Source organism: Trachurus trachurus (genome assembly GCF_905171665.1).
Source record: "Trachurus trachurus genome assembly, chromosome: 23".
In the NCBI taxonomy this organism is placed as follows: domain Eukaryota; kingdom Metazoa; phylum Chordata; class Actinopteri; order Carangiformes; family Carangidae; genus Trachurus; species Trachurus trachurus.
The window spans coordinates 21,670,746-21,959,103 of NC_139912.1; the positions used below are offsets into that span (position 1 = coordinate 21,670,746).

A 288,358-nucleotide genomic window follows, 5' to 3' on the forward strand; every position below is an offset into this window, starting at 1 on the left:
AGATGGTGAATGATGAAGGAAACACCTTGAACAAGTCAAATGATGTATGACAAACTAATGAAACTGTGTTTTACACGTATTAGCCCTGTGTGATCTTGACCGTGGGGGGGTTTGATGGGCTAATGAGGCGGCAGCCCTGTTGAAGTCCTGCAGTAAATCAGCAGGAGCCCTCCACCTTTAATGCTGACTCAGTGCCAAGCTCCCTACTGACTCCCTGCCTCCTCCTCTCTATCTTTCATATCTTTATACCCCCACTGGCAGCATTGGTCACTTTGCCCATGCAACACACTCCTCAACTACGTCTTGCAAATGTGTCATTGGATTTGTTATGGATAGTCATAATTTACTGATACCTGGCCTTCCCTTCCCTCTGACCTCATCAACAGATTCACATTTCTCTTTGATCATTATTTAATCCATGATGAGGCATTTTAAGCCAAAATCTCACTTTAATTTACTGTTATTGTTGTTTATGATTCCCAGGAAATAAATTGCGATGACTTTGACAACTCCTGACCTCTGTTCCTGCAGCATCTCCAGGTTCAAATCTGCATTTTTAAATAATCAGAAAAATGAAGATTAGCCTATGTGTAGATGAACTCTTCAACAGAGGACTGTAGCAACCCAAAACGTAATAACTGCCAATAACGTAATAATTTTGGCCATTTTAAATGTAATAAAGCCAATAATAACTTGCCAATAATGTGATAAAATGGTTGAGCCAATAATTTTTTTTTGTCAATAATGTAATAAGTTATTACATAAACGTAAAAACTTTTTTTTAATTACATTATTGACTTCAATACACTTAAAATGGCCAAAACTATTACATTATTGGCCATTATTACGTCTTTGGTTACTACAGAGGACCATTTCTTATGACACCCCACAAACTTCCCTCTCAATTGAAAGATAAATGTGCACTTTAAATAAAGGATATTTTCCTTTTTGTAGCTTAAATCCTTTTTTTGTGAGGATGGCTCATCTGGGGCCGGACTCGCCATCAGGAGCACTGGGGGAATTCCCAGAGACGTGGCCAGCTGTTTGGCCCCGGTGTCAGGCGAGTGTGAAAAATGCAAAATGAAATAGGGAAATAAAAGGAGCCGGAGTCATTTAGAGTTGAGCCCTATTCCATCGAGGCAGATAAAGGACAACCCTGGCTTACTTTGATAAGTCTCACTAATTTGAGAGTTCTGTTCTATTACTGTGGATTATAGGATTCCCTGCTCAGTAACTGGGGTGACTTATACTGCTGAGTTAGCCCGCTCCATAGCAGGCTAGCTGTCAGGCTTAATTCAGTGTTTCAAAGAATTTCTAACAGCCAGAAACAGAATCCCAGAACCTTGCATCACTTTTTTTTTTTGTCATGTCCGTAGTTAAGGAACCATGAGTCCAGGCCTTTTTCTGACAAAGTGACCAAGTATTACTCTACTTAATTATTAAATATTAACAGGTCTAGAAATAAAATCGTAGTACTTTCACCATCTTCTGTCATGTAAAATGGAATTGTTCTAAATGCCTTGCCACTTTTTCTTTCTACAAAAAGCCAATGGATTATTTGGTATAGGCCTGCACTAGGCAGAGCATCTAAGGACTAGTTGCAACCTTATGTCCACTCCTCAACACTGCTGCAGATGAATGTGTTTGGATTCTACACAGAGCATTTACAACAACAACCTTGTACAGAAACATAATCCACTGGGCTTCCATTATGTGTGTGGTAAAGGTTCACTAGGAACAGCATAGTTTGTCTGTGTATTCTCCTGAAACCACAGTGCAGCGTCAATGATGCAGAAGGTTTTTTGCAAAGGCAGTCAGAGTAAATCAGGGCAGAAGCTCTGAAGGAGCATCTGAATATTTCCTCACTTTGTCTTCTCGGAACACAAAGACTGAAGAAGGTTAGCACAGCACAGTCAAAATAAATATGAAGTAACCTGCCGTATGAGCTCTCCTTCAGGCTTCCCCCAAAGTTACAGGTACACTAGACTGAGCATATGTGTGTGTACAGCTGCCATCTGGACCTGTGGAGGCAGACTATACTATAGCTGCATCCCAATTAAGGGGCTGCATCCTTTTGAGGGACACGGTCCACAGGTGTGGTCCTTCATAGAGTGTGAAAACAGAGCCAGAATGAGATGGTCTGGTCTAAAGAGGATTTACACTGTGCATCACCAGCTGTGCCTGCCATTACCACTCTCTCTTGTAAGGCACGGCTTCTGTCACCTTGACAACAACCTTGAAGAGATGGAACTGTTTTTTTCCCCCACAAAAACTTGAAGTTTTAAGGGCAGTGATTTTAACAGTTATATAAATAGCTGTTGAATTAATCTGAAACACATTTTAAAAGTTGCTCTGTTTATGTTAATTTTTTTTTATTCAAGGACAATGTGTGCTTGCATTGATCGTTTACAAGAAACGATAAGATGAGCACACCAGGTTTAGCAGAAGCTAATTTCCATCTGTTGTCATTCACGACAATAGCATAACATACCATAATGAATAAATAAGTGGTGCTTAGTGTAATGTACACAATTTGCAGAGTTGCTTGTTGGAACATGTCAGCAAAGTCCTGGATACCAGCAAAGGAGTTATGTGCGCTAGTAATTTAAAGGGATAGTTCAACATTTTGGCAAATTGGCCCATTGCCATATCCGCCATAGTTTTAGGAGTAGGTTTGTTACCTTTAATTGTCTGTGCAAGCTATTTTTAGAACGGTGGAGCAGAGCTGCTCAGAGCTACATTATGGAGGCCAATGGGATTTCTTGGTTTCCCTAATCAACTCATCAAATACAAAATCCAACAACTCCTGCACATTCACCACGCTACGAGATAACAACGGAACTTTGCGAGACGGAGTTGTTTTCGAGGCAAATTCATGCAAAATCACTGAACTGCGTTCCCGTCGGGGGTGGTTTTTCGGCAAGCAGTCTCTGCATTTACATCGAAAACAACTCCATCTCAAAACATTCTGTTATTATCTCATAGTGTGGTGAATGTCACAACTTGTCCACCAGAGCGTTTTGGAGTTGTTGGATTGTGTATCTGATGAGTTTGATGAAGGAAACCAAGAAATCCCATTAGCCTCCAAAGCGTAGCTCTGAGCAGCTCGCGGCTCTGCTCCGCCATTCTAAAAATAGCTTGCACCAACAATTAAAAGCAACAAACCTACTCCTAAAACTATAGGGATCATGGCAATGGGCCAATTTTCCAAAATGTTGATCTATCCCTTTAGTTCATATAGATATATTACAAAGACATATCTATGCATTGATAATACAAATACAAGTTGTAATACAGTAATATTCCTTCTCCTGCCATTCTACCTGCACACGTGCAGCTGATCTTACCCATCAGCCCAGTGTATAGACCCAGCTCATCCATCCAGACCTTCCAAGATTATTCCGTCCCCTATGTAGTGCAAATGCCACAGCCAGCTTCTTTATGTGCTGCCTGCTCTGCCCTCATGTTTGCCTGAATCCTTCTTAACCCTGTGTTTCTGCCTGTGCTTCGGGTTCTGTACTCCAGCTAATCTGTGCTCTGGCCTCGTCCAGCTCAGTTCACCATTTGGATTGCTGATTCGCCGCCCGGCCCCCCCGCTCCTCCATCACATCAGCCCCCTCTCTCTCTCTGCCTGTCTTGCTCCAGCTCAACCACTTGTTCCGCTCCGCCATCCCCAGCCCCTGTGCCAGTCACTCAGGCTCCTCCAGCCCCATCACCAAACCCATCCACTATTCAAATTCACTAGAAACTGCCTTTTAACCACTCTTTGCTTCCTGGTTTCTGTTTGCCTTCAGAAACTGAGCAGTTTAAACGCTGTATAACTGTCAGGGCTAAGAGTCGTGACATAATGGAATATATTTATTTTGCTGTCAACACTGGACTGGTGCAACTGGATTTAAATCCTGGTACACATGTAGGACGGTGTTGACAGAAAGCACAAATGAATCTTCCTTCTTTTTTTTTTCAACCTGGTATTTCCTTCCAGTTCTTTGCTTATTATCATTCAAGAGCATGGTCTGTCATTTTCAGATGGGCTATTTGAGAGACTGGGGAGATTTTTGAGGGGAAATATTGCAAATATTTGAATGTAAAATGAAGAGGTAACAGAATAAAATGCCATCTTTGCTTTCCTTAGCACCAACATGCAGTAAAACAATTCATATATAACTCTGACCTGGATTTGACATTTTGAAAGACACTATCATCAACCCATCAAAGTCACGCTGTGCAATTCTAAAAATATGCTCTGCCAAGCAAAGTATGACACATCATTCAAGGTCACAGTCTACAACTCCAGATAATCTGCAGAAGAAGTTTGCTTGCTGGTATCAAAGTGTCCAAGGATTCACAAAATATTTTGAGGATCAGCACTGTCACAATGTTTGCACAAAGTAAGAGAACCTGAGGTTCACTTCATCTATGTCAACCTAAATAACGTCAAGTGTATTTATGCAACACTTTCATTAGTTCTGCTTGGGAGCACTGGTGATCACTGTAATTGCTGACACCGTATCCAGAGCCAGCAACAGAGAGGGCCTTCAACTGCGCCTTAACACAAATTAGTCTTTTGTTTTTGATTGTTGTGGTTGTTTCTCAAGTTTTGGGTCAATTCACAACTGTAATGATTTTCCATGGAAAAGGCTGGAAAATTATAGAAATCTAGACGCCCCCTAGCGGCAGCAAATATATTTGCTCCGTAGGTGGGTCTAGAAACGAGCCATAGGAACTTTTTGAGTCTTTAACACCGTTTGTGTTCACCAATCACAGTTCTCTATCTGTTTAGAGAGTCGTTGGGCAGGCTTAACGCCATGACGACATACATTTTAATTGGCTTGTCAGGCTAACGTCATCCTGCTCTTTGCTCTGATTGGTCGTAGCGCTACCCTATTGGTGCAGAGGCAGTTTGAAAGACAGCCTTCATCCCGCCCCCTGGATTGAGCCGAGGTCTACCGGTCGTTGCCAGACTAGACATTTTAATGATATAGTCTGGCTTAGCAGGCTACAAAATAATCAGACAAATGGAGGCGCCCCATGTGTTGAGGCTATAATCCTTGTGCAGGCGGCCCCGGTTCGAATCCCGCATCGGATGGCCCTTTCCTGCGTGTCATTCCCCCTCTCTCTGCCTCCCCATTTCCTGTCTCTCTCGACTGTACTGTGAAATAATGGCATGAAAAAGGCCTCTATATATATATATATATATATTCAGACAAATGGGGTGGTGTTTAGCTCACTTGGTAGAGCTGCCGCCCCATGTAGTTGGCCCCGGTTCGAATCCCACATCACGCAGCCCTTTCCTGCATGTCATTCCCCCTCTCTGCCTCCCCATTTCCTGCCTCTCTCTCAACTGCGCTATCAATTAAAGCAGAAGTAAGCGGAATATTTGTGTTAATATAAGTCTTAAATAGTTATATCTTCCGACGGCAATCACTTATAGTGTTTGGTCCGAAACACGGGTCTGTCAGTCACTCTGCTCTGCTGTAAGCCGAGGAGAAAACTTTTATTTTATTTCCTTGTATCCTACAACCTTTATCCAATGAGGAGAGAGAACGGCATGAAGGGCTGTGTGTGCAGCCAAGGGATGCGCATGAATGTGGTGACATAGGGACGAGGACCAATAGATCCATGACGAGGGCGGGGACTGCTAACTCCATCGGCTGACAAGAAGTCAGAAAAGCGACCGGATCGCTTACTTCTGCTTTAAGGGCAATAAAAAGCCCCCAAAAATACACTTTAAAAAATAAAAATAATAATAATAATAATCAGACAAATAAATCATAACAAATAATTGAGGAATACAAATCATCCCATTCAGGGGTGGTGTATTAGTATTGGGTATTTCAGCACTGTCTGACATTTATCATCTTTTTCTTCCACAGGGTGAATAGGGTGATTAGCCCCTCATCCAAAACTAACCTTTGATGCTTCTTTCCAAGCTGGTACAATCATAATTTAACCTATCCAACAAGCCCATTGCTTGGATTGAGAGTGATGCTGACCAGAGTAAAGCATGGCTAGATCTCCAGGAGGATTTTCAGGTTTTAGAGAGTCCCGAGCCCCTGCCAGCTCAGTGGTGCAGCTCAGAGACCAGCTCCCTGCTGGGGGCTTTGAAGGCAACCACCAGCAGCAGCATAGCATTAAAGTAGGCTGCCACCACTGATCCTCACTCCTATAGGTCTCCACCTCGTAGTCCAGAGCCAGCAGAAACACTGTCGCGCGCGCAGAATCCTCTAATGTTGATTTCACCTACAAAGACGCTGCTTAGACAGGGGACTTAGATTTCACTTCATAAAATTGCATAGTGGAATTACAGCAATATAGGAAGGTGATGCAAGGCAAAGAGAGCCAAGAAGCAGAGTGAGGTTCAAATGTAATTGATCAAAGCTGGAGGTGGGCTGACTGGGGACTGACTGGGGACTGAAAACCTGCGCAGTTCAAACCTGAGCTCAGGGCGATTTTGTCTCTCTCTTGATTCAAAAAAAAAAAAAAAAAATCAAATAGGTTGATTTAAAACTTGTGAACAATCCCCTCGAGGCACAGACAACATCAAAAACCAAAATAATAATTAACAGTTGACTGTCAAACTCCTTTGAGCTGCTGTACAAATTATGTAAGGGTGCCTTTTAAGCAAAGAGAGTCTGTTCTCAGGAGGCCTCAGACACTTGATATCCTCCAAAAAATCAAAAAGCTTTTTTTTTGTTAGTCTCAAAAATGTAACAGATTGTTTTGTATTTAAAGGAGCATTATCGCAAATACAGCAGTAATAGCATAAAATAAGCTGAAATATGCAAAAGATGGGTCGGGGGGAGCCATAACTAAATTTACAAAAAAAATCGCCAACAGTATAGTGTCCATGGGGCAAATGCAGCATTTGTCTTTGTTATGATCCAAGCCGGCCCGGCGCTTGCTGCATTAAAATGCACTCGGAACTCGCAAATCCGACCTCCGAACCAGACAAATATGCAACAGTAAGTAATGTAGCAGTGTTAGGGTGCTCACAGTCACTGAATCGCTGGTAGAACACTTTGTCTCCAAGTCCCTGTGTCTTTCTTCAGCTGTCCTCTCAGCGTTATTAAGGAGGAGGACGTTTCAGTTGTTGTTGTCGTTGTTGTGGTTGTGCGCGACATAGAGCTGCCGCTTCCACTTCCACTAGCGAGTTTTCTTTTTCCCGCGATTGCACGTTCATTCAGCCTGGTGAGGAGAAGGAGGGGGGACGGGGGGGGGGGGGGGGGGGGACTAAACGAGGCTGCTCTCTCTCTCTGACAGCTGCCCACTTGTTTATATCTGATAAGCTCCGCCTGGCTCCATCTAGTGGCCGAATTTTGCGATAATACTCCTTTAATAATAATGTAAATAATAATGTAAAGTTATTTTCATGTCATTGTTAATATGTGTTTTAAGGATATGTTGTGATATTTTAATGGTATTTAAATGTGTAATTTAATTATGTTGCAGCCTTATGGTAAAATCATATTCCTCTCATCAAGTTATTATATCCCGTAATAACAACTGAAAAATATAACTTTTGAAATGTATTAAATGAAAAATTGAACTTTACCTAGTACTTAGCTGAAGAACCTTTGCCAGGTCATACAGTGACAAATGCTGCACATCTGGATCTGGTCACTAGATGCGTTTTTCTCTATAAAGCTTCCCCTACAGTTCAGGAGTGCATATTTTAAAACACTGTGGTAAAAAAAACACAGCTGACCCTCCCTCCCCCCTGACCATATGCATTTGTCTTCAATGAAACCAGCTAGGTAACGTTATATGTGTATATTTGTGTAGTCTTATCTGATATAAACAAGAGATTATGGGGTGAGTTTGTGTGTAAAGTAATGTTTCTTGTGAGACGTGGTCTGGGCCACCGGGTCGGAGGCGCTGATCTTGCCAGGTTGGTTTTCGACAAAGAGACTCCAGGCGGAAGGCAGGGAGCCTCCATTCTCCCTGTAACAAGTCATTTATGGTAACCATCACAATCACTACAAAGATGGTTAATTAAGGTAAAAATCCTGCATTGTTCCTCTTTAACACAAATGTGTGATTGTCTTTTTGAAAGGTGAACCTGCAGCCAGCCAAGTCTGAGATCCTGAGCGCTCTGGATCAGGTTTTTCATTAAGGATATCTCTGTGCTTTTCCTCCATTCAATTTTCCCCATCCACCCTGACCAGTCTCCATGTCCCTGCTGCTTAGAAAAGCACCCCAACAGAACGATCCTGTGATGAGCAGTGTCTGCTTTCCTCCAGATAAGATACTCAGAACTGAGACCGACTCAATCTTGGTCTCATCAGACCAGAGACTCTCGATGATTCTCACCGCCTGAGAATCTCTTACTCTTTTTGCAAACTCAGCAGACTTTCATGCATCTTTCACTGAGGACAGGACAGGCTTCCATCTGGCCAATCTCCCATAAAGCCAAGATCAGTGGAGAGCTGCAGTGACCTTTTTGCCTTTCTGGAAGTTTCTCCCTTCTCCACACAATCATCTCTGGAGCTCAGCCAGAGTGACCATCAGGTTCTCATGCAGCCATCACTCGTACCGAGGCCCTTCTCCTATTGCTCAGTTGGGCCGACAACGCTAAACTTGTGAAGAACAGACTCTTCAAACAGAGATAAACTTTACAGACTACACAGCGTTTGAATCTGATAAACTGCAGAAAATGAATTAACACATTTAAATCAAATAAATAAGACAGGCGTTTACACAATGGAACATTTCACATAAGATTTGCTTAATCTGTTCCATAAATCTAAATCAACCAAACTAAGACAGAGGTTTACACAAGTGATATTTAACCGAGATACCATGTGGTAATGTTGAAAGAATAAAAAAAATGTATATTGACAATATAGTCTGATGACAAATGCAGCAGTGTGATTAGGCTACTGTATAATGCAACTGTCATTGGGTTGCTTCCATCTACATAACTCCTTTTTTTTCAGCTTTGTTTAATTTCTGCTGTCTAAAAAATATCTGCAGCATCATTCAGTCCCTGAACTCACTCACGCACAGTCTTATCTCTTCTGCAGAGCTGTGATGTTCAGCACACAAACGTCAAGGCCTTATGGGAAATGATGTTCATTAAATGCAGCTAATATTAAAGGCTTTACTGGAGAGAAAAAATAGAAGATTAATATTTAATAATTTGACTTCTCCTCCCCACTGAAAAATACAATTTTCTGCACCAGCATCAATTTTCCAGCAGGTGATTTTTGTTGGCAGACACATGATCTGGGACACTGGGACATTAGTGTGCATTCATTTCTGTAGGCTACATATACTGTGTATTTATACCACATCGAGGGCCAAGTGAACGCTTGTGCAAGTGTGAAATGATTGCTGTGCCGTTTCCTCTATAGCTTTCAAATTGTCTCGGCCCAGTGCTTCTTCAGACCGAGGCTCAACCAGCTGGGCAAAGTGGCCAAATGCCAGACTCTGTAGCCTAAGAGGTCCCAAAGGCCCCAGATTAATTGTGTGGCAAAGTCTGTGGTAATTTGATTTACTGATAAATAAGATCCAAAATGGAAAGGCTTTTCAGTGACTCCTCCATTTGTAGCTCATCTTGGGGGCTTCGTCTTGTACAGGGGTACCTGTGTCAACCTGTTGCATTTAAAGGGGAACTACAGTATTTTCGCTGTTTTGCTAACCCTCCTCCCGGCCATGTGCATTTGTTTTCAAATCAAGCAATCAATGGAGTGGTGGATAACGTTATTTATTACATGGCTCTATTGAATGCTGCTCTCTGATTGGTCCAGCGCTGCGTTCTGCGGTCCGTTATTTCTGAATAACACTGTCGTCAAGTATTATGACCGTTGCTAGGGACGCCGCTCTGATAAGAAAAAAGAAACTATGCAGGATATTTACAAATTAATTATTTCACTCGTAAACCGTGTATAATAAGCGGGGTAATGTAGCTATTGGTCGGTTGTTATGGAGAAATAAACCCCTTCATGTTGTATGAAACCATTCCATACAACCTGTCGGGGTTTATTTCTCCATAACAACCTCCAAACTATACATTTGCATATCATAAGTGTTATGGTGCATATTTGTGTAGTGTTAGCCTATCTGTCACGAACCAGAGGTTATGGGTTACGAGGTGCATTTGTGTGTCATGGTGCTGCCGCGTCAAGAGCTGGGACATCGGGTCGGCGACACTGAACTTGCAAGTTGGTTTTCAGCCAAGAGATGCAGATAGCCTCCATTCTCCCTGTAGCCAGTTACAAGTCATTTATTTAACCATCACAATTATTACTACAAAGCTGTTTAAGATGAAAATGCAGCATAAATCCTGCATATTCCCCTTTAACATTTTAGTTGATTATGCTCATACTGTAGAGCGCATATTATTTCATACATCTACATTTAATCAGCCTATAATCAAACTGTGCAGGGGAGGACACATGGACATAATGGGGACACTCTGCTCTCCTTTAGCCTCGGAACAAACTAGTCCCCAGTGTATCAATCTTGTGGTCCAGTCCAGACTCCAGTCCAGTCCGTTATGATCCACTCCCTTGTATCCTCCGTCCCCCCTCTCCGAATGCGGCGCTGTGATTGGTCGCTGCCTGCTTGTCAGGAAGAAAGAGCTGCTGTGTTGAGAGGCCGAAAAACTCAGACACAACCAGGAGCTGGACGGCGGCGGAATACCTCCACTGGCGGAATGGATATATCTATAGCTACACTTCACAGGACACCGGCAAGATTCTGCTTTTTAAGTCGCTGAGCGTCACCGACCGAGTTCCTCCGCTGCTTCTCCCGCCGCCGAGGCCGCCATGGTTGTGTTTCTTCTCCCCCCTCGGACTGTTAGTGTGTGTCGCTGCCTTCTTCTACTGGTCGCAGTAATCCAGACCCGCTGCCGTTAACGAGACTGAAAGCCGCCGTGTCGCGACACACTTGCCTGAGATTTGAGTCCTTGAGGGGAAACTACACACACACACAGACACACTACACACACAGCGTCTCCGGCTGTTGTCGCCGCCGGTAAACCGGAGCTGACAACCCGCCGCTGAGTCCGCCGGACCTCCGTAAACAACCAACACACGGCTCTACAACTACATGGAACAAGTCAGCGGCGCGGACCTTTTTTCCTCTCTTTTTTTTTTGCGCAAGAACTGTTCTGACTGACCCGAAGCAGCACCGTGGGGCTTTTTATCACAGTGGATTTTATAGCTATAAGACCCCGGCGACCCAAAAAAAAGCAGCAGTTTTGAAAGCCTCTCCAGTCTCCGCATCAGGTGAGTGCAGTCCGCAGTTACTCACGTCTGACTACAGCTACAGCTACAGCCTCAGCAGTCCCGCTCTAGCTGCTCTAAACCCGCGATATTTTTGGCACGACTTGTGTCCACTTATCATAACCTTAAAAAGTCCTTGCGCTGAAAAAAAAAATATCCATAAACGCCACTATTGCTCTTCTCTCTCTGTGTCTCTGTATGTAGGCTGTGTGTGTGTGTGTGTGTAAGAGCGCAGGGAAGCGACGCAGCACATTTCGGCTTTATCACCCAAACCTACAGAAACCAGTGGAGAGGAGAGGAGAGGAAGGGGGGGAAACGGTTCTTTAATCCTCCTAAACAACATGAGATAAAGGAGGAGGGAGGGGGTGTTGGTGGTGGGGGGGATTACAGCATATGGGCTCGTTCGGTCCAAACCTGTTTCCCAGCTGTCACATCCTCTGACTCCTCCTGCTTTAAAGAAATCTGGTGGATAAGCAGCAGCAGCAGCAGCGTGGCAAATCATTTTTCCCTATTGTCTTACAAGTAGCCTATGCTAATTTGTGCCCCCCCCCCCTCCACTTCTAGCGGATGGCAACAGTTGCACAGACAACTGCAGCTACACTAGTCTGTGACACCATGTACCAATAAGTGGCAGCAGGGATATAACGCAAAGGATGTGTATTTCATCTTTTACCACTACTTCCAGTAAGTAATGATATTGCACAGTATTCATAATATAGGCTACAGTTACACACACATATAGAAATAGAAACTATTTTTTGTTTTTGTTTTATAGATAACAGTCGCACAAACTGTTTTGCTGTGACTCACCAAGCTTGAGTTGTAGTTATTTGAGATCAGCTCACACAGACTTGTCTATTCTTTTTTCTTTGAGTCTGATTCTGCATTCATTTTCATGCTGTCCTGTGAAAAGCCTGTAGCTGCCTCTCGGACCGAACTGTAAAAATGTACATTGCATTTTTCTTGTCTGCTGGTTCAACTAAGTTGTAAGTTAATGGCTGCTTTCATCTAAAGCTCCAGGGGATGGTTACGGAGCGAAGAACTGAGGCAGGAAACAAACAAACTAACAAAAAGGAAAAGAAAAAAGGTCAATGTTACAATCTACACCATAGGTCAATCAGTAATGATCATTCATAACAGTTCTATGATTATTTATTCAAACTTTTAATCTTGAAATGGCACATTCAGACTCTCAGTGATGATTTCTTCCCAATTGATAATATTTTATTTTGATTAAACATTTGGTCAGTAAGATGTCAGCGAATGTTTTCTGTCGTGTGCTTGTAAAAGGGCTTCAGTGAGTGATTTTTCTGTTGTTTGACTGATCGATTAATCTGCTAATCTTTTTTAGCTCCACCCCAGAGGTCAAGCCCTTGTCTGTAAGCTGCCTCCGTTGTCGCACCAAGAGTCCAAAATAAATTGGAAGTCGGTCTAGAAACGTATTGAGAAAGGCAGAAAACTGTTATACTTGTGAAACTGAGATTTGGCGCTTTTGACTGATGTAGTGCTGTTTAATGTGTGAAAAATGAACATTTAATTTCAGCATTGCCACTGGCACCTAAACATGTACTGTATATTTAGTGTAGATAGGACACATCTATTTGCCTATTACTGTCAGATGAAATATGAATGCCACGGAACTTATGGTAACATTAGATATTTGAGATATTGGTATGAATTAGAACAGAGAGATATATTCATATATCCAGCAGCTCATTAGTAGTTAATATTAGATAATACTGCAGGATGTATCCTAATGTAGGAGCTCTTTGTCAATGTAATACTTCAATTTAACTTTAACTGCATAGTGTTCTCCAGTCATAATTTATTTCAAACAAAATGAATGAAACCAGGTATAAACTTGCTTCATTCTACCTTGACTGTCATGCCAGGATCAGTCTACACAGATTTTCACACTAGTAGTTTGTCATGGCCAATACATTTTCAGCGTTGGGCCCAATTATGAATGTGACGAATGACGAACAGACGTGTAGTGTCACATAACTGAAGAACAATGATTCTGCATCTAGGACGCTCCACAATGCCCCGATGAAAAGTAATTTTTGCCTTTCCCTGCCTAGTTTGACATCTCCTACGACATGAACCTTGACGTTGACCAATAGGATGACAGAGCGCTCTGACGCGTTTACACACAGTGAAGGTATGTTAGCTCGCTTCAATACGCAATGTAAGTTAATGGTTTTAAAAGTGAACACATTACCTCACGTTGTCTCTGAAGGAGACCAGACCCAGGAATGGGTCCGCATTGTTTCTTTCTTGGGCTGTCCCCAAATAGACCAAGCACGGGTTGACCAAAAAATCATTAGCCGACCAAAATTTCATTGGTCGATTGGTCGTAGGAAAAAAAAAACCAAACATTTGGAGCCGTGTCTTGTCAGAATTAAGTCAAAATCAATATGACTGAACTGTATATGAAAGGCTATGGGGCTTTTTATTTTCCTGTAAGGGCCAGATACAGGAAGTCGTGACACTTGACACTTTTTTGCTATTGTTTTTTTTTTTTGTCAAAAGCTTTTTCCGATGTTGTTACTCCGACGTGGAAGCACGTATCACCGCTGTTTTCAACGATTAGCGGGTGCTGCCGTGAGCCCCGTCCCACAGCGCTCACCGGCGGTCAGTCTCACAGTGTCACGGAGCAGATCCATGATAGTCCCCACTGCAGTCAGAGACCCGCACCGCTCCACGCCGTGGACCCCCCACCCCTCTTACACAGTCACTTACCCTCCTCACTGTGTTTATTGGTGATAAATGGGCATACTGCCGGTAATAACGGTAAAACCAGACCGGCTTGTTGAATCTAGCATCACACAGCGTGACGGTAGCCATCATTGACAGTTTTCTTGGTACGCCTTCCTGATGACCTATGAACTCACACATGGTCATGGTCGATGATTGGTTGGGGTCATACTTGTAGCGTTGCCAGTCTCCCGACCAAGACACGGCAAGAATTCATGCCACTGTGAGTATTTAATCTGACATGTGGACATCCTATCATGTAGTCTGATGCCATAATGTCCATAATGTGCTTACTGTACCTGAAAAGATGGCGAGGGAAGTTCCCCTCAGATGCTTTGATCTGATGAGTCGATAATCAGTTGAGAATCCGTCCATCCATCCATCCATTCCTGGATATGGCGTATCATCGTTATATCTGTTTGTCTTCATTAATGAGCATGGAGGCAGACTCTTCAGGGGATGTATGGTGGAACAGCAAACAAGCCTGTTCTGTCCACTGCTTCATTGATTTCCCCATTCAGGCCCGCCGGCATTAAACAGCCACATTTCAGGTGATGCACTCATCACCATGTAATCACTGGAGATATTGTGGAAGTTGATACCCCCTCCGCTGGAGGTAAGCCCACACTCTGAAACCACCGCTTTATGAGGGTGACGGGGGAAATCACAATTTAGAATAAACTTTATTGATCAGCGCGGGACGCCATTCCCTGCTAGACGTAGTATGGTCGCATGCAGTTGCTGTTGTTTTTGAATCGTGACTGGTTGGATTTCATCGTCTGGGGACTCGTCTCTTTGCTAAACAGGGAGAACAACACTAACAAAAGGCTTCATCCTCCCAGACAGTATATGTTGTCCATCATACTGCACGCTGATGCTCTACCACTACAATGAAGATGATAGACAAGCGGTTAGCTGGAGGAAACTGACACTTTGTGATAGTATGAAAGCATTTGGTATCTGATTATCTGAGTATTTTACTGAACTGAATGGGGCAGTAGAATGCAATAAACCTGGACTTCATTTAATTTTATGCCATTTTCTTGTAAGTCATACACAAAGTTACCCCATTATGACTATTACACTGTAGACTAAGTAGGCACACGGCTCATAATCAACCAACTTAGACAGTGATATTTGGTGTGTGGTGTTGCAGAGCGGCAAATCTGACTCCAGCAGCTGATTGTCACTTTTTGGTTCATCCATTTATAGCAGTCTGATTTTTAACTCTCTGGTCTATTTTAGTTACTGCAGTGGAACTGACAAGCCTGCATGGGACACGTCTTGCACCTTCTGCTGTTGTGTGTGCGTAAAGCAAATACATTTTGAAAGCAGTGCAACATGTTTTTTTTTTACTGAAGGTTGGATGAAACAGGAGACACACACTTGTCATGTGTGTTTAGACTATATATTTCCAGCAGAAACATTAAGATAGCACCAAACAGACATTTTAAATTGTTATTTTTAACATTATCAAGTCAAATTTTGACTATTTGCATATCAAGCAAACCCTACAACCTCCATAATCCTTGATGATGAACTCTGTTATTTGCTGGTACATAGTTACAAACCCTTCAATGGGTCTGTTTAAAGAAAGTTATCATTACATGTATTGTTATCAATGCAACAGTTTATTGTAAAATGGCATTGGGTGTTGGGGGTTCAAGAGCGTTTTAGAGAATCTGTTATAGAGATAATCCAAATTCTTTTGAACCACTTCTCCTATCTACTTCAATTTTGCAACTAAATTAAATTATAAATGACCAAAAACTCAATGATTCATTTAAGATGTGTAACCAGCCTTTGTTGTCTGTGAAGGCAGAAGCAGCTTTTGAGTGTCGGCCTAATAACGCTCGCAACCTGCAGATAAAATTAGAAGAACAAAGGAAGCCGTGAAACGTTGATTATGTGACACGGTGAATTAACACTCGCAAGCAGCCCCCGCCGACTTTGCACTTCACACTTAATTTTTTTTATGAGTTATTTAATTCCAAACACCGGAGGTCCTGAACTCTGACGGAGGAAAGATGCTGAAGTTGAAAAGTTCAGGCGGAGGATTCAAAAGGCCTGATGCTGATGTGACTCGATCAGCTTTATAGCGCTGTCGCCTCCAAACTCCTCTGGTCTCATTTGTCTCCAAAAACACAAGGTCATTAACTGTGTGCAGACAGAAGACACATTGACGGAGAACAGATTAGCCACACACAACCAGGGCCTGAAATGGATTTTGGAACTCGGTTGTACATTCAGATAGTCTTATTTATTTGCAATTTCATCCCTTTAATTAGCTATAATTGTAATTATAAGGAGGCGAGAAGTATCTCATAATCTAGTGATGTTAAATGATTATTAATTTGTCCCCATAGGCCATACTGAGAGTTTGAAATTGAGCAAACAGCGTCCCTGCTCACTGTGGAGTAGCCTAAGTACTCTTTACAAAGTCGCAAATATGACTTATTGGAAACGAAGCCACAACAAGTTAAACACAATGCGACTGCAGCAGCAGTTCAGGGAGTGCAGCGAACGCAGGCGCTATAAGGACCCGCACGCAGGGACGTGACTCACTTCTTAAAGATGTTTGCACAACTCAGAGAATATTCCCTTTTTCATTAAAGTTTCCTTTTTCACCTCTGGCTTTTGCGTTTTTTTGCGATCCCGGGACAATCTGTCTTGTGCTTTTTGACGTTTCATACCGCGAGCCACGCGGGAGAAAGTAAAATGGGAAGAAATGGGTCAGAAATGCAAATGATGTTCAGCAGTTTTCTCTTGGTCATGAAAAATTGGGACGGAATATATAAAAAGAGAAGCAAAAAAAGAAAAGAAATTAGACAGCTGTCCCATTTTCTTTTCTTTTTATGAAATCAATGTTCAAAAAGACAAACTGCTTTGAGGAGGAATTTGAATTTCTGATTGTTCTGTTGACCACGCAAACCACAATTTAGTGTTTTCCAGGCGATTGGTTGGCAACGTGCTAATTTATTTATTTATTTATTTTAAACAAGTGTGTTTATTCATTTTTTCAGAATAAATATTCACACTGCAAGTAAAATACAGGTGCAGAACAAAACTGTCACAATAAGGCTCATCTTAAATGATAGGCTACAAACATCACAGGGCAGTAGCATGTGTTATTTACACAGTCCAAAATATAAATAATCCATCATCTCTCTTAGAGAAAAGCATTTCAAGTAAAAAATAAAAGGAGTGGAAACCAAATAAACAGACGTATAATAAATACATGGTAATTTCATTTGTTGATGGCTTACATACAGGGGGAACATGCCTCCAATGCTATCCTCCCCTCCAAGAACACCATAAAAGATCTCCACATACTGTCAAAGATTAGATATTTACCCTTTAACATGAAGGTGAGTTTTTCCAGTGCCAGTGAGTCTGATAGTCCTGCAAGCCAGACACTAATATTTGGTTTAGTAGTGGATTTCCATGACTTTATAGTGTATTGGAATGTGCTAATTTATTACTTGAAGCCAGGTAATGTGTGACTCGTATAGCTTTTCCTGAACGTTACAATAGACAGTTGCCAGTGAGATGTAGTGGTGTGATTGTTGTGCGCTGGTTCCTGGATGTGTGAAGGCAGTGGGGAATGGGGATGGGCCGTCAAAGAGATGCTGCTGAAATAACCTCTGACATCCGCTCTGAATGGAATGGCCCTTTTTCTTTCATCCTCATTCTGCAGTCGGCGGCGGTCACATGGATGTAATTCAGGGGCTGGTTACCAGCCTGGTTTCATGGCTGCTTACCACCGACGTGTTTCTGTCTCACGCAAGAGCAAAACTGTCAATCAGCCGGCAGCAGCTGAGGGTTGAATGTAGAGACACTCAGCTCGGGTCCTGTGGTCTAAGTTTATGTGCATATATACACTCTTAGAAATAAAAGTGCTAAGTAGAACCATATATGGTTCTCCGGCTTGTCCTCATAGGAGAACCCTTTTTGGCTCCTGGTAGAACCTTTTATAAAGGTTCTCTGGATCAAAATGGTTCTTACTGGAACCCTTAGTGTTACCAAGAACCCTTGAAAAACCCTTTCTTCAGGAAAGGGTTTTTTCTTTCTTTCTTTCTTTTTTCTTCCCTTTCTTTATGAAAGGGTTTTTCAGAAGCAAATGGTTCCAGGTAGGCAAAGCAAGGCAAGGCAATTTTATTTGTATAGCCCAATTTTACAAACAGTTTGTCTCAAAGGGCTTCACATAGCATCATAACGACATCCTCAAGGTACCCTCAGGTAGAACCCCGGCCCTTCTAGAAGAACCCTTTTAGAACCCTTATTTCTAAGAGTGTAGAATATAGAGAGAGATGCACAAGTGAGGGTTTTCTTATTACAACGACACACACACACCTACAGGACACAGTATTTCTTTATGTGAAGTATCTAATGTTAATATTTCCCTTCAGCTTCTCTGTGCCGTATCATTTCATCTAATAAGCAGTGTAGTGTATAAGGCGTCTCTCCTCCAGCTGTCACCATCTACTGTTGCTGCTAAATTACAGGATCATTTTCCTCTGAATGCGATGCCATGAATGAGACGTCGTAACGAGTGACAATGCTGCTGTAATTTAACGTCTGGGAGTCACGTAAGTGGCCGAGCTGCTTTTAACAGAGAGGTCAGAATCAGCAGTGTGTCTAGGTCAGACCTGCTACATGTCTGATACCAATGTTGATGCAGTCGTGTAAAAGATGTGATCTCGGTGAGGTTGGAAAGCATGTTGGTGTGTTTCCGTGTGTGTAGACAAAGCTGACACTGCTGATGTGCCGTCGATGCAACGTCTTTGGCTGAGGCTTGGAATGAAGTAACTGTTTTTGTCATTGTTGTCGATTATCAATTATCATCTGTTTCGCACAAAGAAAATATTACCAGGCAAATAATGAGCTAATTTTATTGCAAAGTATCTCTCTTCTCAGATCAGTTTACAAAAACTATTTTCCCTTCAAACATTTTTTACAATCTGAGAATAATAACAGCAGCTGTTTTCCACCCTTTTCTTTATTTATTCATACCATGTCTACGGTTTGAATTATTGAATATTCAGCAAGTTAACATGTAACATGTGAGCACACGGGAACTGAAGTGCCAACACCGTTGAATAATGATAAATGTGTCTAGTTCGAATTCATAAACACCTTGTAAACACTGTATTGATTTCTTTAATTTATAATTTCAGATGAACAGATTTACCATAGAGTTATACAAGGGGTCAAATAATACCATATTAATATATTAAGAAATATGGTAATCATTTCATTTACATTCCGCCAATTATGTGATAATATCAAGAAATAGCCAAAAAAAAACAAGTAATTGCGTCGTAATGTCTAGAAATAATGGTCAATTTCATAGTAATTTTGTGAAATAGCCAAGAAATAGTGATTGATTGCATAGAAATAGCCCAGAAATAAGTGATTGTAATTGACAATTGAAAGGACTTGGCGGAGAAAAAGTCTGGCCTTTCCCAAAAAATGCCAAGCATGAAAAGCATGTGTAATCTTTTGCCCGTTATTTCTAGGCTATTTCTTGACATTACTACACAATTGATTGTTATTTCTTGACATTATCAGGTAATTATCATGTAATTAGTGGCCTGTAAATTAAAGGGTTACCAAAAATATATATGTATGTATAATATAATGTAGTTGTACACAGCAATGAACACATCTCAAGTGTTTATTAATGTACATTACCAGTCAGTAATTCTGACATTTTCATTCGTAATATTATTATAGAATGTTATTCCAGCTGTGTTTTACTGGATTATCATTCACTTATCTCTTTACATCAACCTCCACTTATGTCTGCCTCCATGGACGTTACATCTACTGATAGCTTTAACAGGTATATAATTACATTTTTTTAAGACCACATGTTACTGTGGTAGAAGCTGATTACACATGCACCGGTCACTGTGCTGCCTTAATTGTCTGCTCAGATTTGACGTGCAACCTGACCTGCAGCCAATTAGCATCCCACAAACAGAAGTTAGCGCTTTGCCTGGTCATCGTTTTCTTAATGCACAGCCCCATCATGCCTGCCATACATTCTAGCAGGGCTGATGAGCTATCTGTAGGCTATTTAATGAAGATGTAGGGGGGGGTCAGTGGTGCACCAGGCTTCGGTCCCCCTCACCTGACCCCTTCAGCTCATTTCTAAACAGATGGACATGCTGTTGCATTGATGCGTAGGTGCTGGCAGCTACATGTCTCATTGGAGGTGCATAGGAATTTATCCTCAGCATTTTGGAACCGGTTCTAATCTAAAGCTGCTTTTCGATTCCCAGCTCTAACAGTCAGGCTAATTGGTACTGATGAAGGTCAATGTCTGTCGGAACAGGAAATACAGTCGAAAGTTTGTGATACTATTAAGCTTTTATGTCGGTGGCATCAATTTAGAACTATATTTTATTGGGGTTATTTTTACCACCGCACTAAAAAATCAGATCAGTCATTTGCCATAAGCCGTTTGTTGATCCTTGGGTGAATGTTTTCTTTTTTCTTTCTGTTTTATGTGCGATCATCACTCTGAAATGCTCAGTGACCCATCATTAAGTCGGACGGCTGCAGCTACTGAATCGAAACCATCTTGTTAAATGTTGCAGTTTTCACAAAGGGGGAGAGTGTCGGAGTAAAAACAGTCTGCGGTTGGAGGAGCTGCCTCCCAGGTGGATCAGTGAAAGATGATCCAGGCATTTTAACATCAATGAGTGTACTCACAAAGCAGTGTGGTGTGACTGCTGTGTATGAAGTGAGGCCTGGACTATAGAGTTAACAAACTAAATGTTGGATAAACAAATGAACTCGTTTTTTGAATCGGGACCAGTGATAAGATCTGGAGTTTTGAGTTTGAACGTGGAGCCGGGCCAGCTGCTGGGACGATACAGTCCAATTAACATGGCGAACTCTGAATACAGGCCAAGGAGCATGTTGCGCCGTGCTGTGCCAGGCTCGCCTTCTTTTTGAATGTAGGCGAGGTATTAAAACATTATTTCTGAAAAGTTAGAAATTAGAACATCAAAGCTTAATCAGTGATTTAAAACTGTTACATTTCCAGTACATCAAAACCTGCTGGAAACCACCTTTTTGTTAATCAGTTTTTGTGCATTTAGGTTCACAGAGTTTTATCCCCCACAGCACAAACAGCTCGTTTAAGTTTAAGTTACGAGCGGCGGCTTCACACAGATGCCAGTTACATTACTTAAAGAGGAACTATGTGAGATTTTTACCTTAATTAAACAGCTTCATAGTAATTGCGATGATTAAAAGACTTACGGAAATGAAGGCTCTCTGCCTTCCAGGATCCGATTGTCCCAGATCTCGTCTTGGAGGCACCACAACACAAATACGCCCTGTCATCCGATCCGTATTCTCTTGTTTATGGCGAATAAGACTACACAAACATACACATAAAACCTATATAAGCATAATCCACCGCTCCATAGATTTGCCGTCTCGCTGGTTTCCTTGAAAATAAATGCACGCAGCCAGGGGCGGAGGGAAGAGGTTTAGAAAAGCATTGAACAAGTGACTGGACTTGCAGAGTTCCCCTTTAATGTGCTAATAACATGACCGTCATGAGCATTAAAGATGTACTTCAGCTGTATGAAACTCACCTGCTTCCCTGCCATCAGTGGAAACCATGTGTGATCTGTGTGTTCCAGTCCGGATGCATCATCGTTTCTATGGACACGGCGGCTATCCCACATGACCACCTGCAGTTTTACAGCCTCTACATGAATTTCAACTCGGTTTCCCACAGTTTTCACTCTCTGATACATGCATGTGTGACCAGTAACACTCTCAGGGGTGATGTTTGCTACAGCACCAAATGTACACAGCATAAAAAATGAATTGAGAAGCAGTTTTTTTTTTTCCATATAGATTTGGTTTTGCACTATAAGCTGTACAGACTAGATGACCCCCTGTAACCTAAACCTGTTATCAGATTTTTGAGTTGATATTTTTGGAAAACCAGCTAGACTATTCTAACTCTGGAGGGCTGTAATATTTGGATTTTTACCTCGCTTTAACACTGTTATACTGGTATTTCAAGTGTATATTTGTCAGATCACTAAGTAGCTTGGTCTGCCATTAAACTGTCACGAAACCTCAATATTTCTCCATCGCAAATATTGACTGAACAAAGAATGATTCAGCGGATTAAAAATCATCATCTGCTGATAGTAGGTTTTACATTATTTCCCATTAATTGGCGTTGACTCACTTTCATTGTGTAAACATTATATTTTGAGTGTTTTGTGTTTTTTTCTCTCAATGCCTTTGTGTAATTACGTATATTATTATGCGGCTGCTGGCTGTTCACACCAAAGTTGAGCTCCTATTTATTAAACTCTATATTAGAATTTGATTCTGTTAATGTAGATATACTGAGAATGACCTTTGTGCACCTGACAGAGTCGATATAAACACATCGGGTCCAGTATGAATAGTTCCTTTATCTTTTATTAAGGTTGCGTGGCAACAAGTGGTATGGGAAACATTGCCTTTTCATCTGAGGAGTCTTTTACAGATCTCCTGTTACTTTGGCATAAAGGCTGTCACTGCCAAGGGCTTGTGCTATTGATTTTTACAGAGGAGGAAAGCTATTGACTCACTGGGACCCAGTACACCCAGCTGACACCCAGCTGCTTCTATAGAGTTTTCTCTCTTTCTTATAGGCTTTGCTGTACTATTTACGTCCTTGTGTCTCCGAGTTACTAACACAGTGGTATGTCTTCTCCTTCTGTTTAGTTCACAGCGTTGGTTTGTCCATCTATTTTGTCCAGACTCCTTATTAGAGCTGATGAGGGCGATGACTACCGACTAATCCTGATGTCATGAGGCTAATGGGTGTGTACAATCAGCAAGACGAGGATAGCCAGGATGATGTAATGTCCAATTGCAGTGGGTGAAAACCCTAACAAGACCTATTTTGTGCTGTTGTGCAATAACACAATGGAGCCAGGTGTTACATGGCGTCAGTTTAGTGAAGCTAATGAGTTGCATCAGCCTGAAGAGCTAATAGTCAATGATGGATGGAGGAAATAAAGCAGAAATAGGACTCTGGGTGCAGGGTTGAGAACATGAGCAGACAGACTGTTATCTGTCTGGTTGACGTCTCAGTTTGAGCCGAGGGAGACTGAGGGGGCTTTCACACCTACCTCGTTTGGTCCGGACTTTCGGACTTTCCAGATAGTTCGGATCAAATTGACAGGTGTGAAAGCTCCCCCGGACCACGGTCCGGACTAAAGACCGAGTCTTTGGTCCAGCCTCAGGAGGTGGTCTCGGTCCGGACTATCCCGGACCAAGGTCCGATGCTCCGTAGTGTGAAAGCATTTTTTGGAAGGTTCGAACTATCAGACCAAATACAGGAAATAACGTCAGATGCGCTCGTGCCGAAAAAAGTAAATAGACAGAAAAAAAGGAAAGAGGAGCCACGGCAACCGGCGGCAACACTTGGGGAGAAGAGGAGATCATATTATATCCAGATTTGGTCAGAGGGATGGGTGTGTCAGTGTAGGCTACACTTGTAAACGTTTACACGGAATTAAACAGTACTAGAGTGTTTAATATAAATCCCCAAACGATACATGCATTTTTTTATAGGCCTATAGCTTATTTTTTTTATATATTGACCCAATAGGCCTACATTTTTTTTCCGCCGAAAAAAGTCTGAAAAAGACGGATCAGCGGGTGACACCAAACAACGTCTGCCCCAGCAGGTCAGAGCTTTTATTTCTCTCACACACACACACACACACACAAGTGACCTGGAGAGATGCAGCCGCATCTGACAGGAGGATCGCGCGTGTATGCGCATAGCGTGTGTGTGTTCCCCTCCACTACACAAAACAGCTGATCGCTGATCGCTGCCAATCTGATCAATGAGAGCGCGGCACAACCCTCTTTTTTTCTCTCCTTTCATCAGCTCTAAACTCACTCTTCTGCACCGCGATTACAAACCACAGCGTGCTTTCCAGCAGTAGGCTCTATTTTTCTTTTTTTTACACATATTTTTATTTTATTTTTTCTCAGAGCACTTTCTATGCGCTAACGTCAGACGCACGCTCATCCGTCATGACGTCGGTAGATCCTTTAGTCCGCTGTCATAATAGCAGTGTGAAAGCGAACTTTACTGGACTATATGGAAACAATGTAACAAAAAAAAAAATTAAGTCCGGACCTTGGTCCGGACTATTAGGTGTGAAAGCGCCCTGAGATCACATGCCAATACCGACGCTGATACCGTTTTATCGGTGAATGAGATCATCCAATCCACGGTCGATACGGATAATTTTTGACGTGCTTTGCTGATTGCGTGTGCTGTATCGGTCACACACGATTTTGTAAAAGCTCCAGAATGCCAGCATGTTGTGTTGTTGTCGGTGCAGTGGAGAAGGCAGGAGATGGGAGAGTATGAACCAGGTCACCAGAGAGGAGGGAGGAATGGGATGGAGGGGGAGGAAAAAAAGTTATGGAAAGCTCCACAGGGTATGGGACATGTTGGACTGTCTGGATCAGGCTTGTCCAAAATGTTCCACAATGGGCCAACCAATCAAGAGCACACACAGTCTGACCAATCAAGAGCTGAAGACTTGAGATGAATTGATTAAATGAGTCAAATCTGGTATGCCGCTGCTTGGCTAAAACAAAGACCTGGGGTGTTTGAAACCGCATATTACATACTTTCCATACTCCATACACCACACTCATCAATCAGACAGTATGCAGAGCGTTTACACTGCAGCATACTACATGATAACCCACAATGCATTGCGCTCCTACCCAAGCTGAAATCAGCAGGCTGAAGCTGATTTCATTTTGGCTCTATAAATATATCACTTTATAGACATTTCAAACATTTTTAGGCGAGAAAGTAGCCGTTTAGATCCCCAGTGTGCTGTTTACAATTTTGTTTGGACGAATTCTGCGCTACTCAAGATAGCCGTAGTGAGCAACGCACAAAATAAAACACCTGTTGCCCTTTATTATACAGAAAACCATAAGGTTAGAATTTCTGCTATTACTTTTAAAACAGGAAGTGAACCTACCCTCGATGTAGCTAGCTTGAAACCGCCGTTTTGACTGATCTTGTCCCGTTAACGGTATTTGACTGTTCAAGCTGTCCAGTTGCTAAAATACTTAACAATTTACTCAAATTTGTATTGTTGTGGCATATCAATTTGGCTCCACACATTAATCTTTTTTTGTTTTCTGTTGTCGTGTTCGCATCTTGGGTAATTTGAGTGTGAGTAGCTAGCTCGTAATGCATGCTCAACATTCTGGCGAATCTAGTATGCCATCCGGGAACTTCTCTCAAACTCAAAATGATGTCAGAGTTAGTATGAGTAGTAGGAAAGTATAGCGGTTTCGATCACACCCCTGCAGCCACATGGCCCTTTGTGGAATAGTTTGGACGTGCCTGGTCTAGATGCTATAGCTTTTACAAATAAACAAAGCTAAACAACACCATCAAACGGAGCATGTATGTAGATGTTTTGATCAGAGTATTATGATTTTGCTCAGCATCAGCAGGACCATAAACAGCTGTTATCAGTTTGCCTTCCATGAACTTCTCTGTCTTCTTTCTTCAGCCAGGTTTCTACAATGGGGGGAAATTAATTGGGAGCAGATTTTGTATTAAAAACCACAAAAAACAAGCAAGGTTTAATGATGTCTGTCCTGTTTCAGTACCACGGACAGCGCCGCACCAACATGCCACCTAATATAGCCACAGGTGTGCTACTCATTACAGCGGCTAACAACAAAACCTCTCATTTGCTTGTAGGGCTTCCAGTAATCATATGTAAAAATATGTAGACACCAAAAAAAGATTAAACCACATAACAGTATACATTGCATTAATTAGGCCTATTTTCTAGGTGACACAGGAGGTACGGGATCCAATTAAGAAGGTTCCAGTTTAATCCAGCATGAATCAAGCCCAGGTGTTAACCACGGGTGGCTGTTTTTAAGGTGATCGATGACAAGCAGCATTAATGCCGTTCTAAAGATGACATATTTTTAATGAAGATTGGCCAATCATGATCAGCGGGCGATCAATCAAGGCATCCCATGCAGAATGATAATGCAGGTGGTTGAAGAATAGATGCCCATGGTGCTAAATGCATACTCTGTAGTGATGGTTTAGGCTTAAAGCCTCCAGTCCAAGTCTCCATTTAAAACTCTGATGGCCTGCAGTCAGTTGGCATGGCGATTTAGCATCCAGGATGTGAAGACGAGGCCTTTGTGGAAACAAAATAAATCATTTATCTTTCAAAGGTCAAGCAAACATTCACCTGTATCGTATTGCAGGTGATGGCGCCGATCACAGAGGCAGAGCAATTAAAACCTCACTATACAAACTAAACTATCGGCCTGTTTGGAGAGCACAAACCCTGTTATAAATCTTAAAGTTAATAATGTTCTGTTTATTCCTGATACTTGATGGTTCTGATTCAGCCAAGGTATTTTAGCGGCTGCGTTGTTGTACAATAATTTGAAGGCTTCTTTTTTAATTGTTTCTAATGTCGCTACCAAACAAGGAACAAAGTCTTACACTGTTCTTTTCAGCTCTGCATTCGCTTATGTTGCTTTGTGACATATAATCTGATAATATCAGACAGAGGCGAGCAGTGCTACTTATTTTCAGACTCTCAGTGAATTCAAAACGACTTGAAAAATGACTGTTATGCTAAATCATTGTCTATTTTTATAAAAAGCAGTACAGAGGAATATTTAATCCTATTACCCTGCTGTTGAATCTTGTAACACATGCCAGGCAGAGTCTTCTCAACGGTAGTTTTACATATTTCAGAAAACACAAGGCCCTAGCGACCAACCATGGCTGTGATGAAATAATTCTCCGTGGACCAAAAATAAAATGGCCAAAACCATTTTCTTCTCAGGAGCACAGTGTGATTTTTGAAACACCACTGTTGTCCAGGCTTTGCAGTTATGGCGCCCAATTATACTAGCCATGAGAGTATTTTAATAGCCAATGCATTGGAGAACAATAGCAGTGAGCAGTTGGTAGTAAAATAACTGTAAAGTATTTGAAAGTGAAAACCAAAATTCATCTCACCGAAAAAGTATGAAGTATGATGTAATCTTTCATTTGACTGTAAACTGAAACGGGAAAGTTCAGCCACTTTAATGGATGTTTTCAGTGGATGGTTTTGAAAATAAATTGAATGTTTTCCTTTGGGCTGCACTGATTAATTTGTTGGCCCCCATCCAGAGTTAACTTCTTTAATATTGGGCATCTGCCAGAACCGAGTCTAATACTTGTATTTACATAAACGTCAGACTTGCTCAGTGCATGTTGGAGCTGTACAACCTGAGAATAAGGTGAGATACGACATCCTAGAATACACCTTTGTGCCATAAATGCTTAGAATCACAAATATACAGCACACAGCAATATAAAATGTTGATTAAAGAACGGTGACGGATTGAAATAACATCTGTAACCTTCGAAACGTGACACTATTTACATGGACTAATTAGTTCAAATAGTGGAGGTCCTTGTTCAAAATTACTAAACTAATGAGCTCAAATTATTGATGTGGTACGACTGGAAGTTTAACAGGAGTAATACATCTCCTGAACAGCGATGTGGTCCACCAGAGAGAAGATGACATTATGAGTTATGAGAATTACAATATAATGGCTTACAGAATTAACATTAATAAAGATTAACATGTAAAAGGGATTGGCATGTGATTGGCTTTATTTTATCTTCTATCGGTGCCCTGTGGACTGGGCTCTACAGCTGCGTCCTCTGGAGTCCCAGCTGTCCCCTCATCCCAGTGATTAAACCTGAGGAGGGGTGAAATGTGACTGGAAGATGAGGCTGGGGATGTAGAAATGAAATTTCACATTATAATACAGTTGGTCTGTTGGTTGGTCGAGAGTGACACTGACGGTCGACAGCCTCCATGGGGAAGACACTGATGACCCCATTTCTGTTTTTAGTCCCTTACCCTAGTTTAGTCCGTATGGCGTGTGGTTTTAAGTGGGTTGGAAGGGGGTGTGCTGTAAAACCATGTGTACATAACACAACCCTTCGTTTTCAAATGGTTTTAATCTTAGCCATTGTTATTGAAGTCTTTTATTTAAAGGGACAACGAGGAGTTTCTCCATCGGCAGAACGAAAAATTCCGCAACAATAAAAAAGTATCCTATTAATGTGGATGAATCTACGTTACCCACACTTGTTAATGGGCCCATTTTCAATAAATATATCGTGTTGTCTCTATCGTTATTTTGTTATTATTAGTGGTGGTGGAAATGCTGGGCGAGCCGACCAGCGTTTCCTTACTTTCGGTTTCGCTGCGAGTCATGTGAATAACGCCGCTGAATCGCCGTTTATGGTCGGAACTACAACGGTATGTGATCGTCTTCAAACCTCTGACTTTAATTCTTGATGAATGAAAACATGAGTCTGTCTTGCGCCGGTCAAATAATTTCACGGTGCACGAAGGCTCATAAATGTAGTGTGAAAACGCTTCACTTCCAAAACTCCTCGTTGTCCCTTTAAAAAAAAAAGTATTGACCAACAAAGTGAGACTGTGCTCTAAAAAAAACGTTGGTTTATTTCAATGATCCATCTGCTGGGTTACGGGCTGGTTAGATTTGACCTAACATTTAATTTAATATGGTGTCCCAGCATGACACATTGAAGATGAAGATGTCTGGTTGCTTTAATTTAACAACAGTCATTTCATAACACCACCCTGCTGGGTTAAAAGAACCCATGGCTGGGCCCGGTCCATTCCTGACAGCGCTGGGTCACCATGGTAAGCCAAATTGGGGCGACTTTTAACCCAGCAGTTTTAAAAGTGTAGTTCAAAGAAGCCTTCGGGTCTTTACAGGGGCGGATCCAGAATATTTTCTGAGGGGTGGCACAAGGGGTAGCAGTGAATCTGGGGGGGCCGCTCAAAAGTAACAAAGATTAAGGCTGCCACTGATCGCTGTCTTGAATGTTTAAATTGTACAGTTACACATGTCTTCATCTTGCTTTTATTGGCCACATTAAATCTTTCAACTTGTAAGGAAGATGCCTGTGACCTTCTCATTTTCCACTTGTCAATATTAAAATGATAGTCAATCAATAATCAACTCTGTCTATTAAATAGGAAGTCATAGCATGAACATTACTCAAATGGTGAAACTTGAGAGCAATAACAATCTTACACCATTTTCTATATTTACTATACTATATACCATACTATACAACACACTAAAATACACGAAAAGTGCAATTAAATCTCACTTGTCAACACAGCTCCGTCACATTCAGTTACTCTCTCCTTCCTCATTCAAACCCCGGCTTTCCCGGGGCTGCTGTGACGCTGTGCCTGGGATTACCGTAATGACCTGTATATCACTGAAAAGTGCAGAATGTCTGCTTTCTGAAACTGTTTTCCTTTTTTTTGATTGCGCGAATGGTCTAAGATTTACGGTAATTTAGAAAAAACGGTGTAGAAACCTGTCACCGGCGGCAGTGATTGACATTACAACAGGACAATGACCATTTGGGGGGCACACGGGGTGGCCAATCAGATTGCAGGGGTGGCACGTGCCCCCCGGTGCCACCATGGTAGACCCGCCTCTGGGTCTTTACTTCAGCGATAATGACCATCAATGCTGATGTGTTCAAAGTCTTGAATTACTTTTCCCTAGATAGTAAATTATTGAGTGTTTATTGTGTGAGATTATGTATTTTGGACGTAACCTAGGTTTGTTTTTTTTAAGGTGGATTTTTCCTGACCTTCAAGTATCTGAAGGGAGTCTTTCAACAAACTAACTGAGAATATGAAAGTGTGGGAGTTTTAACTTTCTCAGAAGCAGCGGAGTTACTCGGCCTTTGACAACAACAAAGAACTTGCAGCCAGAGAGAGAAAGAGAGGGAGAGAGAGAGGGAGCCATGGAAGGGGGAAAAAAATCACCTTGAAGATGAATGTTTCAGTAGGACGTGTTGTTTTTCTTTTTCCTTTTGCCTCCAGCTCAGAATCGGCTGTGATTAATTGCTTCATCTGGGCCACTAAAGGTCCGTGTCCCTCCCAACTTAACACCAGTTCATCTTCAAACTGTTGCACAAACATACAGCGCGGCTTTGAATGAAAAGAAGCCCAAATGCCAAGTGCGGCATGCAGGGAGATGTTGTCTGCCGCTCAGTGATAACCAACCACTCAGCTGAGAGAATTGCCTGTCACGAACCGAGAGTGAGGTTCACGTTCGTGCAGCGATTACAGGGAAACATTTTCTGAGATTTAAGGGAGACATGGAAGATGCACCGACTTCAAAGTGGCTGCAAACAATTTCTTTTTCAAGTGTGCGCTCTCTCTCGGAGGATAGATCGTACGTCTCCATGGCAGCGAAAGCTTTTGCATATCTCAGATCAGTGGAGTCCGAGGTAACGTTTTCAGATGTCATGTCTTGTCCAACGTCTCGCATCAGAGAAGCCGGTATACCCGCAAATTTTCTGAAAAACGTATCCCAGTGCCTATCACAAGCAATTCTGCTCCGCTGCTCTTCTTTTGAATTGAGCTGCATGTGGAGCTCATCTTTTTAATAACAGAGTAAGATAAGCAGGATGCCTTGTTTGATGAGCTGCAGGGAGGAACTTCTCCAGATCTATTTACTCATCAATTGATGGTGACAGAATGCCATGCTGGTCCAATTTAACCTCTGCCGGCAACTCTATTTGATGGAAGTTGGCCAAGGTTTGTGCAAAAAATGTCATTATTTCTTGTATTTTAGGGGAAAATAAGGAGCAAGTTAATCATCCAACTATATCACTCAGTCAGTCAGTAAGTCATTCAGATTCACACTAACAGGGCCTCACTGTGGCAGTCCAGCCAGAAAATTATTTCAAATATTTGGTAGATACAGGAACATAAAATAAAACTATGTTCTTGCTGAGACATGTCAGAACAGCAGTAAAAACTCATGTTAAAGGGATAGTTCAACATTTTGGCATAACATTATGGCCCATTGCCATAATCCCTATAGTTTTAGGAGTAGGTTTGTTACCTTTAATTGCAGAGACTACTTGCCGAAAAACTGCCCCAGACAGGAACGCGCATCAGCGGTTTTGCATGAATCTACCTCTAAAACAACTCTGTCTCGTAACGTTCTGTTACTATGTTCCTCGCCCATCTATGTTTAAATTAATGTTGTTATTACAGTCTGATAAAACAAAAGTTATTTATTAGCTAGGTGCTTTTCTGAAACGTGTCCTTCCTCTGTTTAAGTGATAGTTTTTGCTCTGTCCTGGTCAGAGATGTATGTACAAAGTATGTACAGCCTCCACTGCCTCTTGCTATGTCTGATTATTTGTACTGTTTTATTGTTTGTGCTCCATACCACTTGCGTGGTCGTGAGAAATAAAGTAAAGTAAAGTAAAGTGTTATTATCTCATAGCGTGGTGAATGTGCAGGTCACAACTTGTCCACCAGAGCGTTTTGGAGTTGTTGGATTGTGTATTTGATGAGATTGATGAGGGAAACCAAGAAATTCCATTAGCCTCCGTAGCGTAGCTCTGTGCAGCTCGCGGCTCTGCTCCACCGCTAAAAATAGCTTGCACCAACAACTAAAGGTAACGTACCTATACTGCTATGACTATAGAGATTATGGCAATGGGCCAATTTGCCAAAATGTTGAACTAAATTGAAATATGTCCACTCAAATGCTGGAGGGCCTCTGTCACAGGAGGTTCTTAGTTTGTTTTAACCTTAACATAACAGACGAGAGCAACTGACAGTGAAGCTTTGCACCAAAATACTGCTATGACCAAATATACAGATCAAACAGGGGCAATTAGAAATAAAGATCTGCCTAAAACAAAACTGTTACCTGCTCCATGGAGTAGATGACAATTCTGGTAATGCAACTGTTGTGGATCAGAGACAGAGCAAAATAAAGATAACCTATTTCTAATTGTTTGTTTATGTGTAAATTCAGCTGAAATTAGAGCTGAAAAAAAAAAAAAAGTATTTTATTCTTACTATTTGAAGGTAATTTTAACACACTTGGCAACAAAGACATCACATTATGTATTTCTACAAATGCTGTTACATGGATGGATTGTTGCAGAAAACTAAATTAGGTTTTGTTGTTTCACCAGTGCAATGAACTTATTCCATTGTACCTGTGCTGTATAAATAACTGAACACAGCGAGTATATGCTGACACTAGGTAGAATGTGAATATGACATGATGCCATCAGTTGTTTACAGATATTCCACAACCTCTCCTAACTATCCCCTCAGTTTTGCACATCGCAGCAGTCCTGCCCTGCGCCGGGGATTTGTACCCAATACCTTGTTAAAGTGAGTTTATGGAATTGTGAAATCTTCATACCGCATCAGCAACAACTCGGAGGTTAGACCTCGGTAAGCTGATTTGCATGAAAAGCGTCCCCGTTGCTCATTGTGCACGACACCTTCGCCGCCGAAGATTTGTGTGAATTTTCACCTTTAAATGCCTTTGTGTGCTTATAAAGCTCCACTGACACACATACTGTAGGGCTTCCTCTGCGCACGTCCCTCCTCGCCATCACGGAATACTAATCAGTGTACTGCCAAGGTAACATAATGAGATGGAGGGCAACTCCCTCTGCGCGATCAATATATTTTTCTCTCCTCTCCGTGGATAAGGCAGAAGCCATTTAGTCCACAGCACACTCTGTACACCTGTCAGGATAATGTGGATTGTTCTGACCCGTGGCCACTCTTGATTATCACGTCTAGAGAGAAAGGGGGAGACTCTGCTGGTGTCCGCAGCACAGAGGCAGCTCTTCATCTTTGCACTTCTATCCAGCTGTGTTCTGACTCACTCATACTCAGTGACTGCGTTTACATGCACTTCAGTACCCCGGTTTTAATCGGGCTTTTTAAGGGTTCCAGGGTGCCATTCCGAAGGGCCGCCATTCCGAACGTTTACTTTAATGTGTCGGAATGCCGGCCCTTAATTATTTATGGAAAAGGGGTGCCTTTCCGAACCTGAAAAAAGTCCGCTATTAAAAGGTTTAATGCACTGGGTACACATATTGCAGTCAACGCTTTGGTAGTACAGTGGTTAGAGCATCCGCCTCCGGCACAGGAGATCAGGGTTCGACTCCCAGAGAAACTGCATATTAGCAGAGACTTTCTTGGCCTCTACCTGATCTTTTTACTAAACTTAACCAACTCCTTTCTACATTGCCTAAACCCAACCAAAGCACAGAGTAAGGACATTTATTCTTCAGCAGGAGCGCCGCGGCTGCATCAGACTTGCACCTGGGTGAAACTTTGGAGGGGGAGGGGGGCTGTCCCCGTGGCGCGATCGAGTCAAGCTGGGCAGGAAGTCAAACCACGAGAGAATCCGGTCAATTTTCAAAATAAAACACATTCGCAACAGCGGCCCCTCGGAAAGGAATTTTCAGACTGGCAGACCGTCAGAATGACGGTCCTTCGGAATCGGGGTCGCCCCCCCTTTTTAAGTACCCTGAATTTGATCAAAATACGGGGTATGGTGTTTACATGAACCTACAGAAACCCGGTTATTCAGTATCCCTGTATACGTGATAAATACAGTATCCCGGTTTCTGATTACTGCATCTTACGTGCGTATGTGTGTTTCATGTTTATTGTTTACAACAGGAAGCGCAACTACTAGGAAATGTAGGTCAGAAAATTTACAAATTAAAAATGCTGCCATGTTCTATAACTTAATAAAAGAACGGGAAATTCAATGCAGACTAATCGGTTCATTGTAAAACATGCATTTATTGATGTAAAAGTGGTGATTTCTATACACACGTTAGGCTACAGAGCCTCCAGGCAGCGCTGCTCCTCTGTCTAATACACACATGAAGCTTCACTTTTAATTCAAGTAAACTAATGTGACTGCCACAATTGTTAGATTTCATCAATGAGACTAGCATTTATCTCCTAAAAAAGAATTTAACCAGCCGGCGGTTAACCTCTAAAAACCTACGGGTAAGTTAATTAACGATCGTTTTCTCCCCCGAGGTGATGACGTAGGTTGGCCGGCCGAGCACGTCAGGAGACGGGGTTGCTGTCTCTGTGATGTCCCGGCGGTCACAGCTCACACACGGGGAGCTTCACTCCTCCAGAAAACGTCGTAGCAAACTTGTACACAGCCGTCATTTGGATAAACCGACCGCACATTGGGGATCTAAACAGTTACTTTCTCGCATGAAAAAATATTAAAACTTAATAGTCTCCTCGTTGCTCCAGAAATGTGCTCTTGTTGTCGCCACCATTTTGTTGATATGAGCTTATCCCGATTTCTGGAATCAGGAAATGGTGTTTACATGCGAAACACATAAACGGGGTACTTAAAAAACCCAATCAAAATCGGGGTACTGAAATGCATGTAAACGCAGTCAGTGTTTTTCTTTTAGTTTTGTTTTTATCACTTCCTGTTCTGAAAGCTGATGGAAAGTTGGGCCCCCTCTCTCCCTCTCAGTCATCGGAACGTCTGGTGGAGTCGATGGTGGAGGGCACGGTCTGTCTCCGGTGTCGCCACATCACAGGAGAGTTATGAGGTGCTCCCGTGGCTCGGTGTTAAGGGCAATCTGGGATCAAACCAGAAGTGACAGGTTTAATAAAGCATTCTCAGGAAGTGTCACAGTTCTCTGCAGCAGAAAGAAGATTTCTGACTCCAAGGAATTCCTCCTTCTCTTCCTACCGCATGATAAGAACTCATTATATGCTTTTTTTCCACACTTTGAAAGTGTCAGGGGCTCTGAACTGATATACAGGACTCAGTGATGAATAAAATGAATGTCATAAACCCTTCGCTGGTTCGACTAAAATTCATATTCATCCATGTTCAGAGCAACCTCCTACTCTTTCCACTGTACTAGTTGATTACAGGGAGTGGTTTTTGTCATTTTAGCTGAGTTAATAGAACATAGTCTTATCAAAAGTTTTTTTTTTCTTTTTTGTCCCAAATGACCCCCTTTATTTTAACATTTCTATGTCTTACCAGTGCAGACCCTGTTATTTGATTGGTTGTTTGCCCATTCTGATTCTGAAGCAACAGTTGATTTCAATACGTCTTATAAAACCAGTCCTCCAACAATATCCATTTAACAGATTTGTATGAAAGCATTTGTTGGTGTTAAGAAAGAATATTGGACAATATATGAGGATTTTTAAGTCTTGAATAGTAACATTGATGATATTGGACTTAAGCCATAATACTGTATTAATATGGTTCTAGCTTTGGATTGTCACAAAAGCCTTTATTCTTTAATAAAGGTTTTAATAAATGTAATTTTAATTTAGTCTGTAATTTGAAGGGAAAGCAGAAGCAATCAACATCTTAATGACTCTCCAAAGTATATTGTTGGTTGGTTTAATTCAATAGAAAGCCAGTTTTACAGCCTTGCTGTCAATGACATTACTTTCTGTTTAATAATGTGGCATATCAAAATTATGATTTAATCAGGAAATATCTTACAGACAGCATATGACCAAATATCCAGTGCCAACTCCTAAAAACTGGCAGTTTTAAAGCATTTAAAGCATAATATCCAAGGTACAGTACAATACTGATGTTTCTCCCTGTTAGTCTAGACATTGTGTTTCCAGGGAAGTGGTACAGTAGCAATAGTGGGGTTTTTTTTGGCTTTACTGTTGATTGTTCAAAGAATTTATAATCCTCCCATATCATCCTCTTATAAACCAACATTGCCCACATATTCTTTAACTACATGGCTATTTAGAGCAGTAGAGTGTAGCCTAGTTTAATATCTAGAAAGTGTTAAATGATTCAAAGTTGTGCCGTCCTATAGTAAGTGAAGGGTATTGATGATGATGGCTACATTTGAAATACAGACTCCAAAGTTCATCCTTAGTGCAACTAAGGTGAGTTTATAAGGTTGTGAATTACCCAGTGAACACCTCAGCCTCTTCGGTCTAGGGCCTGCGTTCTGTCTAATGCAAGACGGCTCCCCGTGGGAAGAACCCGCCTCAACAAACAGAAACCAGACTCCCATAAAAATGAGAGAGGATATCAGAGCATCAGATAGCTACTGGGTGTAACCTGAAGCAGAACAGAACAGAGCAGCAGCAGCATCAGTGGTTTGGAGTTGCAGCTACAGTTCCTTATTTTAGCAACCTTGCATTGAAAACGCTGGAAAACATAAACCTGCAGACTAATTTTGCTTAAGTTGGATATAGTATATAAATATATATATATATAAAAATATGCTTGTAGGCAGTTCAACCCTGTCATTAAAAATAAAGCCAGACACACAAGATATTAAAGAAATAAAGGAGTGGAATTTCTCTAATAAAGGTTGCGCTGACTTGCGTTACAGCAGGTTTTTATAGATCTTTTATTGCGACTCAATTAGGCAAACATTTGTTTCTTAAATTAATTGGTTTCATTCCTCTCGGGCTTTGCCTTAAAACGAATAAAACTGCATTAAATGGACAGGATTTGTAATTACTCAACATCCCCAGTCGATAGAGATATTGACTGGGGATGTACCTAATTTAGTTGTGTACCGTAAGTCTGGCTCATAAATAAGCTATAATTGTGTCTAAGTGAGGAGCTTTTGGCTATTACAAATAGCACAAATGTTTAATATTTTGCAGCAGCTCATCACAAATGAATCGCATTCTCTCTCTCTCTGAGAAGGTTTCTGTTTTTCATGCGTTCACAGTGAAACAGTGGATCACAACGGTGTTTCCTTGAGGAGTTGTTCCAGCAGCCTCAGCGTTTTTTATAGGGTCCCTGAAACCTCGAGGCACAGCAGCTTAAGAGAATGCATGCAAATAGGCAAAGACGGTGCAAAATCAGAAAGCATCCTTATCAATTTGACAACGCGCACTCTGTAAATTCACTTCTACCACACAACGGAAGTGTTTCCAGGGGACACTAAACAGTGATGAATCCGGCTGTGGCTCGTTCAATGTCCAGTTGTGACATTTGAAGATCTAAGTATTGAAAAGCAGCCGTGTCCCAGCAGGGGCATCACTGTTTTTTATTTTATGTTGATAGATTCAAAAGGGGAAGGGTATATTTGCATTTGTTTGGTTAAGCGTCAGTGCATTGATCTCTCAGGGCCACCGTTGTTTTTCCTCAGGTAGGAGATATGTGGAGATAGAAACAGGTAAAATATAATACGTTTGCTATATAGATAATTTCATTCTGTTTTTATTTGATAATTCTGTAATTAGGAGAGATGATAATGAACAAATACTGATGGTCATGGTTCCATACCCATAAGGAGACCTCTAACCAGCTTTAGCCACTGTCTTTTGTCCTGTGGTCGTGACTCACTGAGTTGATACCAATCATGTCAATCAAACACAAACGTTATTTTACTTTCAGGCACAGCACCCACAAACTCAAACTTTCACCTTTTGTCATAAAAAAAATAACAAAAAAGAGGAGCGGACAAAAAACATTACAGCCTCCACCACCTGTTAATTTCCTCATCTTTATGACCTAATTTCCTGAGGAACCCTCATAACCATGTAAAATATATGTAAATAACAGTAAAACCAATACATTCAATAATATTAATATAAAAGGCGACATATTATGGAAATATTGCCTTTTGAAGGCTCTTTAACATATATTTAGGTGTTTGTCTTGCCTTCTGGCCCCCAAAATGTGAGAATTGACAAAAACATCTGTAATGTGCAGGCTCCCTAGGTTGAAATCCACGTGGTTTTATGAGCTGTTCCCTCAGTTGTTTTTAGTGATGTACCGTAACTAGGATTCGAATTTGCATAATACCACAACCTACCTGGGACTGGTAGAAGTGGTTAATTTGCATTTAAAGGGACAGGCACTGAAACCAGCCGTTCTGAAGAGGGCTGTTTTGAGAGGATGAAAAGAGCTGTGATGTTTGATCCTTGGGGTATTTTGACCAAAGCATGTCACAGACATGTCTTTAAGACACCTGGGAACTATTTTCATTTGTGGAAAGGGGGCATAATATGTCTCCTTTAATCTCAGACCCTGGGAAGTGAACCAAAGGAACACTGATCTATCGCTGGTGTTGCAGTGGAGCCTCTTCCTTCAAAAACCATCTTTGACAAGTGCTAACGGTTTCTTGTGGAGCGGACGCAGAGCGACAGCAGCCAAGTGCAGTTTAGACGTGACATGGAGTTACTGACTCAATAAACATTAATTAGTGACAACCAATTCGACAAACGACCAGCGACGTTTATCATTTTAACAGCCCCAAGCTTCAACTCCATGTTTTTTTTTTCTTCTTTTTTTTTACACAGCTTTTTCTACAATAATTAGCTCAGCGAGCCTGCGTGTCTCTCTAACCACGGTGTCTGAACTCAGTCAGTCACAGCTGCACACGATGAATATTTCACTGTCGCTCGCCGGTTCTCACAGCCTTCATGTGCCGGGACGGTGGCTATACGGAAAGCCGATTGAACCAAAAAACAGCATGTCTGGCACGCTTTGAGCTCAGCCAGAGGTCCACAGCGGGGACGATGCCTCTGCAAAGTCGTGTAATTTGCGACTTCATGATATTTACCACGGTTCTGATTCAGCGGCGGGAGTCATTATAAAGATGTACTGTATGTATTGTAGCGGAGACGCACCCGGTGCCTCGGATAAAGACGTGTCTTCAAACACAGCACTCGCAACATTATCTGTGCAGACAATGGTCTTTCACAAAGCAGGGAAATGATGGACAAAATTAGAAGATGAGGAAACGGCAGATGACAGGCAGGAGTCATAGCTCACATAGACTGTACAATAAGCCTATTCACTCTTTCACTCCAGTCGTTGAAAGCTAATGGCCAGGGCTATAGTTATTCTGATTGTGTAGGCCTATAAACACTTGACAGAACCTGCCACCACATTTTCAAAACTTCAGTTTTACCACATTGTTAAGGACGCCTAAATATTAGGAAGAAATTAAATTGACCTTTAAGTAATCAGGTCAAGTGGTTCATTTGATTTTCTGTGAAATACAAGCTGCGATATTTAAAAAGAAGTAAACACAGTGTTCTGAAGCGCAGCGTGTCAGCCGTCTGGCGTTTCCTCTGGTTGATTCTGACATCTGTCACATCTCTGTGTCTTTTAAGTGACAAAAAGAGTAAACAAACACCAGCAGAGAGCAAAGAGAATGGAAGAAAGTTCAGGATGAACTGAACTTGACTGTGGATCTGATGCCTTGCAGAGGCATTGCTTCATTTTCTGATATGTACGCCAATGCAGCCTGCTTGGAACAGCATTGTCTTGAACAAATCACTGTTATGAACCATCACTAGGAGTTATCTGTATTAACAGCAGTTAGCATTTGACAGTATTTTTATTGGACGGTAATTTTCCATACATCACACCCATAACCAACAGTTGCTTTTCATCATTAAACCATGTTCATGTATAATTCAGCTGACTCTGAGTGGGCTCCGGGCTGCTATAGCATAACAAATCACACCTGGCTTCCACCTGTGAATACAAATCTCTGGTTTAGATGATGGTTTATGTAATTAAGCAATTGATTGGCAGGCCAAAGAGACTTGATTGAAAAACTAGAGATGGCCTGAGGGGCCACCAGTTGGATAAGCCTGCACTAGTTGAGGCTTGTTGGTTAAACAGGTCACAGGTCAGGCTTTTGAATAAATGACAGATTTGAATGGGAAACAGTGGCCAGGTTTACATGCACACTGATTCAGATCATTCTGAAAGAAACTTTCATGTCAACTGTTTATATGTGGCGTGATCTATTCTGATCTGATTTTTACATGTGCCACTGCATTTATTCAGAACAGTCCGGCCCGATCAACCTGCAGGATGCACTGGTTTGGATGGGTTTGGGCTGAAATTAATTACAAATGACAAAGGTCTTAGGTTTTCTTTTTTTCTTTTTTTTTCCAATTTCGGGCTGAGTTCGTAAAGTCCAGGCTTCAGCAGCTGCGTGTCGGGCCAGGTCAGGTTTTAGTTTTCGGAGCCCAAGCGCAGATTGATGGAAACATAAGGTGACTGATCAAAGATGGAGATCTATCTATGGTCTGAGTAGCGCAGTTGTCATTGTTTTGACACTTTCAAGCATTGTGAAGAAACGTTGCTATGCATTTACGTCAAGACGGAGCATGCACAGAAAGAATGCAACTATCCGTTTCACCGTTTACATGATATAAGTTTACTTTTGATAAGTTTGAGAAAATGAATATTCTACCCAACTTTCCATTTGGTTTGGGCTTGTTTATTCTGAGTGAGGTGTTTATGTAATAGTAATAATGATTTTATTTGTAGAGCACCTTTCAAAACCAAGGTTACAAGACACATAATTAGTACAAATGTATTACATAACAATAAAATACAGGAATACTGAAAAAAAGAAAAGCATAAAAGCATTTTCTTTCAGTTTGGGCATCTAAACCGATTCTAATCAGAATATTTGGCTCCATGCAGGGCCGTTGCTATGAATTCTGGGGCCCTGAAAGAATACTAAAGTGGGCCCCTGACTTTTCCACTTTTTTTCTTAGACTACGTATGTATTATTATTTTTTTATTTAGCCTACTTTGTTTTGATGCTAATGCAGCATTACTATGAGTAGCAGGGTCTTATGCGGAATAATTCAGTCATACAAAGATTAGACTACTGGGGTTTTTTGTGGGCCCCACTGGGCGCTGGGCCCCTAGAATTATCATCACCTTTCTCCCCTATACAACGGCCCTGGCTCCATGTAAACTCAGCTAGTCTCTCTGTAAAAACTGTCCCAGATAATCCACAGTACACAGTGTGGTAAAAGTGAGTCAGTTACACAGCATGGAGAGAGGAAACACACACATAACCAAAACTAACTATTGTAGTTAAGGCAAACTGATAGGCCTTCAGTCCTCACCTGTAAATAAAGTGTCAGTCGTGACATATGGATTATTGAAATGCACTGATAGTTTATAGTTTTGAATTTGAATGAACCCAGGGAGGGAATGAATTGATTTGTGTTCATGTTCTGTACCTTTGTCCATTACAGTTCTACTTTCCTTTCATTTGAAGACTATCTTTCATAATAACTCTGTCAGAATGGCTTCATGATTGTGCCCTCTGTTAATGCACCACCTCCGAGCAGGGCCTTCACTCACTGTGACAATTCAATCCCATTCTCAGAGTGTTTCTCCCTGGCCCTTTTCAACCAATAAAGCATTCCTCTGTAATCATTGCTCACCACTTTTAGTGTCAACACACAGCAATTTAATATTGAGCTGTTGATATAAAATTCCATTTTCTATCAACTTACAGAAGGCTCGCTCCATCAGTAGCAATCAGCATAAAGTTGAGGCCAGGCCATGGACGTCACGATCTGCAGAGAGGAAGATTAGAAATGATCAGATGTTATTCTCCAGCTCATATTCTGCATGTTTTTCAGGTGTATGAAGGTCTGAGGCTTTTATGGTGCAAGGTGACTTTGACTAAGGACTGAAGGACTGGGGGTTTTTCAAGGGTTACCAGCTGTGTTTCCTTTCATATTCACTTGATAAAGGGTTGGACTTTTCTTTGAAAAACATGGCCAGCGGCAGCCGCAGTGACTCAGGGAGAGGTTTGATCATTCAGAGGACGGACATGAGGAAGAATTACATGGACTATGTCTGGTTGAGGGCGGAGTAGCCTAAGCCTCACGAAATGAGATGCCACCGTTACTGTGGATAAAGAGTTAATCTGATTATCAGTCTAATTCAAATGAACTCTAGATTTATAGAACAGACAGTGGACTGTTAGACAGTCTCGGGTTCAGGAATCTCCAATATTTGTTGATTTGAAAGTCTAATACTGTAGATAGATACACAATCGTAACACATTTCAGATTTGAGTTTGTTTTTAAATCATTTTAAGAAATCTTAAATACAAATTTGTACATACATGCTGTTTTGCGTGTGACCGAAGTGTCTATTTGCGTTTAGTTCCAAAAAAAATAGGAAGCCCATTGGATTTATGCTGATACCTGATGTGCTGATATTCCCAAACTTATTTTGGGTGATTGCTGATGCATGCACATCTTTACAGTATGTTTTTCTTTTTAATTAAATAGAAGGACACCAAGTCTCTCTGGCTCCAGAATGAATGTGTTACCCTCACTGTGATGCCATACTTCAGTCACTAAAGATACAGACACTGCATCACTGTCCATTCAGCTGACATGTTCAAACCTTTTGCTACCTTATCATCGTGCACATACAGTTAACACGTCACCGTATCGACACATCGGCATACATTTCCCATCTTCAAAACACTTAATAAATAACATTTTACATCCAACAGCATTGCGGAGCTTATAGAATTATAAGGTTCTATCTCCGTTTAGGGTAGTTCCGAGATATTGAGCATCAAAATTCCAACTCGGCTTGTGTTTTGGTTGATAGAAACTTTGTATTTTATGAATAACTAATCAAAAATGTTGAAAATTTAAAAATAACACCACACAGGCATTAACAGACCACAAATGGATGATATTATGCAAAAAACCCAATTTTGAAAAAAATAGAGATAGTACCTTATAATTCTAAGCTCACGATTGTGCATCCACCAAAAAGATTTCATGTTCTCTACTTCTATCATTGTCTTTATCTAAATAACTGTTTTAGGGTGTAAAGCAGTTAAACTATATAATATGTCAGAAATGACTAACATTACTGTTCTTTTTAAAGTAGCTTTACTGCTAACACACTGATCAGGATTAACACTAATATAATTATTGTACAGGTTAACTAATGCAATACAGTTTTTTTTCTTTTTTTGTGAATCACTTTTTATTGATTTTCAGAAGAAAAACAAAGGCATACATATGTACATGCCAGGATTATATACACACCCACACATACACATACACATTATACATACAAATACTTGCATAAAGATGTAGCCTAATGGATAGAATGAAATGAAAGGGTGCAACCCACCAGTTTGCACAGCTGTATATATAAGTGGCCATGCAGGGCTTTTAGTTGTAATACAGTATGTTGAGATTAAGAATCTACATAGTTGACAGTTGTGACACATGTTGAGTGGGTTAGACATGTGAGTTAACCTTTGGAAACCTCACTGTCCGTCTCCTAAACATAATTGAAAAGCCGTGACAGTTGATGACATCGTGTCACACCTCAGCAGTGAAGCCGATGACTGATAACAAGGGCCAAAAAAATAGAAAAGAGAAAAAAAAGCCCCTTCAGTCCGAGCCCCCCCCTCTTTTTTTTTTTTGCAACATAATGTCTTTTCTCCCCCGTGTCCCTGCATGACTGGAGCTGCTTACTGTGTGGTCTGACACCTCACTTGGATGTGGTAATAAATGCCTTTCAGTGTTGCATTTGCAATTTAAATCACAGCATCCAGTGAAGAGCTAATATCGCACGGGGGTCAAAGGCTAAGGAGCCACTGAAATGATTCACAGCATATCAAAGCGCCGGTTGTCATACTTGAGAGACTTGTTTAATCTCCTCCAGCCTCGTTTAACCCCACGGTCTCACTCTGAGCTCTTCGCACTGAACCAGACCACTATGGAAAAAAAAAAAAAATCTTGGAGATTCAGTGTAGGCGCTGAGGGAGCGTTGGAAATACTATTCCCGTTTGTGAAATGGGCTCCCTGTGCAGCGTCCTACAGGGTGACAGTATGATAATTGGTGTCCTGGGTTGTGTGTATGAGTGTGTGTGAGTGTGTGTGCACTGTGCAGGCCTCCACTGTGCAGCCGGAGGTATCATGTTTCATCCCCGGGCTGTTTTGGTCAAGATAAATTGGGGGAATGTTGTTGGAAGGGAAAGATGATTTTGATTAATATCACACAGTGAGACTTGTTTACTCTGCCCCGGATCACACCGGAAATCCACTAATCTGATGACGTCGTCCAGTCGGATCGATATGCGACCGTCTGATACGGGCGGCGCGCGATACGTCGGGTGTCTCCTCAGGCTCGTTTGGCAGCTTTTCTGAACGTCTGATCTATATTGTTGTATTCTTTTATGCTTTATGTGATGAGCTTAATAAGATGCTGCCATGGAGACTCTCTGTGTCTGACCCAAGATTATGTTTTTGTTGTGTAATCAGGGGCTCAAACACCGGGGATTTCAGGACACCATTGTAGTTTATAATTCCCAGAAATCTCTCTGCATCCCAAAGCCATGTGGAATTTGCAGGAAGAGGCCAATCACAAAACATGATCCAACATAAAGATTAACGTCTTAGCACCCACTAAACATGTTAAGGGTTAAAGGGATAGTTCAACATTTTGGCAAATTGGCCCATTGCCATAATCCCTATAGTCATAGCAGTAGGTTCGTTACCTTTAATTGTCGGTGTAAGCTATTTTTAGAATGGCGGAGTGGAGCAGCAGGCTGCTCAGGGCTATGCTATGGAGGCTAAGGGAATTTCTTGGTTTCCCTCATCAAACTCATCAAATACACAATCCAACAACTCCAAAACATGGACAAGTTGTGAGCTGCACAATCACCACGCTATGAGATAATAACGAAACGTTACGAGACAGAGTTGTTTTAGAGGTAAATTCATGCAAAACCGCAGTGCGTTGCGTTCAGGGACAGTTTTTCAGCAAGCAGTCTCTGCATTTACCCTGTATTTACCTCGAAAACGGCTCCGTTTCGTAATGTTCTGTTATTATCTCATAGCGTGGTGAATGTGCAGGTCACAACTTGTCCACAAAAGCGTTTTGGAATTTGGGGATTTTGTATTTGATTAGTTTGATGAGAGAAACCAAGAAATTCCCCTAGCCTCCATGATAGCCCTGAGCAGCCTGCCGCTCTGCTCCGCCGTTCTAAAAATAGCTTGCACCGACAATTAAAGGTAACAAACCTACTGCTATGGCTATAGCGATTATGGCAATGGGCCAATTTGCCAAAATGTTGAACTATCCCTTTAACATGTTTTGGTTCTTGCTAGGTCCAGTGTTTTCATATTGTCGTGATGCACCTCCTGGTTAATCCCATGATAAAACAAATTTTCCTAACTACATTTGTCCAACGACATGTAGTGATAATATTTCCTAATATTTTCAGGATAGTTTAAGCATCACCAAATCTGGAATTCCTGTTCAGTTTATCCCCCAAACACTCCCATTTTTCAGTTTTTGATTAAATATTTCACATCCTGGCAGTAAGTAAGCAAGTCATTTATATATACAGCACATTTCATACAACAGGCGTAGACTCAGTGTGCTTCAAAATAATAATACAGAGATAATGACAAAAGAGCATGATAAAAGACATGAAGGATACTGACAAAGGACATAAAAGACACATAGGATAATGACATGATAAAAGACATAATAACATACAGCTCCTCATATTGCCAAACACTGATACACACAAGAACAACCAACTAAAAGCTTGCAAGAAAAGAAATGGCTTGTGGCATATTTTTAAAAGAAGACACACCATAGTATTCCCAGTGTATCATCACAAAGCTCAGTGAGATAACATAAGAGTACATATCATGTTATCTATGTAATACTGTATATTTGGTGATGATGCACTGATCCTCCAAATTGTGTAATTGCAATGTTATATCTGCATTACATTTGGTATAAAAAAATCTACAACTGATATGGGATGTACTGTATGTAGCACATTGGGAGTAAAATAAATGTAAGCTAAAATATTACATCAAAATATGTAAAAATGTATATCTGGAAGACAACCTGGAATGGAAATCTAAGATCTGGTGATGTTTTAATAATCCTGAAATATTCCTTAAATATAACCTATAACATTATTCAGCATTTCCCCGGTCTCATGCTGCCATCTGTTCTTTCAGTGAACACTATCTGCACAAGCACTCGATGCAGTGCAGAGCGCTTTGGCAACAGCAGCAGCTGCCTGCTAAGCTGTAATTGTGTCTATACAGGATGTAAAATGTTTACTCCTTCTCTAACCTAGTTTTTCCTTCTCTCTCTCTCTCTCCTCTCTTTCTCTCCTCTCTCTCTCCTCTCTTCCAGTGCAATGAATCGGTCTGGACAACAGCTGCTGCCCACATAGAGGTCACTTCACCTCTCTTTGCGTTTGCCTTGGTCCAGAGGATGCTGGTAATGTGTCGCGGGCGCAGGAAGTTCCTGGCGGCCTCCCTCGCCCTGGTCTTCATCCCGGCACTCACCTGGCTTTACCTGTCGGTCGGGAGCTTTCAAGGTACGCACACAACAAGAGTTTGATAAGTACAGCTGATGAAGTGACATGTTGGCAGATGCTAATCTTTGGCCATGTAGATTACTCCTCAAAAACAATGAATCCTTATGGATCTCTGATATTCAATGGGTACTTATATGCAAGTGCATATTTAGACTTTTTTGCCATGTGTCCATAATGACAATGATTAGACAAAATATGAATGGCATCATATAAGATGAAAAGGTTGTTGGGATGTCTTGTATAGCTCAGTGGGAGAAATTTTTTGGGTATCCTCTCGGAGCTCTGATTTTTTGACTTGACTTCAGCGGCATCAATGCTACATGGCGGTCCTCATCGTTCAATAGAATGGAACCGTAATAAAAGATATTTGTCGATGTTTTCACACATCTTCATCTGCTTCCAAAATAAACATAAATCTTTCATGTTCAGAAATCAGCCACAATCTCAAACTTCTTTCAGGCATCCACTGTTTTTTTTTCTCCTACAAACACTATGATATTTATAATAGGAAATTTCCAAGTTGGAGTTCTGACTTCTTGGTTACTTCCAAATTGTCTTGAACGCAGCATAGGTTGGGGATACATCATCAGTTGTGTACTTCAGCATCATTGGGTGTTTCAGACCTGTGTGTGTGTGTGTGTGTGTGTGTGTGTGTGTGTGTGTGTGTGTGTGTGTGTGTGTGTGTGTGTGTGTGTGTGTGTGTGTGTGTGTGTGTGTGTGTGTGTGTGTGTGTGTGTGTGTGTGTGTGTGTGTGTGTGTGTGTGTGTGTGTCTAACTTGTTTGGGGCCCAGCTCGGGGTCGTTTTTTTGACTGCAGCGCTCAATCATTGGTCAAAAAGCAGTGATCATGCTTTTACATAATAAATGCCTGACACCAAAATCCGACTGCTGATATACCCAGCTGACTCTCACTTCTGAAAAAGATCATAACTGACATCGTTTGACTTATTAGTCTAACTGGAATAATGTTTTTTTAATAGTTCTCCTTCACCACTGATAAGAAAATACATCTTGATTGAACTTATAAACATCCAGAGTTATCCCAGAGAGTCTAAAGACACAAATGTCCTGTAGACAAAGTCACCCCTCCCCCTCCCCCTCCACCTAGCCGCTCCCCCTCTTTGTTGCGGAGGTGGTATATTAATGAATTACTGAGGCCTGTCCAAAGTTGATTACTTCCTCCAGACAGTATAGTCCTGGAGTTCTCGGAGCCATTTTTAATGACTTTGACTCGCAGGATTGAAATGCTGCGACGCTGCCATTATTAATTATGATTAAATTGACAATTTTGACTGGGGGTTGCTGTCCCGGAGACTATACGTACATGCGAACGCTCTCTCATAATGCAATTGTCGCCAAGGTCTTGCAAAGTAATTATTAGATTTGGCAAAGTAAATTCCTTGGCAGTGGGGAGAGGTTGCTGGAAATGTGATAAGTTGTGAAAGGAACCGGGCTGCAGGAGGCATCAGCTGGAGGTGAGACCTGAATGTGTGAGACAGGAACAATGTGCTTCAGCTGGCTCACACACACAGACACACACACTCCCTCTCTCTCTATCTCTGACCTGTTTTTGTAGCCGGGTCTCCATCTTGACTGTTGTTTTTCCCTTTCTCACCTCTCTCTCCTCCGTCTCCGCTCTGTTTATCTGTCCGACAGCGAGAGAACTGGTGAGTTTCTGGGGTCTTTAGTGCTTTGTCTGGACGAGCTGCACACAGAGCAGAGAGAATAAAACCGTATTGATAGAAAAAAATATAAAAAAAGGCCATAAGGCTAACGGCATGTAGCCACCCTGTCCACATACTTTTTTTTTTTTTTTTTACACTCTGGTCTGAGGCTTTGGAGTTCGGAGCCTGAAAACTTCCTTCACCAACAGAAATGTTTCTTCAGCCGGGGCAGTACAGGGCTTCTGTAGCGTTTAGCAGAAAATCCGCATATCAAATCTGAATCCTTCCCTAATCTCTGCTGGTCTTGTTGAACTAGTCGCATTGCCGGAAAATGATATGTCACACAAAGGATTTTGTGCTATTTGCAGGCGCCACCTTGCAGGGAGTGCATTAACCAGACAACAGCAAAGAAAAAAAATCATTTAAACCATTGTAGAGTTATTATTAGTTGGCAATAATAACTGACATAACCATAATCACCATTTGTTATTTCAACCAGAAGAAACCACCGCTGTTTGCTAATATAAAAACCAAGAAGCATGATGAAAGTGGAACGTGTCATTCTGTTACGCGCCAAATGTCCATTGAGACATGAACAACCTAATGATGTGAATCACAGTGTTTGTGATGTGCCTGTGTCAAGCAGTCTCATAAAAATGAGTCAATAAGAGCACAGTTGAAGAACTGAATAATATAAACACATAGCTGTGAATGTATGATTGGAAAATGCAGAAACACTGATTTAAAAATGTATGAAAAGCTTTACACTAGACTAAATTATTAAATGTTGCTAGAGGATACTCCTCTAACTTAAAGCCACAGCTAATTTAAACGAACAGCTTAATTACCTCAGCTTTGTGTTGCTACGATGATCAGTTGGGAACGTTGTGTTAAACACTGTGTGTGTGTGTGTTTCTGAATGCAGCTGTTGAGGCTTTGGTGTTACAGTATATGGAAGACAGCAGCGTGTTGCAGTGGAGGCTGGTAAAGTGAGAGTTCAGCCTGCTTGATGCTGGGCTGTATAAGCACTTATACGTATCCACAGCCTGTGTAACCTGCAGTAGGTCTGGGTCAGTGCACTCGCGGTTTGGAGAAGCAGCACAGAAGCTCAGAAATAAGAAATGAATGAGAACAAATGTATTTCAGTATTTCAGCCACCTTAAAAAAACAACAAGAACAATTTAGTTTCACAAAAAAATAAACCATGATGTTTATTCACCACAAAGTGATTCCCTCAAACTTCTACTGTGAAAACACTGGGGGGTAAAACATGTGGCTCAGGAAACCTTTGCAGGTTTTTTTTAGTTAATTAGCTGATTAGAGTGTGACATCATTTAGGTCACCTATTTCTTTTGATTTACTGAATTTTGTGTTTTCATTAAAGCAGAAGTAAGCGGAATATTTGTGTTAATATAAGTCTTAAATAGTTCTATCTTCCGACAGCAATCACTTCTATAGAGTGTTTGGTCTGAAACACGGGTCGATCAGTCACTCTGCTCTGCTGTAAGCCGAGGAGAAAACTTTCCTTGTATCCTACAACCTTTATCCATTGAGGAGAGAGAACGGCATAAAGGGGCGGTCCTCTCTGTGTGTGCAGCCAAGGGATGCGCGTGAATGTGGTGACGTAGGGACGAGGGCGGGGACTGCTAACTCCATCTGCTGACAGGAAGTTAGCCAAAACCACCGGATCGCTTACTTCTGCTTTAAATGTAAACCATAATCATTACAATCAAAAGAAATAAAGACATGAAATATTTCAGTCCACTATTTGAATTGAACTAGTGAAATAAATTCATTCTAAGTCACTGAGATGCACCTGTATAACAAAAGCAGTTCTCACCGTGTGGTTGGTTTTTAAGTAGGCTACATCTTCAGCTTCCACACCTAAACACACCATCTTTTTTTCCCCCCCATCTGACATTTCAAAATAAAATGGACACGCACCATATTGCAGTATAGTGTTTATCAATCCGGCCCTTCGCTTTAGGCTGTTGGAGCTCCAAAAACACAAAGCTCCATAATGCTTTACACAGAGACAAATACCAAAAGAAAAAAAAAAGTTTTTTCATTTTCTCCCTCAATTTTCATAAACATATGAGCCATCTTTTTTCTTTTTTGAAAAGCCAATTTCACAACATCAGCTCAAGGCTGAAAACTAAAGTAGTGCAGCCTTACTTTTATTCTGATGAAGAAAAGGTTATCCTTGCCTCTATCTCACCATGTCTCCATTATTGTTTGGCCTCACTGTGTTTAGTTCTAGTTTTCCTCGAACTCTGCCAAACATCGATGATGCCAAATATCAAATAGCTTCCCTTAGGTGACAAAGAACAAATGCTTTGACACTGTGGGAATTTTGGCTTTCTGCTTGAATTTTAATGCTATTTAGTTTTTAGACACTGCCGTACTTTGTAAATGACCACTCCAGGGCAGACAAGTCTAACAAGGAATTAGTGAATGCATAAAAAATGAATGAATAAATGAGTATTAACTTGAATTACTCTTGTGCATCTTAGAAAAGCAAATCACACTTGGCCTCAGAAAAGCAGATTAGTGAATCTCATATACAATTCAGATTGGCAGTAATGGGATATGGGTATGTTTTAAATTCATGTTAGTTCCATTCGTGGTGTGGTGTAGACCTTGTGGGTCTCGTTTTGTAAACGGCCAGTCTTAGTCTAAGTCATATTCATAAGAGATTCGCACTCCAGGGGGAATTAATTTATTCCCTCTGTTACTCCCGAGTCCCTGTGTACTGACTATGACTTAGGCCTTTATATGACCCCACGCAGCTGCCTGGATGACTGAGAACTACAACCTGAAACAGTCAAATAATTGATGGTTAAGAGGTTTGTTGTTGATCCTGGAGCCTCCTCCACGGCTCATTTACTCAGCAATCCTCTACCACAGGCTTTAAATCCACATCCAAAGAGAATCTCCGATGCAGTAACTTTCATATCCCACGTCAACAAGTCACAAATCCACTCGTAGCTAATCTGATGTAGGGTCTTACACATTTTGATGTCGCCTCTGCAGGAGTTGTGTGTGTTTGGATGATCTGACGTCGAGGGGTGGGAATCACCAGAGGCCCCGTGATACAATATTATTACGATACTTGTGTCTCGATACGTTATTATTGTAATATTAGAAATATTGCAATATGCAGTGATATATTGTGCTTTATTAGCTTTTTCCACAGTGTGTCCAAGTGAAAACTTTGTTAAAGGTGTAAGCTACAAGTTGAATTCCTCCCGGCCAGTAGGTGTCACACTCACACTCGCCCGCTCTCGCTCCAACCTTCAATTGTACTGGTTGCCAGGTACGCCTATAGGGAGCGGCTAGTAGCTAAAGCTAAGCTAACGCTAACCGTATTTAACGAGCAGCAGCTCTGGTGTTGACAGTGAACTGGAAACACATCTGAATCATTTCACACTAACTCACCTGGAGACAAACCCGACAAACCAGCAGCATCACGCCTGCACCGGAAACGTTACAGTAAAAATTCTTTGACCGGCGCAAGACGGACTCATGTTTTCATTCATCAAGAATTAAAGTCAGAGGTTTGAAGACGGATACCAGATAAGATCAGATACCGTCATAGTTCCGACCATAAACGGCGATTCGGCGGCGTTATTCTCATGACTTGCCACGAAGGAAACGCTGGTCGGCTCGACCAGCATTTCCGCCGCCACTAATAATAACAAAATAATGATAGAGACAAAGCGATATATTTATGGAAATGGGCTCATTAACAAGTGTGGGTAGCGGAGATTCATCCACATTAACGTGAGACTTTTTTATAACCGAATAGAAACTCCTCGTTGTCCCTTTAACGTCTAAACGCTACACTAACAGAAGACAACACAATCTCTATTTCAAAATAAAAACATTTGTTACTAAGTGTCAAAGAAGTATAAAAATTGCCATTCAAAATATTGGCGTACTATGTTGTATTGATTTTCCCCCCACCCCTACTGATGTCTGAATGACCTTCTTGGTGATTGTGAGAATTACATGTACAGTAAAGGGCATCTGATATAGATAACGAGGAGCTCATTGGTTGCACAGTGTGTTTTTCATTCATAGTGTCACCTGCTATGGGGCTTTATCATGTTCTGTAAAATGGAAACGTTCACGAAGCTTTCACCCAAACTTCCAGTGATCTCATTTCTATTTCAGTCACTTTCTAATTCCTCCAGACCTCATCCCCCGTCCCTGTTCTCCCATAATTTAATCACCATCTTTGAAGGTGTAGTGCAACTCCACAACACTGTAATTTGAGTCATACAGAACATGACAGTTTCAGGTCTCGGTAAGTTGATTTAGCTCAAGAGGAGACGCACGGCTCTCCGGTTCACCGCCAGGCTTCGCCCTGCGATAGAATCATTGGTTGCTTTATTGTATTTTTACAGTGGTGGGGAGGTGGGGGGGTGTCAGGGGGAAAAAGATAGCAGTTCTTTTGGGATGGCAGTGGGTATCCACTACACATCATCTCTGCCATGGTCGTTAATTAAAGAAACAAAGGAATGATTCTGTGTTCAACAACACCTGAACCTCTTACTAACTTTTTCCCTAAAAAATCAAGTAAAAAAAAAAGAAGACAGAAAACAACATTCATTTTTAAAAACTCATATCCATTACAAAATAATCACCTGTTCATTAATTGTTGGCTCAAGGTGGAAATAGATGATACATTAGACAAATTAGACAAAACAAATCAATGCATTTGTCTATGACTTTTCTATAGCACAGTTTAATGTTAAAGGGATAGTAGCATTTTTTTAAAGTGGGGTTGTATGATCTACAAATAGCCCCTAAGTACTTTAATTGCAGTAGAAGACTCTCTGCACTCCTCCCGTTAGCAACGCCAGCCCATAGCCCTGCCCAGAGATTTACAACATACAGTGTTGTGAACAGACCCAAAGAAACAACCTATTTTCACGGCCTAAAAGAGGTTTTACCTGAAAAAAAAAATACACAGTTCCATTGTTCACTATAATATTTTTTTTCCAGCCCTTCAAAGTGCAGGAAAAACGCAGTTTTTATTTGGACCTAACCAACTCGCGTATCCCTCCGCCCAGGGTTAGCGCCCGCCGATCAGCAGTTAGCATAAGTGCTAATGCTACAGCTGCTCCACCCATTCTGTTACAGCATAGATCATCCTGCTGCTGCTGGTATCAGATGACCTGCTTCATGCACATATGGAAGACATGCACATTAAGTTAATTGGCAACTCTGAAGTGCCCATAGGTATGTGAGGTTATTCGTCTCTCTCTCTGTGTTGGTGCTGTGATGGACCGGTGACCTGCCTGGGGTGCACCCTGCCCTTGCCCAATGTCAGCAGGGATTGGCTCCAGCTCCCTCTACGTAGCCCTGCACGCATAAATGGTGTATAGCTGATGAATGGATGGATGGATGAATGGGCAAATCATATGGAAGCCTCAGGACAGTCAAATCCTGTCATTATCACTTTAACCAGGACCAACTTTTCCATTCTTGGAGCATCCCCACTATGGCTGACTCAGTGTCTTTTCATAAAGCCGGTACAAAGTTTGGTCCTATCTGATCACTCTCTGCCTCGGCCTTCACAGCTAATAGTTATTTGATATGGTGCAGTACCACCAAGTTTTGAAAAATGTCTCTCTTTGTGTACCTCTTATCAGTACTTAAGAAGGTAATTGTATAGCATCAAGAGAGATGCCCCTGAAACCTATATTAAAGGGCGGGACCACTATCATTACTGAGGAAACTAGAACATGAGATGAGCACGAGGGGGGAAAAAAAAGGAATGTAATTTAAATAAATGAATAATAATCTTTCAACTAAATTTAAATAGAGCTCGTCTCTAAAAATGTAATACAAGAGGCATTATTTGTCCTCACCCCAGGCTTCCAGAGTGATTGATTGACATTAACTTGCGTACTCTTATCTAGCACAGTGCGACGGCCCAGAACAGGCTGATTAATGTCGAGGAAACGCAGCAAAGTTAAGTTGACTTTAACAATTTTTCATGTGTTCCCTCCAGCAGTTCTAGAAACACAACAGGTCTTAGGAGTTCACCTAATGCTCACTATTCATCATCACTTCAGTCTGAAGGACGGCACGTATAATTTGCAGGTGTAGCTTTTGAATTAAATATGTTTTGTATTTGCTAAACCTTATTATAAATGACTCTGTATTACTTTGAATTGAATGTGATTCTGTATCCACATGTTGATTGTTCATTTATTTCTCTTCAAACTAAATTCATGTAAAACAAACAAAAAAAATGTAAAGTGGATTCAGTCGTTTGATGACTCATCCTGCACTTGTGGGCGGGCCTAATTTTGCATTAAAGCAGAAGTGAGTGGTCCGGTCGTTTTCGCTAATGCTGCGTTCCAGGCAGGCTTTTGAAATCGTAAATTACAGCTTCAAGTCACAACTTACGACTTTTTAGCGTTTCAGGCAACCCACTCGTGTTTTTCCGACCTGTTTTACCGGTGAAAGTCACTATAACGGCCACTCGTAACTTCCGACCGGTGAACTCGTACCAGATCGAACTGGTACCACTTCACGGTCGGAAAAATACGAGTTTCCTTGAACGCACCATAACAGTCCTCGTCGCTACGTCACCACATTCACAGCGTTCCTTGGCTGCACACACAGCCCTGCATGCCGTTCTCTCTCCTCATTGGATAAAAACTGTAGGATACGATAAATGTTTTCTCTTCGGCTCAGAGCAGAGCAGAGGGACTGAGAGACCCGTGTTTCAGTCCAAACACTCTATGTAAGTGATTGCTGTCGGAAGATATAACTATTTAAGACTTATATTAACACAAATATATCACTCACTTCTGCTTTAATTAAACCCAATTCCTCAAATTTTTACATTTTTCCCCAAACTAAACTATATTTTCTGCCAGTGTAACCAGTGTTGGGCATGTTATTTTTAAAAAGTGATTAGTTATAGTTTCTCATTACTTTCCCCAAAAAGTAACTGAGTTAGTAACTGAGTTACTACATCATAAAAGTAACTAATTAAAAAAGTAAAGTAGGGGTGGTGCGTGGCACTGTGGGTAAAGCGGCCCCCCCATGTAGAGGCTACAGTCCTCACCGCAGGTCGGGCAGCCCTTTCCTACATGTCATTCCCCCTCTCTCTGCCTCCCCCTTTCCTGTCTATCTCTACTGTGTATATCGAATAAAGGCAAAAAGCCTTGGCAGCGGTTCATAAAGGGACCTGACGGTGTATTGTCTTGAAATTTCTGTAGCTTTAACCCTGACCCCCGTTTATCTACTTGCCAACTGACTAAGTATTCCTCCGCACAGGCAGCCTCCGCAAGGCTCTGTATCACTCCACCTATCAGCTGTTTGGATCAGCAGTGTTTGGAAGAGGCGGAGTGATACAGCAGCCAGCCTGTGTGGAGGAATAGTGAGTGAGTTGGTTAGTTCCAGATAAACAGCTACAGTCCTCCCCATTGAGCTGGCCAGCTCTCCCTGCCCCCCCCCCCCCCCCCCCTCACCAGAGACTGCCTTCATCAACTCTTGCTAACATTTCCATATTTCGCACATTCTGTGACATAAACTGTTTTCTTGTCTGTAACAACATCTATTGCACGTCTGTCCGTCCTGGGTGAGGGATCCCTCCTCTGTTGCTCACCCTGAGGTTTCTCCGATTTTGATTTTTCCCTGTTAAAAGGGTTTTCCATGGAGTTTTTCCTCAGTGGATGTGAGGGTCTAAGGACAGAGGATGTTGTTATGATGCCATGTAAAGCCCTTTGAGACAAACTGTTTGTAAAAACGGGCTATATAAATAAAATTGCCTTGCCTTGCCTTTTCCGACCAGTTGATGGACTGAAAACGTGCACTTAAACAGGTGTATTATTTTGTGACGGGACTTCTTGAGTCAAGTAACGGCACATTGTATTGTCAGTAACGGTAAAACGGCGTTATAATGGGAGAAACATAACTTTTTTGATTACTCGTTAGCCGTTTGTAACACAGTTTACAACAGACTGTTGACTGTAGGTGGTGCTTGACATTCTGTACATTCCATTGTATTGGCTACTGTAGATATCAATCAGCGACAAGTCCCTCCCTCCCAGCGTGTTTTAACTGGCCACATGTTATCATGTGGAACTGAATGACATTCAGAGAGCAGTTTGTGTCTTTAAAGTCTGAGGCCTCATTCTGAAGAAGATGAACTGGGGTTGAGGTCCTTTTTGTTAATGATTCAGCTCTATAATCATGAGAATCAGAAAATCAAGTTGCAATAAAAAGCTAATTTAATTGCAAATCCTTCATAGCTGAATGAAGTCAACAGATTGCGGACTTCAGATGGATGCTCATGATGACGATGGTCTGCGCCGCAGCCGTCAAGTGCTTCACATGAGTAGTTGGACTGATGGAAGATGTTTGACTGCACTCGGTCAAACACTGCTGCTGCTTTGCCTGAAAAATGGAATGGGTTGATTGAGCATCATTGTCCTGCTGCGGTGTTCAATCACGCTGAAGCTTAAAAGTCCTAAATCCTAATGCGATGGAGCGCAGATAATGAAACACTTCCCGTCACCGCCTTCATGCTTCCATCAGCCTCTGCTGCGTGACCTCTCAAGAACCAAAACAAATGAGCTGTTGGGAGAAAATGAGATGAAGATGAGATGAAATTGAAGTTTCTACTAAAAGCACTTAAACTTTCAAGAGAGAAGAGAAAAAATCAGTCTTGAATAAAGATGCTTACTGCGGAGGTGAGCAGCCACATTGACTGAAAGCTCCGACTCATTATTTATTTACGTTCTCCTCATGAATATGTAAAGGGTTGATGCTTCAAGCAAAACAAATCATTCCCTCTTTTCCTGATAATTGGGACATTTGTGTGTCTGAAGTTGGGAAAGCTCTGAGTAAATTGTAATGCAAATTTATACTCCGTGTTACCGCAGCTCGCAGCAGGACACTGTTCCGGACTCATCAGAAAGCATCAGTGGAACTGGGTATTAGCCTATATTTTGGTACAGTCTTCCTAGATAATTAATCAGATTAACATCACATTTGGTCAGTATAGTTAAAGACCTTCACAATGGTGATTCGTTATGAAGCAGGAAGTTGTATGCATTAAATTAAAACACCAAACTTAACTTTGTTTGATGAGAGCTGTGTCCTGAAGGCAGCTGTATGCAGTCACAGTGATAGTGCTGCCCACAGGCGACCGGGAAATGAGTTTCTCTGACTTGAGGCGCTGCTCTGGGCAGGTTGACTGGGTTCACCTCAATTTTGGTAAAAAAAAAAAAAAGACTTTGAAAAAGCCGTAAGGCCTGAAGACAACTTTGTGGTGGTGACCAACGTAATTTGCACGTTAGATGTCCTGGAAGATAATTACAGGTCAAATTGAAGTCACAGTTATTGCACCACCTACAGGTTCACAATTACTTTCAAACATAATGAGGCCAACCAACTGCTGTAAGCAAAGTCTTAACAACTTTTTTTTAATTTTGTATTATTACATCGAAGAACACAGAACAAAAAGGTGATGACAAGAACCAAAAAAAAACCAAAACAAACAAAGTCTTAAAAACTTCATGATGATAGATAGATAGATAGATAGATAGATAGATAGATAGATAGATAGATAGATAGATAGATAGATAGATAGATAGATAGATAGATAGATAGATCATTTATTTGTCATTGCCATAAATAACAACGAAATTCCGTTGGAGCATAGAAAGAAAGAAAGAAAGAAAGAAAACTGTAGATATTCTCATATTTGACACAGTTGTTTGTTTAAATTCTATTTATCTGTTGTTACCTACTGCTTTCTAGTTTCTCAGTTTATCCATAGAAATGTCAGCATGAACTGTTCACCTGCAGTCCTTCCTCTCCAGACACAACCATGACGCTGTCCATGGTGCTGAAGTAACACACAGATTTATACAAACTCCTCATCTGACATTCATTTTAAACATCTGACATTTAAATTTCAAACTGTAGCGACATCCAGAGCCACCTCAGCTTCCTGAAGGAGTAAAGTAGCCATTATTACAGACAAATGCTGCTTAGGAGCGTTTAATTTCCACCACTACATGCTGGAATTTCAACTGTTTCCAACTGTCATTTCAGCTGTCACTGCTTAAAGTCCCTATGATTTGCCATTAAACAGGAAGCTTTTTTTTTTTTTTTGAGGGATTTGCAATCCTTTAAAACTCATGAAACTAAGCACACATGTCTTCAGCTTGCAAGGAAGCTAAATTAAAAATTTCACTGGTGTAGCCACTGCAGTTGTATTTCATCTGGATGTATGAAATGTGTTAGGCACAACAATATGAGGGTCTGATCACTTCTTGCAGCCTTAATGATTTTCTATTTCCACACAAACAAGCTCAAAAAGCTTAAAATCCTGTCTATCTGCAAACAACATGAAATGCACAGCTATGCTAATATGATGGCAGTGAATATTAGCGTCAATATAAACACTCACTCCTCTGTCAGTCACGTCAATGTCAGTCGTTGTTCACCCTAAACCAAACAGTACACAGCCCTATAGCATGCACACACGTGCAGATGCAGCACAGTAAAGTCAACACTGACTGATTGGGCTGGTGATATGTTGTGTCGTGGCGTAATGCAGCATAAATGAATAATGTTAGTTTAGTATTCAGACCTGTTAGCGGCCGACACCAGAACACCATCCATCTAAAGATCAACGGACATTCAAGGTCACTGACCCAGACACTTCATCAGTTTGTATTACTGAGCCGCGGTGAGTCTGTCCATCACGCCACTCAGGATCAAACCATCACTGTCAATGCCAAGATTAGACAGTTGACACAATCCATCTGTCCTCACACACACACACACACACTGGGCGCACTCACCTGCTATGAGGTAAATCAAACCTCACATGGTGGTGATGAATTGAATTGAAATCTTTATTTCGAACATGCATGAAACAAAACTTAAACAAAATCTCCATGATCAGAGAGAAAAAAAAAAAGAACTTTACTTGATGCCTATCTCTATAACACATTATAATCATACTTATAATGAGTTATAATGCAGTTATAACACTGTATAACTATAATCATAAACACTCATGCTTATTGTTATAAAGCATTATGATAATTTATAACACATTATAAAGCATTGTATCATGACCTATAAGGTCAGGTGTTATAATATGTTATAATTGTTAGTAACTCGCTGACAATGCCCACATCGATAATGCATTAAACATATAGTTATAATGTGTTATAATTGGCTTATAAACGTGTATAACTATCATTATTAACACTCATTAATTATCATAAGGCTTTATAACAATAAGAATAAGACATCATAGAGCATTTTGGCTTATAAGGTCTTAGTATTATAATAGAGTTATAATGCTCTATAATGTGTTATGCTTATTGTTATAAAGTCTTATGTGATTTATGTTTATAATGATAGTTATACACGTTTATAAGCCAATGACTATATTTGTATTATCGATGTGGGCATTATCAGTGAGTTACTAACAATTATAACGTATTATAATACCTGATCTTACAAGTCATGATAAAATGTGTTATAGTGTGTTATGATTATTGTTATAAAGCATTATGATCACTTATGAGTGTTAATAGCTATAGTTATACAGTGCTATAACTGCATTATACCTCATTATAAGTATGGTTATAATGTGTTATAGAGATAGGCGTCAAGTAAAGTGTTACCGAAAAGGTTTATAAAGTATAAAATAAAAAAGTATATTAAATAAAACAACATCTACAACAACAAAATGCAAACAAACAAAAGGACAGCATGTTTGAAAAGGAGAAGGAAGAAGTAAAAAAAAAACTACCCCCACTCATTATACGCAAAATAACAGCAAAATTAACAATGCAACACTGTATATATACAGTACTATAACATATTACTAATGATGATAATAATAATAATAATAATAATAATAATAATAATCAAAATATCACCAAAAATAACAATACATCAGTATGATAGTACAATACTAATTGATAATAATGATAAAATATAATGAAATAACATCCAAAATAACAACAAAAATAGATAAAAATACAGATAATACTGTGATAATTCAGTGATAAGTCAGCAGAGGAAGCAACTAGAGCCTTTGTGAGCCGTTGGAGCAGCAGAACAAGCCTTCATTAGAGGCTCATTTAGCTTTTTTGTCTTTTGTTTATTTTGAAACAGCGTGGGTGTAATTCCCATTGTGTTCTGCGATAATACGCCACCCAGATCTCAGAGCGCGGCTACATCTCTTTCTCCAATAGATTGCACCTTTCAGAGGTTTATTCCTGAGCCCACAGATGTCTGCTATCTGCCCCGCCGGGAGGGAGGGCAAAAATATTTGCCGAGGGTAAATCTGACATTTGAATCCAGTATTTCTACAGACTTTGTGAGCCAGTGGCCCCCGAACCCACCGCAGAGTGCAGAGAGCAGTCTTTGAAAATGTTGGGAGAGATGTTGGTTTCACCCCGAACAAGCGTTTTATTATTCTGCGCAGACAGTAGACATCTGTGGCATCATAAAAGATACCTTGTGCCGGCGGAGTGCTGAGGTCACAAACAAGGCTGAGTTCACTTTCCCATTCACTAGAGACTCTCAGTGCTGTGCATACAGTGCCGTCGCAGCCAGGGAGTGATAACATTTTCACTGCTCTCACCTCGTTTACCCTCCAGATGAAGGTGGGTTTAGATAAGCTAAAACTTTTTTTTTCCCTGTACCTGTATGATTGTATCACAGCGTATTTGACTTTGTTGTCACTGTGCCTCCAAAATTAGGACGATGTTATTACAAGAATTGATGGCAAAGAGAATCCCAGGTTGTTTTAAATCAGAATTATACATTAACAGAATTAATCTCAGGTCTTATCTGGTGCTCATTTTCTTTTAACATAGCTTCTATTGTCTCTTGTGTATTATTTTTTTGTACTTTGGTTGTAGGAGATATGTTATGTTCAGGGCTGTCACTATACAATTTTAGCTGACCATTAATAATACAAATAATTGCAATGATTGCCTTATTTGCTAATTTTATGCATATGCTATGGCTACACATAGTTTAAAGGGATACTTCACTCAAAATCGATAATTCACCAATTTCTCACCGTCATGCCAAGGAAGGGTTTGGAGTATTCACTTTCATATCACGGCTTCAGGACACTTAGGTCAGTACGGACGAACAGTATGGAGGTATTTGGATGTTTCATAGTGTGTGTTTTGGACGATTTAAAAGTGTAAAAGTGAGCTCTATCCGCTGCCATTATATGAAAATCTATATTTCCCCCCCCCCCCCCCCCCCTAGTTTTGATAACTCTGAAAGTTCTCCAAACCCTTCCTTGGCATGACGGTGAGTAGAAAATTGGTGAATTATCGATTTTGGGTGAAGTATCCCTTTAATAATACACAGACACTTTATTAGGAACAAGAAGAGCCATTTTTTGGCTTTGCAACTAAATCAGTAATGCTAATGTCAATAGATTCTCATTGAAATGGGGTCGTTGAATATTAGAAATGAAGCTCCTCCAGACAAATAGTTTGTGGCTTCACTCATGTGTCATTAAACCATAGCAGAAGAAGGGGGCGCAACATGATGACGTCATTAAAAGAGGACCAATCAAACCTCAAACTCTGGAAATACGACATTTCTGTTAGTTTCATTCAGCTGTTTTTTTATACAGATGAATGGAAATGGTTTTAGCAACTGCAGTCAGCTGTTTGATAACTGTCACAAGGTTTTCATAAGGGTACACACTGGAAGGACAGGTTTACATTATATCATTGTCTCCCTCTACCTTTTCATCGATTTACACTTGTATCTATAATATATTTGTATTTATTTATTTTAATGCTTTTTTTAAAGTATTTTTTGGGACTGATAGGACAGTCGGAGAGGACAGAAAATGGGGAGACAGAGAGGTGGAATAACATGCAGCAAAGTTAAGTAACTGCTACATTCCGTTGAATTTTGAGATAATGAAGCTAAAGCTGAATCAGTTCTACTCTATTCATTGTCTGTGTCCTTTTTTTGTTCTTTAGTTTGGTTTTGGTTTTACTTTTTTTCCAGTGGTAATCTTCTTTAACTTAGGGCATGGTAGGGCTTAATAGCAAATAGTTTTTAATGGCAATCTGCTTCACTCCCCCTCCTCGTCCAAGTAATTAGACAAAATGGCGGCTGGCCGGCGTTGCTCGTGCAAAGGTGTTTCGGAGCTGTCTGCCAGGTGAACAGATGCCAACACATGATGGATCTGTGGCCAGGATGTTTGGCTAAGAGCAGGAGGGAGGGGGACGGACCTGTGCTGCTGATGAGAATTAAAGCTGACGTACACGGATTTAGTGGGAGCGTGGCATCCAAACAATCATGAATCATTCAGCCACTGTTGTTGTTGGTGTCTCTGATAGTTGGACAAGAGGTCATCTGATTGGATATAAGAGTATATGAGGTTTTTAAACATCCAGGTTGCAGCTCACATCATTTAATCTTGAGTTTTATTGCCAAAGCTAAGTCAATAATAGAATTTATTGTAGTATTTTATTCATTACTAAACATAAACTCATTCAACCATAACGTATTTCAATAGAGACAAGATAACAGAGGAAAATGTGCAGAGATCCCACCAACAGACATCATTGTAACGCAATAACAGTTTAACTTCGCTGAACTCCTGTATGTTTTTCTCCGATATAACTTTAAAATGTCACATCACAAGCATGCCAGAAAGAGAGTTAGAGTTGATGCTGTGTTTGTCTCGCACTAATAGAATTAATGCTGCGGAAAGGAGTTTATCAAGAGAGCAGGTAAACAGAGTCGAGGTGGAATTGACAGGAAATGAACACAGAGCAGATATGAAGAACAGGGAGGGTTGTGATTGTGAAAACACATTATAAAAGGTCCTTATGAATCCAAATCCTGTAACTAATGTAACCTATTTAACCCGTAATACCAACAGTAATCCAAAGTTGATGAGGTGTATGCATTCAGCAATCTTCCAATGGACAGTGTGTAAGTAAAATAAATCATCTGCTGGTGTTTTTTTCCTCTCTGATGTAAATAATAAGTGTGCATTGTACCCAGATAAAATATTGTTCTCTTTTTGTCCTCTGCCGGGAAAATTAGATTCATATGTTTTGCCGAGGCTTTTGTTTGCGTGAAGGCGATGAGCTTCATGACAAATACCTAACGGCCCAAAATTGAATTGGCTTGGCTCGCGTGAAAGACCAGGTGCATCTGCCGCCACGGGGAGAAAAAAAACAAAAAAAACGCCGTATGCAATTTGTGAGCAGCACAAACAAAATGGTCATTGAGTCCAGTTCAATGGGATTAAGGCCCAGCAAATCCACTCTGCAAATTAATTACAGCTCAGATGAAATTGGGAGTCCAGAAGGTGCTCTGGTTCTCAGGGAGAAGGCCCAGTGGCCCATCAAGACCTACGTATGCTGGCCATCTTTGTATCACATGACCACAGCAGACAATACATCACGTGCCACTGGTTTTACATATTTAATTTGAGAAGAGAAGATCATTTCTGTTTTATAGTGGGAGGCTGTGTGTGTATCTTCTCATTAAATGATTGTGACAATGTGGTTTATTCTTGATAGATGAAGTGTACATCTTCTCAAAACTTGATTGGTCAATCCCTTTCAAACTTATCACTGTGAAAAGTAAACCACATTTAACCTTTGCAAACTGTGTATGAAGGCTTAAACAAAATTGGGGGTATTGAACAATATAATTTAACAACCATGGCCAGTTTAACAGAAATACATATTCGGGGGGAATTCATGCATAAGAATGTCCAATATTACTCTTTTAAAAGTGCTCGTCACTGCTCGTCAAAAGTTTGGACACACCATCTCATTCAATGGTATTCTGTCCTGGATAACACGTGAGATGTATTGTAGACAGATAGCTAACAATTGAAGACTCGTAGGCTTGATTCCAGGTTGAGGCTGTTTACTGAAATCTTCTGAGACTTTCTTATTTTCTTATTGTAAAACTGCAACACAATGAAATATACAGAATGTTACAATTGAAATTAAATATATGCAACAACACTGGTCACACTTTCTTTTTCCTTTTCAGGCTACAGATCAGGTCAATCAGATCGACACAATATTAACTAATGCAAACACATCTTTTTTACAGTACAGTATTCCCACAGGTAATAACACCATAAACACAGTAAATGGCAGTGGTTCACACATAAACGTGAAATACAACATGAATGAGGCTTGACAATGAACCGAGTTGCTATGCTACTAGCTACGAACCTGTTAGCGTTAGCATACGATCCTGTTAGCATTAGCATCGTAAGCATTGTTTACCAACTAACAGATAAAAAGGATTTTCAACTTCAATGCACCTTTAACAACCTTAAACTTAACTTAAATGAGCTACGATCAGCCGTACTTACTGATGGATCTACTCCAAGGTTCAGACAACAACACTGCGGTGTAGCACAGTCTGTGTGTGTTATGCAGGTCACTTCTCTAGTCAGATCTTTTTCGGTGTAAAACCCTGACACGCTACCAGGGGGCCAATAACATTACTCAAACACTGACAGGAGTCAGAACACTCCCCGCTTGGTATAAATGTGTTATACCACTATTTACTCTTTCTTCTGTGACATAAGCAAAACAACATCACTAATGGGCCTAAGATATTCTTTAAGAACCCCCTGATAAAGAGTCTTTACCATGACCTTACGGACCTTGGAGTCTGAGCTGGCAATGGCCTTACTTATCCGACCGAGAGGCCACTCGTTACGTTTTGCTTGAACGTCCTTTATCAAAACAATGTCACCCTCCTGGATGTCAGGCTTCTCCGAGGTCCACTTCCTTCGTGGCTGAAGAGTTGCCAGGTACTCCAGTCTCCACCTTTTCCAGAAGGAGTCTGCCAAGCTCTGGACCTGGCGCCACTGTACCTTGCATAGATGGTCCAGTTTGAAGTCTCCCAGGGGTGCAGGAGTAACACTCGCCTTCTGGGTGAGCAGAGTGGCAGGTGAGAGCATTTCCGGCATCTCGACATCGTACGAGATGGGGACCAGAGGTCGAGCATTCATGATGGCCATAACCTCAGCCATCAAGGTTGATAGTACTTCATGAGTCAGTCTGGTAGGTCCATCCTTCACTAGCAGTCCATCCAGGATACGTCTTGCCACTCCTATTAGTCTCTCCCAAGCTCCTCCCATGTGCGAGGAATGGGGAGCATTAAAGGTCCATGTGCAGCCCTGGTCTTGCAGATAGTTCTTGATCTCAGGGTCGTCTGTGTTAACCTGAAGCTCTCTGCATGCACCGATGAAATTCGTGCCTCTGTCCGACCTCAGGTGTTTCACAGGTCCACGTATGGATAGAAAGCGCCTCAAGGAGTTGATGAAGCTCGAGGTTGACATCGATTCAATAACTTCCAGGTGGACGGCTCTTGTACTTAGGCAAGCGAAAATGACCGCCCATCTCTTGCTGTCGGCAGCTCCACCTCGTGTCCGCCGAGTGGTGACACTCCACGGGCCGAAAACGTCAAGCCCTACATGAGTAAACGGCGGGTCCGTTGTCAACCTGTCAGCCGGCAGATCAGACATCTTTTGAACTTCTCTCTTGCCTCTCAACTTCTTACAGATGACACATTTGAATATGATGCTAGAGATGAGTCTCCTCCCTCCTACTATCCAGACACCAGCGGTACGCAATGCGCCCTCTGTCAAGTGGCGACCTTGGTGGGCTACTTTATCATGATAGTGTCGGACCAGGAGAGTGGTCACATGATGGCCAGCTGGTAGGATGAGTGGATGTTTCTCTTGGTCTTCCAAATCCGCCCTGTGTATCCGACCTCCAACCCTAAGCAAGCCGCTGTTGTCGATGAAGGGATCGAGCTTTGCAAGGGGACCTTGGCAGTGAACTTTGATACCTTGAGTTAGACATTTTCGCCCCTCCTTATACACATCCTCCTGCACTGCTTTGAAGATGTGCACCTTCGCTTGAGAGCGCTCTGTGGTGAGCGGTTGGCCACATTGATGCCATCCCTTACAACTATCAGTCTTTGTCTCTCCGGAGAATGACTTGGCTACGTGAACAAGACTTGCCATGCCTCTTACTAGAGTCTTCCAAACCGAGAAGCGTTCAAATCTTGTAGCTCCAAGAGACTGCTCTGTGACCTTGGTTGTGAGACAGGTAATTTGGGGCCGTATGTCTTTATCTGCCTCTGGTTGCACAAGCTCGAATGATTCTGTTTCGTCTTCCTGACTTGGACTTAGCTGACTGAGAAAGGGAGGGCCAAGCAACCAACTGGATGAGCCCAGGTGAGCCGCTGGAACTGACCTGGTTCCATGGTCTGCAGGGTTTTCATTAGTCAACACGTACTGCCACTGTTTTGGTTCGGTGGAGCTCCGAATGCGAGCTACTCGATTAGCTACATAGGTATAGAACCTCCGTGAACTGTTGTAGATGTAGCCCAGTACAATGCGACTGTCTGTGAAAAACTGAACTGCTTGCAACTCTATATCTATTTCAGATTGGATCACTTCTGCTAGCTCGACCGCCAAGACTGCTGCGCACAACTCCAAGCGTGGTATAGTGTGCATGGGGTAAGGAGCGAGCTTTGATTTTCCCATTACAAACCCTACATGCCATTTTCCCTCAAAGTCCAAGGCACGCAGGTAAGCTACAGCAGCTATCGCCAAAGTCGAAGCATCAGCAAACACACATAATTCTGTCCATTTACAACATGACATAGAGACTGGAATGTATGCTCTCTGAATGCAAACCTGTTCAAGCTCAGTTAAAGAGTCAGTCCATGCTTTCCACTGTGTCTCTTTCTCCAGCGGAAGAGGTGTGTCCCACTCATGCTGCTCTGAGGAAACATCTCTCACCAATGCTTTGCCTTGGACCGTGATGGGGGAAGCGAATCCAAGGGGATCATAAAGACTATTTACAGTGGACAGCATGCCTCTCCGAGTGAATGGTTTAACGTCTCTTGACACTCTGAAAGTGAAACTGTCGGTCTGGAGTTCCCAGCTTAAACCCAAACTCCTCTGGAGGGGCAAGGGGTCTGCTCCTAAATCTAGATCCTTGAAGTCAGATGATCGTTCTTCCACAGGAAAAGCCTCCATGACCTTTGCGCTATTTGAAGCTATCTTGTGAAGTCTTAAGTTGGAATCAGCCAGCAGGCTCTTGGTTCGCTGCAGGAGATTGATAGCTTCATCCTCCTTGGCCACTGAGGCTAGTCCATCATCGACATAGAAATTTCTGAAGACGAAATGCTTCGCATCCGTACCATGTTCGGTCTCTCCATGTTCTGCAGCTTTCCTCATCCCATATGTTGCTACAGCTGGGGACGGGCTGTTCCCGAAAACGTGCACAGTCATCCAGTAGTCAATGATCTCCTTGTCTGGATTATTATCGTTGTACCACAGAAACCGAAGGAAATGTCGGTGATCCTCTCTGACCTTGAACCCATAGAACATCTGTTCTACATCGGCAGTGACAGCTATTTGTTCTCTCCTGAACCTTAGTAGAACACCAATTAGTGTGTTGTTGAGGTTGGGTCCACTGAGAAGTGCATCATTCAACGACGTTCCCTTGTACTCAGCACTGGAGTCAAAAACCACTCTTATTTTACCAGGCTTCTGGGGGTGGTATACCCCAAAAGTCGGCAAATACCAACACTCCTGCCCTGGTTGTAGTTGAGGAGCTGGTTCTGCCTGGTGATTGTCAATGACCTTCTGCATAAAATCAAAGAAGTGCTTTTTCATGTCAGGTCTCCTTCTGAATGAGCGCTGGAGAGAGAGGAGTCTCTGGGAGGCCTGTTCTCTGTTATTCGGAAGGGGCTTACGAGGAGAACGAAAGGGTAGCGGCGCCACCCAGTGGTTTTCGTCGTCTATGTACACGTTATTGTCCATAATGCTTAGAAAGTCATTGTCATCCACTGACATGGCTAGTTTGTCATCGTCAGGTGTTTTCTGAAACACATTTTCTCCCAGACCATCTTTACATGTCTCCTGAAAGATCTCTTCAGTGTGAGATGGTGTTTGAAGACTGCGCTGGGTCGGACCTTTAAACCTCTCCTTTATGTGGATGTTGTTAGTGCACGGCTTGAGGAAAGAGAAGCGTCCATTTTGAAGGACATGAGTCTTGTAAGCGTTGACTTCTTCTGTCTTGTGAGCGCCACCTAAGCATAACTCCCCAACTATGACCCAGCCAAGGTCAAGGCGCTGGGCGTACGGTGAGTTATGAGGCCCGTTACGCTGCTCACGTACTTTATGCAAGCTCAAAATGTCTCTCCCTAACAGAAGCAGGATGGGAGCACTGGCGTCAAGCGGAGGGATCTTATCAGCCACCGGTAGGAGGTGAGGAAAATATTGGGTGCACTCAGGGGTTGGGATCTCTGATCTGTCGTCAGGCAGGTAGTTGCACTCCAACAAGGTGGGCAGTGTCACCTTAGTTTTCCCGTCAAGTGACTCCACTATGATGTTACTCGCTTTCCTCCCTGCAGTCTCGACTGTGCCGGAGCATGTTTTTAGAGTGTAGGGGGATGCACTGCTGTTAATGTCCAATAGATTGAAGAACTCTGATTTTACCAAAGACCGATTGCTTTGGTCATCGAGTACTGCGTATACTCTGTGACACTTACTTGGATAGTCGGCATGGGAAACCTTGACCAAGCAGATTTTTGAGCAGGACCTGGGTTTGGGAGCACCGCCGCATATCTCCGTGCACTTGGAAGTGACTATAGGTGGTGCAAAATCTTCACTCTCCCCGCTTTGCCTGTCCTCAGGTGAGTGTTCAGCCTGCCTGCCAAACGACCATGGAGCTGGACCAGGATGCATCGCTGAGGTATGTTTGTCACTCTCACACTCTACACATTTAAGCGTAGCCTTGCAATCTTTAGCCATATGCTTGGTGCTAGCACAACATCGAAAACAGACGGAATTGTCCTTTAAGTATGTTTTTCTGTCATCAAGATGTCTTCCTCTGAACCCACGACATTTCGACAGCGGGTGAGGTTTGTTGTGTATAGGACATTGTTTATCCGGTTCATTTTTCTTCACAGCTGTGCCAGCATGAGGTGCACTGCCGCAGTGACATCAGTTTTCCTAACTGTCACGGCTGATTTTGGGAAGTATCTTGGTGCTTTTTCAAACTTGGTTTGATTGGGGGTGGGGGAAAAGTTAAAGGCAAAACTGGGGTCATTGCGAGTCTTAGCCTGGGAACATACAAAGTCAACAAAAAAGCTGAACGGTGGGAAGGGGACTTGGTAATCCTCCTTATATTTGGATCCCTGTCCAATCCAGCGTTCCCTCATTGAGAAAGGAAGTTTTTCGACTATTGGATTCACGCCTCTAGCTGTGTCCAGATACATGAGTCCAGGCAAGAATCCCTCAGCCTTTGCTGCTTCTAGCTCTTTCAACAAGTCACCTAACTCTCTGAGCTTGTGTGTGTCTTTGTTAGTAATAGTTGGGAAAGCATCTAATTTTTTCATTAGCGCACTTTCAATCACCTCTGGGCTTCCATATGTTTCCTCCAAACGCTCCCACACCATTACAACACCTGCTCGTGGATTATTTACATGTACTGACCTTATCCGCTTGGCTTGAGCTGATGACTCGGGCCCGAGCCACTTTACCAACAGGTTGAGCTCTTCCTGCTCGGATAGGTTTAGCTCCCTTGTGGCTGCAAGGAAAGACGTTTTCCATGCCCAGTAATTTTCTGGGAAATCATCAAAGGCAAGGAGCCCAGAGCTCACCATCTCTCTTCTCATAAGATAGTGGGCTAAGTCAGGGGTTTGAGGTGTTGAAGGTGAGTATTTGTTATACTGGGCAGGGTGAGAGGCTGGAGGAGTAGCTGCTGTGTATTTCCTTTGAGTGTCAGGAATAACAGGTGAATATTTATGCCTTGGCAAAAATACCTTTGGGGCAGGGGGAGGATCATAGCGTTCACTGGTAACAGGTCTGTGTTCAGTTTCCTCTTTAAAGGACTCATACAGTGAATCTTGTGCCTTGTAGCTAGAGGGTTGGATTTTCACTGTTTCATGACACAGGATTGGTGGCAGCAGCATAGCATCTTTAAGTTCTGGTGGAGCGTGTGTATCAAATTGCTGAGTGTCTATGTAGTCTTTGGTGCGTTGTATTGGATCTTCAAGAGCTAAATCCTGTAACTCACCAAGACTGTCTTTTTCCTCATATTTAGCTGCCGCTACTGCTTCCTCGAATATTGCTGCCTCTTTTGATGCTGCAGTAGCTTCTTTCTCTTGTTTTAACACGTGAAGATTTGCCTCTATTGAAGCCTTTTCTTTCATCATGGCTGCCTCCTTCTCTGCAAAGGATACTTTAATTTTTGCTGCTTCGGCCTTAGCTCTGGCCCTCGTCGCAGCAGCGCTGACTGATGACCGAGATGAAGCTCTGGAAGACTTGTGTGACGCCGAGACTCGAGACCTCGTCTCCAGCTGAGTCTGACGTTCCTCGTGGTCGCTCATCTTGCAATGTGGTGCGTGCTGTTCACAGTTGTTAAACTGCCTTTTCCCGCTGAGTGGTCATCATTTTACTATTCTGTCCTGGATAACACGTGAGATGTATTGTAGACAGATAGCTAACAATTGAAGACTCGTAGGCTTGATTCCAGGTTGAGGCTGTTTACTGAAATCTTCTGAGACTTTCTTATTTTCTTATTGTAAAACTGCAACACAATGAAATATACAGAATGTTACAATTGAAATTAAATATATGCAACAACACTGGTCACACTTTCTTTTTCCTTTTCAGGCTACAGATCAGGTCAATCAGATCGACACAATATTAACTAATGCAAACACATCTTTTTTACAGTACAGTATTCCCACAGGTAAATAACACCATAAACACAGTAAATGGCAGTGGTTCACACATAAACGTGAAATACAACATGAATGAGGCTTGACAATGAACCGAGTTGCTATGCTACTAGCTACGAACCTGTTAGCGTTAGCATACGATCCTGTTAGCATTAGCATCGTAAGCATTGTTTACCAACTAACAGATAAAAAGGATTTTCAACTTCAATGCACCTTTAACAACCTTAAACTTAACTTAAATGAGCTACGATCAGCCGTACTTACTGATGGATCTACTCCAAGGTTCAGACAACAACACTGCGGTGTAGCACAGTCTGTGTGTGTTATGCAGGTCACTTCTCTAGTCAGATCTTTTTCGGTGTAAAACCCTGACACGCCACCAGGGGGCCAATAACATTACTCAAACACTGACAGGAGTCAGAACAAATGGTCTTTCTTTACTTTTATGACTTTCTACATTGTAGATTCATACTTAAAGAGGAACGAAGCAGGATTTCTCCCATGGCTGTGCTACATTTTTACCTTCATTAAAAAGCTCCGGAGTAATTGTGATCGTTAACTATACATGACTTGAGACTTGTTATAGTGAGAAAGGGGACTCTCTGTCTTCCATCTGGCGTCTCACAGCTGAAAACCAACCTTGCAACATCAATGTAGTTACTCGGTCGCCGCTCCGGTGTCCCAGCTCTCGTCTCTGCACACCGTGACACAAACGCGCTCCGTAACCGGCGGTACAAACACACGCGCCGTAACATCTTATATGTTAGGTAACGTTATCCACTGCTCCATTTATTGATTTTTCGCTGGCTTTGTTGTAAACAAATGCACATGGGCGAGAGGAGCATAACCAAAACAGCAGAAAAGCAACTGGATAGTTCCCCTTAAGGCATTAAAACTATGAAATAACACATGTGTAATTATATAGTAAAGTCTTATCTGTCACCTGACCCAACTGAGATGGTTTGGGATGAGTTGGGCTGAGTGAAGGCAAAACAGCCAACAAGAGCTCAGCACCGCTGGGAACTCCTTCAAGACTGTTGGAAAACTGCTCCAGGTGACGACCTCATGAGTGTGCAAAAAGCTGTTATCAAAGCAAAAGATGGCTCCGTCTAAAAATCTAAAACGCATTCTGTTTAACACTTTTTTGCTTACTACATAATTCCATGTGTTCCTTCATAGTTTTAATGTCTTCAGTTTGAATCTATAATACAGAAAGTAGCCTAATGAAAATGAAGAAAAAGCACTGAATGAGAAGGTGTGTCCAAACTTTTGACAGGTAGTGTATATAGTCTAGTACGAAGAGGGGGGTATCATGCACCCCCCGGAAATATACTTCTAACCAGTGTTTCTAGATTGGAAAAAATGTGTAGAAAATGATGAGCTATGTTAAAAAGTTGTCAGAATGTCCCATGTATCATTTTTATGCAAATTAGTGCCGCCATTATCGAAAAAACCTAATTTCACTATATCTCAGCCAATATTGCAGATATCTGAACAAATAAGGTGTCTAGACCCATGTTTTGGGGGTCAGAGATCACAATAAAACTATTCATAAAGTGATCACATGTTGGTGGCATGCTAGTAAGCAAACCTAACCCTTTTACCAATTACAAGACGCCAATATTGGAGATACCAAATAAGGTGTCTAGACAGAGGTTGTTGTGTGTTTAACCAAGGTTTATTTGGATCAAACATCATAATAGAACTCTTCTTGATGTGACCACTCTTCTCTTTCCCATGCCAGATAAACAGTCAGGTAAATGGTTCTCCACTATTCATCACTCATCATCGTCTTCACTGAAATCTTCAGAGTTAAACTCATCCTCTCCTTCCTCTTTCTCCTCCTCTTCCTGTTCATGCTCCCCAGTGTCATGGGGATCAACCAGTGAAGTTGGTAGGATAGGACCACAGGACCACACCAGTTTCAACACTCCTTCATCAGTCTTCATCCATCCCTGCCCCTCATCATAGGGTTTTGGTTTTTCCAGAATAGGTTCATCAGCTCGCTAGTACAAGGCGACACGGTAGTTCACACGTCGGGCATGTGGCTTCAGAGCAGAGTGGCATGGAGGAAGGCGAGCCAGGTCAACCTTAGACTTGCAAGTGAGTTTCTTGTCCTCCCCCACCATGTTGCGTAGCAACTTGGCACGGACAACATCCACTGAAGACTCACAACTCTGTCCAGACATCAGACAGGTGAATTGCTCCAACTGCCTCAGCATCTCAGGCTTGACACTCTAGCAGTCACTGAGTTGTCTGAATACGTGAAATTGGGGATTCTTCTTCAAGGGCCCCACCTTCGGGGGGACGACCGGGTCGTCGAGTGGCGCAGTGGGTTAAGCAGGCGCCCCATATATTGAGGCTATAGTCCTCGTGCAGGTGGCCCTGGTTTGAATCCCACATCGGACGGCCCTTTCCTGCGTGTCATTCCCCCCCTCTCTGCCTCCCTATTTCCTGTCTCTCTCAACTGTACTGTCAAATAAAGGCATGAAAAAGCCAAAAATATATACATGGCACTGGTACAGTCTCCACTGAACACATAGAACCCAAGAAGAGTGGTGCGGTGGTCTTCTCCCAGGGATTCTGCAAGCTCAGAGATGTTGAGAAGCTTCCTGGATCTTCACACTGTAGGGGTCTGATGAAGTCAGCTTTAGCAGCCTTGCCCACAGCTTCTGCTTGTACTGTAACACATCCATCTCAACATCAGTGGGGACAGATGCACCGGAAGCCAGGCAGTAGTAGTATTGCAGAATCCCTGGGAGAAGACAACCGCACCACTCTTCTTGGGTTCTATGTGTTCAGTGGAGAAGACTGTACCAGTGCCATCAAAGGGAGAAGGAAGGTGGGGCCCTTGAAGAAGAATCCCCGATTTCACGTATTCAGACAACTCAGTGACTGCTAGAGTGTCAAGCCTGAGATGCTGAGGCAGTTGGAGCAATTCACCTGTCTGATGTCTGGACAGAGTTGTGAGTCTTCAGTGGATGTTGTCCGTGCCAAGTTGCTACGCAACATGGTGGGGGAGGACAAGAAACTCACTTGCAAGTCTAAGGTTGACCTGGCTCACCTTCCTCCATGCCACTCTGCTCTGAAGCCACATGCCCGACGTGTGAACTACCGTGTCGCCTTGTACTAGCGAGCTGATGAACCTATTCTGGAAAAACCAAAACCCTATGATGAGGGGCAGGGATGGATGAAGACTGATGAAGGAGTGTTGAAACCGGTGTGGTCCTGTGGTCCTATCCTACCAACTTCACTGGTTGATCTCCTTGACACTGGGGAGCATGAACAGGAAGAGGAGGAGAAAGAGGAAGGAGATGATGAGTTTAACTTTGAAGATTTCAGTGAAAACGATGATGAGTGATGAATAGTAGAGAACCATTTACCTGACTGTTTATCTGGCATGGGAAAGAGAAGAGTGGTCACATCAAGAAGAGTTCTATTATGATGTTTGATCCAAATAAACCTTGGTTAAACACACAACAACCTCTGTCTAGACACCTTATTTGGTATCTCCAATATTGGCGTCTTGTAATTGGTAAAAGGGTTAGGTTTGCTTACTAGCATGCCACCAACATGTGATCACTTTATGAATAGTTTTATTGTGATCTCTGACCCCCAAAACATGGGTCTAGACACCTTATTTGTTCAGATATCTGCAATATTGGCTGAGATATAGTGAAATTAGGTTTTTTCGATAATGGCGGCACTAATTTGCATAAAAATGATACATGGGACATTCTGACAACTTTTTAACATAGCTCATCATTTTCTACACATTTTTTCCAATCTAGAAACACTGGTTAGAAGTATATTTCCGGGGGGTGCATGATACCCCCCTCTTCGTACTAGACTAATGAAGTTTATTGGCATTTTCTCTGTAGGTCTGTTAGGTCTGTAGGGATATTCACACGGGTTCATGTCGAAAAGTCGACCAAGACTCTCCCAGTTGGGTAATTGGTTGTTGTCAGTTGACAGATGGTGTCATACTGGAAACCCATGTTTTCCTCCAACACTGATCAATACGTGTAATGTGAGCTCTAATGCCTCTGCTCTCCTGCCATACTGTAACAAGAAGAGGTCTCCAATGCCGTCTGTTTCCCCCACTGAGATCTTCACTGGAGAACCCATTGTAGTCTTTAATGATCTTCAACCAAGGCCTCTTCCTTCCCACCCACCACCACCACCCTCCCCTTTGGGAGCCGAGGTTCCTAAGATGTAGCGGTGGAGGCTGCGGAGCTTCGTCTTCATCTCAGAACATCCATCTCTGCCTCTCCGCAGGCCTCAGAGCTGCTTGTTCATATTTGAATCAGTCGGCGAAGAGGAGAGGAAATTGCTACTGACTTGGATTAGATACAGAGTTCCACGGCGCACGGCCGCCCTGCTCTGACAGTATCGATCCAAAAGATATCTCCGTGCTCCCTCGTCTCGCGATCAACCCTTTGATGCAACTCCTTAAATGTAAACCACCCCCCAGACCCCCACTCTCTGATTTTTCTCACATCTCTCTATTTAAGGGAATTTTACCATAGATTTAATACAGTTTTATTTGTTTTTGATGAAAGCACAAGAAGAACTAGTTTCCAAAGAAGACAGCGGCTGCATTAGAGAGAGTCTAAACAAAGAATGTGCTGCCAACACCCGCTGGGATTCTTTTCATGCTCAAATTTAACCTGCAGTTTAGAGACCTGTGGTTTCCGTCTGTAGAGTATAACTTCATGTGAAGACAGTGGAGTTCCAGTCAGTCTATCTATGCAACTGAACTTTCAAATATAATAATTTGCCTACACAGTAGCACCTCTCCCATATATAAAAATGCCGTCCAAGGGATTTAGTCATTTTTGGGGTAAAGCAATTTGGCCTCCGAGGTTACACAGACACAAAAACCACTGAGTGATTTGATGCCAACAGATAAATAACTTAATTTTCTGATAAGATCATGCTTTAAGATGTGGCCCATTATCATAGATCAATTAAAAATGCTGCTGACAGCATTTTGTCATCATTTGAACTGATGAAAGTGACTGACTATGATGAAAAACATGAAGCTGCCGCTGGTACATTTGTGTGCTACACTACTCTTTGCTCATAAGACAGAGAGAGCGGAGTGGTGGGGTAGAATTGTGTTAAGCTGACTCAACTTGGCTCAATAATGTGAAATATTTTCATGGATATACACAGACCTTTGTCAGACTTTACATACTGTATTATTTATAACCATCAAATTAAGTCTTTTCTTTTTTTTTAATGCAGGCACAATAACCCAGTATTTGAAATAAACATGTATTTGCTTGTTTGTTGGTATAAATTTGATTTAAAGGGATAGTTCACCCAAAATTGAAATGTCACTCATTATCTACTCACCCTCATGTCGACTAAGGGCTGGGAGAAGTTTCAGAGTCCTCCGTGGCTTCTCTGAGTTACAGGGGGTCTCGGCGTAGCAGTGCATGTCCATATAATGGTTGCAAATGGATACCAACTGTCTTCGTAACAAAAAGACAAACCAAAAAACATCCAAATACATCCATGCTGCTCGTATGTAATGTCCGTCTTGTATTGAAGCCCCAAAATGCGTAATTGTCCCGAAAAAAATTAAATAGGTCTATATTTGTCAAATTCAAATTTGGACGAACTGGGAAGAGGACAGACCCTGGTTTGTCCAAATTTGACGAACCAGGAAGAGGAGCTTCTGCTACAAACAAGCTTGAAATATAGACTTATTTAATTTTTTTCGGGACAATTTCGCATTTCGGGGCTTCAATACAAGACGGACATTACATACGAGCAGCATGGAGGTATTTGGATGTTTTTTGGTGTGTCTTTTTGTTACGAAGACAGTTGGTATCCATTTGCAACCATTATATGGACATGCACTGCTACGCCGAGACCCCCTGTAACTCAGAGAAGCCACGGAGGACTCTGAAACTTCTCCCAGCCCTTAGTCCACATGAGGGTGAGTAGATAATGAGTAATTGGAGAAATTTCAATTTTGGGTGAACTATCCCTTTAATGTTGTTAAAAAATCTGAATCATACTGTCAGTTACAGACATATCAGATTGATGCTGCAGCATAAAATGACCCAATAGAAGAATTTATAGACCATATTACTTTCTTATGTGTTAATCAATCCATTGCAGAAACAATAGAGAGGAAAACATATTTAATAGTGCGAAACTTGAGTGAACATCAGCTTCATCAAGCTGTAGTCGATCCTCGTGTTAAATCCATTTCTCCCTGCTCTGCTCCACAGTGAAGCCCCTCCCGCTGTCTCCGCTGGAGGTCCAGTCGTCAGCGCCGGTGGGCGGAGCGGGGGAGCGGCAGGCCCTGGAGCTGCGGGTCCGGGCGGTGGAGGAGGAGAACCGGGCGCTGCGCCGGGAGCTCAGCCGGCCCCCCAGGAGCCCGTCGGCGCGCCTCCCCAACAGCAGGCACCGCGGCAACCAGAGCCGGACCCATTCGGAGGAGGGCACGGGCGACAACGAGGGCCAGAAAGCCGCCACGCTGGGGAACAGCTCGGACTGCGTGCAGCAGCCAGCGGTGGATAAATGCGAGGTGAGACATCTAAAGACAGCGTTTCTGTCATGAGATTAAAACTACAAAACGTGATCATTTGGCAACACATCACTCAAAGTACTCCTCTGTGGGAACACAGTACAAGAGGAAGGAGGTTTCCATGGCTTTTTGAATCCACTAAATGACCGCAGACACAGATGTAAGTGACTGTTGCTGTTGCTTATTTGCCAACATACATGCAAGCACTGGCAGAGTTTCAGCAGGCTAATATCAGCCCCAGCCAGTTTAATGGCCAGGCTTTAGCAGGCAATTACAGGTTAATGATGATATTCTGTTTTCCCTGTTGTCAACAAATCCCATGCTTGGCACCATACCAACCATGAGTGCATCCTATAGACAAATACTGTGAGTTTATCAGAGCCTGATCTTGAGCTTTTAATCTAATCCTTTTTTTTGTAATTGATATTAAAATCACATATACAATCACATAGTTCAAAATTTTGGCAAATTGGCCCATTGCCATAATCCCTATAGTTTTAGGAGTAGGTTCATTCGCAAGCTATTTTTAGAACGGCGGAGCAGAGCCGTGAGCTGCTCAGAGCTACGCTACGGAGGCTAATGGGATGTCTTGGTTTTCCTCATCAAACTCTTTAAATACACAATCCAACAACTCCAAAACGCTCTTATGGACATGTTGTGACCTGCACATTCACCACGCTATGAGATAATAACGGAACGTTACCAGACAGAGTTGTTTCCGAGGTAAATTCATGCAAAACCGCTGATGTGCGTTCCCGTTGGGGGCAGTTTTTTGGCAAGCAGCCTCAAAATCAACTCTGTCTCATAACGTTCTATTATCTCATAGTATGGTGAATGTGCAGGTCACAACTTGTCCACTCAAGCGTTTTGGAGTTGTTGGATTGTGTATTTGATGAGTTTGATGAGGGAAACCAAGACATTTCATGAGTCTCCGTAGCGTAGCTCTGAGCAGCTCACAGCTCTGCTCCGCCGTTCTAAAAATAGCAATTAAAGGTAACAAATCTACTCCCAAAACTATAGGGATGGCAATGGGCCAATTTGCCAAAATGTTGAACTATCCCTTTAACTCAATTCAATTCACACTGTCCTGCAGGTAGACATACCCAATCGCTCTGTTGAGTTCCAAATGCAAAGTAATCCGCTATAAAATAGTCCCCCAAAAATGCTTTATTTCTGTGCTTCAGATTAGATTGATGAAAAGCTACAGTGTCCAGCTGTTGAAGGGAATAATTTCAGCTCAGTCATAATACCAGAGGGTTAGGAGCTAGGAATTATTATTAGTGACAATAAGAAAAGTATAGAAGAACACATAATCTGTCTTTTACGTAAGTGAAATTGAGGTTCAGTAGTTCAAACCACAGGCTGTCTATCCAAATTTAAAACTTGGACATGCAGAAGACCAGCTTGTGTTTTTTAAGTTATCTTCTCCATGGTGTCTTCCATGGCAGTGCCAGGTTTTATCTCTCCCATGAGCAGCTGACTGAGACTGATTTAGTTTTTCTGGCAACATGTTCAGACTTGAGTCACAATACGTTTCTTTGATTAATAAGTGAAAATTGAGTGTGATAAGCCCATCACCTGCTGAGCTGAGTCAGACTGTCGGATGCACCTCAGCTCATTGTCGGTGTAGTAACTTGATGACAGCTGTCTCACTCATTCAATACAACGCGTTTGCTCTGTGATGCAGCACCACTGCCTGTTTTTCCTAAGGCTTAATAAACCTAGAACCTAAATAAAGTTGATTTAAAAGTAAATAAATGTAATAAATTCCTCAGATGACAGGTGCTTTTTAGGTATTTAGGTTCTCTCTACTTTGAACCACCAGGAAATCCTAAAGCAGGACATGAGTGGAGGACAATGCTTGTTTTCCAGTTGATAGAAAAGTGAAGTCCACTTATTTAAAGGGATACACCAACATTTTTTTTTTTTTACGTGTCTTGCCTCACTCCCAAGTCCATGACAAGCAGATAGACACCATCCTTTCGACTGTGCGTGCAGTAAAGAGGTAGAGCCTGTATCGCCTGTAATTAGCTTAGCTCAAACGCTGGAAGGCTGGAAGTGTATCAGTAGTGTTAGCCTGCCTCCACCTAAAGTCAGACACTCTTCAGCAACTCTAAACGGACCGATCTTCGTCTCAGAGCTGACATAACTCTCCGGTAAGGCATCTTGAGCGGTCAAATGGCGGTAACAGGACGAGATCGGTCAAAACGGAGGGTTCAAGCAAAGACGGTTTATTTTGGTTCAAGCTAGCTACATCGAGGGTAGGTTAGCTTCCTATTTCAAAGTAAAAGCATTTCTGTTTGTAAAGGGCAACGGGTGTTTTATTTTGTGAAAGTAACCAGAAGTGCGTTGGTCACATCAGCTAGCTTGAGTAGCGCCGAATTCGTCCGAACAAAATTGTAAACAGCTGGTATTTAGACAAATTAACGACACACTGCTGATCTAAACGGCTACTTTCTCACCTAAAAATGTTTGAAATGTCGATAAAGTGATATATTTACGGAGTTTAGAGCTAAAATGAAATCAGCTTCTGACTGTTGATTTTGGCTCGGGTAGGAGGCAGGCTAACACTACCCATACACTTCCAGTGTTTGAGCTAAGCTAATTACGGGCGATACGGCTCTATCTCCCTTGTTACTGCACGCACAGTCGAAAGGATGGTGTCTATCTGCTGGTCATGGACTTGAGAGTGAGGCAAGACACGAAAAAAAAATGTTGGCGTATCACTTTAACAAAGTGAGTCTCCAGGTGTTGGACGTCCCAGCACTAGGCTACAGCATACATGAAAACAAGTTGTATAAAGCCTCTTGTGTCTCAAGAGGGAGCTGTGTGAAGTCTGATAAATGTCCTCAAGTGAGGCCACTTGAGTCAGCACTGGTTATTTCTGAAGAATGTATGTTTGAAAAAGAAAAAAAAATCCCCACCAGGTTTGAAAGAAGAAGAGAACAGAGAATAACGATCTGCTGCATCCATTTCAATCCTTTTCTTATTTTATATAACGGTCCGTCAGTCGGCCGGCGCTGGAGGGTTCAATGCTAAATCTGTGCACTTTTAAATAAGCATAAATGGTTTTACCAGTAATGGTGCTGGTACAATAAAGGGATAGAAGGAGGGCAGGATGGAGGCATTTAAGTAAATCATAGATGGGATTTTATTTGATTAAAAGTGCACAGTGTGTAATTTACTGACAAGAGGACAGAGAGCACCCAGAGTGGGTGAGTCAGTGAGTTGGCCTGGCAACAGAAGAAGTTCCACTCACTTTTGATGAATGTATTATGAACATTTGAATAAAGACGACTTGGGAACACCTACATAATACATTTTCACATCTCTTTAGAGCTGAGATGAAGAATGCAACAAGGAAAACATGAGCTCCAGGGCTGAATCTCCTCCACACACACACACACACACACACACACATTCTCATTGGCAGGTGTGTATGATTTGAGTGTAGTGCTCTGAAAAGGAATATGCCCTCAGATGGTTTCTTATCAGCACCGTCTACTTTTCTCCCACATCAGCTGTCACTCACACAGTTCTTAGCCATGTATTGTTCAGAAGGCAGTGGACTGCGGGGGAGTGAACTCCTTCAGGTGCTGGGGGGAGTTGGGTAGGGGGGTGGGGGGTGTGGCAGTCAGACTGGAGCATCCTTCCAGTGGTGCTTGAGGACGACCCTTGTTCATTTGGATGGTTGGCCCCCACTGCCCTAGTCCAGACCCCCTGCAGGGAGATTACTGTAGAAGCTCTCAGAAGATACATGTGGAGTTGAAACATGTCCATCAGTCATACAAGGTGAAACTGAGGAGGGAACCAAACCATAAAAACAAAAAAACTAAAAAAGTTTGGAGTGATGCAACATATATTGCCTCAGAGGGGTGTTGTAGAAATGAGCAGATATGGTACTTCATGCAAAGCAATTTAACAAAGCAAATAATTTGTTACACTACAAATTATACTTTTATATAGTTGCAGATTCCATTCCAAATGTTCCAGTGGCTGGTTTTTGTTTCACTTTCAAGTAAATCGTTCAGATAATTGTTATGTTGAAAAATAATGAAAGTAAGAACCGGCGTTTTTCCTTGAAACCCCTCGAATGGAACCACTACAAAGAAAATCCTAAGGGAGGTTTTTTAACATCCAATTTTCTCACGATAGTGACTCACCGATCCCCAAATACTGTATGTTTCATACCAGGGATAAACAGGACTGGAGTGTGTGTGGCTGGAAGGCAATACTTAACTTGATACTCCTATGGTTGATCATAATTCTTCTTTTGTTGTCTGATGTAAGATGATGGATGGATGGATGGAAGGATGGGTGGATGGATTGATGTCTGGATTAATAGATGGAATGATGGATGAATGCATTGATTGGATACATGGATGGATGGATGTCTGGATTGGTGGATTGATGGATGGATGTCTGGATGGATGTCTGGATGGATGGATGGATGGATGGATTGGTGGATGATTGCATGGATGGATGGATGTCTGGATTGGTGGATGGATGGATGGATGGATGGATGTCTGGATTGGTGGATTGGTGGATTGATGGATGGATGGATGGATGTCTGGATTGGTGGATGGATGGATGGATGGATGGATGGATGGATGGATGGATGGATGGATGGATGGATGGATGGATGGATGGATGGATGGATGGGTCCAGACCAAGGGGGCAGTTGTCGGTCTGAGGAGTGAAGCTCACTTCCCCGTTCAAAAAACTGTAATCCCCTCGGCTGTCGCTGGGGGCTGGCTCCAGAAGGGAGCAACTCCAACTGAGCCCCATGTTAAAATAGCCGATTTTACAGCTTAAAAAAACATATTTACAGCCTGGTACATTTCATTTTTTTGGTCTCAACCGATAGTTTCTACCCCCGCACACACTCTGAGGGGGGTGAATTTTTTTTAAACTCTACCGTTTTACTATTATTAGGTTTAAAGTTCTGGCCAATTAGGTCGCAGAACCGTTGAGTGACAGGTCCGGCGACCGCTGCTACGAGGCCAGTGGGCGGGCTCTCGGCCGGCCAACGGCCGCACCGCTCCAAATATGGCAAGTAGAATCCAACATGGCGCGGCTCAAACCCCCGTAGTAGCGGCACAAAACAGACTCCCCAAAACCAATGGGTGACGTCACGGACGCTACGTCCATTCTTTTTACAGTCTATGGTCCAGACTTGTGCCAATCACAGTCCCAGCCCTTTTAACCAGTCCCCTTGTGTTCAGGTCAGACATCATACTGCCCCAGTAGACGGCAGTATAAAAACCCCTCTTTGGTAAAAAATAAAACCAAAATAATTAGTCTAACCTGTTTTTCTTTTGTATCTCATTATATCCCTGCTAATCTGTCTCTCGTATTTCTCCACAGACCATCCACGTGGCCATCGTATGTGCGGGTTACAATGCAAGTCGAGATGTGGTGACGCTGGTCAAATCAGTCCTTTTCCACAGGTACAGTTCTGCTCTTTTTTCCTTCATACCCTCCCTACTGTACACCAACATTGTCTCCTTTAAGTTACACTTACAAACTAATATACAACAGCAAATACAAGTTGGGGGTAATCCCAACAGGATTCCATTTTCTTGGAGCGCACTGAGAAAATGTTGTTAAGTGATATCTGGAAAGCAGTTTGAATGTTGATCGTGGACGTACTGACCACATGCAACACTGTTCTCAACAAATATCCATTACCTTAAGACCCTGGTACAGTTTGAGGTTTAGTTTCAGAAGTGGGGGCACACAAATTACCTCAGCTGGATCTTTTATGCCACAGTTATTTAATGTCTGCTTTGTAAGATAGATCCATCTTGCCAAAAAAAAAAAACTTACTTACCTGTCAAAGGTGAGCAAACTTTATTCTTTCTGAGAATTTAGCCTGTAATTTAAAAAAATACATCATATTTTTACATCCCAAAACAAACAAACCAAAAAAATAATATGCAGAGACAGTGAGTTAATAGTGTCAGACCTGCAGAGTGTCTCCTGCTCTGCTTCGTCTCTGTATGATCCTAACAACCTGCAGCAACACAGTAGGGAAGTGTGTGTGTAGCCTGTGAGCCTAAACTCAGGACTAAAGAAATAAGGGCTGTAAAGCAGCATGAAGCTACTGTGAGCACACGGCACTGCAGCACACAGTCAGGGTTAGATCATGGTCTCTAATCCTGAAAAAGTCTTGCAGTGGGAATTTAGGTGTCCACTCCACTGTCACTTTTCACACTCACCAAATGACCAGCAGCATCCGACAACCTCAACCACCTCACTGCAGCTCAGGTCAGGTAAATTAATGCAGTTCATTTATTCACACACATTTGTCATGAATAGGGATGTTTGGATTTACTGGTATTGACGATAAATGTTATAAGACAATGAAATATTGCTGTCACATTAATAATACACACATGATGGAGGCTGCCCTCGAAGCTCACCTGCCAGAGTGCATACATGTGTAAGCCTGAGTGCTCACCACACACAGTGGCCTGCTATCCCTATATTAATAAAAAGATAAATAAATTAAAAAATTAAAAAAATCTCCTGAAGGATGAGAGAGACGGGCCTCCACTCACATTATTTACCGTAGGAGCACTTAACTGTTAAACAGCGTGAAACATCACTTGATGTTCGATGTGTGCCATTAGTCTTATGTAAACATGAATAATGAATGGTTTATTATGCGTCGGAGATAGAGGGTCCATTAGTAATCAGCCAGCGTTGCATTCAGCATCATCGCCTCCAAGAGCCCCACTTGTTAATTAGCTCCGAAGTTGCAGGTGAATTAATCATAAGTGCAATTATAATTTAATTTTATATCGATAGAAAGTCGGCCGTAAGTCCTGCTGACAGAGACAACCTCAGACTCTGTCGTTTTACTTCCTTTGTTGTGGCCAGAGACACTTAATCAGGACACCACCTGATTTTTTATGATTTGACTCTGGCTGAAAAAACATGAGATTTCTGTCAAGTTAAAGATATTCTCTCTAATAAAACAGTAGGGGGTCCTGCGCAAAATTGAGCGTAACTAACTTGAGCTTCTTTTTCAGAATTCAAACTTTTTTTGTAATTGATCCAACTAGTGAACATTTAACTCTTTGAAACCTTCAGAAGCAATTTGCATTAAAAATGATATCTCTTTAACATCAGAACACGTCACAAACTTATTCCATTTGGTTATATAATTTCCCCATTTGATCTCATATACACATAGATCTTCAGCTAAGCCCGGTAATATATATTTTACATATTCAGACAGGCAGCTAATGCAGCACGATCCAGATCAGTCAAAAAATAATAAAATAAAACTGTTCAAAATTAACTTTTTATGTGTGAATCTACTGTGAGTAATAAAAAGATAATGAAGAGAATCTTAAATATCCTGACAGTTGTAGAAGACTAGCCTACAGTACAAGAAGCAGTTTGAAAGTGAGAGGATGCCATGATCGACCGTCTGAAATCAATTGACTTTTTATCTGCAACTTCATATTGTGATGAGCACCTCCAGGTGTGAGATGTTGATATGATGTATTGTACAGAGACTTGTACAACTCATTTTCCAAAATACCAAATCCAGTTATTAGCTTTTGTATACATCCAGTAACATTTTTGATTAAAAAATAAGACAGAATGTCCCACCAGAATTGCTATTATGATTGTATACACTTATTGAAAAAACCTTTAGGTGCCTTCAGATGCACTCAAAACAAATGGAGATTGTGTATAACTTTTGTTTTTCATTAAAGGAAGCCGATGTTGTTTAGTGCAGGCCAAATGCCAAACAAGCCCTTTTCTGTGTTTCTGAGAATAAGTCATTACACTGTGAGAGTGGAGGTAAAGCAAACAACCTGAGTTCAGGTCAAATCCCCAGATATGGGTTATGATTTCGGGTTTACAAAATAAGTTATGTTTAAAGTGTAAAGGGAATATAACTCCTCTCTAAAGTGTGACTCATGCAGTGGGTGGAGTTTGAAGATTTCCATCCAATTCAACAGACTTTTTTGTTGACTCTGGCGAAAAAGAAAGTTAGCTTACAATAGTAACGGGAAAAGCAGGCACCGAGGCACTCTGAATTATAAGTTATACATAATAAAAATCCTATATTGTTGCTTTATCACACATCTGACGTGTTTTTACCTGGTTCCATGCAGCACTCCCGCTCCTCTCAGACGTTATTTGTTGGGGGACAGGTGACCAGCAGCATAGCTAATGTGCCAACAACTCCTGCAGGCTGTGTTTAATCAGAGGGGATATTCAAATGTTGACTCGCTGTTGTTCTGCATCCGAGCTCCCCCATATGCGCGCGGAGAGAAGCCCGAGGTCGTCCTGCTGTCTGTCATCTAACAGCGTGGGGATTCCTGCTGGATGACTGAAATGACGGGACACGGGACATTGATTGTCAAACCCGGTGCGAGACGACCTGCAGCTTTTATCAAATACTCCCCCCAGAACCCTCCCGCAGGCTCTATATCTTCCCCTATATTGTGAATTTGTAATATAATATTGAATATGCTATAAATTCCCAGTGATACCAGATAAATCATGCGGCGGTCCATTCTTTTTAGTCACCGTGCCGCCAGTTAATTTCCAGCGGTGCTATGTTGTTTAGCGTGCGCTGTAAATCATATATTTGCCATCAGTTCATCTCTTTCCTCGGTAATGGAGAGCCCTGTAGAATTGCTCATTGTGTGACTGATGCTCCTCCATCTGAGAAATGGCCTTTTTCTGCCCTATTCAGTCAGACTGCGGGGGCCTCTCATCATTCCGATGTGTCCAACAGCAGCTGTACGTGTCCTGTCGGGATAATCCACGACCGCATCAGTCGTCTTTTCAAAAAAAGCTTTTCAATGAGCGATGTCTCTTCTTTGTCAGAGGAGGCGGTCGGAGTAACAGTGTTGTTACAGTGCGACAAAAAGAACCTCTTAGGAGGAGGCCGCTGTGAATCGTTGGAAGTACAACGTGTCGCAATTCGTATCTTATCTCATCTCCTCCCGGGTCGACAGTGGTTTGTTTTAACCTTGACTACTTTCCTTGTGTATTCAGACAATGGTGGACCAGATCAGCAAACAGCTTTATGGGTAAATTGAGCTGTGTTTCCACTGCAGGAACTACGTGTTCTTAAACATGTTCTCTCTCTTGATAATGATCTCCTGACTTGATGTTCTGGAGTGAGGCTTTTGCCCAAAACACTTAGTCAAAGTTTCACTTTTCACCAATCACATAGACTCTGAATGGGTCTGTCTTATCTCTCTACGACCTTCCCTTCCCGAGTTACTCTTCAAAGGGCCAACTCAACTTGTGGCTGAAAATGTCAAAGTGCCAACTCCACTTGTACATATGGGACCAAAAATAAGGTACTTCAATATGGGTACCAATCGACTCCAAATGGCTTGAAACGTGCTCCTAAACATGTTCTTGAGTGAAGCTTTTGCCCAAAACAGTCAAATTTTCACTTTTCAGCGATCACATTCTGAATGAGTGAGGCTTTCTCGTCTGTAGCTCTGCAACGGAAGGCCTACAGACTTGGAAGTGTGATCCGTCTGCCATAATTGGACCACGCTGATCTCTCATCTCCCTACGACCTTCCCTTCCTGAGATGTTCCTCAAACTGCCAAGTCAACTTGTGGCTGGGAATTTTCTGAGGCAGGGGCCCTTAGTCCATGCCTCCAGCAGGAAACGCCCCCAAAGGACAATCTCCAGCAACTTATGGGGCTAAAAGCGTCCCTGCCTCAGTGTACTCCGAGCGGCCCTGAAAAAATCCTGGGTGGGGCTCGAGGTTTACTCGGTGCTGATTGGGTATACTTAGTGTTGTTAGACCAAGGCTAATCTTTGACCACATTTTCAAGGTCTTGGTTTGACCATGACCAAGGTCTTGTCTTGGAATCAACCGTTTTAAGACTACATTCATTGACCAAGACCTTGACCTTGGTCTTGACTTGGTCTCGACCCCCTCAAAGTTTTGATCTTGTCTTGGTCTTGGTCTTAACTTGGTCTTGGGTTAGGTGGTCTTGACTACAACACTAGGTATACTCAGAGCAGGATGTGACACCAACAGAAAGCACCAACATAAGCGGCATTTTTAAAACCCAGCATTATTAGAAAGCATCTACACTGCCAGAAAAAAAAACACAACAGCCAAACTTGTCCATGCCAAGGCCCAAATACTGTAGCATTAGCCTCTGGCTGGACCCCCTTTGCAAACCAATCAAGTTTTGGGGCTTGATTTTAGGTGCAAACTAATGGTCATGATTACATGAATGATATTTTGTCTGGCAGTCACTTACAAAGATGAGCATGGCAAATAAGGTTTCAACATGTTATATTATTATATTTTATAATAATACTCAAAATATAATAATTCGATTTTATTTTGTTATTTGCATTTGTTCTCATCTTCCCTCCAATTTGCTGAGCACCCCCTGTCGGCCCCACTTTGAAAACCACTGGTATAGACAACAATGGAAAACAACCTGCTTTTGTTGAGAACTAGTCAAAATGAGACGTTCAAAAAATAGCACACCCCAATGTCAGTCAGTGCTGTTCTGGTTTATTAATCCCCCACACGGATCGGAGTTGATGAACAGAAACAGAATCTCTATTGTGGGATCCGACTGATAAACACACTGGGTGAATCATCACAGACAGAGTTGCCTTTAAATGCTGCTACGTCTCCTTCCACAATGCAAACACTCGACCGGCTGGCGTAGCTGTGGAAATTGCTTAATGTGAACAGAAAACATCAAACAGTACGTGGTGCAGATAGTGATGCAACAATTCAACCGGTGGCACGTCGCTATCTGAGCTGGTTCTGATATGATTATTAATCTACTTTACATGATTCAGTGTTTCTGCTATTAGCAGTGTTTATTCAGTCGTGATGAGTCATGTTTTAGTGTTAGTCATTCTGGATAATGCTGCTTTATTTATGGATGGGTTATCCTATGTTACGGCATTATGCAGACAAAGTGTGAAGTGTCTGATGTGGTGAACTCATGTCACCTCCTGCTGGTTCCAACTCATTAATTCATGCCAGTTTTTTTTTTTCTTGACCTAAATTTACACTTTATTGTTTTTCTCTCCATTGCTTTAAAATGTGCTTAAATGTAGTTATATTTAAACAAAGCACAGTAAAGGACCGGATGGAGGACGGGCGCTGCATCTTCTTGATGACAAACATCCACTGAAGGAACTGCACACGCAGAAGTATGTCATTTAAATCAAATGGAAAGCGACAAAACAACCACAAAGATAACACAATAAGACCACGAAGAGACACTAAACAGAAACACAGGCTATAAAGATGAGCAAAACCACCAGAAAGAACAACAACAAAATGACCACAAAGGGATGCAAAACGATTACAGAACACAAGAGGAACAATGTGGATAAACAACTAGAACACCTACAGAGACAAAAGTGATTACAAAGAGATGCAAAACTACAACAAGATGCTGCGGTGTCGCTTATTCTTGTTTCCCGGGTGTTATTTATTTATTTATTCATTTTCTGTCTCTAACCCAGGACCCATTGGCTCATAATCCATCAGGTAATGACACATCACTGTACATTTTCAAACTACACAAATCCTGTAGGAGCCTTCATGATACAGCTCTGGAAAAAAATGAAGAGACCACTCCCAAAATGATCAGTTTCTCTGGTTTTACTATTTATAGGTATGTGTTTGAGTAAAATTATTTTTTTTTGTTTTATTCTATCAACTACTGACAACATTTCTCCCAAAAATGAAAAAATATATATTGTCATTTAGAGCTTTTATTGGCTGAAAATGACTAAACTAGTCTAAATAACAAACAAATCAAGTCTTTTCAGACCTTGAATAATAATAATAATGCAGAGAAAACATGTTAATATTTATTCCTAAACAACACAGCAAGAATATTTGAACTCAGGAAGAGTTTATAAATCAGTTTTTGTGGGATAATGTCAATGTTTAATCCCAGCAGTGGTTTTTATATAAAATCAGATGTGGTTCAGGTGATGACCTCATCATGTCTCATTAAGTAGAATGAGTTGGGTTTGTGTTGGTATTTAAAAAAGAAAAGAAAATAATGATTGTCATACATGTAGAGATGCTTTTAAGAAACATTTGTGAACGTGGTCTCTTATTTTTTTTCCAGAGCTGTACAGTACATGTAGCCGACAGGCTGAACGTGATGGTGTCTGTAATGAGGTCAGGATATGGAAATACTGCAGTTGATGTATTAAAGCAGCACGGTCTCCTGAGAGATTGGAATAAGGCTGGAATGCAGGGCCCTGACTTGAGATCAATGCATCCCCCAGTGGAAGTAACTCCCTCCCTGCATCGAGGTTCAGGACGGTCCTTCACCCCTGTCGTAGTCAATGTGAGCGCAATTAATCTAAATGCAAGTCCACTCTGAAAAGTCTACAGTGAATCAAGTTAACAATATTGCTAAGGCGGTATAAGATTGCAAGAAGCCCGGCTCTGGTTAAAGGGATAGTTCACGCAAAATTGAAATTTCACTCATTATCTACTCACCCTCATGTCGACTAAGGGCTGGGAGAAGTTTCAGAGTTATCCAGGGGGTCTCGGCATAGCAGTGCATGTCCATATGACGGTTGCAAATGGATACCAACTGTCTTTGTAACAAAAAGACACACCAAAAAACATCCAAATACCTCCATGCTGCTCGTATGTAATGTCCGTCTTGTATTGAAGCCCCGAAATGCAAAATTTTCCCGAAAAAAATTAAATAAGTCTATATTTCAAGCTTGTTTGTAGCGGAAGCTTCTCGAAGCTCCTCTTCCCGGTTCGTCAAATTTGGACAAACTGGGAAGAGGACAGACCCTGGTTCGTCCAAATTTTACGAACCGGGAAGCGGAGCTTGAAATATAGACTTACTTACTTATAGACAATTCCGCATTCCGGGGCTTCAATACAAGACGGACATTACATACGAGCAGCATGGAGGTATTTGGATGTTTTTTGGTGTGTCTTTTTGTTACGAAGACAGTTGGTATCCATTTGCAACCGTTATATGGACATGCACTGCTACGCCGAGACCCCCTGTAACTCAGAGAAGCCACGGAGGACTCTGAAACTTCTCCCAGCCCTTAGTCCACATGAGGGTGAGTAGAATGAGTGAAATTTCAATTTTGGGTGAACTATCCCTTTAAACCAGGATATGCTGTGTCATATTCTCCTAGTTATTGGCGTAATCCCATGATGCAGTGAGGGCCTTGTTGCCGCGGATATGAAGACCCTCTGTGTTTGTGCCGCGGCGGCTCTGACAGCTCGTATGAAGCCAGAGTTCCGACGCATTCTGACAGCTCCCAGCCTCCTGTGCTTATTGAGCAAACGCAGCTGACACATTCATTCCCAAAGTCATTCAGCGCCAGACGCCCCGGGGTGCTCACATCCTCAGTTCACTGTCACTGTTTCTTGACCTGGTTTGAATGTCCTGAATCCATTTCACACATAGACTGTGTGTGTGTTTGTGTGTTTGTGTGTTTGTGTATGTGCAGATGTAAGTTATGGTCATCTCTGGATGAAGTGTTGGCAGTCGTTGCTGGATAACAAATGACATATGTTATTGCTACCAGTACTACCAGTACCAGTACTATTATTATTATTATTACTATTATTATAATAACTAACATAGACAAAATAGCAATATGAATAATGCCATCACTAGTTATAGGTCGATATGTATATGTGTGTATGGATGTATATGTATATATATATGTATGTATATATATGCGTATGTATATATATATATATATATATATATATATATATGCGTGTGTGTGTGTGTGTGTGTGTGTGTGTGTGTGTGTGTGTGTGTGTGTGTGTGTGTATATATGTGAATGTGTATGCATATATATTTAATAGTATTATTACTTACATTATTATTATATAACCTTTAGTTATTCATAGCAGTGAAAGTGATTAAATTATACCCTTAGACCTATCATTGTAACACAGCTCAACTAGATATTACTCCCAGGACCTTCTACGCACTTTGATGATTGTAAGCACTTTATCATGACACGGTTGCACTTTTGTACTATCTGAATCTGTATTATTTATCTATTGTACTGTAAACTGACTGCTGCTATTTTATAACATGCTTTTGTTTTTATTTATTGTAATTTTTTTTTTTTTTGTACCAGGGAACATCTATGTATGGGACAGCGGATGTAAATTAGCCTGTGGCTACAATCCGGCGTGCTTACGATTGTTTTCGTCCATGAACTCGCATTGTCCCATTTTAAAAATAAATTGAATTGAATTATTAAAGGAGAGAGTTTATAAGATGTTGAACATTTTCAATCCTACAGCCAATATTATTCATGCTTCAATGCTTTTATCAAAGCTGCAAGAAAGAACTCTTCTTTTAATAAGAGTAAACTATGTCCAATGTGAAATTATGTCAGCTGTTGATTTCCAAAATATGACACAATGGTTTTATGAAAGCTGCATATTAAACCTAACTTTGTATTGGTAGTAGCTGAAAGCATACACAGTTTCTACACAGTCATTGTGGCCCAAAATAATTCATGATAATGACATCAATGTGATTATAATTAAAAATGAAAGAAATGATAATAATGGTATCAGTCAAATTCACCTTTAATCTTGTTTATGTTGTTCTGTTTCTTTATTGACAAATGAATTATACTTGATATGTGAGTACAGGGAGGTGGAGAGAAAGTGTGTGTAACCATGAGTGTACAAAACTGAAAAAAGGACAATAAAATAAGGCAACTAGATAAACTTATAAACACAAGATTCGCAAAGGCCCAACATCTGCCATCAATACAACTGAGACAGAATCACCGGTGAGAAGCACGGGATAGTGGATTCATGTGAGACCAAAGATGGCTGATAATTACTTTTTTAAAATATCGTGGGTATGTCAATATGAGAACACTGCAAATTGGAAATATGTTACATCTTACACCAAAATGATTTGCCCAAATTACAATTTAAATCAAGAACAATGTGCCCAGAGAATACACTGTAGATTGTAGATAAATACAGCTACCAATCTAGCCTGGCATGTCATTACAGCTTTTTGCACATTTTTTAATACATAATAATTTTCGATGGTCTGTGCAGCCACTTGTATTATAACATCTGGGGCTCTGCAAGAGTTTTGTCAAGTCTTAGAAAGATTCTACAGATTTTTTAACAGACTGTCTGTTATAAACTGAGGACAGGAGCGTCTAACATCATGAGGTTGCATTAAGGATTGTTTATACCTACAGAACAGGATGTCTAAGGTGCTTGACCTTCAGATTACTTTTAGTTTTACTAAAGTATGATGCTACTAAACAAATGCAAAATAAAATATTTGAGTTATTTTCTATTTCTCTTTGCCCTCCCTATTGTCTGTGGTTTTCAGCTCTGAGTCCAATGGTTACAGGAGAAGGCTCAGAAATAAATATTGTAATTAGTTTTTTTCAAGGATTTCTTTTTCAATTTTACTAAACAGCCGGTTGCTGCGTGACATTACACAAACAAGAGGAACTTGTGCTTTTGTCTGGGGCTATTTTCAGTGGTGGATTAATCTGCATTCGGCGTGGTACAGTAGGATGGTGAAGGAAAGTGTACAACAGTGCTGCATCTCGGCGTGTTTTTTGGATAACGCAGCTCTACTGGATCTCACAGAGGGATTGAATGCATCAGCCTTTGTACACTCAAACCTCTCAGTGGGATGCATTCACTGCTCGTAGGAATTTTTGATAACACAGAATAAGATAACACCTTCTCATTGTGGTTGCTCAGTTTCAGGATTTTAACATGTTTCCATGGCAAAGCAAAGATAAATAAATCCTGATGTACAATGTGAACAGTTGTAATCGGCAGCCACCTGCTTCAACCCTGGTTATTCAATGATATTTAATGATGAGCAAATCGTATGGACATAACTTAAAATACAATTTTTTAACTAACTTTTTTATTAAATGTTAGAATAAACCTTTGTCTGGAGACTGTAGATAAGTTAAAGTTGTTTTTCTAAATAATTATCCTCTCTAGCTAATCCTGACTAATTGTTCAGCCCTAATTCACACAGTTTTCCTGCATTTATAAAATAAATTGAAGCTCCTCTGTGGAGCAGCGGTGGAGAACTCCCTCTGTGAATGTGTTGGAGTTGAAGAAATATCTTGAGGGATGTTTCTATGAGAGAACACTGAACTTGTTTAACCGTTGGTGTGTGTGTGTTTGTTTTGTGTGTCTGCAGGCGGAACCCCCTACATTTCCATTTCATCACAGACTCCATCGCTCAGCAGATCCTGTCCTCCCTGTTCCATACCTGGATGGTTCCCGCCGTCAGGGTCGACTTCTACGACGCAGATGAGCTGAAGGTGAGAAACAACAGAGCCTCACTGACTCTGGATCAGTGGCGGAGCCAGAACAGAACGTGGCTAATGGGTACGCCTGAATAAATCCGGATGGGCCTGATTATTTTTGACATTAGAATCGCCATCAACTATTCTAAATGTTCAAGAAGATAAAAACCACAACCAAACTTTTTAACTCATTGAGTGCCAGCCCTTTTATAAAATGGTCAGTGCCATGTGCCAGCGTTTTAGGGCATTTTGAGTAATATTTCAAGACCCAGAGAATATTTTGTACTATGACTCTGAAAACACCAAATAGCTCAAAGGAAAGAGGAGACTCTATTTAACTAGGGGAAAAAAACATTTGTTTGTACCTTGTTCCATTCTTGATATGTTGAATAGAGCCTGGTTGCACCAAAAAGACCTGAGAAAGCTGAGCTGAGAAAAATACATTTTTGTGAAAGAGAGTCTCTCAAGAAAAACAGTGATTTATCCGTTTTAATTTTGGCTTCAAAAACATGTAAGATATCTGAAAATTTCATTTCACATGTTTTTTCAAGCTCTGAATTAGCCGTTCATATCATTCATATCTCCATGGAGCGGGTAAGCTCGGTGCTGCTGCCATGTGGTGTCTCCATGTTTTTACGTTCAGTGGCAGCGTGACGGTAGGAAACCACGGAAACTCAGCGGAGACACCGGAGCTGTCGGCTCAGGTGGAGGTGGCGTCTGTGAAAAGTCACCGCGGTAACGCAGTGAGGAGGAATGGAGCGTTACACTGATGCTGCATTCACCTGCAGTCGGGCAGACGGCCGTCGCTAACAAACCAGATGTAATTTTAGTCACAGAAGTCCAGAGAAAGACGGTAAAACGTGGGTCAGGTCAACAATACCACATCGCCATGACAACATATTGTCACGTGTATTGTTTTGCCTCGTGCTGACGGACCACTTGTTTACATAGAGGCTTGTTTATGCCGTTACGTGCAGTGGCTGTCGTCCGTCTGCCGTCTGCCCAATTTCAGGTGAATGCAGCATGAAAAATACGATTGAGTTGCTTGCAATATACAACCGCAACGCTAGATGGGAGGAATTCCTACACAATGTACCTTTAAGCAAATTATTTAAAAAAAATATAGGCTATTTTTTTTTTTTTTGTGATTTTTTTTCCCCCATGAATCTCATTGGGTGGGCAATCTGTCACTCTGCGTGGGCCTGTGCCCATCAAGGCCCACCCATAGCTCCGCCCCTGCTCTGGATTCTCTCCCAGAGAAGTTTATCTGAGAAGTTCTGATCTCTGTAAAAACAACTTTATGAACGATGTTGTGCGAGTTACACATTTTTAAAAAGTCGATTTAACAGCAAATGATCTCGATCCTGTGTTTCAGTCTGAGGTGTCATGGATCCCTAACAAACATTACTCCGGGATCTACGGTTTGATGAAGCTGGTGCTCACCAAGACGCTGCCGTCCGACCTGCAGAGAGTCATCGTCCTGGACACGGACATCACCTTCGCCACGGACATCGCTGAGCTCTGGGCCGTTTTCCACAAGTTCAAAGGTAATACACCTCCTGCTTTCCTAATTCTGTGCAACCTTACATGAATATTATATTTCATCAAGGATTTGACCCAAAATTGGTTTGTAAAGGCTGTTTTGTCCTGTAGCTGAAACATGACAGGCCATCCTCATGTTGATAAATGAGGTAATTTCTTATAGTTTGATTATGTAGGTTGTTTTCCAGTGCTGACACAGTGTTGAAACTAAGTGTGGAGATCTGGTCAGGCTAACATTAATTTGTTTTATGTGATATTGTATGGAGTATATAGTTTTCCCCTGATGGTCTCAGTCCACTTTTGCCCAATGGCCTCAAACTTTTAATTTCTTTGCTAAGGTGGCGCTTGTGTTGGAGTCTGTGCTATAAGCTGGTTCTGTATTACTAAGCCAGAATTACCTAGTGTTGCTCATTTTTGGCAGACTGGAAGAGAGGCACTGAGGTGTGAGCAGAAACACCACCATGCACACACACAACACACATTTGGATGTTTCCAGAAAGTCTGGCCCGAGTCCTCCACAGAGAAACCAGTCCACATGGCTGAGTCCTCAAACGGAGCTAATAAGTTGCTTGATCGCGTGTGAAATGTGAAGATTTGCTATTTTTCAATGCAATGATTATTTTACTGGTTGTCGGTCAAAGGAAACCAAACGGACCGACAGACATCAGCTTGGACGCTGGTGTTTTTTTAATTTAACTTTGCGAATCCATCATTCACACCCATTTCACCTTGCGATTGGCCGGTTTGCTGCTGTCAACTGTTCCTGGCGCTTTTCATGTAAACAACCAAAACGCAGCACTGTGAGCGGTTTCCAGGATAAGAGACTGTCTGAGAATGTAAACCTCCATATTTAAACAACACCGCTCCCCACACCCTCCCCTCCGTGCCAGCTGGCTCTTTTCCCTCCACCTGCCAGCGCGGCTCATCGTAAACACGTCCGACAGCACATCGTATGAACTAGCCCCGTTCCAGCATACATACACACATGATTGGACACGGCCCAACAGACAATCAGACAAGCACGTCTTTGGAAAGTCAGACTCTAATAATAAAATCCTGCCAGTTGTTTTTTTCTTTAAACAGCGGGCCAGCGGGAGGTGCGGAGGCAATGCGACACCTTCCTGTGAGCACGTCTCTGGGAGGTGGAGGAGAGAGTGAAGACTGAGGAAGGCACGGAAAAATACATTTTCCCTTAATTACACTCCATTACTAAAGAGGACAAAGAGGATTGCCTTTTTTTTTCTTTAGTTGGCTGAATTAACTGCAAAATAAATGTATTACCGAGTCGACTCCGGGTCTCACACAGCTCGTAAGACCGGGGATAAAAACTCACTGAGTTCTTCTCCTGGGCGGCGCAAATTAGAGTAATGTGGACATGGCAAGAAGGTGAAATCATCATCATCATCATCACCATATGTCATAGTCTCTTAGAAATCTCTTACTGTTACAACAGCAAACCCAACCCATCATATTAAATCCGTCTTTAGCTAAAGGTCACACGAGCCTCTCACACTCACTTTGGTCTCAGAACAAGCTGGGCATCAACAGTCATTAGTGTTGTTGCCCCGAGATAAAATGAATGGTGGCAAACAGGTAGTGAGAAGGTTTATGTCGCACACATATTCAGGGATGTTTTAAATCATAGAGGAAGTGTTAAAAAGAAACACAGCACAGTGGCAGTCAGTATTATTATAGTAGTATGTTATTGTTTTCCCCATCATTTTATTGGACATTATACACACACATTGATGTGTGATTACAGAACAGCAGATACATGCAATAATAACGGCACCAATGAAAAGAAACAGAAAGAAATCCAATAGGTAATAGGTTACTTGTAAAATATTTTGAGATCAATGTTTTGCTAGGAGACAAATTGTTAAATTGGGTTTGCATTTGCAAGGTATAGTATAAGGGGGTTGGCAAGTTTTTTTCCTAAAATGTTGGAGTCTTGTCTTTCAAAATGTGGCATTCTTAGTTATGTCCTCTAGCCACATCTTAGATGTTGGTGGATCTACACTCTTCCATAATGTGAGAATCAGTTTTTTGCTATAATGAGACTGTAGGAGATAAAACAATGTTGTGCTTTAGGTTTCAGATACCCCAATGTTAAAGGGATAGTTTAACATTTTGGCAAATTGGCCCATTGCCATAATCCCTATAGTTTAAGTTGTAGGTTTGTTATATTTAATTGTCGGTGCAAGCTATTTTTAGAACGGCGGAGCAGAGTTGCGAGCTGCTCAGAGCTACGCTACGGAGGCTAATGGGATTTCTTGGTTTCCCTCATCAAACTCATCAAATACACAATCCAACAACTCCAAAATGCACTCGTGGACAAGTTGTGACCTGCACATTCACCACACTATGAGATAATAAGGGAACGCCTCTGCTCCACCGTTCTAGAAATAGCTTGCACTGACAATTAAAGGTAACGAACCTACTCCTTTATTGCAATGGGCCAATTTGCCAAAAATGTTGAACTATCCCTTTAAGTTCGGCCCAATATGTAAGTCTGGAATAAATAGATGTGCTGACCACGTCCTCTTCTAATTGATATTCAACCTCTATGCTCATCTTGCCTCGTGACATCATCCTCCTGACATCTATGATTAAAGTCAATAAAAACAAGCAAACATTCATCAGAAGTGGCCTTGACGGCGGAAAGACGAGCACACACACACACACACACACACACACACACACACACACACACACACACACACACACACACACACACACACACACACACACACACACACACACACACACACACACACACACACACACACCTACATCTGCTCACCCGACTATTGAATAAGCCTCATGTTTACCAAACCAAAAAGATTATGTAGAAACTGAAGGGAAAGCCTGGTGAGTTCAAAAGGATTCGAGGGAGGATTTTGAACATTTCTGGAGGCAGTCCGCAACATAGTTCTCCCTTTTTTTATTTTCAAAGGATATCAAAGAACCCAGCTGTCATGTGTGACTCAGACATGTCTAATACTCCTCTGCTTATAGCGATCACAGTTACAGTGATGGGTTGTTTATATAACGCAAAAAGTCTGGGATGGAATTATGCATTTATGAATATGTTTTATTAGTGCTAATAGTAATAAATGACTCCACTTACAGTGTTGAGTTAGGATCTTTTCATGCATATGTGTAAAAAAAAAGAAAAGAAAAGAAAAGAGGAACAACTGGTAGTCTACTGCGTATGCTCAGGCTCTCCTCTGTCTTATTTGTTGTTGAGCCAGTGTGTAACAACTATCCTTTGCCTGCTCTCCCAATATAACTTAGAGTATGTGTGTGTGTCTGTGTGTCTGTGTGTTTGTGTGTTTGTGTGTGGGTTCCCGCTCACCATGCAATATCTTTGATATCTCCCTCACCCGGGCTCAGTGAGTCATTTTGCCTCCCGTTCCTGCTCAGTTCATGTTTTGGGTCATTTTACAGAGTGTAATTATCACCCCCCCACACACACACACACACACACACACACACACACACACACACACTCTCTCACACAAACACACACAGCAGCAGTGTGGTACATGAATGGGGTGTGTATTTTCATCCCGACCATACAGATAGGCACTTTGAGGAGGAAGTTGCAATAAAGTTAAGGAATAGTTCACTCAAAATTGAAATTTCCTCCGTGCCTTCGGAGGTTTGCAAATGGATACCAACTGTCTTCGTAACAAAAAGACACACCAAAAAACATTCAAATACCTCCATGCTGCTCGTATGTAATGTCCGTCTTGTATTGAAGCCCCGAAATGCGAAAACCTGAAAAAAATTAAATAAGTCTATATTTCAAGCTTGTTTGTAGCGGAAGCTCCTCTTCCCAGTTCGTCCAAATTTGACAAACCGGGAAGAGGAGCTTCGAGAAGCTTCCGCTACAAACAAGCTTGAAATATAGACTTATTCAATCCAAATCCAAATCTCGCAAGAGTCGGTGCGATTACTGACGCCGGCGCAAATCTCGCGAGAGACGAACCGGGAAAAGGAGCTTCCGCTACAAACAAGCTTGAAAAATAGACTTAGCCTATTTAATTTTTTTCGGGACAATTTCGCATTTCGGGGCTTCAATACAAGATGGACATTACATAGGAGCAGCATGGAGGTATTTGGATGTTTTTTGGTGTGTCTTTTTGTTACGAAGACAGTTGGTATCCATTTGCAACCGTTATATGGACATGCACTGCTACGCCGAGACCCCCTGTAACTCAGAGAAGCCACGGAGGACTCTGAAACTTCTCCCAGCCCTTAGTCCACATGAGGGTGAGTAGATAATGAGTGAAATTTCAATTTTGGGTGAACTATTCTTTTAGTTTAAAGCAGTAAATAGTCACTACTGTGTATGAATGTATCAACGAGATGCTAATCTGCATTAGGATTAAAGAAAACATTTGATTATAGTAATCACCCATAATGACAAATTTCACATTCACAGACGCAGCTGAAAAACTGAAGGGTCAGAGCTCCCGGTGTGGGTGGGATGGATGGGTGATGGCTTTCTGGAGGGGCGGGGGGTGAGGGGTGGTGGGAGGGATGAGGTGGGCTGATCTGGCACCTATGTAATTATTATTTTTTTTTTGTTGTTGTTCATTGTTTTATTATTCAGCTCAAGGGCTGTTATGTTACAAAACCAATAAAGGGAATGTTGATAAAAAAAGATGGAGGTGGCCATAGAAGCAGGAGGAGGGAAAGGAGGCGGCGGTGAGTCACTTAAAAGATTTATGGCTAGTACCATCCCATATCACAGCACAGCCAGCAGGGGTTTGGATCAATCTTAATTAACAGTTGACTCCAATGTAGCACCTCTGCCACCCATGCCTTGTGCTGTTCAGTCTGGCTGAACTGTCTATAGCCATTATGTTTAAGGCATTACAACAAATCCACTCAGACACACTCCGTTATTCAGGCTGTTGCTTTCTTCAGATTAACCAGCAGCATACACATACAAGGACAAGCAAAAAGGGAGCTGATACAGTGTCGTGATTCAGCCGACGCCGCGTTGTTCTTACATCATCTGGTCATTAACTTTATCAGCCTCATATAATGCTAATCTCTTCAAAACAGGCATGTACGGGAGGGGGTTTAGGCCTTCATTTTACAAAGATATTTGAGTCTTAATTTGGCTAATATATCAATCTAATGGGTTTGAGGACAGTTGCACAAAAATAAAGGGACTTATTTTAAGCATAAAAAGTTAGCCACCCTGCCCCCCGGACTATAGCTCTAAACCAAGAGTCACGTTTCCGCAGCAACAATCGATGGCATCTGTCAGGTGCGGTTGCTTGGTCAGCCGCCTGGAATCTCACGGCGAATTAATCCCAAGGAAACGGCTTTTGGGGAAAGAGATGAAATTAGATGTGTATCTGAATTGTAAATGTTTGATCTAAGCCGTAATTAAAGTCTATCTTTGTGAAGATCTTCTCCAGTCTGGAGACAGCAGCTTTGTCTTGATCTGTCCTCCTTCAGGTAATGGTGCTGCTGTTGTTGCGGCCTCCTGCTGGGAACTCTTCCTCGCTTATACTTTCTTTCATGTACCAGCGCTACTTCTTCAACTTTTCATCCCTCTCTCAAACAGTTTTGACTGTTTTCAAACTGTTTGGCTTTCAGATATCTGGAGTATGTTTGTCGTTGGAAGTACCTCCCTCAGCCCAGCATTGTTCCTAAATTTACCCAGTGATACAGGCTTTATTCTTTGACAAAGCATCTCAGTTATAGGACATATTGAATGCTCAAACTCCTTATTTCAGCCTTTTTAACAGCTTGATAACTTTTATGGAACCAGTATTGTCACTGAATGATCATACACAACTCACTTCTTAAAGGACAACTAAAGTATCCTCTTCCAAATATCCACACACCAATGTTTTTTTGAACATTGAACATTCAGTCTTCATTGGGGGCAGTAGTAATGGAGATGTCTTGAGTTAAGTTGATGACAGGTTCTTGTATGTGGGTGGAGATGATGACTTTGTCTCTTATGAAAGATTCTCTGTTGTCAGATGACAATGTACATCTTTCTCAAGTCTTCACGTGACCGTTGCAAGACGTTCAACCTCTTCCCAATGGATGCTGTCAGTGGTTGTTGGTCTTTTGTTGACTTGCAACTGAAATACTTGGGATTATATTTTGGGTTGTTGGGCAACCCTTCTGTTGGTCCATTCCATTCTTCTAAACATGATATCCCAGCTACACCATGACAAAATGTATTTTCTTTCTCTTTTTTTTGAACATCCATTTGGACTCAATGGTGAACAGAATAGATTTCGGTGGTCAAGGTGACTTTAATCTCACAAAGTACAGTTTTAGTGAAACCCTCTGTCACTGTGAGCGAATGTTTTGCCGGCGTGTCTCAGCTCCACATGGGCCCACCTCTTTGCCCATTTTATGGATTAGCCAGGTGTTAGACACAGTCAGGCCTCTGGTCGAGCGGCCCACTATAATCTTTGAAACCATTCTGCAGAAAGCTAATGGGTTCAAAGAGACATAGGTCAGTCCAGTGGACCCTTCTTGGTTTGAATCCCACTTGGTTTCTCATGGATTAAGGAATCCCACCTTCAACTATCTTGGCCCATCAGTATATTCATTGAGATCAGTAGCAAATGTACCTCTTCATCTGTTACCCAAAGATCACAGGAAAACTTTCAATAAAAGCGTGACTTCTGAGTCTGACCCAACTTCTTAAAGGGATAGTTCACCCAAAATTGAAATTTCACTCATTATCTACTCACCCTCATGTCGACTAAGGACTGGGAGAAGTTTCAGAGTTATATGTGGCTTCTCTGAGTTACAGGGGGTCTCGGCATAGCAGTGCATGTCCATATAACGGTTGCAAATGGATACCAACTGTCTTCATAACAAAAAGACACACCAAAAAACATCCAAATACCTCCATGCTGCTCATATGTAATGTCCGTCTTGTATTGAAGTCCCGAAATGCGAAATTAAATAAGTCTATATTTCAAGTTTGTTTTGTAGCAGAAGCTTCTCAAAGCTCCTCTTCCCGGTTCGTCAAATTTGGACGAACTGGGAAGAGGACAGACCCTGGTTCGTCCAAATTTGACAAACCGGGAAGAGGCGCTTCCGCTACAAACAAGCTTGGGGGGTCTGGGCAATTGCTATGCCCAGACCCCCTGTAACTCGGAGAAGCCACGGATAACTCTGAAACTTCTCCCAGCCCTTAGTCGACATGAGGGTGAGTAGATAATGAGTGAAATTTCAATTTTGGGTGAACTATCCCTTTAAAAGCAGCCATTTATCCATATGCACCTTTTTGCCCATTGCGTCCCACCAAGGAATGTCATGGGGCATTTGAACCCTGCAAACAAGATGATTGCAGGCCTCACTGTTTTGGACTGTGATGGACCAAGCTACAGTACCAAATGCCATCAGTGTGAGGCTCCTTCGCTATCTTCAAAAGTCTCTTGACTAGCACTTACTCTGCACTTTTTGGTTGCACTTCTTTATTTTGATTTCCTAAAATAGATGCACTAAGAGCTCAGGTGATGTCGCTTTGGATAAAAGCGCCTGCCAAATGACTAAATGTAATATTTCCTGAAACTTGGCTGGTCGGTGGAGCCATACAACCCCCGTGGCAGTCATATTCATTTTGCTGACATGGAGTCTATCCTCTCAGGGACAGTCCTGTCTTCAGAGTGTACCAGCAGAGATACCGAGGTGTTGAATGGTTTGTGGTGAGTGTTGACCACTTGTGCCTTTTGGGAGTCCTTCTAAAGGGCTTCTAGTGCTTACATTGAGTCAGCAGTATTTGTAATTAAATGATGAATTCGGGCTCATAAACATTTCTACAGCGCTAATACCCTGAGAGTCACTCTGCTGGATCGACTTTTTTTTTCCTTTTCATGCAGTTTTCCTTCACAAACTAATTCCAGTCACTTGAGTTTTCGCTGCTAAGTTGCCGGTAATGAAACACAAGCTTTACAGGTGTTTCAAACTTGCCAACTTTATTGCCTATTTGCACAGCCACCAGGTATGCGCACACTGGAATTCTTATGTGGTTCTACAGTCTGGTTGAAAAAGAAACAAATTGTAATACTGATGTTATATATTGCACAAATTGCACCATAGTTTACCAGCATGTTAGGCCAAAATACAAATAAGGTTTTTTTTTTATAAATAGATAAATTGTAGGCTATTTACAGCCATGTGTGTGTGTCTGTAAGTGAGGGTGGATGGAGGTTGCACAGCCTGAATGTTCATATTGCTTCTGGGAATAAGCTGTTGTAGAGTCTGGTCAGGTGTGTAGCAGTATTTTGTGGTCTCTGGCATCTCAGAGTCTGGCCTCTGGTCCTGCATCTGAGCAGACAGTGTCCAGGTCTCTGAGGATGGTCTGACCTTTGGTCCTGGAAGTGTCTATGAAGAGCTTTCTTTACCCCGTGTGTTGCTTGCAAACACCGCAGGGATCCCTCTGCTGCTTCTGATTGTGGCTTTCATGTAATTTGACCAATTCTGGTTTGAGGAAACTTGAAGCTGTCAAGCTGTTCAATCTCAGTCATGTTGATGCTCAGTGGCTGCAGAGGGGAAAACCTTTTTTTTTTCTTAAAAGTCCAGGTCATTCCATAGTGATGGGTTTTCCATTCTGTACCTGTCTGTGTGAAGCTTGTTATTGCTGTCGATAAGTCCTAGGATGAATGTGTTTGAAAAACACATTGTAGACCAAGGTGAATGTACTGTACATTGACAGCTTTTCCACATTATTAATGGAGGTGGCATTCAGCTTTTTAGTTACCAAGAAATAAGAGCTTAACAAGAAAACAAGGGATTTGGATTATAAAGTTAAGTTGCATCAACAGCAGCTCCAAACAGCATATTTAAATGGCAGCAGATCAGAAAACAAGGAACAGAATCATGCTTGTTATGCCAGGCCAGGACTAAATTCAAAGAATTCACAGTATTTGCTATAGGGAATCGATATATATACAATTCCTTAAAGTGTTCTGCTTTTGTACGATGTTTTTTATTTTTCAACACAGAGCTTTTCATTTGCAGTCACACCTAATCCCACAAGTATTCCAATCCGTCTGCAGTATCTTCATACAACAATCAAATCCACCATGAAAAGAGTGTGGACAGGTATATAGAGCCCCAGGTCTTATTTTGAAGAAAATGCTGTATATATGGATTGTTTTAGATTGAGGATGAACATCATCAGTATTCCCTGTATGCTTTGGTTGATGTTATTCTCAATATGGCGCTTCATAACTTTGCCGAGCATGTTTGTCCCATCCGCTGTAAGTGTTGTCAGAATGGAGACCATATTTCACAGCTTGTTTAGTCACATTGTCAATTAATTGCTACGTCTATTCTATGGATTTTTTTTTTTCCTGTTTGTCTTCAGGCCTTTTCTTCCATCCTCTCTCCTGTACTCTCTATACTATATGAGCCTGGCAGGCGAAACACTGAATTTGTGGCTTTTTCTTTTCCGATTGTATGTTCTCGCTCATGGGCTCCAGAGCCGCTCAAAACCGGTGACATAGACCATTCATCCATCCACTGTCAGAAATGACTGCCACCGCAAATTAACCCTCAAAATTCTAATCGGTACATATTCTGAGGTTAGGTGTAGAGCCCATGGGAAATTAACACTCCATTCAAGACTTCATATTTCATTTTAGCCTCATTCCCATACACTACAGCCTGCAGGGAGTACATCCATGACCCTTGCCGCCTTGACAAATTTAAGGCCTGTGGAGGTGTGTACCATGGGGGTAGAGGGCAGGCAGGTTGAGGTCAGGTGTAGAGGTGGGAAGGAGATTGAACGGACTGCTGTAATGCATTTGAACTCATCTATTCTTTAACATCTCTCTGGGGCTTTAGAGCCCGGGTCGATTTCCCTCCACCAGACCCTTTTCTCCCAAACCATTTACAGACACACAGTGGGCAGTGCCTCCCATGCAGCTAGGAACTGTTCACTTGCATCAAGGTTCACCTATAATAACACTATGCAGTATGGATTTTAGAATACATTTTGATTTGTTTTAATGAAGCAATTCAAATGGTTATTGTAATTTGGCGGTTCCAAAACATTTATCTGAACTCAGCCTCCGTCTACATTTAGTTGTACTGATTTTAAAATGCGTTTCCTTTTCTAGGATGTTGCCTTTCAATTCACAATTTAGCTGAACTTATTTACATATTATGCTCTCTGTGTCGTGAGACAAATTGATTTTTTATGAAATTGTTTTTTGATTGTTTCTTAATTGTTCACACTAAATGTTCTGTTTCAGGGGAAGAAAAAACACAGAGCACTGAAACAGAGAGAGAAAAACATGCATCTACATATTTAACCGGCATAATGAAGACGTGCCCTCTGTTGAATGTGAACACACAACACACTTGTGTTTTGATTCAGTGAGACATTATTATCTCCAATGTCCATTACAAATACACATCTATAAATAAAGTTAAAAATCACAGACCTCAAATATTCTTTCTTTAGTATGAAAACTACCTAGCAACAGTCTATATGGGTACAGTATATTGCAAACTACTTGTATTTTTGAACAATCATAAGGCTAAAAATGTCTCATTTAAATGGTTTTATATTCTTGACACTGTCCTTTATTCATATACAACATCAGTCTAGATTACTGTATGTAAAAAGAAATCCTTTACATTACCCATGTTTTAAATTTAAGTGATTAAACCTTTTAATTCTTACCCTATGCCAACTATAGCTCAATCAGCACTAATATAAGTTACAATGAGAACTTTTAACCTGTATTTAAAGGGATAGTTCAACATTTTGGCAAATTGGCCCATTGCCATAACCCCTATAGTTTTAGCAGTAGGTTCATTACCTTTAATTGTCGGTGCAAGCTATTTTTAGAACGTCGAAGCAGAGCCGCGAGCTGCTCAGAGCTACGCTACGGAGGCTTGTGGAATTTCTTGGTTTCCCTCATCAAACTCGTTATGAGACAGAGTTGTTTTTGAGGCAAATGCAGAGACTGCTTGCCGAAAAACTGCCCCAGACAGGAATCCGCATCAGTGATTTTGCATGAATTTACCTCTAAAACAACTCTGTCTCGTAACGTTCCGTTATTATCTCATAGCGTGGTGAATGTGAAGGTCACAACTTGTCCACTCAAGCATTTTGGAGTTGTTGGATTGTGTATTTGATGAGTTTGATGAGGGAAACCAAGAAATTCCATTAGCCTCCGTAGCGTAGCTCTGAGCAGCTCACGGCTCTGCTCCACCGTTCTAAAAACAGCTTGCACCGAAAAGGTAACACATCTACTCCTTAGTCAATAGGGATTATGGCAATGGGCCAATTTGCCAAAATGTTGAACTATCCCTTTAAACACTGTAGTTCTGATGGGAGCGATGCTCTTTTTTTCCCACTGTCTCACACATTAGCACCTGCAGTGTGTACTGTACTGTGCAAGTCTATACAATCTGTTTTATCTGTTTGCCACTGACCAGCTCCACAGGAAGTGTCCGGGGTTAACGGCCTCGGTATTCTTCACACAAAACTAGGTCATGTTGTGTTTGATCACGTCTAAAGTTAAAAGTGTGTCTGCCTGTGCCAAACGGCCACACTGGAAGGTGGAGTGAATCACCTGCTGCCCGAGCCTCTTTTGAGTTTGTCTCTTTGAGTTTTGTCTCTGATCTTTCTCCAAGAATTCTTTCTTAAGGTGTGTGTTTGTACTCTCGACACGGTGAAAACTACCAATCGGGATAAAGTTTCACACCTATGTGAAGGAGTTCATAGTGTTGCACTGAGGAGAGAATGCACACAGGACTAATCCAGCAAGCACTTTCTTTTAGGAAAACTTTTGGGCATTATTTTCCCATGTTTGTACGATGTGTAATTAGTTTGTGTTGTTTCTTTTAAAGTGGTGGGAGAAGTGATGAGATCTTTAAATAAAAGAACCACTTGATAACACAAACTAACTGATGGAGGCAGCGATAGAGCAGCAACTCCCATCTCGATACTGCTCGTATTTTTTGGGGGGGATAAACAAGGATCTCACTCTTTATCTCTGGAGGAAACCCTATCCAAAATGTTGTCACACTCTATAATAGCGGTGTGTTGTCCCACACTGAAGTCAAATGAGACATCACAACTATCTCCACGAGGCAAACTCCGCAGTGAGATGCAGGTGAAAGCTGCTCGTCTCGGTGCGAGAGGAAAATAAACAGGGGCTATAAAATCAGTCTCCTACTATCAGCTGCATGTCACTTTGCCTTTGCGAAACAAAGAAATAACCACAAAACATCTCCGAGTGCGGGGGCTGGATACATTCGCGGGCAGTGCCTAAATAAATTCTATGCATAGTAAACACCGTCCTCCATGCAGAGGTCCAAGTGTACAGACGGATTTATATCAGGAAGGAAGAAAGTGTTGTGACCGAACAAGACTCATGAATAGAATTCATCACGCATATGTAGGCGGCTGAGTGTATGCATGATGTACTGTATGTATGCGTCCCTTTGTGTTTTCGTTATTATGATGCACATGCTAATATATATATATATATATATATATATATATATATATATATATATATATATACTGAACTAATATCCATGCCAGCATTTTCTTTTTTTTATATGTTCATATTTGTGTTATTTTCAAGATGAAGTGTAAGTTATTTGATTTAATTTATGATTAAAAACAAACAAGGTAGACAGACTGCTTTGAAAATGGAGGGGGCTACTGTAATTGCTGCTTCGGTGCAGTCAAATTGAGTTTACCTGCGGTTTGAAGGCTAATTGCATAAACAGGGTTGTAAAATAGGCAAAGAAACCAGACTGTGAGACTTCATAAACATAGGAGACGCTATGACAACATCACCAGGCTGCTGAATATAAGCTGAAATGGAGCTGCAGCAGCGGTGTAGGAAGAGACACTACAGCACCATGCACATTGCAATTCTCAGAGGACATTATAATATGGAGTCATTTTCTACTGTGTGGTATTAAGGGGAGAAAAACTGATTGCAGAACTGTGAGATTAAACATCAAGACTCATTGAATGTTGGCAGCACAGTCCCAGGTCAAATGAAATCAGAATTAAAGGGATAGTAGCATTTTTCTAAAGTGGGGTTGTATGATCTACAAATAGCCCCTATAAGTACTTTAATTGCAGTAGAAGACTCTCTGCACTCCTCCCGTTAGCAACGCCAGCCCATAGCCCTGCCCAGAGATTTACAACATACATTGTTGTGAACAGACCCAAAGAAACGGACTATTTTCGCGGCCTAAAACGTTTTTATTTGGACCTAACCAACTGCTGATCGGCGGGCGCTAACCCTGGGCTGAGGGATACGTGAGTTGGTTAGGTCCAAATAAAAACTGCGTTTTTCCTGCTCTTTGAAGGGCTGGAAAAATTATATTATAGCGAACAAAGGAACTGTGTATTTTTTTTCAGGTAAAACCTCTTTTAGGCCGCGAAAATAGGCCGTTTCTTTGGGTCTGTTCACAACACTGTATGTTGTAAATCTCTGGGCAGGGCTATGGGCTGGCGTCGCTAACGGGAGGAGTGCAGAGAATCTTCTACTGCAATTAAAGTACTTAGGGGCTATTTGTAGATCATACAACCCCTGTTTAAAAAAAATGCTACTATCCCTTTAATGTCTATGGATCAGATGGGGTCTAATATGTTTAGTGTGGACCTGGCAAGGAGAACCACAGTGATGGCATGGTAAGGACGGAGAAGCATCAAGGTTGGACCGTGCTGATATAGGGATTTATAAGTGCAGTGCAAAGGTGTAGGAGAGATGGTATTTATAGTTGGCACCGTGAATGTGGGTTTGTATACCCCAGGAGGAACGCTTCTCAACATGACAATCATCCCAAACACAAACATAACACAACTATGACTGAGTGGCATGTATGCTGTGGAGGTGCTTTAGTGGGGGAGCAATATAAAATAATGCAAGGTGGATGTCAACGGAGACACCGACCACCTTCTATAGTGGAGGTCTCAGGTGGACGACGTCAGAGGACATCTCAGTGTGGGGTTCCTGATCAAGGTCTTCTGTCCTCTGTTATTCAGTAACTGTTGTTGCTGCTCTTTTAGACAAAAGGCTGACAGCCATCTCTGATCCTCAGACCTTTTTCTTTTTTTTCCCCCGATGTTTTTATTGGCTTTTGTTTGTTCTTACATCACAAAAAGAAATTACATGAACAATTGGACCACAATAACATCACAAATGTTAATCATTCATTTTCTATACCGCTTATCCTGCACTAGGGTCACTTTCAAGGTATTGCAATTCATTGGTATCTAATTTGTGCATATGTATTGTGTGTGTGTGTGTGCCTAAATGATCATTTGCTGCCAATGAATTGCAATACCTTGAAAGCGTCTACAAAAAAGAAGGGAAAAAGAAGGAAAAGATAGATAGACAAGTGGTGTCCACTGCTATTTTGTTTGTTTTCTTGTCAGTACTATATTTCATCATCTTTAATATTTTGAAATAGAGCATAATATTGGTGTTGAAGTAAGCCAATGTAATTATAACAACAGAGAGGGGCAGGTATTATAAGCTTTCTTCATCCTGCTCCTTTTCATTCATGGTGACAATGTGTACATTATGTAAATATGTGCAACCATGTGTAGAATATATACCATGAATGGAATAAATCAAAAATGAATGAATTAATTAATGAAAGTGACCCCACATTTTTACAGATGAGGCCTGTCCAGCTACTATAATGTTCATATATGGTTCCCAGAGGTCCGTTTTCCTTTGGCAATGTATGTTAGTCTTTCCAGGCCAAGACATTCTGAAAGTTCCTTTATCTGCTGTTTGATAGAGGGAGCATCCATACTCTTCCAACATAGTATTAGTGGTGCAGAACCTCTCCTGGGTTGTAGGAGTCAAAAGTCCAGTAGTTTAGTCTGTTTCTAAGTTTGTGTGAATCCTGCTGTGTAGATTAAAGGGATGTTGATAGTGAACACCTCTGTCCTCAGACCTTTTGGTGCGACCACAAAGATGAAGGTAATTCTTTAGGAGCCGATGATGCCTTGAATCCATTTCTACCAGCGGCCCTGCAGCTTTTTCTTTCTTTGTTTTATCTTTATCTACCATTTACTTCCAATTTTCCGAGTCGATATGAGAGCCCAACAGAGATGGAGGCAGAGAGGGGAGAAACAGACATACGGCAGCGAAACTGAACCTTATCAGTTAACAGGGACTCGGCTTGATATCATTTTGATTGACATAAGCAATAATTGCCCATCACTGGTTTGATGAAGTCTTTCCACAAAGCTGGCGAACTGGAACAAGCCCTGTAAACCAATGCCGGGATTGTAACCCATCGAGCATCCTTCAGCCTCAGGACCAACACTGCTGCAAAGTGGAGGCCTTTCCCTCTCACTTTGTCTTTCCCTGGTGGCAAAACTCATTCGAGGGAGGTCAGTTAGATACAGTGCTGTACCTCGCTGAGTGAGACGTCAATGCCACTGCATGGTTTTAAGTGAGCTCCATAATATTCTTGTTCAGGGAGCATCAGCAGTGTCAAAACTCCAGCAACACTTTATTATGGACGCTATCTGAAGATGGAAACTTTGAAAGTTGAACGACAAAAAGATTAGAAAACAATATCCAAGCTTGAATTGAGAGAACAGTCTTACATTAAAGCGTGGGCCAAAAGCCATTTCATTCTATCTTTGCTTTTATGTTGAGATCTGACAAAGCTGATGAATTACTCCTTGATATTTCACTTTGCTGAGATGCTATTTCACATGAGGACTTAGGCTAATTTGTTGAAATCATTATTTTCCCCCCCTAGAGGGTTGTGTAGGGTCAAGATTGAGTTTGTTTTAGTTGGATCTTAAAAAAAACCCTCTTCTTTCTGCCCAGCAACAAGAGTGTACATCTGTGTGGTGGTGGGGTAGATAACACATCTGCTGTGGCATGGTGGAACAATGGAAGCATTATGCACCAGCAGTATTTCAGCCTCTGGTTAGAGCCATGAAAAAAAATGATTTACAAGACAGTAAAGCCGAGGAAAATATATTTGGCAGGCATTCCTTACATATAGCTCAGGGATTCCATGGTTTTCCCTCAGTTTTCACCCTCTAATGACCAATTCTATTGTTTTTTTAATGTATATATTCAGATAATTCATAGTACACGTGTAGGCTACATTCTGACACATATGACACAAGTACACAACTCTCCACATATATCTATAGGAAGATGCACTACAGCAGACAATTCCTTCCCATGAGCTTTCTTTTACTGCCTCCTTCAAGACAAATGAGGGACTTCTGAGTCTCAGCTTTGACCTAAAGTACATAAAGGTCACAACCTAATAAAAAATGTGTAGTTAATATTCATGCCTCCAGCTCCCCTTCTAATTTGGATTATTTCTATGGTTTCCCACAGCACAAACTGAAGAATAAATTCATTAGCTTTCCCACTTTGAGCTCCATAGTTGGAAACGCTCTGGAAAACACAAAATTGTCAATAGTATTGTTCAAATCCCTGGGTGTAATAACCACTGCACCCTCTGCAGAATTAAAACAAAATGGTTTCATTTTCAAATAATGGAAACTGGTATCAAAATCCAAGGTTGTGGTATATATTTGCTAGAAAGTAGTAAAAAGCGCTCTCGGGCCAGGCTCCGGGTAATGCAGGTAATTGAAACAGAGAGTTGTAAGTACCCTCATCGCAGCTACAGGCACATCTTTTCTTCACTCTCATTTTCTCTCTGCTCAGACAGACAAGGTAGATTAACCATGAACCAATCACTGGGCAATTCTCTGGAAATGGAGGTCAGAGCCACCGAAGACTGTTGACACTGACTGGAAAGCCATACCTGTGTATAAATATCTCTTTCCAAGACCTATACTTTCAATCCAAATCTATGGAACTACTTCGAGTGGTATACACAACTTGTTTATCCAGCCAGCTAGTCGTCAGTGGCTTTATAAAACCTAAAAACACATGATCAGCAAAGACAGGAGAGAGGAACAAGAGGGAGGACGTGGGGAAATTACATATTATACAAGTGATTGATGATGGAAGACTTTGCAGATGAGTTAGTTCTGTAGATCGTCTCCAGAGTCTTGAAAAAAGTGTTGAATTATGAAAATGTTCTCCTCAGCTGCTCATTAATTAGAATTAAAGTTCATGGGGACATGAATCTTAATCCTTCCATTTTGTGGATATTAAAAGTTAAGTCATACCCCCCTTTAGATTTTATCCTGTGAAAATGACCCAAATCTTCAGGGTGAATTTCCACAGCATGAATATTGTGATTGTATTTTTTATGTTTTCCATGTATTTAAAGGGATGCGCCAATATTTTTTTTTTCGTGTCTTGCCTCACTCCCGAGTCCATGACAAGCAGATAGACACCATCCTTTCGACTGTGCGTGCAGTAACGAAGGAGAGCCCGTAATTAGCTTAACTCAAACACTGGAAGTGCATAGGTAGTGTTAGCCTGCCTCCACCTAAAGTCATCAGAGAAACTTTTCAGCAACTCTAAACGGAAACCGGCGGGCCGATCTTCGTCTCAGAGCTGACAGAACTCTCCGGTAAGGCATCTTGAGCGGTCAAATGTCGGTAACGGGACGAGATCGGTCAAAACGGAGGTTTCAAGCAAAGACGGTTTATTTTGGTTCAAGCTAGCTACATCGAGGGTAGGTTAGCTTCCTATTTCAAAGTAAAAGCACAAATTCTATCGTCATGGTTTTCTGTATGTAAAGGGCAACGGGTGTTTTTATTTTGTGAAAGTAACTGGAAGTGCGTTGGTCACAACGGCTAGCTTGAGTAGCGCCAAATTTGTCCGAACAAAATTGTAAACAGCTGGTATTTAGACAAATTAACGACACACTGCTGATCTAAACGGCTACTTTCTCGCCTAAAATTGTTTGAAATGTCGATAAAGTGATATATTTACAGAGTTAAGAGCTAAAATGAAATCAGCTTCTGACTGCTGATTTCGGCTCGGGTAGGAGGCAGGCTAACACTACCTATACACTTCCAGCATTTGAGCTAAGCTAATTACTGGCGATACGGCTCTATCTCCCTTGTTACTGCACGCACAGTCGAAAGGATGGTGTCTATCTGCTGGTCATAGACTCTGGAGTGAGGCAAGACACGAAAAAAAATTTTTTGGCGTATCACTTTAAAAGGACAGTGATGAAGGTGTAGTGAGGATATCTCCTGCTGTGCTCCTTTTTGCAAAATGGAATCCACGCCAATAACACAAGTTGGACATCATGACAGCGCCCTGTAGCTACTGCATTATGACATCATGCTTTCCCTCAACACCCACCCACCGCCACCTGTAATCAACAGAACTTATGGCAGAAGCTGCTTCAGCGGTGTAACCTCCCAAATACCTGTCCTTGAATTAGGAACACTTAAGTGTATTGCCTTTCTAAGAGCATGAGACATCATTTCACTCATATTCAGGAGTTCAACCTGCATGTGACAGAAATGCCTTTTAGCTGATCACTTGGCATTCAAGGACTCTGGGACGGCGGCGTCTTGCTCCGTCATGTCAGCTCACCATCAGCGCGCTAACTAGCCCCTCGTTTAACCTGTTGCTTTTTCCGAGCCTTCCTGTTTTCTGGTGATATCTCTGGAAGGACAGAGCAGTAAATGGAATACAAAAAATGTGGTTTGTTCACTAAACCTTATGTCTGTTTTTCACACAGTTTGACATGTTGCAGTACTGTAAAAAAGTACAAGTGTAAATCATAGAATGAAAAGGTGACTTTCATTTATCTGCTTTCAGGGAGCTGGTGTCCCTGCTGGTTCACCGTCACCCCGTCATAATGAACTGCAGCACCATTGACACACTTAGTTAACACCTTTTCCCACTATGACAAGTCAAAATGTCTGTTATTAGGTAACATTGGGTTATACTTGGAACTCAGATGGTGCTGTGTTCAGGGACTATACATCTGCTGCATGCTTCTTGAACATTTGCATCTTGAAGGTAGAAATACATTTATGTTTTATTTTTTATAAAGATTATTTCATATGATGCTGGTTGTTTATTTAGATGAAAATCTCAACTGTCATTAGATGACAATGACATGGGTCAGACAGCAGTTTGACAGCCATGCACTCAAGAACACGACCCAAAAAACACATTTCTGCTTCTTATCCACAAAGGCCCCGTCCACACGAATACGCAGCTTCACTGAATCCGATCTTTTTCTTAATCATTTTGAAAAAAATCTCCGTAAACACGGCATCATTTTCAGAAATATCTGCATCCACACGGATCCACTGAAAATGACCCAAAACGCTGTAGTACATACTGCAGGCGTGTGTGGCGCTGCAGCGCTGCCACACATCAACACTTACTGTAAGACAGAGAAGAAGACGGGGAGTCCCCGCTGAAATTCAATAGAAGAAGAAGTCCCCCACTGTCTTCAAACTCAAACATGGGATTAAATGTTGACAGGGAGTCGTGTCAGAGTAAATATTACGATCAGTGATGATTAAACAGACGCGATTCAGGCGCAGCGTCTGAGCGACCCGGCGGTAGTCGGCCGTTGTTGTTGTTACGTCCATAGACTGTCAGTGTGTAGCTGCTGCTGCAGCAGTGTGTGTGTGTGTCTCAGGTTACAGGTAGAGCGGTGGGGGGTATGACATCATCGTTTCAGAAAAAAATCCGTTTTGGCCGTCCAGACGAAAATGCTGGGGCGGCGTTTTCAAATTTTCCCACTCTGGGACCCGTTTTCAAAAAATACCGTTTTCACCCCCCGAAAACGCCGTATCCGTGTGGACGCGAGGCCGATCCAATCAAGTATTTATCCGGATTCGAAAAAAAACGGATTTGTCTGGACGGGGCCTAAGACACATTTATCTAATAAACATCCACTTAAAAATGCAGTTAACACCAGTTTTCAGACCTATGGAGGTCTGGATAGCCATACAGTACCAGTTGCATTCAAGTTAGTGGTAGAACCTGTCCAAACATTTGGTATTATATTGAGGAGTGATGTCACTGCTTTGAGTTCACCTTGTGTTACATGTCCAACCCATTTCTCTCTATTATTTAAATATTACATGACTCTTGTAACAACCATTCATTTGTCAGTGGAACTCCCTCCCATACACTTTCCCATTACATAAAACCTCATATAAGAGTAAGCCACATGAGTGGCTACACACCGCAGCACGGAGGTTGAGAGCCCTTCACTGTTCTCCATTGAACAGTTAAAGTGCAGCACTTTATTCGTGTATAAGAACATAACCATTAGAGTGAGCTATTGTTGACCACAGACTTAATTGCCTTTTGTGGATATATGTAATAAAGAGTTACTCAACCCTGGGCCTGGTATGCAAATGGGGACACTAATGTTTGTGTTTCACATTTTGTCCCCTCAAGGCCAGAAAAGTGTCAAACCGCAGTATTCTCTGGCGGTGGGTTGACTTTACATGCTGTGAAGAGCACGGCCCAAAGGGGGCGGGAGCTGGGGTTGACAGATGTCATTGGTTTTCGCTTTACACACTTTTCCCAGCTGAGTATGTAGCTCAAATTGCAAAAACAAGGTGTATCAGTCTCATCGTCTTCTCTCCCTTTTGCTCACTAAAACGCCTCAGGCTTTTAATCAGACCGGCCAATCACACCTGACACACCAGCCAACCCCAGCTGTCCTATCTGCCCACTTACAACATAGTACAAATTGCATTTATAGGAAATAAATCTGCATTTACTTCAGCCCAGCGCCCCTAATCTGCACTTTAGTGCTAGAGATAGATCTAGTGGTAATGTTCAGTGCCAGTGCACTTACAGCAGTGTTTCCTTTTTGGTATTGTAGTGTATAGGAAGAGGTAATGAAAAAGGAAAACATTGGTATTGGACTTTAAACAACTGTGTCATTGAACAGAGTCTGGGGTTTTGCTGAATTGTCCAGTATCGATGTTCTCTCGTGGGGACAAAGTTGGACATTTAAGTGGAGCAGTATAAGGGTCTGATGATGCCTGGTTCAGCAGGAAACATGATGGTGGATCCTTTTGATTTGTTTTCAGTCAACAGGAAATTATTTCCTCTCTGGAAGCACACTGTTACAGTAACCAGCAGAAACTCCTGTAGGTGATCCCGGGCTTCCTAAAAACTCTCAGCTGACAGAAAGATGCACTTCTGTAAACTGGGTTGAAGAAACTCAATAGAGTAGCAAATTTAAGGCTCCAAACAACCCACAATGCAACACAATTTTGAACCAGTATTCAAACAGCATGTCTAATTTCATAAAAAGACAATTTATCTAGCTCTTGAATGAAGAATTGAACACATGGGGTGGCTGCTCTACCAACTGAGCTAAACACCGCCCCTAAAAAATACAGTATTCGACCGGCGCAAGATGGACAAAAGCGAAAACATTTTCCAAGAATGTTTTCATTAATCAAGAATGAACGTTTGTGTTTAGAAGACGATCCGATACCGTCGTAGTTCCGACCATAAACGATGCCAACTAGCGATCCGGCGGCGTTATTCCCATGACCCGCCGGGCAGCATGCATCTAGGAAACCGAAACTAGGAAATGCTGGTCGAGTCGATCACCAAATAATAATATCAAATAACTATAAAGACAAAATGATAGATTTATCAAAAATGGACCCATTAACAAGTGTTGGTAATGTAGATTCATCCACATTAATATGAGACTCTTTCATAACCAAAAGCAAAGTCATAGGGGTCCCTTTAAGGCTTCCAAAAAGTTATTTCCATATGGACAAAATGCCGGAACAATAAAAAAACTTTGTGAATACTCCATGTGGACAGGCCCTATAAGTTAATCAACAACAACCTGTTCTTCCTCTTTAATATATTAGTCCAAACTTCTCACTTAAAACATTTAAATGAGCTGTTCCCTTTAGCTGTTGTCTACTTTGTTTTGAAACACAAACACAGAGTCAAGAATTTGGAAAACACCAACACAACACCATATTATCAGATTACATTTCCACTCATCCAGCCCCAGTGTGAACCACGAGCGACGTTGGCGTTACATAATCACTCGCCGTGATTTTCTCAGTTATCTTCAAATGTTAAACGCACCAACTGATAACGTTGTTGAATAACGCTCCGTGTCAGTTGCAGTAGGCGGATTGGATGGTGGAGTGAAGAGTGGATGTTGGGCCTGCTGACCCTGGCATTCATCTTTACTTGACTCAGCAGTAAAAAAGAAATTCCCACTGATCTCCTGGTACCTCTCCACAGCTAATTTAAGAACTCCCCCATCAGCCGCCCGCACGCTGAGAAATAGACTGTGGGCGGCCTCAGGTTTGCTGTGTGAGGATTTTGCGGAGTGGGACATGGATTCATGCTATTATGTCCAACTCCGTAATGCATTCCACCCAGACCGCAGCCGCTAAAGTGCATGTCTTGGCTTTCATCCTTCAGGGATTCAAAGGCCAGATAGGCAGTCGGTAAATTACCAAATCAATAGGAATTAAACGGCAGTAATGTAAATTAATCTTTAAATCATAAAAGATGATCCCGATGACTCAATTTGTGATGATTGAACACTTTCTACAGATATTATTCTTGAGCAGAACATTTCCTTTTCGTTGAGACAGAGAGGAGCTGTATTGATTTACTTTTCCTTTCCCTGCCCGTCATGGTTCTTTGACTTGGAAACTAACTATCCGGCTCTGTTTGAGAAAGTGGATGGTTAAGGCTTTGCAGTCAGTTTGATGTTAGTTTTTGTCACTGTGACAATGTCTGGATTTATTCACAGATCTTTTCTAAGTCAGGCCTGTCAGGGTGAATGTATTAACACTGTGTGGCAATTTCAAAAAGCAACACAATCACTTGATAATGATAATGATGAAGAAATGCAGAACAAGTACCATCACAAGGACACAACATTCAAGGGATAGTTCAACATTTTGGCAAATTGGCCCATTGCCATAATCCCTATAGTTTTAGGAGTAGGTTTGTTACCTTTAATTGTCGATGCAAGCTATTTTTAGAACGGCGGAGCAGAGCCGTGAGCTGCTCAGAGCTACGCTACGGAGGCTCATGGAATTTTTTGCAGAGACTGCAAATGCAGAGACTGCTTGCCGAAATACTGCCCTCGATGGGAACGCGCATTAGCGGTTTTGCATGAATTTACCTTGAAAACAACTCTGTTTCGTAACGTTCCATTATTATCTCATAGCGTGGTGAATGTGCAGGTCACAACTTGTCCACCAGAGCGTTTTGGAGTTGTCTGATTGTGTATTTGATGAGTTTTACGAGGGAAACCAAGAAATTCCATTAGCCTCCGTAGCGTTAGCTCTGAGCATCCCACGGCTCTGCTCCGCCGTTCTAAAAATAGCTTGCACCGACAACTAACGAACCTACTCCTAAAACTATAGGTATTATAGCAATGGGCCAATTTGCCAAAGTGCTGAACTATCCCTTTAACATTAAACATGTTGAAAACAGTAATGTAAAATGAAATAGAATAATAATAAAATAACATCATGGGAAATAATTATATCTTAACTTCTCCAATTTTCCTCTTCTGTTGCTGCAACCTTTAGTAAATCTGCATTTGATGACTATGACACTATATTTTTTGTCACTTTGTAGTTGTCAGTCAGTTTCCCCAGGTTATTGAACAACATCCCTTTTTTTGTTTTGTCTTTGGGCCACTGGTAGGATAAAGTTTTGTCATCATTTAACCTGAAGAAAATATTGTTCATTCATTCATTCATTCCTCCCAGAAGCCAGGTCATCTAGTTCAGCAGAAATGTACAGCTGTGCGTCATCAGTGTAACTATGGAAACGTACATTGTGCTGTCTTCATATCTGAAGTAGCAGCATGTACAATAAGAATAATAATGGACCAAGGCTGATGATGTCGCGTCTCGTAAACGAATCCAGGACTTGACATAAAACTTTCTCCCTGTGATTAATTGAACCAGTTTAACGCACAGTCAGAAAAACCAACCAACAATTCAAACACTGCACATACTTAGATGACGACGATTTATCATCAGTTGCGCTTCAGCTCTGTGGAGCATTTTAGGCTCATTGTTTCGGTGCAAACTCTGCACTCATCAGCTTTATTTCCAGTAGCAGCAGGCGGCTCTGAAAAAGCCACGGTTCACTACCTGCTCAGCACTAAAAGGCAGACGGACACAGTTGGAGACAAGATAGCGGAGCATTTAGAAGCTACAGTAGCCAGTTTTTTTTTTTTTCTTAAAGTTTGGTGGAGAAGATGAAGCAGAGTGAATATTGGACACAAACTCCAGATGAGTGATGATGCCGCTCTGTGTCTGCTGGATCTTCACGTAAAGCAATAATGTGTCGATGCCCGAGCGGAAAGACTGAGCTTGAACTAATCACTTTCCTTTCACATCGATTGTAAAGCCTGGTTAAGCAGTGAAACAAATTGATATCCAGGATTTCAAAGTGAGAACATCTTTGCAGAAAAATAAGTTCATTGACACAAACGAGACCATAAGACAGGGGGATGGTTTCCAGAATAGATGTAGTAGGACATAATGTAAATGTCATGTAAATGTACTTTTGCTTGATTGTATGGGGATGTTTTATGGAACTTAACCTTTAAGTAAAGCAGCTCTTCTAAACCTTTTAAACTGCACCTCAAAATAATCAAACAAAATTCGAACGTGTTTCAGATGTTATCTGCTACTCCAAGTTCCATTTTTCCCACTCCTCTTGTGACCTCGAAATTGTAATGATACTTTTTCATTAAAGCAGAAGTAAGTGATATATTTGTGTTAATATAAGTCTTAAATAGTTATATCTTCCGACAGCAATCACTTACATAGAGTGTTTGGACCGAAACACGGGTCTGTCAGTCACTCTGCTCTGCTCTGAGCCGAGGAGAAAACATTTATCGTATCCTACAGTTTTTATCCAATGAGGAGAGAGAACGGCATGCAGGGCTGTTTGTGCAGCCAAGGGACGCCGTGAATGCGGTGACGTAGGGACGAGGACTGTTATGGTGCGTTCAAGGAAACTCGTAACTCGTGTTTTTCCGACCTGTGAAGTCGTACCAGTTCGATCTGGTACGAGTTCACGGATCGGAAGTTACGAGTGGCCGTTATAGTGACTTTCACCGGTAAAACAGGTCGGAAAAACACGAGTGGGTTGCCTGGAATGCTACAAAGTCGTAAATTGTGACTTGAAGCTGTAATTTACGGTTTCAAAAGCCTGCCTGGAACACAGCATTAGCCAAAACGACCGGATCGCTTACTTCTGCTTTAAGTTAGTTTGAAGTCATTTAAAGAAGACAAACTCACAGATCTGCCCTCTACCATGATCCTTTAAACATTGATGAAACTATTTATAAACCTAACTGTGCTAACAATGATATAAACATGGATTTCATATTAGTTTAATTTAAAGCCTTTAACCTAATACAACTGACTGATCAAACTACATGCAGCCAGGGCATTGTTGTTTGCTGCATGTCATTCCCCCTCTCCTATCCTATCCATTAAAGGCATAAAAAGCCCCCAAAAATACTCAAAAAAAAGCACGTAGCCCTTCTATACAAGCAGTCTAATAACACTGAATATAGTGTCTGAAAATTTGATCCACATTACATAAAAGCATTGCATGGATTATGGAAGAGCTGGCTGGTTATACTTTCTAGGAGATGGGTTTGAAATAAGAAAACGCAGACAGACAAAGGTGGAAATCTCAGTTTGGGTGTATCCGATAGAGTCCATTTAAATGATGGAATGCCAATCCAGAAATAACATTTTTAAAGATTCTAAATGGTGATGACCGACCTGATCATCTTAAAGGGATAGTTCAACATTTTTGGCAAATTGTCCCACCGAGGCAAATGCAGAGACTGCTTGCCAAAAAACTGCCCCCAACGGGAACGCGCATCAGTGGTTTTGCATGAATTTACCTCGAAAACAACTTGGTTTCATAACGTTCCATTATTATCTCATAGCGTGGTGAATGTGCAGGTCACAACTTGTCCACCAGAGCGTTTTGGAGTTGTTGGATTGTGTATTTGATGAGTTTGATGAGGGAAACCAAGAAATCCCATTAGCCTCCGTAGCGTAGCTCTGAGCAGCTCGTGGCTCTGCTCCGCCGTTCTCAAAATAGCTTGCACCGACAATTAAAGGTAACGAACCTACTCCTAAAACTATAGGGATTATGGCAATGGGCCAAATTGCCAAAATGTTGAACTATCCCTTTAACCATGTCAGTGACTTTAATGACAGTAATGGCTTTTATCAAACTTGATGCAGCTCTGTCTTCAGACACAAACACTTGGACATTGACTTTCAGTCCTATTCGGAAACTTCTGAACATCTAGTATCACTGCACGGACTTATAATGAATAGTATGTTCGTATTTGGTTCCGAACACAGTCTTTTTGTTCCCACATGTCAGCTCAGCTCATCAAGAGATGCGACCAAAGCTGTACGAAAAATCCTGATATAAAGATTGTTTAAAACTGCACGAGTCTGAACAACGGTTGCCGAGTTAGATACAGTCACACTGAGCTTTTTCACTGTATTCCAGCACAACTGAATGTAATTAGCTATAATTAGTCACACAGGGTTGTTTCTTAATTGCAATAAAACAGAATGATTAACCTTTCTAAAGACGTGAGCCAGAATATAAACAGAAGGGATCTGACGGCGACCGCCGACAGCGAAGTCGAGGCGACGGGCGCTCCTTTTCCGACGGAGCCAAACAAACGTTGCGTCACCTGCGAGCTCCTTTTCGTCTTTTCGGGCTCTAATTGTCCCACTCAGTCGTCACCTCGATGGCAGATCTCAGCCCTTTGTTTTGCAGCCTTTCTAAAGGCTGCCTGCTCCAATAAGCTCTCATTAATCTTCCTTACAGCCTTCATTAAAGCTGCCAGCGCTACACCCATGCCTGCTCTCCAGGTTCCTGTCTCCTCCCTAATGCCTATCCTCAGACCCCCACCCCTCCTCTACTCCCCCCCGACCTTTATCTCTGCCCAGCGTACCTTCTATAATCTGTCACCCTGAAGCCCACGTATACACCCCTCCCCTCTCATCCCCTCTCATCTTCTGGATCCTTCCTTCCTCATTTCATTCAGCCTCTTTTCCTCTTCATACCTACATTGTCTGGTGACTCCCAAGTCAGTTAAATTCATACGAGCATTGAATTCATTTTGCACCTTCTCCCGGTGGCGGTGGTATTCCATTTGCGAGGTGCTCTCCCGCAGTTTGTCGTCGACTCAGACACGTAACCCCGCTGTATGTGTGGATTAGGTGTCTGCCGGCTCCGTGTTGAACCGGTTAACCCCTGAAGTGTCCGCCGCTGATCCGCTCCGACCTCCATTTCTGTCTGGGCGCAAATCAAACCGGAGGAAGGGCCGAGAGCAGCCAGTTACCAGGAGATCATGACTCAATTATCTTCTTATCTCCAGATAAATCCAGGAGCAACAAATAAAGTTTTTTTTTTCTTTATGGAGCTTATGCTATGGCTTCCATGCCGGCGACAGTCGAGCCCCGGGGGCTTTGTTTTCGGGGTCCGTCTCAACTTGTGAATGCAATAACTCAGCGAGGCCTTGAGGGTAGTCTGGCTAACACCAGACCTCATCTCAATGTAGATTGAGATTCAGTCTGGGAACCACCTGTTCATCTTTTTGTATTTGAGGCGTGGTTTACAAAAACCCAGAGCTGTTTATTGGGCGCTACGAAGGTCTGTCAAATGCGTCTGTACGTAGAACTATCCCTAGCCAATCGTATCAATCATACCCAATGACGTATGTAGAGCAACAGAAATCCGATGAGGAAAAGAACTACAACTAAACGTTGCTCTTTTTTTCAAAATTAACTTGCTAAACTACTTAAAACACTTTCTAACGCTGCATCGAAAGGTAAAGCGTAGTGGTGGGAGAAAAAAATCGATTCACATAAATATTGCAATATCTTTTTTGACAATTTTTAAATCAATTTTTTATTTTTTTCAAAAATCGATTTTTTTATTTTTTATTTTTTATTTTTTTTGAAATTTTTATTTTATTTTATTTTATTTTTAAATATTGTGCAATGTGCATTTGTTAGCCTTTTTTACATACAGAGAGTACAGGTTTTGAAAAGGGTTCAAGTTCACTTTATAATGGAGTATGTTCATTTATAGGCTCCTACAGTATTTGTGTGCAGATAAATGTTAAAAATGCAGACTAAAAATCGAGAGAATCAGCAATATCGTAGAATCGCAGTTTAAATCGAATCGCCATCCAAAAATCGTAAAAGAATCGAATCGGGAGAAAAGCATATCGTCCCAGCCCTAGTAAAGCGGCTGCCGCCATGTTGGATCGACAAGCTATCAACAAAGTCGCTTCGGTGTCGTCACCGTCTTGCTGCCACCTCCCCTGTTCTGTGATTGGCTCCCTCGTTGAGGGAAAAATTGGTCCATGGTTTCCAAGCTGACTTGCAGAGTGAATAAAATGGCACGCAAGGCAGCGTGGGTATATCCAGGCTGCCTTGAGGGGAGCATTTTAAAATTTGGTACGAACCTTCACTTTGACTCAAAGATGAAGTGATTAGATAATGGTGGACCTCACGTCCGCCTCATTCTTGTGGAAACGCCCAGAGTTTCATTACATCCGGCACAAACGGCCGCTTAAACTCAAGGATGAGCTGATTGGAGTTTGATTGGTCAAAAGGTCAAGGTCACTGTGACCCCCGCATTTATTCAACTCGAGTATTCATATGGTAATTATGATTTCATTTAGCACACGTATAATAGGATGAAATAATGAAGTGATCATAAAACAAGGTCACTGTGACATCATAATGTTCTGCAAAATGGCTTCTAGCTGTAACTCAGGGAGGAGGGCAGATTGTGAACATATTGTAGAACAGTTTTTATCCTTATGTGATGCCGCCTCTTATTCAGGATTTTTTTACAGTGCTGTTTGCCGGTTGTTTCTCCTGTTGGTAACATTATAGTGTTGCTTATTTCATCCTGTCACTTTTATTTTGTTCTTCCCCTCCGGAGTGAGTCTTTTTCTCCGGCTGACAGGAATGGCGTGATGATAAAATTGCCGACACCACAATAGATCCGTCTACGGCCGTTCCTGGGTTTTGACTGCATTTGAAAGTATCTTGAATATATTCAAAAGGAAAAGAACAGAAAATCAACAGCTGGCGCAGAACTAAACGAGCCAGACTGAAGTGTGAACACTAACAGCATTTTCATAAATAGAAAAAAAAAAAACAGCCAAATCTCTCTGGACACAATAATGAAGTACAATGAATAGGAATGAGAAACAGCAGTAATGGTGGTTGTGTTTGTTGTGTTCAGGTCAGCAGGTTCTGGGTTTGGTGGAGAACCAGAGTGACTGGTACCTGGGGAACCTGTGGAAGAACCATCGACCATGGCCGGCTCTGGGCCGGGGCTTCAACACCGGTAAGATCACCTGTCAGCAGAGAGTAAAGAATACCAGTGTGTTTGATAAAAAATACTTGATTTTTGCAGTTGTTGTTTGTCGATAAATATTAAAACATATAACGATGATAGAGACAGCAGCAGAAACCTAGAGAGCTCAGTTCTCATTCTCATCAACAGACGTTTTTAAACGAACACATGTATCTTCACCTAACTACTTTGTTTTTACCAGAGCAAAATGCTAAATTAGACAGCTGACATATAATTAATATTTGATAACCCCTTTAATTTGTTACTGACATCAGCTTCAAATTCAACCAAACTGGATGTGTTTATAGCTGTGCAGCTCTAACACTGAATTCACACCCCTGCTGGCGCCAGACGTCTACGTAACATTTTAGAATTTCTGTATTAAAGGGACAATGAGGAGTTTCGGAAAGCAAAGTGTTTACACACTACATTTCCCATGAGCCTCCGCGCGCACAGTGAAATTCTTGGACCGGCGCAAGACGGACGAAAGCAAAAACATTTTCCAAGAATGTTTTCATTAATCAAGAACGAAAGTCGGAGGTTCGAAGACGATCAGATACCGTCGTAGCTCCGACCATAAACTATGCCAACTAGTGATCCGGCGGCGTTATTCCCATGATTGTTAGGTTTTTGTAGCAACAACAACATGACAACCATATCAGCTTGTCACTGTTCTGTGACCGTAGACACCATGTTTTTTTTCAACCATCTATTTTTACCTGATAATTTATGCATAGATTTCTTGAAATACCTCTAATCATAGACTTAAAATAGCAAAATCAACAAAGAACCAGATGGCCTGTTCCTACTGTGACAGGTCAGATCTCATACTGTGTATCATCGATAATGTTATCTAGAATTGAAGCGGTTTTTATTTTATTCGACGGAGCTCTCTGTGATTATTCGGTGCATTACACCACAGTGTGTCATTTTAGTCAAATATTTTCTTGTATTTTTATTTTCTGTGCTCCTAACATCTCCAGTCTCCATATTTTAAGGCGTAACAGCGCAGTTAAAGCGAGTGCAGTGAGGCCGTCTCTTTCCTTGACAGAACAGAGAGCATTTGCACAGTCATTGATGAAATATGCAGGCATCCAGCGGGCCTGTTAGAGCTGTATGGAAAAACATTTTCAAAAAGGTGTGGGCTATAATTTCACAGAACCTCAGAGCAGCTGATAGTGGAATTGATTGGATTCCCATTACACCTTGTTATTATTTCCCCTCCTGCCTATATATATATATATTTTTTTTTTCTTCCCTTCCATCAGTTCCTGCAGCTCTTCTCCTTCAGGAGGCAGATGGCTCTCTCTGTGCTGTTTGGAGCGGGAGGATAATCTTTCTATTGAGTATAACCCAAAACAACCTGGATGGCCCACAGCAGCAGCTCTGTGAAATTTCACACAGCAGACACATTTCGGCGGCGCCAATGTTGGGGAGAAAGAAAAAAAAAAAAAAAAGTGACTTGAACACGTCTGCGTTGTAAAGGTTCAGCGTTCTGCTCGTAAACTTCCCATCAGTGTGACCGAGCAGCATATCTCGTGAACACAAAGGCATATGTAGCGTTTACACAGAAGAGCAACTTGACAGAAAAAAAGAAAAAGAAAAGGAAAAACCTCCATTTCAGCTCCGGTTGCTCGACTTTGTGGCGATGGCTGTGGCAACAGATGGGGCACAGCAGGGTGTGAAAGATGGTGCGTTTGTTTCAATCCAAAAAAAAAAAAAAAAAGGAAAAATTATTCACCACTTCTCTCCCCTCTGAGCATTGCCTGCCTGATTTTATTTGTAGCAACCGGGAACAGTTTTTCTTTTTTTCTTTTTAATCCAGGAAAGTGAGGAGAAAAACTTCTTGTTTGCGATTTTTCCGTTTTTTTTTTTGTGTGTGTGTGTGGGGGGGGGAAACTTAGCACAGAAAAGAAGCACATGAGCTTCTAAGAATAATTTGTGTTTCCAAGAGGATTTTTAACATGTTCTGGCAGTATGTCTCCCAGCTTAAAGTCTCCAGCTTTATCTCGGAAAACACAAGGCTGTGATTCAGAGCCTCATGATGGGACTTTATCACCTTTACCAGGCAGCAAGATACCAATCTCTCTGTTTCTTAAGCTACCGTATCTCTGTCTGAATGTGTGTGTGCATGTGTGTGGGCGTGTGCGTGTGTGTGTATGTTTTCCAGGGGTGATTTTGCTTCTCCTGGATCGGCTGCGGAAGCTCAGATGGGAGCAGATGTGGAGGTTGACTGCAGAGAGAGAACTAATGAGCATGCTGTCCACCTCCTTGGCAGACCAGGTAACACACTCCCTCGCTCGTGCTCACACCTCAGACGTGCAGATTCATCACCTTTTTTTTTTGGCAAAATGTGTTCATGGACAAATCACAGAAACACCTGTACTCGACTACAGAGACTATTAAACTAGGATAGTCCGTTTTTGTGTCTGAGTTGCGATGTGATGAATCATGCAGTATGATGGTGCACAGGCTGTATTTTTTCTCAAAGATTCATATTATATTAGTCACAAATATGCTGCAAGCTCTGGAACTGAAAAATGAAGCTAACACAGAAGTGTTAAAGATTGCACCTCTTCAAATGGCCACTTGAGCCTGATTCCACAAGTGATTCATCCCCCATAGACTCAAATGTTAAAATACTAATCTTAAACTATGTCTTCAGTCTAATACACAAGTAGTTATGGTCTGTATATACAGTACAGCATTGCCCCTAATGTTGCAGTAATTTTGTTTTCAGACACATTCCTTTATTTATTCCGTAATCACCTTTGACCTTGCCCTTACAGAAAGACCACATGAACTTCACATGTGATTCACATGTGTAAAAATTTGCACATGGGAATCATGTTATTTGCACATGGGAAACAAGTGGTTTTGACCCTTTTTTCACATGTGGTAACATGTTTTATGTGTTACCACGTAGAACACATGTGTAAAACATGTTACCAATGTGGAAAATGGGTTCACATGGGAATCCACATGTGATTCATATAAAATTGGGACAAAACCACATGTTTCCCATGTGCAAAATGTTTCACATGTGAATCACATGTGAAGTTGATGTGGTTTTTCTTTAAAGGTGGGCCTTGAAGCAGGATTTTGGCTTAGTGAGGTATCAGAGTTAACTCTGGGTTTTCCAAACTACGACTGTGGTTCACTTCTTACATCTCCATGGTAACTTATGCTGAACAGCTAACTAAGACCCATAATGATGTAGCAGTGATTGAAAATTTGAAAAAAGGTTGAAAATTTGAAACAAAGCCCTCAGTCCTATTGTTCAATACCCCCAATTAAGTTTAAGCCAGAATACACAGTCTGCAAAGGTTAAATGTGGTTTGATTTTCACAGTGAAAATGTTTGGAAGAAATTGATCAATAAAGTTTTGAGAAGATGTACATTTTATTTATCAAGAATAAATCACATTCTCATTTCATGAGAAGAGGTAAAAGAATATTTTTGTCTAACTTTATGGGCAACAGTGGATCAAATCCTCCACCATGACAACTGCACATGGGTTGAATTCTGATTGATGCTAAAAGTTCTGTATAATTGAGGGTGTGCTACTTTGAGTGACAGGTGAATAAGCCTGTACCTGCCAGGATCTGGCATGTGCAAAGTCTCAGCTGCACCCACAGCCTTCCTCTTTGCTCATTTTTGCATAGAAATCCTGGTTTTGGGCAAAAAAAAAAGAAAAAAGAACAGAAGAGATAATGCAACTGAACTGAAATGCTGTTCAGCTGCCTGGTGTCTGTGGAAGTGCACTTTCTATGCCCCCTTCCATGTCTTCCAGCAACTTTAATTCAATCAAGTGAAAAAATCTGAATAGGGTGTATCTTCTGCTTCTTTGCGTACATCTCTCCTGGAAGCCATGAATAGCTCTTATCTTACCCCGTGCCACGCTCCCAACATAGTAAGGGCACACGCTAAGACCTTGGCAGAGGGTCACTCTGTTATCTTGGAGCTATTCAGAGCTCATCTAGATGAGAGGTACGTTTATGAGATTTTAATTAAACCTTCATTAAGTAATGTCCCGCAAGGTATGCCGTTTGGAAAATGAGCGGGGCTTCGGAAATCGTTCCGGCTTTCCATCTGCCTTCTGCTGTATGAGCTCTTCCAATGGACTGTCAGCCCTCTTTATCACAGCATTCATTATGTGGCTATAGGGTTTTTATGCCGCCCATTAGGAAGCTGGAGTCTGTCAGTGAAACTCTTGTCTCGTGAACCCTCGAAGATCTCAAAGTCAAAAAAAAAAAAGAAAGGAAGCCACTGCAAGGCAAGCCAAGTACATTTCCTCACAGCAATTCAGCTTTATGTGATTACACATAAATTAAGAATTAGAGCCCGAACATCTGGAGACACAAAAACACTAACAAGGCAGAGCAAGAGTCAGCAGTGTTAAAATTCCACGGCAATAAAATGTGGAGAGAACAGTTTGCGGAGCATTTTTATCTAAGGTGAAACTATCAATGGGGCGATAATTCTTCCCACCTCTGCTGCTAGTGGAGATGGTGAAATTATTCATCTATCAAAAGGTATTTTAATAGCCTCTTCAACCTCACGGTGCAAGCTCCCACTGTGCAGTTAAACCACTGTAATATACACAATTTAAATTCTATTGAAGATTGATCCAAAAAATTGACAAAAAGTACCAAATGGACCCTTTGTTGTGGACTCGACAAACTGCTTTGACCTTCAGTTGATGATGGTTATAACTCCAAAGAGTTACAGGTCCCTGCAGGATCTTCAATATGTGCATGAAATACAAAAGTAAAACCCATGTTGTTGCTTAATGAACTGAAGTTATTACACCTCTGCACTGGTGACCGCCAGAGCCAGAGGAATATTATGTCCAGGTCGTCCTTCCATCCCATCTCAGTGGAAGTTCTTCAACTTTGGCTTAAACATTCATCATGTCTCAAGGATGAAGTGATTAGATTTAGATTAGGTCAAAGGTCAAAGCTGTGGTGACCTCACTAAACACAATCTTAGTCTTGTGAATGCCACATCTCAATAACACCTTGAGGTCAATTCTTCAGCTATGGCCCAAACCTTCTCTTAAAGTCAAGGACGAACTGAGTAGATCTTGGCGGCCGAAGGTCAAAGGTGTTTTAGGGTGTATTCAAACCTGTGGCTTGTTCGCTTTCTTCCAATTCAGGGCTAAACTGATACAATTGGTGCATCTTTCTTTTGGGTTGCCATGTTCTCTCATTGGTCAGAAATCTTACCAGGAAGGAGGAGGAGGTTACCTGGAATAAACCAAAAAAGGTCTTACCAAAACCACGGATGAAGCCCAGACCAGAACCAATCCAAGTCATTTGTGTATATTTTCGACCCAAACCTGACCTGAACACAGTCAAAAAGGGAAGCCAACCAGAGTCATCCTAGGTATATACTGTATTTGCAGCCTGAACCAGAGCGTCTGCCGTCTGGTCATTGAGAACCATGGAACATCAGCAGTGTGTTGTGTTGGTTGCTGAGTCGATTATGTTCTCACTGCAAACGAACCGCTCCAGGGCTGGAATGGAAACAAGCCGAGACCACCTCTTCTTGGCGATTTCGGCTCGCCTGTTTTATCCAGCTTTAGAGTGTGATTGCCGTGTTCACATCTGCCCAAATGAACCGATCTTTGGGGTAAAATCCTCCCTGTTTGGGACCAACTGCTCCAAACGAACCAGTTGTGAATGCACCCTTTTCTGGATAAACAGGGATGTAATCTGAATCTATAAACACTTCTCACAACTCTGAGGCTGCAATATTAGTTTCATTAAAGGGATAGTAGCATTTTTTTTAAAGTGGGGTTGTATGATCTACAAATAGCCCCTAAGTACTTTAATTGCAGTAGAAGACTCTCTGCACTCCTCCCGTTAGCAACGCCAGCCCATAGCCCTGCCCAGAGATTTACAACATACATTGTTGTGAACAGACCCAAAGAAACGGCCTATTTTCGCGGCCTAAAAGAGGTTTTACCTGAAAAAAAATACACAGTTCCATTGTTCGCTCATGTTCATAATACATTTTTTTCCAGCCCCTCAAAGTGCAAGAAAACCACAGTTTTTATTTGGACCTAACCAACTGCTGATCGGCGGGCGCTAACCCTGGGCGGAGGGATACGTGAGTTAGTTAGCTCCAAATAAAAAATGTGTTTTTCCTGCACTTTGAAGGGCTGGAAAAAATTATATTATATAACGGGAGGAGTGCAGAGAGTCTTCTACTGCAATTAAAGTACTTAGGGGCTATTTGTAGATCATACAACCCCACTTTTAAAAAAATGATACTATGCCTTTAAGGTCTGACAAACATTTAGACTTATTTTCTTACTTCATACAGGGTCATTATATGATTAGAGGCTGGCACCAGTATGCTGTCAAAGGGAAATACAGTACAGTAGCAGGGACAATAAACTCATAGCCTGCATTTTCTTCAGTGTACTCACCAGGTATTGTAGCATAGTCGTTTTTAGTCATTACATTTTTGTTTGTTTCATTTTTCCTATGTAATTTTAGTTTGTACGTCCTCTAAGCCTTTGGAGGCTGCAGCTGTGGCTGTGTTTTGGGTTCATTCATGGTTGGACCACCTAACAGGCCTGAAGGGCAAAGAGCCTCCGTATCAAGTGACTGTTAATAAACTGACTACGAATGAATTAGTCACCATGGTGATAGGTGTTATTCTCACCAATCATTAAATCAGTGCAGAAGAGACACTGGTTACTTGTTCAGACACACAATGTCCACGTCGCTCTGCTCCCAGTGAATGCAGTAGCAGAACAATAGCACAATAGTCCTCAGTAAATCAGGTTATCACTGAGATCTCTCTCTGTTGTTGCTGTTCCCATCCCATAAGCACAGAGTCACTCAGCTGTTCACCAGATATACTGCTCATTGTCTGGGTTTTAGATGAAGGAGAGAAGTTATAACATCAGTGTTGTCCTTCAGTGGACAGAGCAAGATTAACCAATGACGTTAATGCATTAAGTTATTCTGCAATAACAATTCATCCACACTGAAGGAAAACTGACATGCGTTTATAAATGCCATGTTACTGTAGTTTATATTTGCTGCTGCTCATATACTCCTCAGTGGACTGTGGTTGAGTTTAGTCCATAAATCTGTTTTTTTTACCCACAATTACACCATATCACATGATTGACTCTTCAGGGATGTAACTTTATGAATTATTATTGCAGTACCAACAGGTTGAGCAGGTAAATCGATTTCAAAGCATGACTAGAGATATTCCAAGTTCAGTCTCTCTCCATTAATGCCATTAACTACCCAACTGTACAGCTAGACCTTAATCTGTTTCATTGTCTTGTTGTCAGGTACACCCATACATATACGCATCTGAACCTTCAGATCGTGGATTAGAAGCTAATGATAACATTTTTTCTTTCTTTGTTACATTGTTCAATCATGACATTTTTTATTGTGTCTAGTTGACACATTTTGATTTTTCTTGTATTTTCTTGTATCTTATGTCTCTTCTATGATGTATGTGATGGAAGGGTGTGCGTCAGAGCCACTCCCCATTTCTAATGAACTTTCTCTCTTTATTATGGAATACTACAAATATTTTGTCAATGTTTATTCATCTCTCTGATATATTGGACATGTTTCGATAGTAGATGTGCGATATGGTAAAATATCTCTTTGATTGGGAGTTGGTGCGTCACTCAGCCACTCCCTATAAAGATGGCTCTCGGCCACTATCGAATGTTGATGAAGGTCGTTTAGACCGAAACGTTGCAATAAATATTCTCTGAAGCAAGTTATTCAGTGTGCGGGACTCCACTTTCTTCTCATGATCAGCCCGGACGTATGGATCCCAGTCAAACGCACCTGAAAAAATAGATGTGTGGAGACGCTCCCTCACTATTAACCCTCCTGTTGTCAAGGAAGGAAGGAACGAAGAAAAGAAAGAAGGAAGGAGGGACGAAGGGAAGGATGGGAGGAAAGAGGAAGGGAGGATGAAGGGAAGGAAGGAAGGAAAGAAAGAGGGAAGGAAGGAAAGAAAGAAAGAAAGAAAGAAGGAAGGAAAGAAGGATGAAGGGAAAGATGGGAGGAAAGAGGAAGGGGAAAAGGAAGGAAAGATAGAAGGAGGGAGGGAACAGATTGGGTCAAAAAGGAAGGAAGAAGTACAAGGACGAAGGGAAAGAAGGGAGGAAAACGGGAAGGGGAAAAGGAAGAAAGATGGAAGGAGGGAACAGATCAGGTCAATTGGATCAAAAGAGGAAGGAAGAAGAAATGAGGACAAAGGGAAGGAAGGAAAGAAGGAAAGGAAAAAGGATTGTGGAAAGAAGGAAGGATGGAGGAAGGAAACGGATTGGGTCAATTTGACCCAGAAGGACAACAGGAGGGTTAACTACCCAACTAAATAAAAAATGTAATAATTATTCTCTATAGTCTGGAAAATGTGTCGCCTTGTCCAAGTCATGCACATACAAAAATACAGCACAAATAATTTTAAACATGAAATGTGGAGGATGCAGTATGTTAGATATACTGTAACAGACACATTAGTTTATTGTGCTGTTTAAATTGGTGTTCAGTCACAGTTCCATGTGAACAGCAGGGTGAGATTAAATACAGCTTCATGCAGACATCAAATAAACTGGTAGCACGTTCACATTAGATTGTGCGGAGTGCTGTAGATGATGAAACATAAGGTAAAATCATAACGCTCGGTGTGTGTTCCGTGTGTGTGTGTGTGCAGGACATCTTCAACGCCGTGATCAAACAGAACCCTTTCCTGGTTCACCAGCTGCCGTGCTTCTGGAACGTCCAGCTGTCCGATCACACGCGCTCCGAGAAGTGCTACAAAGACGTCTCAGACCTCAAGGTGAGACCCCGCCGTCCCCGCCCTGCATCCACTCAGTCACTTCAGACACACAACGCCTGACCTGCATTAATCAGTCTCAAGCCAGCCCCTCCCTCCCTCTCTCCCTCCCTCACTCACAGACACACTCACTTACATGACATCCTGCTTTTAGGCGTTTTATAGATTTTGTTCACCTTGAGAATGTGGCCTGTCGGTGCAGGCTTCAGGTGATGTGACGACACGTCTGAGCCGACGTGATACAGCATGTGCAGTGTGCAAAGATACTGTTACCTATAGCTGTGTGTCCCCTCCTGTTCTTCAAATAAGTTAAAGGGATACGCCAACATTTTTTTTTTTTTTACGGGTTAGGGTTGCCTCACTCCAGAGTCCATGACCAGCAGATAGACACCATCCTTTCGACTGTGCGTGCAGTAACGAGGGAGATAGAGCCGTATCGCCCGTAATTAGCTTAGCTCAAACGCTGGAAGTGTATAGCTAATGTTAGTCAGCCTCCACCTAAAGTCATCAGAGACACTCTTCAGCAACTCTAAACGGACCGTCGTCTCAGAGCTGACAAAACTCTCCGGTAAGACATCTTGAGCGGTCAAACGCCGGTAATGGGACAAGATCGGTCAAAACGGAGGGTTCAAGCAAAGACGGTTTATTTTGGTTCAAGCTAGCTACATCGAGGGTAGTTTAGCTTCCTATTTCAAAGTAAAAGCACTTCTGTATGTAAAGGGCAATGGGTGTTTTTATTTTGTGAAAGTAACCAGAAGTGCGTTGGTCACAATGGCTAGCTTGAGTATAGCGCCGAATTCGCCCGAACAAAATTGTAAACAGCTGGTATTTAGACAAACTAACGACACACTGCTGATCTAAACAGCTACTTTCTCGCCTAAACATGTTTGAAATGTTGATAAAGTGATATATTTACAGAGTTTAGAGCTAAAATGAAATCAGCTTCTGACTGCTGATTTCGGCTCGGGTAGGAGGCAGGCTAACACTACCTATACACTTCCAGCGTTTGAGCTAAGCTAATTACGGGCGATACGGCTCTATCTCCCTTGTTACTGCACGTACAGTCGAAAGGATGTTGTCTATCTGCTTGTCATGGACTCAGGAGTGAGGCAAGACATGAAAAAAAAATGTTGGCGTATCACTTTAATGCTCCTAATGTGATCTTACACCTCTGAGCCCCATCTCCAGTCATGCCCAGTGTTGCCTGGGTGTGTTTTTAATAGTTTTGTTGATGTCACAGTTAAAAATCATCAAACCAGAGCTTCTCAGTGGAAGAATATGTTGAGAGAGTTTCCTTTAAACCTTGCACCTGTGATGCTGTTTTATTCTCTATTATTTTGTTCCCCTGCTGTAAGATAAGCGAGACTCTCAATCCAGATTTTGACTGTTATTTAAAAAAAAAAAGACTTTAAGATGTAATAAAACCAAAAACTTCTCCTAAAGGCCCCATGTTGTACACTTTTACAGGGTTTTATTTGAACTTTTGATATCCCTAGTATATTTGTGGGTTTGAGTGCCTTTAGTCAGCTCAGTATAGTTTTACATTTCCTCTCTCAAGCCTCTCTCCAGAGCTCTGGCAACAAGCACAACTCGTTTAGCCAATCCGAGGAGAGGCTCAGTTTCTCCTTTTCTCAGAGGCTCATTTCTTTGATATGTGTTACCCTGTTAGCTCACCTACTGAATGAAAGCTGAGGGGAAAGCAGAGACAGGGTTTATATTTTTATTTTATTTTATTTTATTTTATTTATTTATTTTTACTTATTTATTCTATATAATTACTAATTAATTAACCATCTATGTATTTGTTGTTGTATTTGTATTGCTGCCCCAATGCTTTGGCAATATTGTATATCACAGTCATGGCAATAAAGCTTATTGAAATTGAAATTGACAGGGTAATGATGAGTCTGGATGGGCAGTGACTTCTTCTGTGACATCACATAAAGGAGGAAGTTCGGTCTGCTCGCCTTAAAGGGATGGTTTTGCCGTAATGCCTGTGTGCATTTTCTCCATTTGATGCATGAGACAGTATTTGTGTAACCCTGAGACCTTGCCTATCACAGAAAAAACCCAACAAAAAAAATAAATTTTCTCAACATGGGGCCTTTAAGATTTCTAATTCTGCATTAAAAACTGACCTATGGTGACTGCTCTCGCGTTATCGAGGGTGGCTTAAAATAGTTTGCATTAAATATAAATATTAAAATCTGCTGAATTTTGCTGCCTTCTGTGGAAAAAAAACTGCAGTCGAAGCATTTGAAGCAATTTCTCAAAGGTGAATCTGAAAAGTCTTTCTGTGTGAGTAAAGTTAATAAAGTGGCACTATAAACACTGGGAGAAGGTTATGTGGTAGTTTCAGCGGCACAGGAGGAGTTAGCAGTGCTCCAGCCCCCTGGGGGACCTCTGACCAATCAGGGGGGCCTCACAGGACAGTTTAATTTTCTCTTCTTTTTTTTTTTCCTCGAGGTCTGACCGCGACAGGTTTGTCATCTTCATACAGATTGTTTCAACTCAGGTGTATATAGATACGGATTCAGCAGAGCGTGAAAAACAAGTTCGTATAGCAGATGAGGTCGCTGCGCAAATAGAGGACAGAGAGAACACACAGGAAGACAAGACACAACAGCAGCAGCAAGTTATTCAGACCATCGGGAGAGAAAGTGAGAAATACCCACAAGCTGTTATATTGTAATTTATTCCCCTGCTTCACGGAGGAGTCAGCAGCTCCTCTCAAACTGCACATGTAGGCAGATGCGTGAGGGAGTTACTATGGTTACAGAGACTCTAAGTGCGTGTGTGTGCTCTGAAATGTTCTTAACAACAACTGTAATGTGGTGATATTTTCTTTTATTTGTGCTTTTAAGTCAGCTAATCACTGGCTTTAGTCGATTGCTAATGGAAAAGTTTCTGGCTGTATTAACCAGGGCCCCCCCCCCCACAGTGGTCATTGACTTGTGGCAATGTCAATCACTGTGTAAAGCTCTTTACCACTGATATGTTCACTGTAAAGAGCTATAAGCACAAACTTCTGACTAAGGCTCAACTCTGTACAGCAAACATCCCAGTGTTCTGTGTAGGAAATAAAGACATTTCTCAATTCTCAGTTCTCAATTTCACCATTTGAGTGATGCTTGCTCTGGTTATTCTGCATATTGGCTGACTATTGTGTTGCTTAATCTGCTAAGACTTTTTATTTACAAGATAGAGTTGATTATTGATCGCTTATAATTTTAATATTGACAAGTGGAAAATGGAAGGGTCATAGCCATCTTCCTTACAAGGTGAAAGATTCAATGTGGCCAATAAAAGCAAGATGAAGACATACTGACAACAGTGTATAACTGTCTACAATATAAATATTCAAGAGAGTGGTCAATGGTAGCCTACATTATTGTAACTTTTGCCCCCCCCCCCCCCCCCCCCCAAGATTCACTGTTGTTACCCCTTGTGCCCCCCACCAGAAAATATCCTGGACCTGCCCCTGGTATTAACCCGTTCCACGGAACTGATTCATGTGTATGTTTCATTAAGAGACATACGCATAAATCACTTTTTCTTACTGCTTGTGTGTTTTTTTTCCTCTCTAGGCTATGTAGTGAAGCTCAACACATTGAGTCTTTGACCCAGTCTTTGCCTCTACTGGGGTGGGATGTTTGGCCTAATGTGTTCCTACTGTGACCTATGCCCTCTTTTACTGCTCGATGTGGGAGAATGTGTAGTAGAATTTATTGCAATGTATGATGAATAATTTATGAAACCAGTGTTAAACTGTGCTCTGTAATGATTCCTCTGGGTCCTTAATAACCTATTGACATCACAAACTCCAGATCTGTTTATTGTAATTTATGTGCATTGCTGTTGAGAAAAGAGGCTGATGGGGAAATAAAGATTCTATATATATTCTGTTTCCTGGCACAGAATATGCATTTAACTGAAATGGGAGTGACAGCACCACAGCCTGACTTTCTACTGATAAGCCAGAACACGATGATGAATCACAGACGAAGCAAATATCATAACAACGATGCATGTAAAGCTTGAGATATATGAGTGAAGGGTGTGGGTGAAGTAGATGCAGCTAAGTCCCTATACATGTAACTCAGGAAACACCAGCACCCACCCAGCACCATGCCTCCAGCTCACTGGAACCAGATCCCACCAGGATATCCAGAGGAACTTCAAGGATTAAAACCTGGGTGGACAACCCGGTCAACTAGCTGCTGGAAAGCTACAGGGGCCAAAACCCCTCTTCTTGGGTCATTTGCTGGTGAAATTATGTAAATGCCAAATTCTATAGTCGTATGACTATTTATGCCTTTGTAGTACCTAAATATTTGCAGAGAGTATCTTGACACATAGTGGGAGGCATGCAAAAAAGATTCTGGGGTTTGTTGCAACTCAATTTTAAGATATCACCCTCAACATCCCAAAAAAAGACCAAAAAAAAGTACTGTTCGCCTGACAAATTCTCATAAAAATTATTATTTTTCAGCACTTTATGGAGAATATCTATGCTTAACATGTATATAGAAAACTTCCTTAATTCATAAGCTTCTATTTGAGTCCAAGATAGCCTTTCTACTAGCTACTGGAAAGCTACAGGCAGACTCAAAACAATGCAACACCTATTGTGAAAAACTACATGTTAACTGGCATGATCAGAAACCATTCTATTTCTGGTCTCCCTCAAGGTGAGCAGATAGATAGAGAAGACCGTTGGCCACAGCAAGTGGCGCTTTTGAGATGGAAAGGCTATCTTGGACTCAAATGGAAGCTTATGAATTAAGGAAGTTTTCTATATACATGTTAAGCATAGATATTCTCCATAAAGTGCTGAAAAATAATAATTTTCATGAGAATATGTCAGGCGAACAGTACTTTTTTTGGGATGTTGAGGATGATATCTTAAAATTGAGTTGCAACAAACCCCAGAAACTTTTTTTCATGCCTCCCCCTATGTGTCAAGATACTCTCTGCCAAATTTTATAGTTGTATGACTATTTATGCCACTGTAGTACCTAAATATTTGCATTTACATAATTTCGCCAACAAATTACCCAAGAAAGGGGTTTTGGCCCCTGTAGCTTTCCAGCAGCTAGTTGACCGGGTTGTCCACCCAGGTTTTAATCCTTGAAGTTCCTAGATATCATTTCTGCTGTCAAACCTTTTACAACGCTCTGTGTCTGTTTTTTTGCTTTGCCCCCTGGGTATAGGACCATCAGAGGTCTCTCAGCGTCTGTGTCTCCGGCTCATCAGTATGTAGAAGGAGCTAAAGTACAAAAATGCCTCCAGGAGAATAATTATGTACAAGTTATCCTTAAAAGTGGGTTTTTTAAAAGAAATGTCGAGCTGCTTGATAAATACAGATTCTTCTCCAATCTCCAATGTTTCATTTCTTTCCGGAGACTGGGGATTTTTTTTTTTTTTTTTTTTAAATCTTTGAGCTAAAATGACAGTGATTCAAGTCCCAGGGACCAGACACTTTATTATTTGTTGGAGTGCAGCCAAGTCACAGCTCTGTGCTTTATGATAAAACTCTAACGATGAACACTCAGCTGTTAACCCCGTGCTCTCTCTCTGTCTTTGAACAGGTGATCCACTGGAACTCTCCCAAGAAGCTCCGGGTGAAGAACAAGCACGTGGAGTTCTTCCGCAACCTCTATCTCACATTCCTGGAGTACGACGGCAACCTGCTGCGGCGGGAGCTGTTCGGCTGCCCCAGCGAGGCCGACCACAACAGCGAGAACGTAGGTGGAAGCCGCCTCTTCGCGTTGTTTGAGGATATGAAAGCTGACACTGAGCCACAGCGACCTCAGGGCCAGAGGAGCGTGTCTATCTATAGGAGAAAATTATGTGTCCCATCCAATTATCACCCAGACCTTCCCTCCTTACAAATGCGGTGTCCTTAATTTGTAAGGACGGAAGAGTCATTTCATATCCAGCTGAAGGGGAATGACGTGTCTCCCAAATCAAGAAACAAAAAGTGCCCACGGATCCTAAATTTATTAATCTTGAGCGGACAAGTTTTTAAAGAAACTAAATAACTTTACAGTGGCATGCAAAAGTTTGGGCACCCCTGGTCAAAATTTCTGTTAATGTGAACAATTCAGCAAGTGGAAGATGAGATGATCTCCAAAAGGCGTGAAGTTACAGATGACACATATATTTGAACAATATAAAGTATTGAACGCGTCAACATTTTTCTCAGAAAATGTATTTCTAATAGAGACATGAAATTTTCACCAGATGTCGGCAACAACCCAAGTAATGCACACATACAAAGAAATCCAAACATTAATGTCCATAAATTAATTAATGTGTAATAAAGACACAAACACATGAAGAAAAGGAGAATGTAGAAAGGTTTGGAAAGCCAAGGAAGCAGCTGGAGTCTGTCAGTATTTAGAAAGTAATCCTGTCCCCTATCAGTGCAAAGTAATATCAGCTGCTTTGGTCCAAATTGACGCCTATAAAAAAGGTTTCTCATCACCAAGGTGTCACACAAGAGGCGTCTCATGATGGGGAAAAGCAAAGAGCTTCTGAAGACCTTCAGAAACTTATTTTGCAGAACATACTGTACTGATGCATCGGTTACAGATGTGTCTGAATGCACTGTTTTATCCGTTAGTGCCGTTATCCGGGACTAAAAAGAACAACATTTCACCATAAACTGGCCACGACCAGGTCCTCACAAGATTTCTACTGAGAGTTGTCCAAGAGCCAGGGAGCACTGACAGAGAGCTTTGGACAGACCTGGAATCAGCAGATACAGTTGTAAAAAGTAATGCACGCAACTGCCATGGCTTCTATGCATGTTCACCAAGTCTATTGACGCGTTCAGTACTTATTTATATATATATATATTTATATTTATATATTTTAATATTTTACATTTTCAGAAGGAAAAGGGCCCACAGCATAAGTTTGCCCACCCTGTTAGTACCCAGCAGCCCCTCTTTGGAAACTATCACAGTGTGTAAATAGTAAATATCTTGTCTGATTCCTTGGTCAAAGTTATCTCAGAGCTCAAGTCTCCTGGGTTTTCCGTTCTTTTTGCATGCTGCTGCTTTGTTTCCCTTTTTCATTCTGAAATTGTAGAAAACAAAAATAATACATTGATATTCCTTAAAATATTGCAAAAGAATGTTTCATGTTTAACTTTTTGCCTTTTGGAGATCATTTCATCTTCCACTTGCTTCACTGTTCACAATAACAGACATTTTGACCAGGGGTGCCCAAACTTTTGCATGTGCGATGCTGTACAATAATCATCTTTTGTCTCTGGACTTGGTCTGATAAGAAGTGTGTTTTAGATGGTCTGGTTCCAGCAGGTGCAGCTCTGCAGCGTCACCCCAGACTCTGCTGCTGCTGCATCTGTTGTCTCTTTTGTTTGAAAACAGCACAGATATCCGAGAGTGAGAAAACCCGTCTTCTCATTTACAGACAATATGAAGATTAACAGTCACACATCGGCTTTTCTCTCTAAACATTTTTTTCTCCCCGTCCATGCTCCACTGGCTTTTTCCATATATATTCAGTTTGCTTTATCTCTATGAATCCTCAGTTATCAGCGGCTGCTGTCAGCTGCTTACAGGAAATCCAATGTTTAGCGCTTTAGACATGTCAGTCATTATATAGGGAAGACACATGGCCGTGTAATGCGGCGTAACTATACATTGGGCCGACACAGATCATCGATCACGTGTAACTGTGATTGGTGAGCCAACGTTGCTGCTTGTCGCTTTCTGCTGCACATTTCCGACGCTGGGGAATATTATTGATATTGAAGACTGTTACAATCTTTACTGTACAAATCAAAATGGAAAACCATAGACAAGCTGTAATCCCTTGTTGTTTACCCCAATTTGTGTATTGCCACATAAACGTCGTTAAAATATCATCTCCTGAGGAGCCAAAAGTTTATTTAAATGCATTCATGCACACAAATGAGTCAATGGACTAGAAGAGCAGCACAGCAGCGTGTCCTGCTCCTGTCCTACCATGATGGGACAGCTTGTTAGGCATCTGTGACTCTATAGACACACCATATAAAGATGATTTGGAAACTTCATATGTGCACTGACCAGTATGGACTGAATGATTAGTGATTAGCTCTCTGTATATATTAAAGGTAGAGTCTGTAGGCTTGTTTGTTGCAGTAAACACAACATTCAATCTGGGTCCACCTCAGGACTGACCCATGTTCTACTGCCTTCTTCAGTTTCAGTTTAATTTATTTGACAAGGGACAATGTACATTAATAAAACATTGTAAAAAACAAATGTAAATGCACCCGAGTTAGCTAAAAAAGCTAGTTTTCATCGCCAGTCCCTCTGCCTGATGATAAAAGGCAACCTTAAAAAAAAAAGCAACAATGAGGTAAAATACCAAAGACATATTAATAAATATACATTTGTAAGACAATACACACATTTGCGATGGCACCAAACCAAAGACACATTCAGTTCACATTAATAAATATACATTTGTAAGGCCATAACACGTTTGCGGTGGCACAAGGTAGTTAGTGCTCATAATATAATCAGTTCTTAGTGCCCACATCATAGGGCATCAGCAATACATAGTATTAAGGAACAGGATTCATTAAACGAATCACTATAACTATCTGATTACTATGTAATAACTATCTGGTTACTACATATAGGAAGATTCACTTTAGCACCAATTGATTGATTGAGACTGGACACCATAAATGTGGTATAAATCGTGGATACATACTTATCATTGAAAAAAAGGAAATACAGTCCGAGTGAGGCGCTGGAGCGTTGGGACCATACCGGGTGCCGCTTGGCCACGGTGGCTTGGCAGCTTGGACCAGGTGTAGCCTCGGCAGCTCAGCTTAGCCTCGCACCCTAGTCTTCCATGCACACGGCCGGCGGCCCTCATAATCAACGCGGCATAGCCCCTGAGGCTCCCATTGCTGGCGACAGCAAGTATGGGCCTTGGTGGCTTGGTGGTAGTTTTTATACAAGCCAACAGCACTGCAGGCTTAACTTCACCTGCGCTCTGTCATTGGCTGGCGAGAACACACCGTCTTTCCGCCCAAAAACGTCCCGACTACACCAAAACAAAATACAGGCGACTCTGCTACAGTCACCCCTAACAGAGCAGGCCCGTGGCATAGGCAGTATAGGCAACTGCTAAGGGCGCTGTCAATCTCTGACCCCCACACATGAGTAAAAGCCCATATGTGATGATGATTAAGCAGTATTTCTTTCGTATAAGTCTATATTTTGTTTGTTTTTTAAGAAAATCCTACAGACTCTACCAAGTTCAAATTGAAAACATACTGTATGTGGCATCCACTGGCACATATGTTGGTATGATCAATCTTTCTCGTAAATTCATGCAAAAGCGTCAAGCAGTCTCTGCATTTGCCTCGAAAACAACTCTGTCTCGTAATGTTCTGTTATTATCTCATAGTGTGGTGAATGTGCAGGTCACAACTTGTCCACCAGAACGTTTTGGAGTTATTGGATTGTGTATTTTGATAAGTTTGATGAGGGAAACCAAGAAATCCCATTAGCCTCCGTAGCGTAGCTCTGAGCAGTTTGCGGCTCTGCTCCGCCGTTCTAAAAATAGCTTGCACCGACAATTAAAGGTAACGAACCTACTGCTATGACTATAGGGGTTATGGCAATGGTTAATTTGCAAAAAATGTTGAACTATCCCTTTAAGACTTATGTTTAGTTTCTTTGGTGAAACTTCTAGCATTTGTGTGGACGAGCTACTCCAACATCTTTCATCACGGAGATCATGCAGGGACACAAGACAATCCATGCGCCTCTTATTTGTCTTTTGACGTTCCACATCAATCATCCCGGTGAGGACTTTTTGTGCGGCTGCTTGTCAGCGGCTGCGCTGATGAAAGAACAGCTGCTTCTGGGGGACAGTGACAGAACTACCACTGTCATTCAGTGTCAGCGCGGACCCAACAGATGGATGCCTCAATAGCTCGTACACAACCGCTGACAGCCCACGTCTGCTTTAATTTCCGGGTTCAATCAAAAGCGTCCACATTAAAAAGGGTGTTGACACATGCACGGTTCGTCGTAGGGCTGGGATGAACGTCTTTGAACAGAGTGTCCCAAAGTTTGCAGTGATTATTGGAATTTATACAACCTATAAAAGACTAAAGAGTTTGTTAGAGAGAGGTGGAGGAGGAGGGATTCAGTCAGGAGGAGCTAATGGCAGCAGACTGTGTGTTCATGCACAACAGGAAGGGACATTTAACTTTAGAGATACTATTTAGCATACTGTATAAAGCAGGGCTATTCAGTTGCACATCGAAACCACGAAATCTATCTGGGTCAGATGTTTCAGTGGCTGTTGAGCAGCAGGTAATGACAAATTTTAAACTAACACAAAGGGATACAGAAAAACCAGTAATGGTAATGCATTGATTCCCTTTAAAACGTGCTCACATTTGACACAGACACATGAAAAAGTGCATAAAACCAATGAATACAAGCTTTAGGTGAACAGTTTCTCCCTTTTTGTTTTGTTTTTTCAAGTATTATTTTGGAGGGGTTATGCCTTTAATTGATAGGACAGCTGTAGAGAGACAGGAAATGCCTCTTAACTCCACTTTTTAAAATAGAATGTAACATTTTCATCATATCTAGACTCAGGCACACCTCAAAGTGCATAAAAACACAAAATAGTACCCAATAAAAGTAATAACTTGCTTCCCTCATAAATTAAATCAACATTTTGGTCATACCTACGGAAGAGGATTACGCTGTGTTCACACCGGACGCGGAAGTGCCGCGAATAGCCGCGGAACGGAGACCGCTTCCTTTCGGCACCCTTGTTAACCGATAGTGTAGTTCAGACCGGCCGTGAAGCGCCGCGATCGCTCGCGCCCTGCAGCGATCGTTTCGGCGTCCGTTCTATTTTGTGCGCGAGCCACATGAAACAACGAGAGAATCCGGTCAATTTTCAAAATAAAGCACTTTTCAAAATAAAATACAGCGATTGACAAATGCGACCGTATTTATATTTGTCAGACTCTCAACAGAGAGCGAGAGAGATGAAAACACACACACACACACACACACACACACAGGATAGGGAGACACGGAGTGGGCTGGCTGCAGGGGGACGGGGGGGTCAAAACACACAAACAAACAGGGGAAGAGTGAGAGAGAGAGAGGCAGAGACGAGTTGTTGTCAAGTGAAGGACGACGTGAAATTAATCTTGGAAGTGGAGAAGTACAGGGAGTTGTTTGACCCACAGCACATGGTGTTATAATTATATGAGGTTATTTACTTATCCATGATGTAAAAAAAACAGCTCCGAATATGAGTAAACAACAGCTGAAGCGCTTGCGACCGCCGCGGAGAAATCAGCGTCTGGTGTGAACAGAATTCTGAGTTTAAAGGGACAACGAGGAGTTTCTCCAGCGGCAGAACGAAAAATTCTGCGACAATAAAAAAGTCTCATATTAATGTGGATGAATCTACATTACCCACACTTGTTAATGGGCCCATTTTCGATAAATATATTGTTTTGTCTCTATTGTTATTTTGTTATTATTAGTGGTGGTGGAAATGCTGGGCGAGCCGACCAGCGTTTCCTTACTTTCGGTTTTGTGACGAGTCATGAGAATAACGTCGCTGAATCGCCGTTTATGGTCGGAACTACGACGGTATCTGATCAACAACATGAGTCTGTCTTGCGCCGGTCAAAGAATTTCACGGTGCGCGGAGGCTCATAAATGTAGTGTGAAAACGTTTCGCTTTTCCAAAACTCCTCGTTGTCCCTTTAAAGTCAGACTCCTGAGAAAAAGTCAGAATTCTGAGTTTAAGGTCTTGCGTTTTTCTTTTTACGGGACCGCAGCCTCGGCCATTCTGATGTTGCGGCCCAGGCCACCATTGGAATGGGCCTGGTGTTACGGTAACAACGTTGGTGTCGTATCCATTCTCTGCACTTCCTCAGCCTCTGACCTGCTGAAGGTCACGGCGGTCAGGAGTTTGGTTTCTCCAGGTCCAGCCTCAGCGAGCTATAAAATGATTTAAGTGTCAGCTCTGTGGTCACTTAATCACATTATAATTTTCCATCACGGTATGCCAGACTTTTTTCTTTTCTTTTTTTTTTTTTGCCAACAGTCAATTCTAATGTGTCCTTAACTCAGGAAATAGTTTGCTCACTCAATTTTTCAGAGTTTGAGCAGTGATTTAAATCCCATTAAAGTGATGATTAGACTAATGAAGTCACTGAGGGATTGGCTCCAGCAGCACATTGCAGACCCGGGGCTCCTTCAGGCCACGGTGCCACTGCAGCCCCCATCCACTCACTGCAGCTCCACTAATCACTGTAGCAGGCAGAGCGACGCCACACACCGAGTCCTCCGCTGACAGCCCCTCAACCGCTTTCCACCCACAGCGCCGCCCGACCGCGCTTCCTCCAGCTCATCTCCGCCTGAATTTAAATCAACTCGGACGGACCTGAGAACAGAACGCTGACATCCATTCAACACCGGCTGATGTGTGTGTGCATCCGTCAACATATCACTTTTACAGTTTGGCCCCCCCGACAAATCCTGTATGGCTGTGTTTGTGTGGCAATCCATCAGAAAAAAGTTGACAAGGGCTAATCAGGGAAAATTAATTGGAAAACTACATTTTATTTGCATAACATTGTAACAGCTTGGTGCCAAATTGACTTATGTAGGATTAGAGTCCTGGGTCTTTGGCAGTGGCAGACTGAGACAGAGAGAAGCCCTCAACATTCAACCTCCACCTAGCACAACCAGCACAACCAACACAGTCATTCAGACATGTTTTAAATGAGTATTTCATTCTATATATTCACAAACATACTGTAAAACATTACAAATACACAATTTGTTTTATTAAAGGAGAGATTGTTCAGGTGACATAAGAAATCTGTCATCACTTCAGAAAGAATAAAAAAAGAACATTTCCATTTGAAAGTTGGGAAACTTTCTCAAAATGCAATACAAATAAATATAAATCTTGAACAATTATTTAACAGGCAAAGGGACAAAGAAAAAATGTTCAGTGTTTTTAGTGACAAATTGAATTCTATTTGTTTAAAACATAAAGGTATACACAGGTATGCAGCTCATTCCAAAAAAAGTCAGGACAGAGGCTAATTTAAATTAAAGTTCTAGTGAATATCAAACAACAGATTTGAGTTTTTATTGAATTTTTAGAATTCTTCTGGAAATGAGATTTGTAGCGGTAGAATCGACCTTCAGTGATGAGGTTTTTTTCTTTCAGCTGGTGATCTTTGACATGTTGCCACTTCTACCACTTCAGCTCCTTCTGATGTTTGCAATACAAGGACGGACCATAAATAAGAATAAGAGGATCTCAAACAAAGCAAAAACATAACACAGTTTAAAAAGAAATGAAAACATAGTATGATAGAAAGCTATAAACAGGATTGATCATTTGGGGTTTGACTGCCGTTAATTTATTTTGGCCTCATCAGATTTCTGCTACTTTCTGTTACACTGAAACTATAAAGAGCTCCAGAGGTTTAACTGAAATGAAGAATTCAAGGGTAGGCACTTATAAGCTGAATAACTTCAGCCTACATCTTTTTGATCTATGTAACATTTGTGAATTAAGTTTGAACTAGAAAATGCATTTCCTGCAGGAAATACGTGTGAATGCTGAAAGCCATTGCACAAAGAGTGCAAGTGGTGATGCGAAATGCAAAGACATGACAAAGGCAGGAATTGAACCCATGACCTTATGATGAGGAAACCTTTACTCTGCCACATTATTGGATGTTGATTGATTGTTGATTGATGCCTGACTGTAACAATTTGTGCACAAGATCAAATAAACTACATCTATGGAGCTGTAGAGTTGGTGAAGTGCCACATGGTTGAAGGTGTTGGATGTAACATACAATCCTTTTGTTTTGTTTTCTATGTGTGAGGTGATTGATACTGTTTCTGTTTTAGCTTAAGCCACGTTTCCGCTGCAGGAGTTCCTGGTAAAGGGAGGGGGTAGGAACTTCTACAGGAACCGTCCTCTCACTCGGTCCTCTCGGTGGCCGTGTCTCCACTGCAGACAGGAACCCACCGGGCTCTTATGGCGATGTTTTTACTGCTCTTGTTGTTTTTTTCTGTCAGTATAGACGCTTTCTTAAAAAAAAATTTTAAAAATGCCGTCTCGATCGTCACGTAATCCCGCGATCGCCTATTTACCACTCTTTTTTTTTTTTTTTTTTTTTTTTACCAGGCCTACTGCTACTCTCATCTTTTACTGAGTTATTCTCTCTTTTTTCCGGACGTTTTTCCGTTTTTAGTAACGTTGGGCTATAAAAATGCATCTTATTTCAGGGCTTCCTCTTAGCGTCACATGATCCTGTTTTTGAGTCTGACCGATCAGCACAGAGTAAATCTCAAGCCCCACCAGGACTTCTTCAGGGCCGATCTGAGTACCTACCCCCAGACCGGGACTCTGTTCGGCCCTGTAAAGGTTCCTGTAAACGGCCCTGTGGGGGAGGTTCCTGCAGTGGAGACACGCACCAACGGGGCTGGCCCTGTAAAATTACCCCCAAGTTCCTGCAGTGGAAACACGCCTTCTGTTTTAGCTTAGTGTAGAATATTCAAAGCAGCAGCAGCATCCTCACTGTGCCTGCCCCTCCCCTGTGTCTGCAGCTCCAGAAGACTCTGTCAGAGCTGGACGAAGACGACCCCTGCTACGAGTTCCGCCGGGAGCGCTTCACCGTCCACCGAACGCACCTCTACTTCCTCCACTACGAGTACGAGCCCAGCTCCGACAACACTGACGTCACTCTGGTCGCCCAGCTCTCCATGGACAGGTAACGGTTCTTCACTCACTCTGCTCACAGGACGCTCTGTTCTTACATTTATTAACGCCCACTTACATGCAAATGGAGATCTCTCTGAAAGACCCTTTTTATGAAGCTCTTGCAGAGTTGTGCAGATTCATGTGTAGAAGCTGTAATTATTTTCGCCATCAAGTGCTCAAGAATTAAATAAAAGCTCCATGTATTTATTTTATTTCCTCACTTCTAGTGAAAGGAAAGACTTTTTAAACCTCGCTGTAGATAATGTGAGGTGAAAGGAAACCAGAGTTCTGAGGCTTAGATGAACATGAAACGGTCTCGATTAAGTTATCAGTCCAAGAGAGGGACAGCTGTGTGTGGTATTTGTGATTCTTGATAAAACGCCAAACGCACAGCGAGAGATAAACAGGAGGAGAATGTCACCTGCGACAAGAACCGTCCAATCACAGAGCTTAAAATCCAGTTGTTTAAACAGCTACAGATTAACAAGTCCGCTGTCTGGGTCACATTAGAATGAGTCAGCGTCTGCTATTCACAATTGTAATGATAAAATATTCAAGTTTAGATACGTACCTCTTGCTGGCTTCGTCTCCATAGCAACAGAGGCCAGGCATCGGGGGGGGGTGTTGTGTTTAGAGTCGTCAACAATTTCAAACTAACAGAAAAAAGAAACAAAAGTAGAAATAATTAAAAGCGACAGCAGTAACAGGGTTCTGTGGCACGATTCAATTTTCCACGAGACGGTGCGTTTGAGTGCTTCGGGAACACGCAAAGACGGATGTCGTTGAAAGGAAAACTCTGAAATGGGAATTTACAGTGGATAAGAAAGAACTTCTGATAGCAGTCACTTCTCTGAGATCTGCAACTCTGTTCTATTATTCATGACACAAATACTTCCACCATCTTCAAAGGTGACTGCTCAACTAGTTACAAAAAAAAAAAAAGAAAGAAAAGAAAACAGCGTCAAGGAGAACTTTTGAAATCTTTATTCCCAAATACAAGCCTGTGTGCAGATGACTTGGAAGCGGTTTGTTCGGCGTCGTGCTGCTTTCACCATCTTGAGTGTTTTCTCTGCATCCTCACACATCTCCTCCACACAAACACACAAACACACACACACACACACATGAAATCCTGCGGGGAATCCTGGCTTAGTGTACACGGGCAACTAATCAGGTTTATATTTCATGTGATGGGGGTCATTTACAAACGATGAAGCAGAATGGCTGTCAGCGCTCTGCTCACACCATGCTGGGACACAATGGGGCATATTGACAGATCTGCACTATCTGATGAGCCATACAATGTTGAGCTTTTAGTGGATTCGAGACTCCCCACTGTCAGATTTAATAAAGAGCATTATGCTAGTTGGGAAGATCCACAGTAAATCCCGGGATTTTACCATCAGACATCAATCTGCCGTCGTCACTCTGCTATTTATATGCTAATTCTGCTGTTTTTGTTTCATTGTTACCAGTGAGCAGGGGGGATTATAAGCAATTTTTTGCAGTGAGTATTGTGTTTATTTGAACATCCCCAATTCTTCCCAAATCTAAAAGGTCCATATATGCAGTATAGTGATATGTATCGGCTACCTGGCTCTCTCTTCGGCCTCTCTCTCTCATAACAGGTTTTGATTTGTTGGAATGACTCAGGCTTTTCCCAGCAGACGTTTGAACCGGAGCTGGTGTGAAACATTAGTTTGAGTGTAAACAGATACACACACAGAAAACTGCTTGTTTTATGTTCTTCATTACTTTCACCAGTGCTCTGTGGACCGCTCAGGTTTCTACAGCTTAAGTGCTGTCACATCAGAGAGAGGCACACATTTTCTGATGATGATTCTTGGAGACGCAGACTACGACTGGGTCTCAACCAGATCAGCATACTTGATTGGCCTGATCCACTTAAAGGGGAACTATGCAAGTCCAGGCGCTTTTGTATGAATGAATGAATGAAATTTGTTTATTTCGGTCATACAACACCAAATCAAAATCAACCATTTTGTGTGAACAATTTAGCCAGCACATGTTATACACAATTGCAACCATACACACACAAAAAAGAAAATATCATACAGTGACCGAAAAGGGAATAGGCTGAAGCCCAAGGCTTATATTTGCCTATCCTTTATACTCTCTGAAATTAAATTACCTAGAATGTCAACAGTCCAAAATAGTAAGATGAACGTAATCATTACTGTATTTTATAATTTTTCATTATTTCAAGGCTTTCTTAAAACTCAACAAAGAACTACATGTCTTTAACTCATCACTGAGCTTATTCCACATTTTAACTCCCAAGACTGAAACACATTTGTATTTTATATTAGTTCTCACTTTACACATTTCAGAAATCAATAACCCTCTTAAATTATAGTTTCCTTTTCTTAATTTAAATAACTGAAGGATACAAACTGGAAGGGATTTGTTTTTTATTCAAAAAATGATTTCCATTGTCTTTATAAACACAATATCTGAAAACTTTAATGCATTAGATCTTATAAATAGTGGGTTGGTAGGTTCACAATAGCACTCTTTGTTTATTATTCTAATTACTCTTTTTTGAAGTTTGATTATAGTGTGCTGTTTGGCTAACCCTCATCCCGGCCATGTGCATTTGTTTTTAACAAAGCCGGCAAGAAATCAATCCATTGAGCGGTGGATGACGTTATATATCATATACGTTTTACGACTTGTATATTTGCGTAGTTTAATCAGTCATAAACAAGAGATTACGGGTTACAGGGCACGTTTGTGTTGCGGTGGTGCTGAGATAAGAGCTGGGACACCGGGTCGAAGACTCTGATCTTAGGTTTGTTTTCGGCCAAGAGATGCTAGGTGGAAGGCAGAGAGCCTCCATGCTCCCTGTAACAAGTTACAAGTCATTTATTTAACCATCACAATTACTGAAGCTGTTTAATCAAGGTAAAAATGTAGCATAGTTCAGCTAAAAATCCTGCATAGTTCCTCTTTAAGGTTTGCATGTATAAATACGTGTACAAACATGATATCACCTGCAAACAACTGAGGATTGGGCTGCAGTACCTCAGCTGTAATGAATATGCAACATGGGGCGTCTCTGCCCAGATGGGCAAAATATTAGGAGGAGAAAATGCAGGTAGTTTGATTTAGCACACACTGATTTACTAAATCTGGAAGTGAATTACAGTGATTGTGACTCTGTCTGTATTTGGTTTGTTTGAAAAGGAGGTGCTCATCAGCCCAGCATTACACACAACAGCTGCAGTTAATAACGAGGAGGAGACATATGCACAATGAAATCACAATTACAACATCCAAACCTTCATTTAGATAATGCTGTTTGCATGTGTTGTCATTTTAGCAGGTCACCTGCAAACATACGACAACCAAACATGCAAAAATTTTACCATGAACATGCAGTTTAGCGCTTTTTATTTGAGATTTTGGTAAATCAATTCCTAAGATAGTGGAGGAAATCTTTTTCTGGAGCTTTTTTTTTTTAACTGTATTGTATTTCTTACTGAAATCCTCATCACAGCCCGATTGCAACCAGCCACCTGTGGAACGGACAGTCCTGTAAAAACATCATCCAATCATTTTGAGCGCCGTGAACAAATTCATTGGATGGTGATGTGTCTATCAAACTGCCATCTGCCCCTCCCTCCGCCCTCTGAGCATGTGTGCGAATAGCGCACAAAGAGGGGAACACGCAGAGTCCTCAACAATTTAAGATACAGAAAAGACGACGGCAGAGCCAGAGTTTATGCTGGCTCGCTAAATTCAACAAGACAGTTGCAGCACTGTTATGGCAGAACAGAACAAGCATTATGTGTTCCTTTGTTCTGGAGGCGTGGCTGCAGAGAGAAGTCTGAAGAAACTTATGAATTGTGTATTTTGCTGCTAGAACCGTTTATCCACCGGCAAACTATCAAGATCAACAACTGAGTGCAAAACCACTCCAAGCAGGGTTGTTATGAAACTGTATGACTGTGGATATAAAGATAAATAGTGACACAAAGTACTCACATCCTTAAGTTGTGTAAAAGTAGCAACATAACAATCTATAAATACCTCATTTCAAGTCCTGAATTCAAAGTCCTAATATTAGTATTAGATATTCTATAAGTATCTGCAGGATCAGCTCCGCTCTGTATCTGATCTTTATAACACCCTCATGAATTTAAATAACTCTCAGTTTTTTATGTCGTCCTCTTCGTTTCTTCTGCAGTGATCAAGGACCAACATTTTGTGTGTGTGTGTGTGCTTGTGTGTGTGCTTGTCTGTCTCAGCACTTAGATTTATTTACTTATTAATCAAAGGTGCCTGAACACCATTCTGGATCATTATGGCCCAGTTCAATCCCTCGCCGCTACTCTGCAGATCTTTAACCTCACTGATCATTCTGCATCATCTCAGCTGGAAGCCCAGCGCTGAGGAGAGCAGACACACAACCAGATCATTTACATTTTATAGACAGTTTGTCCGACGGTGGACCGATGAGGATCTAAACTCTCTGAGGCGGCTCTGTAACTCAGCTCTTAATCATTCTGGGTTTTTGGGACACAATGTTTTCCTGTGAATACAAACTAAAACTGTCTATTTTTATTCTAAGTCAGACTTCCTTAAACCCAGATCTCCAATCCGAGCTTTGATTACGTCCAAGTAGCGTTCGTTGATGCAGTAAGCTGAGGGGTTCACTATCCACCTTGAATGTTTAATGTTTCAGTATAGACAAAAATAATTCAATGATTTGTGTGTCATCTTTTAACTCAGATTGTATTTGATCCTACTTCTAATTTATATAAAATTATTAAATTATTATATAAATTAGATCAGGGCATTTTATTCAGGTGATTTAAAGCTTCATTCGCTTTAACTCTAGTTTAATTTAGTTATTGTTTAGGGCAAATCTGAAGGTTAGTGAGATGATTAATAGAAGAATAAATTTTAAAAAATAACTTTTTTTTACTTTTTGTGAAATGTATAACTTTACCTCTTTTGGCACCTTGATCTAAATGAAACCATGCGAGCAGTATTTTCATAAGGTAATATTTTAAATGTGACATCTTCATCTGAATTCTAATGGAAATGCTAAAGTAAAGTAGATGAATGATAAATACAGTCCTTGACTAAAGGTTCATTGTCACTTTTCAACACTGCACACAGCTCAGTATCAGAGTTTAGTCACTGAAGGCTCCACAGTGATGTGACGGGTGGTTTGCTGTTGGCCAGAGGTCACCAAAGTTGAATTTCACACACAAGCAGCAGCACAGTGTCAATTTCCTAAAGCCTTCGCCAGCTTATCCACTGAGTGTGGTAATTCCATGAACTCGGCCGCTGGTTCACCGCCTCGGTAGATCACGTTTAACCTCCCACCCTCGCTGCCGTGCACATTGTCATTGGTAGACAATGCAAATTTGAAAATCACAAGGGTCATTGAAAGTCTCTCATCTCTTACTGGCTCTCAAGTTCTCCAACTGAAGCACCTGTTGTAAAATCACATTGAAAAAGCTCAAGCAGTTCCTTCTGTTTTTTCTCCCTGCAGCAGTTAAAGATGATACCTGACTTTGAGATCGCCAGCAGAATTAATTCAAGATTTTTTTTGTCAGAGTCCAAACCGAACAGTTTGAAACTGAACAAATAGTCAATATTACAGGCCTGCGAGTCCTCTGTTTGCTCTCTCTGAGTTCTCTGCGGCTTAAGGATTGCGAAGTCAAAGAATAAAGCCAGAAGGCATGGAGCTTTTCCACCATCAAGACCGTGAGCCATACTCTGCCAGGGTAGTAAGCCTCAGGTCTCAGCAGTTGTTAAAAGCAGGAGTGGAGAGAGAGATTCCTGCTGATACTAAAGCAATGAAAGAAAAAGATGTTTTTATATCTTGACTTGGTGATTTAAATGCAATTCTGTAAGTTTGGTGTCATTTGTGTTGATTTCCCATTGGGGATCGTTTCACTCCTACTTTATTGAAGTAAACTACAGTTTCCTTACTGCTGATCTCTGAAGACTCTAATGTTCCTCGCTTTAAAACGCCAAATCAACACAAAATGTCTTTTTTCAGTCACATTTTCGACACGGTTGAGAATGATCTCCGCTAATTTTGGTGACTCCCCCCTTGAGCTTGAAATCAACTAGTTTGTTTTTGTTTTGTTTTTTTTATTGTTTGCACTAACAGACATACAATTGGTACAAGTACAAGATCAGTAAAAGACAAAAAATGTGCAGGAAAGATCATAAAGCCCGATGGGCTTATAAGCAACCTCCCCTTTTAAACCTATGAATAACTTTTCTTAAGACTTTACTCCCCCCTCCCCACCCTATACCCCCCCTCTTCAATCACACATGCACGCACACAAGTGCATATCTTCGTCTCATACACAGATATACTGTATAAATACAACATTTACCATTAGTATAGCAAAATAAAAAATAAAATACATACAAAACCCAATGATGCAAGGATGTGACTAGGTCTGTAAGTATTGTTTGAGCTTGGTTTTAAATGTATTTAAAGAGAAACATGATTCTAAAAGATGTTTCATGTCATTCCACAGCACTGCACCTTGATAGACAAATGAGAATGTAGCAACAGAGTTTCCTACAGACAGGAATGCGTAAATCATTCTTTCTTCTTGTAGAATGTGTATGGTAATGTGAGTTAAACTCAAAGTAACTTTGAAAAAAAAATAGGTAGAGATGCAGGAAGGCAAATTACTTTATACATAAGAACCCCTGTTTGGTACTTAGTCACCTCATAAATTGTAAGAAGTTGTAATTGTTTAAATAGTGGTTTTGTTGGGGCAACATAGTTGTGTATTTGTTCCTTTGAGGATGAACAGCTTTCATTATAGACAGCCCACAGGCACCTGCACCTTGTCACACAATGTAAACCTTCCACAAGAAGCTGTATATTCATCGACTACACTGTCAGAGAGTTGTGTACAGTCATCCCTGAAGGCAACGCTCCTTTTGATTTAAGGTGTTTTAAATCACCCTCAAGACAAATCTGACTCCAGAACTTTTTTTAATATTGTCAGTTTACCGTGTCTTTCCGCTGAGCAATATATTATTGTGGAGTATGTATAATAAACAGCTGTCTCCCGGGGCCGCTGGCTGGCTTTAGACTTTAGTCTTGTTTTAATGAGGCCCACGGTGGCTCTGCGGAGGGAAAATACCGGCGTTCCAGATCCAAAACAGTGTCAGACACTGAGCAAATAAGACAGCCTCACCTTCAGACAGAATACTAAATCAACTGTAGGGTTACTGTAGTGAGACGCATTGCAGATTTAGACAGATTGACAAATGTTTGGTTTTAGAAAGCAAATGCGCTGAAGCTTGAGAATCTGAAACACTTAACTACACCTGAGTCGGTGCAGAGGGAGAACAATGGCATCTAGGTATGAATCTTCCAGCAGCATCGCCACTTTTCCTTCAGATGTCTGCTGAGAGAGAGCGACGGCGAACGGAGCCGGGCCCGACCGAAAAACTGATTTTAAAGCCGGGGGCTCTTCAAAAGAAAACCCCTAACTCCCCCCCTAAGGCGACGCCTCTCAAGATTTCTTTAATGTAACAAATATAAAACAAATATCTCCATTTGCATATCAAGTCCAAGGCTGAGTATATTCACTGTTCCACGTCTTCACAAAAAGCAATTAAAGCAGCGTGCGTCGACGGCTACTTGTGATGGTTGTGGCGTACCACATGTCACACTTTTTAAAGGGATAGTTCACCCAAAATTGAAATTTCACTCATTATCTACTCACCCTCATGTCGAGTTACAGGGGGTCTCGGTGTAGCAGTGCGTGTCCATATAACGGTTGCAAATGGATACCAACTGTCTTGGTAACAAAAAGACACACCAAAAAACATCTAAATACCTCCATGCTGCTCGTATGTAATGTCCGTCTTGTATTGAAGCCCCGAAATGTGAAATTGTCCTGAAAAAAAATTAAATAAGTCTATATTTCAAGCTTGTTTTGTAGCAGAAGCTTCTTGAAGCTCCTCTTCCCGGTTCATCAAATTTGGACCAACTGGGAAGAGGACAGACCCTGGTTCGTCCAAATTTGACGAACCAGGAAGAGGAGCTTCCGCTACAAAACAAGCTTGAAATATAGACGTACTGTATTTCGGGGCTTCAATACAAGACGGACATTACATACGAGCAGCATGGAGGTATTTGGATGTTTTTTGGTGTGTCTTTTTGTTACGAAGACAGTTGGTATCCATTTGCAACCGTTATATGGACACGCACTGCTACGCCGAGACCCCCTGTAACTCAGAGAAGCCACGGATAACTCTGAAACTTCTCCCAGCCCTTAGTCCACATGAGGGGGAGTAGATAATGAGTGGAATTTCAATTTTGGGTGAACTATCCCTTTAAAGTCACAAAGAAGCAGAGCACAGTGGGAACGGGTGGCAGGGCTCAGCACTTTCAAAACCTCACACTCTTTCAACAGGCGTGAACAGCAGGCAGCAGGGCACATCTGAGGAGTCGGCCCCACACTGTTGCTGCTTTGGTTATATCTAAGAGGCTTTATTTAATGTGTGCATTCAGAAGCTTATTTGGAATTTAAATTCTATAGTTTATGTACTGCTACTGAGCATTGAACTGCAAATACCAGGGCAGGACAAAACAGACTGATGTGAGCAGAGGATGATACACAAAGTTAAACAAGGTTGTGGAAAACTTGGGTTTAAGCCTCGCTGTAGTGTCGGTACCGCGCTGGCAAACTGAACGGTCTGGCAAAGACCACAGTGAGGAGGCGGAGAGGAGAAGCTGCAGCCTGATCAGTGGATGGATAACAGGCGTGTAGGTGGATTGGCAACGGGAGGGAAGCACAGCGCTACATGCTACAGACGGACGGGGAGATGGGAACACAAGGGAGGAGGAAAACAGCGAGGCACAGACAACATTTGCCTAGTGTGTGGGATATTGAGTATTGTTAGGTATAGTGTTGTAGTCAAGACCACATAACCTGAAACCGAATCAAGACCAAGACCAGGGGGTGCCAAGACTGAGACTGAGACCAAACCAATGCAAGAGCATTTTCAAAACCATTACAGTATTCTGTGCCAGTCCTCATAATAATCAAGTGGCTTGATATTCACATTATTCCTCAGATAAAAAGGAAAGATAATTTTTATATAAAATCTATTCCATATTCATTTGAAACAAAGTTTGGATTGAACAGAAGGGGGTTAGAACAGAACCTGATAAAGTTTCTATCACTTTGTACACTGGTGCAACCAGGTTTGTCAGATGGTTACACAAGCAGATACTTCTGTAGAACAATTTTAATTATCTTTAAGTTATTGAACTACATTACATAAGCCAAAGTGAGCGAGTGACAGAGAGACATTTGCTGTGGTCTTGAGAAAAAATCCAGAGTAGAGGTCCCCTCGGGTCGAAATTGACGTGTCCCAACCCGATAGAACTGTTACATTTTGTTCCGAGATCCGGTGGAAACCCGATAATTAAAAACAAGATATGATACCGACCCATTTTTGCCCGAGACATTACAGACCCGTGTCCCTGCGTGCCCGAGAGTAAAGCTATGAGAGTGATCCGACACCGATACGGCTCATTCACACAGATCGGATAAACCTGATAGCCCAAAATACCCAGCTAGCACCAGGCTTTAACGGACTACCCCGTTGCATGACTTTTGACGTCACCACCACTAAGCGGCTAAGTCAGCGGGAGTCTCGACTTTTCGCGGGTGATGACGAATAATGTCCTCGACAGGTTTTGTAGTCGTATTGAGCGAGTGACGTTTATATTTATTTGTTTAAACTGCAGGAACATTTTAATGACAGTCGATGGCGACAATAAGCTGCTGCTGAGCTGAGCTCTCTACAAAGAGTTGCTATTGCACACCGGTTGATAGCCAAGACAATTGATTAGGTTCAAATCCCGACCTGAGTGACGTTGTTAAAACAAAGACCCAAACCTGTACGGGTCTCGGGTCGGATCAGGTTTTTTTGGGTCCTCATAGACCTGTGAAAACCTCTAATCCAGAGTCAAGTTTGACTGAGACTGAGACAAGACCAAGTAAAAATGTAGTCAATTCAGAGACAAGACCAAGACCTTGAAAATGTGGTTTCAAGACCGGTCTTGAGACCAAGAACGGTCTTGAGTACTACAACAATAGGCAAGGCAAGGCAAGGCATCTTTATTTATATAGCGCATTTCATACCAAGGCAACTCAATGTGCTTTACATAAAGACAAAACATTTAAAAAAGGAGCATAAAACAGAATAAAAACAAACAAAACACTAAAAACAGAGTTAAAAGCAAGAGCAAATAAAAGAAAATAGATAAAGTTTTAAGTTCTTATTAGAGCTCAGCTATAAGCACGTGAAAAGAGAAATGTTTTTAACCTGGATTTAAAAGTGCTCACAGTTGGGGCTGATTTCAGTTCTGCTGGTAGTTTGTTCCAGTTGTGCAGCATAACAGCTAAATGCTGCTTCACCTTGTCTGGTCAGAACTCTGAGCTCTACTATCTGACCTGAGTCAGTAGATCTCAGAGCTCTACTGGGTTATAGTTGCATCCAATAAAAACAAACAATTGGTATATAAGAGTAGAATTGTGATATGTTTTTGTGATGTCACAAACCCCTCTTTAGGCTCCAGATGTTGGAGGCCATCTGTAAGCACTGGGAAGGCCCCATCAGCCTGGCCCTGTACCTGTCCGACGCCGAGGCCCAGCAGTTCCTGCGCTACGCCCAGGGCTCCGAGGTGCTGATGAGCCGCGGGAACGTAGGTTATCACATCGTCTACAAAGAGGGACAGTTCTACCCGGTCAACCTGCTGCGCAACGTGGCCATGCGGCAGGTCAACACGCCCTACATGTTTCTGTCGGACATCGACTTCCTGCCCATGTACGGCCTCTACGAGTATCTCAGGTAAGAGGATCGGATGTGTGAGTGTGTGAACACAGCAAAAGAGCACTACGCGGAGATGAATTAACGGAACGATATTGCGTTGATGGGGGGACGAAAAAAAGAAAGCAGTGTCAATTTGTGGCTTGGTCTTGATTCTGTGGTGCTGCGCCACACATTGGTCTATGTATGGGTTTGTGTTTCATTCTATAAACTACTGATAATAATTTATCCCAAAAATACAACTGGTCAAAATAACAAAAAAAGATGCAGTGTTTTCAGACCTCAAATAGGCTAATGCAAATAAAACAAGTTGATATTCATTTTTAAACAGACCACTAATGTTTTAATTTAGGAAGAGTTCAGATTAATATCGATGGAAATTTCAATTTTAATCCTGCAGCAGCAGTGATTGTTTACTGATTATTTACTGATGCATATGTTATAGTTATAAGATTTTCTATTAAAATGAAGTCAATAATGACATTTTTTGTGTTTTCTTTTTATTTGGAAAAGTACCGAAAAGTATCGAAAAACATGTTGGTACCGATACCGGTACCAAAATGTTGGTATCGTGACAACACTAGTTTGTCGGAGAGGAGAAGCTGCAGCCTGATCAGTGGATGGATAACAGGCGTGTAGGTGGATTGGCAACGGGAGGGAAGCACAGCGCTACATGCTACAGACGGACGGGGAGATGGGAACACAAGGGAGGAGGAAAACAGCGAGGCACAGACAACATTTGCCTAGTGTGTGGGATATTGAGTATTGTTAGGTATAGTGTTGTAGTCAAGACCACATAACCTGAAACCGAATCAAGACCAAGACCAGGGGGTGCCAAGACTGAGACTGAGACCAAACCAATGCAAGAGCATTTTCAAAACCATTACAGTATTCTGTGCCAGTCCTCATAATAATCAAGTGGCTTGATATTCACATTATTCCTCAGATAAAAAGGAAAGATAATTTTTATATAAAATCTATTCCATATTCATTTGAAACAAAGTTTGGATTGAACAGAAGGGGGTTAGAACAGAACCTGATAAAGTTTCTATCACTTTGTACACTGGTGCAACCAAGTTTGTCAGATGGTTACACAAGCAGATACTTCTGTAGAACAATTTTAATTATCTTTAAGTTATTGAACTACATTACATAAGCCAAAGTGAGCGAGTGACAGAGAGACATTTGCTGTGGTCTTGAGAAAAAATCCAGAGTAGAGGTCCCCTCGGGTCGAAATTGACGTGTCCCAACCCGATAGAACTGTTACATTTTGTTGTTGGATAAATGGTTTATCCGTGTGTGTTTGTAGGAAGTCAGTGGTGCAGCTCGACATGGCCAACAACAAGAAAGCTCTGGTGGTTCCAGCCTTCGAGACGCTGCGGTATCGCCTGTCCTACCCCAAATCCAAGGCGGAGCTGCTCTCTCAGTTAGACATGGGAACACTCTTCACCTTCAGGTAAACTACTGCCCTGTCTCTGCTGCCAACAAGGTTCAAGACACTTTCAGGTTTTCATTCGACAAGGCTGTGAAAATGAGCAATGGCCAGCTGTGACAGACAGTGTGTGTTTGTGTGTGTGTGTGTGTGGGTCAAGCAGGTTTTTATACCGGTCGCAAAAGTTTACAGGTGTGTGTTGGAGATCAAAGTGGCGGCTGAGTTCATGCGGTCTGATTACTGTGCCATCATGACATCATCTCTTCTTACTACTGTAGCAAAGTATCCTCCAAGCTAAGACTGCTGCAGCCTCACACAGCTCGACTGTATAGATAGGCCCATCAGACGCATTGCAGCTACCATAGGACATCACTCACTCCCACTCAACTGCCACTTCACCATACTGCCCTCTGGTCGAAGGTATTAGGCCCCTAAAGCGCAGAAGGGCCCACTTTGGAGAAAAGCCTCCTCCACTCAGCTGCAGCAGCCTGGAATAAGACGTCTCGCTGAGGGAAACATGATTCCTGTTGTCTGATCTGCTGTTCTCTTTGTTGTTGTTGTTGTATGTCGCTGTTCTTTATATTCTGATACTGTGTTTTTTTTTTTTCTTGACGTGACAGTGGTTGTGATGTTCTTTCTCCCATGTGCAGTGATGTGGAAAAGAACCCCCCCCCCAGGACAAGTCTAACTAACTTACTAAATAATGTAGCAATAACTACACAGAGCTCATGAGTCAGAACGTCAGGATGTAGACGAGCGTCCTGGTTGTTTGATCCCATCACAACATCGTGTCTAATACTATTATTGGGTTTCTCTAACATTAACTATTTTTTAATTGTGCTTTTTGTATTTATTTCTAATACTAAATAACCAAGAATTAAAGGAGCTATATGTAAGAAATGTATGAGACTATATGAGACTATGAAATCATGTTCATTTGAAATACTGATTTAACTGACAACAATAGTACAGCCATAATATTCTCATTTTAAAAATGTTATGTAAATCTTTATGTTTTGATTTAGTGTTTTGGCCTGTTGCGCCACCCACCACTATCGCCCAATCACAAAGTCAGTGGCATTTAGGCATCCAGGTTGCCAGTTACCACTGAGCTGCAGCTACAAGCATGGTGGATTATGTCTGACATTATAAACATTAAAAGATAATTTTGAATTTGACTGCAGCAACAGTTTTGGTCTAGCTGCTTTAATAGCTGTCTATTAAAAAGTCTGAGGTTGTAATACACTCTCTGAGCAGCACCACTTCAGGACGTCCTGGATACGACAGTTACTCGGTATCGGAAAATGACTGAGCTAGCTGGTTAGCATGCTAACTTAGAAGAAAAGAAGCCTGTTAGCTCAGTAGCTTTTGCTCAGTCACTAACAGAACAAGCTCATAGAGTTTATTCCTAAGCAGCTTTTCCACTGTCGACTCCAGTCTCATAACAGTGTGTGAACCACTGCTCCTCAGTAGAGTTTAATATTCCAGTCAAAGAGGTTAAATACAAGCGAACGGCGCAGCACAGCTAATAAGCTGCAGAGGCTTCCTGTGCTGTAAACTCTGTTGCTCTTCATCCCCTAAAAGGTCAGGGCTGTCAAGACAGCTTGTTACCACTCAACAGCTCAAATCTGTATACCAAACTTGAACTCCATGCAAATTAATTTTACCTCCTTGAGATTTTTTTGTCATTTTTAAAATGCTAGTAAGACCAGGACTTAATCCTGTTAGAGGATTATTACCACCACTGTCTTAAACAGTGTAAAACCGTCACATCATGCTTTGAAGTTGAGAATTAATCACAAATCAGGAAGTGACTGCAATTTTCTGTTGTGTGCGGATTAATGCAAAACCAACTGATCGATGGGCAGTGCTACAAAAATTGGTCTTAGTAAATCAATATATAAGGGAAATGTAAAATGACGTATTTTTAGCATTGGTTTATACAAATTTCACAAAAAATCATGAAATATTTCAAGTTAAAACATATATTCAGAACATCCAGTACCAAGATTCAAAATTCAAGATTCAGTTTATTTGTCATTTTATGATTTGCCATAATTGGAACGTGCTGTGGTGATGGAATAATGTGAAATTAATTAATTGATTGATTGATTTTTTGTGTTATTTATGCTTATTTAGTTGAGTGAACCAGCCCTTTACTAAGATAAAGTATACACTTTACTTTACTGCATATACTGTATACGTTGGGTCAATAACCAGGAGGGCGACTATAGACTATGTCATCATACACAGCAGCTGCAGTATAGTTTTTATCGGTGTTTTGATCACGGTGTGTGACAGTGCACACACAGACCACTCACACCACACACTGTGGATTTGATTCAGCTCCACGCTGGTAATGTTTTTTCTGTAAGGTTGGAGTAAAAAACGGCTGTTCATTTTTTCATGAGCGCAGCTCGTACAGGAGGTCACACTTCCCTCAGTCACACTCGCTTTGCTCCGCCTGCCCAGAATTTGCAGTCAGTAAATACCTCTTTTATCTTGGTGGGTGTTAAAGTGGCACAGACAGAAACAGAGACAACAAAGCAGCAGCGTGGGGTAAACAAACACTTTAAATGAAGTCTATATTTTTAAAAAGCTTCTGATATAGATAAAAGTTTGTAAGCGAAGTGCTATTAAGGAAGTGAGAAACTATAAATCACACCCCTGTTCAAACTCTCCCTTTGACTAAAAGCTTTTCTTTTTTCCTCCTGCTAGGTATCATGTGTGGACTAAAGGCCACGCTCCAACTAACTTCGCCAAGTGGCGGACGGCCACCACGCCCTACAGGGTGCAGTGGGAGGCCGACTTTGAGCCCTACGTCATGGTGAGGAGGGACAGCCCCGAGTACGACCGGCGCTTCGTGGGCTTCGGCTGGAACAAGGTGGCTCACATCATGGAGCTGGATGCACAGGTAACTGACTCTACTAACTCTACTCACCTCTACCCAGTCTCACATACAGGAGGGACCTGTATAAACTCTTCTTGTTCCAGAATAAAAGTCTTATATTTTCCTTATAAATAAAAACCTGTAGACATTTATGAGAACATTAAAGGGATGGTTCAACATTTTGGCAAATTCGCCTATTGCCATAATCCCTACAGTCATAGGAGTAGGTTCATTACCTTTAATTATTGGTGCATGTTGTTTTGAGATCAGCGGGGCAGAGACGTGAGCTGCTCAGTGAACATAATGGAGGTGAATGAACAGGTGTCCTGTCCCTCAAAACTCATCAAATACACAATCCAACAACTTCAAAATGCTCTCATGGACAAGTTGTGACCTGCACATTCACCACGCTTTGAGATAATCATGTAACATTACGAGACAGAGTTGTTTTTGAGGCAAATGCATAGCCGGAACTACATTCCAGACTTGGCTGCTGGGCGGAGTGATTTCAAAAGCACTTGTAGTTCTGAGTTTTTAATTCATGTGTTGTAATGTTACATAATGATACATGATTATTTCATAGCGTGGTGAATGTGCACGGCACAACTTGTCCATGAGTGCTTCACCTTTTACCCTTATAGCTACCAAGTTCTAATCAGTTCTTCCTTGAATCCTAATGAATCTTTCTGCCAAATGTGAATAAATTCTGTTAATACTGTGATAAAGTGTCCACAAAAAAGGAACAGACTGACAACCAGAAACAAGATGGCCCTGGCCCGAGCCGATGCCTGTGTGAAACGATAAATAAGGACGTTGTATTTATGGATAGGAAGCTCCTAAATTGTATGAAAATTATAGTGTGTGTTCACGAAGTCCTCTAATGAAAGAGCCCTGGATAAATAACTGCCTCACCAGCCTCAACCAAGAGTTACATACATTTTTTAATTTTAGTGAAGTTAATTTTTTTGTGTTAAAGCGTTAGTTCCTCACGATTTCTACTATAAGTTACTAGGACATAAAACTGACACCTTTCCTGAGCAGGCTGCACCATCATTCTTTAAGACCCGGTGTGGTAGCAGACCTGAGATCAGCTGTACAGAGAAAAGGTTACTTTGTCTTAATCCACTGTTTCTGTTTGCACTGATGTACTCTCTGTTTTTATGACCTTACTCATCTGTGCTGCAGCTATTTTCACCTGACTCATAAATACATAAAACTTTAACAGAGGCAATTAATAAACGATGAATTAATAATCATTGAATGAATCATTAAAGAACGATGTCGTGATTAGCTGTTATTTCTGGTGTAGTGTCGGTACTCGACACGACTTCCTGTGTTGTAATAGAGCAGTCTGTATTGGTCCTCCTCCATCATTAGTCACTGTCTCTCTGCAGCGGCTCCACCGCTCTCTGCCACAGTGTTGTCACTACAGAGACTGACATTGTTAAGCTGTAGTGTGTGTGTGTGTGTGTGTGTGTGTGTTTGTGTGTGTATAAAGTAGTTGGCTGCTTCAGAGCCGGTACAGTGAAGATGTTAGTGTTGAGTTTCTACACTGGAACCTCCAACCACAGCCGCCTTCAGCTGCTGCAGCCGTCCGTGTTCTCCTGCAGGTCAAACCAACAGGAGGCCGACCCGCTCACCTCAGTGTGTCAGGTGCAAACAAAGCGACTCACAGTGACTTTAAAGTTAGTTTTTAGGTGTTTTATGCCTTTATAAAATAGGACAGTGAAGAGAGACTCTGGGAATGAGGTGCAGTAAAGATCATCTCGCCTGGAAGTCCAATCGGCGATCTCTGCTTCAGGCTATGATGATATGAGACGCGCTCCGTGGCTCGCAGTAATAATGCGGCTCTGTGTGTGATTTGCCATGACAACTGTGAGGTAGCAGTGTGTCAGTCTTTTCAACTCGTAAACAACAAAATAAAAAAACACTTAGCTTCATCTTTAAAGGGACATTGTGTAACTTCTCCTCTTATCTATTCACAAAAATCGATTATTTTGTTCAAAAGTATGTTTTTCATTAACCAGTAATCCCCCCCATCAACAAAGTGAAGTGTAAAAGTGAAGGTAAACAATACGGCATCGCCATGACAACATATTGTCACGTGTATTGTTTTGCCTCGTGCTGACGGACCACATAGAGGCTTGTTTATACCGTTACGTGCAGCAGCTGCCGTCCGTCTGCCGTCTGCCCAATTTCAGGTGAATGCAGCATGAAAAATACGATTGAGTTGCTTGCGATGTACAACCGTAATGCTAGATGGGAGTAATTCCTACATAATGTTCCTTTAAAAAGCTGATGAATTTTACTTGTGACCAGTGTTGGGCACGATCATTTTTAAAAAGTAATTAGTTCCTACTTGCCCCAAAAGGTAACTGAGTTAGTAACTGAATCACTACATTATAAAACTGATTACCAGGAAATGTTACTATTGCGTTACTTTTTTATAAAATGCTCAAATATGTCAAATTACTTGGACTCGCCCCCCAAACCTGTAACCATAATCCTAGCCTCCTGTTTATCTGGGACTAACCAAATTACGCAGTATTCCTCCGCACACAGTTGGTTAGTTCCAGATAAATTGCTTTTTTCTGACTGGTTGACGGACTGAAAACATTTGTAGGCTAGGCAAGTAATGGCGCATTTTATTGTCAGTAACGGTAACAGCGTTATACCTCCTTGGGCCTTGCAGTGCCACGTGATTGTTATTGTATTTTATCTATGCACTGCCCTATGCTGTGTGCATACGTTTTTTAATGTTATTTAATTTTTGTGTTGATTGAATTTGTATACTGTTAAGCACTCTGTGTACTCGTACTACGAAGGGTGCTATAGAAATAAAAATGTACTTAGCCTACTTACTTACTAATTATAACAGGCAAAAACCAGTAACTTTTTTGATTACTCATTTCTAAAAGAAGTAGCACCATTAACGCCGTTATTTTATAACGCCCTCATTCTCATCACTGCTCGCGACACATACTGATACTGAAACACAGTGTAACAGCAGCACAGACTGACTCAATATCAGTTATACAACAATATGTCTAGAGTTTGCCAGTAGCCTCCGTAGACTATTGTTCATGCCAGACAGAGGAAAAAAACAACAAAACACCTGAGGGCAGTGAATGCACCACGGCCTTTGAATGTGCTCATCTGTCCAAGTGATGAAGATGCCGTGTGTGTGTCTCTCTCCCTCTCTCTCTTTCTGCAGGAGTACGAGTTTGTGGTTCTGCCCAACGCCTACATGATCCACATGCCCCACGCCCCCAGCTTCGACATCACCAAGTTCCGCTCCAACAAGCAGTACCGGGTCTGCCTCAAGACCCTGAAGGAGGAGTTCCAGCAGAACATGTCGCGGCGCTACGGCTTCGCCGCCCTCAAGTACATGACGGCCGAGAACAACAGCTAGCCACCAGCGCACGGCCTCACGCCCCCGGTGCTGAACTACTGAAACACTCCGCAGGTTGGGGTTGGGGAGGGGGAGGGGGAAGGGGAAGGGGATGGGGAGGGGGAGGGGCCACCTGAGGCCCTCAGGATACTATACGAGACACTACGAGTCTCTCCGACTTTGTTAGAACACTCGACCCTGAGCGCGGGACTCAAACTGGGTCTTTATGTCCATACTGCTGTGGAGATAATCCAGGATGCCAGGATCCTAAAGCTGTGAATGATGACGTTAACTAACTGCTGGGACACGGGGGCCCCCGCTGCGTGGCCCCCCCGAGCTCCATCCGTGGAAATCTTGTCAGACAACAGGCAAAGGAAAGGAGACATTCAATGCCTTGCCATATTTGTAAGACCAGTGACAAAATCGTGGGCTACATGTAATATTATGTATGAGTGTGTGTGTGTGTTTGTATGTGAGTGTGTGTGTATACGCAGGCAGACAAGAAGTGTTAAGTGTGTGTTCCTTCGGGGCGGTGCTTAGCTCAAAGCTTGAAGGGGAGAGCCGGAGATGTGAAGCGCTGTGGGCTTAACATTCAGTTTGCACGCTGCGGAGAGGAGAACGCCTTCCAAGTGCCATGAAGTAACAAAAAGCAGCTGCAGCCTGACTGACAGCTCGCCCCGTCTCAAATGCAAATCGTCGGCAAAGCGGCGAGATAAGACAAAGCGGTAAACATGTCCACACGGATTTCCAAAACCTCATTGTGACGAGTGACACAGACAGTCAGATACGGAGGCGAGCAGCCAGTCAGCCGGCGCAGCCATCTGCCGCCGTCGAGTTTTTGTCTCGTGGCTGATGAAGATCAGAGCGAGAATCCTCCTCTTCCTCGTCCGACGGAGAGGGAAGTCGAGAAGCAAGGATAGCTGGAGGTCGTCCACATGGTTGATATTCAGGGTATCTCCACGTTTAGCCCCAGCGCGCCACTACAGAGTGTTTCCTGTGTTTTATTACGATTACACAACCTGACAGCAGCTAGTGCGGCGGGCTTAAATTTTAATTTAATTTTTTTTTGTTTTTTCCTGTATTTTAAACTGATGCCGGTGAGATCTGCACACACACACACACCTGCTGGAGGTCATGAGGGGCCGGTGAAGCTCCCGCCCTTCCCCTCCTCCTCCCCCCCTCGCGCCACACTGAGCAGCACCAGGTGAAGCACCAATCACTGTTTACTTCTCTGTCCAACAATCAGTATTATTCACCCGTGTGTTCGCAAGTGGAGCAGGGGGGGAAGCAGCAGTGTCTACAAACACTGACAACTGTCTCTATTTCTTTCTCTCTCTCTAAATTCAAATTTGCTTTATTGGCATGAATGTTACAACTATGTTGCCAAAGTATCACAAATCAATGAAACGAAACAAATACAACTCACAGAATCAAATATACAAATAAAATTTTAAAAAATGAGACTAAAAACTCTCTATCTCTCTGTCCCTCTTCTATAGTGGCCTCTTGTTTAATGATAAACAGGTTACAACAGTGTAATGTGTGTGATAACACACTAAAAGCAAGCTAATAACTTAAAGGAGACATATTCTTCCCCTTTTCCACAAATGAAAATAGTTCCCAGGTGTCTTAAAGACATATCTGTGACATACTTTGGTCAAAATACCCCAAGAATCAAACATCACAGCTCTTTTCATCCTCTCAAAACAGCCCTGTTCAGAACGGCTGGTTTCAGTGCCTGTCCCTTTAAATGCAGATGAGCTACTGCTCACCCTGCCCTGCCCCCTCTACTGGTACAGGTACTCACAGGTAGGGGTGGTATCATGCAAATTTGAAAACTAATGACATCATTGTATGACAACCGAGGCAACAGCTCGTAAAAGCACATGGATTTCAACCTCGGGAGCAAATTGTGGATTTTTTTTTGTCAAATCTCACATTTTGGAAAAGTGTCAAGTCACACTTTTTGAAAAACCTTCAAAAAGTGATGTTTTCGAGGGAGTGTTTAGCTCAGTCTCTGAACTATCCTGTCGATTAAAGGCGAAAAAGCCCCCAAAAATATATATATTAAAAAAAGTGATGTTTCCATTACATGTCCCCTTTAAAGCAAGCAAATCACTTAAAACAGTGTGCCAGCGTTTCTACAGTCACATTACGTATATTACATAACAATTAAAGTATCAAACATTAAAACTAATTACTGGATAAATTCAATAGGTAAATAATGTAACAGATTCAACACAGCTTTTTTCAACTTTATTTTTATTGAACAACGCCGCCACAGAAAAATACATGTTTCAGTTGTTACATTTTTTAGTTTTTTGACATTAGAAAGTGAATTAAAGAATGTAAAGTGTGTTAATCTCACTGACACTGAATCTGACTGACAACGTGCACTTTGATAGTTTTCATAGTAACAGTAAAGTGAGGTAGCTACACTGAGGTCGATCACACTCACACAGGTTGGGCTGAGCGCTGGAGCAGAACGAGCCGTCTGTGCGATCATATGTTGAAACTCACTGGAGCGTCTCTCCGTCTTTCTCTTTAATGCACTGGGAGGACAGAACGGCTGATTACAGTGAAACCTCACCTGCTGTTATCACAGGTGACAGAACCTGTACACTCCATTCTCACACATCAGTTGCCACACACACACACACACTCTGGAGAGCAGCTGTGTGTATTTACAGTACATCTAGATGTGTCTCTTCCAGTTCAGTCGCCTCTTCATCCCAGAAAAATAGAAACAGTAAAATGTCACTTTAACCTTGTGATCCAGACTGGACCTGGACTGTTTTGAATGTTGGAACCTGAGATTTAAGATCCATTCGATCCAGTTTCAGTAGAAGCAGATCATGTTCATGAAACCATCTTATTAGATTTTTAAAGGGATAGTTCAACATTTTGGCGAATTGGCTCATTGCCATAATCCCTTTAGCCATAGCAGTAGGTTTGTTACCTTTAATTGTCGGTGCAAGCTGTTTTTAGAACGGCGGAGCAGAACCGCGAGCTGCTCAGAGCTACGCTACAGAGGCTAATGGGATTTCTTGGTTTCCCTCATCAAACTCATCAAATACACAATCCAACAACTCCAAAACGCTCCGGTGGACAAGTTGTGACCTGCACATTCACCACGCTATGAGATAATAACACAACGTTACTAGACAGAGTTGTTTTAGGGGTAAATGCAGAGACTGCTTGCTAAAAAACTGACCTGACTGGAACACGCATCAGCGGTTTTCCATGAATTTACTGTAATGTTCCGTTATTATCTCATAGCGTGGTAAATGTGCAGGTCACAACTTGTCCACCAGAGCGTTTTGGAGTTGATGGATTGTGTATTTGATGAGTTTGATGAGGGAAACCAAGAAACTCATTAGCCTCTGTAGCGTAGCTCTGAGCAGCTCGCAGCTCTGCTCCGCCGTTCTAAAAATATCTTGCACAAACGATTAAAGGTAACAAACCTACTCCTAAATCTATAGGGATTTTGGCCAATTTGCCAAAATGTCGAACTATCCCTTTAACAACTCCTAAAACCTCTAGATCTGGTCACTGTGGCTCTGCACACACACCACTGGTCCTCTCTCAATATGAACAGTAGAGAAACTAGAGGCCTCTCTCTCTCTCTCTCTCTCTCTCTCTCTCTCTCTCTCTCTCTCTCTCTCTCTCTCTCTCTCGGTGCAGACTTGCAGGTGTGTGTGTGTGTCAGGGAAGGGGCTGTGTTTCTGATTGTACATGTCTGTTCAAGAGTTTTGCAGGTTTGTGTGTATGTGTGTGGGTGTGTAGGTGTGTGTGTGAAGTTTGACTCTGCTCTGAAAGTGTGCGTGTGTGTGTGTGTGTGGCTTTGCAGGGCTGGGAGGAGCTGCAGTGTGTAAGTAGGACAGTGCTGACTGATGCTGCTACCTGAATAAAAGCAAAGAGTCAAACACTCTGCTGTTACTGTGTTTCTTCATTTCTTTCTTCATGAATATCAATTTAGCCTGGTGAACCCAGAGTAAACAGGGATTCATGGAAGCACGCACTGTTCACACACACACACACACACACACACACACACACACACACACACACACACACACACACACATACAGCAGATCAGAGGCCTGTGTGTAGTTGGACTTGCACAAACTCCCAGGAGCTTCCAACCTATCAGAGTTAAAGAGACATTCTGCAGATTTTATCTTCCAAACTCTCTTTCCCATCAAAAAGAGGACGAGTGCTCAGTTTGGAAAAGCTGTTGTGTGATGACTTTTGTGTGTCTGGAGCTGACAAAATTACATCATCTGTGTTGTATGGCTTTTACCACTCAGACTGATGTTCATGCATTGATATAATTCCATATGTAATGTAAAAGTCACCTGAAGCTAAATATTAGCAAATGCATGTGGAATTAATTTCATATCAGACAAATCTTCCAGACATGTCAGGATGTATAGATCAAGAGAATCTGGGATTCAGCAGGTTCTTACACACTCTAATGCCCTCAGGGTATTTCTGCAGTTGCCATGGATACATGGATGCATCTGCAGGACATATTAGTGTTGAATTAAATATCTACATCTACATGTACATATCTGAAAGAAATTCATTCAGAGTGAGGCTGCTGGCACAAGAATCAATAGGTTCTTGTTACAATATTCAGTTTCTCAGCCGATAACATAAAACTGAATCACCTGTAGCATCTCAACCATATCTACACTTCATATTAATGACTAGCCTACACACTATTGAATATGGGTTAAAAACCATTAAATATTTAATTAATCATTCATGAAGCATCATTTTTACATTGACACTAATTAGTGCTGGTATAACCACGGCCATACATATTAAACCCTGGATTGATTAGATCACATGTGATGTGTTAATTCTATTTTCATAAATGACAGATTCAGCTGTGTCACTAAATGATTAACAGATTGTGTAGATGTAGATTAATTCTGATAATTACCACTTGTTCGTTAAAATCTTTATAAAATATCTTGATACTGTATAATTCTTCATTTCACTGAATCCATCAACTATCAAATATGAAAATACATCATTAATAGGCTACATAATAGATGAGCCTTTTAATTCAGAGTTTATAAATGTGTATGTGAAAAAAGATAATTTAGTATCATAGGAATAATTCTTTATAAATGATGAATAGTTCAGTAGAAAGTGACTAACTGCTGCTTAATAGTGTGTAATTACTATGATTACACAGTATTAAACATTACTATTGTGTGTACAGTAATTGTTTCACCCAATTAAGAGCAAACATGTTAATTAAGCAGCTAAAACTGATGAGGAATTGGTGGAAACGCGTTTCTGCTGCCGCTCCATGAGGAAGTTGTCCAAACTGAGCCGTAACTAAACCTGATGGGAAAAACAAGACCAAACCTGATTTGTGTGTTAAAACACTGTAACAAAATTACAGGTGTGAAATAAGATCTCGTTTGAAGCAGCTTCAGACGAACACGTTTGTATCATGACAGGTATACGTTGTCAGTGAGTGTGAGTTCAGGTCAGGGCTGTCTGTTAAAAAAAAAGAAAAGCTCAGCCTTCTCTAATTTCCTCATTCATGCAAATAAATGAGCGGGAACTTTCTTTACTAAGTACAATGTCTCAGAACATTAACTGTATTTTCCCTTATAATTGGATCCAAATTACATCCTTTCCAAGATGTCCTAGCAAATCATTAAAAGGCTTTTATTCATATTTTCTTTTCTTTTTTTTCTTGTGGGTTGAATTTATATGATGATTTTCTTCCTTTTACTCACCATCAGATATCACATCCATAATTTATAGCACGTATGAAGTTTGAATCAAAATGGATGTAAGTTTAATTGTTGTCATTTTTCCTTCAGGCGATCACTAAGTGAGCTCCGCTTGTCATGTGTTTTATTTACATTTTCGTCATTCCTGTGTGTGTGTCGTCCTGTGGCTGAGACAGGCCGACCTGGCTCAAACTGAAATGGGAGCAGGGAAAGAGAGCGAAGCACCCAGTTTATCAGCTCCCTGGTGTCTGACTGTCCCCAGCAGGGCTGTCCCTTAACTTCCCTTTAATGAAGGTCCCACGACACTATTCCTCTTATCGGAGAGGCTATTAAAAGTTTTAGAGGGGGCCGCTCATTAATTCAATTTAAAATTTAATGCATGAATTTCAGCTGACTTTCAGATAATACATTCAGAGGACTGGAGGAAGTTAGACTCTGCACAGGGCAGATTTTTTAAAGGATGTAGCTGCACCTGCAGATGCGTTTGGTTCATTCAACTCCTCGTCGACCGTAAATGAAGCTTTAGAAGAAAAAAGGCCATTAAACTAGAAGATTTCATTGTTCTAATCTGCATTATTCATCTTCCCCCTGTGATCAACTGCATGTCATCATCACAGCACTGGTTTTATTTGCATATCTTGATTGGGATAGTGGCTGAGAAGCTACTGTCCAGGCTAAACAGTGTAGTTCTGTTGAACATCCATCAGATCCAGCTGCTCTTGCTGAGGATGTTTGTGCAGTTTTCCTGTGCGATGATTGTTGCACGTGACCTCTTGGAGTTTGACCTTCACGTAAAAAACGTCGGATCATCTGGATAAACCGTCTGAGTCACTGGAGAGAAGCTGCTAAGTGAACCTTCAGAATACAAATCAGATGTTATGTTTACAATAATTAGATCGGGAAGAAAGATCAGGAAGAAGCCCTGAGGGACGCCACGTGTTTAATGTGGTTGCTTCGACTCTGCAGGGAGGACACGGTCGCACAGCTGTGGACAGCTGTGGCTTTAAGACACCAGCTGATCACCGGCAGGAGGCTTCTCCACCAAAATACACTATCAAGAGAGGCTGAATCCTATCAGCATCTCATTTATTCACACAACTGAACCTCGATTCAAAAGCAATTCATTCAGGAGACTCACTACACCCAACTCTGATTTATTATTTCATCAACATGCAGAAATGAAGGAAGCTCTGAGACTCAGTCTTTATTTCCCTGCATTCTCCAGTCAGACTGTAAACTACCTTTATGCAGACAGCCATTTACATACAACCTATAGTAACTGTTTCTCACACATGCCAAAGGTTTTGATTGATAATGTGATGTAGATGCTGCAATTAATGAAGTCTCAGTCTTTGCTGAGAAAATGGAGTCTGTCTCTATGAAGTTATATGAGCTCACATTGAAATACAGCTCCATACTGACACCTAGTGGCTGTCTGTGTTCTCTCAGCATAGTTTCAATAAATTATACTGAAACAGGTCAAAACATAAACTCAAAGCTGCAAACATTAAACATTTCAGGCAGTTCATTTTGCAGTCAATATAATATAATATACTATAATATAATATAATATAATATAATATAATATAACCATGCCATGCCACATAACATGCATTTTATTTTTTGGCGCCTTTCAAGGCACTCAAGGTCGCCTTACACATAGATAACAGAAAACATTAGAACAGTACAGTAGCAAAATATACAAATAGCAAACAAGCAGAACATACAAATAGCAAAATAAATGTACAAGTAAAAACGTCAGATCATCTGGACAAATACAGGTGGCTAAATGAATGGATGAACTATTGATTAAAGGGAGTAGGCAGTTTTGAAGAGGTGTCTTGAGGTGTGACTTGAATGTAGCAAGTCAATGCTGCATAATATAACATGACATGACATAATATAACATGACATAACATAATAACATGACATAACATGATATGACATAACATAATATAAGATGACATTACATGACATGAAATAATAACATAACATAATATAACATGACACAACTCTAGATAACATAACATGACATATAACATGACATGACATAACGTGACATAATATGACATGAGAATTATAAAGAATGAATTTGCGCCTTAGTCCAATATAAAAACAGTTATAACACACGATAAACTACAATAACATGGATTTTCTTTGTGAAGCTGAATTAAAGACTAAATCTAACACCATCAAAGTTGCTGCTGTTCTGGGTGATGTCCCTCCACTGTCTCTAATTGCAGCTGATTAAAGCAACAGTGTTAAGTCAGCGGTGGACGTTCTCTGGGCTGTGTTCCTGCCTCCCGCTGATCGTGTCAGGGCTCTGTCAAACAAACCCAAATAGATTCATTTCAAAAGCATAGTCACTTTGATGGCTGATCGGGATGCGGCCCTCGTTAGCAGCCTGTAAACAGTAATAACTGATTAGAATGAGAATTAGACTCGCAATTAGATTTGGAAAACGGTCGTAAGTGCTGCTCTGAAGCACGAGCCAGCAATCTGACAATCTCTGTCGCAGCTGGGTCACAGTGGGCTAGTTCTCTGAGCCCGGAACCATCAAACAATATTTACACAGCAAGACCAGAGAGGTGACGTGAACTAAAGATATCAATACTGAGAATGAATGAAGAGGGAAGACTCCGCATGAGCTTCAGAGAGGCAGAGATATTAAACTGGCTGATAGTCGTAGCTCCCACCCTGCAGGATGTTTTACTGTGCTGCTGATTCTTCTTCCATTTGAGGGCCTGAGCGTCGGCCCCTGGGCCCCCAGAGAACTTTACACCGCTGACCGACTGGAAGCCGACGAGACGCTGATGAGCTTCGACAGCAAAATCAGAGAAGCACAGTCCAAAATAGAATTTATCATATTAGCTGGTGGCACCGCACTTTCATGTCCCCCAGCTCGGTCAAATGAGAAGCGACACCAATAGCGCTTTCTAACTCAGATCCATTTTACCTCACTGCCTGACTACATGTGTTATTTTGTCCTGTCAAACCTATTTTTAGTGAAATCAGTTCTCAACAAATAACCCATACAGTCTTCTAACTGCTTATAGGCACAAAGCTTATTTAGGAAATTTCCATTTTCCAGTGTTTTCTCTCTGTCCACAGAGGAAAAAGTGGAAGCTGTATGTGTAAGGGAAAGAGGAACGCTGCCACCAGGGGCGTGTCCAAACATTTTCGATAGGGGTGGCCCAAGTGGGGTACTGACTTATGGTGGGGTGGCATGAAGTGTGAGCATGAGTGCCTGCATGCACACATTACATACTCATACTGTATGTAACACACAACCACACAGGTTTTGGCCATTCCCAGTTGTGTCTGCAAAACCCATATCTAGCTAAATTACTAACACTGCAAGAAAACTAGACCTACTAGTCAAAATACAACAACATACAATTGTGATTAAAAACCGAATTTTGGTTCAAGTGGTGAGGTAGGTTGAGCAGACGCCCTATACGTAGAGGCTATAGTCCTCGCTGCAGTTGGCGGCCCTTTACTGCATGTCATTCCCCCTCTCTCTGCTTCCCCATTTCCTGTCTCTCTCAAATATACTATCCAATAAAGACATAAAAAGCCCAAAAATATAGTTTAAAAAAAGAAAAGAAAACCTCAATATTTTATTATTGAAAAAAAATGACAAAAGCCAGTATAAAACAATGTGTAAAATATCTCTCACTGGGCATATAGCTCATCATATTTTGGGGTAGCACCTGGGGTGGCCAATCAGATTTCAGGGGTGGCCCGTGCCACCCAAGGCCACTCCCTAAATACGCCACTGCCTGCCACAGGAAATAGAGCGAGCCCTCAGTTTCAGCAGCTGCATGGAACCAGTGTAGAAGAGACAATCAAAGCTGTTGCTCAGAGTTCAGCACCGTTTGTGGGGCAAGGGGTGGGGGTGAGGGGGGGTCACCGCTGCCCTCCCCAACTCCCTCCCACTCCACCGATATTTACAGATGGCCGTGACAGAGGAAGGCAGCGGTGTGACACTGGGTGTCGTCTCTCCCAGAGGGCCGAGCGCACAGTCTCCTCACGTACAGCTGTAATGGAGATTGTCTGGAGCGGGCTGATTGAAGCAATCAATCACCATCTGCAGGGCCTTCCCCCCACAGACAGCACCGCTCGCAGCTACATGCACACAGTTTAATACCAAAGCTAAACTATTCCTTTTGCGTAGTTTCCCCAGGGAGTACAGGATCAACATGTCCCCCTAATGCACTGATTTACAACAACTGTGGAGTGTGTGGGTGTGTGTGTGTGTGTGTGTGTGATTGTAATGGCATGTGGGTGTTAAACCAAGCAAAGTTAGAACAAAGAAAATCAACTTCCTGACTCTGTACAAGTCCACAGAGATCCCCCACAATGCACTGTATCTATTTTCATTAGCAGGACCACTTATCCTTTCAGGGGCCGGAGACAATATAGCTGACATCAGGCGAGCGTGTGGTACACCTTGTATAGGTCGCCAGTCTATCACAGAGACAAAACAGCCATTCATGCTGACATTCACGCCTACAAGCAATTTAGAGTCTCCAATTAACATGCATGACTTTCGATGTTGGGAGGAAGTTGGACAAACCTGGAGAGAACCCAGGCAGGTGAGGGGGGAAAAATACAGATCCCGGGAATCAAACCCGTGAACCTTCCTGCTGCGAGGCCGCAGCGCCGCAGCACCGGTCTGTCCTCTAGAGTCTAGCTAAAAAGAAAAAAAAAATCCTTTGACATAACATTTTATGAATAACTGTCTGTCCCTGTGCAGAGAGGCAGCTGATGTGCTTTGTTGCTGCTGTGACTTTCAGACCTGGTCCTCATGGACACTGCAGCGACTGATGGAAATCAGAAACATTAGGATGTAAAGTCAGTAGTGTCATGAAGTTCACCGCTGGAACTCACCGGGACCGGCTGCTTGCATAAACACTCTGTACAGTTGTTTAGGGCCACAACCGCTAGGGAGGGCCTCATGAGCAGAGGTGTTCGATTCAATTCATTTAACATAAATATGTTCCACACAGTTTTCCTTTATGAAAGTTAATTCAAATTATACTTTTCAGTAGCTAATAATACATAGCCTGTTAAGTTCACTCTTGTGTAGAGAACTCACTTGCTGTAGTAACGCTCCATTCTTTTTAAAGCACTTTATTGATATCCTTTTTTCGGGTTACAGAACACAAAACAACAAATCAACCCCACCCACCCACCCCGACAAGGCCAAAAAGAAAATAACTAAATAAAAAAAGCAATATATATACATTATCTACATACACTCACATATATATATGTACTTACAACCTAAAGGAAAAATAATTTACATATTCCTACACCTTCACACTCATAACTATGTGGACGCACTCATACTCAGGCACATACACCCATATATGTGCACACACGCACACATACACATATCCATACTTATACACATACACATTTATACATATACATATATACCTATATAAGTGCATACCCACAAGCATACATGTATCCACCCAAAAGAAAAGAAAAAAAACGTGTTTTGGGGGGCCATAAACAAAATCTTGTTTAGGGCCACCTAAATCCTAGGGCCGGCCCTGCAACTCGCCTACTGTTGGTTTAGTTTTTGTTGTCCCACATCACAAAGACACGAAGCAAAGGAGATCAAACAATAAGACGCAGATGGCACTTTGTGTTAGGTCAAGATCCTGTCAGAAAATCTGTTGTATGTTCATCTGAGAGTTTCAATGATACAGTCATCTCAGATGAGAGAGACTTTGCTAATATTAGGCCAGGTGCATTGTGTTTGTTGTCTCTCAGGAGGTTAGCAGAATAGTGACTGAATATTTAATCAGGATAATGTCTGCATCTGGCTGAATGTTCACCTGATGTGTTTATTCTGTGCTAGTTTTCAGGGCTTTAGAACAGCATGCAGCTTCACCACAGTACAGTAAATCATAGTTTGAGGATACTGCTGGTTATGTTACATGTTTATCTCAGGTCTTTACTTTAACAGGCAGCAAATGAGCCATAGTCAAATGCAATGAAGAAAATCATGAGAAATGCATCATGGGTTGTCTATGGAGGCAGCGTGATGAATATTATTATTAAGTATGATATAAGGTTGAGGCCGGAACATTTATTTCTTTTTAAGGTTAGTAGGTTGACGTTAAACATAGTAAAAGGTCAGCAGGGACCAAATGGAGATAAAGGTCAGCAACGACAAATAGAAAATAGCATGAGTGATGCATGAGGTCGAGACGGCCACGCTGAGGATTGTGATGAACGGCCGACGTTGTGAGGACGTTATTTTTAAATCTATGAGGATAGTTGCTTCATTTAAGCGTGATTTTGCGAGTATCATTAAGGTCAGCGTTGATGAATAGCAGTGGTAACCAGCATAGACAAGACCACCAGCAGTTATATGCATGATTTACCAGGGAACCAGGGCTTCGGAGGTCTTTGGTTTGCAACTGCAGCAACTGATGTCAGGGCCAATGTGGACAGGAGATGACTGACAAGCACAAGGAGGAAGATAATGGAGAAAAAGCAGCACCTTTATCCTAAATGAATAATACCCTGGAAGGTGCTGAGAAGATAAGCTGCTTCAGATGAGGGCAGGTTTTGAAAGGAAATGATCTCTGGAAGGGGAAATAATGGCCAGTGGGACTTAGTAGTGATAAGAGGTCAAACATGTGTGTGAAATCTACTATGGGATCAAATGACTTAGAGAGTGAACACACCAATGCATAATTAGAAAAGGAGGACAGACGGACTACTACACTCTTAGAAATAAAAGTGCTAAGTAGAACCATATAAGGTTCTTCGGCTTGTCCTCAGAACCCTTTTTGGCTGGATCAAAATGGTTCTTACTGGAACCCTTAGTGTTACCAAGAACCCTTGAAAAACCCTTTCTTCAGGTAAGGGTTTTTCAGAAGCAAATGGTTCCAGGTACGCAAGGCAATTTTATTTGTATAGCCCATTTTTACAAACAGTTTGTCTCAAAGGGCTTCACATAGCATCATAACAACATCCTCAAGGTACCCTCAGGTAGAACCCCGGCCCTTCTAGAAGAACCCTTTTAGAACCCTCATGCAGTACTGACCTTTGTCAGGTAGAACCCCGGCCCTTCTAGAAAAACCCTTTTAGAACCCTTATTTCTAAGAGTGTATATATAAGGGAAATGTGGTGTTAGAGGAGCAGAGGCCTTTCAACAGTAATTCTGCTGCCAGATTGGATCATACATCTAAAATTGAACCGAATCCCAGCCACCAATCCACAAATGCATTGAGCTATAAAACGCCATCCATCCATCCAATAGCAAATGAAGGCACAAACTGTCACAGGATTTCAGAGCGGGAAGCTGTTAAAGCCTTCCTCATATAAATACTGTCCGATTCCTGTGTCTGCGTGAGAGGCCTTGATTTAGGAAGGAGCCGGAAGATGAAAAAAGGGGCTTGAACCGGCGCCCGGCTCCGGCCTCTGGGCAGATGGTTGGAAATTGAAATAGGAATGTGAATCAGCGAGCGTGCCGTGGTGGCTGGGCACGCAACAGGCTGTGGTGATGGGAGTCATGAGGATGTGAGCATTGGAAATGTGATGTGTGCTGGGATTTTTTCATATTACGTTTCTCTGCCAGTTTTTTTTTTAATTCTTTAATTCTTTCTACAAAATCGGTGCAAGATGAAACAACTTGTACCAAATGCAACTTTGTTGGCACTGGACCCTGGCAGTGGGCATAAATCAAGAGGCGTGGATTTAACCAATAAGAAAAAAACACTGAATATTCACTGCAGAACTCAGTCAAGGAGCCATGCTTTCAGTCTCCCAGTGTCGTTTGGCCTCGCTGTGCTCAGTTCTTGTCTGTGGAGAGTGAAAAGTGAGGCTGCAACAAGTCCGTCACACTACACAACACATTGTTTTTATTGCCTTGCAAAATGGTCAGAATGAGTGCTCTAGTGTTTTTCTGGAGTGACACAGCATTGTTTTTCAGTGCTCTCCAAAACCATGGTGATTTGTATGACTGGAGCTTTAGACCCAGTGTACTTTCCCAGCTTTAATCATTTATCCTTATCTTAGCTGTTCGTATAACGGCCAAATTCATGTCAAATGTTATTTTACATCAGAATCTATGTATTTTCTCATCCTTTTAAACTATTTAAATTGTTTGATTACTCACTCTTAAGGGCTTTCCAAATTTTGCATCCAATTAAAATTGTTTCTTGGATTTTTATGTCCCTGTCCCAAACTATAAATCCTGCCAGTCAGTGGGCTTGTCTTTCATTCAGAGCTACTGGCTCCCATAGATGGCAATTAATATCTGTGTGAAGTCCATCCCTAGCTTTGAGTTTTTGCTGGAAATATGAGATCATGCAGAAGTGAATCGCACTCTGAGAGCCATCTGGTATGTCTTTAAGTGATGTTCATGGTTCCAATGAACTTTAAATACAGGTGACAGTCACTGACTGTGACTGCTGAACACACACAGAGAGAGAGGGGACTCAACAACACTGAGTTGGTCTCAGTCTTTCTCAGAAATAGGTTTAATATGCACAGAGGAAAAGGCCACAACACAATAACACTGACACCAGAGGGAACATCTGGGCCAAGGAGACAATGAGACACAGGTGCAGCATGTTAGGCTGAGGTCAGGTAATCACCCAGGAGGGCAGGAAGGGACCCGGCAGGAAGTGGAAACAGGAAACACAGATGGAAACATGAGGGAAAAAACAAAAGACCCATAAGTAGACTAGATGACTCACCCGACACTGCTGCCCAATGACACAGCGTAGCCACACGACGGCCGTCTTGGGACGGGCAACGCTCTCCCTCAGAGCATTAAGCCTATGGTGCATGTTCTGCTATAGAACTTTCTCAGTTTTTGTCCGATTTCCAAATGGTTTGCTTTTATGAACGTTTATACAGTTATGATGCAGTATACTTTTTTGTAAAAGTAACATTATGCAAATAGTTAAAGTAAAAGCTACATACTGATTTATTTTTCAGAGTTATGAATAGTTTTTTTAGTGCAGAGGACAGGATCACCCACCTGAACTAATGCAAGTGTCTGTGCGAGTTGCTCGTTCCAATATGGCTGACTGTGAGCTACGCCTGTGCGTCCGATCTACCCCCTTGGATGGAAACATGAGGGAAAAAACAAAAGACCCAAGTAGACTAGATGACTCACCCGATGCTGCTGCCCAATGACACGGCGTCGTCACACGGCCACCATCTTGGCTCAGTCAACTCGCTCCCTCAGAGCATTATGTCTACGCAACACAGTCTCACCCCTTTGCGTCAAACGGTTGACGCTTGGTCAAGGCCCCTTACGTCAATATACTGACGTGGAGGGGGTACCCTCGAGGTCGTTTCTCGACGAATAGGGCCACTCATAGACTTGAATGCAAATCCCTCATCCTCGGATTTTGACGCAGGGGGGCGGGACCGTTTCTCCCTCGACGTTGCTCCAGAACGCAAAGGGCCACTCATAGACTTGAATGCGAATCCCTCATCCTCGGATTTTGACGAAGGGGGGCGGGACCGTTCGCGTTGTTTCCAGACGCTCAAGGTACCCCTCAGCGTGGGACCTGAACGCACAGGGATTTCAATTGATTTTAATGCAATCCCCTCCGCGGCGATATGTGACGCTCAGAGCAAGTGCTCCAGCCATCCATTCACTCCTATTCCGATCCGGCCGCGGTGCTGAAAGACGCCGTGAGCTCCCCTCCCATTGGATAACTGATCCTCGTACCATTTGCAGCTGAATTCGTATATTTATACAGCAATTTGGCCGCAAAAATAACATTTCAACATATTTTTATGACATTTCTAACGAGAAATGTGTGTTTTACTTTCAAAATCTATGTTGAACGAATTCAAATTATATTTTGTTTGGCAAATTGAATCTGTTAAAATGTGTACAATATGTTCATTCAGCTTTCTGGCCATAAAAACAACATTTCGGGATATATCTGGCATTGTTTGAGGACATTTCTAGCGAGAAATGTATGTTTTACTCTCTAAATATATGTTGAATGAAAGCAGATTGTGTTTTATTTGTCCTGTAACGATATCACAGCTTGTGCTTGTGACTGTCGAGCCGCTTTGGGCGTCATGTTGCCATAACAACGGCCCGCCGAGGATGTGACGTCATTGCAACGGCGCCACCGGTCGCGACCATAGCCTGAGACACTGCCATCTACGGCGTCTGGACGGAACTACAACACCTTAACAGTGTGTTTTGTTTAAGCCATGTTGATTTAATTCAACAACATGTGAATAAACAGTGAGGAATCAGAACAGTTAGACAGCTCTTTTTCAACAAAGTCCAAATAATTCAAGTAACTCAAGTCATATAGGCCTTTTTTTTTTTTAATTCCAGAAAACAACATTTCTCCCCCCTTCTCCCTCCTCCCGCCCAGGAACCTTAGTTTATAATATAGTGTAGAATGAAAGATTCAGAGCCTCTCAGACTTAATGCCTGAGAGACCTTCTGAGTCAGAAAAGCTGAAATGGATGAAATATATTTCTAAAAGTCGTACAGTCCTGAATTTGATATCAGTGGTTCCGGGGGCCCAAGACGAACGCGTTGATGTGCGTTCGGTCCTGATTGAGCCATTACTTTTCGAGAGGCGGGGCTTCAAACAGCCGCATTCCTCTGTCTCCAGGAGGCCGCTGTTTCCATAGAAACCAACCGAATCACTTGAAACTTGGCCTGTGGACTCATTGTGAGGCCCTTATCCATCACCCCGACACCCAACTCTATGGGAGCATGGGAAAGCCAAGTGGCCCCCAGGGGCCCCCAGGGGCCTCCAGGGGCCCCCAGCGCAACGGGAACGCAATATTTTGATAGAGGACTCTCTGATATACAACTCATCTAAATTTCATGATGATTACTTAAAGCGTGTGTGTTTTGTTAGGACTCACTTTGATGTTTGACCCCTGCGACCTTTGACACTTACCATGGCCATTTTGGACACTTCTGAGTGGAGCACAGCTCTGATATTTGGCACCGTCAATCTGCTCCAAGGTCTGGACTAGAATCTAAAGATTTCAGCTTCCCAGCTCAAAGTATTGGTGTTTTATGCCTGAAATAATAGCAAAAATCGTCAAATTTCACATTAAACCTTGACCTTTGACCCCTTCTGAATGTGGGATTGGTCTGAAATTGCAGATGATGAATGGCCCTAGGCCCCTGATAAAACCCCGAAACTTTCAGGCTTCCAGCTCAAAGCATGTGGAAGTTATTAAAGAATATCTGTTGAATTTAGTCTTGTACACAATGAAGGATTAGAAATGAACACTGCTTTTTGGCCATTTTGGACACTTCTGAGTGGAACACAGCCCTGATATTTGGCACGCTCAATCTGCTCAAAGGTCTGGACTAGAAGCTAACATTTCAGCTTCTCGGCTCAAAGTATTGGTGTTTTATGCCTGAAATAATAGCAAATATCGTCAAATTTCACATGAAAAGTTGACCTGTGACCCCTGTGAAGGTCAGATGGGTCTGTAATTGCTAACACTGGATGACCCTAGGCCCTGCCCTGATAAACCTCTGAACGTAACCCAACGAATGTGGAAGTTATTAAAGAATAGCTGTGTCTCCTGAAAATGGAGCCTTAATCAGTTTGTCCAATGTAAAACCAGAAATAAAGGAGCTGGCTAAAGTGGTGCAGTTGTGCATAAACATTACTACAGTGGACGGGTTCATTCTACACTATATTATAAACTAAGGTTCCTGGGCGGGAGGAGGGAGAAGGGGGGAGAAATGTTGTTTTCTGGAATTAAAAAAAAAAAGGCCTATATGACTTGAGTTACTTGAATTATTTGGACTTTGTTGAAAAAGAGCTGTCTAACTGTTCTGATTCCTCACTGTTTATTCACATGTTGTTGAATTAAATCAACATGGCTTAAACAAAACACACTGTTAAGGTGTTGTAGTTCCGTCCAGACGCCGTAGATGGCAGTGTCGCAGGCTATGGTCGCGACCGGTGGCGCCGTTGCAATGACGTCACATCCTCGGCGGGCCGTTGTTATGGCAACATGACGCCCAAAGCGGCTCGACAGTCACAAGCACAAGCTGTGATATCGTTACAGGACAAATAAAACACAATCTGCTTTCATTCAACATATATTTAGAGAGTAAAACATACATTTCTCGCTAGAAATGTCCTCAAACAATGCCAGATATATCCCGAAATGTTGTTTTTATGGCCAGAACATATTGTACACATTTTAACAGATTCAATTTGCCAAACAAAATATAATTTGAATTCGTTTAACATAGATTTTGAAAGTAAAACACACATTTCTCGTTAGAAATGTCATAAAAATATGTTGAAATGTTATTTTTGCGGCCAAATTGCTGTATAAATATACGAATTCAGCTGCAAATGGTACGAGGATCAGTTATCCAATGGGAGGGGAGCTCACGGCGTCTTTCAGCACCGCGGCCGGATCGGAATAGGAGTGAATGGATGGCTGGAGCACTTGCTCTGAGCGTCACATATCGCCGCGGAGGGGATTGCATTAAAATCAATTGAAATCCCTGTGCGTTCAGGTCCCACGCTGAGGGGTACCTTGAGCGTCTGGAAACAACGCGAACGGTCCCGCCCCCCTTCGTCAAAATCCGAGGATGAGGGATTCGCATTCAAGTCTATGAGTGGCCCTTTGCGTTCTGGAGCAACGTCGAGGGAGAAACGGTCCCGCCCCCCTGCGTCAAAATCCGAGGATGAGGGATTTGCATTCAAGTCTATGAGTGGCCCTATTCGTCGAGAAACGACCTCGAGGGTACCCCCTCCACGTCAGTATATTGACGTAAGGGGCCTTGACCAAGCGTCAACCGTTTGACGCAAAGGGGTAAGACTGTGTTGGTCTACGGTGCATTTTCTAATAAAATAACCAGAACTTTCTCAGTTTTTGACTCATTTTCAAACGGTTTGGTTTGTTATGAATGTCAAAAAATGCAGTTATGATACTGCATACAGTACTTAAAATCCTGAATAATTTTAATCATGTACTTTTCTATGAAAGCAACACTATAGTTAGCCTCGTAAACCAGCCTCTCCCGGAAATGCATTTCATTTCATTACAGGGAGAGTCTGCCCTCATTCCCCCTGTAAGCTGGGCGGGAGTAGTAGCATTGACAGACAACCCCATTCAGCCAATCAGCATTTCAAAATAGTTGGAAGAACAGCAAAAACGTCTTTTCCTTCAAGAAACTCAACAAGCGCCGACTCTTGCTCTTGTTTAATTGCTGTAATGGACGTATTTCAGTAAGAACTTCCCTTATTGCTGTTTTAGGCTGCTGCTAGATAGCTCTGCCATATTCGTTGTGGTAAGAGTCGTGCAGTGTAGTGAGGGGGCTTTGCACCAGTCGGTCCCTGATTGGCCAACGTGCTGTGTCAATCACAGAAATCTGAGCGGCGACGCTGATTGGCTCGGCCTTCTGAGGGTTTCAGGCCATGAATGATGCCAGGCACTCCCTGAGAAATGAAATGAAATGCATATCCGGGAGAGGCTGGTTTACGAGGCTACACTATAACAACAAGTACAATCTGTATACGGACAAAATTTCACAGAGTTCTGAATAGTTTTTTTTTAGTGCCGATGACTGGATCACCCATCTGCTGCAGGTTGGCCTGTGAGTTACGACTGCACGTAGTCCGATCCACTCCATTGTGCTGAGGAACTGCCCACACGTGATCAGATCGCTGAGGACATAAACCCTGTCACAATCATCATTTCATCTCAAGGAAATCATCACCAATAAGACAAGGTCATCTATGCATCATAAGTTAAACCATGTGTTTGTGTTTCCTCCTCCTCTCAGTCTTCATCCATGTAATGTAGATTAGTGGCTCCTGTTTGCAATTAAGATTTATAGACAATATGAATATTGAGTGCACTAATCCATTTTGAGCACCTGATTTTTCACTGAGTGTCCACAGCAGTAATGAAAGTTTGCATGTAATTCAAATATATAGACTACAGGCAGATGGCATTTGTTCTGATAGAGGGCGAGCGGAGCGGCTGCTCTGAAATACTACACTCCATACTCTAATTCATCTGCAGGCCTCACAGCTCCAGGTATCCAGCAGCAGCCATGACTATTTATCTTCTGTGACTGTTGTTTCCCGGCCAGGGCTCCTCTCTCTGCTCGGTGCTTCGGATTGGACAATGGGGGGAAAAAAGTGCAAATGACTTCTGGCGTTTTTCTGCTCTAAGTTGAACTTTCTTCAATTTTAGGTGTTCACAGCGAGGCGCTCCGAGCGTCTCCACGAGGCAGCAAAGAAGACGTATGAGCCAATCTCAGAATGTAGCCTGTGGGAAAGAGCCACAGACGACAGAGGACCACTACAGGACCAGTAAACCAAAGCCTGTGTAAAACTAGTGTTGTAGTACTCAAGACCGGTCTTGGGACCACATTTTCAAAATCTTGTGTCAGAATTGACAACATTTTTACTCGGTCTTGTCTCTGCCTCAGTCGAGTTGGATTTTTTTTCAAGACCAGTCAGAGCCACAGCTGTAGTGACATCTTTTTTAAACCGCAAATGTCTCTCTGTCACACACTCACTTTGTTTTATAAAAATAATTAAAATTGTTCTACAAAAGTATGCTTGTATAACCATCTGAAAAACTTGCTAACATGCTAAGTTAACCTCTCCCACTTTTGCCCATTGTCATTGTTTGCCCAAGTGGGAGAGGTTAGCATGTTAGCAGGTATTGTGGTGTGTTATTCTGTTCAATCCATACTTTGTTTTAAATATGGTATAGATTTTATATTAAATTATCTTTTTTTAATTTCAAAATTTCAAGGCACATGATTATTAGGAGTACACTGCAAAAACTCAAAATCTTTCCAAGAATATTTGTCTTATTTGTTGTCAAAATGTCTAATTTCTAGTCAAAACGAATCTCTTTCCACTTAAAATAACTGTCTCTGACTCATCACCTAAAAATTTACTTGTTTTTAGATAATTTTCACTTGTTTTAAACAAATTTTCACTTGAAATAAGTAGAAAAATCTGCCAGTGAAAGTAGGATTTTTGTGCTTGTAATAAGAAAGAAAAACTTGCTCCACTATCAGATTTTTCTACTTATTTCAAGTGAAAATCTGCTTGAAATAAGTAAAAAGTGTCTAAAAACCAGCTGCTTTTTAATGTAATGAGTCTTATTTTAAGTATAATGAGATTTGTTTTGACTAGAAATTACATTTTGACTAGAAATAAGACAAATATTATTGGTCAGATTTTGAGTTTTTGCAGTGTACTGGCACTGAATACAGTAATTGTCTTGAAAATGGTCTCGCATTGGTTTGGTCTTGGACTTGGTCTCACCCCCCCCCCCATTGGTCTTGGTCCACAGCACCATGTAAAACTGTTGCAGTGCTCCTTTAATCCAAACGTCCGTCTTCTTTACACTCGGGCCTTTTTAAAAAATAATTTAATTACTTGTATTTACTCCTCTCTGTGGCTTTGCTTCGTTTCTAACGCTCAAGTTTGTTTCCATTTGAAAACACGGTCTGGAAGACTCTTTATATGCCTGCCAATGTTTACTTGCTAATGAGAAATCTCCCTCTCCGTGGATTAACTCAAAACATCATCAGTATTCTGTGAAATGGAAGTTGCACTAGGTTTATGCATCACGATGCGGACGGACGGATATCAACACATGCTTCACGTACGAATTTGCATTTAAAAAAAAAAAAAAACTGTGCAAACTCACAGCAGAGAGCAGGAGGAGGCTCATTAGAGTTGGATGTTTGTTTTGCAATTGTGAAACAATACTACATAAAGGGTTAAAGGTAACCAGGGAGGAACATGACTGCAGAAGGCGTCTCAGCTGGGAGACTGGTTTCATTCATGACCTGGTTTATTCATTCAACTGGGCACACAGCTAGATGCTAAAGCTAAAGTCAATCCCAGTGCTCAGCCTTCAGCTTATTGTCATTATCATTATTGATATTTTAATGCAACACCATTCGAGACTCAGACAGGAAGTAAGTTATTATGCAGACGCTGCTGCTTCTGCTCTTATTGCTCACGTATCCTTTTTAATTGGACTTCCCAGCACAGACAGACTGCAGGATTCAGCCTTGACTGTAATCAAACACACACACAATAAAACACACACCTGCAGCTCAAAGAGGAATCAATACTGCAGGTAAACAATATCTGACAAACGCAGCTGCCTGAGTTTTCGATTCCTCGTTTAGAGACTTTTTCTCACAGATGTTGTGGAAATAATCGGTGGCTTGTCTTAAAACTTAAAACCAATCAGCCACAATAATAAAACTTTAGTTGTTCACATGTTGTGTGATCAGTGTGGGAATATCGGTACAGACTCCTGAACTCCTTTTTTTGTATTCATTTCATTCACATCATTATTCATTACAGTGTTTCCTCTGAGTTTTCTCTGTAAGTGAGAAGTAATAACTCGCTGCTGCTTGTCTTGGAGAGTGTCAAGAGCCCCTGATAAGAGAACAAACAACAGGGATGGAAAGCAGCTCTGCATAGCTAATCAATCCCTTCACACACACATAGGCTACACACACTCACACACCCAGCAGGATGTCTGGCGGTTTGACTGATTATTGGAAGCAGAAAGTTTCAGAGAGTTTCACACATTTTGAGAAAGTACAACATTAGTTTTAAGCTGTTTTTGGATCAGATAATGTATCAGATGTTACATAATCTTAGAGGGGAGGAAAACAGTTATAAAACATAAAAACTGTGTAAACTTAGACAGATCCATTTACTAGAGCAGTGATCATGTGAAGAGCTACACTGAATAATGCAAAGGACCCACTAAGATGTCAACAGTTGAACTGTGAAGAAAGAGTGCAACAGTGATGCTCCCAGTGTTGTCACGGTGCATTAGTGAAAAAACAGTTAAAAACTTTCGGTAACACTTTATTTGACGCCTATCTCTGTAACGCATTTTAATCATACTTATAATGAGTTATAATGCAGTTATAGCACTGTATAACTCATAACGTAGGGCGGCTGTGGCTCAGGAGGTAGAGCGGGTCGTCCACTAACCGGAAGGTCGGTGGTTCGATTCCAGGCTCCTCCTGGCAACATGTCGAAGTGTCCTTGGGCAAGACACTGAACCCACACTTGCCCCCCGATGTGTCCATCGGGGCATGAATGTGTGTGAATGGTTAGATTCCTGCGCTACAGCGCTGTATGAATGTGTGTGAAAGGGTGAATGTGACCTACAGTGTAAAGCGCTTTGAGTGGTCCAAGAGACTAGAAAAGCGCTATATAAGTGCAAGTCCATTTACCATTTACCATAACACACTATAACACATTTTATCATGACTTATTATAGGTATTATATTAGGTTATAGTAACTGGCTGACAATGCCCACATTGATAATGCATTATAAATATAGTTATAATGTGTTATAATTGTCTCATAAATGTGCATAACTATCATTATAAACACTCATACACTCACATAAATTATCATGAGTCTTTATAACAATAAGCATAACACATTATAGAGCATTATAACTCTAACACTTGACCTTATAAGCCATTATAAAATCCTCTATGATGTGTTATGCTTAAAGTCTTATGATAATTTATGAGTGTTTATAATGATAGTTATACATGTTTATAACACATAATAACTATGTTTATAATGCATTATCGATGTGGGCATTGCCAGCGAGTTACTAACAATTATAATACCGGACCTTATAATTCATGATAAAAATGTGTTATAGTGTGTTGTTATAAAGCATTATGATCATTTAGGAGTGTTTATTACTATAGTTATACTGTGTTATAACTGCATTATAACTCATTATAAGTATGGTTATAATGCGTTATAGAGATATGCGTCAAATAAAGTGTTACCAAACTTTCATATCATAACATCCCATATACTTTCTTTTTTTCTGTGATCAATGTTTTATTGGATTTATTCATGTTTTTGTTAAAGAGAACTAAGATGTGGTCAGGCCAGCAATAAATCTGCAACAAAAAAAGAAAGAATCGTAAAAAGAGTAAAAAGCAAAGAAGATGACAACCATTATTAAATTACTTATAGGGATATTGTTAAAAATAATAGAAATAATAAATCAACACTTAAACTTCCATGTCTGTATATAAACAAATAAAGGTACAACACCTAAACAGGTTTTAAAGTGCTTCAAATCCTATATTGGAGGCACGGTGAAGTATTTGGGAGAAATTAAAAGATTGAAAATAAAGATAAATGAATGAATGAATAAATAATTAAATAAATAAAAAAAGTATAACTATACCAAGGATCCCATACTTTCTCTGTCGGGACCAAACATGCGAACCGTGTGCATCAAGCTGTTCTTCAACTTTTTTCTGCGCCGTGTGAAGCAATGCACGAGGGATGGCTGCTTCATGTTTACATGGATGATCTGCTGCTCCTCTGCTTTATGCATTAAACAGCACCTGGCTGCACATTTCACCCAGAGCGCCACATCTGTGTGAAACCTAACCAGCATGATAAGTAACACCCCACAGGCAGAACTAAAGGTGTTGCTGCAAGAGACCCCTGCTGCACCAGGCTTGGTTCAGGTGTGTGTGTGTGTATGTATGTGTGTAGCAAAGCTGCTCCACTGAAAAGAGACGGGCAGCAGTGAACAGGTGGGGGTGGTGTCTAGTGCTAGTTCTTGTCAGCGTGAGAGGCCTGCACTTGCCAGAGAAGCTGAGGCGGTGGACCGGTCTGATCAGAAAAGACCGGACGAGGACGAGGTGCTAAGAAGCAGATCAAGCTGAGTGGGCCTGTGGAGGTAAACCTGTTCTCTCCTCCTACGCACAGGTGTGTTGTTATGTTTGACAAGCTGCACTGGAGTTCATGATTATTCAATCCTGAAATATCTTCCTGTGCATGGCTTAGATAAACTGTCACTACAACTAACCCATATGTCCATCTGGTCTGGTCTGGACCATGTGTCCAACACACATGGTCCAGACCAGACCAGATGCAGCACACAGGACTGCATAGACATTATTCAGGCTTATAGAAATATTATTTTACCAAAAGTCCAAATTTTATTGCAGTCCATACCCCTTTGGCCACTAAAAACAGTCTGCGAGGATTCTCTCCACTGCTGCAAATCTAAGAACATCTTTGAAATAAGCTTTAAACTCTTCTTGTCCGTCCTGGGTGAGGGATCCCTCCTCTGTTGCTCACCCTGAGGTCTGATTTTTCCCTGTTAAAAGGGTTTTCTATGGAGTTTTTCCTCAGTGGATGTGAGGGTCTAAGGGCAGAGGATGTTGTTACGATGCCATGTAAAGCCCTTTGAGACAAACTGTTTGTAAAAATGGGCTATACAAATAAAATTGCCTTGCCTTGCCTTCTTCTTCAAGTTATTAAAGTCCCTAAATTCTCAGATGAATTACTGAATTACTCACTGGTAGCTACAACCCTGCTGTCAAAAAGTCAGTATATTTGATCATATAGGGGAGTTGAGGTTATATTGTTAATAAAATGTGAGATAAATGATAGATTCAGTCCTCTGAGACTTAAAGTTAAAAAAGAAACACAAACAGGAAACATTAGAAACTCCTCAGGTTTGGATTCCTCCTCTCCATCTGCTGCTGTGAGTCACTGATACACTGGCGCCTCCTTGTGGTTAAAAGATGAAACCCAGAGACAGGCTAGAGATTCATCCTATGGTTCAGATTCCTTCAAATCTGTTGTGAGCCTGTGACAATTCACCTGTTAACTTTCCCAACCGATAATTTTATACACTCATGTAAATAATCACTTTGACACACATGGGTTGCATGTAAATGAACCACAACTGGATTAAAATACATTTATGTAATTCAATGGTGCGACTCTGGTCTTTAGGGCCAGCTGCTGTGAGCTGTATCAGATGTGGGCATGTGGTCGAAAAATCTCAAAATGTAGCAGCTGTGAAAATTTCAACAAGCACTTTAATGTTTCTCAAATAATAGGCCCAGTGTATTTTTACTCACAGTTGCTGTTTGTTCTTCAAATGCCACAGAGCCACAGGGCCCTGACTGTGGTTGTTCCCCTAAGTTCAGGCTTTATCTAAAGTCTCATCTCGACTCTATCTGTCTCTCATCTTTGTTCCATATTTTTTTCTAGTTGTGTTGTATATTATGATCAGATTATTTAATCTTATTGATTTTTCCCACTAGGGGGTCATAATAGTCCCCACCTTTGCTAAATGGGATCTCCACACTTCCAGATGGGGAAAAAATGACTTTGAACTCCTCTTTATTATCTCAAAAAAAAACCCACCTCTGTTTCTCTATGGTTACAACATGCAGAGACACAACACAACAGAAAGACCATGTATCAGTATGTGCTGTTTATTTTATAATTTGAAAGGGAGGCTTTCAGGGACATTTATTATGAAAAAAAAAACTTGTTGCAACAATGTCGACTAATCTCTTCTCCACAGAGCCACTTTAGATGAAGCACGGAGCACTAACTCACAGCACATCACAGTCTTATGAAATCACCAGGTCCATTTCTTCGAGCCTCCAGACGCTTTAGAGACAAAGTGGAACCGGGAATTAATGCATCAGCCAACTGCAGAGTGTGGTTAGGTCATGAGGTGAGTAAACGTCCTCATCGCATCTGTCCTGTGCAAGAAAAAAAAAAAAATCCGCTCATCATCAGCTTCATGCCGGAGCTTAATAAAACCCCCCCTGATTTGAGCCTGAGGGGTTCAGAGATCTAAGAACCTGAACTCAAGTTAAGTTCACCGAGGAAACCATTTGTCCTTTTTCAAACCAGACACATTGTTTATCTCCCCAGACTCCCACCTCATCCACCTGGGCGAGCGTGTTATCACTGCATCTGAAGCAGAGCCGTCGGCAGCACCTCGGTGCTCACGTGACATCACACACAACAGGTGTTTGGAATGCATTGCTTCAGTTTGTGCTTCTCCTTCAGGGGAGTTAGGTTTGATTATGTATGATTAATACATGAGAGACATAAATAAATAGTGTGATGCTTTACATACGTAGAGGTTAAAAAGCTGCTATCACTGAAAGCTAAAATATATACAGCAGGACATACTTGTATGGTGCAATACACAGAAATACATGTTTTGGGACTCTTACACACACACACATCACTGTGGGTGACACATAAAGGAGGGTTTGATTCATTTGATTTTGATGATTCAATAACACCCAAACTGAATGACTGAATGAATGAATGAATGAATGAATGAATGAATGAATGAATGAATGAATATGGATGAGCAGGTGCTTTGGTTCTGGCTGTGTCAGTGGGTGCATGTGGCTCTGCTGGCAGTAGCAAAGTGTCAAAGTGTCACTTCTGTTTCTCCAAAGCGATGTGGGTGAGTCAGGCACTCCTCATGTGGTGGTGGTTAGGTGGACCACTGGACCGGATGTTTGGGGGCGAGGTCACAGGTTACAAGTGAGGTGGGGGTGGGGTCCGGTGTTGGTGTTGGTGTTGTTTTCCACAGAGATGGACGACCACGGGGGAGGAGGAGGAGGAGGAAGAAAGCCAGACGGGAGGCACTCATGGCAGGCGTCTGCAGTGCCCCAGAGGGTCGACACACTGCTGCTGAGAAGCAGAGGTAAGAGGTCATGCGTAAGATACAGTGTGAAATGTCCACTGACGTTTTATCAATCAGTCAATCAATCAAAACTGTATTTCTATAACACTTTTCATACAGTTAAAGGGATACGCCAACATTTTCTTTCGTGTCTTGCCTCACTCCCGAGTCCATGACAAGCAGATAGACACCATCCTTTCTACTGTGCGTGCAGTAACAAGGGAGATAGAGCCGTATCGTCCGTAATTAGCTTAGCTCAAACGCTGGAAGTGTATGGGTAGTGTTAGCCTGCCTCCACCTAAAGTCATCAGAGAAACTCTTCAGCAACTCTAAACGGAAACCGGCGGGCCGATCTTCGTCTCAGAGCTGACAAAACTCTCCGGTAAGGCATCTTGAGCGGTCAAATGCCGGTAACGGGACGAGATCGGTCAAAACGGAGGGTTCAAGCAAAGAGGGTTTATTTTGGTTCAAGCTAGCTACATCGAGGGTAGGTTAGCTTCCTATTTCAAAGTAAAAGCACAAATTCTATCGTCATGGTTTTCTGTATGTAAAGGGCAACGGGTGTTTTATTTTGTGAAAGTAACCGGACGTGCGTTGGTCACAACGGCTAGCTTGAGTAGCACCAAATTCGTCTGAATAAAATTGTAAACAGCTGGTATTTAGACAAATTAACGACACACTGCTGATCTAAACGGACACTATCGCGCCTAAAAATGTTTGAAATGTCGATAAAGTGATATATTTAAAGAGTTTAGAGCTAAAATGAAATCAGCTTCTGACTGCTGATTTCAGCTCGGGTAGGAGGCAGGCTAACACTACCCATACACTTCCAGCATTTGAGCTAAGCTAATTACGGGCGTTATCGCTCTATTTCCCTTGTTACTGCATGCACAGTCGAAAGGATGGTGTCTATCTGCTTGTCATGGACTCTGGAGTGAGGCAAGACACGAAAGAAAATGTTGGCGTATCACTTTAAAACACATCACAAAGTGCTTTCCACAATAAAGACACCCTGGCCTATCCCACTCACATTCCCCTGATTACCACCCCTACACCCACATACTGTACAGTATACTGTATAGCATGAGACTAAAACATGGAATATTTAAAAGCAGGGACTGAACACTGGAGGTGTTGATGATCATGATATAGACCAGTGGTTCTCAAACTTTTTTACATCAAGGACCCCTAAATTGACACAAATTAGACCACAGACCCCCATTGGACGAAATTTTGAAGCAAACATAGGAAATATTTGTTCTGAGACTGAAGAACATTACTTTTTTTCAATGTACATTCAAATTAGGGCCAATGGCATGAATTTTTGGAAACATTGTAGATAATTTTCTGGGAAAACGTGGTACAATTTCTCCAAAAACGTTTAAACATTTCTAGAAAAAAAGTGGTAAAAATTCTACAAAGAGGGGTAATATTTCTCAAAATAAAAAAAAAAAGTAAAAAATGTTCTTGAAAAAACATTTTCCAGAACATTTTCCCCCACTCTAGAAAAAGTTGGGGACCCTCTTCAACCCTCTCAAGGACCCCTGGCCGTCCCTGGACCCCACTTTGAGAACCATTGATATAGACCATAATTCATTGCAGTAGCACAAGTAGCATGTGGCAAAGGAAAGGTTAAAAAAGTTAATGGTCATTTAAAACTGTTTTTTTTCTACTTTATAAGACATATACAGTACAATTATCTTACCTATCAATGCTTTTGTCATTGATACATTTCCATATGCATGAATAATTCCTTCAACAAAACAGTTGCATTTGAACATATTCCACCCCATAATTATATTGCAGATCTGAATGTGACCTATAAGAGACAGAGTTAGTTACTGTAGGAAAACTGTGTCCTTCCTCCAACCTCACATCACAGCTGATTTTGACGTCAATTTTATACACATAGGTGCGCCACCTATGTCTATAAAATGAAGTGGTGCAGTGGTTGGCGAGGGTTGTTTCACAATAGACAGGTTCTGAGTTTGAATGCAGGGGCCTCTCTGTGGAGAGGTGAGGGTGTCCTCTGGGTGCTATAGTTTCCTCCAACAGTCCAAAGACATGCAGGTCAAATTAACTGGCAACTTTAAATTACCCAATACCCATGGGTGTGAATGTGATCCAAAATGTCTGCTTGTAAGGTCTTATGATAGATTGGTGAGTACTTCACCTCTCACACTACCTCAGATCAAGGGCGTGTCCAAACATTTTTGATAGGGGTGGCCCAAGTGGGGCACTGATTTATGGTGGGGTGGCATGAAGCCTGCACGCACACATTATACTCATGTATGCAAACACACACCCACACAGGTTTTGGCCATTCCCAGTTGTGTCTGCAAAACATACTAACACTGCAAGAAAACTAGATCTATACTGGTCAAAATACAACAACATACAATTGTGATAAAATACCTAATTTTGGGTAAAGTGGTGAGGTAGGTTGAGCAGACGCCCTATATGTAGAGGCTATAGTCCTCGCCGCAGTCGGCCCCAGTTCGAATCCTGCATCGGGCGGCCCTTTACTGCATGTCATTCCCTCTCTCTCTGCCTCCCCATTTCCTGTCACTATCCAATAAAGGCATTTAAAGCCCAAAAATATTCTTTAAAAAAGAAAAGAAAACCTCAATGTTTTATTCTTGGAAAAAATAAACTGGGCATATAGCTCAGATTTTGGGGTGGCCAATCAGATTTCAGGGGTGGCCCGTGCCACCCAAGGCCACTTCCTGAACACGCCACTGCCTCAGATGAGATTGGCTCCACCCCCTCCCTTACCCCACCCAACAGCAACCCTCGAAGGATAAGCAGCATAGCTAATGGATGAATTTATACTCTTTTCTTTACATACTCTGCTTGCAGCTATGATTTGCTTCACTTATTGTTCACGTTATCCAACTCATTAGCCTACATTCTGTCAGCAGACACTGAGGATGACTGCAGCTGAATAAAAAGCTGTAGTTAACAAGATGAAAAGTCAGAGAGTCACCAAAGTTATTGCAGTGCATCTTGAGTAGAACATAAATGTTTCTGATGGTGCTTAAGGTCAGAGAATGAAATAAGTTATTAGGATTTGACATGAATGTCTGTTTCCATTTAGATTTTGGGGCAATGACTCACCGACAGGCTGTCATGCTGTCGCTATAACCACATTTGCTAACAGGGCTAAAAACTGACAGATGTACTTAGCTCTCTTAATGTAGCTAGGGACAGAAACACACAGTAAATTCTATTCTATCATTGGCCTCATTCACCATGCCCCGTTGAGACCTAAATAAAAAGCCATTTAATGCTGCAGGATGTTGTCTACCATTCTAATCATATTCCTTAGTTTTAATCCTTTAAGACTTTCCCCCCCCAAGATGTCTGGGATTTAGATTTAGATTTTTTTTTTTACAGGAGCACTCAACTGTTATTAAAACTCTCAAGTCAATATTTTTGGACAAATTTGCGTCAGAGTTTTATAATCGTATGGGGAAAAAAAGACGATTTGTGACATAAGTGAGGTCGTTTGGACAAGGCGATTAATAATCTACTGGTGTGTGTGTGTGTGTGTGTGTGTGTGTGTGTGTGTGTGTGTGTGTGTGTGTGTGTGTGTGTGTGTGTGTGTGTGTGTGTGTGTGTGTGTGTGTGTGTGTGTGTGTGTGTGTTGCTGTTACCTGTCAACAGAGCTGAGGCGGCCCTCGAAAAGCCTCAGCTGTGGGGAGGGTACGAGGACCGGCACTGTGGCAGAAGACTACTGACAATCTGCAAGAAACTGACACGGTTAGATCACAGACATACGGTCTAAACACTTATATGAAGGCTTGTTTACACAGAAGAGATTAACCATTTGATACTTACCTACACATCAGTGAGGTGTACTTAGTATTTTTGACAGAACGTGAGGTTTAGAGTGAGATAAGATGTTGTTGCGTTGCCTGAATGTATTGTATAAAGTTGATCTTATGACTGAAAATGATTAAATTGTAAAAAATAAAGGTAACACTTTACTTGACGCCTTTCTCTATAACACATTATAACCATACTTATAATGAGTTATAATACAGTTATAGCACTGTATAACTATAGTTATAGACACTCATAAATAATCATATGCTTTATAACATAATAAAAGCATATGATCATTATAATAATAATTTATGAGTGTTTATAATGATAGTTATACACATTTGCAAGCCAATTATAACACATTATAACTATATTTAAAATGCATTATTGATGCGGGCATTGTCAGCAAGTTACTAACAATTATAACATATTATAATACCTGACTTTATACAGTAAGTCATGATAAAATGCTTTATAGTGTGTTATGGTTATTGTTATAAAGCATTATGATCATTTATGAGTGTTTATAACTATAGTTATACAGTGCTATAACTGCATTATAACTCATTGTAAGTATATTATAATGCGTTATAGAGATAGGCGTCAACGTGTTACCAAAATAAATATTGATTATAGTGATAATCATTTACCCACTGACAAAAACACAACAGACAAAGTGTTAATTCATAGATATTTACAGTATGGTCTATATCAACATAACACTGTACAGATAAAGCTGTAAAATACTTGGTATTTACACGTGCATATAAAGTGGTCAGAAAGCAAACAGGCATTGGACACATTCAGTGGTATGACAGTTAACAGTCTGGATGTCTGAACAGCAGGGCATTAGCTCAGAGGTGCTGCTTATACAGAAAGCACGACCAACGCAGGGTTGAGTTTTGGAGTTTTAGCTACACAGACATTTCTCGGGAAACTGGTTTGATTTTGAAACGCAGAGGCCGGAGCCGCAGGGGCCACCACGGAGCGGGGTCAAGGTGAGGATACAAGGTGGAGGGGAAGAAAACGGCAGGATGCAGAGAAAGCCCAATAGATTAGTGTTCCTCAGGTTGTTGGGGCCGCTCATTGCTGGTTTAAGACCAAACATGGCGGCCGGTTAATTCAAGTAAAGGCTCAAATGGGACTCATCCTCGAATTCAAACAGTTTTAAGTTAGTGTCCCTCAGATTCCAGTTATAATGCTTCCTGTTCCTCACTGCTGCAAGTGACGGTGACGATGATGATGAGGAGTTATAATAAGCTACTGAGAGCCGAAGAAGTGATATCACCTCAGGTTACTGTTCCACTCGCTTCTGTAACTTATTGAAATTTCAGATGGAAAATTTCCTCCATTTGGTTTTCTGAGAAGTGTAAGAATATATACAGTAGTGAGTCATCACAGCTGTTGGTTTGTCTTCTATCCATGATACTTTTACACGTCCACACCAATCAGCCTTTTCCTTCTTCCTATAGCCCAGACTACAAAGATCTATAGTTTGCAGGAAGTGATGTTTCTTATAACAAGTGTTTTAAATGCTGTATTGACACTGTAGGTTACAGTATGTTATCTAGTTGGTAGTAGTTTGTTCTGTTCTGTGTGATTCTGAGGTTTCCTTAGATATTCGACAAAAGCTGTTCCCATATCAGCCTCCTGCACTACACAGTATCACTCCAGCAGAGAAACACTGCCAACAGGGAGGTTTCTATTCCTACTCTGTGGAGTATGACACTTTTTTTTTTTTTTTTTTGAGTTTGCTACAATCTTTCTTGTATCTCTTGTCTTATATAGAACACTCAGTGCCGAAAATCCTCAAGCAAGATGTGTTTTCACTCCACTGATGGAGTGGTGTTTTGGCAATATATGACACTTTTTTTTCTTTAGCAGTAACAGCTGTTTTCTTCCATGGAGAGACCAACACGGATACACAAGGTGTTTTGAACACCTTTGGGTCCTTGTTACAGTCTTAATGTGCAAAAGTTTTTCGGTGATATAGTTTGTATAGCTGCCTTTTAAAAATTCATTCGACTGTTACGATGGTCATAAAGTAAAGAGGAAGAGGAAGTGCCATGTTTTTGTCTCTCTTTTTTCCACCTGCCCTCCAGCGACTGTCTTTGCTTCTGCCCAACAGTGAGACCATTTCTCCCTCAAGACCACTTCCACGCTGCTTTATGAAATGTCTGTGGCAAAACTCACTTCATTTGGCCGCAATCAAGTCCACACTGAATACTGTCACCAGTACAGTACTGTATAGGAAAAGTAGTCCAATATCAAACTGAACAAATTCCTTTTCACATTGTGACATTTCTCTCTAAACCTAAACTTCACATTTATTTAATCCACAAAGACAGTTTAACCGTTCAATCCAGAGATGGACACATATATCAGGACACTGATCAAAGTGCAGCCAGACTTGGCCACGTAATCAACTTCAACACACGTCTGTTGCATGAAATCTTTTCTTTTTTTAGGTCCTTTGAGATTCCTCTGAAACAGCGTATGAATGAAACTGGTAATCCAGTCATGGGGCAGAAAACAACATTTGACAGACTTCATGTCGACTCTCACTGGTTCAATTTGACCTGCAGGGAATTTAGCAAAGATTTGTTGGTCGGATAGTTAGGGGGACGTGTGCGTCAGTGAGCGAGTGTGTAAGTGTGCGTCTGTTACACAGAGTGGGGGGAGTCACAGAGAGGAGATCACACAGGGTTCCTTCTTTTACCTCAGCCAACATACAGATTACACTTGGGTCCACTTTTTAAAACGAAGTCCAATTTGAGAAGTAAATGAAGATACCTAATTTATAATGAAGTAAATATTAGTAAGGTTCAGTGATCATGCAATGACACAAAAAATATCATCCTCAAGAACCAATTGCATGATCAATATCCAGGATCAATAAGGTGCCATGATAATCATCAAAATCTTTACATTTTCAGTGTTTTTCCTTCTTCCCGACTGGCTTCCCGGAGCGATGTTCTGTATCATCAACAATTAGTGAGGGAAGGATTTAAAAATACCAACTCACCACATGATACACTAAGTGGATTATAGGGTAAGACATTGTATTATTGGATATTTTATGAGTACGAAGTCTCAATAATACATAATTTAGGCTAGAGGATTTAACAATTAGAAGAGAGAGGAGACCACCTCTGGAGTAATGGATGTGGCACTATAAATAAATTAGTGCAGGGCACACTAACATGATCTGCTGGTAACATAGATGATATGATCGCTCTAGATGAGATCTACTAATTTAATTTTCACAGTGTGAGATTAGTGAAAACCAGCAGCTGAGAGGAAGGAAAAACAATCCAAAATCTAGAAAATGGTCATCAGGAATCTCATCTATACATCTGTAAACAACCAGTTTGGTCCTCTGATGGAGGTAATGTACATTTCCTACTGCTGATTGAATTTGCCCATGGAGGTCAGGCATCAGAGAATGAACAAGCTCTGACTGGATGTACTGTAAGTCTATTAAAGGGATACGCCAACATTTTTTTTTCGTGTCTTGCCGATAGACACCATCCTTTTGACTGTGCGTGCAGTAACAAGGGAGAGCCCGTATCCCCCGTAATTAGCTTAGCTCAAAAGCTGGAAGTTTATAGACCCTTTCAGAGAGTATAAACAAAGACAGGTGTGGCTCATTAGAAAACGCTCTGGTACACTAAATTGAATGGAGCCTTAATTAGTATCCTTGGTAACACCTGTATTTGTTTATACTCTCTGAAACGGTCTATAGGTAGGGTTAGCCTGTCAAATGCCGGTAACGGGACGAGATCGATCAAAACGGAGGGTTCAAGCAAAGACGGTTTATTTTGTTTCAAGCTAGCTACATCGAGGGTAGGTTAGCTTCCTATTTCAAAGTAAAAGCACAAATTCTATCGTCATGGTTTTCTGTATGTAAAGGGCAACGGGTGTTTTATTTTGTGAAAGTAACCGGAGGTGCGTTGGTCACAATGGCTAGCTTGAGTGGGGTCATCCCTATGTTCCCACAGCCCTATGTTCCCTCAGCCCTATGTTCCCTCATTTCTAACTTTTGTCGTCACTGAAAATTAGGCCCTATTCCCACAGCCCTTTGGTCCCACCATTGGTTGGGTTTAGGCAATGAAGAAAGGAGTTGGTTAAGTTTAGTAAAAAGACCAGGTAGAGGCTAGACAGGCCAGATAGACAGAGTCCAGATAGGTAGAGAGAGTCCAGAGGGAACATAGGGCTGAGGGAACATAGGGCTGAGGGAACATAGGCACGCTCCCGCTTGAGTATAGCGCCAAATTCGTCTGAACAAAATTGTAAACAGCTGGTATTTAGACAAATTAACGACACACTGCTGATCTAAACGGCTACTTTCTCGCCTAAAAATGTTTGAAATGTCGATAAAGTGATATATTTACAGAGTTTAGAGCTAAAATGAAATCAGCTTCTGACTGCTGATTTCGGCTGGGGTAGGAGGCAGGCTAACACTACCTATGCACTTCCAGCGTTTGAGCTAAGCTAATTACGGGCGATACGGGCTCTATCTCCCTTGTTACTGCACGCACAGTCAAAAGGATGGTGTCTATCTGCTTGTCATGGACTCGGGAGTGAGGCAAGACACGAACGAAAATGTTGGCGTATCCCTTTAAGTCACATCTGAGTGCAAAGGACTACTTCTCTCGAAATGTATGATTAGGAAATAATTGATCAAGCAGTAGAGTAGCTGAACTGCCCAGTTGCACCTTAAAAATCAGATTGCAGACACAGAGCTTCAGTGGCCCAGGCAGCAAAAAACTAGGGCAACATATGGACCCATCGAGTGTAAAACAGCCAATCAAATCTAAAAAAGAAAGGCGCCTGTCAAATGTGATTTTGCCCCATGTTGCATATTGAAAAACTTGCGTATTGTAGGCATGAAGGTGCATCCATTTACAGTATTAGACAAGGGTATATTCATAATATTCAGGAGACAGAAGTGATAGGCTGAAAGAAAGAAAGAAGAGGGGTGGTATTTATAGGTTCCAATATAGAGAAGAAAGAAAAAGGAAAGTGTACTTGGAGGAAAAAATAGTAGTGGACCCAGACGGAAAAAATATCTGCTGACAGTTACACGTATTGTCTCACAGCTGAGTCATTATCCGTCCCACAGAAAGCAATTCAGGTTTTAAAAAAAGAAGGAAAAAAAGACAATACACAAAAAAACAGCATTGTAGCCTGAGGTGCAGATGTGGAAATAAAAAATAAAAGGAAGCACATTGAAAGGTTTTTGTGTCCAGACAAAAGACAATCAGCCAGGGTAGGTATTTGTTATTAGGCTACACTGTGTTGGTTCTGTATAACAGGTTCTGTAAGGCACACACAGACACAGGGAATACGGTATCATGTGTGCTGAACTGGTCAGGTCTCGCGTATGATAGTTAGTCAGTTAACAGTTAGAGTACATCAGCACATTTGAGATATAAGTTTTCTGTCAACTTAGGGCAAATGAGAACATCAACATCAACTGTGAATCGAGTACAGAGCTACGGATGTACTGGTTATTTACGTTTTCTTGGTTTTATGGAGATGCTTTGATGCTTTGGGGTCAAACAAGCAGCAGAGAGCAGAGTTGTATTAATTTGAGTTGAAGATATAAGAGATTTATAGATAGGTTGTCATTATACTGAACCATTCATTAGAAAGGCTTGGGTGAAGTGTAAATAAACCAGTAGGAAAACGGTTGCAAGGACATTACTGACAGTTACACCAAGGCAAAATCTGAACAGAGCTCAAATTAACTTAACTCAAATTATCTTATCTCTGTACTGGAAACCCAGGTGACACTGATAGTTTACTTCTTAAACCTGAATACTGTTCGTTTAAAGGTCCCATATTGTATTAAGTCCTTGTCCTACTTCCTTGTTTATAATCAGGTCTAGGTTCTGAATCAATACAGTGAACGTATCAAAGCCTCAGTCCATACAGAAATACACACAGCCTGTATTCAGAAACTGAGCCTTAAAATGAGCCGTCAGGACCTCTGCGACTTTGTGATGTCACAACAAAACAGTCACTGCTCTCAGCCACACCTTGTAGGATTTGGTTTCTCTGAATGTTGAGCTGAAATCCGCTCAGAAGCTAGTCAGCCAATTAGAAGTGAGGGTTTTAATGAATGATTATGAGGAAAATGTTACAGCTGGTTCGGACCACCTATACAGGATTTTCCTGGTGATCCAACAGCCTCTTCTCTTCTGCCTCACCAACCTGTCACTAAAGCTCCACAGAGAGGAGACAATGTAAAACTATATTGAAATGGTTGGTATTTTAATATCAAAACTTCAAATAAAACACAGTGAAAGTGTGAAATACAGGACCTTTAAAACTGCATTGAACTGAACCCTAATCTAAGATGCAGTCTAACCCGGGAGTCTTGTTGTCTTATAGTCATTCTGGTTTGGTTTAGTTTGGTTTGGTTTGGTTGTTGAGCGATTCCAGGTCAAATGAAGTGTTTCACATTCCCTGAGTTTGGTGCAGTGCCATGAACAAACCTTCACATAACCTGAATACATTCATTCTGTATTGCTGGACAAACCTCTGCAGATGACCTCAGAGGCACAAGAGGGTGCTACATAGTTGGTGTAATAGTTAACGGAAGTCAGCCATGACGGTGTGTCTGAAAAGTCTTTCATCACTTTCTCTTCCAGTCAGCGAGAGGACATAAAACACTGAGTCATGTGTTATGATTTTACACTCATTGGTTTGTTATATAAATCCCCTCATTTCAACACATTCTTATTAGTTTTGAGAAATACAATGAAATCTTTAACCTAATTTTTTTTTTAATCATGAAACCATCTACATACAGTGTATATGGAATTGTAACCAGAGGAGAACAACCTCCTCACCAACTGTGCCAAACAACAACATGTTTTAATGTAGCTTAATTTTTATTTTAAAAGGTAATTATTGGTATAATTAATGTGATAATTACTTTACTGGCATGTCCAAATAAAATATGAGGAGAAAGTAACTCAAGACTATTGAGACACACCCCAACTTGTACAAACTATGGGCTTCAACTGATCTCATATGCCATGTTTGAGTGCTCTCCACTCCTCCTCCTCCTTCTCATAAGTTCATCTCTCTCTCTCTGCCTTCTATAAAAACCTGGACCTCCATCAGATACAATTTTTCATATGGAAGGGGAAGGAAAATCTGCAGTTTAAGAGCATCCAAACGTGAACATGCATAGCTGAGTACATGGCTATAGGAACAATCCACCGGGTGGTGCTAGAGAGGGACGGACGTTGCTAAAGGGTCGAGCTGTGACGATGGCAACAACAGACCCTCGGCGAGAAACGAAGAGTAGTCATTGAAGTGCACAGGTTCTTGTTGGAAAGCAGTGCCCCTGCACCCTGACAACACATCCAGTGAATACCAGTGACTAGTTCATTGAAACACTAAAGGAGTCAGTATGCTTCAAACTAATGGTTTTTGTAGGAAGGCTGACACCTTCCTTTCACACACTCACCCTAAGTATTACTACCACTAACCCCACCTTTTGGGTGTAGCCATCTGAAATATAAATGCTGTTGACTTCAGACACTTTGTGCAACCTGGTCCATTTGAACCATACTGACCCTTTAATGTCCAAGTACAATGCAGTATATGAGACTCACTACAATTGAAAACAGAGTGGATATTACACTGATTATAGAGGACGGTAATTGAATGTATCATGGCCCTTATTCAAAGCTATGAGAGTGTCCACCAAGTGTCCCGTCAATGTCTGAACGTCTCTGTGTCTCTTTTTAATCACTTCATGCATGTGTGGTCTCAACCTGAAGAATCTAAACACTAAAAATTCCCATTTAAAAAGTCTCTTTTTTTTTGGAACGCCATCCTGTGGACCAATCAGCAGTCTCGGAATAAAAGGAAGGCGCTTGTGCTCCTCAAGTCAAATCCCTGAGCAAAGTCACTGAACATTCAGAACCCATTGGCCAAGGCTTAGGCACGAGAAAACGGGGACCGGGAAACAGGAAACCACTCTGTCCTCCTCTCTGTGAGCCCCCCCCCAAATGTCTCAGGTGAAGAAAAGAGAGGCATGATGGGAGTTGCAGTTTTCAGTTTTTTTTTCTGTAAGGAGCCTGGTGGGAAAAAGGCTGGAAAAAAGGCTTATAGCGGAGGATTTACAGTATCGGGTCAGTGGCGGGGGCGGTATGAACTGTAGTATCTGGGGTACAGGGGGGTGTAGTGGCTGGAGTGGCTGTAGGAGGTGGGGGTGCTGGGGGTGAGGTAGGAGCTGGAGGGTGTGAAAGCGGAGGAGCTGTAATAGGCAGAGGAATAGCTGTGGGAGGGAGAGGGGGAGTAGGGGGAGGAGGAGTAAGGGGATGAGGAGGAGGAGGAGGAGGGGGTGTAGAGGAGGGAGGAGCGGGTCAGGCTGGAGAGGGGCCGAGTTCGAGGGGACGGGCTCCACGTGGAGCGCCGGAGCCCCAGGTTGGGGGTCCGGTACGGAGAAGAAGGGGCAGATCCTGGCTGGGTGGACCTGGCGGTGGCGGTGGTGGTGGTAGTGGTGGTGGAGGTGATGGTGGAGGGAGGGGGGGAGGTGTGGGTGCTGTCTGAGGTGTAGTGCCTGGTGAGGCCCGCGCTACGAGGCAGGGTGGGGGCGATGTTGACATTGAAACTATGGGAGTCAACCACGAACGTCCGCACCCCCAGGGTCCACTGGGAGTGAGCCAGCCTCAGAGGGGTGGAGGGAGGGGTCCGCGCCGAGGGAGCGGAGGGGGCCTCCAGAGATGGGGGGCTCTCCGGCGCTACGGGGCCGGCGGCCATCGAGGCGGCCATCGAGGCGGCCATCGAGGCGGCCACCGGCGATGACGGACCGCAGTGGGGTATGTGTGAGGTAGGGGAGGTGAGAGCCGAAGCCAGAGCGGCGGTGGCTGCGCTGACCAGGGAGGGGCTAAGGGACAGGATGGGGTCGTCCAGAAGGAGCGACGTGGGACTAGTAAGGCCAGAAACGGGGAGGCCGCCGGGGGCCAAAGCCGAAGTGGAGCCGTGGGCCGGCTTGGAGGCTGAAGCCGACGAGGACGGGGCACTTACTTTGGGGGCGCTGGTCCTGGCGCGGGCCAGCCTGGACCCGCGGGTGCGGTGGGTCAGCTCTTGATCGAAGGCCAGATCCTCCAGGCGCTGGGTGAGGGCCAGTTTCTGCTGGATGGCCATCCGCAGGAGGGAGTTCAGGGTCTTCTTCTCGTCCTCGGCGGCGGCCAGCTGTCTCTGCATATCATCCAGCTGGGTCATGTACTCGTCGCACCTGATGAGAGCGAGGAGTCAGCGGGTAGAACAAGACACAGAATAAAAGAAACAGACCTGAGATTCACAAGTGTATCTCCTAAACAAGGAGAGTTCAGGGGCCACATACAATGTAATTTTGATCTCAAGTGGGCCAGACCGGTAAAATGATAGCATTATAACCTATGAATAACGAGGACTCAAAGATTTTTCCCTTTGTTTTAGTGCAAAGGTAGGTACATTATTTGGCAAATTGGCCCATTGCCATTATCCCTTTAGTCTAAGGAGTAGGTTTGCTACCTTTAATTGTTGGTGCAAGCTATTGGCAAGCAACGGCGGAGCAGAGCCGTGAGCTGCTCAGAGCTACGCTACGGAGGCTAATGGGATTTCTTGGTTTCCTTCATCAAACTCATCAAATACACAATCAAACTACTCCAAAACGCTCTGGTGGACAAGTTGTGACCTGCACATTCACCACGCTATGAGGTAATAACAGAATGTTACGAGGCAAATTCAGAGACTGCCCCCGACGGGAACACACATCAGCGGCTTTGCATGAATCTACATCGAAAACAAGCAGCTCACGGCTCTGCTCCGCCGTTCTAAAAATAGCTTGCACCGACAATTAAAGGTAACAAACGTACTCCTAAAACTATAGGGATTAAGGCAATGGGCCAATTTGCCAAAATGTTGAACTATCTCTTTGAGATGTTTTCATTCAATGAACAACCTGAACAAAAAATACATATAGCCTACACAAATTTCAACAAGATGCCTTTTCTTCTATGTAATTTTCACACTTGGCAAATTCATCCCATGGGCCTGAGTGGACCCTCTGGCGGGCTAGTTTTGGCCTGTGGGCCATATGTTTGACATCATTGTCCTAAACTGTCAAACTATTTTTGTTGGAAGACAGTCGATCTTATGCATATCAATACACTTAGACAGTACAGAGTGCTCTGTGTTTGATTGACATGGATTGACATTGATTGACATTGGCCAGTTGGGGGCAAAATCTATCAAAGAGACAAAAATCCCACACACACATCTGGCATTCTGGGTAAAGACACAGAATAACAATTGGAGTCACGTTTTTAGCCAATAACCAAATACGAAAAAACAAGAAAAATGTACAAGAACCTATAAACTACACTCTGAAAGAGGCTCTGACCTGGTGGCGAACATGGCTCGCAGAGAGGAGAAGGTGGCGGCGTCCTCCTTCAGCGCCTTCAGCTCGTTCCTCAGCTTCATCATGGTGTCGGTCACCATGGACTTCTCTGAATCATACTTACTCTTTAGGTTGGATAGAGCCACCTCAGCCGTCTGAGTGAACACACACACACACACACACACACACATTTATTATATTCATTGCTTTGCTTTTTTTTTCTTTAATCCATGTTGTACAGAAATGTAATGCATTCACTTGAGAAAATTATTGGCGCATTCTGAGATAAGACCTTGTTAATTCAGAAAAACTGAGCTTTTTTTCTAAACTGAGCAGGGCCGTTGTATAGGGGAGAAAGTAGGGCCCACAAAAAACCCCAGTAGTCTAATCTTTATTCTGCTTAGACCCTGACTAATACTCATAGTAATGCTGCATTAGCAACAAAACAAAGTAGGCTAAATAAAAAATGCTAATACATACGTAGTTTAAGGAAAAAAGTGGAAAAGTCAGGGGCCCACTTTAGTATTCTTTCAGGGGCCCAGAATTCTTAGCAACGGCCCTGAAACTGAGTGCATTACATAATCCTCCATCAAAGTCCTAATTCCCACCATCACTTTAACCATATAGAGACATGCACTGTCCAAGGAAGTTGCTATGAAAAACACTCTCACGTCCACTAAGCCCCACCTGAATAACAATACATACTCAAGTTGATACTTATGACAACAACTCTTTTCCATTAGTGAAGGTCGTCAGAGTTGTGTTATCCAGTGGCAGACATATTCTCAGTGTCTGCACTGAGTCACATGCCTCAAGAGGAAACCATATAAACAGACGATATAAACTAATTGCTATGGGGGGAAAGGTTCAGGAAAGTCAAGTGGGTCCCTCAATCAACTGTATTGGTTAATGCATATCCGGAGAGCGTAGGCCTGTAAACAGTTGGACTATAAAACTGCTGTTCTAATTCCCTAAAGGCATCGTTAAAACCAGTGCTGGTGGCTGTGTTTGGATTTTTTTTTTTTTTTAATAAAGTCATTAAAATGTCTGTGCAAAGGTATAGTAGACGATAAGGAGAAGGAACCAGTGTAGCAGCTGGTGGACACTGCACCGATCTCACATCCCATACTCATCAGACTCAGAATCTGATTAGGGAGGAACGTTAACTTGGCCCCATGACAGGAACATCACAATCAAGTCAGACATGGATGGAGGGATGGATGCATTAGATAACATTTAGGGATACTATTATTGTATTCATCTTATCCTTAATCCGATTGGTTTGCAGACAAAGGTCAACTTTTTGTCTTGGACAGCTCCGAATCACACTGAAGGAGTCACTACTCATACGATTTCCTAAACTTATGTTCATGTTGTAATGAAATGACCAAAGCCAGGACCAACAGACTGAAAAACAGCTTCTATCCCCCAAGCTGTTAAATCCATCTCACCTCCAGCCCCCACCCCTAAAGACTAGGATAGGATGTGCCATACTCCCAGCCCCATTTGCACTTCTTTTTTTTCCCTTTCTTTTTACATGTATGTGTGCGTAATGCGTATGTATGTATTCTAAATGTGTATGTGTGTATATACAGAGCTATCTATCTATCTATCTGCTTTTCTCCCGATTCGATTCTTCTACGATTTTTTGGATGGCGATTCGATTTAAATTGCGATTCTACGATATTGCCGATTCTCTCGATTTTTAGTCTGCATTTTTAACATTTATCTGCACACAAATACTGTAGGAGCCTATAAATTAACATACTCCATTATAAAGTGAACTTAAACCCTTTTCAAAACCTGTACTCTCTGTATGTAAAAAAGGCTAACAAATGCACATTGCACAATATTTAAAAAAATTCAAAACAAAAATCGATTTTTGAAAAAAAAAAATCGATTTAAAAATCATCAAAAAAGATATCGCGATATTTATGTGAATCGATTTTTTCCTCCCACCCCTACTATCTATCTATCTATCTATCTATCTATCTATCTATCTATCTATCTATCTATCTATCTATCTATCTATCTATCTATCTATCTATCTATCTATCTATCTATCTATCTATCTATCTATCTCCTGTGATATATTTGTTGTCATACCTTACATTATGATTTTTTTTTCTGTTATTTCCACAGCACTGCCACATTATTTGTATCATAGACCAAAGCACCATTGTATTTGTATTGCAAAAAGTCCCATGTGTGCCTTATGTACCTGCTTGTTAGCCTTGAGCACCAGTCTGAGTGTGGCTATCTGCTCTCTCTTGGTGCTGAGCAGAGACTTGAGCTTCAGGATCTCCTCCATGCAGCTCTCCTTGTCTTTGTCCAGCAGAGGGGCCAGTTCCCTGGCCGCGGCTCTCTGTCTGGACAGCTGCAGAGAGCGGTCCACCGCCCGCTGGAGGTGCTTCACCTGGAGGGGAGGGGGAGACAAAGTAAGGACAAAAGGAGATAAGAGGATTACTTTATTTTGAAGGTGAATTGGGCTAAAAGGAGCGAGTTAATCCCCGGGAGAACAGAACAGGAAGGAAGGGTATAATAGCACGCAGCTGAAAAAGCAAACTGAGACGTGAAAAAGCAGACCTTAGTTTTCTGGAGATGTTCAATCTTAAAGGAGAGAAAAGATGGAGAGGAAGAGGTAGGAAAGAAAGGGGAGAAACATGAAGGAGTGAATGAAGGAAAAGGGGGATTGAGTAAGAGAGAAAGAAAGGAAGAAGAAATTCGGTAACACTTTATTTGACGCCTATCTCTATACTTATGAGTTATAATGCAGTTATAACACTGTATAACTATAGTTATAAACACCCATAAATGATCATAATGCTTAATAACAATAATCATAACACACTATGAAACATTTTATCATGACCTATAAGGTCAGGTATTATAATACGTTATAACTGTTAGTAACTCGCTGATGATGCCCACATCGATAATGCATTATACATATAGTTATAATGTGTTATAATTGACTTATAAACGTGTATAACTATCATTATAAACACTCATAAATTACCATAAGGCTTTATAACAATAAGCATAACACATCACAGAGCATTTTATATTGGCTTATAAGGTCAAGTGTTATAATAGAGTTATAATGCTCTATAATGTGTTACGCTTATTGTTATAAATCCTTATGATAATTTATGAGTGTTTATAATGATAGTTTTACACGTTTAGAAGCCAATTATAACACATTATAACTATATGTTTAATGCATTATCGATGTGGGCATTGTCAGCAAGTTACTAACAATTATAACATATTATAATACCCAGTGGCGGCTGGTGGTCAAATTAGTTGGGTGGGCTAATAAATAAATTATACCCATTAAATGGTTAACACAGCTAAAAGTTAGGGTTATCCCATCTCACAAAAGTATAGCAACTAACTAGGCCTACACACTGCATTAAGTAGAAGGGTCTAGTCCAAAAAAAAAAAAAAGCTTCACCTGGTTATCTCACACATACACACACAGTCTCTCTCTCTCTCTCTCTCTCTCTCTCTCACGCACGCACACACACACACACACACACAAACACCTACACGCACACACACACAAACACCTACACACACACGTACGCACGCACGCACACACACACACACACACACACACACACACACACACACACACACACACACACACACACGTACGCACGCACGCACGCACACACAAACAAACACCTACACACACACGTACGCACGCACGCACACACACCCGACGATATTGCTCAATTAAAAAGACGATATATGCAGCTCATATCGACGGCCTTTCTGGTCTGTTATCGCCATGTCATTTAAGTCTGGTGCTCCCGGTGAGTTTAGAAACTAGATTCTCCACTTCGTTCATGTTAGCAAAGACAGTTTAGAGCAGTAAAGTAGCTACCTGTGATGCTAGCGCCTAGCGCCGCTGTTTCTGTCTCTTCTCCCTCCCACAACAACACAACTTTTCCTCCGGTTCCTGTCATTGGTCTGAAAACAGCGGTGTTGGGCTAAATGAAATTAGCCCCAATGACAAGTGAATCAAGGGGGCGGGACATGACGCCTGTCAATCACTGACCCTGCGTCAGCCCGCTGCTGATTGGTCAGAACCGATCGGCCTGTGGGCTGAATGAAATTAGCCCCAACAGTCGGTCAATGGCGAGGGCGGGACCTGGCACCTGTCAATCATCCACAGTCGGAAAATGAATGAGAGCAGACTCGGTGAGCTGGGGCTGATTAAAATTAGCCCATTTAGAGATATCCTGTGTTTTTCTCGAAACTATTTAATATTGTTACCAGTTCCGATTTTACTAAGACTTAAAACAATATTTTGTATGTTATTTAGAGAATATAATATAGGCTATATATAATATTTTGTCCTCATCTTTTGTTGTGTAATGCAGGGAGGGCTTAGCCCCACTAGCCCATTGATACCAGCCGTCACTGATAATACCTGACCTTAAGTCATGATAAAAGGTTTTATAGTGTGTTATGATTATTGTTATAAAGCATTATGATCATTTATGAGTGTTTATAACTAAAGTTATACAGTGCTATAACTGCATTATAACTCATTATAAGTATGGTTATAATGCGTTAAAGAGATAGGCGTCAAATAAAGTGTTACCAGAAAGTCTACTGACAACATGAGCCCCACCTGGTCTCTGACGATGGCGTTGAGGTTGTAGATGTTCATGGGCTCCTTGCGCAGCTCCCCGGCTGGCTCCATGGCAGGCGACGACGACGAGGATGAGGATGAAGAGGCACTGATACTGGGTGAACGTGTGGGAGGCGTGCAGGCCATGAGGGTGTGCTCGGGCGTCACCGGAGCGCTCTCTCTGTCTCCCTCCTTCTCCTCCCCTCCACCCTCCCTGGACAGGGGCTCTTTGGATGGAGACTTCGAGGGGCTCCGCGACTCCCCGGGGGTTGAGGTTGTCGAGGCGACAGCGGCCAGCCGCCTGGCAAGGCGCGGTGTGAGGAGAACTTTGCTGTTGTCCGAGGACATGGCTTTGAGACTGGCACTGAGGCCCCTGAGCCCTCTGCCTTGTCTGGAAGGAGAAACAATGAAAACATGTTTTTAAACTTGGTATACAATATGTACTGCAGGTCTGCAGCAGAGAATCACTGACCCTCAGTTTGAGCCTGTCTTTGTCCACTGAATCTACCACTCTGTCCTCTCCTCCCATCTCCTCTCCTCTCCTCTCCTCTCCTCTCCTCTCCTCTCCTCTCCTCTCCTCTCCTCTCCTCTCTCCTCTCTTCCCATCTCCTCTCCTCCCATCTCCTCTCCTCTCCTCTCCCCTATACCCCTCCGCTCCCCTCCCCTCCCCTCCTCTCCTCCCATCTCCTCTCCTCTCCTCTCCCCTATACCCCTCCCCTCCCCTCCTCTCCTCTCCTCTCCTCTCCTCTCCTCTCCTCTCCTCTCCTCCCAACTCCTCTCTTACCATCTCCTCTCCTCCTCTCCTCTACCCCTCTCCTCTCCTCCCAACTCCTCTCTTACCATCTCCTCTCCTCCTCTCCACTACCCCCACTCTTCCCCTCTACCCCTCTCCTTTCCTCTCCTCCCCTCTACCCCTCTCTTCCCCTCTACCTCCTCTCCTCTCCTCTACCCCCTCTCTTCCCCTCTACCCCCTCTCCTCTCTTACCACCTCCTCTCCTCTCCTCTCTTGCCATATCCCCTCCCCTCCTCTCCTTTCATCTCCTCTCTTACCATCTCCTCTCCTCCTTCTTGTGGTTGAACTGTTTTTCATCTCTCCTCTGCTCTCCTCTCTTCCCCTCTCCTCCCCTCCTCTCCTCACCTCTCCTCTCCTCATGCACATCTTGAACCGTCATTATCTGTTGCACCTTGTTTGACCCTGGTGTCTCTCACTCTCTCTGTGTTTCCACAGATCTCTCCAGATCTCCATCCCTCTGCGCCAACCGCCACCTGCATTGCCTCCTTTCCCCTGCTGCCTGACCTGTCGTCCAGTACTCCCATTACGTAAGGTGGCCTGCTCTGCCTGCCTTTCCTGTATATGGCCCTGCCTGCCCACCAGAAGCTGCCTTCATCACCCTGAGGTTTCTCCAATTGTTTCCCTGTTAAGGGTTTTTTCTTGGAAGTTTTTTCTCAGTGGATGTGTCTAAGGGCAGAGGATGTTGTAATGATGCTATGTAAAGCCCTTTGAGGCAAACTGTTTGTAAAAATGGGCTACCAAATAAACTTGCCTTGCCTTGCCTGCTCCCAGTGTGGTCTGCTGGTCAATTGTACCTTTACCTAACATAGTTAGCAAACATAAATCAAGTGGCCTGGAATTTATTTCAATTCATTAAGTACTCAATTTCTGGTCATTTCTGGTCATTTCTGCTTGGAGATGGATTGTCTTGTCATCCAGACTCCTGGAACAAATTGGTTGCAGACAAGGAGCAGGAGCATCCACAGCACTGCACAGCACATGAAACAAGCCTCTTGAGTAAGTACAGTGTTTGAGCTGTAAGGACTCCAGATACACATGAACAAACACTATGTAATGCTGCTTTAAAGGCAGAAAGTGAGAGGAGCTCACTTGATACAGACTGCAGAAACAACATAAGGATGCTGCCATCGGGTCATACTGTGAGTCATAACTCATAGGAACAAGTGTAGGCAGTGTGGTATCAGGAAAGTGTCTTCAGATGGCATTGAATTGTTAGCTGAATAGATCTGTGGTAAGAAGGCTGCTGGTCTTAAGTGCTTGCTTGGTGGACACAAGTGGTGGACAAGGTTTCCTGGTCAAGAGGTGTGAGGACTGAAGCCATGAGTGAGGACGCATTAGACTATTCTCTCCAGAAATCCTTTCAAAGCCTGACACACTCATTAATAGGATTCTTTTTTTTCATCATCAAGTAAAAAAAAGTGGAACTGATTAATAAAAAGAACCATGGACAACTTTCATTAGTTTTTCTCTGCATGACCTGTTTTTCCTCTTTTACAGTAATCTGTTTCTTGGGTAAAACATTCTGAGAAAGGAGGAGAGTCTGATTCAGAAATATTCATGTTTCCAGAATGAAAGGAGGAATTATGAGATATTTCAAGCAACACCTAGGATATAAATATGTATTTACAAACCCATTTTAGATTTAGATTTTTGAAATCAAAGAATCAGCCAGATTATTGCGTCATGTTGCTGCTGTTTTATGCACATTCAGAAAAAACAGTGAGGTCCATTTACACTGTGTTAGACTAGGTTCTTAATAACTGTGCTGTTTCCAAACACATGATGCTTTTAATGGAGAATCAGAGGGACTGAGAAACCACAGCTGTGCTGGTAGTGGTAACTGTGCACCTTCAAAAGTTGCAATGCAGCCATTAAGGCCAAATGACAGTGGATGCAGCCATGATACTGTCATTAGGAATGGATTAGACTGAAAAAGATGATACTTCAGAGGAATCGACACCTTGTCCAAAAATGTGATTCCTTCATTCCTTTGTACATGTTGGTATGATGGATGTAAGGCAACTTTCCCTTCAACATGTTCATGCCAAGTGAGGAAAATCCCACTGATCCAACTTTTTGCTCCAACAACAACACTGGAGGAACTGGTCTTTAGCTTGTTGGTTCTGAGCATATGGGTGTTTCCACACCACACCCCCACCAATGTATAACAGATGATTACATGAAATAGTTCGTTATTAAAGGAATAGTTCAACATTTTTGCAAATTTGCCATAATCCCTATAATCTTAGGAGTAGGTTTGTTACCCTTAATAGTCGGTGCAAGCTATTTTTTAGAACGGCGGAGCAGAGCCACGAGCTGCTCAGAGCTACGCTACAGAGGCTAGTGGGATTTCTTGGTTTCCCTCATCAAACTCATCAAATACACAATCCAACAACTCCAAAATGCTCTGGTGCACAAGTTGTGACCTGCACATTCACCACGCTATGAGATAATAACAGAATGAACCTGTTCACGCAGGCCCCCTAGTGGTTGGGACGCCGGCGTCCCAAATCAATAACACATGAACGGCGTCCTTAATATAACGAAAAGTAGGCATGCTGTAATGAAAACTCCACCACAGACCTTTTAAGGACACTTTCAGCAACAGGTAGGGAAAAAAATGAAGTTTCTGGGTGCTACGGTTTTTTCACAGTCACTGAAAATGTCTCAAACAATATCAGACTACGGCAGCCCACAAGCGACGTCACGTCAACAACGAAGGTGATTTAAACATATATGTACCATCTGTACACCTCTTCTTTCACCACCAAAAAATCATAAACTGTCATATAAACAAAAGCAAAGCACAAAAATGCAGTTTTTACCCCATTAAAGGTTTAAACCAGCCTGCTCACTCCACACAAACAAACCCGGAAGTCATTTTCGAGTGCCGAAAAATACGGACAATAATCAATAATAGACCCACTAAAACACTGAATAAAATTACAAGCTTACCCTTTTTTAAAAGCTGAACATGTGCTCGAAAATAATCCATTGGTTGATTTTATCCATCGTGACCAGATATTCCGCGGCGTGTTACGTAACTCCGCAGTTCTATTACTACTCGCGTTCTCCGTCAGACTGCGCACCCGCTTTGCGCATCTCTCGTCGCCTGTCAATCAAAGTCACGGGGGTGAAAACTTTTTGGTCCAATAGCAGAGACTCTAAGGTGTGACCTGATGTATAATGATCCCTGATTGGGCAAAGCTTAAGCCTGCACCCAGCTGGTTCCCTCTCCCCCTAGTGTCAACAAGTAAGCAATACAAGTCTCCACAAAAAGTGTGTTTTTACTGCCCCAAGTTTAATTAAAATAATAATAAAAGACAAATGAACTATTTCAAATGTCCTTGTTAATTTAAGCCATCACTGATGGTTGTGGGATGTTTACTTCTGGAGTTTTAAAGGAAAATAACAATATAATACAGGCGAAAATAGGTAAATTCATGTTTGGATGGGTTTTGGACACTAAATATTCATCCCCATAAATTAAATTTTCAAATGGCATTTTACTTATGTAACTGGTGTTCCTAAAACCCATCAAGTGTGTGATTGGCCCCAATAGGTTATCTGTTGGAAAAAAAAAAATCTCACTAAAATATTGCAGTGTGCATTTTAGCCAAATTGGACGATTTTGGACAGGTTTTGCACACTGTACATCGCCAAGGGACACTGTTTGGAAAAACTCTATAGTGCCTCAGTAGTTTTACCTATCAACCTAAAATTTGGTACATATGTGGACAGGGAGTGTGTGAACCATATATGTAAAATTCAACCTGTTTTATAATTAGGATTTTGATATATCACCTTTTCACCAAAAATTTCAAACTCGTTTTTTTTTTTCCAAAAAAAAAAGTTATTTCAGAAGCCCATTTTTTTATGGAATGACTCAATTCAATATTTTATACATATAGATGTAAAGGGACAAAGGTTGTCTTTCATTTAAGCCATAAACCATAGTTGTGGGATTAGTACTTCTGTGGCTATTAAGCTTTAATTGCAGTGATACAAAAACAGGCGGAAATTGCCAAAAATGGCCTCTGCATAACGTTCGTTCGCGTTTCTGTTCCCATTCCCGCAGTCTCTGCATTTGCCTCAACAACTCCATCTCATAATGTTCTGTTATGATCTCATAGTGTGGGGAATTTGCAGGTCACAACTTGTCCATGAGAGCGTTTTGGAGTTGTTGGATTGTGTATTTGATGAGTTTGATGAGGGAAACCAAGAAATCCCATTAGCCTCCGTAGCGTAGCTCTGAGCAGCTTGCGGCTCTTCTCCGCCGTTCTAAAAACAGCTTGCACCGACAATTAAAGGTAACGAACCTACTGCTAAAAATATAGGGATTATGGCAATGTGCCAATTTGCCAAAATGTTGAACTATCCCCTTAAATGTCATCTGTTAAATGCATCACATTTTGTGTAAGACACTAATATCTTTCCTTGCTGTGTGTAGCCTATGTCATTGTCAGAACAACAGTCAGACCTGTAGTAGTCCAGCATGACCCTGTTGGGCGTCTCGTTGTTGCACAGACAGACGTGGTGGTAGAGCTGGGCGAGCTCCTCACTCAGCATCACCAGCTCGTCCTGGGCTGCAGTCAGCGCCCCCTGGCTCTCACTGGCTGCAGAGTGAGCTGCCTGCAAGTTCGACTCCAGACTAGAAATCTGAGGGAAGACAGAGGAGGGAATAATGTTTTCATCTGTGTATATAGCCGCGTTTCCACTGCAGGAGTTCCTGGTAAAAGGAGGGGGTAGGAACTTCTACAGGAACCGTCCTCTCACTCGGCCCTCTCGGTGGCCATGCAACAGTTTCAATCATTGCGAGGTCGTTGTGCAGCGTTTATGTTTATATATTTATTTTTTTTACTGCTCTTGTTGTTGTTGTTTTTTTCTGTCAGTATAGACGCTTTCTTAAAGCAGAAGTAAGCGATCCGGCTGTTTTGGCTAACTTCTTGTCAGCAGATGGAGTTCCCCATCAGCAGTCCCCGCCCTCGTCCCTACGTCACCACATTCATGCGCATCCCTTGGCTGCACACACAGAGAGGCCCCTTTATGCCATTCTCTCTCCTCATTGGATAAAGGTTGTAGGATACAAGGAAAGTTTTCTCCTCGGCTTACAGCAGAGCAGAGTGACTGACAGACCCGTGTTTCAGACCAAACACTCTATAGAAGTGATTGCTGTTGGAAGATATAACTATTTAAGACTTATAATAACACAAACATTCCGCGTACTTCTGCTTTAAAAAAAAAAAAATGCCGTCTCGATCGGCACGTAATCCCATGATCGCCTATTTACCACTCTTTTTTTTTTACCAGGCCTACTGCTACTCTTTTTCCGTTTTTAGTAACGTTGGGTTATAAAAATGCATCTTATTTTGGGGCTTTCTCTTAGCGTCACATGATCCTCCTGCTTTGAGTCTGACCAATCAGCACAGAGTAAATCTCAAGCCCCACCGGGACATTTTCAGGGCCGATCTGAGTACCTACCCCCAGGCAGGGACTCTGTTTGGCCCTGTAAAAGTTCCTGTAAACGGCCCTGTGGGGGAGGTTCCTGCAGTGGAGACACGCAACCAACGGGGTTGGCCCCGTAAAATTACCCCCAAGTTCCTGCAGTGGAAACGCGCCTAATGACTAATTCTCTTCAGACAGACACAATGACTCCACCATGGTTTACCTTCTCGCGTCCTTCTCGGCAGCTCTTCTCCAACGAGGCCACCTGTCTCTCCAGCTCCCGGAGCTGGCCGCTGCGTCTCGGCCTCTCCTCCGCCGCTGCCTCCGCACACTGAGCCAGCCTCTCCCGGAGGCATTTCACCTCCGCCTTCAGCTCCACCACCTCCGTCACAGCCACGCGGTACTTGCACTGCATGATCTCCAGACCCGGGGTTTGGTACGTAAACACCTGGCTTTTGGTCATCGTCTCGCCCCTGTCCTCCTCGGCCTCTCCTTCCCCTTCGGCCTCGTCCTCACCGAGCTGCATCGCGGGCGGAGAGGTGAGCGGAGAGGTGACGCTGCTCTGGGACTTTCGGTGAACACGGCGGAGGGCAGTGATTTTCTGGCTAAGGCGGAGGGCCTTTTCATACTGCTCAGTCAGGGCCCCCTGGGTGTGCTGGAGCTGAGTCTGGGACTCCTGGAGATTCGTCATCAGTGTTACTTTATCACGTTCCAACTGGAGACAGAGCAGCAAAGGAAGGAAACAACATTTACTGAGGTATTATTTGACTATTCTGTGCATTTCTTTTACAGACTGCATCATCTTACATTAAATGTATTCTTAGTGTTCTATTAGCAGTCGACACAGGGTCCAAATCAAATCATAGTCTGAAGTTTTATCTTCAATTATTGCAATATGTCCCACTAAAAGACAGTTTTGCAGACACAAGGCTCAGATGACAGTAAACATCCCAACAGAGCGGTCCTCGGTTCATCTATCAGAGTCAAAATTATATCAAATCAAATCAAATAACAGATGGACTGGAACTGGACCCAATACTCAACAAGTCTTCAGTCTCCAGTCTGGTGTCCCATAGCCTACAGAAATGTAATATAAGACTGCTCACAAAAAGTTAGGGATATTTGACTTTCGGGTGAAATTTATGGAAAATGTAAAGTTTTTGCTTCATTATATCATCATCATCCCCCACACATAAGACAGTCAGACTCCATCACATCATTCAATTCCCAATTCAAAACTGTATGATGTTTTGTTTTAATGATGTGTCTGATCTTCTATGCTTTTATTTATTTATTTATTTTGTAAGGTGACCTTGGGTGACTTGAAAGGTGCCTCCAAAATAAAATGTATTATTCTTATTATTATTAAAATAGGGCATTTAAGTAGAAGTATGGGGTGGTAATTTTCATCTGAAACAGTGTATTGAAACAAAAGCTAACAAAAACAGTGCTGGGTAAACCACAACAAAAAATGTAAATGTGTCAATAAGTCATGTGGTCAAAGGACGTCCATGTGTCTGTCTTTCTGTGACTCTTCCAGTCTCTCCGTGTCTCTGTTCAACCTGCTGATGACACTCTGTGACACTCTGAGCTCAGTGGACACTTCCCTCTGACAACATCCCATCGTCTGAAGCCTCCACATGTCCTGTTGATGGATTGTTATACAGGTGTGGTCTTGGTCTCATGATGTCAGAATGTGAACAGCGTGATGAAGAGGACTGTTTCAATACAAACTGTCATTGAACCAGAGAATTCAGACACCTTGTTGGAGAACAGCATGTCATGTTATAAGCACTGAAACATTAATCAGTTGGACATGTGCATACAAATGTTTAGAGAAGGTCGAATTAAGTTCATTTGTAAGGGTTATAGTGCATTTTAGGTGGCTTTTAAAATTTCATCCGAAAGCCCCAAATCCCTGTTGTATGTCACAATATCAAGAGTGATACTGCCATGTGTGTCCTGTATCAATTCTAAACTTGTAAACTGTTTTCTCACTCAAACTGCATGACGTGGACCTGTGCATGAGCATTTCATGAACACAAAATAACTGTGAATGAACTATAATTCTATAATTCGGCGGCACAGTGGCGCAGTGGTTAGCACTGTTGCCTCACAACAAGAAGGTCCTGGGTTCGAATCCCCCAGGTCCTTTCTGTGTGGAGTTTGCATGTTCTCCCCGTGTCAGCGTGGGTTTCCTCCGGGGGGAGCGTAGGGTCCTATCGTTTTTTTATCATATCGGCCCGATCCGATCAGTTGCCGATCGATCGGCACCATCTCTAGTAACAATCTCTAATTCTCTTCAGACAGACACAATGATAGAACCCTCTTTTTAAAAAAGGGTCCTATGTTCCCCATTTTTCCCAAAAAGGGTCCTATGTTCCCCATTTTCCCCAAAAAGGGTCCTATGTTCCCCGGTCGCAATACATACTAGGGGAACATAGGACCCTTTTTCTGAAAAAGGGACCTATGTTCCCCACTGTTGCTGGTCGATGCTCTCTCTACTTATCTGGACTCTTTCTCTCTATCTGGCCTGTCTAGCCTCTACCTGGTCTTTTTACTGTATTAAACTTAACCAACTCCTTTCTTCATTGCCTAAACCCAACCAATGGGACAATTACACTTCTCACTCAAAGTCACAACTCAACTTCTCACTCAAAAATAGGCAAAAATCTGCAAAGTCAGAACTCCACTTCCAGGTATGGGTACAAAAAATGCATGTTCTCCGGGTCCTTTTGGGGAAAAGTGGGGAACATAGGACCCTTTTTCTAAAAAAAAAGGGTCCTATGTTCCCCGGTTCGGACACAGCGGGGAACATACAAAGTGGGGAACATAGGGATGATCCCTCCTCCGGGTACTCTGATTTCCCCCACCACTAAAAACATGTCAGCTAGCCTGATCCTCCAGTCAGCGCCCCTGACCAAAGGCACTGGCTCATAATCTGGAGTTGGTCCCCGGGCGCTGCACCGTGGCTGCCCACTGCTCCTCAGGGATGGGTTAAATGCAGAGAAAGAATTTCACTGTACTAGCTGTATATGTGACAAATAAAGTACCTTTAATCTGCTACATCTGCAATATATTGTCATGCTGCAAAGTGGTGACTGTGTAATGACAGAGCTTTTTGAGTTCTGGATCTGTTTGCCCCAACAGTTGGATATTAAACCCTCAAAGATCCTCAAACAAACAAAAACCAGAAGTAGGACAGAAATTAACTTTAAGCTGTTTACCAACGCAGAGCGTCACCATGGTAACTCTCCTGAGCTCTTACATTACAAACTGCAGTGCAGTGGTTTTGGCATCAGATGAGTTCCTCCTCGTACCTATGGAGGATAACTCACTCACATCTGCACCTCTCGGATCGTATTTCACCGGCCCACCCACACAGGAGCAGTAACACAAAGTGTAATGATGTGTTTGACGAAGACACACGCCATTCAACACAAAAACCAGACCTGAACTGGAAACTTTTAACACACACTGAACGACAATCATGAGATAAACACGTCTTCATCGTGTTAACCCCTTACAGGCAGCACTTCACTTCACAACACTGAGGTAAAGAGTTCCTCTGCATGTGAAGAAACAATACTGTCGCACAAAAGAGGATTCATTAACATAAAAAAGAGCAACAGCAGGAGAAGAAATGAAAACCATCCATCTGCTGGGGACTGGTCGATAGTGTAGTGTATCAGCTGGGATATAAATAAGCTCTTCCTGCAGCCCGGCCTATCAGAGAGGCTGCAGAGAGCAGGGATGGATGGGATTACATCTGCAGGAACTGAAACAAACGCACAAACACACACACAGATGTGCATATACGCACAATATATTATACAGATTTGGGTAGATCTGAGCTTGAGAAATACTTGAGAAGGGTATAAGAGAGGTGTTGGGGAAGGAAATAAGAATGAAGGAGTCAGTGTGTGTGACAGGAGGAGACAAAGGGATGCAGGGAGAGACAGGGGGCTGTACGCAGTGGGGATACTGTATGTCAGCATGGTTTTACCTTAAATTATTCAAAAGCCTTGGTTTTTTTAAGAGAAGAGGATCATGCTGGATCATGAGCCCAGCAGACGCCGAAAATAAAGAATAAAGCTGCCGTGTGTTTTTCCAAGTAGAGTTTGAACGACCGCTCCCAGAGGAGGTGTCTTGTGAATTTTGGTCGTTACATCACTTCACTCTCACCTTCATCGTCATCATCAGAGTGTTAGTTTCTCTGTCTTAACACCCTCGCGCTGTGATCCGGAGATCAGAGAACACACAAACTCACTGTCATGATGTGCTGCTTGAGCTTCTGCAGCTCCGTCACGTTCATCTCACTGAAGAGATCCAGCGTCGTCGCTCCATCGGCTTTCCGGCCGGGCCCCCTGCACTCCCCGTTGGCCCTCGGTGCCGGGGCCGCTCCCGTCCCGCCCTGGAGGTGGCCGTTACATCTGGCAGACCGGGTTAGAGCAAACCTTTAGGGCCAAGAAATGAATTTTGTTGTCCACATACCACGTAGAAAGTGAAGAGATTCTATTGCTAATGTGCAACTTTTCAGATATGAATAGAAACCTTCTTAACCCTAGAACACTAACGTCGGGTGATTTTCACCCGTGAAATTATTGTTTCATAATTTTCATTATGTTGCTGTTGTCTGAGTTTCATGGGTCCCTGGGTAGCTTCATACTGCTCAGTGACGTCATTGAAGGTAGGCATGTTACCCTGCTCCCATCCCTAGTTTTTTCAGCAGGCACATGTTCGGGTGACCCGACGTTAGTGTTTATGTATTCTATGGTACAGACACACCAACTCCGGCAACGGACGTCAAGTCAACGGATCCTATTCATTGTCTATGTAGAGCAGGAGCTCCGGCCGCGCGGTGCATGATGGACACAGCACGTCGAGTTGACGGCCCCGTCGCCGTATGTGAATTTGCATAAAGTTCGATAGATTGAACTTTATGCAAATGACGTCCGTCCAACGCAATGCGGCCGGCTCAGAAACTCCTTTCAAACTATCAAACTAGGCGGTGTTGATCAAATATGAATCAAGATTCTGTTACTGCACTACACATTTCCCACCTCAAATGCTTTCAGAAACATACTTTAGTGTGTTGTTTAACTGTAAAATGAGATCGTTTGTGACCCGGCCGCCATGTTGGAAACGGCAGAGCGAAGCTCAAGCTCCGTACCACGTCACACAGACCCGCCCACTCGCCGGTGCGCTCGGCGATTCGTTGCGTCGGGATCCGTCGCCACCGGAGTTGGTGTGTCTGTACCATAAGTCTGGCGACCATTTCTGGTGTTGCTGAAAATTTTTCTTTTTTCTTTTTACTCCACCAAATAAGGCTCAAATGTCCCACAAATGGGTGGTCTGAAGGACAAAGTCCCAGCTCCATTAGTTTTTTTTTTAAAGAAGTTTTTGTCAAAAAAACAAAAAATAAATCACAAATTTTGGACATTTTTTTATAGGGTCCTCCATGATATCTTTTTTTTCATTTTGTGAAACATTGTATAGTGGAAAATAAAGGAAGTGTACTTCAATTTGCCATGTATTGTTGTATTTTAATATACTTTGATGAGAATTTTTTTTTATGGGCATATTATAGGCTATTGGGTAAAAAATACCCGGCGTTAGTGATGATTATTTTTGATGATTATGACTATTTTTTTATTGTTAGTGTTCTAGGGTTAAAAATGGCCAGAAACTGTAACTGCATTAGTATTATATTTTCATAGGAAACTCACTGCCAAACAAAATGTTCTACAGAACAAATCAGTGACATGTTAATAGCCAATATATTTACTCGCTTCCCTACAACATTTCCTCCTGGCAACTAAAGCATTTAAGTCCTTCGCAGCTCTGTTTTGGCAGAGCAAAGCAGTACTTGGGTAAAGGAAAAGTGTGCTGACAAATGATATTTTTCTTCCTGTAACTGTTAATGTGTGTCTAAGGAGTGTAATGCTGTGTCTTCTTCCACTGAACCATATAACTCCACTGTTTCCACTGACGACTGAAAACATCTTTGAGTACATACTGTTACACTGACTGATGTGTTTCTCCATCCACATCGATGGATACAGTAGTTTCCTGCTTCCTGCTGTCCTGAATGCAGTTAAATGCAGAGGTCTGATTTCCTATGTGTTTAGAAACACTTTGATAATACATGATTCTTCTTCCTCTGCTTCTTCCTAATCCACTTCTGAAACTAGTCCCCAACAAGTGCAGCATTTTCTGCTGTTTCGTTACATTTGTTTAAAAAAAAAACTAGTGTCCAGTTGTAGAAAACTACTATGCTATTTCTTAATGAAACCATTAATTTGTGATCCAAAACCAATGGGCTGAGAGCACAAACTGTGAGATTATCACCAATATGGGACAAAATGTTGCCTTGTCTTATTTTAAAGTGTTTTTTAACATTTAAAAGGACCTATTATGCTCATTTCAGGAGCTTTTAATATGATATTGGTATCCAACAACTCCAAAACACTCTCATGGAGAAGTTGTTGCCTGCACATTCGCCACGCTACGAAATAATCATGTAGCCTATAATTACGTAACATTATGAGCAAATACTCAGAACTACTTGCGCTTTTGAAATCACTCCGCCCAGCAGCCATGTCCGGAATGTAGTTCCAGCTTTGCATTTATCATAAAAACAACTCCATCTTGTAATGTTACATGATTATCTCATAGCGTATGGTGAATGTGCAGGTCACAACTTGTTCATGAGAGCGTTTTGGAGTTGTTGGATTGTGCATTTGATGAGTTTGATGACAGACAGGCGACCTGTACCGTTCACCTCCATTGAGTTCCCTGAGCAGCTCACGTATCTGCCCTGCTGATCTCAAAACAACATGCACCGATAATTAAAAGTAATGAACCTGCTTCTATCACTATAGGGATTATGACAATGTCATAATCGCGAAAATGTTGAACTATCCCTTTAACAAGTGCAACATCCACCTTGTGGGCTCTTCTGCGTTTGGGGAGAGCAGAGTGGTGGGGGTGGCGGTGCCGCTGGGCGGGGCCGAGGTGAAGGTGAGGTGGGCGCTGCCGGTGTAGGCCACGTCACACATGCTGAGGTGGTGGACCAGCTCCCTGCGCAGGTGGTTCTTCTGCTCGCGCTCGCTCTTCAGGGACTCCAGGGACTCCTCCAGCTGGGCGTCGGAGATCTCCTTCAAACGCAGCGCGTCCTGCAACTGGCTGTTGAGGAGCTCCGTCTCCTCCTCCAGGACCTTGATCTCATGCTTCAGGCCTTCATACTCCACCTGAAGCAGAGATGGAGGGACAGACAGAGGAATCAGAGGAAATCAAGCTTCTGTTTTGTTTGTACATTTCCTTTCATCAGTTTTTTGCTTTGGGGCTTTTATTTTTGGATTTTTTTTGTTTCACTTCCTGTTTTATTTTTCTATTAAAGGATAATTACCGTTTTTTACATTCTGGACCTTATTTCTAGCATAAAATATGATCATTTACTCACCCAGATAACTTTGGTGTCATTACAAGTCGTTCCGACGAAATTAGATCCAGCCAAGAACCGCGTATATCCGTATAATGCGAGAACACGGGGCACACAATGCAGCCTCTAAATAACACATTATCCGCCGTGAAACACGTTCATTTCACCAATATTTTGTTATGATACACTAGTGCTATTACCCTCAGAGCCCGTGGTGGCATGTTATCATGTAGGTTGACCTACTGACCTCTGACCTGGATGATGTCATCTCCGACCGCGGTGTGGCGCAGCTTGTTGCTACCGCTAATGCTACGGTTCGTTTCTGCATGTTTCTGACTTGTCAGAAGAAAATGAGCAGCTGGATGAAGTTCAGCTTCCACAGACTTCCTCTCCACAACCTGGACTCACTAAAGCTCTGGCTAGTTGCTCTAAAAATTAACCCGAAAGTGGAATGATTATTATCAGAATGAGCCGGGCAGCGGTCAGAGATGACATCATCCAGGTCAGAGGTCAGTAGGTCAACCTACAGACCTACAGATAGTGTATCATAACAAAATATTGGTGAAATGAACAAGTTTCGCGGCGGATAATGTGTTATTTAGAGGCTGCATTGCGTGCCCCGTGTTCTCGCATTATACGGATATACGCGGCTCTCGGCTGGAGCTAATTTCGTCGGGACAACTTGTAATGACACCAAAGTTATGTAAAAAAAAAACGGTAATTATCCTTTAACTCCCTTGTCTTGTGTTTTTTTTTTTTTACCTCTTGTCTTTGTCCTGTTTCCCTACTTGTAAATCTGTCTGCCCCGCCTTAATGTGTGTCACCTGTGCTCAGTTACCCTTGTCTCCCTTGTGTCTATTTAGTCTCCGTGCTTCCCTTTGACTTTGTTAGTTCGTCCTGCTTTTTCTCAACGGAACTTGGAGTTAAATATACGCCGCACATTTTTAAACTTGTAAGAGAAGGTGAAACCCTGTCTGCTTTCTCGCCTCCACGCGCAGCTGAGAAATCTAATCAGGAAGCTGGCACATCGGCACACTTTTAGCGAAGAGAGGGTCTCAGAGCTTTTAGAAAATCAACTGTACCTGGTTCTGTTTCAATGTTGACACCAGTTTCTGCAGAGAGATGTTCTCCTCCTCCAGCTCCGTGTAGTCCTGGAGCAGCCGAGATTCCCGAAACTTGTACTCCCTGATCTCCTCTCTCATCCGGCTGCGCTGAAGCTCCAACATCTCGTTACTCTGCTGAGACAGAAGAGAAAAGCTGGAGCTGTACGCTGTTTATGACACAGTGGACCATTTTACCACACTGTGTTTGTTTCAATTAAATCTCAATCTTTAAAGGGATAGTTCACCCAAAATTGAAATTGGGAGAAGTTTCAGAGTCCTCCGTGGCTTCTCTGAGTTACAGGGGGTCTCGGCGTAGCTGTGCATGTCCATATAACGGTTGCAAATGGATACCAACTGTCTTCGTAACAAAAAGACACACCAAAAAACATTCAAATACCTCCATGCTGCTCGTATGTAATGTGAGTCTTGTATTGAAGCCCCGAAATGTGAAATTGTCCCAAAAAGAATTAAATAAGTCTATATTTTAAGTTTGTTTGTAGCGGAAGCTCCTCTTCCCGGTTCGTCAAATTTGGACAAACCAGGGTCTGTCCTCTTCCCAGTTCGTCCAAATTTGACGAACCGGGAGGAGGAGCTTCGAGAAGCTTCCGCTACAAAACAAGCTTGAAATATAGACTTATTTAATTTTTTTCGGGACAATTTCGCATTTCGGGGCTTCAATACAAGACGGACATTACATACGAGCAGCATGGAGGTATTTGGATGTTTTTTGGTGTGTCTTTTTGTTACGAAGACAGTTGGTATCTATTTGCAACCGTTATATGGACATGCACTGCTATGCCGAGACCCCCTGTAACTCAGAGAAGCCACAGATAACTCTGAAACTTCTCCCAGTCCTTAGTCGACATGAGGGTGAGTAGATAATGAGTGAAATTTCAATTTTGGGTGAACTATCCATTTCATCTTAGACTTTTTGTACATGAAGATGCCCTGTTTTAATAGCACTATATAACATGATAGAGATATCCATGAGCCTGTGGTGCTGTACCTCCCTGAGCTCCTGCAGCAGGGAGCTCAGATGCTCGTTGTCGGCCTGGGTGTTGGAGGCGGTGGCCCGGCTGTGCTTCAGTTCCGACTGGAGCTCCAAGAGACGGCCCATGTAGTAGGCCTCCTTGGTGGCTGACTCCTGCAGCAGCGTCTCCTCGTTGGTCTCCCCATCCTCTGCCACCTTACGCTGGGTGGAGTAGGCCTGGCCAAAGGCCTGTGGAACACAGCAGGAGGGGGAATTGGTGAGTTCTCTACATATGACTGGGTGATCGTCGATATTGTTTCTTTATCAAGTGATTTATAAATTAGCAAAGTTAAAAAAAAGCCCCTTAAAGGGATAGTTCACCCAAAATTCAAATTTCACTCATTATCTACTCACCCTCATGTCAACTAAGAGCTGTGAGAATTTTCAGAGTCCTCCGTGCCTTCTCTGAGTTACGGGGGGGGGGTCCAGCAGTATTTGTCCATATAATGGTTGTCAATGGATACCACTTTTCTTTGTCCAAAAAGACACACCAAAAAACATCCAAATACCTCCATCCTGCTCGTCTTTAATGTCCCTCTTGTATTGAAGCCCCAACATGAGAAATTGTTCCGCCGGTCAGTACACAGTACACAGGAAGAGCAGCGAACTGAGACACTGGGAGCTTCCGCTACAAACAAGCTTAAAATATATATTTATTCAATTTTTTTCGGAACAATTTCTCATGTCGGGGCTTCAATACAAGAGGGACATTACAGATGAGCAGTATGGAGGTATTTGGATGTTTTTTGGTGTGTCTTTTTGGACGAAGAAAAGTGGTATCCATTCACAACCATTATATGGACAAATACTGCTGCACGGACCCCCCCGTAACTCAGAGAAGCCACGGAGGACTCTGAAAATTCTCACAGCTCTTAGTTGACATGAGGGTGAGTAGATAATGAGTGAAATTTGAATTTTGGGTGAACTATCCCTTTAAGAGATATAAGCACTCAAACATACCGTAATGTGTGTGTTATGTGAACAACAGCCAAGCGACAACTTATCCAGTCAATTTATCTAATATGATGGAGAAAAAGCATTTGGTACTGATAAATAACTGTTTTTTTTTCTCCAAAAGTCCAGTTGCAAGAGGAGAACTACAGCAAAGTCATGCTGAGTTTAATGTCTTTTACAGAGTGGAAAAATATCGTGATCCCAGTCCTTGGGCTAGATTGAGGAAAATGAAATTTAGGATTCAATACCAATGCCACAACCCCAGTCTACATGACCAAATGAAACCTACTATGCAAAGAAAATCAGAAGCCCTTTGCCTTTCATTTCACGCTTTAAGCCAGTGTGAAATCTTCAAACACAGCTTTGTTCTTGGACTGTGATGTCAATTCTAACTCACAATGGTGCTGCCTCTAGATTCTCCATCACTTACTGAAGAAAGCATCTCCTTGCATCTCATGTGAACATCAAAGTATATATTATGCAGTATAATGCAGCTTTTCCTGGGCGTTCATTTTAAAGCAATATGATTTATGAATGAACCTCATGTCACTGTCATCCGCTACTTCACATGTGTAATATGTCGAATGGGTTTTTCATTGCAGATGCTGCTCTATAATCGTGTAATAAAACACAGGACAAAGCCATCACACTGCGATCCAACATGTAAAAAGGCGAGTCAGCTCATGATCACTGAGCTGCTTCACACACTGGGAGAAATCGACCGCACTGAAAATCAATGAAACGCCCCCAACGCTGGGAGGAACTTATAGAGTGAGAACTACAAAGCGGAGAGAGGAAGAGAAAGACTACGTGGGAAACTACTGCGTCTCCTCTTCTGCATCCTTCACTCTTCTACGTCCGGTCAATATGTGACTTTGTTTATAGGCGTGACTGTGAAGCAGTGTGCATAGGCAGAATGTATAGCTGTGCATTTCCCCACATGGGGCCGCAGTGTAAGTACAGTTGAACGCAGTAGGCCGGGACGGAGAACACCCAGGGCTGTCCCCTGTCCCTCTGCTCACTGATGTGTGTAAGACTGCACACTTTAGTGTTTATTTACGTAAGTGATTAATGAGCCTCTACCGCCAACAGCACAGGGAGAACTTTACCTTAAAACCTACATTTAATAGGTCTTCTTCCTGCCAGGCCTTGGTTCCTGTTGACCCTGTACTTCAGTGCAGGGTCAATGGCAGGGTGGTGAACAGGAACATCTCCCTTACATCCCCTGCAGCTAAACTTCTGCAGAAGTTGCTCACTCCCCATGCCCTGTCCCGTCTTCTAAACTAGAGCCAAATGCTATCTTCTCTACCTCCACCTGGATACCTTCCTAGTAACTTTCTGCAGCCTCTGTCCCTTCATTTCCAAAGGCCTCAAGTGTCCACCTCCACCAGGTAGAGCACCACGCTCCATCCACCTTTCCTAAACTCCAACCAAGTCTGCATATTTTGCCCTCCTCCTTTGGTGGGCTGCCTCCAACCTCTATTCTGATAGCACTGTCCCTTTAACCGGAAAAGCTGATTTTCCTGCAGTGGTCCACAGGAATATTGGGATGCACCGATCCGATATTGGTAACAATATCAGTCCCGATAACTGAAGAAAATTCTAGGTTGGGTAATGATGACCTATACCTGCCCATGGGACAGGAGATGGAAATTAGCCGTACGGCTACAATCTCTTTTCATATTTACATTTTTCTTTTAAAACGTTCATTAATATGTTTTGTTCCATTTCTAAATAAATAAACTTGTAACTTCCATAGGCCGATCTATGCTGTACGCTGTGACGTCATATGCAAGCAACATGCCGTGCGGAAGCCCACACTGTTTTCAAAATGGAGCGAGTGAAAGCATTGCCTATCTGGAACATTTCACACTACCTCAGCCAACAAACTTGACGGCTACTTGCAATACCTGCGCAGTAAATGGTCCGAGGGATGGTGGTAAAACTTCAAGTTATAACACAACCAACTTAATTAAGCACCTATAGGGATTTTGTGCCAGAGAACACGCTAAGTTCATTGAACTGAATAAAGAAAAGGGAGGTGGTATGAAGCAGCTAACTTTGAAGGAGATAAAGGAAAGAGGTTAAAAGTTTCCACCTAAAGTAATAGTGTGCAGGCAACAAAAATCACTGAGACGATACTGAAATTCATTGTTATGAATGGACAACCGCTGTCGGTTGTTGGGGACAAGGGTTTCCAGCTGCTAATTAGCCACCTGGAGCCCCAGTATGCAGGGTATGCCGAAAGTATTTTTCCGAGACAGCTCTACCTGAACTGCGTAAAGTGTGATAAAGTGTGCAAACACATATTAGAGAAGATAAAAGTATCTGGAGCTCTGACGTATCCCCCGTGTCACTTTTTAGTTTAACAGCACACTGGCTGGATGAGAGTTTTGTGCCACACAGTGCAATGTTAAATGCAACAAACGTATGTGGGTCACACACCAGCAATGTGATTGCAGCTACCCTAAAGGAAATGTTTGACAAGTGGCAAATTCCGTTAAGAAAAGTCCATGTGATTCTGAGGGACAACACCAGCAACATGCGAAAGACGATGGACAACTTGAGAGTGCGTAGTTTAGGCTGCGTTACACATACAATGCAGCTCGTTATCAACGAGGGACTCCTATCACAGCGCACTGTGAGTGATGCCGTTGCACATGGGAGACAGATTGTTGGACACTTTAAACATTCTCCACTAGCATATTCACAGCTGCAAGATATCCAGCTCGAGATGAAAATGCAACCAAAACGCCTGCAGCAGGACGTCAAAACCAGGTGGAATGGCACCTACGTCTTGATAGAGAGTCTGGTGGAACAGATACTATACTGCTGACCATGACCTGCCAACAACACTCACAGCAAACCAGTGGGCCTTGATGGTTATTCAGTGGTTACAGGTTTGATCTATCCCAAACGTTAAGGTAGGGTGTTGAGGATTGCTTCCAGAAGACTTCCAAGTTCATTGTTCAACTTATTCATGTTCATCTTGTATCCCTTATAGAGAATAACATCCTCTCTCTCTGTTTCTCACTTGATCTGGACTATAGGGTGAACGGCCTATTTGCTCAATCTGGACCCTGCCCACCACCCCCCGATGTTACAGTCTGCTCGCCACCTTCTGCGAGGAAGCCCTTGCCATTTGCTGACGAAGGAGTTGGCTCAAACATCCAACCGTGTTTATTGCAGTGGGGTGACTTCACACAGCATCAGAGGTCACATTAACCTTGGATACAGAGTGAAGAGAAAGCACCACACCTTGTACTGTCTGGTTTGAGCCCATGTTTGACAGGCCTGGTGGGAACGTTCTGAAGGACGTTTACCCCCATGCCTTTGTCTGAGAGACTGGGTGTACACTGGAGACTATGAAATGTCTGGTCAGTGATGCAGGGGGAAGCCATTGCAATCTATATTACCATCTGCTGCCAACCAGAGGTGAGTTTTTGCATCACAAAACATATGCATATTTTGTAGGCATAGCTCATGTCAGGGGTGTAGCAGTTTAAAGGGATAGTTCACCCAAAATTGAAATTTCACTCATTATCTACCCTCATGTCGACTAAGGGCTGGGAGAAGTTTCAGAGTCCTCCGTGGCTTCTCTGAGTTACAGGGGGTCTCGGCGTAGCAGTGCATGTCCATGTAACGGTTGTCAATGGATACCAACTTTCTTCATCCAAAAAGACACACCAAAAAACATCAAAATACCTCCATAGTGCTCGTCTGTAATGTCCCTCTTGTATTGAAGCCCCAACATGAGAAATTGTTCCGCCGGTCAGTGCAAATCACGCGAGACACAGGAAGAGAAGTGAACCGAGACACTGGGAGCTTCCGCTACAAACAAGCTTAAAATATAGACTTATTTAATTTTTTTTCGGAACAATTTCTCATGTTGGGGCTTCAATACAAGAGGGGCATTACAGACCAGCAATATGGAGGTATTTGGATGTTTTTTGGTGTGTCTTTTTGGACGAAGAAAGTTGGTATCCATTCACAACCATTATGGACAAATACTGCTTGAAAATTTTGAATTTTGGGTGAACTATCCCTTTAACACAAAGTCATTGAGCTGGTATAGCACTCACTCCTCCAGTCCTCACTTTTGTCAAGCTATATGAGATATGACAATTTTCTCCTTCTTACCAATCTGGATAAATCCCCAACTCACCGATGCATGCTCCACACACAGACTGGGATGTGTGGGAGGTCTGAACCAGCCAGTAGAAACTGTTAATCTGCCGCTGGCCTTTACTGTCTCTCTGAGACCATTGTCCTAGTTATTTGACACAGCGCATCCCTGCCAACTCTGACCTCATCCCGCTTCAGACCGAAAGACAGACAAGGACGAGTCCAAAACAGATAAAGAGAGAAGACATGGGGGGGGGCAGAGAGGCAGTGTGGACAGGAGCAAACCCGCTGTGACAGGACACACCGGACAGAAATGAGCAACGACACCGATAACAGGGATTCATCTTATTCCCGTACATAGAACACCCAAAAACACATTCATTTTCATTCTTCAGCCCCAAACCTTTATCTCCCTCCATTCCACCTCCCTCTTTCGCTCCATCTATCCAACTAATTTCTCCCAGCCTGTCTCCCTCGTGTCTTCGGTCGGCTGCTCCGTCAGCATACTAATGCAGCCAGACTGAAGAGTTTCTCATAAAACTGTCCCTGGCTCTGTGATGTTGTGGGAACGTCTGAGACATCAGAGCGAGTTTATGGTGCAGCCACTGATGCAAGCTGGGGAGTCTGGGTCTTAAAACAGCACATTCACCATTTGAGAAAGTGATATTTGTTCTTGTAAAATAACCGATGGTGTAAAGTATTTAGTCGATTTCATACTTCCATCCATCCAGAGGTCATTCCTGTCTCTGTCTTAGCAACATGATAACACAATGAGAGGTCTCTCACTACAGGTTTTCAGTGAGGAGAACATTTGACTTGTTTTGTTGGCTGCTCAAATATTTAGACCCCATGTGACACCACAGCAGTGGCAGATGGGCGTATCATGCAGTCATTAATTTTAATTCAATCTGTCTGACTCCAGTCATCATAGACACACAACACAACACGCTGACCTGGAGTCAGACAAAGGCAGCTCAGTCGGCCTCATCTTCCCAGTTGTCTTGTTCACATTCTTGCTCTCTCACCAGTTCCTCCCGTCTATTCGTTGTTCACACTTTTCCTCTGAATGATACATGATGTAACAAGTCTGCAGACAGATGCAGCTGAGTGACACACAAACATCTTATTACTAATACCTGGCTAGGTACAATTTACTCAGTACAGTGTAGCCTATATGTTTGGACTTTCATTTCAAATTTCCTCTTTGCAAACAGTTTGGTATCCAACCTGGGTACCATAGTTATGACTTCCTATGAACAAAGTCCAATGAAAATACCAAAACCAACATTAATTGAATCACTGACTTGAATCACCCACTATATCTGGGTGTTTTTCTTGCCTTCTGGCCCCCAACATGTGAGAATTGACCAAATAAATCTGTAATTTTCAGGCTCCCTATAGGTCAAAATCCATGTGGATTTACGAGCTGTTGCCTCAGCTGTCATACAATGATGTCATTATTTCAACTGAATCAGCCTCTTGGATGAGAGGTGAAACATCTTCCTAGACAAATAACTAAGTCCAGTTGCTTTCGATTTAACCTCCTTTGAAATACTATGACCTGGACAAATGAGAATATGCACCGGCTAATGATGTCATTAGTTTTCAAATTTGCATAACACCACCCCTACCTGTGAGTACCTGTACTGGTAGAATGGGTGGGGCGGGGCAAGCAGTGGCTCATTTGCATTTAAAGGGACATACTGCAACCAGCTGTTCTGAACAGGGCTGTTTTGAGCAGATAAAAAGAGCTGTGATGTTTGATCCTTGGGGTATTTTGACCGAAGCATGTCACATGACACATGACATGTCTTTAAGACACCTGGGGACTATTTTAATATGTGGAAAAGCCATGCCATGCTATGGCAAATTCCCAGTGAGAGGCTTATGTATGTAGCATGTAGTTCCATTTACTCTAGCAAGAAAAGGGACATAGTGACAAGTAAAACTCAAGTCAGCATCCTAAATCAAGTCCCGGGTGGAGCTGTCAGCTGAATTTTTACTTCTGAATGTGATAATCTGAAGCATCGTCAGCAGTCTGCCTGTTGGTCCGCACTGACAAAAGCACTGTGTGTTGTGACTGGCTGCTTACAAAAAATGAAGAGTTCATTCACTGCATACCAGACGGACCAGTCCCAGCCTGGTCAGATGCTACATGAACTGATGAAGCCTCTTGGATGAGAGGTGAAACTTCTTCCTAGACAAATAACCAAGTCCAGTTGCATTCGATTTAAAATTTCTTTGACATTCACTGCATAGTTTTGTCAAATGATTCCGAGTGAATTTGAGTGATTTTGTGATTTTCAAATCAGATTCAGTCTGATTCAGATTTAATCTTTAGTCTTAAATCCTTTCCAAACAAATCCAAATCCAAAACAATGACAAGTTTTTTATGGTATAAACTACAACTTTGTATAAAATGATTCTTGTCTTTCCACGGCCAGTGAGAGAGGGATCATGGTGGCCCCAGGTCAGACTAACCTGAGTCACTGTAGTTAGAACCAGGCCTCGCTCAGTTGTTGGTAAATTCACCTATTGCCATAATCCCTATAGTCTTAATGGTAGGTTCATTGCCTTTAATTATCGGTACAAAAAAGTAGAAAGGTTGTGCACATCCAGTTAAAAAAGGTGCTGGCCTCAAACATAAATGTAGACAGAAAAGAGAAAAGAGGAGACCGCACATGCTCGATTTATTTAGCTATTTTGCTAAATAAATCAGCACATACGGGAGCTGAAGTGTGCGGTCTCCTCTTTTCTCTTTTCTTTAATTATCGGTGCAAGGTGTTTTTAGATCGGCGGGGCCGAGACGAGAGCTGCTCAGCTAACGCAATGGAGGTGAATGGTATACTTTCGCCTTTCCCTCATCAAACTAGTCAAATATACAGTCAACAATTCCAAAACGCTCTCATGGAGAAGTTATGACCCGAACATTCGCCACGCTATGAAATAATCTATGAAATAATAATGCCAAAACGTTGAATTATCCCTTTAAGGCCCTAAATAATAGAGGAGGGGATTCAGCCAGTCTGTAGAAGGAGTCCATCTGATTCCTGAAGTCTGAAGTCTGACACAGATGTGTATGTGTAGTGAAGCTCAGATGTGTTGACCTGCAGTTTGTTGTGACATTTCACCGAGGACCTCCCACCATGACATCTGGTCAGCTCGATGGGCACCACTAAATATTACAGGAGGCTGATTTAACTGTAAGCGGTGATGCCTGTGTGTGTGTGTGTGTGTGTGTGTGTGTGTGTGTGTGTGTGTGTGTGTGTGTGTGTGTGTGTGTGTGTGTGTGTGTGTGTGTGTGTGTGTTTGTGTGTCCAGCCAGCCATCCTCTGAGGCTGAGTAAACAGAGCCTTGCTGCCAGAATTCTGAATCAAGGTCAATTTATTGTCAATTATACCGCAATAGATGCACACACACATACACACACATGCACGCACCCGACACACCCACCCACTTACACACACACATCATTATTTAGAGCCTTCCCTTCCATGCAGGGCGTCTGATTCAAAAGCAGACAGACAGCAGGCATCCTCTGACCTTGCCAACCTCTTTGTGTCTTCTGGAGACATCGCACAGTTCACACATCACCGGCTTCCAGTAGAGACAGGTTCAGAACATCACAATGAAAGACAATAGTAACAAGTAGGATTTTGTAAGTGTATTTTTTGTCTTTACATGTTTGTTTCTTTTAACTACAGGGGTTAAACTTTTACTTAAAGGGACATGGTGTAAGTTCTCCTGTTATCTATTCACGAAAATCGATTATTTGGTTCAAAAGTCTGTTTTTCATTAATCAGTAGGCTAATCCCCCCCATCAACGGAGTGAAGTGTTCCTTTCAGCTCTGAATTAGCCGTTCATATCATTCATATCTCCATGGAGCGGGTAAGCTCGGTGCTGGCTGCCATGTGGTGTCGCCATGTTTTTACGCTCAGTGGCACCGTGACCGTAGGAAACCACGGAAACTCAGCGGAGACACCGGAGCTGTCGGCTCAGGTCGAGGTGGCGTCTGTGAAAAGTCACCGCGGTAACGCAGTGAGGAGGAATGGAGCGTTACACTGATGCTGCATTCACCTGCAGTCGGGCAGACGGCCGTCACTAACAAACCAGATGTCATTTTAGTCACAGAAGTCCAGAGAAAGCCGGTAAAACGTGGGTCAGGTAAACATTACGACATCGCCATGACAACATATTGTCACGTGTATTGTTTTGCCTCGTGCTGACGGACCACTTGTTTACACAGAGGCTTGTTTATGCCGTTACGTGCAGCGGCTGTCGTCTGTCTGCCATCTGCCCAATTTCACGTGAATGCAGCATGAAAAATACGATTGAGTTGCTTGTGATATACAACCACAACACTAGATGGGAGGAATTCCTACACAATGTACCTTTAATATCAGTGACAAATACTTTGGAAACAACATTATCCTTCCTCAAAGGGTGACCAAGTCGGACTGAAATGTAGTTTTCAGCTTTTTAAATAGTAACATCAGCAGCACCTCATGCAACCAACATTCACATGACTCTAAATCGGGTCAGTAATTAAGCATTTATAGGAATAGATGTGATTTAGAAAGAGGCAGTACCTCAGGATTCATGGCAGTGTGTTAGACTATGTGTACACATCAAATATAGTAGACAGAGCTGTTTGTGCACATCTGTTTTTAGACTGCATGATGGTACACTTGATCTGCTGAGCACCAGACGTCTTTAATGAAATTAATTTAAATTAACTTAGAATTATTTATTTCAGGATCATGCACAACTAACCCCACCCTCTGTGTGTGTTTGTTACCGACAATTATTTGGGTGTCGTGTCATGAAAACACTCCACAGTGGTACCTCTGTCTGGAAATAATGAAACCGAGGCCTGCGTTATCTGATTTCTTGGTGAGACGCTGAAGGAAATAATAAAAAATTATAGGTCCTATCTCTCGCTCCATAGCTGTTATCTGAGTGAACAGCTCGACGGCACATGGATCAATATCCGTATAAACCCTGCAGGCGTGGGAGAACAGTGTCCTCTTTAATCCGCAACCAGGAGATGAAGGCAGCAGCAGGGAGGGAAGGAGAGCTGAGGAGAGGACGGAATCATAAGAGATGCTAACTGCTAGCATTAACTACATAGATAGAGGTGGTATGGGGGGAATGCCTATAAAACAACATTGCAACCATTATGTATAGTACAAAAAAGCACTTTGAATTCACACAAACATACTATTTCTGAAGTCCAATTGACTTAAAAGGATAGTTCACCCAAAATTCAAATTGCACTCATTATCTAGTCACCCTCATGTCGACTAAGGGCTGGGAGAAGTTTCAGAGTCCTCCGTGGCTTCTCTGAGTTAGAGGGGGTCTCGGCATAGCAGTCCATGTCCATATAACGGTTGCAAATGGATACCAACTGTCTTTGTAACAAAAAGACAGACCAAAAAACATAGACTTATTGAATTTTTTTCAGAACAATTTCGCATTTCGGGGCTTCAATACAAGACGGACATTACAGACGAGCACTATGGAGGTATTTGGATGTTTTTTGGTGTGTCCTTTTGTTACGAAGAAAAGTGGTATCCATTTGCAACCGTTATATGGACATGCAGTGCTGCACGGAGACCCCCTGTAACTCCGAGAAGGAACGGAGGACTCTCCCAGCCCTTAGTCGACATGAGGGTGAGTAGACAATGAGTGAAATTTCAATTTTGAGTGAACTATCCCTTTAAAGTTGATTTCTGTCCTCTTCTGGTTTATGTTTGTTTGAGGATCTTTGAGGGTTGTAACGCCGTATTATGTAATAATGACGCATTATGTAATAATGTAATAAATCTTCACGTCATTATGTAATAACGCCGCATTTTGTAATAATCTGCCGCATTTTGTAATAAAAATCTTGAACGCAATATGTAATAAACTTCGCCGCATTTTGTAATAAGTTGTTACATTTTGCATCACTTAGCCTATTACATATTGCGGGTGTTACACTTTTTTATGAAAAAAATGTAATAATTTGGTGCATTATGTAATAAACCACCAAAATGGATGTCTTAATTAGAAAAAAACATTAACAATAATACACGCTGCTCCTCCTCCCCGCTGAGCAGAGCGGTCGGGGTCCGCCCGCTATTCAGACATCCCGCTATTCCGACATGTCACTATTTAGACATCCCGCTATTACGACATCCCTCTATCTAGACATGCCGGTAGTCCGACACTTTTTGATACCGCTATTCCGACACGTCTTTTTTTTTTTTTTTTTTTTTACATCTGCGATACCCAGGCGCGTCTCTCTCTCTCTTTTCTTTTCAGCATGTCTATCACCGGTTTGATGAGGGAGTGATGTTCTTAATCTCAACAACTAAACTATCAAGTCGCAAACAAAACTGACACATATGATAAACAAACAGAACTATGCTGCAGTTTGTTTGTCAAGTTAACCTGTCACCTTCAGCACCACGGACAGCGCCGCGGATGAGCCGCGGAGCTGCAGCTGTGAGCGTCTGGGCTCTGGGCTTATGGCTTGGGGCCTCATTTATCAAAACTGTAAGTTAGCAGTGTAAAACTGCTGCTACTAAATGTTTTGCTTAGGCCTACGGCGAAAAGACACCCAACATATTTACACCTTTTTCAGATCTATCAAACTGTGCGTGCACAACTCTGCACCTCAACTTTGATAACTGGATCCAAGAATGGTGCGCAGTTGCGCACGTGAACACACCTCCGTCCCCGGAATGCCTACACAACCATATATGGTCAGCACGTGCATATTAATTAGCCATGTGCGCTCTGTGGAGCGACAACAAAGTGACAACGAAGACAACGGGCGGAGGGAGGGGGAAAGAAAGCGAGATACATGGCATCGGGCAATAAATCAGGCAAAAACCTCCCAAATCTCAACAAAAGGGAGCAGAAAAAAGAATACTCTTATGTAATCTGCCCCTTTATTCCAGACAATCTTTTTTTTCTTCTTTTACCTATGTTAAAACAATGTAAAGCAGCAGGATAAACTCAGGTGACTGAATAATAACAGTCTCAGTAGCTGCAGATCAGTGTGCGCTGCCGCCGGTGTGTTTTTAAACTTGGAGGGTTTGTTTTTTCTTCTCTAATAGGCCAATGTATTTGTGTATGAGAAACAGTGTCTCAGATGAAAAAATAAAAATAAATCAGAAGGACACGTCTGACTATAACGTAATCAATCAATGTCGGAAAAGCGGAATGTTTGAAAAATAGTAAAGTGCCGCTACTCCGACAATGAAAAAAAAAATGTCGGAATAGTGGGACGCTTAAAAAATAATGTTAATGCCGCTATTCCGACAATTAGAAGTCAATGTCGAAATAGCGGCATGTCTGAATAGCAGCATGTAACCAGAGCGGTCTCCTCCGACAGCGGGTCCCACGCGGATGGTAACCGCTCCGCGTCTCTCCCTCCCCCCTTGTCCACCGACAATAATACGCCCGGGTCATGTTCGTCTGTGGAGGGATGACATGGACCACGGTCCGACTGGAGCTCCAGGCCGGGTCCAGCTCTGCTCCAGCAGCGGCAGGGGCGGCTGGGATCGCCGCCCCCGGAGCCGCAGCTGGGGCGAGCTGGGGGGGGTCGAGCTGTGGGATTTCATCGGGCTGATGATGCTGGAAGTGATTTTGCCTCTGATTTTCACCAGATTTAACATTTTATCAAAATTTGCCCAGCTGATCCAGGCTGTGCCAGGCTCGTGCTCTGCAGCGATTTGTTTATTCATCTTAACAGAGCGCGAGCGAGATTTAACACACACATTCACACAGGCGACACACACATACGGGCTACACATGATACACATACCCACACACACACACATCTGAGGGGCCGAGGCGCCTGCCGAGCGGCACGGAGAAAAGCGCATCTGGTGGCGTGCCCCTCAGGGAGCACCCAGAGCTGAGCGGTGGGATAGATAGATAGATAGATAGTTAGATTTGACCGTCCTACTGGTTTTAGAAATTAATTCATATTTATGATTCATGCATGCTGGTATGCTTAAAGTCAGTGTTATTCTGATGGTCCTAATGTCTTTTTTTTCTAATTAAGACATCCATTTTGGTGGTTTATTACATAATGCACCAAATTATTACATTTTTTTCATAAAAAAGTGTAACACCCGCAATATGTAATAAGTGATGCAAAATGTAACAACTTATTACAAAATGCGGCAAAGTTTATTACATATTGCGTTCAAGATTTTTATTACAAAATGCGGCAGATTATTACAAAATGCGGCGTTATTACATAATGACGTGAAGATTTATTACATTATTACATAATGCGTCATTATTACATAATGCGGCGTTACAAGGGTTTAATGTCCAACTGTTGGAGCAAACAGATCCAGAACTCCAATTGTTCTGCCCTGAATATGTTTAATATGTTTAAAAGACACTCAAAATGACATTGACATGTTAATTTACCGTTTTCTACGTTTATATGTATTTCCGGCGCTTTTATTTTGAAAATCTCCCGAACCGGATGTAGGAAGTAAAAACGTAAACGAGAGGGAAAACGAGTGTGTGTACATCGTCTCACGGCCGCATCAATGCAGTTATCTCTCAGAAAGCAATGGTTGTAAGTGTTACACATAGTTTACAGGTTTGATAAGATGTGTTGATATATTTCAAGGGTATTTTGTGTATAAAAGTAACGGTTTAATGTCGTAGCTTGTGTGACAGTAGTGTATACTTACCTGCTAAGTTGCTTTGTTTTCTAGCCTGCTGTGCTAATACCTGTTGAGTTAATATGAAGCAGTCAACACGTTGATACTGATATTTACATGACTGTTTATTAAGACACTTTTTTGTATCTTTCTTTTCTAGTTTTACACCGAATTCAGTGCAGTCAGAAATGCTGACTTTGTGTAAGAAGATATTAAAGGAGCAAGCCGCTCACTTCCTGGCTCTTGAATAAGGAGTTTGGCTGGCTGTTTAATCTGTGTTCACGCAGGAGCATAACACATAGAGAGAACAGTACAGTAAAAAACCATATCATCAGAGGGATTCGCCTGCTGCAGTTATGGAAGCCCAGACAACGCAGAAGGATGAAAAGGCAGCGTCAGAGGCCAGCTCAAAGCGCACATCTTCCTCCAAGCATTCAGTGGCTAGCGCTGCTGCTAAGGCCAGAGCCGCAGCTGAAGCTGCACGCACCAGAGTCGCATATGGACAAAAAGAGCTGGAATTGAAAAAGCAAAGAGCCAAATTGGATTTGGAAAAAGCTACAATAGAAGCGGATCTAGAAGCACTAGGACTTGAAAAAGCAGCTGCTGCTGCTAACGCAGAGGCTGAGATTTTAGAAGCTGCAGCACGATCAGAATATGAGGATATAGACAGTGTCCTCAGGAGTGACGTCTCACCACAGGTAATTAAACAGCGAACAGAGGCATATCTGGACCATCAAGCTCAGACCAGCTTCAGTCCTAACACACCTGCCCCAGACACACTGTTCCCTCCCCATATAAAAAAGACACAGCCACTGACAACGCAGGAGGCCCCTGAGTTAAGCCCCATCCACCGTCATGATGGTTCACCCACAACACCAACGCACATAAAGACTTCTGCTATAGCTCCAGCTGCTAACATGATAGACTTTGCTAAATATCTGGCACGCAGGGAGTTAGTAACTACAGGTCTTACTAAGTTTGATGACCAGCCTGAGAGCTTCAGAGCGTGGCAGTCCTCCTTCTATAACGCCACTCAAGACTTAGACCTAACAGCTGGTGAAGAGTTAGATCTCCTGGTAAAATGGCTAGGAAAGGAATCATCTGAACACATTAAAAGAATTCGAGCAGTACATGTCACTAACCCTGAAGCCGCACTTCAGATGTCTTGGACAAGGCTCAGAGAGTGCTACGCCACCCCTGAAGTGATAGAGAGCGCTCTATTCAAGCGGTTGGACAATTTTCCTCGTCTCACTTCAAGGGAGAACATTAAACTAAGAGAACTTAGTGACCTGCTCATGGAGCTGCTCTCAGCCAAAGACGATGGGTACTTACCTGGACTCAGCTACCTTGACACACCTCGGGGCATTAACCCCATCGTCGAAAAGCTGCCAATAAACCTGCAAGAAAAATGGCTGTCTACTGGGTCAAGATATAAAGAACATTATGCTGTAAGTTATCCCCCGTTCTCCTTCTTTGCTGACTTTGTCAACGGTGAGGCAAAAGCTAGAAATGACCCCAGCTTTGTCGTGATGAACAACAGCCGCACTCATTTCCGTAATGAGAGGCCCATAGCAAAGCATGATGGTGTGAGAACAACTATAGCCGTCCACAAGACAGACTTGTCAGCAGCAACAGGTCCAAACTCAATGTATAGAGCAGAGATGGAGAAGAGAAACAGTGGTGATCCAGCTAAAAACTGCCCACTTCACAACAAAGCTCATCCTCTGGAAAAGTGCAGAGCCTTTAAAATGAAGCCGCTGACAGAACGCAAAAGACTGCTAAGAGAGCACAGACGATGTTTTAGGTGCTGCTCTGCAACTCACATGGCCAAAGACTGTTCTGTGGAGCTGAACTGCTACGAGTGTGAGAGTGATCGACACTGCACAGCCATGCATCCAGACATACACCTCTCACCAGCAGCGTCATCTGTGACTGAGCCGGACACAGAGCAGCAAAGGAACGCGCCTTCAGAGGTTACGTCACGGTGCACTGAAGTCTGCGGAGAAGGTCTCCCAGCACGATCTTGTGCAAAGATATGCTTGGTTCAAGTTTTCCCACAAGGACAAAAGGAACGCTCAGTCAAGATGTACGCCATCCTTGACGACCAAAGCAATCGCTCGCTGGCTAGAGCTGAGTTTTTCCAGCTGTTTGGTATCCAAGGCAACGCTTCACCCTACCTGATGAGAACATGCGCCGGCACTGTGGAAATGACTGGAAGGAAGGCAGTCGGTTTCCAGGTACAAGCAATAAATGGTGAAGTATGTTTAAACTTACCGCCACTCATTGAATGTAATGAGATCATGAGCAATCGATCAGAAATCCCCTCACCAGAGGTCGCTCTTTCCCACGCTCACCTGAGACCTGTGGCGCCTTACATCCCAGAGCCTGATCCTGAGGCGCAGATCCTGATCTTACTGGGGAGAGACCTCATACGTGTCCACAAGGTGAGGCAACAAATCAGTGGGCCCCACGATGCACCCTTTGCCCAGCGTTTGGATTTAGGGTGGGTTATAGTGGGGGAAGTTTGTATTGATAGTGCTCACAAACCCACTGTAGCTGTCTTCAAGACCAACGTCCTGCAGAATGGACGTCCATCCTATCTGACGCCTTGTCAGAAACACATCAGCGTCAAAGAAAAAGTGAGCTACGGCGGGGAGCACAGACACGGCACCTCTACTCACCTCTCCAGCTGTTCTGGCAACGGTGTGGCAGCTCAAGACAAGCTTGGATGCAGTGTGTTCGTGAGAACAGAGAATGATGACAAACCTGCCTTGTCTTTCGAGGATGAAACATTTTTGAAGGTCATGGAAAAGGAGTTTCACAGAGATGAAAAGAACAGCTGGACTGCTCCTCTACCTTTCCGGTCCCCCAGGCCACGCCTCCCTAATAACCGTGCTCAAGCCCTCTCCCGTCTCCACTCCTTGCGGCGTACTCTGAGTAAAAATCCCGAAATGAAAGAACAGTTTGTAGCCTTTATGAAGAGGCTTTTTGTAAACGGACATGCTGAAGAAGCTCCCGTTCTTCCTGAGAGTGCAGAGTGCTGGTACTTACCCATTTTCGGAGTGTACCATCCCCAAAAGCCGGGTCAGATACGAGTTGTATTTGATTCGAGCGCACAAGAAAATGGCATCTCTCTTAACAACGTCCTGCTTTCAGGCCCTGACTTAAATAACTCGCTCCTGGGAGTGCTGCTCAGATTCAGAAAAGAACCGGTCGCACTGACTGCTGACATCCAACAAATGTTCTATGGATTCTTGGTGAGAGAAGACCACAGAGACTACTTAAGATTCCTCTGGCACAAGGATAACGATCTGACTAAGGAAGTGATGGAGTTCAGGATGCGAGTACATGTGTTCGGGAACAGCCCTTCGCCGGCAGTCGCGATATACGGCCTCCGGAGAGCTGCCCAAGAAGGCGAACAAAAGTACGGCTCTGACTCTCGCCACTTCGTTGAGCGACACTTTTATGTGGATGATGGGCTCATCTCCCTCCCATCTGAGACTGAAGCTATCGATCTGCTCAAGCGCACTCAAGCTTCGCTGGCAGAATCAAATCTGAAACTGCATAAAATCGCCTCAAACAGTGTCACAGTGATGCAAGCCTTCACACCTGACGACCTGGCTGCAGGCCTGAGAGACCTAGGCCTCGACAAAGAAGAGCTTCCAGTGCAAAGAAGTCTCGGTTTGTGCTGGAACATAGACTCTGACACTTTCACATTTAAAGTGGCAGTCAACGACAAGCCATTCACTCGCCGTGGAGTGCTATCCACCGTCAATAGCCTCTTCGACCCATTGGGCTTGGTTGCGCCAGTGACCATTAAAGGGCGAGCCTTGCTCAGAGAACTTTCTGCCGACATTCACGAGTGGGACACTGAACTTCCTGCAGACAAGTTAAACAAATGGGAAACATGGAAAGAATCATTAAAGGACCTGAGTGCACTACATCTTCCCCGCTCCTACATACAACAGTCTCTCTCCAGTGCCACATACACAGATTTATGTCTTTTTTCTGATGCTTCAAACTGGGCAATAGGGGCAGTAGCTTACCTCAGAGTTGTCATGACAGATGGACAGTGTCGAGTTGGCTTTGTGCTCGGGAAAGCTAAGCTGGCTCCTCAACCCGAGCCCACCATTCCTCGCCTCGAACTGTGTGGAGCTGTGCTGGCCGTCGAGATGGCTGAACTGATCCTCGACGAGCTTGACCACAAACCAGATGCAGTGAGGTTCTATTGTGACAGTAAAGTTGTCCTTGGTTATATATACAATGAATCAAAGCGATTCTTTGTGTATGTACACAACCGTGTTCACCGTATACGCAAGACAACTTCCCCTCAACAGTGGCATTATGTGCCTACAGGTCAAAATCCAGCCGACCTGGCCACCAGATCTGTTCCAGCGTCTCAACTTACCAACAGCATGTGGTTTACAGGGCCAGAGTTCCTTCACAAACCGTTTCTGGCTGAAACACAGGAGACCTTTAAGTTGGTGGATCCTGAAACAGATGCAGATGTGAGACCCCAAGTGACCACCCTTGCTACCTGCATCAGTGAATGTGAACTTACCTCAGGACGCTTCCAACGCTTCTCCACTTGGGGGTCTTTGCTGAGAGCAGTTTCCTTCTTGATCCATCAAACTCGTTCATTCAGATCTGACTCACCAGCTACATGTAAAGGATGGCATCGATGCAGCAGACTTCGTACTCCAGAAGAGCTGACAGCAGCCAAGCGGTTCATACTCACGTCTGTTCAAAGAGATGCTTATCCAGAAGAGTACACTGCACTGCAAGAAGACAGAGAAATTTCAAGAACAAGTACAATCCTGAACCTCGATCCGTCCATGAATGATGGCCTCTTACGGATCGGAGGACGTCTGAGACATGCATCGATCAGTCCTGAGGTGAGAAATCCAATCATTCTCCCGAAACAAAGTCATGTCACAACACTACTGGTGAATCATTATCACATGAAAGTTGAACACCAAGGGCGACAATTCACCGAGGGTGCAATCAGGGCTGCAGGCCTGTGGATTGTTGCTGGCAAGAGGCTGATAAGTTCAGTCCTTCATCGTTGTGTAACCTGCCGCAAGCTGAGGGGAAGACTTGAGGTCCAAAAGATGGCCGACCTCCCTCCAGAGCGCCTGAGCTCATCTGCGCCATTCACCTATGTAGGATTGGACGTTTTCGGCCCCTGGGAGGTTCTCACCCGACGCACCAGAGGTGGCGCAGCTCAGAGTAAGCGCTGGGCCATACTTTTTACATGCATGAGTACCCGAGCTGTGCATGTAGAAGTCATAGAGTCCATGGATACAGCCAGCTGCATCAACGCCCTCCGAAGGTTTTTCGCTTTAAGAGGGCCAGCGAAGCAGCTGAGATCAGATCGGGGCACAAACTTTATCGGAGCCAGTTCTGAACTGGGCATGAGACCGGATGATCCGAAGCAAACCAGCACTTTGAAGTACTTACATGAGAATGGTTGCACATGGGAATTCAACCCCCCGCACGCATCCCACATGGGAGGGGTGTGGGAGCGCATGATTGGCGTGACCCGGAGGATACTCGATGCCATGTTGCTGCGAACCAAACATGCTCACCTGACTCATGATGTGCTCTGTACTTTAATGGCAGAGGTGTGTGCTATAATCAACGCCAGACCTTTAGTCCCGGTCTCCTCTGATCCCTCCTCTCCAATGCTGCTGACCCCTGCTATGCTCTTGACCCAAAAACCAGGTGTGTCTCCTCCTCATGGCAGTTTTGGGGAAAAGGATCTTTTCAAGTGTCAATGGAGACAGGTGCAGGCACTTGCCAATGAGTTTTGGAGTCGATGGAGAACTGAATACCTCCACACCCTTCAGCCAAGGCGTAAGTGGCACACAGCATGTCGCAACCTGGAGGTCGGAGACATTGTGCTACTTAAACAGACTGATTCCTCCCGCAACGAGTGGCCTATGGGTCTGGTCACATCTACCAGTCCAAGCGGTGACGGGAAAGTCCGCAAAGTTGAGGTCAGGACAACATCACATGACAAAGTAAAGACATTCTTAAGGCCTGTCACTGAAGTGGTCTTACTCCTGGCAAAGGAAAGCCAGAGGTCAAATCAGGACAATTAAGTCTTAAGTGGCATCAGTAAATGCCAGACGGGGAGTGTTCTGCCCTGAATATGTTTAATATGTTTAAAAGACACTCAAAATGACATTGACATGTTAATTTACCGTTTTCTACGTTTATATGTATTTCCGGCGCTTTTATTTTGAAAATCTCCCGAACCGGATGTAGGAAGTAAAAACGTAAACGAGAGGGAAAACGAGTGTGTGTACATCGTCTCACGGCCGCATCAATGCAGTTATCTCTCAGAAAGCAATGGTTGTAAGTGTTACACATAGTTTACAGGTTTGATAAGATGTGTTGATATATTTCAAGGGTATTTTGTGTATAAAAGTAACGGTTTAATGTCGTAGCTTGTGTGACAGTAGTGTATACTTACCTGCTAAGTTGCTTTGTTTTCTAGCCTGCTGTGCTAATACCTGTTGAGTTAATATGAAGCAGTCAACACGTTGATACTGATATTTACATGACTGTTTATTAAGACACTTTTTTGTATCTTTCTTTTCTAGTTTTACACCGAATTCAGTGCAGTCAGAAATGCTGACTTTGTGTAAGAAGATATTAAAGGAGCAAGCCGCTCACTTCCTGGCTCTTGAATAAGGAGTTTGGCTGGCTGTTTAATCTGTGTTCACGCAGGAGCATAACACATAGAGAGAACAGTACACCAATTTCAATTTTGAGTGAACTATCCCTTTAAAGGGATAGTTCAACATTTTGGCAAATTGGCCCATTGCCATAATTGCTATAGTCATAGCAGTAGGTTCGTTACCTTTAATTGTAGGTGTAAGCTATTTTTAGTACAGCGGAGCGCAGCAGCAGGCTGCTCAGAGCTACGCTATGGAGGCTAAGGGAATTTCTTGGTTTCCCTCATCAAACTCATCAAATACAAAATCCCAAAACTCCACAGCGCTTTTGTAGACAAGTTGTGAGCTGCACAACCACCACGCTATGAGATAATGACGGAACGATACGAAACGGAGCCGTTTTCGAGGTAAATTCATACAAAACCGCTGATGCGCGTTGCGTTCAGGGACAGTTTTTCAGCAAGCAGTCTCCGTATTTACCCTGTATTTACCTCGAAAACGGCTCCGTTTCGTATCGTTCCGTCATTATCTCATAGCGTGGTGGTTGTGCAGGTCACAACTTGTCTACAAAAGCGCTGTGGAGTTTTGGGATGTTGAATTTGATGAGTTTAATGAGGGAAACCAAGAAATTCCATTAGCCTCCATAGCGTAGCTCTGAGCAGCCTGCTGCTGCGCTCCGCCGTACTGAAAATAGCTTACACCTACAATTAAAGGTAATGAACCTACTGCTATGACTATAGCGATTATGGCAATGGGCCAATTTGCCAAAATGTTGAACTATCCCTTTAAGTTTATGGATTTGGTTACGTTCAGAACTCAAATAGTGTAAAAAGCTAATAATCATTTACTTCCTGGTAGCATTCAAAACGTATTCATTGACAGAGAAGATGGGTATAACCTAAGAGGAAAATATTATTTAAAGAAAGGCTCTGTCCGTACAAATTTGAAGACAATGTGCATTTCATTTTGTGGCGTGACTTTGTGGAACGGGTTGATGATGATATCAAAGGAAACAGATCTATTATACAGTTTAAGAAAATGTTTAAAAAATAATATGTTTTCAGGATATAGAGAAGATGGTAATGGCTCAGTATACCATATAGTTTTCTAAGGGAATCATAGGGAACTCAATTCACCTTGGAATAGAAGAGAATAGAGGTAGAGGATAAGCATGACGCTTCATCTTACTCCTTTTTGAACAATTCTTTTGTATTCCCGTATTATGACAATGTTTTCCTAGAGATTTAGATGATTTGTGGGCTCAGCTCGAGATGAAACTCCACAGATGAAAATAAACTTCTGGTACCAAACGCATCACTTGCTGTGCATTTGGAAAACAAAACAGTATGTTCACAACAACAGTCATGTAGTACAGGTTTGACCCAGACATGTCATCTCCATGGCATCACAGCACAATGATGTGGCTGGTCCTCCACCACATCTCCTCAGCACAGAACATCATAAATGTCATACATTATGTATGATGTGGTTTTGACTCTCTGGATCACTAATTAACAGATAATTACAGTTTATTCCAATTCCAATCAAGAACACACATTGACCAATCAACTGTCTGAAGACTGAGATCCGTTCAGTCTGGTGTGCTGTTTGGTTGGAACAAAAACCTGCAGCCACACGGCCCTTTGTGGAATAGTTTGGACATGCCTGGTGTATGCGAATAAAGGTTCTTACATTAAATAAACAGTTAAACTACAATAAACATCTTTAATGTCCAACCCAGCTTTAGAAACCTCAACTCACATACTGCGAACATTTTAAAAATGGAGCACATGAATTCTTATGAAATCCTCATGACCTCATACTTTGAATGAATAATTCAGCACGTCCTCTCTCCTCTGTGTGTTTGTGTGTGCGTGTACATGCAGACGCAGACATGCATCTTTCAGACCTCCCGTCTGCTGTTAAGTGCTTCGGAGCGTGTGGCCGTGTCACTTGCATAACTGTACGGCAAGCGCAGAGGTAGAGACCAGACAGAGTTCAGGAGGTGCACAAAATATGCGCTAGAATTTATATAACACAACTACAGCTATCAAGTTAAATCAAGTCTGTTTGACACATTCTCAACTATATTTTAATCACATTGTAGACTCATAATAACTTTCCAAATGACTTGTGTTCGCTGGTTTTTCATCCCTAGTATAAACTCACTACATCCTGAATATAGAGCTGATTCAGAGTCAGTGTCAGTAACAACGAGCCACACACGGAGGTTTCACCTCTGCCGTGTGACATCACAGATAGTAGCAGAGCGTCCCCCCTGGGGGGGCCCTCGGTCCTGATCTGTTTTTAGCCCCAGCAGCTGCACCGATGCACTCTCTGCATTTTCTATCACACACACTCACACGTGCCCTCCCTCTGTTACATTTTGATGTGGAACCACGTTGCCCTTGTCTGTGACCTGCTTGACCATGAGCTCTCAGAAATTAACAAAGGACTATAACAAGAAAGGTACTACCAAGTAGTTTCTCAGTAGATAGAGACCATTCATTTGCTAACAGGGCATTTATTGCTTTGCTGCAGTAAATGTATTGTGTCATTCCAAGCTGCTGGTGTCTCTGTTGTTTCCATGCTGCTCAGATCTGCTAGTTTATTTAGCAGGTAGCAATGACTTCTCTCTGTCACTGTGTGATTCTGCCTCCTGGGGGGCAACCGCCATTCCGACATCCCACCAGTCCAACAAGGCCTCTAATTGTCTAAATGGCAACACCTAATTTTCTATCAAATGTCCCATCATGCCGACAATTCTTGCCTCCTATGGTCGGAATGGTGGTATTTTTTTCTTTTTTTAAACGTCCTGCCTTTCCGATAATCCGACACACATTTCCTTATATTGAAAACCTTGTCTGAATGGTGGGACGATGGCATGTCGGAATAGTGGTATGTCTAAAAGGTGGTATGTCGGAGTTGTGGGATGATGGAAAGGTGGGATGATGGAATGACAGGATGTAACCCTGCCTCCTTTAGTGATGTGTTTGTTTTCTGTATGAAATGAGGCTCAGTGTATTGGAAGCACTCCTCCTCTTCCCTGCAGTTCCCATGCAAAACCATCAAAAAATATATATATAAAACAAAAACAAATCCATGTGACACTGCATCACCATCGTGGGTCCTTTGTGTAGCACACTTTGAGCTGGCCCTGTGCCTGATTACAGCCGGCACAGAGTGGAGATGCAGCTCACTGTGCAAATCAATGTGATGGACTCCTGTTGAGCTAATTAGCAGCGAGCTGTGGCTAGCTTTTTACGGCCCAGTGGTGGATCTGTGTGAGGTTTCCTCCTGCTGCGCAGGCAATGATTATTACATTAAACCTGCAAGTCCATGTCAACCAATTAGCTAATGCACATGACAACAACTAAATGTACAAAGGCTCAGAGTGAAAACTTATGACCTCCAGACTACTTTACAAGATAATATCTTTCTTTCTCTCTCTCTCCTTTAAACTTTTGCAAATAAAGTGAGATGGTGGCCTGTTGGTGTATATTTCCTCTCTAATGAAGTTTATAACAATTGGAATCATTTAATTGAATCAAAACAACATGAAAGATGGAGGAATGGACCTCACTGTGCATAAACATGTAGCCCCTACTAGGCATCATCTTAACCTGGAGCACAAATAAGCATCATTTTGCACCAGTCCTGCTCTGCCTCTGCCAGTAATTGTGGTAAATGTTAACAGTTCTTGGAAAGGAAAGAATTAAGAAAATTATGGACTAAATTAAACTACAACACTGAAAGGGCAGCAACAAAACTGGGACAAACCTACAGGCTCACTTCTAATCTAACTCGCAATATTATTAACTGTAATACAATCAGCTAACTTTAGCATTCATTCTAAGGCATGCATGTTGGGTTAGTGGATGAGGTTTTTTTTTTTTTCTTTCTTTTTTTTTTTTTTTTACATAAATCTTCTTCCAGATGTTTGCTAAAGGAGTATTACGTAGTGTATCTAAATGAACAAATCAATTAACACAATGCTCTTTTTACTTTTTTGAACCAAGAGGAGGTAAATAAACATCCCTCCTGCAGTGTGCCCATTGAAATCCCCTATATTTCTTTCTTTACAGCTGCATTACTGTCACGTTGGTCCATTATATTCAAATGTAAGAAAGATCCAAACACCTTCTTTCTTATAACATTATTCTTTTTCTTACTAAGATCACTTTAAAGTGTGTAGGTGCTTTTCTGCTTTCTATGATTCTTAAAGGACATAGTTTGCAAGAGCCACACAGCACAAGTTAACTCCCTGTATTAAGAAGTGCAGGCTGGACTGGATGCTACTGTGGCTCAGTATGAAAAAGTTGGGTTAGCGTGCTATCTTCATTAAAAGAAGTGATACAAATAGAAGCCAAATGAGAGTTAACATTGGCCTCGCTTTCCACCTCTGGAGACAGCTCTTATTAAAAGATTGTGTGCAGTTTGCTGTATGTGATCTTATACTACGTCCTATTCATTGTCAGCATTCTGCCTTTTCATGCTCTTCTAACTATCCTTCTCCAATCCTATTCAAAATAAGCAGCACTATAAAAAATATTGACAGAGGATCCTCCGACTGTGTCTAACGTGACATGTTCCTAGAAAAGATGAACCCACAGAGAATGAGAGGATATTGAGCTTCACCAGCTACACCACTGCTGATGTGCTCCTCTTTAAAAATTAATGGTCTATTGGAAAATCCATGTGGGAACTGCAGGAACTATGGCTGTCAGACTGAGACAGTGAAGACAACATGACAGAAGTTTTGAAGAAAAAAAACAACTGCAGTCACTATACTCTGTCGGAGAATGGAAGAATTTAAAACAGTGTAACTACATGGAAAGAGTTTCATATTCTATAAGACAATTGAGAGAAGATATTAATTGAGAGGAAAAAGTGAATGGCAGACAGTAAATTATTTTGTGAATGTCTTGAGTGTCCATGAAATAATAATGTTCCTGTCAACCAAGCACTTCACTTCAAAAAGTATGTTAGAGTGAATCATTTATAAAATAAACACTTTATATAACTTTCGACTTGCACTCGGTGGCCTTACAGTCAGCTGTGGCCCAGAGTCAGGATCTAACATGAAGAACTGATTTGTGTCCACACTGTTCAAAAAGAAAATTATTTTTGGTCTCTTAATCTTATTTTCAAAAAAGGAAACAGCTGCTTCTGAAAAACAACTGTGTAGTTCAAACCGGAACATGGCAGCGTGATCAGAAGCTGCACAGCATGTTTTTTTTTTTATGTTAACTAGCACAACCCTAATATAACTACTGTGCAGCCCATGTGAAATCTATTTCTGTATAAAAGTCCATGAGGGGCTTATTTCTTCCAGTCTGAACTTCCATGTATTATATAGTTAAAGGACATGTGCCTCATGCAGGTGTCCATTTCACCTTGTGATGGCATTGTTGCCTAGTCTACACTTAAACTGATCATTAATGATCAATTAATTGCACTGCCATGACATCAGCTGGATACAGATGAGTTGAACTGTCATTTAGCACTATCACTACCTCATATTTTCTGACTTGTCCAGTGTTTGGTTTACGACAAACAACCTGAGCCTCAGCTTTGTGTCTAGTGCTAAATGGCAAATGGTATGATCCTAATATCTTAAAGGGATAATTCAACATTTTGGCAAATTCGCCCATTGCCATAATCCCTATAGTTTTAGGAGTAGGTTTGTTATCTTTAATTGTCGGTGCAAGCTATTTTTAGAACGGCGGAGCAGAGCTGTGAGCTGCTCAGAGCTACGCTATGGAGGCTAATGGGATTTCTTGGTTTCCTTCATCAAACTCATCAAATACACAATCCAACAACTCCAAAACGCTCTTGTAAATTGTGACCTGCACATTCACCACGCTATGAGATAATAACAGAACGTTACGAGACAGAGTTGTTTCGAGGTAAATTCATGCAAAACCGCTGATGCACGTTCTCATCGGGGGCAGTTTTTCGGCAAGCAGTCTCTTTTCGGCACGACACCGTTTCTGCATTTGCCTCAAAAACAACTCCGTCTCGTAACGTTCCATTATTATCTCATAGCGTGGTGAATGTGCAGGTCACAACTTGTCCACTAGAGCGTTTTGGAGTTGTTGAATTGTGTGTTTGATGAGTTTGATGAGGGAAACCAAGAAATTCAATTAGCCTCCATAGCTGAGCAGCTTGCAGCTCTGCTCCGCCATTCTAAAAATACCTTGCACCGACAATTAAATGTAACAAACCTACTCCTAAAACTTGAGGGATTATGGCTATCAGCCAATTTGCCAAAATGTTAAACTATCCCTTTAAAGGAGCATGACCACCAGGTGACCAGTTAAAACAAAGTTGGCAGTGTGGAAACAATTTATTTTTCAGTTTTTCTCACCTTTCTTCATGTAATGCTATCTAGTCAGTCTAGATGCAGTAGAATCTGCTTTAAAACAGTGACATTTCTCTACATCACACACACAAGAAGTCCCTGAGGCAGAAGAAGCCCAGTAGCATTTTCCTCTCAGAAACCTAATAATAAGCTAATTTAGTGAGGTATTATCCTCTCACATCAGCAAAACCATTTCCCCCCCGACAGCATGCCTTGTGACAGAGGAGATCAATATTGGTCCAATGAGCTGAAATGAGAGGTATTGAGTTAACGGGGCTGGAATGAAGACGGTGTGTTACAGATGGATGCAGCCTGCCCTGTGGGGAGAGAGTTTACAGAAAGTGACGAGGTGAAAGGGGTCAGAAGCTGTTGTGCTGTGTAATGTCTCATGTGTTAAACCAAGGTCACCTCAGTCAGGAGTTACATGATGAAGACTGTGAAGCAACAACAGCATTAGGCTACTGGCCGAATGAAACACCAATCAGGTAGACACACAGTTCCAAAACAGGCAGGTTTGAATACTTTCTAATCAAATTATATATTTTTTAAATGCAACAAATACACATATCAGGGAAATATGCGACAATTCTCAAGAGAAGTTGACTGTTTTCCCATTAACATCAGTACAAATGAGGTTCTAAAGTCCATTAGAAGAACTGCATGGTGCATCCCAGTTGGTTTAAATCAATACACTGACTTTGTCCTGGCATGAATAAATGAAACCACCGGCGGCCTTAAAGATTAAAGAGACTGCTTTTGAAAAACACCTGACTGGTTTAGACGCCTGGGTTTTCATTAACTGGTTCATTACGTGATGTCGATCAGTTTAAAGTCAGGTGAGAGAAAACCCTGTTTGGTCTTTGCTGCTTTTCCTTTCTTTTTTTTTGAGTAAATAAACGGTTTAGAGAACACACCTTGAGCTCAAGGAGATCTATTTCCCCAGTTTTCTGAAATAATCAGAATTCTAATCAGTCCATTCAGAGACAAGCAACAGATAACAACCATTACTTGCAGCCATAAACAAGATTAGCCTCCTACTACTTAAACTGATAATTTGGCAGTAAAACGGAAAGAAAGCACATCTGTATCTGGGGTATTATCCATCAGTAACAGTAGAATACAACCCTCTATGGTACCATGTTGCCCTCAGGCAACAAACCAATTTTTGGCATGTCACATCTCCACAATGCATCCCTTTTAATGATATAATACTTTAAAAAAAGAGAGAAGACCATAGAGAACAAATAACAATGCTTTAATTTATCAAATGACTTTCAGGAAGCCATACTGAAACCCTTTTTGTAGACCTTTTCAAAGGAAACAGGTTTGCCATTTTGCTCCACTAAAACGGTCTGAAAACATAACTTCCTGGCCCTTTTTCTTCTGGAAAAAAAAAATTACACTAATAGATTAGTAAAGTTTAATTTTTAATAGTTCCATGCAATTTATTTACTTATTAAATAATGGAAACTTGTTAAAATGTACCTGTTGCCTGAAGGGAACAACGTACCATTATAGAAAATTGCAATGTTGCCTTGAGGCAACACTGGACCATTATGGAATCAACATTGCATAGGAGATTATGGTAGTGTGTGTTTAGGTGTAAATATAATGTTGAAAAATAAATCATTCATCATAATTTTGTTTTAATCCTTACAATACATTTGATTGTGGTTGCTGTAAAGCAAACTTCAGGCTATTATGATGATGATGAGGAAGATGAGAGTGAGATGAGGATGAGGCCAGTGAAGGTGAAAGTGTATGGTATTTCTAGTACAGTAGTATTTGTGGTACAATGATGCCTACAGGCAATCCCAAAAACTTCAAAAAAGTAACAATTTATAAAAATGTCTTTAGATTATGTTTATTTAGTCTATTTTGAAACAAAAAAAAAACACTCCAAACATTTTTTTACCCCAATGGCATCATAATGCGTATTGCGTACCATAGAGGGAACACAGGACAAAGTTGAAGCAGGGAGTGGGTTTGATAATTTTACAGATCATCTAGTTTTGTCTGTCAAATAACTTCTATAACCTGTTGATTTGTCTACTGCCTGATGTCCAATCTATAGTGTTTCTTGACTCATTATGACATCTAACTTGGTGAGTTCAATGTTATTATCACTGATGGGAATAATGGCTACTAAACTACCAGGTTGTAATAAACCAGCATGTCAATAACTAAATAACAACTGCTTCAGTTGAGTTTGTTTGTTCCAGCATCACTACTCTGGTTGGTATTTACTCCCACCCTGCTGCTGTCAACAGCACATCCATAGTTTAAAATGAACTGTTGACACATCATGTATATAAACTGCTGCCTGCTACCTCTTGGCCACACACACACACACACACACACTGACCTTCAGGATGTAACTGCACAGTCAGCTTCTGAACACACTCCAGTCTGTATTACAGCTTACAAACTACTGAATTAGTGTTGACATACATGACCCGACATGAAAAAAACAAAAAAACAAATGCTGCTTTTCTGTTGAATATTGATCAGGAAAAAAATGAGCTGATTATAAATCAGGCATCGACCGTCTCGTTAGCTGAAATTGATTTTCAGAGTCGGAGGAGGTAAATCACCCCCTGAGACCAGAGGTGGAACAGAAAACCATGCAGCTTTTTTTTTTTTTTTTTTACACGAACAACATCATCAGATATTGTGCTCTATATTTAGACTGTATGTGAACGATCCCATGGTGTGGGTTCGGTCGTGAACGCAGTCCTGCAGATTCAACATTGCCTTTACTAAGAAGACTCAAGAGTCTCTACTGTGCTCTAAGTGCTCTGGGAAATACTGGTCTGAGTCATAAACTAAACACTCCACAGACATAATAAAGAGCTGATTGGAAACTACACTAATGGTTCACATGACTGTAGCAACATCAGCAACATACACACTAACAGTATGTGTTGAGATTTCATTGTCCTCTGGTGAAATGGCTCATACTTAATGCTGCACTTGTCTATATTTTGATATAAACAATCAGAGATGGACAGAGTACTCGACCCCAGTACTTGAGTAAGACTACAAATACTACTGGTCAAAATTTTAAAGGTATTTAAGTATCCAAAAGTACATGCTTTTAAATTTACTTTAAGTAAAAGTAAGAGTAAGAGTAAATTTCTTATTTTCCACATCAATGAATTATATTTTTTTCTATATGAATTTAAGGAGCTTTTAACTCTTGTTTCCGAGAATTAATTCAGCTGCACTGATGTGCTGCTTTTAGGGGTTAGGGTTTCCTTCTTTGACAAACACAGCTTGTGTCCAATAGTATTTTAGAAAAAAAAAGAAAAAAAAGTACTTTTCAGCCTTCTAGAAATTAAAAGTAAAAGTAAAGATATTTGTCTTGGATATAAGTACCAAAGAAATCTAATACTCAAGTAAAGTACAAATCCTCTGGATATGTACTTAAGTACAGTACTCAAGTAAATTTACTCCGTTACTGTCCACCACTGTAAACAATGGATCAAATGATTATTTATAATGTAAAATAAGACGTGAAGATGTGCCCTTTACAGAGCTATTGAGCTTCTTTCAGCTGGTTCTTTTGGTTCTTTTGCAGGGCCGTTGTATAGGGGAGAAAGGTGGTGATAATTCTAGGGGCCCACAAAAAACCCAGTAGTCTAATCTTTGTATGACTGATTTATTCTGCATAAGACCCTGACTAATACTCATAGTAATGCTGCATTGGCATCAAAACAAAGTAGGCTAAATAAAAAATGATAATATATACGTAGTCTAAGAAAAAAAAAGTGGAAAAGTCAGGGGGTAGGGGCCCACTTTAGTATTCTTTAAGGGGGCCCAGTATTCCTAGCAACGCCCCTGTTCTTTCGGCCTCACAAACCCACTCTCATCAGCCTGGCTTGTAGCAGCAGGTATAGCTGCATGTTTACAGGGAAAAGGACTTAACAAACCCACAAGACCTGAACGTGACCGCCGGCAGCAGACGACAACAACAGATGAACAACAGACAGACAAAGTAGAGCAACTTAAGTCTTAAAATTGGTGGCAGTGTTGCTCCGTGTCTGCCGGATGGGTGTGCACAAAGGCGAGTGTTGGCAGTGTTGGCTAACGTGTCAACCAGTAACTTTTAAGGTGACGCAAGTGTTGTATGGAGATTAAAGTTACCAGAGAAAATGTAGCCAGCTGCATCCAGTTTAACACATAAATATAAAAACAAGCTACAGGCTGGTACTGATTCCCAGAGTAGGCTACGTTCCTCCAAAACCAACCAGTTCAGTGTTCTGACCACCTGGGCCCAGGTTTATTGTGTAGCAGTTAGTTCATGCAGTTCCTGTTTGAGTGCTTCATGGTATGTAGGGGAGACTGGGGACAGTTGCAACACTTTTTACATTTTTCTCAGTTACTCAGAGACTATTTGGACTAGGCTCACCAAACTTTTACAGATTAAACATACATTTGTCAGCTAATTAGTCATACCATTTAAAGATGGTTACATGTGACACATCAATCACAATATTAATTTGAATGGAAGAATCCAGACGTTGCAACTGACCCCAAACGTGGGGACAGTTGAAAATATATGTGGCTACTTATGTCCCATAGAATAAGATATAGGCTAACTAGGCTATAGATACAAAATGCATATTTCATTAGAGGAAGTTATCTGGGGAATTATTTTTGAAATCTTAGTCTCTGATGGTTTAATATAACTGGCTGTTCTGTTCATCATGAGGAATAAAATAGATATATTGTGCCCATTTTAAGCTAAATGTTTCATTTTATACATTTGCATTTGCATAGTGCCTCCATATTCAAATGGCAGTTGTTGCAACCGTCCCCACCCTATCAGCCATGACAAAACATCACGTACTAGCTAGACACAATGACACTGACACATGCTAACCATGTCATTTGATAGTCAACAAAACACTGATTCAAACTAGGTAGGTTTGGATTCATTCATACAAAAGATCAGAACAGTATGGCAAAAATACAGCTCATGAAAAAAGCTACTACAACTTTGTCTCAGTACAAGCAGGAGCAGATGCTGAATATGTCTTTTCTATTGGTGGGTAGAGGGTCTGTGAATGTGCAGTGTGAGTGTCATCACTCTAGCATGTTTCTGATTGGAGAAATAAGGCTTGTTGCAACCGTCCCTTGTTGCAACTGTGAACTGTCCCCAGTCTCCCCTACAGTATGAATAAAGTTCAAGTTGTAATGTAATCTCATATTAGTCACAATGATGACTGGCATTTTGGGCTATAAGCTCTCTCACTCATTTTCACTGAGATGTTATATCACTATTACTAGGCTACCTGTTACCAATCTTTATAAATATGACAGCCCCAAGAACAATCACATCAGACCACGGGGAAAACAATGTTAAACATGACGTGATGTTATCCTGGTGTGAATTGACTTTGAATTGAGGTAGAATAAGCTCAATAGAATGATAGGACACTATAAGATATTGTCCCACTGTTCTGAGCTGGGCCTCTCTGTTAGCTGTCCAGCAGGTGTATGTAGGCTTAGCACAGGTAGCCAGTGGTTAGAATTGCGCACAGAACCATATGGCAAACAACATGAATCCAGCTGCATGTGCACTAACACACTGTCATAAGTTCATATGTGTGTGATAATAATAATCGTATTAACGAATGACCCATCAAAGCCAGCGGTGATGACGTTAAAGGCCTTATTACTTCTTATGAGTCATTATTTTTTACTTTTTCGAGTAACGAGCCATACCCCTGCTGAGCCCACCTCCTGCAGCTGCTCCAGCTCCTGCCTCAGCGCCTCCTGCTCGGCCTCCAGGTCGGAGTACTGCTGCTTGAGGCTCTGGTTCTCCTCCAGGACCACCAGCCCGCACTCCGCCGCCCGGATCTTCTCGCGGTTGGCCTCCGCCAGCTCCCGGGTCAGTCGCTCCACCTCGACCCGGTACTGCTCCGCCGTGTCCCCGCATCCTGCTCCACCGGCAGCCATCGCCCCACTCCGTCCCTCCCTCTGCCCTCCTCTGAGGCGGACAGCCCCGCCGCCGGAGGGAGAAACAACCGAGGCAGACAACAAGCCCCCACCACCACCTCCTCCTCCTCCTCCTCCCCTCTGAGGAATCACACCGCTGCTTCAAATCTCATGTAGCAAAAAATAAAGGAACAATAAAGATCCGCGAATATCCACAAAGCGCTGTCATCATCATCGCCAGAGAAAGTCCTCTCCTGCCATGTGATGCTCTGAATGATGCAGCTTCTCCTCCTCATCCGCTGCCCGCATCCTCTTCCCCTCCCTCTGCTCTGTTTTTCTGCTTATTCACCGGCATCAGGACGCCATCTCTGCCCGCAGCCGTGAAGCAAGGCACACTCCCCGGCGCTCTCTGTCATCCTGATCCTGCTGCAGGCAGGCAGGCAGGCAGCTCGCACTGTTTGGATCCTCAGAGGGTGGACCACACCACAGCTCCGTCTCGCGTAATCTAATAGCTGCAGAATATCAGGAGGCGGATGCGCCCTCTGGAGATCATCGCACTCAGTCACCACGCACAAGTTTCTCCTCCCGTTTTACGCACTGTTTTCTTTTCAGGTGTCATGTAGTCTATATTAGTTTTACATGTTACATTTTTAATTGATAAATAATAGGCTAGATGTGAAATGATTAAAGCCCAAACTGCTGGATTCTGGACTCATAGAAATGAAGGTGAAATAAAAAGTAGCCTAATGCAATTTTTTAAAATTATTGCGCAATACTTTTATTTTTTTAAATTTTAAATCGGTGTTAAATTTAATCGGTGCACAAAAAACTGCATGAACGGAGTTTTATCTTGTGGATGATTATAAAGGTGAGGGAAAAAGGTATTTATGGGTCTTCATTATTCCTGGGACCAGGGCCGTTGTATATGGGAGAAAGGTGATGATAATTCTAGGGGCCCAGCGCAGTAGGGCCCACAAAAAACCCAGTAGGCCTATGACTGAATTATTCTGCTTAGACCCTGACTAATACTCATAGTAATGCTGTATTAGCATCAAAACAAAGTAGGCTAAATAAAAAATAATAATAGCCTACATAGTAAGAAAAAAAGTGGAAAAGTCAGGGGGCCACTTTAGTATTCTTTCAGGGGGTCCAGAATTCCTAGCAACGGCCCTGCCTGGGACACTGTAGTTATTGATAGCATTGTGTCAGTTGTTTATCACTTCTTCTTCTTCCATTCTCAATGTCAACCTGCATCTTTTTCACAGTCCGTTTCAGCTTCTGTAGGTGTAAAACATCAAATGTCCAGTTTCTCCTGGAAAGATCAATGGCAACAGCCAAGCATGGGGCAGTCCTCCTGTGCATAAACAGATTCAGTATTTTGTTAGAAAAACTGTTCAAAAAGTCACAATAATGTGACAAAGTAAAATAAAAATAAAAAGCATTTGGATGCAATTTAGTTGCAACATCTGACTTCTCTTCAAATGCAAGAAGTTGTTAAATGGCATTAATAAGGTAGAGGTCCTACACGCTGAGCTAAAAATCCAACAAATTTAACCAATCTACATTTATTTTCGTGCAAATCGAAGATGATCTATCAGTAGGCCTATATATATCCTGTAGGGGGCAGAATTACCCTGGAAATAACCTGGTGACGCGCATGAGAGAGTGCCGTCGAGCCTTCAAAATAAAAGCAAAACACAAGTGCACACACGTTTTGAACAAACTAAAATATCGTGATTTTGTCTTAAAATAGAATGCAATAAGCTGCTAACCTATCGTGTAGAAGCAGAAGTTTTACAGTTTCATAATGTTATTTATTTATGAGGTTAGTTGGGTTGGTTCGTTGGTAAGTTAATATTGAACATCGTTTTTTTCAGTCAGTCAGTCAGCAGCAGTCAGGTTGTAGAAGTGATGCTTTTATTGTGAAACGTCACACCGGAAGAATGACTCCTGTTGTGGCTAGCGGAACACCGGCTATATCACTCTGCGGTGATTGCGCCGCGTTGCACGTTGCTAGATAGTTGCAATGTTGTAGCTATTAGCACGAGAGCCATTCCTTAGCTGGGGAGGGAGCCATTCTGCCATTCTGTTTCACAAACCCAGGTTTTTCATTTCTCACAGGCCACTCAGCAGCCAGACGCCGGCCAACGGAAATTACCCAACAAAACCCCCGCTCACTCAGCCTGCTGTCTTGTCTTTCTCCTAGCCCGCTAGCCTAACCCAGCTAGCTAACTAGCCGGCTAACCGCTAGCGCCCCACCGTCTCCTCCCTTCACTAACTTACTAACTGTCCGACCCGGCGTGAAGACCATGGCGATGAGACAGACTCCACTCACCTGCTCGGGTCACACCCGGCCGGTGGTTGACCTGGCCTTCAGTGGGATCACTCCATATGGATACTTTCTAATCAGTGCCTGTAAAGGTAAGTTAGGAAACAAAAGGTTTTTTAATCAAGATGTGGGACAGGATTTGACCGTTTAACGTTGGATATTCGAACGTTACTCAAACGTTACTCTCTGCTCACTTTGACTGTTTTATCAACACCAGAGTACTTACATTGGTCATTAAAACCACTTAAATTAAAATATGTTGATAAGGTTTGGCCCATGGTTACAGTGCTAAATCAGTCGTTGTCAGAGTAAAGGCAGTCTGTGGCTTGTCAGTCACCTGTTGACAGCTGCATCCACAGCTTTTGCCGCCGCTGTCATCTGCTGCTGCTACTGTGTGTGTGTGTGTGTGTGTGTGTCTGTGTCTGTGTCCAGATCCAGACCAGAAGATGTAACACTTGTGTCCTCTTTGGTCTCTTTCTTTGTCAGATGGCAAGCCCATGTTGCGCCAGGGAGACACAGGGGACTGGATCGGAACGTTTCTGGGTCACAAAGGCGCTGTCTGGGGAGCCACTTTGAACACAGACGCCACCAAAGCAGCCACGGCCGCCGCTGACTTCACAGCGTGAGTAGTGTGGTCCAGCTACGAGGGACTGACAGACCCTTTTACCCACACGTGAATATCCAGAGACGAATCTCAAATAACCCATCCACCCTGAATGCATCTCATTATCTTACCCTGTGTTCTATCCATACTAAAATAGATTGTCAGCATGGAAAAAAAAACACTCAGTAATCTGATTTCACTGCAAAACCCACTATAATCATGATTTAATGTACACAGTGCTACTTGCTTACATTTGCATACTATATATGCAGTTAATTTTAATAAGAATTAATTGGCGATTGATTATTCTTCCATGAATGTGAGTGTATATGTCCGAGGTCCGCATCATGAAGCCACGTATGTAGGTTTACTGGCCATTTTCTGTGCCAGCCTCAGATCTTCTGGTATAAGATGGTTCAAGATTATCTGGAGTCAGTCATCACCATGGCAACACAGACTGCATGGTAATCTGCTCGACAGCAGGTTAATTTCAGAACAACCATCCATCCATCCATTGGCTTATCCGTTGGCTGGTGAAGCCAGTCTCGGCTGACACAGGGCGAGTCTGTCCCAGGGCAAATATATAGAGATTTAGAGTGTCAAACATTACGTCAATAGTTTTTAAATATTGGTTTGAAAATGAATGTTTATCTTCAATGGCTCAATGTGCATCATCAGCACCACGCCCACTTCTTACTAAGCAACACTCAGCTGTTGCTCAACAGATGGGCCAATGTTGGCGAATCATAGATGATTGTTTTCCTGTTTCCATTTGCGTATTTTCTAGGACAGGGGTTCTCAACTAGTCTCACTCTGGGACCCACATTTTCCCATGGTCATTAAGTCGCGACTCACTTTTATAGAATTCAAACCAAGATTTTTTTTAAAACCTTTAAAAACTAATGTTGCTCTTTATTGAGCAAAGTGCATTTCAGAGCACATGAATGAAACTGAGGAGGACCATGACAACTGCATGTACGGAAGTGAATAAAAAAATATCAAACTGCACAAAATGGAGAACAACAAAACGATATATTTGACTTCTAATGCATCTCTGCATTCAGAGCATATTCACAAAAGTGAATAAATATCAAATTGCACAAAATAAAGACCCACAAAACAAAACAAGATTCACTGCATTCAGGCCACATTAATAAGAAACTGATTTCTTTGCATTCAGAGCAAATAATAAGAAACTGAGGAGGAGCATTACAACTGCATGTGTTCGCGTGATGCATGCCTTTCAATATAAGTCATTTTTCAAAATAAAAGACATGTCCAACATCAGATGTGCATTAAATATTATTTACTTTTTTGGCCAGCTGTCCGCGACCCACCCAGAACGGGTCCGCGACCCACTTTTGAGTCCCAACCCACCAGTTGAGAACCACTGTTCTAGGATGAATACATAGATTGATAGCTTCAATTTTCTTTTTTAAAATACTGATGTCCAATATATATATTTTGTGATCAACTCTTTTATTTCATTTCTTTTGGTTTAGAGATAACAGAGCAGTCCATACAAAATCATTGTCAAAATATGACATCAACAAAAAACAAAAAATAAACCCCCCAAACAAACAAAAAAAAGGGAAGAAAAAGAAACTTTGATCTCTGATGTCCAATATATTGTGCGCAAAGATGGATATTATTGAATCAGTGTGGCTACATGTACTATTGTCAGTTAAAACATGACCTCTGTGCTTTTTCAGAAAGGTGTGGGATGCAGTGAGTGGAGACGAGGTCCTCACACTGGCACACAAACACATCGTCAAGACTGTCAACTTCACTAAGGTGAGTGCTCATCCCGGATGTCGGTGAACTGTTCACAAGAAGACATCGGTAAATATGATGGGTTCTGCTGCTTTTCTGTGACTGTGCAGAAGCAGACACTGTAACTCGACAAGAATAATAGCACAGGTACCTCGGATGTAGATTACACCTTGGTTGCATATTAAAGGGATAGTAGCATTTTTTTTAAAGTGGGGTTGTATGATCTACAAATAGCCCCTAAGTACTTTAATTGCAGTAGAAGACTCTCTGCACTCCTCCCGTTAGCAACGTCAGCCCATAGCCCTGCCCAGAGATTTACAACATACAGTGTTGTGAACAGACCCAAAGAAACGGCCTATTTCCGCGGCCTAAAGGAGGTTTTACCTGAAAAACAAAAACACAGTTCCATTGTTTCCTTTCAATATAATTTTTTCCAGCCCTTCAACGTGCAGGAAAAACGCAGTTTTTATTTGGACCTAACCAACTGCTGATCGGCGGGCGCTAACCCTGGGCGGAGGGATACGTGAGTTGGTTAGCTCCAAATAAAAACTGCGAACAATGGAACTGTGTATTTTTTTTCAGGTAAAACCTCTTTTAGGCCGCGAAAATAGGCCGTTTCTTTGGGTCTGTTCACAACACTGTATGTTGTAAATATCTGGGTAGGGCTATGGGCTGGCGTTGCTAACGGGAGGAGTGCAGAGAGTCTTCTACTGCATTTAAAGTACTTAGGGGCTATTTGTAGATCATACAACACCACTTTAAAAAAATGCTACTATCCCTTTAATGACAGCAAGAAACCAAAGGGGAATAAATATCTCATTTACCTTTTTATCTGCTGTCTATGTTTGGCTGACACATTTCCTCCTTCGCTTCCTGCAAAAGCCCTTCCACTCACACGCTCAGAGCAGAGACACATTGACAATTCATTACATTAAGTGCAGTAAAAGTTTTATGTAAGTGTTATAAATCCTCTAAAACCTAAGAATAGACGTTTACGCTTAACAGCTGAATGTCAGGACAAAATATCAAGTGTGTTTTTAAATGCTCGTAAGCACCTAGTGCATGAGTTACATGTTGTGGTCATTGTGTCTCAAGTACTAGTATTTGGGTGTAAGCAATTGAGAAAAACTGTAATATTCTTGTGCTTCTCTTCTTTAGGACAGCAACTGTCTGCTCACTGGAGGAAATGATAAGCTGCTGCGTATCTATGATCTTAGCAACCCTGAAGCAGGTGAGTGAATGTGTCGAAGAGGGAAATCCCTTATTTAAAGGGATAGTTAAACATTTTGGCAAATTGTCCCGTTGCCATAATCCCTATAGTTTTAGGAGTAGGTTCATTACCTTTAATTGTCGGTGCAAGCTATTTTTAGAATGGCGGAGCAGAGCCGTGAGCTGCTCAGAGCTACGCTACGGATTTCTTGGTTTCCCTCATCAAATGATCAAATACACAATCCAACAACTTCAAAACGCTCTGGTGGACAAGTTGTGACCTGCACATTCACCACGCTATGAGATAATAACAGAAAGTTACCAGACAGAGTTGTTTTCAAGGTAAATTCATGCAAAACCCCTAATGTGCGTTCCTGTGGGGGGCAGTTTTTTTCAGTTATTTTTGAGGCAAATGCAGAGATGCTTGCCGAAAAACTGCCACCGACGGGAACGCACATCTGTGGTTTTGCATGGATTTGCCTCTAAAACAACAATGGCTCGTAACGTTCCATTATTATCTCATAGCGTGGTGAATGTGCAGGTCACAACTTGTCCACCAGAGCGTTTTGGAGTTGTTGGATTGTGTATTTGATGAGTTTGATGAGGGAAAGCAAGAAATCCCATTAGCCTCCGTAGCGTAGCTCTGAGCAGCTCGCAGCTCTGCTCCGCCGTTCTAAAAATAGCTTGCACCGACAATTAAAGGTAACGAACCTACTCCTACAACTATAGGGATTATGGCTATAGGCCAATTTGTCAAAATGTTGAACTGTCCCTTTAAACATGTATCTAGCTAAATGGAAATTTTGATGGGTTTTTTCTTAATTTTGCCCTTGTCTGTACAGCGCTGCCCTCTGCTGGAGACAGCTAACATTTAAATTGCATATAAGAGTTTGTGGCTCAGTGAGACAGTTTGTCCAATAATGTAAGACAGGAAATAAAGGAGCTGCCTTAAGTTCAGGAAGTAGTGGAGCTGTGCATAGAGCCCATAGACGCAAACTTCTCAGAAGTATGTTTCAAATTAGCTTTCTGCACTGTTGACTGTTGAATCTTTGTGTCCTCCAGCACCACAGGAGATCGCAGGTCACACCTCAGCCATCAAGAAAGCTCTGTGGTGTAATAACGACAAGCAGATCCTCTCCGCTGCAGACGACAAAACCATACGGTGAGCGAAGTGGCTTTGCGCTGTGCGTTATAGCAGATCTCTGCAAATCTGGCAACACACCAGAGATCTTTTGGATGCTACAACCTCTGTGTGTGTCTGTGTGTGTCCAGGCTTTGGGACAGGAGCTCCATGGAGGAGGTGAAACAGCTGACATTTGACACAGCTGTGAGCAGCATGGAGTACATGGAAGATGGAGAGATTCTTGTGATCACGTATGGAAAGACGATCGGCTTCTACAACGCTCTGAGGTATATATATATATATATATATCTGAATGAAGCATGTCTACGCTGGAAACGATGTCCATAGCCATGAGAATAAAATGTGACTTTGTTAGCTCCATATTATTGAGTTATACTGGGACATTAACCTTTTGCAGCTCTCTATTCTTGTAGTTGGGCTGCAAAATATGTATTATCAGATATGACAGCTCCTTTTTGTCACATTTATCTTTCTGTTACAATTTATGTTCTGTTTCAATACAGTTATATAAATGAAACAGATGTTGTCATAGAGAAACTTACTGGTCAAGTGGCCACACCTTTTCCTCATGGGCAGCTATTGTGAATATACATAATCGCATTTTTTGTCATTGTGGCCATCAAGGCATTTATGGCGCACCTACAGAGTCCAAGACAAATTTCCCTGAACGGGACAATAAAGTTTACCGTATCGTATAAAATATATTTAATAAAAGCGTATTTCATCGAACAAGATGCTCAAATAATTCCTTGTGACTTTGTAAATCGTCTTACAATGTTATTATTTGTTCACATTTCCAAGCCTGGATCTGATCAAGACTGTGGAGGCTCCGGCAACCATCAACTCCGCCTCCCTCCACCCAGACAAAGACTTCTTTGTCGCCGGCGGAGAAGACTTCAAGCTCTACAAATTTGAATATAACTCTAAGGACGAGCTGGGTGAGGAGCAGAGATATAAACTTCTTCTCAGTGATTGTGTTGGGTTTCCTCCAGTCATTTGGATCACAGTAGATTATCTGAGGCAGGTTTCTTTCTCTATAAAACACAGCAGGACATCCTGTTGTAGAAGATTTGCTTTTGTAAGGGTACAATGTGCTTGCTGGCTAGAATGACTGATGAGGGTCTTATCCTGAAATGATATACTAGATTATTTCCTTTTAGTGCAACCTTATAAAGCTGTTATGTGCTAAGTAACTGCAGTGAACTTGGTTTGATCAGCGACTTCAGCACTGTGAATGAATGACTTGCTTTCAGAGTGTTAGAGTGTTTTTTTCCCTTAAAACAGGCATAAAGCAAGTTCAATACACAATACACAAAACCCAGATCCTCAAAAGTTTTACAGTTGATTTCTGGGCGGATTATATGGTCCATTTAACGCCTATTTCAAAACTAAAACACAAAAATGACTCGGATCTCAAAGTGACATGTAGTCTTGTGTCTCTGTTGTTAAGAGAGAATAAAGAACAACAGAAAATGTTAAAGTCAGATCTTTAACTATGCCTTTCCACTGTGTTGCTGCCTCTCCCACCTGCAGAGTCCTATAAGGGTCACTTTGGTCCGGTGCACTGTGTACGCTTCAGTCCAGATGGTGAGCTGTACGCCAGCGGCTCCGAAGACGGCACCCTCCGACTGTGGCAGACGGCGGTGGGGAAGACCTACGGCTTGTGGAAATGTGTCCTTCCAGGTAATAAACCATCTTAAAGCAGTGATTTATACATCCACTGCTGGTCGCAGAGTCAGGAATAGAGACTGAAAACACTGTAGTTGCTTCCGATTTACTTCCGAATGAAGTTGCAAAAATATTGATATTGATACTGTAAGTAGAAAGAGACGTGCAGAGACACTGAATCCGGGCTCCGTGACCTTGTGCTTCCTTTTCTCTGGGAATACAAAGTCAAGTTAAAAGATAAATCAGGATCTCAGTATCTGATTGCACCTGTTTTTAGTGGGTGTTTTGGCGCTTTTCCACTACACAGTCACGGCACAGCACGGTAAAGGTGCTTTTCCACTACAGCTGAGTTCTTCTAGTTCCTCCTCAGCAGGGGTGGGGTTGTCGCAGGGGCGATCGCGGGGCCGCATTGTCCGTCTCTCTATTTTTTCGATCCTCTCGTCCAGGGTTTGAAATTAACTTTTTGACCTACTAGCCAAGTGGCTAGTAGGTCAAAAAAGTTACTCGCCAGACAGATTTTTTACTAGCCAAAACCAACAAGTTGCTTCACTATTGTATTTCGACGTCACTAGTTATAGCAGTCATAGTAGTACCATATAACAGTCATTCTGTTCTTCTCAATCAATTGTGCTCTGTAGACGATGACCTTTCAACTTTTCTGGAATAACAGTAGTTTATGTGTGGCGGCCTGCCACAGGCTCTCACAGAATTTTTTTTTTTTTTTGATGACTTTCTTTAATGGAAGCAATTTCACAGGTAGCAACATGACAGTACAACGTGACATAGAGACTTCCATTCTTCCGTTTTTTCCCCCAGTTTTTTATCCCTCCCACAATCCCACCCCACTCAAAGAAGAACAGTATAATAATAATTTTTAAACAGCGCTTCACCAACTCTCATCTCTGACAGTCAGTCCACCTGCCGTCTCTCTCGCACGCACGCACACACACACACACGCACGCACGCACGCACATACACACACAGACACGGGCGCATGGACAGTCGGCACTTTGCCGCTCGTAAATGCGCTATATCGCGCTGATTGTACAGTGTTCAAATACCCCCCCCCCCCCCCCCCCCCGGTCCGTCCGTCCGTCCGTCGGATAGTCCGACCACCGACTCCGGCGTGCTAACAGCTACCAGCTAACAGCTACCAGCTGTGCTACAGCAGCTGACTGAGCCTTTTGGAGCCGCGGCTCGGCTCACGTGGACTCGGTGCGTTCCTCTCGGTCAGCTGTGAAGCAGCAGCGGTCTGATAAGCATGATGTCCATGACGTGTCCCGTTATTCGCGACTAAGTTGTGACGTTGTCAGGTGACTATAAGCTTATAATACACTGGGGGAAACCCTGGAAACAGATTGGGAGTCTCTTTTTTTTCTAGCTCGCCAAGTGGCGAGACAGCTAAAAATCTGTCTCGCCACAGAGGAATCTGGGTCGCAAATGGCGAGTGGCGACCGCTAATTTCAAGCCCTGCTCTCGTCAGTTCCAAACTCACTCGTCTGCACCTCGATTACGGACCACAGTGTGATTTTCCACACAGCAACATTTAACTCAGGTGAAGGAATAACAACAGCCTTGATACAGATCAGCGGTCGCTGTTGCCACGAGACAGTTGTTTTTGAGGCAAATGCAGAGACTGCTTGCCGAAAAACTGCCACCGACGGGAATGCAAATCAGTGGTTTTGCATGAATTTGCCTCTAAAACAACAATGGCTCATAACGTTCTGTTATTATCTCATAGCGTGGTGAATGTGCAGGTCACAACTTGTCCACCAGAGCGTTTTGGAGTTGTTGGATTGTGTATTTGATGAGTTTGATGAGGGAAAGCAAGAAATCCCATTAGCCTCCGTAGTGTAGCTCTGAGCAGCTTGCGGCTCTGCTCTGCCGTTCTAGAAATAGCTTGCACCGACAATTAAAGGAAACGAACCTACTCCTAAAACTATAGAGATTATGGCAATGGGCCAATTTGCCAAAAATGTTGAACTGTCCCTTTAAACGTGTATATAGCTAAATGGAAATTTTTATGGGTTTCTTTATCAATTCTTTTCTTTTCTTTTTTTCTTTTCTAAATTTTGCCCTTGTCTGTACAATTGCATGTAAGAGTTTGTGGCTCAGTGAGACACACCTGGATTAATCAGTTTTTAGTGGGTGTTTTGGCGCTTTTCCACTACACAGTCACGGCACGGTAAAGGTGCTTTTCCACTACAGCTGAGTTCTTCTACTACCTCCTCAGCGGGGCCGGGGTTGTCGCAGGGGCGATCGCGGGGCCGCATTGTCCGTCTCTCTTTTCGATCCTCTCGTCAGCTTCAAACTCACTCGTCTGCACCTCGATTACGGACCACAGTGTGATTTTCCACACAGCAACATTTAACTCAGGTGAAGGAATAACAACAGTCTCGGGACAGATCAGTGGTCGCTGTTGACGCTCTGTTTTTGAAATTTCCGAGTTTGATTCTCATGTCGGACGTAGCGCTCGCGAATCTTCCAGTGAGCGCTCTGCCCAATCAGTGGAAGGCAGTCTGCTGACGTCACGTTTTAGTATCGCTTCGGCTCGCTTGGAACCAGGGCCGAGGAGGTAGGGCTAGTGGAAAAGCAAAAAAAGCGGGCCGTGCTAGTGGAAAAGCGCCATGTCTGTGGCAATTTCAACTTTGTTTCATTACGGAGATATTAAAGTTGTTACTATAGAGACTTGTTATTCCACCTGTCAAAGGTTTTTGGCATTTGCCAGAGATAGATTTTAAATCAAAGTCAATGCCAAAAAACCCTGACTTGTTTGGATCCTAAACTTCCCATAACTTAATAGTACCTTAAAGGGATAGTTCAACATTTTGGCAAATTGGCCCATTGCCATAATCCCTATAGTTTTAGAAGTAGATTCATTACCTTTAATTGTCGGTGCAAGCTATTTTTAGAATGGCGGAGCAGAGCCACGTGGTGAATTGTCTACGAGAGCATTTTGGAGTTGTTGGATTGTGTATTTGATGAGTTTGATGAGGGAAAATTACATAGAAGACAGAAGAGGTATAGTATTGTTGAAATTGCACATTATTTTTCTCAAGACATTTCAGGTTATTCATAATATGTTTTATAAAAGGATAGTTCATTAACTGTAAACATCTTGATAATGTACTTTTGCACTAAAACAAAGGGAAACATTTTGATCTCATTATTTATGGGATGTTATGCTATTATTTTACTGGTCCGGCCCACTTGAAATCAACTTGCACTATATGTGGCCCTTGAATTAAAATGAGTTTGACAACCCTGGCCTAGATGTTGTGAATAAAGTTGATCAGCCGTTCATGACCTCCAAACACAGCCCTGAGTTTTGTGTGTCAGCAGTGTTGTGGCATATTGTTGTATATGTTTTTATATTACTTGTGTATTATGTTTTTAATGTTTCCTCTTTCTGTCTTGCTCCTCAGAGGACCTGGGGGCAGAGAACTCTGAGCAGCTGTACACCGCGCCCCCTGAGATCAAAGCCTGAGGAGAGAGCAGCGCTGTCTGGAAACAGGATGAGAAGCAGAAGAAGGAAAGGAGACGAGTGGAGAGGTGTTCCAGTGAGTTCTATCAGGCCCCAGCAAGGAGCAGAGTCCAGAGCATCTCCATCCATCAGGAACTGATGTGGATATTATGACAGCCCCCGGCCAGTCATAGACCAACCATCTCTCTCTCTCGCACACAAACACACACACACATTTTATGCAGTCAAATGGATTTGAATGGGTGGGAGAGTAAAGCAGTAGAGCTGTGAATGTCTGTTACTCATCGCTGCCTGCTTTCTCTCCGATCAGCCCAGTTCCGTCTGTCTGTTTAAACTCATTTTAACCCTCGAATCCTGAATCCCGCGAACACATGATGCTAAGATCGGTTTTGGTTTTGGAATTAAAAGAAATGAATTAATGGGCTGGACCAAGGCTTTTACTTTTCAGAACATGGTTGAGAATACTGGAGGTCGTTGCACAGTTTGTGCTAAAGTTAAGACGCTTTCGTTTCTTCAGAAACCTTGCTTATTATTAGCTGCTGTTATACTGGTTGCCTACATAAAGTTATGTGTCCAAATAAAAGAAAATATTGTTTTGCGACAAAGTGGAAAAGGGAAGAAAAGTCGTTGTTTGTTTTTTTTCCATTTTGGGTTCTGTCTACATTTGTGTCCAGTGATTGAATAAACAGATGCATTACAGTTTTATTTGTAAGTAATGCGAAAAGAACACCTGGGTTTTCTGTTTGTTTTTTTGTCTTATAGGCTGTGAAGCTATTTCACAGGCATCTCTCCTCTATGCACACACTCACCACACACATCCAACACACATACACGCACACAACAAATACACTCGCATACAGTACAAACGGACAAACATGGACATACTTTACCACACACACACTAGCTCTAGCTCTCTCTCTGTGTCTCAATCAACTTCAGTCCTTATCAAAACTACTAAATATTGTTTGTTTTTTTAGAATTTTATTATTTTTATTGACAATTTCATAAAGGGTGTAACTGATTTAAAAAAAGAAAGAAAAAAATGACAGATTTTCAATATAATAAATTATCAGAGACCAGAGATTTTTCACATGTTATCACAGTCTTGGATATGAAAAAAATTAAATTATTAAAAATATATATTTTTGATGCATTGTTAGTTTTTGTGTGAAATGCTCCTTTATTATATTTTACTGATGTGCCACAAGAGAAACCACAATAAGCATACAACATGAGAGATAAAGTCACCTACTTGTTGATCAAATTTAAACATTAGAGGAAGAAAAATTAAATTAAATCCAAGATTGCTCTTAAAATAAGATTGGTTATAGTTTTCTTGTTAATTAGGATATTTCATAGGGTATTTGGCTTTGGGTAAAAACAGCTGAAAAACGATACTAGCCCTATAACATACTACCAAATTGTAGTAGTATCAGGGATCTAGACCCAGCTTACCTGCTCATCCCTAGCTATGCTTCTGCTTCTACTCTGCCTTCGCTACGGCTGCTGCAGCTGCCTTGCTGCCCATGAGGTTTTGCAAACCCACCACTTCCCCAGCATCCACCTGTGGGCTCTGTCTCTTGATCCCTCGTGGGGGGTCCGCTTCATTACCTGTAAATGTCTGGCAAAGCAGATCATTCAGGGAACGAATATGAGACAGAGCCTGACGCCAAACCTGCTGCAGCCATGCTCAAGAATATGCTGCCCATGCTGTGCTTCAGCTTGCTTACGCTCAATAAATGATTTCTTCTCATTCCAGAGTTGTCTGTCTGAACTAGGCTTTTATATGGAGATCATCAGCATAGTTTCTTTGTTTGTGTGTGTGTTGACCGGTTTTACTCTTAGTACGCTGATTATCAGATTAAATATTTTAAATCTGACAGGTCTAAGCTTGGAAAATGGTGGAAATATTAAATTTAGAGTATTCTCCATCAAAATGAAAAGGGTTTAATGGAAAAAAAATGATTCTTATTTTTTGTTTTCTGTCTAAGCTAGAACCCGCAATTCTGAAATGGGCCAGCAGATGAGGATATGGACTATGAGACCGGCTCTGACTGTGTCTCTGTGGCAGATTCACAGGCATGTAAAGGGTCAAAAAGGCTAAAAGTCTGTAAATGAAATGATGATGATTGTGTTGCACCTGGTGGTCCTCCTCTTACTGCTTCTTCTTCCTGTCTCCATCTCTCTCAGTCTGGGATGCACCAGGTGAGGTTGGGCTCTTTGGATATTACCGGGGGAGGGGTCAACAGAGGAGGGCAGTTATTTCAGAAATGATTACACAGAAAAAAATTGAATATTATTTTTCTTCAGGAAACACACAGTGATGCAGAAAATGAGACAGACTGGAGGTTGTGGTGGAAGGGGCAGTAGGCCTACGTCCTGTCTCATGGGACAAACTTATCTGCTGATGTGGCCGTCCTCTTTTCTCCAGGGCTGAACGTCCACATCCTGTCCACCACTGGAATTGCACAACAGAGTTCACATTAGACAGAGCAGGAGAGGAGCCTCACCTGCAGTCATCAGTTTGTCAGAGTCAGGACTGGTGGATGTGTGGCACTTTAATGTGAAGCTGTTACAGGACCAAGTTTTCTGTCAGACTTTTCAGACGTTCTGGGGAACATGGAGGGACAGGAAGAGGGAATTTGAGTTGCTGAGTCCATGGTGGGAGGTGGGTAAGGCTAACATTATAGGGTTTTCTGTCAACAACATACAAGTCACTCCACAGTTACAGTCAGCAGAGTCATTCATTGCTTTATATCACTCATCAGAGTTATTTACAAGATTTGACCCCAACCAGTGCATTTTACCACTTGAAAATAAGTAAAAGGACCATTACAATGCATACATCAGAGTATTTCTGCCTGCCAAAAATGGATTCCAGGCCCTGGTATTGCACAGTGAGGGGGTTTCTGCCCCAAAATGACTTTATATCACTGAGCAGTTATATCTACAATATTTATCTTCAACCATTGCTTTTTACCACTTGAAAAATGAGTAAAGGGCCATTATAAATTGGAGTATTTTGCCTGCCAAAATTAAACACATATGGCCCTGTGGTGTGTTAATTCACAGGTGTGAACCAGTGAGGTATGGACTAAACCCTGGTTCAATTTAATATAGGACCATCTTTGTATGTAGAAAACGTTACCATCAGATGTGTATTTACTGGGGCTGGGAGGATCAAACAAGCATGTGACAAGATGCTTCCAAAATGAGCTTTTGAGTTGAGTTTATCTATGGTTACAAAAAAGTCCCACAGTCTTTATTTTCACCGTGGAGGAGGAAGACATTGCTGGCGTATTTATACTGTATTCACAGCCCACATGTTGAGAAGTAGTTCAATCTAAAAAAAAAAAAAAAAACATGGCACGTAAAACTCGTGACGTGCCGGTCATTTCAATAGTTGCGTGTTGGCTCCACCAATGAGGACGCTGTCTGTAATAGCAACCGACCAATGGGAGCCGGTCTCCACATGCAGCCACTTCCGCCTGGGTCATCCACATGAGTACCAGCAGCCTGGCGCGGTGATTTCACCCTAAACCACCCCTCTCAGTCGGTACTACTTTCACTTCCTCACCCTGCTCCGCGGAGAAAGGAAACGAGAGCAGCGACGAGCAAGGCTGAGTTCTTTTTTTAATCTCCCTTTCTCCCCATTTTGGTTCCTCCTTTTATTTCTGTAGCACATTCCTCGTCTCCATACCTTCTTTTTACAGTCTATGCTCCATACCTAATATTTTTTTTCTTTACGAGTCAAAGCCAGCAGGAGGCGCTGGTTAGCCGCTGTGCTCGGACCGACCAGCCTCCCTCCTCCTCCTCCGCCGCTCATTCCTGCTTCTCCCTCCGTGTTATTAGCTAGCTAAGTTTACCCAGGCGACGGTAACTCTTGTTCCCCTCTCTCCATCTGCACCGCCCCGCCGCCGCCACCGACAACAACATGCCGGAGTACCTGGACGACCCGTCTGTGCTCACCAAGGACAAGCTGAAGAGCGAGCTGCTGGCGCACAACGTGGAGCTGCCGAGCGGGAACCCGAACAAAGACGTGTACGTCCAGCTTTATCTGAAGAACCTGACCGCTCAGAACAAGATGAGCGTCCCCACCAGCCTGGACGCCTTCTCCAGCGACGAGGAGCTGCCGCCGCCCGTGGTCTCCAGCAGAAGCCGCTCGTCGGGCAGAGTGAGTTTTGTTGTTGAATTTTAAGCTCAAATTCAAGCCTCGCGGTAATTCAAGTTTGTCCAACTTAACTTTGAACCAGTGAATTTGATTTCTCGCCACCGCCATCTGTGATTTACTAGGTGCATGTTCTCAATTAAACACACCATATTTACCTCCAGCAACCACCTATTTATCAACTGATTATTATTATTATTATTATTATCATTATTATCATTTTTGGTTTAATCGATTACTCGACAGTAACGTAGCATCTAAGCTTCCAGGATAAAGAGCTAATGATCAACAGATGTTGGCAGATGTTTCAAACTATTCAAAGTATTTGACCATCATCATGCAAGACGAGAAACCTCAACTACTCAATGAAGCAACAATGTAAAACTACAAAGACTCCCAATATGTGCAGGATTTATTTATTTTTCCCATGATCCCCCTCTCTGAAAAAGTGGTGTTGTGAGTTTTGCACAACAGTTTGTTTTCTCCTGCTTTAACATACTGGAGTGACCTTACTGCAAAACTACACCAACCTTTCAGTTCTTAACTGATTGAAACTTTTTTTTTCTTTTTTTTTTTATCTGTGTCTGTATCAGAAGTGGAGGCTGGGTGGGGTCTGTCTCTCTCACCCTGTTGATCATTGGATCTTTTGACATGATAATTTAATCAGTTTTGGTTGGGGAGAATGTGAGTGAGTGGATGAAGAGAGAAACTGCTTTACCTGTTGTTGCATGAAATTAAATTACACCCAGATACAGAAACTGTGAAAGGCCTGATAAGGAAGCTGATAGGAGTTTGTTGTTTTTGCATGTATGAATGAATGACTGACTGACTGACTGACTGAATGACATTTGTCTTGGAGATGAGTGAGATAGTTTTGGACTCAGGGTGTCGGTTTCTCAGCATTCCTCAGTTGTTTTAATAATACTAATCCCCCTCTTCAGTCAGTTGCTTGCTACATCCTCCACAACCATTAAACAGCAGCTGTTCAAAGTGTTCCCTCTGAAGCGTGACTTCTAAATCCTGCTGACTTTCTTTAGTGTGACCCCAAACTGCTTTTACATAGTAGTTACATGCTAAGCGCTCATATCATCTCAAAGAATGTAAAGGCAGTTGCAATGTAGAGAAAATAAGATGGCACATGTGAGTAGTATTAGGCTATATAAGATCTTAAGAAGTTACACTTGTTTACTTTATGCTACTTTAGTTATTGTTAAGTTGAAATCATCACATTTTTACACATTTTTTGTAGTATTTTCACTTGCTATTTAATACCTTGAATAATAAAATATAATGCCGGAAGAGAGATTAGTGGAGGAAACTAGATAACAAATCAGAAACTGTCAGATTGTTGAATAATCTTTTTTTTAGAATGCGTGAGCTTAGAATTATAAGGTTCTATCTCCGTTTAGGGTAGTTCCGAGATATTGAGCATCAAAGTTCCAACTCGGCTTGTGTTTTGGTTGATAGAACCTTTGTATTTTATGAATAACTAATCAGAAAATGTTGAAATTTAAAAATAACACCACACAGGCATTAACAGACCACTAATGGATGATATTATGCAAAAAACTCAATTTTGAAAAAAAATGGAGATAGAACCTTATAATTCTAAGCTCACAAATGATCATTTAAAATTTTTTGGTAATTAACTGTAATTACTTAAAATGTCAATGCTGTCTTGTAGTTTTCCTGAAATTCAGTGGTTAATTTATCCTACCTAAAAAAACACTTGGTTTTCTGTATTCTTCCATCATTAGTTTTAGTTTTGATACTGTGTGTGTGTGGTGGCTGACCTGTGAGCTGCTTTTAAAATTATGTTACATTTGCTCTATGACAAATCGCTCACTGTTGATTAATGTGAAATGAGTATCACCTGTTGGTTTGGTCTCAACCAGGTGTGTAGGGAGGGGGAGGGGAGGGAGGGGAGGGAGGGGGAGGGGAGGGGAGGGAGGGGTCTGCACATGATGAAGTGAAGGGTGTGAGCAAAACAAAGGTGGTGAATGAGAAATGACATGTTGTGCCTGTGGGTAGGTGTGTGTGTGTGTGTGTCTTTCTCACTCGCTGCCTGAAACATGTGTACAGATGCTACACTTTGTGTTTTTCTTCATCTTTCAAGATTTACACTCGCATTTTTTCTCTGTATGAGCTCACACAGTGGAGAAGTGTAGGCTATTCCTCGGTGGTCTGGCTGTTTGTTCAGAGCTCTTTGTGCTGTGAGGTGTGGAGGCTGACGGCCATCAATCTTTCATGAGTTTTCACATGAAGAATAAACTCTGACAGGGGGAGAGGAAGGCAGTGGTGTGTTTGTTTGTTTGTGTGTGTAGTGGTGACACCTCAATTGCAAAGCATGATGTGACATGATAGTTGATAATGCAAAGTGGTGGTGAGAGGAATCATGGGAGTTTGTGTGCACTGACCCTCGTTGTGTGTAAACCACAAAGCTCCATGCAGGGGCAGTGTTTGTTTACAGTGTCTGTGTTACACCACAGATTCAAGAGCCATCACCCCCAGTGTAGTTTTCGTGGTTGTGGTTGTTTTTCCCCCTCCCCCCACCCCCATGTTTGATGATCCCGTACTATACAGTCACTTTAAGAGTCTTGGCCACGCCCACTTTGATCCCATCTCACCCAGACACATTTATTTTGATTCAATCTGACCAATGAATGTGTGAGTGTTCATCTTTTGTGAGCATGAAGTTCCACTTGGATGCAAGAAGATCCAGATGATCCATATGCCGTGTCATTTGTGGTGAAGACGTGTGTGTAGGGAATGGGATGTCACGATTAATCACGGTACTACGATTATCACGATTATTATGCACTAATTAAGTTCACAGCACTATGAATGTGTAAAATCAAATATAGTCAAAATATAATTACATTACTCATTGTTTACACAAAATATTTCAAGTATCAATTAATATATGACCAATTCTTAGTCCCCAGGGGAAATGTTTGAAATATTCAGGTTCTCCATTCCATGTTCTCGCACCCTCTTCCATCTTTCTGACATCTCGGCCTGGCGTGGCGCGTGTTCAGGCAGATCCTCACCCAGTGGAGCTGTGATGTATGAAACAACAACTCGGACCAAAACTAAGGAAACAGTTGGTTTCCTTCCTAACCTCATTCAAGCATTTAACTAACTGAAAATGCACAGTTAAATATTGGAAAACTGTATTACTGTAAGATGATGCAGTTTTGAAGTTTAACAAAGTTCACAGGAAAGTACTCTGATTTGTTGTATAGCATGATTACTGTTGATTAATGCCTGGACATCACTGTTAACTGGATCAAAGAACACTTTCTGATGATGAGATTAGGTTATCAATAGGGCTGGGCCAAAAAATCCATTTTTATATTAATTGCGATTTTTTTCTGGCTTTTTATTTATTTATTTATTTGGGGACGACCAATTTTTATTGTACGATCATGTATTCTGTGCCATTACACTCGACAAAGTCAAACCGGCCTGTTGTGTTCGTTTGTTCACAGATATCTGTGTGAACAAACGAACACAACAGACAAACTGATGTGATGTGTGTATTGTTTTTGTAAATATGACTTATGATGTATTATCAAGTGTTCGGTTCAACCTGCTCTTGTTTAAGGAAAGAAAATCACAATAATTGAAATATAAAATCGCAATACTTGGTAAAATCGAATCGCAATACTTGTTTAATCAGAATCGCAATTTAAATCGAATCGGGACAAAATCGAAATCTAACAAAATCGTTAAAGGATCGAATCGGCACAAAAGCATATCGGCCCAGCCCTAGTCATCAAGGTTATCTTTGATTAATCATCTAGTTACCATGACTTCCAGTCGGCCTCAGTCTGAGAAACTGCATTCAGAAGTATTTGACATTTGTCATTTAAAATGTCAAATTTAATTTGTCTGTAACTAGTTCCCATAGTGAAAGTCTGTACCGTCACAGCTGACTCTGTCTGCGTTCGAGCCCATCCCAGAAAATACCGATGCAGCAGTTTGTAAATAAATTTGTAAGTTGACAGAGAGAAGTCAGATAGATGGTGACCCCCGCCAAAGAGATTAGACTTTAATGATCTGAACCCAGGTCAGGTCTCTGTGCCCAGGAACCAAGACGTCCTGTGAAGACAATGACCCCACATTCCAAAGAACTCAGATGTGTCATCGCAAGACAGGGTTCATGCTCATTAGCCGAGGCCTCTAGGTTTTTAAAGGAACGCTCCACAGCGTTACGAGTACGAAGCGCTGCCTCCTGTAAAATTAAACGACACTCTTAAGCCTGTAGCTGCTCGGAGGAGGAGGACGGTGGCTGGTCGGCTTCACAGCAGATCAGATCCAGTCAGTTCCATCAGTCATACAGCTTTATGGAGGGAACGTATCAACCCACTGACCATCCGTAAGCAGCATAGGGTTTCCCCAGGAAATGATGTTACACCATTTCCTGGGGAAACCCTGTGCTGCTCCCCACCCCTACTACACCGTGTAGTAGGGGTGGGGAGTTAACAGGGTCCTGATGTCTCACACCGGGTATCATTAGGGCCCTATGATTTCATCAGACGGAATCGGCCAGTTAAAACGGAATCTATTTTTTTATGCGGAATATCTCAGAATTCAACATAATTTAAAATGTTGTTTTTGTGTGGAAGAGGAACGTATGTATGGGGAAAATTGCACAGAAGGAAACAAATCCCCCCCCCCCCATCATTAACATTGAAAACACTCAGCGTAGTAGTAAAATAAGAGTAAAAAATGGAATTCCCAAAAATTTTAATGGAAAAGACGGAATTTCCCAAAATTAAAATGGAATTTGGGAGAAAATAAAACAGATTTTTAATAGGGTCCTATATTTAAGCAATATATCACAACAGGCCGTGGTATACGCTCATATCTCGGCTAAGAGGCGTTCTTCGGCCAGACGCAAAGCAGAGGGACGAAAACTCCCTTATTTCCGAGTTGGGAATTTCGACTTCTGAGTGGTTTTGAACGCAGCATAAGGCTTTAGAATAGTAGCTGTCGTATACGCTCATTAACAGATCGCTGGATTTCAAACTGCTCTTCACCGTTGAAGTTTAGGTGTAGTAAATAATTAGATATTCTACATATGATTCAATTTAAAGAGTAAATTTGTTTCCTCATGCGCCTGTTGTTTGGATTTTTGACACTTTGAACAAATCTGATTGCAAATTAAATGTGGATGGTGTCGTGTCTTGTTTTCTTAAGGTTTGTCCTCTATAGTTGTGATTTGATACTTGTATCAAGACAACCTTTATCCATGGGCCACGTTGAGACGAAGACATTGACATATTTGGAATTTTTGTCTTAGGTCGAGTGTTTTCATACCAACTCCACCCTGTGTGGTTTTGTATTGCATCCTCTTCTTCATTGAGGAAATAGTTGTGCTCAGGAAGAGAACTCTCTCAGCCCTGACACCACATGTGCGAGTAGTAAAAAAAAGTCAGAAGGGGCGCAAACAGACGCACAATGTGTGTAATTAGTTTGTCCTCGGCTCGTAGTATTTGTGCGTACGTTTGGCGGTTGTTTACCTTGTGAAAACCTGAGGCCGACATGCCTTAGTGATTATGGGCTGCAGGTATGAAGCGCAGGTGGAGGTGAGCATGCCGGACAGAAACTCATACCTGGCATATTTGAGATGGTTGGCTGAAGTGAGCAGCTTTTCAAACAAGAACCCTAAAGGCTCAAATACTTCACATCTCTTCATGCTAAAGCCCCCCCCCCCTTCATCTTTTAACACTGTGTGTGCTGGAGAGAAATGACAAGTATGGGCCGTAAAGGCATAAAGAATGTGGCGACTGCAAAGAGTTGTGGCGGCTAATCTTAGCAAGAGTCAATTACATTACGGCCCGCCACACTCGCTCCATTGTTCTCCAGCCAGGCAGTTACATCACGCAGCCACGGGCCCTGGCATGTGTCGCCATCACCGCACTACTCTAGAGTTTGTAGAGGAAAGTCTGACGGCGTTTTGTAGTGAGTTTACTCCACCGAGCCGTGAGCTCACAGCCCAGTTATGCCTTTAAAGGCCAGGGCGTGGTCGGCCCAGGACGGAGCGCGGAGCAGACGGCATATTTTTCCCTCCTTTTTTTTTCTCTCTTTCCTCTTTCCTTCTCCTCTACAGCCTCTCCAGCCCGGGCTGCCGTGATTATGAAACACCCTGGCTCGGCTCCAGAGCCAAACCCTGCTGAGGGCCCACAGAGAGCCAGACGCAGAGCAAGACAGCCTCAGTGTGTGTGTGTGTGTGTGTGTGTGTGTCTGTCTCACAGTTAAGTACACGCTGTGAACCGTGGCAGCACCTCGCCGCTGAAACTGAGCATATCGCCTTTTACATTCCTCACATTTTCCTCTGGTTTGTTCCCAGCTGAGTGGAGCGCACAGCGTCTGTTTGGAGCTCACCGCCATCATGAGTGTGGGCCTTTTGTAGTCGGGCACAGCAAAGTAGTTTTGCTTTGGTGTGTGTGTTTTTTTTTTGTCTGAGGGCACTCCTCCCCCTCCCCCTCCTCCTCCTCCTCCTCCTCCTCCTCCTCCTCCTCCTCCTCATCCCACTCAGTCCTGACAGCAGAGGGTCTAGGTGATGGCTGTGCTCTGTAATATGGTTTTCATTGTTTCTGTCATCATATTCTATATTCATGCATTCCATATAGACACACAGCGCCTGCTGCCAGCGCAGCAATCTGTTTTCAATGAAAGAAGCTAAAGCCTCCTCAAGGAGCCGTTTATTTAAAAGATGATGTTTCCCTCTCATGTGCATATCTCTGACACCACATAGCAATCTACAGACACAGCAGAGACTTCAAGTTAAAAAGATGAACTTAAATGCAACTATCAAGCTCCTCTCATCACTTTTAACATAGATTAAAGCCTCTGATATCAAAAGCCTTTTTATGTTGACTGTTGAAGAGCTCGGAAGTGTTGAACTGTCATGAATGGAACAGATTCACTCTTGTAATCTCATAAGTGTGTTGTGAAAGTAATAAAACAGAAGTCAAATTGGAACATTTTCAAAAAAAAAAAGAAAAAAAGGGAGGAGGTCCCTGGATGAGCAGCGTGCTTCAGTGATTGGTGGTTTCTGGAGGTGGACACGTCTCCAGCTCATTCATATTTCCGTCCGTCAGCCCGGCGACTGCTGGACTGAACGTGCTCTCTGGAGCCCTGCACTCACATCCAGAGAGAAACAGTAGACCGCTGGAAATGGAAGAGTGGAGGTCGGCCTGGAAAGTCCGGTGAAAAATTTGCAGAGTTGACAGTTTGACTCACTAGGGAGGGGAGGAATGATTGGTCATTATCGCTACGTGTGTTTGCGTGCACCATGACAACCGATCGCTAAATGATTCCTGAAATCAAAGAGGCTTTGATATGGATATCATTGTAGTGCAGTGATGAGTGCTGCTGTTTCACTGGACTTGAGGCTTCAAGAACAGGTTTTCATCCATATTCAAATGACATTAAATGGGAATGGATGGCACAAAGCACAGCGTTGACTGTTTGAAAACATTTATTTGGGTTTCCCCCAGTCACTAACATTAAAAACACTTTCTTTTTGGTAGTAAAATAAGAGTAAAAAGTAAAAAAAAAAAAAATGGTATTCCCAAATATTGAAATGGAAAAGAGTGAATTTCCAAAAATTAAAACGTAAAAAAATGGAATTTGGGAGAAAATAAAACAGATTTTAAAGGGACCTATATCATGAATTGCTCTTCACCTTTCTCTGAAGTTTGGGTGTAGTAATAGTGATATGGATTCATTGTAGTGCAGATGAGTGCTGCAGTTTCACTGGACTTGAGGCTTTAAGAACAGGTTTTCATCCATATTCAAATGACTTTAAATGGGAGTGGATGGCACAAAGCACAGCAGAGTGTTAACTGTTTGGAAACATTTATTTGGGTGTCTCTTCAATTTATATCAAAATGCATTTTGTAAAGAAGTTAATGTCTATTTGTATTAGAGGTGGAGGAAAAAATCAATCCAGCATAGTATCATGATATTTTGCATGGCAATATTGTATCAATACATTTTTCTTATTAGGAAAAAAAAAAGATGTTTACAAAGAAATCCATCATTTGCAGTTGAAAAAAGCTACTAAATTGCAATATATTGCAGCAAATGGCAGTACTTTTAATATCACAATAATATTATATCGCAACACAAGTATTGTGATATCATATTGCAGGGCCTCTGGTGATTCCCACCCCTAGTTTGTATGGTGCAGTATCGTACAGAGCCACGCCCACTCTCTGTACTACACATACACTTTAGTTCTGGATTATATCTGTGACTTCAGATGCTTTAGAAAATAAATTGAGGAAGTTATGCACTGTGCACCAAACAACTTTTCAGTTCCTTTAAGACTCTCTTGCAGCACAGAATCTCTCATTTGAAAAGAAGCGAGTTGAAAACAAGGCAGCATGTGCAAGTAGTACTCTGACATCACGCTCCAGGAAAACATCTTCACGCACACAGACTTTATTTACTCTGCGAAGCCGGGGAGGAGACTCAGGGTTTCATTTCAGAGGCCGCTGGCTTCAAGCACGCTGTAATTTCCTGTCGGCTGGTGTGTGAGGGCCGGCTTCAGCCCAGCACGTTGTTTACCCTCTATCACTTAGAGCATCTGTTTAGAAAGAACCACCCCTCCCCCTCTCCTCCTCCTCCTCCTCCTCCTCCTTAGCTCACTCCATTGTAGAAAACTGAAGAAACCACTTTTCCCCATCACACGTTTGTTACACGCGCTCGAGGACACACATCACATGCGCTCCCACAAATCTGCAGAGATCATGCGTGAAACTTGGCAGTTGTAAAAAAATGTTCTTGGCGTTTGGTTCCCGCTCGAATACTACTCCACGTTCAAACAGGCCTCCTGTGTAATTAGCAACCTGGTGAACAGGTTTCTGTAACTGCCTCAGAGTCGCACCAACGGCTTCACAGTAGGAGAGGACAAACCCTCAACCCAGCCAGCTGACAGGAAGTCTGGAGGTGAACAGGTGCTCGCAGCCAGAACACACACCTGAGTCTGACCTGAGCACCTTGACTTGTAGCAGCTGAGGTCAAAGCATGAGTCTGTGTTTTTTTTCCTGCACATGCAAAATTATTTTTGTATGCCCAGAAAACCCCACTCTGCTGGCACCAGACACACAGCTGTGTGTGCAGCAATAATAAGCAGAGGAAAGGTATTTGTGTATGTATGATCTCTGTGTTGACATGTATTGAACCTACGTCTAACTGTCAATCATTCTTTAATTAGTCAGCCATATAAATCTTTTTTTTTTTTTTTTTCCAGACTCACTCAACTTGCGTTATCACACAGTTGTATTATCAAACATCTGCTTCAGTTCACTTCATACACACTCAATCAGTGTGTGTTTCCTCTGGGATTTTTGTTAACTCGTTTTGGAGTTGTTGGATTGTGTATTTGATTAGTTTGATGAGGGAAACCAAGAAAACCCATTAGCCTCCGTAGCGTAGCTCTGAGCGGCTCGCGGCTCTGCTCCGCCGTTCTAAAAATAGCTTGCATCGGGTAAAAGGTAACGAACCTACTGCTATGACTATAGGGATTATGGCAATTGTTGGTCATTGTTGACATGTACCTGCTGCTTGTTGTTGTAATCTCTGTGTGATTATCAGGACAGTGCAAAGTTTCTCATTTCCATGTTTTAGTCACAGATGTGTGAGTGGAGCAGCAGAGGAAGTCTGTAACCTGGTGTAATAGAGACAAGATGGAGTCCTCCCCTCTCCTTAGACAAATAAACATGTGAGTGTAGTGTAGTGTAGTGTGGTGCCGTCTGTAGCGGGCACCGAACAAACCGCCCACACCCTGAAACAAAACGCTCTGTCATGGACTCTTGATCTCATTACTTGCTGATTACACCGCCCGAGGACAGAAATAAATCTATGGTAGTCCCTGACCTGACCCCGATCTGTACACTTCATGTTGCCCCGTCGTCTCTCCCACAGAAAGCCACCAGGAAAACAGACAAGGTCCAGCCGGACGAGCTGGACGTGACGGCGCTGACCGACGAGGGCCTGAGGGACGAGCTGCTGAAGCACGGAGTGGACGTGGGGCCGATCGTCGGTGAGTGCTCACGTTAGCGGAAAGAGCAGGGGGGGGGGGCGGGGGGTAGTCATATCAGGGTAAAGGCTGTGCTGTTTGCATACAGATACATATCTGCACTTCACACACACACACACACACAGAGCAGAGGTATGCTGGCGCTGCCCTCTTTACACAGGTGATGGAATTCACATGTGGACCAGTAGTCGGCCATGTTTGACCCAGTGTGTGTGTGTTTGGAGGTGATCACACTGGAGTGTGTTGGTCGGTCAGTTTAATAAAGCAGGGTGTGTACAGCGTCATTGTTGGTATTCAAAAACACAGTTGTCACAAACAAATAGTTGACTGGTCACTAGTCAGTTGAACACAACACTAGTTCTTCCATCACTCTGCTCCGCCACTGAGTCATTACAGAAACAGCTGTTTTCTGTGTTAAGCAGCTTAATACATGAGAATATCACGGAAAAGTTTAGTCGTTCAATTCAAATAGTGAAACTCATCTATTATATAGATTCACAAACTGACTGAAATATTTCATGACTTTTTTCTTTTTTTTTTAATTGTAGTGATTATAGCAGTTGAAGTTGGGTTAGGGTAACAGACACAACTGGGGGACA

General features: G+C 42.1%; 4 protein-coding genes across 5 annotated transcripts in view; 3 read left to right on the forward strand and 1 right to left on the reverse strand.

Moving 5' to 3' along the window:
* The first annotated feature begins 10,610 nt into the window (after positions 1-10,610).
* On the forward strand, positions 10,611-169,437 carry large1 (LARGE xylosyl- and glucuronyltransferase 1). The gene is made up of 15 exons (XM_083999601.1): positions 10,611-11,234; positions 45,942-46,128; positions 76,846-77,144; positions 82,512-82,594; positions 93,359-93,482; positions 94,843-95,014; positions 124,241-124,345; positions 126,525-126,637; positions 133,067-133,192; positions 138,781-138,936; positions 147,856-148,019; positions 158,615-158,893; positions 160,182-160,328; positions 163,023-163,218; positions 166,409-169,437. Exons 2-15 carry the CDS (start codon positions 46,023-46,025, stop codon positions 166,604-166,606), a joined length of 2,268 nt encoding a protein of 755 aa, XP_083855727.1. The 5' UTR covers positions 10,611-11,234; positions 45,942-46,022; the 3' UTR covers positions 166,607-169,437.
* A 36,421-nt stretch (positions 169,438-205,858) lies between these two features.
* LOC311006972 (protein bicaudal D homolog 1-like) lies at positions 205,859-261,341 on the reverse strand (the record flags this gene model as incomplete). The annotated part of the gene is made up of 11 exons (XM_084000046.1): positions 205,859-206,966; positions 208,116-208,267; positions 210,334-210,528; positions 212,758-213,148; positions 218,031-218,209; positions 219,219-219,710; positions 223,266-223,428; positions 225,944-226,248; positions 227,522-227,677; positions 228,549-228,761; positions 261,108-261,341. 11 exons carry the CDS (start codon positions 261,339-261,341, stop codon positions 205,859-205,861), a joined length of 3,588 nt encoding a protein of 1,195 aa, XP_083856172.1.
* Positions 261,342-263,234: 1,893 nt separating this feature from the next.
* Positions 263,235-274,265, forward strand: strap (serine/threonine kinase receptor associated protein). The gene is made up of 9 exons (XM_084000047.1): positions 263,235-263,741; positions 264,136-264,271; positions 265,966-266,047; positions 267,185-267,257; positions 268,298-268,397; positions 268,508-268,645; positions 269,181-269,317; positions 269,913-270,062; positions 273,473-274,265. Exons 1-9 carry the CDS (start codon positions 263,630-263,632, stop codon positions 273,532-273,534), a joined length of 990 nt encoding a protein of 329 aa, XP_083856173.1. The 5' UTR covers positions 263,235-263,629; the 3' UTR covers positions 273,535-274,265.
* A 3,164-nt stretch (positions 274,266-277,429) lies between these two features.
* Positions 277,430-288,358, forward strand: part of tmpoa (thymopoietin a) — a 26,025-nt gene continuing 15,096 nt past the window's right edge. For both annotated transcript variants that reach the window (XM_083999962.1, XM_083999963.1), the window contains exons 1-2: positions 277,430-277,705; positions 287,645-287,762. In XM_083999962.1, the coding sequence (XP_083856088.1) occupies positions 277,466-277,705; positions 287,645-287,762 (358 nt within the window). In that variant the 5' untranslated portion in view covers positions 277,430-277,465. The remainder of the gene's footprint in view (positions 277,706-287,644; positions 287,763-288,358) is intronic.

Bases quoted from the DNA above. Each gene is read 5' to 3' on its own strand.
- strap (XM_084000047.1), top strand. From the start codon at position 263,630: ATGGCGATGAGACAGACTCCACTCACCTGCTCGGGTCACACCCGGCCG. The intron at 268,398-268,507 runs GTGAGCGAAGTG...GTGTGTGTCCAG, and splicing joins GCAGACGACAAAACCATACG to GCTTTGGGACAGGAGCTCCA. The intron at 269,318-269,912 runs GTGAGGAGCAGA...TCCCACCTGCAG, and splicing joins TAACTCTAAGGACGAGCTGG to AGTCCTATAAGGGTCACTTT.
- large1 (XM_083999601.1), top strand. From the start codon at position 46,023: ATGCTGGTAATGTGTCGCGGGCGCAGGAAGTTCCTGGCGGCCTCCCTC. The intron at 77,145-82,511 runs GTGAGACATCTA...ATTTCTCCACAG, and splicing joins CAGCGGTGGATAAATGCGAG to ACCATCCACGTGGCCATCGT. The intron at 126,638-133,066 runs GTAACACACTCC...GTGTGTGTGCAG, and splicing joins CCACCTCCTTGGCAGACCAG to GACATCTTCAACGCCGTGAT.